The sequence below is a fragment of the Narcine bancroftii genome, unplaced genomic scaffold (assembly GCF_036971445.1).
Source record: "Narcine bancroftii isolate sNarBan1 unplaced genomic scaffold, sNarBan1.hap1 Scaffold_289, whole genome shotgun sequence".
NCBI classification, from domain to species: domain Eukaryota; kingdom Metazoa; phylum Chordata; class Chondrichthyes; order Torpediniformes; family Narcinidae; genus Narcine; species Narcine bancroftii.
The window spans coordinates 1-223,280 of NW_027212024.1; the positions used below are offsets into that span (position 1 = coordinate 1).

Here is a 223,280-nt window from a genome sequence, read left to right on the forward strand (position 1 = left end):
TGAGTGTGTGTGTGTTGATGTGTGTGTGTGTTGATGTGTGTGTGTGTGAGTGTGTGTGTGAGTGTGTGTGTGTTTGTGTTGATGTGTGTGTTGATGTGTGTGTGTGTGTTGATGTGTGTGTGTGTGTTGTTGATGTGTGTGAGTGTGTGTGTTGATGTGTGTGTGTGTTGATGTGAGTGTGTGTGTGTGTGTTGATGTGTGTGTGTGTTGATGTGTGTGTGTGTGTGTGTGTGTGTTGATGTGTGTGTGTGTTGATGTGTGTGTGTGTGTGTTGATGTGTGTGTGTGTGTTGATGTGTGTGTGTGTTGATGTGTGTGTGTGTGTGATGTGTGTGTGTGTGTTGATGTGTGTGTGTGTGTGTTGATGTGTGTGTGTGTGTGTTGAAGTGTGTGAGTGTGTGTGTGTGTGTGAGTGTGTGTGTTGATGTGTGTGTGTGTTGATGTGTGTGTGTGTTGATGTGTGTGTGTGTTTGTGTTGATGTGTGTGTGTGTTGATGTGTGTGTGTGTTGATGTGTGTGTGTGTGTTGATGTGTGTGTGTGTGTTGATGTGTGTGTGTGTTGATGTGTGTGTGTGTTGATGTGTGTGTGTGTGTTGATGTGTGTGAGTGTGTGTGTGTGTGTGTGTGTGTGTGTGTGTGTGTTGAGTGTGTGTGTGTTTGTGTTGATGTGTGTGTGTGATGTGTGTGTGTGTTGATGTGTGTGTGTGTTGATGTGTGTGTGTGTTGATGTGTGTGTGTGTTGTGTGTGTGTGTGTTGTGTGTTGTGTGTGATGTGTGTGTGTGTGTGTTGATGTGTGTGTGTTGATGTGTGTGTGTGTGTTGATGTGTGTGAGTGTGTGTGTGTGTGAGTGGTGTGTGTGTTGATGTGTGTGTGGTGTTGTGTGTGTGTGTGTTGATGTGTGTGTGTGTGTTGATGTGTGTGTGTGTGTTGTGTGTGTGTGTTGATGTGAGTGTGTGTGTGTTGATGTGTGTGTGTGTTGAGTGTGTGTTAGTGTGTGTGTGAGTGTGTGTGTGTTTGTGTTGATGTGTGTGAGTGTGTGTGTGTGTTGTTGTTGTGTGTTGATGTGTGAGTGTGTTGTGTGTGTTGTGTGTTGAGTGTGTGTTGTTGTGTGTGTGTGTTGATGTGTGTGAGTGTGTGTGTGTTGATGTGTGTGGTGTTGATGTGTGTGTGTGTTGTGTGTGTGTGTTGATGTGTGTGTGTGTGTGTGTGTGTGTGTGTTGATGTGTGTGTGTGTTGATGTGTGTGTGTGTGTTGATGTGTGTGTGTGTGTGAGTGTGTGTGTGGTGTGTGTGTGTGTTGTGTGTGTGTGTGTGTGTGTGTTGTTGTGTGTGTGTTGATGTGTGTGTGTGTGTGTGTGTGTGTTGATGTGTGTGTGTTGATGTGTGTGTGTGAGTGTGTGTGTGTGTGTTGATGTGTGTGTGTGATGTGTGTGTGTGTGTGTTGATGTGTGTGTGTGTGTTGATGTGTGTGTGTGTGTGTGTGTGTGTGTTGATGTGTGTGTGAGTGTGTGTGTGTGAGTGTGTGTGTGTGTGTGGTGTGTGTGTGTTGTGTGTGTGTGTGTTGATGTGTGTGTGTGTTGATGTGTGTGTGTGTGTGGTGTGTTGTGGTGTGTGTGTGTTGTGTGATGTGTGTGTGTTGATGTGTGTGTGTGTGTGGTGTGTGTGTGTGTGTGTGTGGTGTGTGTGTGGTGTTGATGTGTGTGTGTGTTGATGTGTGGTGTGTGTGTGTGTGTGTGTTGTGTGTGGTGTGATGTGTGTGTGTGTGTGTTGTGTGTGTGAGTGTGTGTGTTGATGTGTGTGTGTGTGTGTTGATGTGTGTGGTGTGTGTGTGTGTGTTGATGTGTGTGTGTGTGATGTGTGTGTGTGTGTGTGTGTTGATGTGTGTGTGTCGATGTGTGTGTGTTGTGTGTGTGAGTGTGTGTGATGTGTGTGTGTTGATGTGGTGTGTGTGTGTGTGTGTGAGTGTGTGTGTGTGTTGATGTGTGTGTGTGTGTGTGTTGATGTGTGTGTGTGTGTGTGTGTGTGTGTTGATGTGTGTGAGTGTGTGTGTGTGTGGTGTGTGTGAGTGTGTGTGTGATGTGTGTGTGTGTGAGTGTGTGTGTGTGTTGATGTGTGTGTGTGTGTGAGTGTGTGTGTGTTGATGTGTGTGTGTGTGTGTGTGTGTGTGTGTGTTGTGTGTGTGAGTGTGTGTGTTGATGTGTGTGTGTGTGTGTTGATGTGTGTGAGTGGTGTGTTGATGTGTGTGAGTGTGTGGTTGATGTGTGTGTGTGTGTGTTGATGTGTGTGTGTGTTGATGTGTGTGTGTGTGAGTGTGTGTGTGTGTTGATGTGTGTGTGTGTGTTGATGTGTGTGAGTGTGTGTTGATGTGTGTGAGTGTGTGTGTTGATGTGTGTGTGTGTGTGTTTGTTGATGTGTGTGTGTGTTGATGTGTGTGTGTGTTGATGTGTGTGTGTGTTGATGTGTGTGTGTGTGTTGATGTGTGTGTGTGGATGTGTGTGTGTGTGTTGATGTGTGTGTGTGTGTTGATGTGTGTGAGTGTGTGTGTGTGTGAGTGTGTGTGTGAGTGTGTGTGTGTTTGTGTTGATGTGTGTGTGAGTGTTGATGTGTGTGTGTGTGTTGATGTGTGTGTGTGTTGATGTGTGTGTGTGTGTGTTGATGTGTGTGAGTGTGTGTGTGTGAGAGTGTGTGTGTGTGTGTGTTGATGTGTGTGAGTGTGTGTGTGTGTGTGTGTGTTGATGTGTGTGAGTGTGTATGGTGTGAGCACCTGTCACTGTGTCATCACTGGTTATTACAACAACCCACTGCTGCACAAATAATCATTGTGAATAGCCTGTGGAAGTGGATCCTGACCCAGTCTCCACCAAACTCTTGCCATCTTCTCCTCCCGCTCTCTCTCTCACTCCCCCTGCCCTTTCTTCCCCCTTCCCTCTCCCTCTCTCTCTTCCCCCATCTCCGTGAATATGTATAGACAACCTATCTCGTATTTATTGGCCAATATAAATTTAACGTGAACCTGGGCACATATTTCCATTCCAATAACCTGTTCATCTGCAGTGACTGTGAATTTTGGGCAGACGTACATTATTCAATGGTTAAGGATGATTGATATAATTATGGCTCTCTTTCTCTGCACTGCTTCCCCTCCCTCCTCCCTCCCCCACTCTCCCTCTGTCTCTATACCTCCCCCTCACATTCTTTCCCCTCACTCTCTCCTTCCCTCTCTCTCTCCCTCCCCCACTCTCTCTCCTCTCCCTCCTTTCCCCTCCCTTTCTCTACTTTCCCTCTCTATTCTCCCTCCCCTCACATTATTTCCCCCCTCTCCTTTCCTATTTCTATACACCCCTCACATTCTCTCCCTCCCTCACTCTCCCTTCCTCTCTCTCCCCTTCTCCCTCTCCCCCTCCCTCCATCTCTCTATTCTCCCCTCACATTCTTTCCCCTCCCTCTGTCTCTATTCTCTTCCTCACTCATTCTCTCCCTCCCTCTCTTCCTCCCTCTCTCGATCCCCCTCCCCTCTCTCCTTTCTCTCCCTCCCTCTCTCTCCCCCTTCCTCTATCCCCCTCTCACCTCCCTCCCTATCTCTCTCTTCCCCCCTCCCTCCTGCTCTGACAAGTGGGACCACGCAGCAGGTCTGACGTGGTCCTGTTGCTTGGGGATGTTGTGTGTGGCTGATACAGAGAGTCTGTGTTTGGATTCAGAGCTCTGTCAGACATCGTCACTGGGAGCGATGGTTTTGGGAGGGAACGATGTGTCAGAGCCAGCTGTGTTGTCATCTGGTGAATGCAAGAGATTGAGAGGGAGGATATAGGGAGAGGGTGGGAGGGGAGAGAGGAGGAATCGGGGAAAGAAAGAGGAGGGAGAGGGGTAGTGGCAGGAGGGGGTGAGGGGATAAGGGGGAGAGGAGGGGAGGAGAGGGGAAAGGGGGAGAAAGAGGAGAAGGGGAGGCATGGGAGGGAAAGTGGGGAGAGAAAGATGAAAGGTGAATGGGAAAGAGGAGAAGGAAAGGAGAAAGAGGAGGTAAAGCATCTCCAAGGAAAGGGGATAGAAATGGGGGGAGGAGAGATGGGGAGAGAGGGGGAGGGAGGAGAGGGGAGGGGGAGAGGGGAGGGAAGAGAGGAGGGAAAGGGAGGGGGAGAGGGGAGGGAAGACAGAGGGGAGATGGGAAAGAGGTGGTGAAGTTTGAGAGGGGGTAACGAGTGGGGAGATGGGGGTGGTGGGGTTTGAGAGAAGAGGTTGGGGGTGAGAAAGGGGCAAGAGCCGATGATTTCTCTCTGGGGGGGGGGTAACATGCCGAGGGTCTCTGAGTCCCGCACTGCGCCCAGAATCCCATCCCAACCCCCACCTCCACCGGGCCCGATGTTTCTCACAAAGAGCTGTCACATCACATCAGTGTCTCCCACACACACTCCGACAGTCACTGCAGTGCTCCGCGTACCCCCCACCCCCCGGAACCATGCAGCCTCCAAGAGGCAGGGACAGGCAGCAGGGAATGGAGAAGGTAGGGAGTTCGGTGGGGCAGGGGTGGGAGAGAAGTGGGGAGCGGGGAGGGGACGAGGATTTAAGGGATAACAATTTACCAAGCACAGAAATGCCCTTCAACCCAACTCTCCGCGACGGTCTCCGCTCCCTCGGCTGGTCCTCTGTGCCTGCGTTTGGCCCCCAGGTTCCCTCTTTACTCTCTACCCCCCACTCCCTTCCCCCCTCCTTCTCTCTATCACCTCCCCTCTCTCTATTTCCTCTCCCCTATCTCCTCCCTCCCCTTCTCTACTCCTCTCTCCCCCCTTCCCCTTTATCTCTTCCCTCCCCTCTCTCCCTACCCTCTACACCCCCCTCTCCTCCCACCTCTCTGGATTCACTCCAGATTCATTCCCTGTCTCCCTTCTCCGATCCTACCTTCCAAAGTGGGTCCAGTTTGAAACTGCTCTCAGCCGCTGATCTAGTTTCTCCTGCTCCAGATCCTGCTCTAGTTAAATTCCGCCATCTCTGGTCTTCCTGCATTTGGCTCCGACCCTATCCCACGTCGATCCCGATGAGCTACGGATCTGCTCCTGGACTGTGTCCTGGTCCATATGAGTCGGCTTCCATCTCTGGTTCTGCTACAACTCTGAACCGGCTCTGGATTTGCTCCTGATATAATTTGCTTGCAGTCCACATCCACTCCTGCTCCACTTGTACTCCCATTCCGGTCCAACCCTGGCTCGAAACACTCCACTTCCACCCCAGCTTCGCTCCTGCTCCATTTCTGCATTGGATACAGTTCCGCTTTGCTCTGGTTTCACTACAGAGCCATATCCGCTCCCTTCCTGCTCCAGTTCAGCTCTTGTTTGGCTCCAGTTTCAGATCTGGTTCTAGTCCACTCCGGATCCATCGGCTCCATTCCCATTCCAGATCTACTCCCGTTCTAGTCTTTTCTGGATCCTGTCCCATCCCTCTCAATCCAGATCCTCTCCTGATCTAGTTCCTACCCCAGCTGGAGTCCAGTATCTTTCTGGTTTTGTTCTGGCTTTGTTACTCTCCAGATACACCAAGGCTCAATTCAGTTCCCCTAGGGCTCCAGTTCCAATTCAGCTCGTGTTCCACTCCAGTTCCATTCCAAATCAATTCCAGTTTCACTCTGGTTTCCTCCGGCTTCAGTTTTGCTCCACATCTACTCCAGTTTCACCCGTTCTGCTCTGGCTCCACTCCAGCCATGCTCCAGATCCACTCCAGCCGTGTTCTGCTCCAGTTCCATACCTAATCCATTTCAGTTCTGCCCTGGATCCACTCTCGTTCTGCTCCATATCGATTCCATTCCTGCTTCGGTTCCCCTCCAGATCCATTTCAGTTCCATTTGTGCTCCAGATCCACTCCAGTTCCACTCCAGCTCCGGACCCATTCCAGCTCCGATCAGCTCCAGATTCACTCTGGTACTGCTCCAGCTCCCACTCTGTTTCTGCTCTGAATCTACTCCATGGCACAATGTGGCCGGGGAAAGACGATCTCCATCCAGGAACACATGGCCATCAACGTCAGTCCTGGACCCATCCATCCCATTCCCCACATCTCCCACTACTTCCCAACTCCTGGAGCCGGATCTGGATCGGGATCCACTCCTGGAGCTGGACCTGGATCCGGATCTGCAGTTGAGTCAGCACCCATGGGAGCCCCCCATCCACTGACACTCTCGCTGAGGGGGGCAGTGGAGGATGAGAGGGAACTGATGCCCGAACTCGATGACTCAGATGATTCAAGTGAGTGGCACCAGCACAGATCACCCTCGTCTCCCTCCACCCTTATCACCCTCATCCCCCACCCTCATCACTCTCATCCCGCACCCTCCTTCCCTCCACCCTCATCACCCTCTCCTACCCTCATCACCCTCCTCTACCCTCATCCCTCTAGCTTCATCACCTCCCCTCCATCATACCTTCATAACCCTCCCCTCCACTCCTCCCTCATACCCTCCTCCCTCATATCCTCCTCCCTCCCCTCCACCTTCACCCCCACCCTCATCACCCTCATCCCCCATGCTCCTCCCCTCCACCCTAATCACCCTCTCCTACCCTTATCACCCTCTACCCTCCTCCCTCATCCCCTCCATCCTCCTCCCCTCCACCCACCTCCCACCTCCTACCTCTCTACCCTCCTCCCTCATCCCCTCCACCCCATCCCATCCTCCTTCATCCCCTCCACCCTCATCTCCTCCCATCCCCCCCTCCATCACCATATTCTCCATCACTCCATCCCCTTCCCTCCATCACTTCTTTTCCTCCATTACACCATCCCCTCCCCTCCAACACTCTCCCATCCATCACTCCATCACTGTCTCATCCATCACTCTGTCCCCTCCATCACTCCATCCCCTCCATCATTCAGTCCCTACCCCACACTCCACCCTGACTCCCTCTCCCTTCTTCCCCCAGTGACATTGGGAAGCCTGGAATTTGAGCTCCTCTACAAATCTCAAGAGAACGACCTGCAGTGTACAATCCACCGGGCTAAGGTAGGGTGAGCCAAGGGGGGTCTGGGGATGCTGTACGATCCACCCAGCCAAGGTAGGGTGGGCAGTTGGGGTCCGGGGGTCGTATACAAACCACTAAGCCAAGGTTGAGTTGGCAAGTGGGGTCCAGGGGTCACATATGATCCACCAAGGTACTATGGGGAAGTGGGGTCTGGGTGTCATCTACTGGGCCAAGGTAGGTTGGGAAAGGAGGGTCCAGGGGTCGTGTACGATCCACTGAGCCAAGGTAGGGTGGACAAGGGAGGTCTAGGTGTTGTGTAGGATCCACCAAGGCATGGTAGGGTGGGGTAAGGGATCTGGGGGTTGAGTATGATCCACTGGGCCAAGTTAGGATGGACAAGGAGGTCAGGGGTTTGTGCATCATCCACCGGGTCAACACAAGGGTAGGGAGAGTGCTCAGGGGATACTGGAGTTTGGGAATATTGGGGGTGGGAAGTGTGGAGAGGTGCAGAGTTGGGAGGAATTCCCTGTAACACCAGTAACATATTCACTCACTCCGTCCTCCCCTCATTGTCGCTTCTCACTATCCTCCCTCACTCTCTTATCCTCACTGTTCCCCCTCTCCCCCTCACTTATTTCCCCTCCCCCTCACTTTCTCTCTCTGCCTCTGCTCCCTCACTGTCAAGCTCACAGTCCCGCCCCCTTTTGCTCATTTGCTGCATTCTGACTTCTCTCTCCTGACTGGCAGGGATTGAGGCCAATGGACTTGAATGGACTGTCAGACCCCTATGTGAAGATTTATCTGCTCCCGGGAGCCTGCAAGGTACCTGGGAGAGGAGTGGGGGGGAAGAATGGGGGAGGGTGGAGAAGGGAGGGAGTTGGAGGGGGGGAGAAGAGAGAGTGCTAGAGAAAGTCACACACTCCCCGGGGTGGGACACAGAGTGAAGCCCCCTCTCCACTGATGTGTCACACACTCCCGGGGTAGGACATAGAGTGAAGCCCCCTCTCTCCCGTCCTGTCACACACTCCCAAGGGTGGGAAAGAGAGTGAAGCCCCCTCTCCACTGATGTGTCACACACTCCCGGGGTAGGACATAGAGTGAAGCCCCCTCTCTCCCGTCCTGTCACACACTCCCAAGGGTGGGAAAGAGAGTGAAGCCCCCTCTCCACCGACCTGTCACACACTCCCAGGGTGGGACACAGAATGAAGCCCCCTCTCCATTGACCTGTCACACACTCACAGGGTGGGACAGGGAGTGAGCCCCCTCTCCCCCCGTCCCATCACACACTATCGTGGTGGGATGCAGAGTAAAGCTCCTTCTCCCCCGTCCCGTCACACACTCCCAGGGTGGGACACAGAGTGAAGCTCTCTCGCCTCTGTTCTATCACATACATACCATACCCACCAATGTTGTTATCCACAGGGTAACAAGCTGAAGACGAAAACCATGAGGAACACTCTGAATCCGTGTTGGAATGAGACTCTCACTTACCATGGAGTCACTGAAGATGATGTGGTTCGCAAAACTCTCAGGCAAGTGGGCAAATCCAGGGTTGCTGACAGAGGGCCAATGGGGGTTGGGGGGTGGGGGTGGAGAGGGATAACCCATCAGGGTGAAATGAATACCCCCAAACAGAGTGGGCAAACCCTGAGGAGAGAGAACGAAGACCCCCAGTGGAAAAGGGAGACCTTGGGGATTCTGAGGGAAGGGTACACAGGAGTGGGAGTATCTATCCAGTGGTGTGTGACCAGCACCCCCTGATCTCTGCCTAATCCCCAAGGATATCGGTCTGTGATGAGGATCGTGTGGGTCACAATGACTTCATCGGAGAGACCAGAGTGGCACTCCGTAAACTCACTGCCAACCAACCCAAACGTTTCAACATCGTCCTGGAGTCAGTGCCGGTGAGGAGTTCCATCTCCTCCCTTCCCCAGACCCAACCCTGCCACCTGCCCTCTGGATCCCGACAACCCTCCCTGTCAATCTAACCCCCTCCAGTCCCCTATAGCCCTCCATGCCTCTGTAACCCTCTCTGATGCCCTACACCCCTCTCTGTCTCTATACCCCCCTCCAGTCCCCTAGACCCCTCCCTATCTCTGTAACCCACTCCGGTTCCCTACACCCCTCCCTATCTCTGTAACCCCCTCTGGTCCCCAACACCCCTACCTGTCCCTGTAACCCCCTCGGTCCCCAACACCCACCCCTGTCTCTGTAACCCCTTCCAGTCCCCTATACCCCTCCCTGTCTCTGTAACCCCCTCCGTTCCCCTACATCCCTCCCAGTCTCTATAACCCTCTCTGGTCCCCTACACCCCTCCCTGATCCTGTAACCCCCTCCGGTCCCCTACACCCCTCCCATCTCTGAAACCCCCTCTAGTCCCCAACATCCCTCTCTGTCTCTGTAACCTGCTCCGGTCCCCTCCACCCCTCCCTGTCTCTGTAACCCTCTCTGGTCCCCTGACACCCCTCACTGTCTCTGTAATCCCCTCTGGTCCACTACATCCCTGCCTGTCTCAGTAACCTCCTCTGGACATCGACATCCCTCACTGTCTCTGTAACCCTCTCCGGTCCCCTGACACCCCTCACTGTCTCTGTAATCCCCTCTGGTCCACTACATCCCTGCCTGTCTCAGTAACCCCTCTGGACACCGACATCCCTCACTGTCTCTGTAACCCCCTCCGGTCCCCTACACCACTCCCTGTCTCTTTTTTTTTTAAACTTTATTTAAAATTTAAACAACTTAAAATCAAACATAACAGAATTTTTTTTAATGAAAACCCCTCCCACCCCTTCAGCCAGCCCCCTTAAGGGGAGCCAAATATAAAGATAATACAGTGACTATAAAGAATATTTCAAAGTATTTTGAAATTTATATACTCCAAATAAGAAGACCACATTTTAACAAAAAACTAATCATTATCCTGCAGATTACGTAATTTTTTCCATAATAATACAATTTCTCAGCTCATTATGCCAGTGTGTTATATTAACCTCCACATTATCCTTCCAAGTACTAGCTACACATTTTCATGCTACAGATAACACTAGACACACAAAAGCAATATGAAATTTATCAAACCCTAGTCCTTTCAAAGAAACCATATAACCCAACAAAAAGATTGATGGGTCTAATGGTAATTTAATCTTAAACAATTTTTCCAAAACCAATCTAATTCCTTCCCAAAATGGTTGTACTTTAAGACAAGACCAAACAGCATGTAAAAAAAGTTCCAATATGTAGTCCACATAGAAAACAAGAATCCAAATTACTAAATCCATATTTTTTCAATTTCTCTGGAGTCAAATATAATTGATGTAAAATATTATAATTAACCATTCCATAATGAACAGTCGTCACTTTAGTTACACTATCAGAACGCATAACTTCCAAATTATCTTCTGGAAAAATATAGGTTAAATCACTTTCCCATTTAAGCCTCGATTTTTCTCATTCCAGTTTATCCATACTATCCTGTAATAATTGGTACATATTGGTACATAACCTTTCTTAGGTACAGAAGAAATCAAAGACTCAAATTTCATCAACATGGGTAAATTCATCTCTTTACCATAATTATCTTTTATCAAAGCTCTGAGTTGCTAATACACAAATAAAGAATTTACAGATATATGAAATTTCTCCCTCAATTGAATAAAAGAAAGAAATTGGCCTTCTCAAAACAGTCCTGAATTATCTTTATGCCCTGAGAATTCCATCTCTTTAAATGATTATTAAGCATTGAAAAAGGAATAAGCTGATTATGATGTAATGGGGTTTGAATTGATAATTTACTTTTTGATCCTAAAACCCTGTTTCTTTTAACCCATATCCTTCACAAATGTTTTAATACCGGCATATTACATTCCCGCAATAAATCCATATTCCATTTAAATATAAACTGATGTATCTCAACTTCAGATATACAAGTCATTTCCACCTTTGCCCAACTCGGAGATTCATCCACATCCATCAATCAGCTAACAAATTTCAACTGAGCTGCATCATAACAATTTTGAAAGTGAGGTAACTTCAATCCACCTAAAGCAGATTTTCACATGTTTATATAAAGCTACTCAGGATAATTTTCCTTTCCATAAAAATTCCTGTACTGCCCTATTCAGGTCCTGAATAAACCCTTTGAAAGTAAACATGGTATAGACCGAAACAAATATAGAATTTGAGGAAAAATATTCATTTTAACACAATTTACTCGACCAATTAATGTTTTTTTAAACTATTTATTATGTCAAAATACAGATAGTAAATAACATATACAACAATAAACCAAAAACATGAACATTATATTTTATAGAAAAAAAAAGAAAAAAATGAAAAAAAAACCCTCCCCCCTTCATCCAGCTCTCCTAAGGAGAGTTGTAAAGAAAGGAAAAAAAATTAAGGAAAAATTAAACATACATATTAAAATCTAATCAACATAAATCAAAATGTAAATATTCTGAATATAACAACCATTTACTAATAAAAAAAGCTATAGTTATCACGTGAAACATATGTAATTTTTTTCCATTATTAAACAGTATGTTATCTCATTATGTCATCTATTAATATCAATGATATTTGTATCTTTCCACATACTAACAATATATTTTTTCACTACAAATAATGCTAGATATACAAAAGTAAGTTGAAATGTATCTAATCCCAAACCTTTCAGAGGCTGCAAACTGCCCAATAAAGATACTATCAGATCTAAAGGTATTTTAATCATATACAGATTTGGATTTATCCCAACCCTTTTTATCCATACCATCCTATAATGTTTAATACATGAATAAAATATAACCCTTCTCTGGTACCTTCATAAGAAAAGTCTCAAATTTAGTCATTTCAGGTAAAATCATATCGCTACCAAACACACATTTTACCAAAGATCAAATTTAAAAATAAAGAAACAAAGAATTCTTATCAATACCATAGCTGTCCCTCATCGTTATGCTTAATCGAACTGTTTAAACCTCGAACATTAAAAGTAGCAAACCTCAACTTTAACATATCTACTAATATTACTAAAGACCAATAACATCTTTATATGAAAACTCAAATCATTGTATATCGGCCCTCCAATAGAAGAAAAAAATCACAAATTAAAAGCTAGATAAAATGAAAATAAAAAAATTAAAAAATAATTAACAAACCCCCCCCCCCCAAAAAAAAACTACCAAAGGGTAGTAATCCCTAAACAAAATTTGGGTGTGGATCACCCACCAGTGGCTGATGACTAATAGAACCTAGAACAAATCTCTTCCTCCCCAGCTGAACAAAAAAATAATCTCAAAATATCATAATGTAAAAAGTAAAATAAGAATAAGAAGATTCTGCTATTCATCCAAGAGCTTCCAAACTTGGAGATCCCATTTCTAAAGAAGTTGGACTCTTTCCATTCCCATTGTCCTTCCATCTTGTCTTTCCATACCTTCTGGCAAACCAAAAATTTTCACATTATTCCATCTACTTTGATTCTCCAAATAGTCTATTTTCCTCTCTAACTCCTCATGTTCTCGCAATTCTATAACGGATTTTTCAACCTTCAACACTTTTTCTGTATTAGAAGCCACTTGTTGACATTCCTAAAAAGCAGACTGAAATTTTTAAAAATCTTCACAAGATGCTTCTACACGTGCTTTAACTGTATTCAATTCTGAACTTATCCTTTGAGCCAGCTCATTCATTATAGGCTGGATGACAGCATTTAACTGCTTACATTGTAGTTCAGGAAAGTTCAGCCCTGCTTTCTCTAACGTAGTGGCAGAACCAGGTAACTGCAGCTCCTGCTGCAACTCAACAAAAGACATTTTAACGGTTTTACTGGGTCTGGACTCCCAGCGACGGCACCCCAACTTCCTCTGGGGGTCAGTGCTGGTCTCCCCCGCAGCTCGCTGTTTTTTAAAAAAATCACGGAGGAAAGCGATATCTTCAGGTTGAAATGCTTCCTGATGCATTTCGGACAATGGAGTCGTCTTGCTGCGTGCTCCCTCCGTTAAAATCAGCAGGCTACCAGAATTGGGATCCACTTCTTGGGAACACGCACCTTCCTCCAGAGAATGGGTAATTCCAGTGCTATCCTTCACTTGGTGAATAGTACACTTTTTTTCAGCTCCCACAGGCAGTCTTTGTAGTTTAGCACTGAAGAAATTAATCCTGAAGCTGTAGCAGGTTGTTTAGGCCCCAAATCTTCAATACTTCAAAAATGTAACTTCTTCTGCACTTGAGGTTTAATATTTTTACCATTAATGGCCATAATAGTTCCTTAATACTTTAAACTAAAATTTAAGAAGTTTAAACTTGAAAACAAAGGGTTAAAAAACGGGTACTTAAAAGTCCGGCCAGAGAGGTCGAGATTACAGATCTAGACTCTACACCATCTTGCCACGCCCCCCTGACCAATTAATGTTAACGGCAAATCTTTTCATTTAATCAAATCCATTTTAATCCTTTTTAATAAAGGGACATAATTCAGTTTATATAAAGACTGGTAGTCTGCATTTACTACCACTCCCAAATATTTAATTCTATTTGACCACTTCAATTTTATAATACTTTTATATTCTGAATAATCTCCATCCCCAACTGGCAATATTTCACTCTTATCCCAATTTACATTATATCCAGATACCTCTCCAAATTTTAACAAACAATCTTGTAAATATTTCAAAGACTCTTCCAGTTCTGTCACATCATCTGCAAATAAATTAATCTTATATTCATACCCCCCAATTTTCGTTCCTTTAATCTTATCATTCTGTCTTATTGTCTGAGCTAATGGTTCAATCGCCAATGCAAATAAGGCTGGTAACAATGGACAACCTTGTTGAGTTGAACACATTAAATTAAATTATAAGGAAATTTGACCATTTATCACCACCCTAGAAGTTGGGTTTGTATATGCCTTAACCCAGCCTATAAAATAAGAGCCAAAATTAAACTTCTCTAACACCTTAAACAAAAAATTCCACTCAACCCTATCAAAGGTTTTTTCTGCATCCAGCGCAACCACCATTGGATAGTTGGGTTGCTGTATAAATGCACTGACTAATGTTATCAATCTCAGAATATTATCAGACGCATTTCTATTTTTAATAAAACCTGTTTGATCTATATGTATCAACTGAGGTAAATATTTGGCAAGTCTATTCGCTAACACTTTTGCTATAATTTTATAATATACGTTTATTAAAGAAATAGGTCTCTATGAAGATACTTTCAATGGGTCCTATCTTTCTTAGGAATCACAGTAATTATAGCACTTGAACAAGATTCCGGTAACAACTGCTCCTCTGTGACTTGCTGCAACACATCTCCAAAAATAGACGATAAATCTTCATAAAATACTTTACAAAATTCAACAGAAAATCCATCATCTCCTGGCGATTTTCCATTTGGCATCTCTTGTATCGCCTTTTTAATCTCAAAATCCGTAAATGGAGCTTCCAATTCTTTAACCTCATCCTCTCCTAAAACAGGTAAATTTAATTTATACCTTAACCCAGGATTTGATAGAACCAGTCCTGCTTTCCCTCAGAAGTATATAATTTTTGATAAAATGAATAAAACTGATCATTAATTTCCTGAGGTTTATAGGTAACTATTGAATTCTTTTTCACAGCATTAATAATTCATGATGTCTGTTCCGTTTTTAATTGCCATGCTAAAACCTTATGAGCTCGCTCACCCAGTTCATAATAACGTTGTTTAAATCGATAAAGTACATGCTCATACTGATAAGTTTGTAAAGTATTATATCATAATTTCAACTTCATTAAAGCAGCTTTTTTTTAATCTTCTGTAACATCTTTCTGAAATTCCTTTTCAAATTCAGCAATTTGTTTCTCTAACATTAAGCTTTCCACCACATATTGCTTTTTAACTTTCGTAGTGTACTTTCAAATATACTTTCAAAGCATCCCACAATACAAAATTACTATGTACTGAATTAATATTCTCAGCCAAATACAAAGTAATCTGCTCCTTAACAGAAGTAATAAACTCTGGTTTCTTCAATAACATTGTATTAAACCTCCATCTATAAGACGATTGTACCACTTCTGAACCTACACAGGAAAAAAATAACATAGAATGATCCGATATAACCCGACTTTTATACTCAACCTGTAATACTCTACCTTGCAGATATGCTGAACAAAAATAAACTATTCTAGAAAAAGAATCATGTCTAGAGGAATAAAAGGAAAAGTCTTTCTCTATTGGGTTTACTCTCCTCCAAACATCAACCAAATTCAAATCCTTCATCAAAGCTCCTATTTGTGTTGACACCTTTGATTTCCTTATACTTTTCAGAGGTCTATCCAATAAAGGAACCAATACACAGTTAAATCTCCCCCAACCAAAATATTATTATTGGCCTGATTAAGCAGTAAAAAAAGCCTCTGACATAAACTGTTCATCATCTACATTAGGTGCATAAATATTTAACAAAGTCCACAATTCTGCAAAAATTTTACAATTGACCATCAAAATCCTCCCCACATTTCCTTCAAAGATTCCAATTCAAACGGTATTTTTTTATGAATTAAACTCGCTACACCCTTTGCTTTAGAATTAAAAGAAGAAGAAAGTACATGTCCAACCCAATCTCTCTTCAATTTCAAATGTTCTTTTTCAGTCAAGTGTGTTTCTTGCAAAAAAGCAATATCAACTTTCATTTTTCTTATATAAACTAGAACTCATTTACACTTAATTTGGTTATTTAAACCCTGAACATTAAAAATTGCAAAATTCAAATTAGACATTTCTTAATCTAATATATCCCACTACTATAAAATAATGCTCCCCTTCTAATTCGATTAATATTCTAACCTCCCCCCACCAACCTATGTAAATATTCAAAAAAACCTAAAAATCCGCAAGACAAACTACTAAAAAAAGTAGTAGCCCCCTAAAAATCTGGGTTTGATAAATAAAACCCACTAGTGCAGATGACTGAAGGTCTCAGTGTCATCCAACCACCCCCCCCCCCCAACCCACCGTCAGACTTTCACAAAGTACTGAAACAAAAATAATCAACCCAATAATTCCAGTCCCAATGATTGTCCCGGATCTTCAATATCAAAAAGACTTTGTGTCAATTCAACTTTTTTCCCAATCTTTCCATGATTTCCATTCTTCCCATTTCCGTTCCCATTTACCCTCCTCTTAGGTGACAATGGTGATGATCGACCATTTCCTCGTAAATCTGGCAATGAATTAGCAAAGATTAATGCATCACGATCATTTTCAAAGAATTGAGATTGAAAGTTCCCATAAAAAACCTTCAACACGGCCGGATAACGAAAGGCAAACTTATATCCTTTTCGCCACAAAACTTCTTTAGCTGAATTAAATTCTCAGCGCCTTTTAATAATGTCTTGACTCAAATCCGCATAAAAAAACACCCTATTATTCTGGACCATCATTGGAGTCTGATTCTGTCATGCTTTCTGCACCGCCATTCGTAATATCATTTCCCTATCCTGGTATTTCAAACAACGAATCAAAACTGCTCGTGGTGGTTGGCCTGGAAATGTTTTCTTCTTTAGTGCTCTATGTGCTCAATCTAACTCCAGACCATCCGGAAAAAATTCCTTGCCCAATACTTCAGGAATCCATTTTTTTAAAAACTTTACCGGATCAGAACCTCTGGAAGACCTACTATTTTCACGTTATTTCTTCGACTCTGATTTTCTAATGAATCAATCTTCTTCAATAATTCCTTCTTCTGGATCCCCCAATCCACGAATGAATCCTTCACCTTTTCCATTTTTTCTCTATTATGCTCCACTTGGTTCTTACATTCAAAAAAAGCTTCTTCAATCTTTTTTAAATTATCTTTTACAGTGTCCACTGATTTTATACATCTACTAACATCACTTTTAACTACATTAATATCTTGCTTCATACAAGTCATTTTCTTCACATATAGTAGTCATTTTAGTTTTCACTTCCATAAATCCTTGAGTCATCTGAGTAGACATCTGTATTGACATATTTTCCATTTGATGAGCAATCCCTTCCAAAATTGTGAACACAGAATCCAGTCCAGGTTCCATCACCTCCCTTTGAGGCCTATCTTCTCTGGTCTCAGTCCCCATTTCTTCCTGTGTAAGTTCCTGAAATGTTGATCTTTATTCCTCCTCTAACATCCTAGGTCCACTTTCAGTGCGGCTGCGGGTCTGGATGCCCAATGACAGCGTGCCTAACTCATCAGCCCACCACCATTCGGGTTCCCCCACAGCCCACCACCATTCAGGTTCCCCCACAGCCCACACCTTGTCCAGTAGTTCCCAGACCCATGATGGACCGCGCATGCCCGGCAAAGTCATCGACTGCGCAGGTGCATCTTCCAATGCTACATTGCGTGCTCCTGGACCGCCAGGCAGTATTGCGGTCTCGTGGGTCTATCTTTGTTTGGCCAATCCACCCGCGCCCCTGGACTCACGGGAGCGCGAGTCAGGGCCAGCCAAGCCAGTCACTAAGCAGATGTCATCTTGCGATTGCATGATCGGCGCCAGCATAATACTTAACCGAGCAGGAGTCCTCTGAGTCTTGGGGGCACCAGTCAATGACTCCGTGGCTTCAACTCGGTAAGTAGGCTTCAGTTCTTCAACACTTTTGAAAGGTAAATTCTTTTGCAATTGAGCTTTAGATTTTTTCACGTTTGCAGCGATTGCAATCTTCCAATATTGTAAAGTTATAAGTATTATTTTTAACCACTTTTACAAATTTTAAAGTTGGGTATTTAGAAGTCTAACTGCGGGAAAGTGGAACCACACATCTTCCCACTACGCCATCTTGCCAAGCACCCATTCCTCCCTGTCTCTGTAACCCACTCCTGTCCCCTACATCCCTCCCTGTCTCTGTAGCCCCCTCCGGTCCCCTACACTCCACCCAGTCTCTGTAACACCCCCCTCCATTCCCTTACACCCCTTCCTGTCTCTGTAACCCCCTCTATCCCCTACACTCCTTCCCATCTCTGTAACCATCTTTGGTCCCCTAAACCCCTCCCTGTCTCTGTAACCCTCTCCAGTCCCCTACACCCTTCTCTATCTCTTTAACCCACCCATCCCCCTCCGGTCCCCTCCACCCCTCCCTGTCTCTGTAACCCCCTGCAGTCCCCAACACCCCTCCCTGTCTCTGTAACCCACTCCGGTCCCCTACACCCCTTCCTCTCACACCCACAGCTGTGTTGACAACCCTGCCTTCTGCAAGAACAATGTGAGAGGGGAAGATCAGCACCCTGTCCACCTTTTCCCCATCTCTCCACAGCCACCGTCGCCGAGATTGATCACACAAGCTCACAGAGGAATCGCCTTCTACCTCAGAGAGGTAAGTGTTCTCACAGTATCAACACAAGCTTTCTCTCTCTCTGACCAATACCTCTCTGTCCCCTTCTCTCAGGGGGATATCTGTACACTTACCAGACTCTCTCTTCACCCTCCTCCTCCCCCACCCCCAGCCTGAGGTAATGGACTTGGAGGAGAGGGGACGCATCCTGCTGGGCCTGAGGTTCTCTCCCTCGACCGGCGAGCTCACTGTCTCCATCCTCCGCTGTGCTCATCTCGCCGCCATGGACGCCAATGGCTTCTCTGACCCCTATGTCAAGATGTGAGTGAGGCCATGGGAGGTGTTGGTGTGCGGGGTAGTTCAAATGGGGTCTTCCCTCCTCCCACTCCTCCCCTCCTCACTCTTCCCCTACTCCCCCTCCCCTCGTCACTCCTCCCCTGCTCCCATCCCCACCTCACTCCTCCCCTGCTCCCATCCCCACCTCACTCCTCCCCTGCTCCCCTCCCCACCTCACTCTTCCCCTCTTCAATCTTCCCCTCTTCATTCTTCCCCTGCCCTCTTCAATCTTCCACTCCTCTCCTAACATTTTCCTCATTCCTCCTCCCATGCAGAATGGGGTCTGTGTATACTCACCCTTTTTGGGATTCTGCTGAGCTCCTGGCCCTGCCTCACTGTGATTAGCTCCTGGCCTCCCCACACTTTGATTGGGTCTCTGACCCTGACTCACAGTGATTGGCTCCCACCCCTGTCTCTCTGTGATTGGATCCCTAGTCCTGCCTCACTATGATTGGTCCCCAGCCTGCCTCATTGTGATTGACTCCCTATATTACCTCACTGTGATTGGCTCCCTGCCTTGCCTTATGCTGTGATTGGCTCCTGGGTCAGGTATCTAAAACCAGATGGAGGGAAGAAATCGAAGAATAAGACAGTGGTGAAGAGGAGGACTCTCAATCCAGAGTACAATGAGGTAGGGAGGGGGGGAAGAGTAGTGGGATAGAGGGAGGATAATAGGATGTGAAAGTGGTAGGGAAGGAGGTGGAGAGGGGAGGAAGAGGTAGGGAGGGAGGGGAGGAAGAGGTAGGGAGGGAGGTGTGGAGGAGATCAGGAGCCAGAGGGGGGAAGAAGGGAGGGAGGTAGGTAGGGAAAGGGAAGGGAAGCATGGAGGGGGCAGGAAGGTTGGGAGGAGAGAGGGAGAGGGAGACAGGATGGAGGGAGGTAGGAAGGGACAGGGACAGAGGTAGGTAGAGGGGAGGGCGATAGGGAGAGGAAAGTAGGGATGGAGGGAAGGAGAGAGCGAGGGTCAGGGAGGGAGGTAGGGATGACTGAACCCCGATTTAGGGCAGACGATGAGAAGGGGAGAGAGGAGGGTACAACGGTCTGGGCCAAGACCTTTCACCCTGACTGACCCCTGCCCATCCTCAGGAATTCCTCTATGACCTTGACCAGGAATCCTATGGCAGCAAATCGCTGGAGGTCACCGTCTGGGACTATGACCTTGGGAGGTCAAATGACTTCATTGGTGAGTGGGGTGAGGGGGGAGGGAGAGAGAGAGGGGTCAAGAGAGGAGGAAGAGAGGGAGGGGCAAGAAGTGAGGGGGAGAGGATGGGGAGTGAGGGAGGGGGAGGGAGCGGGAGGGGGAGGGAGTGGGAGGGGAGGGAGGGGGAGGGAGTGTTTGAACATCTCCCTCCCACACTAATTCTCTGTCTTCATACCCCTCTCCTACCTTCCCCTTCCCCCTCACTCCTCTATCCTCCCCCCTCCAGGTGGGGTGACGCTAGGGGCGAGCTCTTGCGGCCAGGCCGCTTGCCATTGGCTGGAATGTCTACAGAGGGCGGGAGAGCGAATCGAACGCTGGCACAAGCTGACCAATCAGCTCGGCCGCTAACCCACGGAGGCCCCTCCCATATAACCAGGCCTCCTCCCTACTCCTCCCTCCCTCCCTTCATCTCCCTTACTCACCTTCCTCCATCTCTCATCCTACCTGCCTTCATCCCTCCCTCCCTCCCTCTCTCATTCATTCCTCTCACTCCATCTTCCTCCTCCCTCCATTCCTCTCTTATCCATCCACTCTTCTCTCACTCAATCTCCCTCCTCCCTCTCTCTCATCCATCCACTCCTCCCTCTGTCTCCCTCCTCCCTCCCACCACCTCACTCTCCCACCATCTCCCTCCTCCATCTCCCTCGTCCTCTCACCATCTTCCTCTCTCACTTTTCTCCTGATAGTGGATCTATCTGCCTTATGTTAGGCTAAAGCAAATTGTGTGTAACTCAGTAAAACCCCTCGATCCAGCACGCAGGGAGATTGATAGATGCTGAATGTGTGTTTTCTGGTTACTTGAAACTGTGTTGCTGGAATTCTGGATATCTAGAATTTTAATGTATAAACCAGCCTCCCCCCCCCCCCCACCAATCCCCTGGATCAGACCCCAGTCTGTGACCCACTCCTGGAGATCTGTTATTCTATATATAAATCCCAAAGCCCCAGATCAGACCCCAGACTGTGACCCACTCCCAGGGATCTGTATTTCATATATAAACCTCCTGAACCCCTGGATCATACCCCACTCCCGGGGTTCTGTTATTTTATATATAACACCCCCCCCCACTTGTGACCCACTCCCGGGGTTCTGTTATTTTATATATAACACCCCCCCCCCCACCGAACCCCTGGATCAGATCCCAGCCTGTGGCTCACTCCCAGGGATCTGTTATATATATAAACCCCCCAAACCCCAGATCAGATCCCAGCCTGTGACTCACTCCCGGTGATCTGTTATTCTATATCTAAACCCCAAAACCCCCAGATCAGATCCCAGGCTGACCCACTCCTGGGGAGCTGTTATTCTACATAAATCCCCTGAACCCCCAGATCAGACCCCAGCCTGTGACCCACTCCCAGGGATCTGTTATTCCATATATAAACCCCCCCCCCCCACCCCTGAATCAGATCCCAGCCTCTGACCCACTCCTGGGGTTCTGTTATTCCATATATAAATCCCCTGCACCCCCCAGATCAAACCCCAGCTTGTAACCCACTCCCAGGTATCTGTTATTCTATATATAAACCCCACGAACCCTTGGATCAGACCCCAGCCTGTGACCCACTCCTGGGTATCTGTTATGCAGTGAATAGTATCCAGCACCTAAGAGATTGGTAGATGCTGGATAAATGTATTTTCCGATTGTTTGAGACTCTTACAATACTTAACCAACACACCTGCATTAAGAATAAACAGTTCAAAAGAAAAAATTTTGAACATTGCTTGGTGGAGGAAAGATCTCAATAAGGTAGAAAGAGTTTAGAGCAGATTTACTAGGATGTTGCCCGGACTTCAGGAACTGAGTTACAGGGAAACTTTAAACAGGTTGGGACTTTATTCTCTGGAGTATAGAAGAATGAGAGGAGATTTGATCGAGGTATTTAAAATTATGAGGGGGACAGACAGAGTGAATGTAGGTCGGCTTTTTCCCCCTGAGGGTGGGGAAATCAGAGGACATAGGTTAAGGGTGTAAATCTTTCTGATTGCCCCTGAAAGCCGGTATTTTTTTTACCATTTAACTTAGATGTGTAAACATGACTAACATAGTGGGGAGGGGGGGGGGGGATCATGTTCATCCCAGTACCTACCCACCCAGTTTTTCATCGGCTCCAGTAACTGGACTGGCTTTTCCTGGCTTGGCTTTAAACACGGGTTATTGACACGCCAGTTAACTGGGATCTCAGTGTGAAACCACCTTCTAGTGGTGGGAATGTGGAACAAGTTTATGATTTATGAAATGCCAATGTGTCATAAGCTCTCTTTACAACCCTGTCCACCTGTGACGCCACTTTCAGGGATTTTGTATCTATTCCCAGATCCCTCTGTTTCTCCACATTCCTCAGTGTCTGACTGTTCACCGTGGACGTCCTTTCTTGGCTTGACCTTCTAAAATGCAACACCTCACACTTGTCTGCATTAAATTCCATCGGCTATTGTCCAGCCCATTTTACCAGCTGGATGCCACCTGGATTAGAGAGCATGCTTCGTGAAGAGAGATTGAGTGAATTTGGCTTTTTCTCCTTGAGGAGGCATTAATCCTGTGGACATCCAGAGGCTTCTTTCCCCGGGCTGAAATGGCTAACACGATTGCAGACGACCAGGAAGGTTGGAGGCATCGTGGGATAGCATCGAAAGTTGTCGGAGATTTCAACAGGATGCAGAGTTGGGCAGAACAGTGGCAGATGGAGTTCCATCCTGATAAGTGTGAGGTGATGCATTTTGGAAGGTAAAACTTGAAGGTGAAGTGCATGGTGACCCCCCTTCCCCTTGATACCAACCCCCTGTGACTGTAGGAGGTGCCACATTTGCACCCACACCTCCTCCCTTGCCCCCAAACAGTCCTTCCAGCAGAAGCAACACCTCACTTGTGGATCTGCGGAGGTCATCGACTGCATCCAATGGCCTGGGCTGTGGTCTCCTCTGCATCAGAGAGACCGAGCGCAGACTGGGAGCTCGCTTCATCGAGCACCTTGGCTCCATCCACTGCTACAGCGTGGATCTCCCGGTGGCCACCCCATTTCAAACACCTGCCCCATTCCCGTGACAGCACATCCGTCCACATACACGGCCAGACTGAGATCACCCGCAAATTGGAGGAACAATGCCTCATTTTCCTCCTGGGCACTCTCCAGCTGGATGGTGGTAACAATGACTTCTCCAGCTTCTGTTAAACCAACCCCTTCCTCCTCCTCCACTGTCGCTTTTCACCCAGCTCTCTCTCTCTTCCCTTTTCCCTCTGTCTCCTTTCACGGAGCCAAAATCAATTCTCACCTCTCCTCATATCATATCCAATTAACACCTTTTGTTGGTCTGGACTGCTCCCCCAGCCATTCTTCAGTCTTTATTCTGACACCTTCTTGCTCTTTGCTTATTCCTTGAGGATGGGGCTCAGGCCCAAGCCATTGGCAATATATCTTTACCTCCTATGGTCATTTTCGGGACCGGCTGAGTTCCTCCAGCATTTCGGTGCGTTTTTACTGTGAATCTTAAATCATTCCAGGGCCTGGAAAGCTTGATGAGCCTTTTCCTGTCAGAGTCTAGGATGTTGTCGCCGTGTGCCTCGATGATCGCTTTGACCGTGTGCTTCCAGATTTCGAAGCGTGCCTGTGCTTCCAGATGGCGTGGGTCGACTTCAAGGCTCCTGGCGCTCAGGAGCTTCTCCATTACAGCTTCAAATTTTATGTGGAATAATGGCATCTCTATATAAACAACAAATTATTATACTATGTTTGTGGGGGGGAAACCTAGACCATTACAATCCAAGCTGAAATGCCCAAAAAAATGGCCAAAATTCCCAAAATAAAACCCCCACGTAACTCACGTCAAGTCCGTCAGACAATATAACAGTTTACAGCGCAGAAACAGGGCACATTGCACATTGCCCCTTCGAGTCCACGCTAGTTCACTTGAACAACTCCACTAGTTCCCTCCTCCCACTTTCAAGGATCTGGTTTCCAGGCTTTAGATGATTTGTTTCCTTGGCCACTGGCCTTTTAGTTTGAGGTTGCATGACCATGGTCCCAATAGACTTTCAACCCTGTCGGGGGTGTAGAGGTTAAAACCTTGTGTTTATGATTGGTGGTTATTTTATGACTTTCCCTTTAAGGATTAATTGTTTTGTAGAGATGCCATAGTTACTATGATGTTAATATCCGAGTGGACCGGGAGTTCTCTTCTCATTCTTGGAATGACCATGGAATCATTTATTAAATCATTTAATCATTTATTAAACTCGTTTATATTTGTTTGAAGTTGAGTATCATTATCATTTACAATATGCTTTGTTTTATTCATCATTTAGAAGTGCGAAGCTATGAAAATGTTTATTCGTTTTTATCAACAGAAAATTAAAGCTATTTACAGCTGCAATTAGGAAGTTTGATTTATTTGGATGAATAAGATCCAATTCAGAATATCGAGGCTCACTTCTCTTGGAAGGTGACGTGTTTTGAGACTGGGAAATATTAGAAACTGGGAAGTGTCACCTACAAGATGAACTGGCCAAAATACATCGGAAGGGGACACTAGTACGGAAGATGTAGAGCATCAATGAATGGAGTTTCTGCAAGAAATGAGAAAGGAGCAGGATAAATATGTGTCACCTATAATTTATTCAAAGAAATGTGTTTTATAAAATTGTGAATTTGGTTGGAAGAAAGAAGGTAAGATTTAAAGAAAGTCTGTTAGAAAATTCTGGAAACTTCTATGAGAACATCTCTGGAATTGTAGTTAGACCATGTCTGCCTGACTTCAGGCACCTGTAACCTTGAAAAGAACATAGAGCCAGAAATGTTATTATAACATAAGATACCACTCTACCCGCAGGCAAATTGGCAGGAAGCCCAGATTCTGTGTTTTATAAACAACTGATATCACAGCCAATCTATAGAACACAGAATGATGAAATACTCTTAAAGGGACCATGCAAAATAAAAATTTGCTTACAGCGCCAAGAACAAGCCAGGAGAAGACAGCCTGCAGTGTTAAGAGTTAAAGATGGAGGAAAAGTTGTCTCTTCGGGCTAGAGACCTCGAGCAAACAGCTCCTCTCACAGAGCTGACTGATCATGAGTTGAGCCAAGAAGGCGGATGGATAAGGCTTGGTGGAAGGTTGGAGTCAGTGACCAGAGAAGAAGTGGCTTCAGCTACCAAGCAGGAAGAAGACTCCATTAAGGCACTGCAGACCTCAATGGCTGGTTTAGAGATTAGTGGAACTGGAGCACATGAATGTACGTTGCAAAACCCTACTGCTGCAGTACTGAGCGAAATACTGAAGATAGAGACTCAGTCAGCAGTATCAGAATGTTCAGATGTGAATCCTGATGATAGTGTTTCCACGATTATGGTATAGGAAGATCTTCAAAGACATCTCGAGTGAATACACCTTTGCATGCTTCAAGCATATCGGCTATGCATGCTAAGGCACAAGAAGACTTGGCTACTGTCTGTGCACAACATGAGTGGTTGGAGAAAGGTCACGCTTTAGACAAGAAGCTGAAATGAAGAATCAGCATCAAGAGGCTGAAATGAAGATTCATCAAGAAGAACAAAAAAGATTACTGAGGAGAGAAAAGATTAGAGCTGGAAGAACAAGGTGCGATGAAGATGGCCAGAGTAAAAGCATTAGGTCAGGCTTCTGCAAGGTCTATCAACCAGCCTGAAGTACCCAAGGAGCCACCAGCAGGTCACTGGGAAATGCAGCCATGAGGAACAAGTATACTCGAGCAAGGAACCACGGGTGGAGCTGCTAGGGCTCGAATCTCAATGAGCAACCCTGTGGAAAGGGTCAGCGACATTTTATCTTTACCCAGTGCACAATTTATGAATCTTCCTGAAAGAAGAGCATTTCAACCAGACTCAACCATGCGAGTTGATCATACTCAACAATTGACATCTCAACCACATGTTGCTGAAGAACCTGCGATGTTAAAGATCTCCCCCAATGCCATCACTTACATATAATGGTCCAACACCTATGGCACCAGTTCAAGATCCATATGCTCCTTAACAAGACAACCAGTCTCAAGCCATGGTGGACAAAACATTATCATTCATAACGAAACAAAATGAAATTTCTGCTATGTCAGCGCAGCAACGAGGTTCATACAGTTTACCCAAGAAGGAAATTCCCATTTTTAGTGGAGACCATTACAATATCTGATGTTCATGAAATCCTTTGAACGTCACATTGAAAGTAATACTAAAAATGCCAAAGATCGACTGTATTACCCGGAGCAGTAAACTGGAGAGCAGGTGAAGTTCTTTGTGAAAAGTTGCCACTAGATGGATCCAGACCAAAGTTTTAAAATAGCAAAAGAATTATTGTATCATCATTATGACAAAGAGCATAAAATCGCAAGGGCCACAGAGACAAGGTTCTTTCTCGGCCAGCAATCAAATCAGAGGATGCAAAGGCTTTACAAGCACACGCCCTCTTTCTGAGAGGATGCTGTAAAAAAAAATGGGAAGTGGTGGAGATTTGCAGGAGCTGAGTTTGCTTGCTACTTTGTCGATTATTGTCAATAAATTGCCTTATAAGGATTTGTGGAGAACCAAAATTGCAGAGATTAAGATTCTACCCGGAAGGGATGTCACTTTTGAGAATGTTGTACAGTTCTTGGAATGGAGTGTGCATGTTAACACTGGACCAGTATTTGGAAATATTAAGGACACTTCAATAGTTCCTAAGGACATAAAGAATCTAAATCATTGTGTCAACAGACACCAAAGGGAAGGACCTTTGTTACTGCTGAGTCAGATAGAGCACAAGAAAGAATAAGGAAACAAAGGAGAAAGAAGATCAGACAGTTCTGGGAAGCTGTTTGCATTGTAAAGAACAACATGCTTTTGAAAAATGTTCACGATTGGAGAAAAAGTCACATGATGAGAAATTAACCTTTTGAAAGAAGAATGGAATATGTTTTGGCTGCTTGTGTAAAGGCCACATCAGTAAACCTGTAACAAGTGACTCAGTTGTGATTTATGCAGTTTAAAACATCCCAAGTTACTGCAAACTCAATGAAGTAAAGTTGAGAAGGATGTCAAACAATCTGAATCCAAGACTAAAGACACATTCAGAGAGGATGCTTCACCTTCCGTTCAGACAAACAGTTTTACTGGGGCCGGTGTCAAAGCTCTCTCAATAGTTCCTGTGCAGGTTAAAGCTGAACAAGGAAGCTTCATACTGAAGACCTACACACTTCTTGATCCAGGAAGTACCACATCATTTTGTACTGTTGAATTGATGAACAAACTTAATCGTCATGGTAAAAGATCACAGATCTGGTTGAAGACCATGGATAATGAAAGGAACATTGAAACTAATATAGTTTCAGGTTAACAGATTGCTGGATTGGTTAGCAATGAAGTTTGCGATCTTCCAAGTGTATATACTCAGAAGACTATGCCTGTGAATGAGGAGAATATTCCACATCAATGGGATCATCTAAAAGACGTTTGCTTACCCAAGATATATATTTTTAATTTTTTATTTTTCACACCATAAACCACATTGACCAAGATACATACATTTTCCTTTTCAAATATATACAGTGTCATTTTCTCCCCACCCTCCCTCCTCCCATCCCACCCTCCCTACCTCCCCCCATTCATTTAAAGTACAGAATCTAAGATACATTAAACCAGTCAAACAATGTTGTCATCCAATAAAAATAAACAAGAAATTCCACTGAGTCAATTCTTTTCATTTCCTTCTCCTTTCGTTATTTTAGGTGGTAGATGTCCCCGGTAGGTTTTCTCTATTGTGTTTCATGTATGGCTCCCATATTTGTTCAAATATTTCAATATTTTTTCTTAAATTATATGTTATTTTTTCTAATGGATTACATTTATTCATTTCTATATACCATTGTTGTATTCTCGTTATCTTCTAATTTCCAAGTTGACATAATATATTTTTTTGCTACAGCTAGGGCTATCCTAACAAATCTTTTTTGTGCACCATCCAAATCAAGTCCAAATTCTTTGTTTTTTGTTACTTAGGAGGAAGATCTCTGGGTTTTTTGGTACATTGCTTTTTATGATTTTATTTAATATCTGGCTTAGATCTTCCCAAAATTTTTCCACTTTCTCACACGTCCAGATTGCATGAATTGTTGTTCCCATTTCTTTTTTACAACAAAAACATCTGTCAGATACTGTTGGGTCCCATTTATTTAACTTTTGAGGTGTAATGTATAGCCTGTGTATCCAGTTATATTGTATCATACATAACCTCGTGTTTATTGTATTTCTCATAGTTCCAGAGCATAACTTCTCCCATGTTTCCTTATTTATCTTTATGTTTAAATCTTGTTCCCATTTTTGTTTAGTTTTACTATTTGTTTCCTCATTCTCCTTTTCTTGCAGTTTAATATACATATTTGTTATAAATTTTTTGATTATCATTGTATCTGTAATCACATATTCAAAATTACTTCCCTCTGGTAACCTCAGACTGCATCCCAATTTGTCCTTCAAGTAGGATCTCAGTTGGTAGTATGCCAACACTGTATCTTGAGTTATATTATATTTATCCTTCATTTGTTCAAAGGATAGTAATTTATTTCCAGAAAAACAATTTTCTATTCTTTTGATCCCTTTTTTCTCCCATTCTCTAAAGGAAAGGTTATCCATTGTAAAAGGGATTAACTGATTTTGCGTCAGTATTAGTTTTGGTAATTGGTAATTTGTTTTATTCCTTTCTACATGAATCTTCTTCCAAATATTGAGCAGATGATGTAATACTGGAGAACTCCTACGTTGAACCAATTTTTCATCCCATTTATATAATATATGTTCATGTATCTTCTCCCCTATTTTATCTAGTTCTAATCTAGTCCAATCTGGCTTTTCCCTTGTTTGATAAAAATCCGATAGGTATCTTAATTGTGCGGCTCTATAATAATTTTTAAAGTTTGGCAGTTGTAAGCCTCCTTGTTTATACCATTCTGTTAATTTATCTAGTGTTATCCTCGGTTTCCCCCCTTTCCATAAAAATTTCCTTATTATTTTCTTTAACTCCTTGAAGAATTTCTCTGTCAAGTGTATTGGCAATGCCTAAAATAGGTATTGTATCCTTGGGAAAATGTTCATTTTAATACAGTTTATCCTTCCTATTAGTGTTAGTGGTAAATCTTTCCAATGCTCTAAATCGTCCTGTAATTTTTTCATTAGTGGATAATAATTGAGTTTATATAGATGGCCGAGGTTATTATTTATTTGTATACCTAGGTATCTTATTGTTTGCATTTGCCATCTAAATTTTGAGAAATCCGCATTATTCATTGGCATTGCTTCACTTTTATTTGCATTAATCTTGTATCCCGACACTTCTCCATATTCCTTCAATTTCTTATGTAATTCTTTTATTTATATTTCTGGTTCTGTTAAATATACTATAATGTCATCTGCAAATAAACTGATTTTATATTCCTTGTCTTTTATTTTTATCCCTTTTATTTTATTTTCTGTTCTTATCAGTTCTGCTAGAGGTTCTATGGCCAACGCGAACAATAAGGGCAATAGTGGGCATCCCTGCCTTGTTGATCTGCTTAAATTAAATTGCTTTGATATATATCCATTTACTGTCACTTTTGCCAATGGCCGCTTATATAATGCTTTAATCCAATTAATATACTTCTCTGATAAACTGAATTTTTGCAATACTTTGAATAAATAATTCCATTCTACTCTGTCAAAGGCCTTCTCTGCGTCTAAAGCAACTGCTACTGTTGGCGCTTTTCGCCCTTCTACTGCATGAATTAAGTTAATAAATTTACAAATATTGTCTGTTGTCCATCTTTTTTTAATAAATCCAGTTTGGTCTAGATTTACCATTTTAGATACATAATCTGCTAATCTGTTTGTTAATAGTTTAGCTATTATCTTATAATCTGTGTTAAGTAATGATATTGGTCTATATGACGCTGGTGCAAGTGGATCTTTCCCTGTCTTTAGTATTACTGTAATTATTGCTGTTTTGCATGAATCTGGTAAGATTTGTGTTTTGTCAATCTGGATTATTACTTCCAGGAGGGGAGGAATTAATAAATCTTTAAATGTTTTATAGAATTCTATTGGGAATCCATCCTCTCCTGGTGTTTTATTATTCGGTAGTTTTTTTTATTATCTCTTGTATTTCTACTATTTCAAATGGTTCTGTTAATTTATTTTGTTCCTCTATTTGTAATTTTGGTAGTTCAATTTTAGTTAAAAATTCATCTATTTTGTCTTCTTTCCGTTCATTTTCAGTTTGGTATAATTGTTCATAGAATTCTCTGAAGTTTTCATTAATCTCCATTGGATTATATGTGATTTGTTTGTCTTTTTTCCTTGATGCCAATACCATTTTCTTAGCTTGTTCTGTCTTAAGCTGCCATGCTAGAATTTTGTGCGTTTTTTCACCTAGTTCATAATATTTCTGTTTTGTCTTCATTATGTTCTTCTCCACCTTATATGTTTGTAGTGTTTCATATTTTATTTTTTTATCTGCCAATTCTCTTCTTTTAGTCTTCCTTCATTGCTAATTCTTTTTCTATATTTACTATTTCCCTTTCCAACTGCTCTGTTTCCTGTTGTAGTCCTTCTTCATCTTGGTTACATAACTTATTATTTGCCCTCTGATGAACGCTTTCATTGCATCCCATAGTATAAACTTATCTTTCACTGATTCCGTATTTATTTCAAAGTACATTTTAATTTGTCTTTCAATGAATTCTCTAAAATCCTGCCTTTTAAGTAGCATGTAGTTTAATCTCCATCTATACATTCTTGGAGGGATGTCCTCTAGCTCTATTGTCAATATCAGGGGTGAGTGGTCCGATAATATTCTACCTTTATATTCTGTTTTTCTTACTCTGTCTTGCATGCGAGCTGATAACAGGAATAGGTCTATTCTTGAGTATGTTTTATGTCTACCCGAGTAATATGAATATTCCTTTTCCTTTGGGTGTTGTTTCCTCCATATATCCAAAAGTTGCATTTCTTCCATCGATTTAATTATAAATTTGGTTACTTTGTTCTTTCTGTTAATTATTTTTTCAGTTTTATCCATATTTGAATCCAAATTAAGGTTGAAATCCCCTCCTATTAATATGTTCCCTTGCGTGTCTGCTATCTTCAAAAAAATATCTTGCATAAACTTTTGATCTTCTTCGTTAGGTGAATATACATTGAGTAAATTCCAAAACTCCGAATATATTTGACATTTTATCATTACATATCTCCCTGCTGGATCTATTATTTCCTCTTCTATTTTAATTGGTACATTTTTACTGATTAATATAGCTACTCCTCTAGCTTTTGAATTATATGATGCTGCTGTTACATGTCCTACCCAATCTCTCTTTAATTTCTTATGCTCCATTTCAGTTAAATGTGTTTCTTGCACGAATGCTATATCAATTTTTTCTTTTTTTCAGTAAATTTAGCAGTTTCTTCCTTTTGATTTGGTTATGTATTCCGTTAATATTTAAAGTCATATAGTTCAACGTAGCCATTTCATACTTTGTTTATCTTCCCTTTCCGTTTCCTCATCATCACCTTTCCTTCTTATCCATTTCTGCTTTCTTGTTTTGAATACTTTATAAGACAACATTTCTAAAACATCAAACATTTCCCTTATTCTCCTATCTAAAACTTCTTTAACCCCATTCTCCCCACCCCTTCCGGAGTTGCCCTTTATCCCTTGTCGGGCAACCACATCTCCCCTCTCCATTTGGATTTGCGAATTCACTCGCAAGCGTCAACTGATTTCACAGTGACCGTAACTCCTCCCCACCCAGCTCCCCCCCAGAAAAGATTTCAATTTTCATATATAACAAAAGTCACTCTTTTAATTCCCTCCTTATTTCCTCTGTTCCCTTTCATTCCTTTATTAATTCTTATCTATACTCTATATATTTTCCTCTAAATACGGATACACTCATGTACACACATATATACATACACATCTATATATTTATATATATATATATACCCATATACACACATACATATAGTTCGTGGTCATTTTTACTCTCATTACATGTCTTCATCTCTCTGCTTGTTTTGTAGTTGTTCTGCAAATTTTCGTGCTTCCTCCGGATCCGAGAATAGTCTGTTTTGTTGCCCTGGAATAACTATTTTAAGTACCGCTGGGTACTTTAACATAAATTTATATCCTTTTTTCCATAGGATTGTTTTTGCTGTATTAAACTCCTTCCTCTTGTTCAGGAGTTCAAAACTTGTGTCTGGATAGAAAAAAAATTTTTGACCTTTGTATTCCAGTGGCTTTTTGTCTTCTCTTATTTTCTTCATTGCTTTCTCCAATATATTTTCTCTGTTGTATATCTTAAGAATTTTACTAAAATGGATCTTGGTTTTTGCTGCGTTTGTGGTTTCGGGGCTAGTGTTCTATGTGCCCTCTCTATTTCCATTTCTTCCTGTAATTCTGGTCTTCCTAGGACCCTGGGGATCCAATCTTTTATAAATTCTCTCATATTTTTGCCTTCTTCATCTTCCTTAAGGCCCACTATCTTTATATTATTTCTTCTATTATAGTTTTCCATTATATCTATCTTCTGAGCTAACAGCTCATGTGCCTCTTTAACTTTTTTATTAGATTCTTCTAATTTCTCTTTTAAGTCCTCTACTTACATTTCTACGATTATTTCTCGTTCTTCCACATTATCCACTCTTTTTCCTATCTCTGATATGACCATCTCTATTTTATTCATTTTTTCTTCTGCACTCTTAATTCTTCTTTTTATTTCATTAATTGCCATTCTTTTACTGATTCCATATATTCTTTAAAAATATATATATATCCATTGTCCTGCCTTTCCCTTCTTCTTCCATTTCTCTATGTTCTTCTTCTTCTTCTTCCTCTGGGTTGGCCATCTGTTGTTTCCTTGTTTTCTTATTGCTTTCTTCTTTCTTGTTCTCGTTGTTTTCTGTGTTCTCTTCCTGTTGCTGTATTGCAACTGTCACTCTCAGCTGTGGAGATCGACTCCGCAGCTGTTCCCCCCTCCCGTCAGTGTGTTTTTTTTTAGGCGCGGTTGCGCACTTTTACTCGGCTCCGCGAGCCATTTTTGTAATCCCGAGCTCGGGACTTCCACCGACCTTAGAGAGTGGGCTTCTCTCTCCGCGGCGGGCCTCCTTGGACAGGTAAGGCCTTCACCTTCTTCTTCCGACGTTCTTTCTTCTTCTCTTCTTCCCATTGCTTTCGACTTTTCTCTCTTCGCTGCCATTTTCTTCTCACCTTTACTTTTACTTTGTTTTAATTTTTATTCTTGTACCTTTGTGTTTTATGTGTTTTTTTCCAACTTTTCTGGAGAGGGCTGGAATTCCCTCACCGGCTACTACTCCATCACGTGACTCCTCCTTACCCAAGATTGATGCTAAAATCGAGATGTTAATTGGATTAGATGTATCAAAGGCTCTCGAGCCTCTAGAAATAATAAGGAGTCAAAATGACAGGCCTTATGCTGTGAGAACGTTGCTTGGATGGACAATTAACAGACCATTAGAAGGAAAAATGAATAATGATCAGGAGGCATTGAATGTGAATGTCAACAGAATTTCAGTTGATCTGTGGAAACAAGAGTTTAAAATTGATTTCCCTGAATATCTCATAGACATTCAAGAACCTTTGAAGGAGGATAAATAGTTTCTGGATTTAGTTTCAAATTCTGTTGAACATGTTGATGGTCATTACTGACATTACCCTTGAAGGAAATGTCAGATAATAAAATAATTGCAGAACAGCATTTGCTGAATTTGAAGAAAAAAATTCAAAAAAATCCTTTCATTTGGAATATGCATATGTCATGTTGGACATAATAACTAAGGGTTACATAGAAAAGATATTTGAAGGTATCTTGGAATGTAAAAATAGTAGAAAATGGTATTTACCTCATCGTGGAGTTATACATCCACAAAAGGAGAAACAAAAGGAGTATTTGATTGTGGAGCATCATTTAAAGGAGTTTCATGGAATTCTCAACTTTTATAAGGTCCAGACTTAACCATTACAGGTACACGATCCTTTATCTGAACATCAAAAATCTGGTAAGCTCCAAAATCTGGCAAGTGAGGACCAGCAGTTGGGGGAAGATAGCCGGGTGGCTGAGGGACCGGTGATTGGGGGAGATGGCTGGGCAGCTGAGGGACCGCGGTTGGGGAGACTGCCAGGTGGCCGAGGGACCGCAGTTGGGGGAGTCGGCTGGGCGACTGAAAGGGGGTGGGGGTGGATATGGCAGCACAATTCAGGTGGGCTTTCTGAAATCCAGAAAAATATGAAATTCAGAACACACTGTCCCCCAAGGGTTCCAGATAAAGGATTGTGTACCTGTTCTTTAATAGGTGTTCTGATAAGATTTGCAAAGAGCCAATTGTGATTGCTGCAGATATTGAAATGATGTTTCATCAGGTGAAAGTACCATCAGAAGATAATGATTTCCTACGATTGTTATGGTGGCCTAATGGTGATTACAGTAAAGACATGATTGAATACAGAATGACAGTTCATTTATTATCATTTTAATTTGTTTATATTTGTTTGAAGTTGAATATCGTTATCATTTACAATATGCTTTATTTTACTCATCATTATGAAGTGCAAAGCTGTGAAAATGTTTATTCACTTTTATCAATGGAAAATTAAAGCTATTTACAGCTGCAATTACGAAGTTTGATTTATTTGGGGAATAAGATCCAATTCAGAATATCGAGGCTCACTTCTCTTAGAAGATGACCTGTTTGTGATTGAGAAATATTAGAAGCTGGGAAGTGTCACCTACAAGGGTAACACGAGACTGGCTTGAGGTTCGAATGTGGCCACAACCATCTTTACTTTCTTCACCTGGGAATTTTCACAGTGACCTCCTGGTCATCACACGAGGTTCACTCCTCCAAAGCCCTCCTTAGGGTTAACAAGTGACCTTCTGTCACACAAGTCCTCTCCTTTGGACACCATGGGTTGAGTGGTCCAGTGATTCCTGTCACGCAAAGTCTTCCTCTAGGAAGAGGACGTGAAAGGCACTGCTCAGCCCTGCACACACTCTGGGTATCAGAGTTCCCCAAACTACTGTCAGGAAAACAGTGCTGGGACCCGTGGACAAAGAAGCTCAGTTCTCTCTTTTCCCACTGAAACGACTGGGTGAGCACACAGCTCCAAACTGCATAGCTAGCATCCATGGACAAAGGACCTCAGCGTGTGGCTTGCTGAAGCTGCCCGGTGAGAACACACAGTCAGACTGATGGCCTGCAGACCAATCAGCCCACGGGCTTTCGGCGCGTGGCTCCCGTGCTTGGACAGCTGTCAAAGTCCCTTCGTGATAGCCCAGCACTACCTCAGGTCCTAGCAGCTGTCAGATCCTCCACAGAAGATTCAGTCCTGTCCCTGGTCAAAAAATAAAATTGTCCAAGGTCCATAACACGCACAGTAAACAAAAGGTTAAAGAATTCTGTCCATGATACATTCTAAATGTAGCATTAAGGGACAATATGGGAACCTTTGCCTTTACAGCCCACCAAGCCATCATAGAAATTAAAGCTAATACACTGAAAGCTCTTTAGGGCGTGGATTCATTAATCTGCGATGGACCCCAAACTTTGCAAATTTTGAAAGATAGATGGATGGAAAAAAGGATGGGTTTGACATATTATTGCTATGTGTTTTTTCCCTCAAAATCCGTTTCTTTGATCAAGATGACAAAGGGAATCAATTGAAATTATAAATTACTTATTTTAATAGATGTGTTTGACTGACATTTTGTATATTTACAGCTTGAATTTAGTTTCTTTTGAAGGTGTTAATCTGCATAAATTACCTCCATTATCACGAGTTGATTTACTTCTCACCTATTTAACACCGTGCTTGATCAAATAGTGCCGCTGTAGCAATGGCTATCTGCTTACTGAATAACTCTACAACTAAATGGGTTGAGTTCAGTGAGCAAAACTGATTTATTGAGGTCTGCTTGGCTGTTCTTATTTTCCCAGCCCAGACCTGGCAGAGAACCGCGCTGTGGGTCTGGACGTCATCAGGGTGTCATGTGGGCCGCAGAGCTCGGGGTTCTAAGCCTGGTGCCGAGGTTGGGAAGAAACCCCCCGATGGCGCCATTTTGGCGTGACATGTGGGACTGGTTCACCTGCCTCATGGCATGCCGCCACACAGAGCCCCCCAGAACTGACACCAATGTCCTTCTTTGCCGGTGGCCTTGCTTCTTGGACTGCGCTGCGACCACTGGCTCGTTGGGGTCGAGGCGTGCTGGCTTTAATCTGTCCATAGTAAACAGTTCCCTCTTACCACCAATATCCAGTGTGAAGGTGGATCCTAAACACTGGGTGACTCTGTACGGCCCTTCGTACAGTCTTTAAAGGGGTGCTGTGGACGGGTCTCGCCTGACAAAGACATATTCTGCGGAATATAGCTCGCTGGGGATGTAGGAGGCCCATGTGCCATGTCTAGGCGGTGATGGGGGAGTGAAGAAGTCCAACTGGGCCCAGAGGTGGAGAAGTAAACTGCATAAGGACTGTTAGGGGCTGAGAGGTGCATTGATAAACTCACCGGGCAGGGCTAGTGGTGCACCGTAGACCAGCTCAGCCAATGACGCCTGCAGGTCTTCTTTGGATGTTGAACGGATGCCCAGGAGTATCCAAGACAGCTCATCCACCCAATCGGGGCCGGTGAGGCGAGTCATAAGTGCTGACTTAAGGTGGTGGTGCAATCACTCAACCAGTCCATTGGCCTGTGGGTAATAGGCCATTGTGTGATGCAGCTCGATTCCCAGTCTGTTGGTGAGCTGTGTCCAGAGCGCGGAGGTGAACTGCGCACCTCAGTCGCTGGTGAGGTGGATCGGGATGTCGAACCGGGCAGCACAACCAGTCAAAAGTGCTTGGGAGCAGGAGTCCATGGAGGCATCTGGCATCGGAATCGTCTCGGGCCAGCGAGTGGTGCGGACTACCACTGTGAAAAGGTAGCGGTTACCTCGGGAAATGGGTAAGGGGCTGGCAATGTCCACATGTACTTGGCTGAACCGTTCTCAGATGTGTTTGAAGTCCTGCATAGGCACTCTGGTGTGCTTGTGTACCTTGGAAAGCTGGCAATGGGTGCAGGTCCTGGCCCAGTCTGCAATCTGCTTTCGAAGCCAGTGCCAGATGAAGCATTCTGCCATCATACGAACAGTGGACCTGATGGAAGGGTAGGAAAGGTCGTGGATATGATGGAAGACTTGCCTACACCACTGCTGGGGAACCACTGGTCATGGAGTGCCATGGAGACATCGCACAGGATAGTATCGTCACCGAGAGGAGTCAGGAGATCCTGGAACCGCAGGCCTGTGATGGGTCTCCTGAAGGTCTGTGTCTCTTTGTCAGACTTCTGGTACCGGGCAAGCTGGTCATCGTCTAACCCAGGTGTCAGTGTGCAAATGGCCAGTTGGGAGAGCAGGTTGGCGACCATGTTGTCTTTCCCCACCTTGTGCTGAATGTCGGTGGTGAACTCCGACACAAAGGACAGGTGACGCTGTTGGCGGACCGACCAGGGATCTCTAGCCATAGCGAGCGCCTGAGGGAGGGGTTTGTGGTTGGTAAAAATGGTGAAAGGCCTCCCGCCAAAAAATAGCATAAATGACACACAGCGAGGTACGTGCCGAGCAATTCACAGTCAAAAGTATTATACCTGCACTTTGGCAGACGAAGAAGTTGGCTGAAGAATGCCAGTGGTTTCCACTGTCCATTAACCTGTTGCTCTAGGACAGTACCAATGGCGGTGGTGGTGGCGGAGGCATCGACGGAGGTCAGTGTGGGGTGGATGGGTAGGGTAGCCTTCGCGAGGGCATATTTCGTGGCTTCGAATGCCCTGCTGGCTTCTGAAGGCCAGGTGAGCGTCTTGTCCTTGGCTACAATGAGGGCGAAGAGTGGCTGCATGATGCATGCAGCGCCTGGAAAAAATCTGTTGTAGAAGTTGATCATAACCCATGAACTCTTGTAGCCCCTTGAGGTTGTCCAGGAGCAGTAACTCCCTGATTGCGGTGACCTTCATAGCAGCTGGTGTAGCTCCTTCAGCTGTGATGGTATATCTCAGGAACTGCATGGACTCTTTCCCAAACCGGCTTTTGGCCGGGTTGATTATTAGGCCGGTCAGCCAGTCGGGAGAAGAGGGTGCGCAGGTGAGACTTGTGTTGTGCCCGGTCTCTGCTGGCAACAAAAATATCATCCAGATAAATGAACACAAAGTTCAAATCCCTCCCCACTGTATCCATAAGGTGCTGGAAGGTCTGGACAGCGTTCTTGAGCCCGAAAGACATTTGTAGAAATTCAAAGAGGCTGAAGTGGGTGATATGGCCGTTTTTGGGATGTCCTTGGGGTGCACCGGGATTTGATTATATCTGCGCACCAGGTCGACCTCGGAGAACACCCTTGCACCATGCAGGTTGGCCGTAAAGTCCTGAATGTGAGGGATCGGGTTATGGTCAGGTACTGTCACATAATTAAGCCATTGATAATCTCCAAAGGGGCACCAGCCACCAGAAGCTTTTGGGACCAAGTGGAGCGGCGAGGCCCAAGGATTGTCGGAGTGTCGAATGATCCTAGTTCTTGCAGATGTGAGAACTCCTCTTTCGTTATCTGGAGCTTATCCAGTGGGAGCCAGCGTGCCTTGGCATGGACTGGAGGGCCTTGGGTGGGGATATGATGAAACACCCCATGGCGTGGTGAGGCAGCAGAGAACTGTGGCTTGAAGAGCGACGGGAACTCATCCAGGACGTGCTGGAACTCGTCCTTGGATGCACTGACCATGGCCATCTACGGCTGCTTTGTGCGGGAGGCGTTGAGACGAATGGATTGGAAGGTATGGGCATCGACAAGTTGCCTACCTCAGGGGTCAACCAGGAGCCCATGGGTGAGGAGGAAGTCAACACCCAGGATGAAGGTTCGGAGAGACAAAATGGTGAACCTCCACAAGAACTTCCGCTGGCTGAGCTGGAAGTGAACTGTCTTGGTACCATTCGTTTGGATCTCATCGAGTTGGCTGCACGGAGTGGAGGCCCTCAAGGCCGGATATGGGACTCGATGGCTGTGGCTGGGATGACGCTGATCTGGGCCCCGGTGTCGATGAGGAAGCGTCAGCCACTGATTGCATCTTGCAGGTAGAGAAGGCTGTGTTCTTGACCAGCCACCACAGCCATTAACAGCAGCCAGCCTGGTCGTTTCCCTGGAACAACCAGGGCTGACTGCACTTCCAAACCATGGCTCCCCAGCGCTAGTGGAAGAAGCAGAGGCCTGAAGTGGATGGCTTGCTTCTGGCTATGCTCTTTGAGGCCCCTTCAGGGGCCGAGTGTTCCTCCACAGAGCTAGAGGAAGGCTTGGTGTGTTCATGCCCGGGGTTTGTAACCAGTTGGACTGCTGAGCCCTCTGGGAATCATTCAAGCCATAGCTCCTGAGCTTTTTGAATGACCTTCCTAGGATCATCAAAGCTCTCCTGGGACAGTAATGGCCAGATGTATTCAGACATATGGTCGAGGAAGATGCGCTCGAACAGTGGGCAGGCAGTGTGATTGCCCATGAGTGAAAGCATCTCATCCATCAACACGATTGGAGTTCTGTCTCCCAAGGCATCGAGGTGAATAGTCCAAGTGGCACGCTGGCTCCTGGAGAGGCCGAGGGAGCCAGTGAACACCCGCTTGATGGTCCCATACTTGTCTTCTGCGGGAGGGTGCTGGACGAGGTGTAGCACTCATTTGCGGTGGCCTAGTCCAGGGCAGTGACCACATGATAAAACTTGGTCGTATCTGATGAAATCTGGCAGAGGTGAAACTGAGCTTCTGTGTGGCTGAACCAGGTCTCAGGCTCTTGTACCCAGAAGTCAAGAAGCTCAATGGCTATAGCATTGATCGAGGAGTCATTCATATCAGGTTCAAAGGTGTTTGAACCTGTCGGGGTCACCAATGTAGTGACGACTACTCTGCTTACTGAATAACAACCAAACGGGTTGAGTTCAGTGAGCAAAATTGATTTATTGAGGTTTGCTTGGCTGTTCTTATTCTCCCAGCCTGGCTGAGAACCGCGCTGTGGGTCTGGACGTCATCAGGCCGTCATGTGGGCCGAGGACAGGAAGAAACCCCCAATGGCGCCATTTTGGCCGGCTGTCTCGCTGTGTGTGTGACATGTGGAGCCAGTTCGCCTGCCTAATGGCATGCCACCACACCGCATTAATTATGTTCTTTTGTTTGGCTCAACTTGTGAACATTTAACTGCAATTTATCTGCAATTTAAATAAAGACCTGGTGCTGGAAGTCACATCATCAATCACTCGGAATCTCATTCAGAATTCCAATATTAAAATTGAAAAGGTTAGTTCCAGATCGCGGATCCTTCGAAAACTGGTAATATTTGGGTTTGATTATCAATGGGCATCTGTTCCACGACTCAGTTGGAATGCAGAATGAAATCTTGGACCCCAACTACCCCGTTCTAATGAGGTTTTACTATACATGCAGATCAGATGCCGTTAAAGTTATACCACTCTCTGCAACATTAGCAAATAAGGCAGTTAAGGGGTTCAGTTCAAAATGAGCTTTAAAAAAGTGCGTAAAAGGTCTGAATAATTTGATCCAAGACTCTGACATACAAATTAATGATGCATCTCTATTGTCGCATAAAAACGAGCTCGTTTGACTTTGGACGTGAGCCCTATGGACTACTTTAAATTGTAGGATTTTAAATGTGTGTGATGCATTCCTTTAATTTTACAATTCTTTTATTTCTTTAACACCACATTGGTAATGGCATATTTTTCAAAAGTCAATAGCTTAAAAATGTTATAGGGTGAGGTCTGGTATTTGGAGTAGAATTTTAAGGTCAGTTTTTGTATCTGATCTTTGGGAGGGTTTTTTGGGGACTTCAAGTGGCCTCAGCGGGGCTGAGTGGGGAAATGGCTCACAATTGAATGGTTGGGGCAGACCCGATGGGCTGAACACCCTAACCCTGCTCCTGTGTCTTGATTCATCTGGGCGGCGCCAACTCATTGTCAGTAGGAGCCTGTCCCACCCCATCCTCCCCTCTCCCACCACCATTTTATTCGGCCCACCTGTCTGCATTTTGCATGTGCCTAGGGTGAAGGGCTTGAGCCCAAAACATTGGTTATGCACCCTGCTGATGCATCTTGCCCATGGGCTCATGCGCCTCCAGACTGAGACCACCCGTAAACTGAAGGAACAACACCTCATCTTCCGTTCTTGGCACCCTCCAACTGGATGGCATGAGCATCAACCTCTCGGGATGCCGTTAAAACTCTTCTCCCTTCTTTGTCCCCCTGTCTTCTTTCCCTCGGCTTTGCCCCTCAATCCTCTGTCACAGATTGGAAAAGGGAACCGCGGCTGATGAAACAGGTTGGGCAGCTCGTCAAAAGGAAGAAGGAAGCAAATATTAGATATAGGAAGCAGGAAACAGGATGGGCTCATGAGAAGTACATGGGAGCCAGCAAGGAGTTTAAGGAAGGACTTAAGAGATCTCGAAGGGGGTAAGAGACAATCTTGGTGTGTTGGATTAAGGAGAACCCCAAGGTATTCTAGGCATATGTGAAGAAGGGTGACAAGAATGAAGGTGGGGCAGCAAAAAGCGGCTGTGCCCAGAAGGGGAGGAGGTTGGGACGTCCTAAATTAATACTTTGCTTCAGTATTGTTAGAAATTAAAGTACCTTTAAAGAAATTGCTCGAGACAAAAATTGAGAACAAAGAACATTTATTACTACAACAATGCAAAGTTGGGTGCTTCCCCTTACCCTGGGAATACACACACATACTGGGGCTCACCCAACTTTTATACAGTCAATTTCAGTATCAGAGTGCCCTCCCCCTTACATTCTTCTGCCCCCTGGATGGGTTTGGCATAGGTAATCCTTCCTGCCTACGTGCAGTTTCAGTACACTTGGAGGACCAGGGGGTATCCTGTGGGTGTCCCATCATGTCATTGTCCTTATTCACACCTTCCTGATTCTCGGGGCTACAATCTCTTGGTATGCGGAGTTGACTCATTCTATCTAGGGTTGGCTAATTTCATATGTATAAATCTGTGTATGGTTAGCTAATTAGATATGTAAGACTTGGTACTTCTGTCCAGGGCTAGGAGACCTTTATCTGATCCAGACTACCTCAACTTCCTACATTCTATTGTACCTTACCATTCCTTTTCTTAGTCTTATGGTCTTGTCACAAAGACTAGAAGATTCTTATGTTAATCGTGCTGACTCTGCTTTCCTGCATCCTAACCCCCAAGCTTATCCTGTTTGTACTGGTTACAGCCATTAACTGATGAACTTTAGTTTCTTCCATGTTCATAATTTTAGATCAATTTTCCCATCTCTCACAACCCTCACTTTTCTTTTAGATCAGTAATACTGATCTTTCACCATGATCAGTGTTACTGATCTTTGGTTACTAGTGTCAGTGTGACTGATCCCCCCCCCCAACCCCCCTCACTTTTCTTTTAGATCAGTAATACTGATCTTTCAAGTGTAAGGTGTTGTTTTACCCAGCTGGTCAATAACCGAATTGTAATACCTGCGTAAAGTCTTTAGGTAGGGGAGCACTATGAATGTCAGAGTAGCGAGTCCAGCTGCTTATTAGGGTTGCGAGTATCAGGCTCCAGTTCTCAGTAAAGAGTCTAGTCCATCCCACATCAGTCCGAAGTTGCCACGTCTGAACATGAGCATGGGCAGATTCACGTTGAAACATTGAAGCAGTGTCTTTTAACCACCCGACTTTTGTAAGCATTGTCCTGACGAAGTCTGTGAGAGACGCTGCCTTCAGCAGCGAACGAGTAGCAGTAGTCAGGCGGTTCCGTTGAATTGTGGCTAGTATCTGATGTCCTCTTCAGCCCCGAACCCTAGGGCTACCGATCTCCGAAGGCTGTTTGGAGCCTGATATTAAAGTGTCAAGCAGCTCACGTTGTTGGAAGCTGGTGCTCCCCTTCACGGGGTGATGAAAAGAGACCAAGCTGGGGGGGGATTGTTTCTTGTGATTTAACTGTGTGTTGCAGCTTGTCTGTGTACATTAGCATATGTATCATTGAACTTGTGAGTTGCAGCCTGTCTGTGCACATTAGCATATGTATTAACTCTCTCTCTCTGCTACATGTACAATCCTGACTACCATTCTGCCAGTCTTTGTCCCACCATGTCCTTTGTGCTATCGCTTTAAAACTCCTGTCTTTAATACCTGTGTAGGCTAAGATACAAATTAGATGTACTCCACCACAGCTGTTCAGTTCCCCTGGTCCATATTGGAATCCCTTGTTAACCCATATCCCACTATGACTATACATTAAATCTATGCCCTGTCTACATTCTAAAGGAGCACAATTGTAACCTCTGCTGCCCCTATTCCAGGAGGACTTAAAACATAGCGAGTACTGAAGTGACATATCCATTTAACGAACAATATTTCAAAAAATGAATAAACAACAATAAATGTAAAACCCATTAAAATACGGCAATAAAAATACAACAATAACTGTATAAACCATTAAAATACGACAATAAAAAATACAACAATAACTGTATAAACCATTAAAATACGACAATAAAAAATACAACAATAACTGTATAAACCATTAAAATACGACAATAAAAAATACAACAATAACTGTATAAACCATTAAAATACGACAATAAAAAATACAACAATAACTGTATAAACCATTAAAATACGACAATAAAAAATACAACAATAACTGTATAAACCATTAAAATACGACAATAAAAAATACAACAATAACTGTATAAACCATTAAAATAGGACAATAAATGTAACATTACGGCACTTTGTCACGGCGCAGTGTAAGTTTCAGGTCTGAAGGATGAGGGACTGCACGCCAGGTTGGGGGTTGAATCTGTGTGTCATGATGTTGTGGTTCAGAAGCTGATTTAATTCTTTGAATGTGGGTCCAGCCTTTCTCTCTTGTTCTTACTGCGGTGTCTGTAATTAAAAGTACACAGAAGGGACCATCCCAGGCAGGTTTTAGTTGATCCTCTTGCCATGCTTTTACATAAACCCAATCACCAGGTTTAATAGAATGTATAGGAAAGTCTAAGGGTGGTGTTTGGGCTAATAGTCCTTTTTGTTTTAAATATTGGATGGAAGTAGAAAGCCCTTGTAAAAATTTGGAAATGTATTGGTCATTAGCTTCAGGAATGGGAGAATCAGTGTGGAACCCCATAAATGGGAGCCCAAACATCATCTCATACGGTGAGACTGCAAGATCTTTACGAGGTGCTGTCCGAATTCTAATCAGGGCTAATGGTAATGATTTAATCCAGGAAAGACCAGTCTCTTCATGAAGTCGAGTGAGTTGGAGTTTCAATGTTTGATTCATACGTTCGACTCGACCCGAACTTTGGGGATGCCATGGGGTATGTAGTTGCCATTTTATTCCTAGGTTCTTGCAGACACCCTGTAGAATCTGAGAGGTGAAATGCGTACCTCTATCTGAATCAATGCTCTGCATCATACCGTATCGTGGAATGACACATTCAATGAGTATTCTGATGACAGTGTTGGCACGATCATTCGGGGTAGGAAAAGCTTCAACCCATCTTGTAAAATGATCGACCATGACAAGGAGAAATTTGTAAATACCAATCTTAGGAAGTTCAGTAAAGTCTATTTGTATGCGCTGGAACGGGCGAACGGCAATGTCGCGACCGCCAGGTATTACTTGGCGCATCGATTTCTTATTAACCCTTTGACAAATGGGACAAGATCTAGTAGCAAGTTTAGTAATATTGTATATGCCAGGGCAGTGAAGGAAACGTCCAAAGGTATCAACAAGGGACTGGGTTCCCCAATGTGTTTGCTGATGTAACTGATCTATGACTTGGCGGGCTATGGCTTTGTTAATGACTTGCCGTCCGTCTACTGTCCACCACAACCCGTCGGCAGTCTGGCAAAATCCCTTATCTCTCATTGAGACCTCCTCTTCCCGTGAAAAGATGGGGTTCTTTTTAATCTCTATCGGCGTGGGCAGTAGCTGATACATATGAATCTTTTCTGCTAATGCTGCTTGTTTGGCAGCTGCATCAGCCTGCCCGTTTCCTCTAGCTTCAGGACTGTTACCAGTCTGGTGTCCCCGCACATGTACAATGGCAATATCGGACGGGAGTGTTAAAGCCTCTAGGGATTGGGTAATTAACTGTTCATGGGCTAACTTTTGTCCTTTGCCAGTTATCATCCCTCTTTCTTTCCATATCTTACCGAAGGTATGGACTACACCAAAAGCATATTTAGAATCAGTGTAGATCGTTCCTACCTTGTTCTCTAGTTCGTGGAATGCTCTACAGAGGGCATATAGCTCACAGGATTGTGCTGACCAATGACCAGGGAGGCGACCAGCTTCGATCACCAGTTCCTGTTTACCGTCCACTATACTATACCCACTATAGCGGGTTCCTGCAATACAACGTGAAGAACCGTCAATAAACAATTTTTCCCCTTCAGTTAAAGGGACATCGGTTAGGTCTTCCCTAATTTTTGTTTGTAAGTCGATAACCTCTGAGCACACATGTTCTAAATTGTTTGAGGGCTGGTCATTAGTTGGAGAGATGAGGAAGGCTGCTGGGTTGAGAGTTTTGGTCGTAAGTAAGGTCAAATCATTGCTGTCCATTAGTATCGTTTCGTATTTTAAGATTCTCGAATCCGTGAGCCACCTTCCAGCTCGCTGCAATAGAATATTGCGGACTGTATGAGGGGTATGAACTATCATAGGGGCACCGAAAGTAATCTTTCGTCCTTCTTCAACCAAAATTGCAGTGGCTGCTATGGCTTGTATACACTCTGGCCAGCCGCGACAAACGGGGTCTAAAAGCTTTGACAGGAAAGCCACTGGTTGTCTATAGCCAGCCCTGCTTTGGGTGAGCACTCCGGTGGCTGCTCCAGCTTTGGTATTAGTGTATAAATCAAAAGGTTTGTTTAGGTCGGGTAGCGCTAAAACTGGGGCACGCGTAAGGCACTGTTTAACAAAGTTGAAATTTTCAATCTCTTCATCCGTCCAGTCAAGGGTTTCGGTTCCTATACTGGAAATCTTATCATAAAGGAATTTGACCAGAATCGAATAATTTTCTATCCATATTCTACAGAATCCCACTAACCCAAGGAATTTCCTGAGTTCTTGGGCATTTTTGGGAGGGGGGATCTGTATAATACCAGTTATTCTTTCCGGGCTAATTTTCCTGGTTCCTTGACTAACTAGATGACCTAAGTATTTGACCTCGGATTGCACAAATTGTAGTTTGGACTCACTGACTCTCAGACCTTTCTTCTCCAGAAAATTTAAAAGTGCTACCGTAAAATCTTTAGCTAATTCATGAGTTCTTGCAGTAATTAGCAAGTCATCCACATACTGTATGAGTTGGCAATTTTCTCTCCGAGGAGCTTCATCTAATACCCGCTCTAAGACTTGACCAAATAAATTGGGCGATTCTGTAAAGCCTTGTGGAAGGACAGTCCACCGGTATTGGTTTTTACGGCCAGTAAAGGGGTTCTCCCATTCAAAGGCGAACATGTCTCTGCTCTCTGTGGCTAATGGACAAGTCCAGAATGCATCCTTTAGATCAATGACACTAAACCATTGATTATGGGGGTCAATTTTACTCATGATGGTAAAAGGGTTGGGTACAACCGGGTGACGGGCAAGAATGAATTTGTTAAGCTCCCTCATGTCCTGTACTAGGCGGTAGGTGCCGTCTGGTTTTTGAACAGGTAAAATCGGGGTATTAAAGGGAGACATACAGGGTTCGAGTATACCGTCCTGAATCAACTGGTCAATTACGGGCTGTAAACCTTTCCGGCCAGCCATCGGAATCGGGTACTGTTTCTGTCTAACAATTCGTTGAGTATCTTTTAAAGTGACTTGTAGCGGAGGAATATCGAGGATTCCTCTATTTCCATTTCCTGCCCATACTCTTGGATTTATTAGTTTGCGATCTTCTTCGTTTAAAACATAGAACTGTACTCCAATGCCTGATTGTAGAGGTCGAGTACCGATAGCCAATTGGTCCTGTAAATCCCTTCCTAGCAAACATACTCCGGCTTGGGGAAGTAATAGAAGATCCTCAATTATGATCTTATCTCCTATTTGAATTCTGACTTCTCGCAATACCGGGACTGGAAAGTCTCGTCCTCCTACCCCAGAAACTGTAACTGTCCCTTCTATTTTCACCCCCTGGGGTTGGTGTAGAACGCTAGATCGGGCGGCTCCAGAATCGACCAAAAATGTCATCTTATCCCTGTGGGGTCCTATGCCTAAATTAACTAACGGTTCTCCTTGCAGCCCCACGGTATGTATTAATTGAGAACCGTGACCCCCCTATTCGTGATCAGCTTCCATCAAGGCATAGGAACGTGTGTCCATTGCTCGCAGTGGGCATTCCTTTTTAAAGTGCCCTTCCTTTCTACAATGAAAACAAATAAGGGGTCCTATTTCCCAATCTTTCCCAAAATTTCTAGGGGGCATACGTCGTCCCCGGAATCCTCCTCTACTCCTCCACCTGCTTGGGTCTCCACCTCCCCACCCGTGGCTCCCCTCACCTCGTACAGAAGTTGGCCAGTAATCCTTATCTTTTTCGTGATGGTCAGCTACTATTCCTTTGACTGTTTGTAATAGAATTTTAGCTTTCCCTTTTTGTTTATCCTCTGCCCTCTGGACAAATGCTCTCTGAGCAATCTGCAGTAACTGGGTAATTCCTTGCTCGTGCCAATTTTCTGTCTTTTGTAACTTTCTTCTGATGTCTGGGGCTGAGTTGGTAACAAAACCCGTTAGAACCAATTGTTCCCCTGCTGGGGATTCTATGTCGAGACCCCCATATTGTTGAATGGCCGTGCGCAATCTATTGAGAAATGCAGAGGGGGTCTCCTCAGGACCTTGGGGAACCTCAAAGGCTTTTTTGAAGTTCTATCCTTTGGGGACAGATTCCTTGATTCCTTTGATCAAATTAATCCTGTATTCCTCCATCAGTGTGCGGCCACCACTGGTATTTTTGTCCCAATTAGGTTTTGTGAGGGGGAATTTGACTTCTCCAGGGGTCGCCTCGTGTCCCCCTTGGTGTTCCTTATCCCATGCTCTAATGCCTGCCTGTCGGATCATTCCCCGCTCATCTAAGGTAAACAAAGTCTTAAAGATGGATGTTAATTCCTCCCAAGTATACAGATTTGGTCCCAAAAATTGGTCTAACTGTTCGGCACATCCCTGGGGATCTTCTATCAGGGAGATTAATTCTTTCTTAAAATTACGTACTTCGGTGCTGGTCAGGGGCACATTTACGAACCCAGGACCTTCTCCCACGGGAACCTCCCGCAGGGGTCGCATCCAGCTAATTTCTGGTTTCTTAGATTTGTGTTCCTGTTCCCTGAGGAGTGAATCGCAGGGTTCTGCCACTTCTTCCTGAGGGGTCTCACGCTGTTCTGAATTACAATGTTCTACCTCTACTGTTAACGGAGGTGGTAATCGAGCGCTTTGTGAGCGAGTCACCATACCACTCCGGTTCTCCTCTTTCTTCTCTAGTGGTGGGGGAGGAGGGGGAGGTGCAGAAGGGTAGGTAATAGGAGGGGAAGGAAAGATAGGAGCCGGCATAGGAGGAACATAAGGTGGAGGGAGGGAATGTAACACATCCCAACCCTGTGATTCAGGGACAAAAGGTTCCTCCTCTCTCTTATCCCTTAATTCTTTCTCATTCAAAACCAGTTGTTCAATGGGTCCCTTGAGCCAGCAGGCTGCATATTCCCTGCTCTCAACATTGTCTTTCTGGTTTTGATAGAGCCATAGGTTCAAAGCTTGACACATCCATTCATCCTCGGATCCGAATTTTGGCCAGTACACGGAGCTCCCTTAAACCGGGTATTTAACCCATTCAATACAACAATACCTGACCATTGTCAGTTTTTCTTTACCACGGGTCTTTCCTGTGCCCCACTCAGATAACATCAACCCAAGCGGGCTGTACATAGCTATCTGGTGTTCACATCCTGTACCAGGACTCTCCTCCTTGCTACCCATTATTCCCATGCTTATAAACAAGTAAAATTACTCTTACCGAGTTCCAGTAGTAATGCTCTAGTGCACTTCCTTCCGTCGTTTGTTCTCAATGCCTCTTCTCGGATATCACTCGCTTCTTCCACTGACCAGCCACCCGTCGCCCGTGAGTCCAGCTGAATCAGCCGGGGTGCACCTACTCTCGTCGTCGGGGCACTCTGTCAGTGGAGGGAGTGTGATCCCGGACGAGCCCCCATTTGTTAGAAATTAAAGTACCTTTAAAGAAATTGCTCGAGACAAAAATTGAGAACAAAGAACATTTATTACTACAACAATGCAAAGTTGGGTGCTTCCCCTTACCCTGGGAATACACACACATACTGGGGCTCACCCAACTTTTATACAGTCAATTTCAGTATCAGAGTGACCTCCCCCTTACATTCTTCTGCCCCCTGGATGGGTTTGGCATAGGTAATCCTTCCTGCCTACGTGCAGTTTCAGTACACTTGGAGGACCAGGGGGTATCCTGTGGGTGTCCCATCATGTCATTGTCCTTATTCACACCTTCCTGATTCTCGGGGCTACAATCTCTTGGTATGCGGAGTTGACTCATTCTATCTAGGGTTGGCTAATTTCATATGTATAAATCTGTGTATGGTTAGCTAATTAGATATGTAGGACTTGGTACTTCTGTCCAGGGCTAGGAGACCTTTATCTGATCCAGACTACCTCAACTTCCTACATTCTATTGTACCTTATCATTCCTTTTCTTAGTCTTATGGTCTTGTCACAAAGACGAGAAGATTCTTATGTTAATCGTGCTGACTCTGCTTTCCTGCATCCTAACCCCCAAGCTTATCCTGTTTGTACTGGTTACAGCCATTAACTGATGAACTTTAGTTTCTTCCATGTTCATAATTTTAGATCAATTTTCCCATCTCTCACAGTATTCACCAGAGAAAAGGACCTGGATCAGGGTGAGGTCAAAGTTAAACAGGGTGGTGTGCTGGAGAGTGTGGAGATTAAAGAAGAAGTGTTGGATCTTCTTAAAAACATCAAGATGGGTAAGTGCCCGGGGTCAGATGCGATTATATCCCAGGCTGCTGTGGGAAGTGAGGGAAGAGATCGCTGGGGCAGTAGATATGATCTTCGAGTCCTCCTTGGCTGCAGGGGAGGTGCCGGAGGATTGGAGAATGTTTAAAAAAGGTAATAGGGAGAATGCTGGGAATTATAGACCAGTGAGTCTTACGTCCGTGGGGTGCAAACTATTGGAGAGGATTCTTAATGAGCATTCTTTATGAGCATTTGGAGCAGTGCAGTCTAATCCAGGATAGTCAGCCTGGCTTTGTGAGGGGAAGGTTGTGCCTCATGAGTCTAATTGAGCTTTTTGGGGAGGTAACAAAAGAAATTGATGAGGGTCGGGTGGTAGATGTGGATTTTGACAAGGTCCCTCACAAGAGCCTCGTCCAGAAAGTCATGAGGCAGGGGATCAGTGGAGGTGGAGGTAGGGAGAGGGAGGTGGGAAGAGTAGGGAGGGGAAAGTAGGAGAGAAGGGAGGGATAGGAGGGAGATAGGAGAGGATGGGGAGTTGGGGAGAAGAGGGAAGGGGAGGTAGGAAGGGAGTGGGGTAGGAGAGGGAAGGGAGGTAGGAGAGGTGGAGGTAGGAGAGGGGAGGCGGAGGTAGGAGAGGGGAGGGGAGGTAGGAGAGGAGGGAGGAGAGGTAGGAAAGAAGGGAGGGGATGTAAGTAAGGAGGGAGGGGAGGTAGGAGAGAAGGGTGTGGGTTAGGAGAGGAAGGAGGGGGAGGTAAGAGAGGAGGGGGAGGTCGGAGAGGTGGAGGTGGGGAGAAGGCGAGGTATGATAGAAGGGAGTGGGGTAGGAGAGGAGGGGAGGGGAGGTAGGAGGAGGTGGGTAGTAGGTGAGGAGGGGGAGGTAGGGGGTAGGAGGGGACATGAGGAGAATCGCCGCCTTCTTCATCAACATGACGCCCGTCTGCCCTTTCCAACATGGCACCCAAACACAGCAGCCGAAGGATTCTGGAGCCCTTGGGGCAGGGTCGGTCTCCACTCAGCCGCCACACTGCAGGCAAAACGCCCTCAAGAAGATGGCAGCCAGTGGAGGTCCTGTCATGAGCCCAACCGATCGACCTCAGCAAGATGGCCGCCGAGGCGGGGTGGGTGCATGTCAGTCGATCTCCACCCCTGCGCCTCTGCCATTGGACAGCGGCACGCAGCGGACGGCGAGCACCAAGCGTCGCGATTGGACAGCGCCGCCAAGGCGGGAAACAACATGGCGGAGAGGATGCAGCAATTCGTATCGGAGCTGATGAGGGAAGACCTTGGGTGAGCGCCGGGGATCGCCCGCCTCGCGCCACGCAACGTCACGGAGCGGGAAGGGGGTGCGACATCAAGTGACGACAGCTACCGTGAGAACCCTGGCTACGGGTCACCCGCAGGAGCAGCCGCCTTCCCGAGCTGTGGAACGTAAACCCTGGGATACGCCAAGTTCCTGCGTTACGTCAAGCCTCCGCGTTACGTTAAACCCTCACCCGCGTTATGTTAATCCCTCCCGTGTTACATTAACCTTCTGCGTTATGTTGACCACCCCCTCACCGCGTTACATAAACACCGTGTTATGTAAACCCCCCCCCCCCCCCCATTAGATAAACACATATGAGGTGTTGCATTTTGAAAGGACAAACCAAGAAACGACATCCACGATAAATTTTCGGGCACTGAGGGGTGCGATAGAACAGAGGGCTCTGGGGATACAGATACACAATTCCCTGAAAGTGGCGAAGCAGGTGGACAGTGTTGTAAAGAGAGCTTTTGGCACATTGGCCTTGATAAATCAAAGTATTGAGTACAGGATGTTATGGTGAAGTTGTACAAGTCTTTGATGAGGCCAAATTGTGTGCAGTTTTGGTCACCGAACTACAAGAAGGCTATCAATGAGAAAGAAAGAAGGCAGAGAAGATTTACTTGGATGTTGCCTGGAATTCAGGAACTGAATTTCATGGGAAAGATTCAACAGATTATGGCTTTATTCCTTGGCGCATAGAAGAATGAGGGGAGATTTGATCGAGGTATTTAAAATTATTAGGGGGTAGACCTCGCTCTGGTCAGGGAGAGTGAGGTCGTCATAGATAGCAGTTACAGCCAGGTGGTCACACCAGGGCCATGGGAGGAGGACAGGAAGGTCACGGTTAGGAGAGGGAAGAGGAATAGTAAGGTGGTAGAGAGGGCCCCTATGGCTGTGGCCCTCAACAACAGTACTCCTCTGGGTACTGTTGGGGGAAACAACCCAGCTGGGGAAAGTGTCAGTGGCTGTGCCTCTGGCACTGGTTCGGCCTCTGAGGCTCAGAAGGGTAGGGAAAGGAAGAGGAGGGCAATAGTCATAGGGGACTCAATAGTCAGGAATACAGACAGGGGATTCTGTGGACAGAGCAAGGAGAACCGGATGGTGGTTTGCCTCCCTGGTGCCAGGATGTTGCTACTCGAGTCCAGGACATCCTAAAGAGGGAGGGAGATGAGACATAAGTCGTGGTACATGTAGGGAGGAACAACGACATAGGGAGGAATAGAGAAGAGGTCCTGAAAATTGAGTACAGGGAGTTAGGTAGAGAGTTAAAAAGGACCACAAAGGGAGTAATCTCGGAATTACTGCCTCTGCCACGCGACAGTGAGAGCAGGGATAGAACAAGATGGAGGTGGAACGATTGGCTGAAGGGGTGGAGCAAAGGGCAGGGATTCAAGTTTGTGGATCACTGGGACCATTTTTGGGGTAGGTGTGACCTGTACAAAAAGGACGGGTTGCATTTGAACCCCAGGGGACCAGGATTCTGGTGGGGATGTTTGCTAGGGTTACTCAGGAGACTTAAAACTAGAATGGCTGGGGGGAGGGATCCAAATGAAGGAGAACAGCAAGGAGAAGGTTAGAGTGCAATCAGAGAAAGTTTGGAGACAGTGTTTGAGGGGGGAAAGGCAGGTGATAGAAAAGGGGGATGCTCTATACGAAGATGGACAGAGGACAATTGCAAAAGATCATAAGAGAGCTGTTGGTAAAGATCGGGGCAAACAGGAAGTAAAAAGTGGGAAATCTCTAAAATGCATATATTTTAATGCTAGGAGCCTTGTAAGGAAGGTGGATGAGCTGAAGGTATGGATTGACACTTGGAAGTATGACATGGTAGCGATTAGTGAAACATGGCTATAGGAGGGATGTGACTGGCAGCTAAATATTCCTGGATTTAGTTGCTTTAGGTGTGATAGAACCAGGGGGGAGCGAGCAAGAGGAGGTGGGGTTGCATTACTTGTTAGAGAAAATATTACAGCGGTGCTTAGGTGCTTAGCCTCATCCAGGGAGGCTGTTTGGGTGGAATTTGAGGAATGGGAAAGGGGAAGTTACAATTATAAGGGTGTATTATAGACCACCGAATGGGGAACACGAATTAGAGGAACAAATTAGTAGGGAGATAGCAGATATTTGTAATAAGCACAGGGTAGTGTTTGTGGGGGGTTTTAATTTTCCGAATATGAGTACTATATTCAATTTAAAAAGAATTTTAAGAAAGAAATTAGAAAAGCTAAAAGAAGGTATAGCAAGCAGGGTGGAAATAAATCCAAAGGGTTTCTACAAATATGTAAATAGCAAAAGGAAAGTGAGATAAAATTGGTCCAATAGAGAATCAGAAAGGACAAATGTGTGTGGAGCCAAAATAGATGGGGGAGGAACAATTTCTTTTCCTCAATATTTACTGAGGAGAAGGATATTGAACTGTGCAGGGTAAAGGAAGCAAAGGGGGTATATATGAAGACTATAGTGTTTAAGAAAGAGGTAGTACTGGAGCTTTTGAAACATATAAAGGTGGATGTCTCCAGGTACTGACAGGATTTTCCCCTGGACCTTGAGAGAAGTTAGTGAGGAAATAGCAGAGGCGCTGGCAGTGATTTTTCAAATGTCATTAGAGACAGGTATAGTGCCAGAGGATTGGCGTGTTGCGCATGTGGTTCCTTTGTTTAAAAAGGGTTCGAGGAGCAAGCCTAGCAATTATCGGCCTGTAAGTTTGACGTCTGTGGTCAGACCACAGGTAAATTGATGGAAAACATTCTTAGAGATAGTATATATAAGCATATGGAGGGACAGGGTCTGATCAGGGGCACTCAACACGGATTTGTGCATGGAAGGTCGTGTTTAACCAATCTTGTTGAATTTTTTGAAGAGGTGACTAGGAATGTTGATGAGGGTAGACCAGTGGATGTTGTCTATATGGACTTCAGTAAGGCCTTCGATAAGGTTCCGCATGGGAGGTTAGTTAGGAAGGCTAAGTCCTTGGGTATTAATTTGGAGATAGTCAAATGGCTGGAAGGAAGGTGCCAGAGAGTAGTAGTAGATAATTGTTTGTCAGGATGGATGCCGGTGACAAGCGGTGTACCTCAAGGTTTGGTATTGGGACCGTTGCTGTTTGTCATATATATTAATGATCTGGAGGATGGGGCGGTAAATTGGATTAGTAAATATGCAGATGATAATAAAATAGGGGGAATTGTGGATGATGAAGAGGATTTTCAAAGATTGCAGAGGGATTGCAGAGGAGTGGGCAGAAAGATGGCAGATGGAGTTTAATGCTGATAAGTTTGAGGTGCTTCATTTTGGAAAGAATAATCACAGCAATACATATGTGGTAAATGGGAGGGCATTGAAGGATGCAGTGGAGCAGAAAGATCTAGGAATAACGGTGCATTGTTCCCTGAAGGTAGGAGTGCATGTGGACAGGGTGGTGAAGAAGGCCTTTAGTATGCTTGCCTTTATAAATCTGCATAGAATATAGGAGTTGGGAAGCAATAATGAAACTGTACAAGGCATTGGTGAGGCCAAATTTAGAGTACTGTGTGCAGTTCTGGTCACCGATTTATAGGAAGGATATTAACAAGATAGAGAGAGTGCAGAGAAGATTTAGATAAATGTTGCCTGGGTTTCAGCATCTGGAATACAAGGAAAGATTGAGCAAATTAGGTCTTTATTCCTTGGAACATAGAAGGCTGGGAGGGGATTTGATAGAGGTGTTTAAGATAATGAGAGGGATAGATAGAGTTGATGTGGAAAGGTTTTTCCCATTGAGAGTAGGAGAGATGGATACAAGAGGTCATGGGTTGAGAGTTGACGGGCAAAGGTTTAGGAGTAACATGAAGGGGAACTTCTTTACTCAGAGAGTGTGGAATGGGCTTCCGGGAAAGGTGGTAGAGGCAGGGTCAATTTTGTCATTTAAGAAAGAGTTGGTTAAGTATATGGATGGGAGGGGGATGGAGGGATATGGGCAGAGTGCTGGTAAGTGGGATTAGAGGAGGGTTCTTGGATCAGTGCGGACTAGAAGGGCCAAATTGGTCTGTTTTCGTGCTGTAATTGTTCTATGGTTATAAATGTAGATTGGCTTTTACCACTGAGGGTGGGTGAGATCTAAACCAGAGGACACGGGTTGAGGGTGAAAGGGAAAGGTTTAGGGAAACCGTCACACAGAGAGCAGTGGGAGTGTGGAATGAGCTGAAGTGGTGAATGTGGGCTCAATTTTAACATTTAAGACAAATTTGGACAGGTACATGGATGGGAGAGGTAAAGAGGGATAGGGACTGGATGCAGAGCAGTGGGACTAGACAAAAAATTGTTCAGTGTAGACTAGAAGGGCCAAAAGGTCCTGTTTCTGTGCTGTAATATTCTATGGGAGAAGGCCGGGCAGTGGAGCTGTGTGTGAGAATTGAATGGCGGGAAAGGTTTGAAGGGCTGATTGGCCTATTTCTGCTCCTGTGTCTGGTGGTATAATGTTAGTGAACGTGTGTGTAAACTCATTCTCACTGTCAACAGGAAGCTGACCCACTCCATCGTGCAGCAGAGGTACCAGGCACACTTCAAAAGGGAGGCGCTGAGCAGCGAAGAGAAGGCGGAACTGAGGGCGGTGGTGGAGAGGCTGCTCCTAGACTACCTGGTGAGGGAGAGGCAGCTGCTTCCACTATGGTGGATAGGCTGGCAGTGATCCGGGGTCACCAATGGGCAGCTCCAAGAGACAGGCATGCCGCTTGCGCGCGCGCGCGCACACACACACACACACACACACACACATCCAGACAGACACACGCATACAGGTACAGACACACACAAATGCACACGCACACACACACATACAGATGCACACACGTTCATATACACACATATACAAACGCAAATGCACACACCCACACATATCTAGACACACACATACACATATGGAGAGGTAGACACACTCAAACACGTACATACTGACAGGCACACGCACGCACACACGTACAGAGATGCATACACATACCCATGTTCAGAACATACATACACACACACACACACACACACACCTTACACGGGTCCTTCAAAAAGATGAGTTGGATGGGTGGGATCCAGTTCTTGACAGGTGGGGATGAGATGCATCACTGGGTGTGTGATGGATTCCTTTTCCTCTCCTTCCCCCCCACCGCTCTGGTGTCATAGAGCAGTGAGTCCAGTGATGACGAGCCCCTCATCAGGAAAGCAGAGGCTCTGAGACAGAACAGGGAGCGAGAGAAGCGGCAGAGACACAGCAGTGGGGGAAGCACCGAGACCCCCTCACCCCAGCAGAAGAGAACACGGAGAGAGAAGAAAAGCTCAGGTAGACCCATACCCCCTCTCCACCATAAAACCCCACTGGCATACATAGGAGTCTAGTCAGGGAGGGGTGTAGGGGACTGAAGATGGTTACAGACACTGGTGTGGGGGGGGGGTGTAGGGAACCGGAGGGGGTTACAGAGACAAGGAGGGGTGTCGGGGACTGGAGGGGGTTACAGAGACAGGGAGGGATGTAGGGGACTGGAGGGGGTTACAGAGACAGGGAGGGGTGTAGGGAACCGGAGGGGATTACAGAGAAAGGGAGGGTGGAGAGGACCGGAGGGAATTACAGAGACAGGGAGGGATGCAGGGAACCGGAGGGGTTTACAGAGACAGGGAAGGGTTTAGAGGACTGGAGGGGGTTACAAAGACAGGGAGGGGTGCAGGGAACCGGAGGGGGTTACAGAGACACTGAAGGGTTTAGGGGACCGGAGAGGGTTACAAAGACAGGGAGGGGTGCAGGGAACCGGAGAGGGTTACAGAGACAGAGAAGTGTTCAGGGGACCGGAGGGGGGTACAAAGACAGGGAGGGGTGTAGGGGACCATAGGTGGTTACAGAGACAGGGAGAGGTGCAGGGAACCGGAGTGAGTTACAGAGACAGGGAGGAGTGTAGGGGACCATAGGTGGTTACAGAGACAGGGAGAGGTGCAGGGAACCGGAGTGGGTTACAGAGACAGGGAGGAGTGCAGGGAACCGGAGGGAGTTACAGAGACAGGGAGGGGTGGAGAGGACTGGAGGGGGTTACAGGGACAGGGAGGGGTGCAGGGAATTGGAGGGGGTTACAGAGAGAGGGAGCATGATTTTGGTGCCTGCATTTTGGTGCCATTCCTGCTTCTCCTGCCAAGTTGCCAGTTTTGCCTGTTCCAGGTAGCGAAGCAGAGAATCCAGTTAGGAGCTGGGCGGGAGATGGAGCGCAAAGTGAGAACTCTCTTTCAGCTTCCGAGAGTGACCAAGTGATGCCAGCCTTCTGTGGGGAGGGGATGGCAGTCTGCCCTGAGCTGGGGACCGAGTCCGGAGACACAGAGGCTGACACAGAGGACAATCCACGATGGGGGGCTGAGAACCCTGCTACAGAACAGCTCTTGATCGCTGACCACCTGGGCAGCGAGGGGAAGGAGAATCAACGCGACGGGGCAATCTCCAAGGGCAGACACGGTCAAGGGTCTCAGAAGAAGCCCCTATCCCCAAGGGATGAAGCGGTGTCGGAGGAGGAGAGTGAGAAGGAATCGGAGGCGAGTGAGAGTGAAGAACTGATGATGAAAAATGTGAGGGGGACGAATGGAATGAAGAAGGGTGTGCAAGGGACCCCAAGGAGGACCCTCTCCCAGAAGAAGATGGAGGTGGTGTCGGAGGAGGATAGTGAGGAGGAATCAGTAAAGAGGACAGCAAGGAAGAAGGAGGGCCCCTCAGGGGAAGGGAAGAGTCTTCGAGGGTCCCAGAAGAAGCCCCTATCCCCAAGGGATGAAGCAGCGTCGGAGGAGGAGAGTGAGAAGGAATCGGAGGCGAGTGAAAGTGAAGAGCTGATGATGAAAAATGTCAGGGGGATGAATGGAATGAAGAAGAAGGGTGTGCAAGGGACCCCGAGGAGGCCCCTCTCCCAGAAGAAGATAGAGGTGGTGTTGGAGGAGGATAGTGAGGAGGAATCAGTAAAGAGGACAGCAAGGAAGAAGGAGGGCCCCTCAGGGGAAGGGAAGAGTCTTCGAGAGTCCCAGAGGAAGTCCCTCTCCCAGAAGGAGGTGTTGGAGGAGGAGGAGAGTGAGGATGAATCAGAGGCAAGTGAGAGTGAAGAAGAGCTGATGAAGAATGTATGGGGGACAGGTGGAGCAAAGAAGAAGAAGGGTGTGCAAGGGACCCCGAGGAGGCCCCATTCCAAGAAGGTGGTGCCAGTGGAGGATAGTGAGGAGGAATCTGCGAGGAGGAGAGCAGGAAAGGCGAGGAAGAAGGACTCCGCAGGGGAAGGGAAGAGTCTTCGAGGGTCCCAATGCAAGGAAGGCTCCCAGAAGAAGGAAGTGTCGGGGGAGGAGAGCGAGGAGGAAAAGAGTGCGAGGGCCGTGAGAGGCAAAGGTAGCGGGAAGCAGACGAACACTGCGCTTGAGTCGCAGAAGCCCCGTGAGGAGGAGGAGAGGGGAGCAGGGAAGAAGAGGAAGACCAGCGCAGAGAAGGAGAGGATCCCTCGAGGACCTCAGAGCAAGCCAGGCTCCCAGAAGAAGGTGGTTTCAGAGGGCGAGAGCGAGGAAGGATCAGGGCTGAGCGAGGAGTCGGAGGAAGAGGGGAAGAAGGCGGTGATGGGAGCGAAACAGCAGTGCTTGCAAAGGTCCGAGAGGAAGATCGCCTCCCAGAAGAAGAAGAAGATGGCATCTGAGGAGGAAGGGAAGGGTGGAGGAGGCAAGGGGAGGAAAAAAGAGACCAGCGCGGAGAAAGAGAGTCTTCAATGGTCAAAGAACAAGCGGAAGGTGGCAGAGGTGGTTAGCGAGGAGGACTCAGAGGCGAGCAAGGGAAAGAAGAATGTGAGGGGGGCAGCAAAGAGGACATTTCGAGGGAGCTGGACGAAGAGCAAGCCGAAGAAAGACATGGAGTCGGAGGGGGACAGCGGGAAAGACGAGGAATCAGGGGCGACGTCGAGCAGCGAGGAGCTGCCACAGGAGAAAGGCGAGGAGAGGAGGCTGGCGAGCGAGAGTGCGACGGACTCGAGCGGAGAGGTAGAAGGGGGCGGAAAAGAGCCTGGGTGGAAGAAAACACCAACCTGGCGGCCGTCGAGTGGAGGAGGAGGAGGCTCGTCGCGTGAGGACACGGCCAGATCGAGGAGCGAGGGGGGCAGCTCCGGGGATGAGGATTCCCTGCCGAGTGGCGATGAAGATGGAGGGGAGAGAGGTGGCTGCGCCAGTGGGACAGATTCGAGGACCAAGGTCAAACCCAGTGCCAAGGTAAGCCATCTGTGGAGAAACCCCAGTGCAGTGGGATGTAGGTAGGTTAAGTGAGTGGGCAAGGGTCTGGCAGATGGAGTACAATATTGGTGTTTGTGATCCACTTTTGAAGGGAAAATGGGAAATCAGATTATTATTTAAATGGCATTTGCATTTTGGAAGGTCAAACCAAGGAGGGATGTACACAGTAAACGGTCGGGCACTGAGGAGTGCGGAGGAGCAGGGAGATCTGGGAGTTCAGATACTTGTTCCCTGAAGGTGGTGTCGCTGGTGGTCAGGGTTGTAAAGAGAGCTTTTGGCATCTTCGCCTTTATAAATCAAAGTATTGAGTATCTGAGTTGGGATGTTATGTTGATGTCGTTTAAGACATCGGTGAGGCTAAATTTGGAATATTGGGTGCAGTTCTGGTCGCCGAACTACAAGAAGGATATCAGAAAGATTGAGAGAGGCCAGAGGAGATTTACAAGAATGTTGCCTGGGTTTCAGAGTTTGAGTTACAGGGAAAGGTTAAACAGGCTGAGACAGTGGTTCTTGACCTTTTTCTTTCCATCCTCAGACCACTTTAAGTAATCCCTGTGCCATCGGGGCTCTGTGATCAGTAAGGGATTGCTTAAGGTGGCCTATGGGTGGGAAGGGAAGGTTAAGAACCACTGCTCTAGACCCAATTGTGACTGAAATATTTGGCTTGAGAATAATGGTCGTTGGTCCATTTCCTTTGGAGTTCTGAAACCGTGCACATCACGAGTCTATGAGGGACAATTAAAACCGTAAGCAGTCCCTTACTAATCACAGAGGACATGGCACAGGGATTACTTAAAGTGGTATGTGAGTGGAAAGAAAAAGGTTGAGAACCACTGGGCTAGGACTTTACTTCCTGGAGCACAGAAGATGAGGGGTGATTTGATAGAGGTATTTAAAATGATGAGGGGGACAGATAGTGTCAACGTGGACAGGACTTTTCCCATTGAGAGTGGGGGAGATTCAAACCAAAGGACATGGATTGAGATTGAAGGGGGAAAAGTTGAGGGGTAACATGAGGGAGACGGTGGGAGTGGGAAATGAGCTTCTGGCGAAAGTGGTCGATGCGGGTTATATTTTAATATTTAAGGAAAAGTTGGTTAGGTCAATGGACGAGAGGGTGATGGGCCGAGTGCCGATCAAAGGGACTAGAGGGGAGAGGGTATTCGACATAGACTAGAAGGGTTGAACTGGCCTGTTTCTGTGCTGCAATTGTTAAATGATCTGGACCACAAGTTGCTCCATACTGTTGAGAATCCTGCCATTGACCATCCTCATCTCCGACCTTCCAAAGTGCACCGCTTCACAGTTCCCCAGATTGAATGCTACAAGATCACAAGATGAGTCCAGGATAGGAGTGAGAATGAGAAGGAGCCCATTTAAAACAGTGGAGAAATTTCTTTAGCCAGAATGTCATGGATATGAGGAATTCGTTGCCATATACAGCCGTGGAGGCTGGATCGTTGGGAAAGTTTAAGGGGGGAGATTGATCGGTATCGAATTAGTCAGGGGATCAAGGGACATGGGGAAAAGGGCCAGAAATTGGAACTAGACGTGAGAACAGTTTCGCTCAGGGTGGAGTTGCAGAGCAGAGTCGATGGCCGAGCAACCTGCTTCTATTCCTTTATCTTGTGATAGGAATAGAAGGAGGCCCATTGGCCCATCGAGTCCTCCCTGCTGATCCATCCTCCCACTCGGCCCCACTCCCTGGCCTTCATCAAGTCTCTACCCAATGACCTCGCTTCCGCGGCCGCCTGTGGCAACAAGTTCCACGTGCGTGCGGCCCTCTGGCTGAAGGAAATTTCTCTGCATCTGTGCTTTATCCTGAAGTTGTGCTAGTCTCCCCTACTGTGGTAAAACAACTTTGCCTCATCGACTCTGTCCCGGTCGTTCAGCATTCGAAATGTCTCCATGAGGTTCTGCAAATTGAACTTGCAAAGCCACCTATTCCAGACCTCGAAAGAAGCGGCCCCCAACTCTGACGCTTGTGGAACACCCACTGGTAATCAGTGGCCGACCAGAAAACGATCCCTGTATTCCCACTCTCCAGTCCTTTTTCTACTGGCTTCCCAGTTAATTGGCTGTACAGTGTCCCAGGATAAGAAGCCCTTTCCACTGGGCCCACCCTTAACTGGGACACAACTCATCCTTGGGGGATCGGAGCATTCCTCTTTCAATGGAAACGGGGTGATTTTCTGTTGCCCATTCCACCGGCTTCATCAGCACAGCGGTATCAGCAAGCAGGCTGACAGGCGTAGAGGCGCTTAATCCCTGGCGTGATAGTACATCATTTGACACCAGCGTTTGGATAGCATTCCTTTTCCCACTGGACCCTGTCCCAGTTAATTCCTGGGACAGGGCACCAGTGGGAAAGGGGCTTTTGTGTCCTGCCGAACAGCCAATTCCCTACCCATGCTAGTATCCTTGCTGTAAAACCGTGGGCTCTCATCTTGTTCAGCAGCCTCATGGGCAGCTCCTTGTAGAAGGCCTTTTGAAAGTCCAAATACACATCATCCACTGTTTCTGTGCTGTAGTGTTCTATGATTCTAAGGACTCAAGCCCAAAATGTTGTTTACGTATATACTTGTGTAATAGTTGATCCCATGCAACAGCCAACACCCCCCCCCCGCCCCACCCCCACTGTCTAACCCGTGTAAAAGTCAACCCCCCTATTTTTGGCCCCAACCAAGCTCCTGACTACCCGCCTATCCGAGGAGCTCCTGACACCCTGATCCTTCACCCTGGCCACCCACCCACCCAAACCCCCAATGCTTCAATCCTGGACCTTCACCCCAACTTCCTGCTCATCAGCGCTCCTGATGCCCCAATCCTGGACCTTCCCCCGGCTTCCTGCCCATCAGAGCTCCCGGCGTCCAAAATTCAGACCCTCACCCCAGCTGCCCACCCACCAGAGCTCCTGATGCTCTGATGGTGGACCCTCGCCCTGGCTGCCCGCCCACCAGAGCTCCGAACATCCAAATCACGGACCCTCACCCAAGCTGCCCACCCACCAGACTTCCTGATTCCCCGATCCTGAACCTTGCCCCAACTTCCCGCCCACCAGAGGTCCTGATGTCCAAAATACAGACCCATACCCTGGCCGTCTGCCTACCAGAGCTCTTGACATTCAAAACACGGAATCTCACCCTGGCCGCACATCCACCAGAGCTCCCGATGCCCCAAACGTAGACTTACCACCCAGTCCCATCCATCCGAGCTTCCGACACCTTGAACGACAGGCACCTACTGCGGTCAAAGACATGACCTGTGTAAAATTTGACCCCTCCACCACCCCCAAATTTGACCCCAAAAATTGGTCCAAAAAACTCAAATTTTACATGCATGTACAGAACCATAGAACATCACACCACTGAAAACAGACCCTTTCGGCCTTTCCAGTCTGTGCCGAACCATTATTCCACTTGGTTCCACTGACTGCACCCTGTCCGTTGCCCTCCGTACCTCTCCCATCCATGTACCTGTCCAAATTCTTCTTAAATGTTAAAATTGAGCCCGCATTCAATACTTCAGTTTGTTCCACATCCCCTCCGCTCTCTGTGTGAAGAACTACCCCTAAAACCTTTCCCCTTTCACCCTTAATCCGTGTCCTCTGGTTTGGATCTCACCCACCCTCAGTGGAAAAAGCCAACCTACATTTACTGTCTGTCCCCCTCAGAATTTTAAACACCTCGATCAAATCTCCCCTCATTCTTCTACATTCCAGAGAATAAAGTCCTAACCTGTTGAACCTTTCCCTGTAACTCAGTTCCTGAAGTCCGGGCAACATCCTAGTAAATCTTCTCTGCCCTCTTTCTATCTTACTGATATCTTTCCTGTAGTTCGGTGACCAAAACTGTACAAAATTAGGCCTCACCATGTCTTATACAACTTCAACATAATGTCCCAACTCCGATACTCAATACTTGGATTGATGAAGTATTTATAAATGGTATGTACAGGTTGAACCTCTCTAATCTGGCGATGTTGGGACCTGGCCATTTCCGGGCCACAGAAAATGCTACAAAACTGACCCCCAAGGACCCCCCCTCCCCCCATGTAAACATCAAAGGTAGAACAAAGCTTATTACAGAAAATAATACTGTGGGGCAGCACAGTGAGCCTATCAGCGCAACACCTTTACAGCGCTAGCAATCGGGATGTTAGTACAAACTCCCTACAGACAGCGCAGGACTTGAACCCTGGTCCTGATCGCTGGTGCTGTCATAACCATATGACCAGAAACAATTACAGTACGGAAACAGGCCACATCGGCTCTTCTAGTCCGCACCAATTTACATGAAACTCCACTAGTTCCACCTACCCATGCCCATGACCCTCCAACCCCCTACCATCCATGTACTCATTTTGCCTCCTCTTAAATGATAAGATTGACCCTGCCGCAACTACCTCTTCTGGAAGGTCATTCCACTCAGCCACCACTCTCCAAGTGAAGATGCATCCTCTTGTATTACTCCTAAAGTTTTGCCCCCTAACCCTTAACTTATGACCCCGTGTTCCAATCTCCCCTACCCTCAGGGGGAAGAGCCTATACACGTCTACTCTATTTATTCCCTTCATAATTTTAAATACCTCTATCAAATCCCCTCTCAACCTTCTACGCTCCAATGAATAAAGTCGCAGTCTGCTTAATCTTTCTCCGTATTCTAGATAGTGCAATCCAGGCAACATTTTTGTCAACCTTCTCTGCACTCTCTCTACCTTATTTTTTTTTAAACTTTATTTATTCATTAAAAAAACATAATATATGACATATACAACAAGTAACCATAAACATGAATATTATTTTTTATATATAAAAAGAGAAAAGAAAAGAAGCCCCCCCCTTCAGCCAACTCTCCTAAGGAGAGCCATAAAGAAAGAAAAAATATTAAAGAAAAACTAAATATACATATTAAGATCTAATCAATGTAAATATTCTGAATATAACAACCACTTATTAATAAAAAAATATAATTATCTCGCAAAACATACATAATTTTTTCCATTATTAAACAATATTTCATCCGATGGTGATATCTCTAGATGCAGAAAAGGCATTTGATAGAGTTGAATGGAACTTTTTGTTTAAGTTTTGGAGAAATTCAAGTTTGGTCCTTTTTTTTATTGGTTGGATTAGGGCTCTATATAGTAAACCGGTAGCTAGAGTATTGACGAATTGTTTGATTTCGGAACCCTTTAAGTTAACTCGATCAACTCGTCAAGGTTGTCCTTTATCACCAGCTTTGTTTGCGTTAGTGATTGAACCTTTAGCACAGTTGATAAGACAAAATACACAGATTATAGGGTATGAAAGTTTTAAGACGAGGAGTATAAAATTAATTTATTTGCTGATGACGTATTGGTGTATTTAATAAACCCAGCTCAGTCACTTTTGCACTTGAAGGAGTGTTTAATACAATATGGATGTCTTTCTGGATATAAAATTAATTGGGAAAAAAGTGAAATATTACTGGTAAGTGAAAGAGATTATTCAGTTTATAAGAATATTATTAACTCTCTCTACCTTATTGATATCCTTCTATAATTTGGGGACCAGAACTGCACACTACTCCAAACTTGGCCTCACCAATGCCTTAAACCACCAGTGTCAAACTCAAATTCACAGAGGGCCAAAATTAAAAACTTGGACTAAGTCATGGGCCAAACTAAATATTTATTGAAAATTTTCAACAACATCTGCATGTTTTCTCTTCTTTCAACATATGTAATGTTAAACTTTTTCTTATTAAAATAAATGTTTAATAATAGTTTTGGTTAAACTCTTTCCAGAAGAAGCATTAACAAATGAGAAATAAATAGTATTTCTCTATAGCCTTTAAGCTCCTTTTAAATGTATTTTTTTTCACAAGCCAACAAGTCAAAAAAATAACAACTTGCTTCAATGACAAACAGGTTTGTCTTTTAAAATGATGAACATATAGTCTCCCTCCCACCTGTCTTGAAAGGCCCTGTTTTCTGTCATTCGTTTGGCCATTTTCCGTAAGGGGTTTATTACACGTGAGTTGGGCGACAGGTCACAGATGCTAATGAAAGTAAAGAGAGGAGGTGGGGGCGATTAGTGGGCTGACGCCAACTCATTTGCAAAGCATTCTGGGATTTGTAGTATTAGCTCTGCATGCGCTATACTGGCCCGGCGGCTAGCGGGCCAGCTCTAATACATATTTGATATGATCTTGCGGGCCAAATATAATTATATCACGGGCCAAATTTGGCCCGTGGGCCTGAGTTTGACATGTGTGCCTTAAACCATCTCAACATCACCTCCCAGCTCCTATATTCTATGCTATGATTTATAAAGGCCAGCATACCAAAAGCCTTCTTCACCACCCTATCCACATGGGAATCCACCTTCAAGGAACACTGAACCGTTACTCCAAGATCCCTCTGTTCCTCTGCATTCCTCAATGTCCTCCCCTTCACTGCATACGTCCTATTTTGGTTATTCTTCCCAAAATGAAGCACTTTACACTTATCTACATTAAACTCCATCTGCTACCTTTCCAAACAGTCCAAATCCTTCAGTAGTCCATGAAAACCCTCCTCACTATCCACAACTCCCCCTATTTTTGTATCGTCCGCATATTTACTCACCCAATTTACCACCCCGTCATCCAAATCATTAAATATAAATGATGAACAACAGGGACCCAACACCAATCACTGGTCTCCATCCTGACAGACAGTCGTCCACCATGCCTATCTTCCAACCACCTCTGAACCCATCTGACTATCTCTATATTAAACCCAAGAGATTGAACCTTCTTCACTAACCTTCCATGCGGAACTTTATCAAAAGCCTTACTGAAATCCAAATAGACCACATCAACTGCTCTACCTTCATTAACCTTTCTGGTCACCTCTTCAAAAAATTCAACAAGATTCATCGAACACGACCTTGCACGGGACTTGAACCTTGGTCCCAATCACTGGTGCTGTCAGGGTTGACTCCGCCACCGTTAGTACAAACTCCTATCAGGCAGTGTGGGACTCGAACCCTGGTCCCGATTGCAGCAGATTCAACCTTTATAGCGCCAACGATCAAGACCTGGGTTAGAATCCTGCGCTGTTTGTAAGGAATTTGCACTAATGGTGGCAGATTGTAAACTTGCCAGACCACAGAGCATTTGATAACAGAGGTTCGCCCTGTATCTTTATCTTTGCTCCATGAAGGGCACTGTTTGACCTGCTGAATTTCTCCAGCATTGTATTTTTACCTCAACAACGGTGTCTGCAGACTTTCATGTTTTACTCCTCTCACCTCTCCGACATCTCTTCATTCCGAAGGGATGGTCCCAGGGCCACCCGTACTAATCTGCAGACGTCTGCTTTCAGAAACAGTCGAGTGGTGACCGGGAGCCAGCCAAGGAAGAGCACCCCTCCGTAAGGCGTCTGAAACGCTGCCTCCTCGCATGTGGTGTGCGCCGGAACTACAAGAAGCTGTTCGAGAAGTGTCACTCTGAGAAGTCCAAGGTCAGGGTCCTGCGCGAGGAGCTGGCCAATCTGGGGGTACAAGGTAAGCCCCTCACCCCAACCCTCGGAGGTTCCCTTCCTCTGCCAGAGCTAGCCATGGCTCATGGTGTAGGGACAGCCCAGCCGCCAGACCCCATTTTACACTGGCCCTCTTGTACTCCGCAATAATCTGTACCTTTGTGGTTCCTGCTCCCCTTCCTAGATCTCCTTTCAGCTCCCTGATTGCCCACGATCTGCCTCCCTCTCCTTCCCTCTCCCCGACCTACCTCCTACGATCTCCTCCCCTTTCCCCAATCTCTCACCCTCTCCCCAATACCCATCCCTCTCCCTGATCTCCACTCCCTATCCCTGATCTACCTCCTGCAATCTCACTCTCCCCAATCTCCCTCTCCCCTCCCCGATCTACCTTCTGCAATCTCTCACCCTTTCCCCGATCTCTCTCCCTCCCAATCTCCTTGACTCTGATCTTGTTGTTCCCCAAATCTCTCTCAGCCCCCCGCCCCCATCCCTCTCCCAGATCTCCGCCTCCCTCTTTCCCCATTCCCCATCTCCCCATCGTCCAATCTCCCCATCTGACTCTCCCTTCCGACCTCTTTCCAAACTCCCCACCATCCATCTCTCCAATTCACCCTTCCCTCTCTCTCAAATCTCCCCATTGGTGAAGTCATCCCATGCTGTATAAAACAGCAAAAAACAACAGAACCATAACATGTTCCCCTGTGGTATCTATAAATGTCTGGGAAATGTCAGAGTGTCCTTTACTCAAGGTATATGGCCTTATACGGGAGTTAGCTACTATCTCACCAAGGCACAGACAAGGTCATGTTAAGAATGTAATTATATTCCCACCATCTTGCAAGCAGCTAATCCATTAAACCTTTCTAAACCATATTAAACTAATTCTTTCACACCCTCCCTATCTCCCTTCCATCCCCTCTCCCCTCCGTTCCACTTTCCCCGTTTCCTCTCTCCCCTCCCCTTCGCTTTGTTCCCCATTACCCCATCCCACTTCCCTTCCTCTCTCCCCATTTCTCACCTCTCCCCTCCCCATTCCCATCCTGTTCCCCTTTAATCTCTCCCCTCCCCTTCCTCTGTTCCCCACTACTCTCCCCCTCCCCTCCCCTTCCTCTGTTCCCCAATAATCTCTCCCCTCCCCCTCCTCTGTTCCCCACTACTCTCTCCCCTCCCTCTTTCACCTCCCCTTCCCTATTACTCTCTCTTCCCCCTCCCTTTCCCTTCTTGTTCCCCATTAATCTCTCCCTGTCCCTCTGCCCTTCCCAACCTGTTCCCCATTACTCTCTCCTCCCCCTTCCAATCCTATTCCCCACTACTCTCTCCCCTCCCCTTTCCTCTGCTCCCCACTACTCTCTTCTCTCCCCTCCCTCTTCCCTTCCTCTGTTCCCCATTACTCTCCCCTCCCTGTCCCTCTCTCCCCTCTCCCTTCCCTTCCCATTACTCTCCCCTCCTCCTCCTCCCCTTTCTCTCTGCTCCCCATTACTCTCTCCCCTCCCTGTCGGTCTCATTCCTCCCTGTTTCTCTCCCTCCCTTCCCCCTTCTGCCCCTCCTCCACATTACTCTCTGACCCCCATCCCTGTTTCTCTGTCCCTCTCCCCCTGCTCAGGTAACCCTACCCTGGAGAAGTGTAAGGTGGTGAGGATTAAACGTGAGGAACAGGCTGAGCTTGATTCGCTGGACATCAGTAACATTATTCCCTCAGAGGGTATGTAATCTTCCCTCTTCAGCTGCAGCCCCTCCACCCCCTACTCTCGACTAATCTTGTGAGGCGAGATGCCCAGGGAGTGTGAGAGAGATCCTTGATGAGAAAGGTGGATACTCAGGGAGAGAGGGAAACCCCCAGGGTCAGAGGGGAGGCCTCCGGGGTCAGGGTGATACAGGGTCAGAGGGGAAACCCCTGGGGAGAGAGGGTAGACCTCCGGGGAGAGAGGGTGACACAGGGACAGTGGGGGAAACCCCCAGGGAGAGGGTAACACAGGGTCAGAGGGGAATACCCTGGGGGAAGGTGACACAGGATCAGAGGGGAAACCCCCGGAGAGAGGGTGACACCGGGTCAGAGGGGAAACCCCTGGGAAGAGAGGGGAGACCTCCGAGGAGAGAGGAAGGGGTGAGGAGAAATGGACAGGATTGGGGATGGAATAGGGAGGGGAGGATAAGGTGTGGGGTTGGAGATTGGGAAGGGTCTGGCAGGGAAAGAGATATGGGAGGTCAGGGAGGGAGGGGAAGATGGAGGACAGGGAGGGGAAGATGGAGGACAGGGAGGGGGGGACTGGGAAAGGGGGAGGAGTGGGGGGACTGGGAAAGGGGGAGGAGTGGGGGGAGGGGCCAGGGAAGGGAGATATGGGAAGAGGGGAGGGAAGGGGGGACAGGTACAGGGGACAGGGAGGGGGTTAGGAGGGATAGTTGGGAGTGGAGGAGAGGGGAGGGAATGGTCAGGACTGATCGCTGTCTCTCCTGCAGGCCGACCTCGTCGACGCTGTGGCCCTACCTGGGGATCCCAGGCTCTGGACCCCTATCGACGGGCGCTGGGGTCTGACTCTGAGGGAGATGTCCCCCGCAAACTGACAGCCTGGGCCAACCTAAAGGGCCTGATCAGTGAGGAGTCGGACAGCGAGTGAGGGAGCGACCCCCCCCTCCTCTCCACTCCCCTCCTCTCTCCTTGCCTCACATCCCTCTGCTCCTCTCCTCCTTCCCTCACTTCCATCCTGGACTCCTCCCTTATCTCCACTTCCCTCCATTCCATTCCCTTCCTCCTCTCCCTTTCCCTTGCCTTCCACTCTCCTCCGTCCCGGCCTTCTCTCCAACTCCCTCTCCAAAACCCCTTCTCCCCCACCCCCTTACCCACCCAGCTCTCCCCATCCTCTCCAAACCCCCTCTCACCCAACCCCTCTCTAACACCCCTACCACCTTTCCCTCACCTACATCACCCTGCACCCCATCCCCTCGCCCAGCCCTCTCCTCCAACCTATCTCACCCTCTGTCCCACCCCTCTCTGCTCCCCCAACCAGTCTCCACTCAGCTTTCCCCTACCACCTCACCCCCACGACCCTCTAACCTCCCATCCCCCTCTCCCCGCTCCCCCACCCCCTCTCCCCTCCACTCTCAAACACCCTCCCTCGCCCCCTCTCCCCGACCTCTCCCTCCCTCACAACGGAGGTGGGGGATGTCAACAAGAGGTAGAGACTGGTGCTCTTTGATGCACTCCCCCAGCCCACCCCCCGGACCCCCCGGCATGGCAGAGCTGCCGATCAGGGTCAGGATACCCAGGACAAGGCCGCTGGGTCCGTGAGCTTGCGCGCCTGGGACAGGGATTCATCAGCAGGACTGTCCCGCGGGAAGCAAGCACAATGGAGCTGGTCATGGCCGCTGTCTGTCTCGACTGCCATGTAAATAAAGGACAAGATTTAACACCAGAGGCAGCAACGATCTTTGACCGTTTAATGGGGTCTGGCAAAGGTGGGCCTGGGTCCAAATACAGAGAGGAGCCACGTATGTCAACCTTTCCCTCAGCAGCCTCTCTCTCCCCCCACCCCCCCTTCCAAGTTCTCTGACGCTAATCCCCCCATTTCTGTTCCCCACATCCCTCCTACTCTCCGTAACCCTCCACACCCCTCCTATTCCCTACACCCCTCAGTCTCTGTAAACCCCACTGGTCCCCTACACCCCTCCCAGTCTCTGTAATCCAGCCAAATCCAGCCTCTAGGGTAACTAACATTAATTCCCCCCTCCCTCACTGAGCCCTCTTCTCCCCCCCCCACCCCCCATCCACGGGGTCACTGATGTTTACCCCCCCTCCCAGTGACTCCTCTCCCCCAGCCTGACATTAATCCCTGCAACCCCCTCCAGTACCCCACAACTCACTCGATCTCCCATCACCACCCTCTATCCCCACACACCTCCCTATATCTGTACTCTGCATCCTCTTGATCTCTGTAACCCACACTATGGTCTCATTCCCTTCCTGTCTCTATAACCTCACTCTGGTACCCACCCTGCCTCTGTAATCCCCCCTGGTCCCCTACACCCTTCCGTCTCAGTAACCCCCCCCTTCCAGTCCCCCACACCCCTCCCCATCTCTGTAACCCCCTCCATACCCCTCCCTGTCTCTGTAACCCCCTCCGATCCCCATCTCCATTCCCCCCATTTTCATCACTTCCTTTATAGAGACAATGACAGGCTGGCCTGGATGCTGTGGGGGTCCGTGAGATATGAACAGTGACAGCACTGACCAGCATCGGTGAATCCTTCTTGGTGGGGAGTGGGGGTTTTGTCCCCTTTTGATCTCCAGGACCTCTGCAAGAAGATGGCTGCTTGAACGTCAGAGCCCCCTTCAACCAGGAACTGCATCCCCCCGTATTCTGGGCTTTCAGAGTTGGTCAGAGGTTCGTTGGCAAGATGGGATGTCTGTGGCTGGTGTCCCACAGGGATCAAAGCTGCCCTCTCGCCCTGTGATCCTCCCCCCCCCCCACCACGGGTGGATAGGTGAGGATCAGTTTGCAGGTGGCCTGAATGATGGAGGTATTTGTGAGGGTTGGGTAGAACTACCTCACCCTCGCGTACCCCTCCCTTACACCTGTAACCCTCTATTTCCCCCTGGTATGGAATGGGATACAATGTTGGCAACTGTGTAGTCATCCACTTTGGAAGGACAAACCAACGTCAGACGTACACAGTGAATGGTCGGGCCGAGGAGTTCGGCAAAACAGAGGGATCTGGAAATACAGACATAATTCCCAGAAAGTGGCGTCTCAGGTTGGAGAGAGAGGTTTTGGCATCTTGGCCTTTATAAATCAAAGTATTGAGTACAGGAGCTGGGACGTTATGGTAAAGTTGTACAAGACATTGGTGAGGTCACATTTGTAGTGTGTGCAATTTTGGTCACTGAATTATAGGAAAGATATCAGTAAGATAAAAAAAAAGGGCAGAGAAGATTTACTAAGATGTGGGGATTTCAGGAACTGAGTTACATGGGAAACAGAATTTCATAATAAATTCTGATTCTGAAAGGTTCAAAATGTGGGGACTTTATTCCCTGGAGTGTATAAAAATGGGGAAATTTGATGGAGGTGTTTAAAATTATGAGGGGGACAGTCAGAGTAAATGTAGGTCGGCTTTTCTCACTGGAGGACATGGATTTAGGGTGAAAGGGGAAATGTTTATGGGGGACGTCTTCACACTGAGAGCGGTGGGAGTGTGGAATGAGCTGAAGTGAACGTGGGCTCAGTTTTAACATTTAAGAAGAATTTGGACAGGTACATGGATGGGCCATAGACTGGGTGCAGGTCAGTGAGATGAGGCAGAAAAATGGTTTAGCACAGAGTAGAAGGGCTGAAGGGACCTGTTTCTGTGCTGTGATGTCTGGTTCTAAGATTATTATTGAAACGGTAAGTGATTGCAGCACTCTGCCGGGCGGCAGGACCTGGGAGTGCTGGGGCACGAGTCGCAAAAGGTTGGTTTGCAGGTGCAGCGGGCCTTCAAGAAGGCAACTGGAACACTGGCCCCTCACTGCTGGAGGGATAGAATTGAGGAGCAGGGAGGTTCTGCTGTGACTGTGCAAGGCACTGGTGAGGCCAGATCTGGGGAACTGCGGGCAGGTCTGGTCTCTGCACTAGAGGAAGAGTGTACTGGGTTTGGAGGAGGTGCAGAGGAGGGTCAGTAGATCCATTCCAGAGATGAGAGGGTTAAACATAAGAAACGAGCTGGAGTCGGTCATCCGACCCATCTAGCCTGCTCTGCCATTCCATGTGATCATGACTGATCTGATCATTGACTCAACTCCACCGAACTGCCTTTTCCCCATATCCCTTAATTCCTTTCTTTTATGTAAAAATCCATCTAACCAAACCTTAAATGGGTCGCTTCAACTGCTTCCCCGGGCAGAGAATGCCACAGATTCACAACTCTGGGAAAAAGTTTTCCCTCATTTCTGTCTTGAATCTACTCCCCTGAATCTCGAGGCCATGTTCCCTAGTTCTGGTTGGCCTATGAGGAGAGATTGAGTCATCTGGGACTATACTCGCTGGAATTTAGAAGAATGAGGGGATCTGGTAGAAACGTATAACATTATGAAAAGGCAGAGATAAGGGGGGTTTGCTAGTGCTATTGGGGAGGGTTGAAACTAGTTTGGCAGGGGGAAGTAATTTAAAATGAGTGCAGAGTATAGGACAGTAGGGAGACACAGGAAATTACAACAGGGAGAGGAATAGTGAAGAGTTACTCAATAATAGAAAAGGCAGGAGAAAGTGCTGTACAAAAAGAATACAGAACATACCATTTCAGTATCGGGTTTAAGGGCACTATATTTAAATGCACGTAGCATTAGAAATAAAGTGGACGACCTGGTTGCCCAGATTCAGCTGAAAAAGTATGACATTGTGACCATTACTGAAACGTGGCTCAATGAGGGGTGTGACGGAGCTCAATATCCAAGGTTACACAGAGAATAGGAAAGATAGGCAGATGGGGTGAGTCTGATGATTTTTAAAAAATGGCATTAAATCAATAGAAAGAAGGGACATGGGGTCAAAAGAGAGAATCATTATGAGGTGAATTAAATATATCAAGGGTAAAAAGACCATTCTAGCAGTTAAATACAGGTCCCCAAACAGTAGCTGGGAAGTGGATAATGAGCTACAGCAAGAAATGCAGAGGGCATATCACAAGGATAATATCAAAATAATTATGGAGGATTTTAACATGACGGGATTGGGAAAGACAGGAAAATTCTGGAAGCCAGGAGAGATTTTGTAGAAAACCTAAGAAATAGCTTTTTTGAACAGCTTGTTGAGAAGCCTACCGGGGATCTGCCATTCTGGATTGGTTCATGTGCAATGAACCCGAAGTCGTTAGGGAGTTAAAGGTCATAGAACCTCTAGGAAGCAGTGATCATAATATGGTTGAATTCAATTTAAAATTTGAAAAGGAAAATTTATCGGATGTATCAATTTTTCTGTGGTATGAGAAAGGAACTGGTGCAAGTAAACTGGGAAAGCAAACTAACTTGAGGATCAGAGCAGGACTGGAAGATATTTTTGCAAGTAATAAAAGGCATTCAGGATAGATATATTCCAAGGAAAAAGAAATTTGTCCAAGGAAAGATGGTACCATTGTGGCTAACAAAAGAGGTGAAGACCAAGATCAAAGCAAAGGAGAGGGCATACAAGGAAGCTAAAATTAGTGGGAAATCAGAGGTCTGGGATTCCTTTCAACACTTACAGAAAGAGATAAAGTCATTCGGAAAGAAAAGATGAACTATGAAAGGAGATTAGCTAACTATTAAAAGAGCTTTTTCAAATATATAAGAAATAAAATAGAGACACTTGTTGACAGGAGCAATAGAAAATGATGTTGGGGAAATTGTAATGGGTTATAAAGAGATGGCAGAGGTTACAGTATTTACGTCTGTCTTCGCTGTGGAAGACAGTAATATCCCGAACAGTCAGAGGCTCAGGTAGTAGAGTTAGATTCAGTTAGGGTTACTAGAGAAAATGTGCTAGGCGAACTAAACAGATTAAAAATTGATAAATCTCCCAGGCTGGATCAGATGCATCCACGGGTTTTGAAAGAGGTGGCTTTGTAGATTGTAAATCCATTGGCGATGATCTTCTAGAAATTGATAGACTCTGGAGAGATTCCAGAGGATTGGAAGGTCGAAAATGTGGTTCCACTGTTTAAGAAAGGTGGGAGACAGAAAAAAGTAAACTATAGGCCAATTAGTCTGATGCCGGTAGTTGGGAAGATAGAGTCAATCCTCAAGGATGAGGTGATGAAATATGAGATGTATGACAGGATAGGTCCAAGTCAGCATGGTCTTTTAAAGGGTAGATCCTACCTGACCAACTTATTAGAGTTTTTTGAAGAAAGCTCAAGTAGGGTCAACAAAGGAGAGGCTGTGGATGTTATCTATTTAGATTTTCAAAAGGCTTTTGATAAGGTGCTGTATATTAGGGTGCTAAATAAGATGAGGGCCCATGGAATTACAGGGAAGTTATTAAACTGTAGAGAAGTGGCTGATAGGCAGGAAGCAAAGAGTTGAAATTAAGGCATCTCGATCTGGATGGCTACCTGTAACTAGTGGTGTTCTGCGGGGGTCGGTATTGGGGCCGTTGCTGTTTACAATTTATATTAATGATTTGGATTGTGGAATGAACGATTTTGTGGCCAAACCTGCAGATGACACCAAGATAGGTGGCGGAGTAGGAACTGTTGAAGAAACTGTAAAGTTGCAGAAGGATAGAGACAGATTGGGAGACTGGGCAAAATTATGACAGATGAGATTTAACATAGAGAAATGTACAGTTGGACATTTTGACAGTGGAAACAAACAGGCTGAGAACTATTTGGATGGGGTGAAAATTCAGACCTCAGATGTGCAAAGGGACCTGGGTGTCCTCGTGCAGGGAAACCTAAAAGTTAATGACCAGGTGAAATTGGTAGTGAAGAAAGTGAATGCTCTGTTGGCGTTCATTTCAAGAGCAATAGTGTACAAGAGTAAAGAGGTATTGATGAGGCTCTATGGGGCACTGGTGAGGCTTCATTTGGAGTACTGTGTGCAGTTTTGGGCCTCCTATCTTAGAAAGGATGTGATGTTGGAGAGGGTGCAGAGGAGATTTACTAGGATGATTCCTGGAAAGCAAGGGCTACCGTATGAAGATCATTTGGCAGCTCTTGGGTTGTATTCATTGGAGTGTAGGAGAATGAGAGGAGGTATTTTGTATTTTGAAAGGCTTAGATAGGATGGATGCAGGTAAGATGCTTCCCTTGGTGGGTGAATCGAGGACATGGGATCATTTTCTGAAAATTCATATTCATATAAAACAGATTAGGAAGAACTACTTTAGCCAGAGGGTCATAGATCTGTGGAACTCACTGCCACATACAACAGTGGAAGCCAGATCACTGGGAGTATTTAAACAATAGCCAAGTATCTCATTAGTGAGGGCATCAAGGAAAAGGCCGGAAATTGGGACTAGAGTAGATTTACAGAACAGATTCGATGGGCCTAGTGGCCTGCTTCTGTTCCTTTATCTTGGAAGATATAGATACGTTGTTCCTATTGGTGGGGGTGGGGGGGAGACTATAATGAGGGGATGTAGCCTCAAGATTCAGGGTAGTAGATTTAGGACGGAGCTGAGGAGGAACTGTTTTTCCCCAGAGGGTGGTGAATCTGTCAGATTCGCTGCCCATGGAAGTAGTGGAGGCGACCTCAGTAAGATATTTGATAGATTTTTACAAAGGTGAATGGTGGGGCATATTGTACAACAGAGTGACCTCGGGGTACAGGGACTGACACAGTGAATGGTGGGGAGAGTTGTATAACAGAGAGACCTTGAGGTACGGGGACCGACTTGGTGAACGGTGGGGAGTGTTATAGAACAGAGAGACCTCGGGGTACAAGACCGACACAGTGAATGTTGGGGAGTGTTGTAGAACAGAGAGACCTTGGGGGTCAGGGACCAACACGGTGAATGGTGGGGAGTGTTGTAGAACAGAGAGACCTCGGGGTACAAGACCGACACAGTGAATGTTGGGGAGTGTTGTAGAACAGAGAGACCTTGGGGGTCAGGGACCAACACGGTGAATGGTGGGGAGTGTTGTAGAACAGAGAGACCTCAGGATGCAGGAACTGATACAGTGAGTGATGGTGAGTGTTAAAGAACAGAAGGACCTCAGGGTATGAGAAATGACACGATGAATTGTGGGGGGGTGTTGTAGAACAGTGACCTCAGGGTATGGGGATCAACATGATAAACATTGAGGAGTATTGTGAAACAGAGAGGCATCGAGGTCAGAGCGAACATGGTGAACGGTGCAGAGTTTGTTGAACACAAAAACGATTTGCTTTGATATTCCCAGGACTGGAGGGGCTCGAATTATAAGGATAAGGCTGGGGCCTCAATGGGAGAATTAGGAAATGGTGATAAATGCTGGTAAACTCCACCATCTTCTCATTTGTGTTTGGACAATAAATGCTAGCAAACTCCACGGACCAATTTCTCAATGAAGTAAGGGAAATAAATGCTAGAAAATCCACCCCTGTCATTTCAATTGTGCATGGGCCATAAATGCTGGCAACCCCCACCACAACCATCTTCCTAATCAGGGTTGGGCAATAAATGCTGGCAAACCCCACCCTTGCCACCTTCTCAATTGGGAATGGGCGATAAATTCTGGCAAACTCTCAAACCTCCATTCTCAATTAAGGATGAGGTATAAATGCTGGCAACCCCCACTTGTACCATCCTCTCAAATGGGATAGGCCATATTGCACTCTTCAATGTCCCACCATTCACCATGTATGTCCTAGCCCTACCCTAGTCCTAGCCATCTTTCAGTCCACTCTTCCAACTGGCCTGAATCCCTCCGCAAGCTTTGAAACCCTGTTCCTCCAATCTTAGAATCATCTGCAGATTGACTAATCCAATTTACCACCCCATCGTCCAGATCGTTAATATATACAACAAACAGTAATGGACCCACGACAACTCTGAGGCACACCACAAGTCACCAGCTTCCAATCTGACAAACCCTTACCCACCACGGCTCTCTGGCATCTCCCATCCAACTGTTTTACTCCTTCAAATACTGGCAAATCCATTCCAATCCCATCTTCTCAACTGGGAATCTGCAATAAATGATGGCAAACCCCCACCCTGAACATCTTCTCATTGAGGGATAGGCAATAAGTGCTGGCAAATCCCAATCCCAACTATCTTCTCAATCATGGATGGGCGATAAAAAGCTGGAAAACCCTCCCTGACCATTTTCTGAATTGGAGATGGCCCATAAAAGCTGGCAAAACCCCCATTTTCCATCTTCTCTATCAGGTATGTGCAATAAAGGCTGGCAACCCTCATCTTCTCAATGAGGAATGGATGATAAATCTCACTACCACCATCTTCTCAATCAGGGATGAGTGATAAATGCTGGCAAATCCACCCTGACCATCTTAATGATGGATGAACAATAAATGCTGACAAATCCACCATTATCATCATCTTATTTGTGAATGGGTCATAAGTGCTGGCAAACTCCATCCCAACCATCTTCCCAAATCAGAGATGGACAATAAATCCTGGTAAGCTGCACCCCTATCATCTTCTCAACCAGGGATGGGCAATAAATGCTGGAAAACCACAACCCAACCATCTTCTCAATTGAGGATGAGTGATGAATGCTGGCAAACCCCCACCCCTACCTTCTCAATTGGGAATAGGTGATAAATGCTGGGAAATCAATCCCAATCCCATCTTCTCAATTGGGAATAGGCATTAAATGCTGGCAAACCCCAATCCTGATAAATTTCTCAATGAAGATGGGCTATCAATACTGTCAACCGCCACCCCACTATCTTTTCAGTCAGGGAAGGGCCATAAATCCTGGCAAACCCCACCACCACTATCTTCTCATCCAGATGGGCGATAAATGCTGGAACCCCCTCCTCCCCACCCAATCCACTATCTTCTCAATCAGAGAATCAGGTTGTAAACACTGGAAAATTCAACTCACAGCACCTCATTGCAGGATGGGCAATAAATGATGGCAACCCTCACTGTCTTCTCATTGAGGGATGGGCAATAAATATCAGCAAACCCACCCCACCATCTTCTCAATCAGGGATGGGCGATAAATGCTGGCAACCCTCACTGTCTACTCATTGAAGGATGAGTAATAAATGCTGGCAAACCCCCTCCCCCCACCACCTTCTCAATGAGGGATGGGCAATAAATACCGGCAAACCCCCCCCCCACCATCTTTCCAATGGGCTATGGGCAATAAATATTGGAAACCCAACACCATCATTTTTTTTTCAATCAGGGATGGGCAATAAATGCTGGCAAACCACCCCACCATCTGAATGTGGGATAGGAGATAAATGCTGGCATACCACCTCTCCAGAGGAGGAGGTAGCCCCTTCCCAAGAAGATAAAGATGGGCTACTTTGTCTCTCCATTTATCGGAGAAGGAGCACTGCGGTCTCCCTCTGGTAGATGTCGGGCACCATGCCCAGTGGCGTGGGCACCATGTGGATGCTGTTCTTGCCAAAGAGCTGCCTCTCATAGTCGACAAGCTGGCGCCAGAAGCCCGGGTTGGGCCGGATGATGGGCCGGCGGGAGCGAACCCAGTGGTGGGCAGTGAGCAGGCTCTGCTGCCGGTGCTTCATCAAGTAGGCGATGCAGAGGGTGGCAGAGCGGCTAATGCCAGCCACGCAGTGCACCAGGGTCCGGCCACTACGCCAGGACACCTGGTGGATCTTGTCGGCCACCAGGTCAAAGTAGAGGGAGAGCGGGGCGTGTGGCAGGTCAGGCAGTGGCACCTTCACGTACTCGATGTCCGGCCACCGTGGGCTGGTGATTTCCACCGTGGCATTGACAATGCAGGTGATGCTGCGGGCACGGACCAAGCGCCGGTCTGTGGCCACATTGCCGCTGCTCAGGTAGAGGGATGGGGTGATCTGGGCTATGCCAGACAGGAGGCCGGCCGCCTCATCCATCAGCACTACCGGCTGGGGCCCAGGGAAGGGTGGGCGGAAAGGTCCGAGGGCGCTGAAGTCCATGGCTGGTTGGGGTGGGGAGGGTGGCGAGATTCATGGGAGCTGTGGGTGGGATGTGGGGAGGGAGAGAGATAGGGAAGAGGGAGGTAGGGGAGAGTGATGGGGAGGGAGAGGTGGATGGGGAGGGGATTGTTAGAGGGGAGAGAGGGGGAAGGGAGTTGGGAAGGGGAGAGGGGAAAGAGAGGTAAATGGTGAGGGAGGGAGGTGGGGATTATGGAGGAGAGAAAGTGGGGAGAGAGTGGTCAAGAGATCAAACTGTTAACATCAGTGGCCTCGCTGCGCTCTCCAACCCCATTACTCCGCCCCAACCCTGGCCACGCCTCTGACCCCTGACCTCTAATTCCCCCCCCCCACCCACTTCTCCTGGATCAGGTGTTACAGGAGAAAGATACATCTTACAGACCATTCGGCCCACGATATCCATGCTGGACAAACTAAACCTCCGCTGCACTGGACCAGTGAGGTGCTTGACAAGGTCCCCCGTGGTAGCTTGAGCCAAAGAATTATGAGGCATGGGATCCAGGCCACCATGGATGTGTACGTATGGAACTGGTAAGCCTGCAGAAGACAGACCATGGTAGTGGAAGTATTCTGCCTGGAGGTCAGTGATGAGTGGAGGGGCCGCAGGGATCTGTTCTGGGACCCCCTGCTCTTTGTGAGTTTTGTAAATGACCTGGATGAAAAGGCAGAAGGATGGGGATCAGTAAGTTTGCAGATGACACGAAGGTTGGAGGGGCTGTGGATGGAGCTGAAGGTTGTTGAAGGATAGAGGATAGCGACAGGATGCAGTTTTGGGCGGAAAAGTGGCAGATGGAGTTCAATCCGGATCAGTGTGAGGTGATGCATTTTGGAAGGACAAACCATACAGCTGAGTCCAGGGTCATTTGAGAATGTGGATGAACAGTGGGACCTTGGGGTTCAAATCCATACAATCCCTCAAGGTTGCCGCATAGGTTGATAGGACCATTAAGAAGGCCTGTGTGACGCTGGGCTTCATTAATGGGGGGATTGAGTTCAGGAATAGAGAGGTCATGTTACAACTCTACAAATCTCTGGTGAAACCCCATTTGGAGTATTGTGTTCAGTTCTGGTCACCTCATTACAGGAAGGGTGTGGAAGCCGTGGAGAGGGGTCAGAGGAGATTGATCAGGATGTTGCCTGGTTTGGGAAATGAGGCAAGATTAGCAGACCTGGGACTTTTCTCTTTGGAGCGTAGAAGGATGAGAGGAGACTTGATAGGGGTCGACAAGATTCTGAGAGGCATCGAGAGGGTGGACAGTCAGCGCCCGTTTCCCATGGCGGGATCAGCAAACACCAGAGGACGTGTGTACAAAGTGAAGGGAGGGAAGTTTTGGGGAGATGTCAGATGAAAGTTTTTTTTAAAGAGAGTTGTGGGGGCCTGGAATGCCTTGTCAGGGATGGTGGTGGAGGCTGGAACTTTGGGGGCGTTAAAGAGACTCTTAGACAGGCACATGGATAGGGGAAGAGAGAAAGAGAGGAGGGAGGCAGAGAGAGGAGGAGAGAGAAATAGGGGAGGGGTGGAGAGGGTGAGGGGAGGGGGAGGAGAGATGAGAGGTGAGAAAGGGGGAGGGGAGGAGAGGTGAGGGAGGGTGAGGGGAGGGGAGCGGATTATTCCTACATCGTTCCGGACAGGACACTGGAGACAGGTTTGGAGAAGGTGGTGGGAAAAGTGAAGACTTTTATAAATACCACCCCTCTCCTCCCCGCCCCCCCCCCCCCCACCCCCAGTGAAACGGACGGTTCCGGGCTCGGGGGGTTGTGTCTGTTTTTGTGGGGTAGGTACGTCTGGGTCAGCACAATATTGAGGGCCGAAGGGTCGGTAGGGCGCCTAATTGTTCCCGGGATCGAGCTCCCAGCCGCCCCCCTTCCTGACCCCCACTCAGCCTGTGTCCGACTCACCTGCCCGGCGGCAGCTTCCTGGGGGAATCCGTGTCCTCCTGGGTTGCACGGGACTCCTGCGGTCAGGTCAGGTCCGGCCGCACACCCACTCTTCACTGTCCACAGCGGGGGGCAGGGGCCGGGCGGGGGTGGGGGGGGACAAACGCTGCGTCACCAACGAGGGCGGGGTCAGGGACAAACTAGAAATAAAACCAGCTCCATTCACAAAATGTGTTCAGACGCCAGCCGTGGAGGTGGGAAATACAGAAGGGAGGGGTGGGAGAGGGGGAGAGATGGGGGAGGAACAAGGAGAGTGAGATAGAGAGAGAGATAGGGGAGGGTGGGGGAGTGGGAGAGAGGGGGGTGGGAGAGAGGGGGTGGGGGAGAGGGAGAGAGGGCGTGGGGGAGAGGGAGGGGAGGGTGCGGGAGGAAAGATGGAGGGGGGAATGAAGGAGGAGAAGGGAGGGGAGGAACAGGGAGAATGAGATAGGGGAGGGTGGAGGGAGAGAGATGGGGGAATGAAGGAGGAGAAGGGAGGGGAGGAAAAGGGAGAGTGAAAGCGGAGAGATGGGAGGGAGAGAGGTTGGGGAGGGATTGTTCACATTTCTTTCGAGACGACATTGCTCAACATTTCAGACATGTTCGGAGAGAAGAGGGGGAGGGGAGAGAGGAGGAAAGGGGGAAGAGTAAGAGGGAGCGAGTGGAGGAGGGGTGGATTGTTCCCATTTCCTTCAGGACAGGACATTTACTTTGCTCAATGCTTCGTAGCATGTTTGGAGAAGGTCAAGCGAAAAGTTTTAAAAAAAATTTCCCCATAGCTGCTATCCCGGAGTCCGGATTAACTTTCCATAACCTTGTCCGCAGTTATTCCAGAACATTTTGGACAAGTTTGGCCGGGGTCACCATTTTTCAAGAACCCTGTCAAACTCCAACCCAGAATTTGAACAAAGTTCGCAAGAAGTTTGGATCAACATGGGTCGTAGTTCACGCAACAACTTCTCAGGGTTTTGTGTGGAAAAATTATCCTGGGGTTGGATATATTTTACAAAAACATCGCGCTTATTTCAGCCCAGCCGCTGAAAATTGGATACAAACTACAAATTGACATTAGACATGGATAATTCTCGTAAAGTGTATACAAACACTGGAATAATATTAGAACATAAAACATTTCAGCACAGTACAGGCCCTTCGGCCCTTAATGTTGGTGCGATCTCTATATTTGAACAAAAAAAATCCTCCCTGTGAAAAACAGAAGTACCTTCACAGATTTCGCTCCAGACAAAAATTGAGAACAAAGAACATTTATTGTACAACAGTGCAAAGTTGGGTGCTTCCCCTTACCCTGGGAATACACACACATACTGGGGCTCACCCAACTTTTATACAGTTCATTTCAGTGTGGAGGTACCCTCATAGAAACATAGAAGATAGGAGCAGGAGTAGGTCATTCGACCCTTCGAGCCTGCTCCACCATTCAACGAGATCATGGCTGATCTTAAAGTTCAGTACCCCGTCCCCGCCTTCTCTCCGTAACCTTTAATACCCTTATACTGAAGAAATAGATCTAATTCCCTCTTAAATATATTGAATGAACCTGCCTCTACTGCCCTCTGTGGCAATGAATTTCACAGATTCACCACCCTCTGGGTAAAGAAATTCCTCCTCATCTCGTCCTAAATGGTTTGCCTATTATCCTCGAACCATGGCCCCGGGTTCTGGATTTTCCCATCATTGGAAACATCCCATCTGCATCCACTCTGGCCAGTCCTGCCAGAATTTTATATGTCTCTATGAGATCCCCTCTCAATCTTCTAAATTCCAGCGAGTACAATCCCAATTTGCGCAATCTTTCCTCATAAGTCATTCCTGCCATTCCAGGTATCAGCCTGGTGAATCGCCTCTGCACTCCCTCCATTGCAAGAACATCCTTCCTTAGATAAGGTGACCAAAACTGCACACAATACTCTAGGTGGGGTCTCACCAAGGCCCTGTACAGCTGCAGTAAGGTATCCTTGTTCCTATACTCAAACCCTCTTGATATGAAGGCCAACATACCATTTGCCTTTTTAACCGCCTGTTGTACCTGCATGCTCGCCTTCAGAGACTGGTGTACAAGTACCCCTAGGTCTCTCTGCACTTCCCCATCTCTTAATCTATTGCCATTACCAAAGTGGATAACCTCACATTTATCCACATTGTAGTGCATTTGCCATGTATCTGCCCAGTCCCTCAATTTATCCAAATCACACTGGAGCTTCCTGACCCCCTCTTCCATGCACACAACCCCTCCTAGCTTAGTGTCATCTGCAAATTTGGAGATATTACATCCAATCCTCTTGTGAGAGATGGGAAAATTGATCTAAAATTATGAACATGGAAGAAACTAAAATTCATCAGTTAATGGCTGTAACCAGTACAAACAGGATGAGCTTGGGGATTAGGATGCAGGAAAGCAGAGTCAGCACGATTAGTATAAGAATCTTCTTTGTGACAAGAGCCACCATAAGACTAAGAAAAGGAATGGTAAGGTACAATAGAATGTAGGAAGTTGAGGTAGTCTGGATCAGATAAAGGTCTCCTAGCCCTAGATAGAAGTACCAAGTCCTACATATCTAATTAGCTAACCTTACACAGATTTATACATATTAAATTAGCCAACCCTAGATAGGATGAGTCAACTCTGCATACCAAGAGATTGTAGCCCCGAGAATCAGGAAGGTGTGAATAAGGACAATGACATGATGGGACACCCACAGGATACCCCCTGGTCCTCCAAGTGTACTGAAACTGCACGTAGGCAGGAAGGATTGCCTATGCCAAACCCATCCAGGGGGCAGAAGAATGTAAGGGGGAGGGCACTCTGATACTGAAATTGACTGTATAAAAGTTGGGTGAGCCCCAGTATGTGTGTGTATTCCCAGGGTAAGGGGAAGCACCCAACTTTGCATTGTTGTAAAATAAATGTTCTTTGTTCTCAATTTTTGACTCGAGCAATTTCTTTAAAGGTACTTCAATTTCTAACACTCTCATCCAGATCATTAATGTAAATTGTGAACATCTGGGGTCCCAGTACAGATCCCTGTGGCACCCCACTGGTCACCGCCTGCCACTCAGAAAACGAGCCATTTATCCCAACTCTGTCTTCTACCTGCCAGCCAGTTCTCAATCCACATCAATACTTTGCCCCCAATCCCAGGAGCCTTGATTTTGGAAGCCAGTCGTTTATGCGGGACCTTATCAAAGGCCTTTTGGAAGTCCAGGTACACCACATCCACTGGCTCTCCCCCATCTATTTTACCTGTCACCATCTCAAAGAATTCCAATAGATTTGTCAAGCACGATTTACCTTTTGTAAATCTTGACTCTGTCCGATCCCTTCTCTGCTAGTCATATGCTCCGCTATTACATCCTTAATAATGGATTCCATCATTTTGCCCACTACTGATGTAAGGCTCACCGGCCTATAATTCCCCACTTTTTCTCTACCCCCCTTTTTAAATACTGGGGTAACATTAGCTACCCTCCAATCCATGGGTACTGATCCTGAGTCTATCGAGTTCTGGAAAATAATTCTTAAAGCATCTGCTATCTGAATGGCCACTTCCTTAAGTACCCTAGGATATAGATTATCAGGCCCTTAGGATTTATCTGCCTTCAATCCCATCATTTTCCCCAAGACCATGTCCTTAGAGATACTGATTTCTTTCAGTTCCTCCCTTGCATTAGTCTCTATGTTTCCCAACATTCTTGGGAAGTTATTTGTATCCTCTCTTGTAAAAACAGAACTAAAGTAAGAATTTAATTGGTCTCCCATTTCCTTATTCCCTATTATATATTCCCCTGATTCCGACTGCAAAGGACCTACTCTGGATTTCACCAATCTTTTCCTCTTGACATATTTATAAAAGCTTTTGCAGTCGGTTTTTTATATTTGCCGCAAGCTTACTTTCGTAATTTATTTTTGCTCTCTTGATTAATCCCTTTGTCCTCCTTTGGTTCATCTTGAACTGCTCCCCCCTAACATTCTTCTGCCTCCTGGATTGGTTTGGCATTTGATAATTCTGTCTGCCTACCTGCAGTTTCTGTAAACTTGAAAGACCATGGAGTATCCTGTCTGGGTCCCATCATGTCATTGTCCTTATTCATGAATCTGCCTTTGTCCTTATTCACACATCTCAACCCCCAGGACTTACTACTATATCAGAACTTGCTAATTCTTTCTATCACTATAAGACCCCTTATTCTATTATACTTGCGTAACCCTTCCTCACACTCTTATTGGAATTCATCCCTACTCAGCACTTACTTAACTTCCTCTAGTCCAGTCCAGTATTCCTTATTTCATTCATACTAGCTTCCTATATTCTATTATCTCTCACAATCCACACTTTTTCTTTAGCTACGCTTAGTAAATTCTCAACTGGAAGCTTGGTCTTTTTCCCAGCAAGTCAGCAAATGAACTGCAATCTCAGCATCATCAGACGGAGTTTGGGAAACATACATCCTTTGGGTTGTAGTGATCTGATGAAGGGTCCGTTGAATTAAACACTGCACACAAGTCATTAGGCAGGGAAGTATCATGATGGCTAAAATAACGAGTCCAACTGCTATAAGTCACCAGTAAAAAGTTCAACCATCTGACCATTGTGACCGTTGACATCAATCGATCTTCCATGTTAGAAATAGAAGTACCTTAACAGAAATTGCTCGAGACAAAAATTGAGAACAAAGAACATTTATTACAACAACAATGCAAAGTTGGGTGCTTCCCCTTACCCTGGGAATACACACATACACTGGGGCTCACCCAACTTTTATACAGTTTATTTCAGTATAGGAATACCCTCCCCCTTACATTCTTCTGCCTCCTGGATGGGTTTGGCATTAGGCAATCCTTCCTGCCTAAGTGCAGTTTCTGTGAACTTGGAGGACCAGGGGGCATCTTGTCTGTGTCCCATCATGTCACTGTCCCCATTCACACCTTTCCGACTCTCAGAGCTACAGTCTCTTCATATGCAGAGTTCGCTAATCCTGTCTAGGGTTTACTAATTTAATATGCATAACTTGATAAATCTGTGTAAGGCTTACTAATTATATATGTAGAACTTGGTACTTCTGTCTAGGGCTAGGAGACCCTTATCTCACCCAGACTACCTCTACTTCCTATATTCTATTATTCCTTGCCTCTCCTTATCTTATTCATATGCTGGGCTCACTGATCCTGTCGAAAGGACTAGAAGGTTCTTATCTTACATAGGCTGACCCTGCTTCCTGCATCCTAATTTCCATGCTTAGCCTGTTCATACTGGTTTAATCCTTCACTCCATGTGTCTGTACTAGTTTCCCCATCTTTCATATTTTCATGACAAGTTTACTCATCTCTCACATTCCACAAACGCCACCCTCAGCAGCCAACAAGTAATCGAGAGCCAGGCGGTTTTAATAAGCTGTAGCTCATATCTTTCGTTGTTCTTCAGCCAATAAATCCAAGGCCGTCGCTGTCTGTTTGGTGATAATCTCCAAAACTGCCTGGAGTCTGATTAAATGGTTTAAATGCCAAACAGCTGTGGTACTCTGCAGCAGCTTGAGCCATTTACAACTGGAATCGCCCTTATAGAGATGGCCTTTAGCCTTCCGAATGTATTCGTGACCCAAAGGATGATTTACAAGATGCCAAGTTGGGGGGGAGCGTTTATTGTTACCTAACCTGTGAGTAGCAGCTTGTCTGCGAGCATTAGCATATATACCCCCTTCATCCCTACTCCAGGTATAGCCCTGACTAATGTTCTGCCTATCATTTTCCCACCATCTTCTTTGTACCATATTTTTAGCACTCACCTCTTTAATATCTGTAGAGGCCGGGACGCCAACCCAATCCACTCCCCTAGGGCAGGTCTGTTTCCCTGGTCTATGTTGGGATCCTAAATTAAACCATACTAAAAAAGGTACCCCACTATGAATACAATCTATACCTGTGCCCTGTCTGCATTCTAAAGGTAAACTTGTCCATTCCTCAAAGTAATTATCACCTCTGCTGCCCCTATTCCAGGAGGACTTAATACATTGTGTACAATTGGGTGGTTTCCCAAAAATTGGGAACCAGCAGAAAAACAATACAGCAAATGATGTTGAGATTGTATAAGACGTTGGTGCGGCCTAATTTGGAGTTCTGTGTGCAGTTTTGGTCGCCTAATTATAGGAAGGATATAAACAGAGTGGAGAGAGTGCAGAGAAGGTTTACCAGAATGTTACCTGGGTTTAAGCATCTAGAGTATAGGGAGAGATTGGACAGATTAGGTCTTTATTCTTTGGAGCGTAGAAGGTTGAGAGGGGATTTGATAGAAGTATTTAAGATTATGAAAGGGATAGACAGAGTGGATGTGGATAGACTATTTCCGTTAAGAGGAGGAAAGATTAAAACGAGGACATGAGTTAAGAATTAAGGGGCAGAGGTTTAGAGGTAACATGAGGGGGAACTTCTTTACTCAGAGAGTGGTAGCCGTGTGGAATGAGCTTCCAGGAGAAATAATGGCGGCGGAGTCAATTGTATTATTTAAGAAAAGGTTGGACAGGTATATGGATGAGAAGAAGATGGAGGGTTATGGGCATTGTGCAGGGAGGTGGGACTAGAAAGGGGTGTTTGGTTCGGTGCGGACTAGAAGGGCCTAATGGCATGTTTCCGTGCTGTAATTGTTATGTTATGTTATGTTAATAAAAATAACATTACAGCACTTTTTCCCGGCGTAGCGTAACTTTCAGACCAGAAGGATGCGAGACTGCACGCCAGGTGGAGGGTATATTATCAACGTCTTTAGTTCGTGGGTTAGCTTGTTTAATGCATTATATGTGAGTCCACCCCTTTTCTTTTGTTCGCACTGCAGTGTCTGTAATCAGAAGTACACAATAAGGGCCGTCCCATATCAGTTTTAGTTTATGGTCTTGCCATGCTTTTACATATACCCAATCACCAGGTTTAATAGAATGAATAGGATAGTCCAGGGGTGGGTTTTGAGCTAATAAACCCTTCTGATGTAAGTCATACAGAGAAGTAGAAAGTCCCTGTAAATATTTAGATATGTACTGGTCATTAGCCTCAGGGATAGGGGGTGTCAGTGTGGAATCCCATGTAAGGGAGACCAAACATCATTTTGTAAGAAACAGAAGTACCTTCACAGAATTTGCTCAAGACTAAAATTGAGAACAAAGAACATTTATTATACAACAATGCAAAGTTGGGTGCTTCCCCTTACCCTGGGTATACACACATACACTGGGGCTCACCCAACTTTTATACAGTTGATTTCAGTATAGAAATACCCTCCCCCTTACATTCTTCTGCCTCCTGGATGAGTTTGGCATTAGGCAATCCTGTCTGCCTACGTGCTGTTTCTGTGAACTTGGAGGACCAGGGGGTATCCTGTCGGTGTCCCATCATGTTATTGTCCTTATTCACATCTTCCTGACTCTCAGGGCTGACTAATTTCTTACATGCAGAACTTGCTAATTCTGTCTAAAAGGCTAGAAGACCCTTATCTTATTCAGACTAACTTTACTTCCTACATTCTATTATCTATCCTTATCCTATTCATACTGGCTTTATTCATTACACATATATCCATACTAGCTTTCTTCATCTCTCATATTTTCATATTAGTTTTACTCATCTCTCACAATCCTCATTTTTCTTTTAGCTACGCTTCATGAATTCTCAACTGGAATGTATTACTTGTAAACGGTCTTTTTCCCAGTGAGTCAGTAAATGAACTGCAGTCTCAGCATCATCAGACAGAATTTGGGAAATATACATCCTTTGGGTTATAGTGAGCTGACGAGGGGTCCGTTAAATTAAATACTGCACACAAGTCTTTAGGCAGGGGAGCACCATAATGGCCAGAATAGCGAGTCCAGCTGCTATAAGGGCTGTGGGTATCAGACTCCAGTTACCAATAAAAAGTCTAGTCCATCCCACCAAGGTTGCCAAGTCTGAACCTGGGCATGGGAAGATTTTCGAACTCCTGAAGAAGTGTCTTTAACCGCCTGACCGTTGTGAGCATTGTCCTTAACCAGTCTTTCACAAACGCTGCCTTCAGCAGCCAACGAGTAATCGAGAGCCAGGCGGTTTTGTTGAACTGTGGCTCGTATCTGTCGTCATTCTTCAGCCCATAAATTCAGGGCCATCACTGTCTGTTCGGTGATGATCTCCAAGGCTGCCTGGAGTCTGATTAAACGATTTAAATGCCAAGCAGCTGTGGTGTTCTGGAGCAGCTTACGTCGTTTACAACTGGAACTCCCCTTACAGTGGTGGTTCTTAACATTCCGAATGTCTGTGTGACCCAAAGGATGATTTACAGGAGACCAAGTTGGGGAGGGGTGTTTCTTGTCACTTAACCTGTGAGTTGCAGCTTGTCTGCGAACATTAGCATAAGTATCACTGAACCTGTGAGTTGCAGCCTGTCTGTGAACATTAGCATATGTATTCACTCTATCTCTGCCACATGTACAATCCTGACTAACATTCTGTCTGTCATTGTCCCACCATCTTCTTTGTGCTATCTCTTTAAAGCTCCTCTTTTTAATACCTGTAGAAGCCAAAATACAAATCAAATCTACTCCTCTAGAGCCATTCTGTTCCCCTGGTCCATGTTGGGATCCTATATTAACCCATACCCCACTATGACTATACTCTATACCTGCACCCTGTCTACACTCTAAAGGTAAATAATTGTCACCTCTGCTGCCCCTATTCCAGGAGGACTTAATACATTGTGAGTAATTTAGTGATGTCCCAAGAATTGGGAACCAACAAGTAAACAATACAGTAAATGGTAAAAACAACATTACAGCACTTTTTCCCAGCGTAGTGTAACTTTCAGATTCTAAGGATGCTTTACAGGAGACCAAGTTGGGGAGGGGTGTTTCTTGTCACTTAACCTGTGAGTTGCAGCTTGTCTGCGAAAATTAGCATAAGTATCACTGAATCTGTGAGTTGCAGCCTGTCTGGAACATTAGCATATGTACGATGTATATGTACAATGTAATATGTACAATCCTGACTAACATTCTGTCTGTCATTGTCCCACCATCTTCTTTGTGCTATCCCTTTAAAACTCCTCTTTTTAATATCTGTAGAGGCCGGAATACAAACCAAGTTTGTGTTCCCCTGGTCCATGTTGGGATCCTATATTAACCCATACTAAATAACGTACCCCACTATGACTATACTCTATACCTGCGCCCTGTCTGCATTCTAAAGGTAAATAATTGTCACCTCTGCTGCCCCTATTCCAGGAGGACTTAATACATTCTGAGCAATTTGGTGATTTCCCAAAAATTGGGAAACAACAAGTAAACAAAACAGCAAATGGTAAAAACAACATTACAGTACTTTTTCCCAGCGTAGTGTAACTTTCAGATTCTAAGGATGAAGGACAGCACGCCAGGTGGAGGGTAGATTATCAATTTCTTTCGTTTGCACTGCAGTGTCTGTAATCAAAAGTACACAATAGGGGCCGTCCCAGACAGGTTTTAGTTGGTGATCTTGCCATGCTTTTACATATACCCAATCACCAGATTTAATAAAATGAATAGGATGCTCCAGGGGTGGGTTTTGAGCTAATAAACCCTTCCGTTTTAATTCGTATAGAGAGGCAGAAAGTCCCTTTAAATATTTGGATATGTACTGGTCGTTAGCCTCATGGGTAGGGGTATTAAAAGGTGACATACAAGGTTCAAGTATACCATCTTTCACCAACTGGTCAATTACTGGCTGCAGCCCCTACCCTTTCCTTGCTGTCCTTCCACAACTTCTTTGACTGCCTGCATCAAAATCTTAGCCTTTCCTCTCTGTTTATCCTCAGACCTCTGGATGTATTCCCTTTGTGCGATCTGTAAAAGCTGTCTTATTCCCTGTTCATGCCAATTCTCAGTCTTCTGCAATTTCCTTCTAATGTCTGGGGCTGAATTTGTAACGAAGCCCATTAATACCAATTGTTCACCTGCTGGGGATTCTATATCCAGACCCCCATATTGCTGTATGGCCGAACACAATCTATTCAGAAATGCAGAGGGGGTCTCCTCGGGACCTTGGGGAACCTCAAATGCTTTCTTAAAATTCTGTCCCTTTGGAACAGATTCCTTGATTCCTTTTATCAGATTAACCCTATATTCCTCCATTAATGTGCGACCATCATTAGTATTCTTATCCCAATTTGGTTTTGCCAGGGGGAATTTAAGTTCCCCAGATATCGCCTCTGGTCCCCCTTGGTGTTCCCTATCCCAGACTCTAATCCCTGCCTGGCGAATCATTCCACATTCATCCAAAGTGAACAGAGCCCTAAAGATCGATGTTAACTCATCCCATGTATATATATTTGGTCCCAAAAATTGATCTAATTGTTCGGCACATCCCTAAGGATCCTCTATCAGGGAGGTAATTTCTCTCTTAAAGTTACGCACCTCCGTACTAGTCAGGGGCACATTTACGAAACCGAGACCCCCTCCCATGGGAACTTCCCGTAAAGGTCTCATCCAGTTAATTTCTGGCTTATCCTCTCCTTTATAATGTCTAGATTCCTGCTCTCTGGGAAATGAATCAAAGGGTTCTGCCCTTCCCTCCCAGAGGGTCTCACACTGTTTTGAATCAAAGTCTCCTCCCTTTCTTGTCAATTGAGGTGGTAATCTAGTACTTTGTGAACGGGTCATCATACCACCCCTACTTTCTTCTCCGTTCTTTAGCTGTGGGGGAGGAGGGGAAGGTGCAGAAGGGTAGAGCATAGGAGAGAGGGGAAAGATAGGAGCCGGCATAGGAGGAGCATAAGATGGAGGAAGGGAATGCAACACATCCCATCCTTGTGTTTCAGGGACAAAAGGTTCCTCATCCTTCTTGTCCTTACATTTCTTTTCATTCAAAACCAGTTGATCAACCGATCCACTGAGCCAGCAGGCTGCATATTCACTGCTCTCAATATTATATCTTTGATTTTGATAGAGCCAGATGTTCAATGCCTGACACATCCAGTCCTCATCGGATCCGAACTTTGGCCAATATACTGAATTCCCTTTTGTCGGGTTTTTAACCCATTCCAGACAGCAATACCTGACCATGGTCTGTTTGTCTTTCCCGCGGGTTCTCCCCGCACCCCAATCAGATAGCATTAATCCTAACAGACTTTGCTTAGTTATCTGATCGTCCCATCCTTAGGACTATTTCCCTTGCTACTCACACCTCCCATACTAACAGGTAAGTAAAATTCCTCTTACCGGGATCCAGTAGCTATTCCTAGCGCGCTTCCTTAACGTCCTCCCGTCGTTTGTTCTCAATGCTTCTTCTAGGATATCACTTGCTTCATCAACTGACCAGTCACCCGTCGTCCGTGAGTCCAGCTGAATCAGCCGGGGTGCACCTACCCTCGTCGTTGGGCACTCTGTCAGTGGAGGGAGTGGGATCCCGGACAAGCCCCCATTTGTGAGAAACAGAAGTACCTTCACAGAAATTGCTCGAGACAAAAATTGAGAACAAAGAACATTTATTATACAACAATGCAAAGTTGGGTGCTTCCCCTTACCATGGGAATACAGACACACACTGGGGTTCATCCAACTTTTATACAGTTTATTTCAGTATAGAAGTACCCTTCCCCTTACATTCTTCTGCCTCCTGGATAAGTTTGGCATTAGGCAATCCTGTCTGCATACGTGCTTTCTGTGAACTTGGAGGACCAGGGGGTATCCTGTCTGTGTCCCATCATGTCATTATCCTTATTGACAAACCTGCCTTTGTCCTTATTCACACCTTCTCAACCCTCAGGGCTTACTAACTCTTATATGCAGAACTTGCTAATTCTGTTCTAAGGCTTACTAATTACATATGTGGAATGTTACAGTTTCTTTCATACCTTATCTTATTCAGACTAACTTCTTTTTATCTACATTCTATTATCTACCCTTATCCTATTCATACTGGCTTTATTCATTACACATATATCCATACTAGCTTTCTTCATCTCATATTTTCATATTAGTTTTACTCTTCTCTCAGAATTTCATATGGTGAGACAGCAAGGTCCTAACGAGGAGCTGTGCGAGTGCTAATTAAAGCTCGGGGTAAGCATTTAATCCAGGAGAGCCCAGTTTCCTCATGAAGTCGAGTGAGTTGATTTTCCAGGGTCCGATTCATCCATTCAACACGGCCTGAACTCTGGGGGTGCCATGGGGTATGTAACTGCCAATCTATTCCCAGGATTTTGCACACACCCTGGAGTACCTGAGAGGTAAAATGTGTACCTCGATCTGAGTCAATGGTTTGAATAATGCCATAATGCGGAATAACAGACTCTAGTAATAACCGGATAACGGTGCTAGCACGATCATTAGGGGTCGGGAAAGCTTCAACCCATCGAGTAAAATGATCCACCACAACCTATCGGCAGTTTGACACATTCCCTGGTCTTTCAAATAAACCTCCTCTTCCTGTGAAAAGATGGGAGTCTTTTGAACCTCATGTGGGGTGGTGAGTAACAGCTGCATGTCTATTTTTTCTGTGAGTCCAGCCTGTTTGGCAGCTTCATCTGCCCGTCTGTTCCCCTGTGCTTCAGGACTGTCAATAAGTTGATGGCCCCGTACATGAACTACAGCTATCTCCTCAGGTAACATAAGAGCATCTAAGGATTGAACAATTAAGTTTTCATGGATCAACTTTTGTCCTTTCCCAGTTATCATTCCCCGCTCTTTCCAAATCTTTCCAAAGGTGTGTACTACACCAAAATCATACTTTGAGTCAGTATAGATTGTGCCCACCTTTCCCTCTAAACCCTGGAGAGCTCTACAGAGGGCATATAATTCACAGGATTGTGCCGACCAATGACCGGGAAGACGACCGGCTTCAATCACAACTCCTTCATTCCCCACTATACTATATCCGCTATAACGAATGCCATCAATGCACCAGGAAGATCCATCAATAAACCATCTTTCACCCTCCCGTAAAGGTTCATCACTTAAATCATCTCTAATTTTTGTCTGTAAATCGATCACTTCTAAACATACATGCTCTAAATCATTGGGGAGAGTATCAGAATCTGGAGAAACCAAGAAGGCGGCTGGATTCTGTTCTTTGTTCATAATCAGTGTCAAATCATCCCTATCCATGAGAATCGCTTCATACTTTAACATTCTAGAATCAGTAAGCCACCTTCCAGCACGTTAAAATTGGGGTATTAAAAGATGACATACAAGGTTCGAGTATATCATCTTTCACCAATTGGTCAATTACTGGCTGCAGCCCCTTTCGGCCAGCCATAGGAATTTCGTCTAATTACTTGGTCAGGGTCTTTTAAAGTAACTTGCAGGGGACGAACATCTAACCCTCCTCTATTGCCTCTTTTTGCCCATACTCTAGGATTTATTAGTTCCCGATCCTCCTCTGTTAGTACATAAAATTGAACCCCGAACCTGATCCCTGTGGTCTGGTACCGATAGCCAATTCGTCCTGTAAATCCCGTCCCAACAAGCAAACTCCAGGTTGGGGAACTAGTTAAATATCCTCTGTTATTATCTTTTCTCCCATTTGTATCCTTACATTCTTTAGTATAGGGACCGTAAAGTCTCTTCTTCCCACTCCCGAAATCATCACTGTCCCTTCTGTTTTAACACCCTCGGGCCATTGTAATATACTAGACCGGGCTGCCCCAGAATCTACTAGAAGTCATCTCGTCACCGTGGGGTCCTATGCTTAAATTTACCAATGGTTCTCCGTGCAGCCCCACGGTGTGTATTGACTGAGAACCATAATCCCCCTATTCATAATCTGCCTCCACCAATGCATAAGATCGCATCTCCCTGGCTCGCATTGGGCATTCCCTCTTAAAGTGTCCCTCCTTTTTACAATAATAGCAAACTAATGCTCCTGTTTCCCAATTTCTATCAGGGTCTCCACGGGGTCCCGGGAATGGACATCATCCCCAGAATTCTCCTCTACCCTTGCCTCTGCTCTGGTCTCTACTTCCCCACTCCTGGCGCTCCTCCCAACGTCCAGGAGCTGGCACACAGCTCCTAACATTTCCCTGCTGTCCCTCCACAACTTCCTTGACTGCCAAGGGTTCTGCCTTTCCCTCCCAAAGGGTCTCACACTGTTCTGAATGACCATCATAATCAAAGTCTCCTCCCTCTCGTGTCAATTGAGGCGGTAATCTTGAACTCTGTGAGCGGGTCATCATACCACCCCTACTTTCTTCTTCTGTCTCTAACTGTGGAGGAGGAGGGGAAGGTAAAGAAGGGTAAAGCGTAGGTGAGAGGGGGGAGATAGGAGCCGGCACAGGGGGAGCATAAGGTGGAGGAAGGGAATGTAACACATCCCATCCTTGTATTTCAGGGTCAAAAGGTTCCTCATCCTTCTTGTTCTTACATTCCTTTTCGCTCAAAATCATTTGATCAAACGATCCACTGAGCCAACAGGCTGCATATTCTCTGCTCTCAGTATTACCTCCTTGATTTTGGTAGAGCCAGATGTTCAATGCCTAACACATCCAGTCCTCGTCGGATCCGAACTTTGACCAATATACCGAACTCCCTTTTATCGGATTCTTAACCCATTCCTGACAGCAATACCTGACCATGGTCTGTTTATCTTTCCCATGGGTTTTCCCCGCACCCCAATCAGATAACATTAATCCTAACGGACTATGTTTAGGTATCTGATCTTCCCGTCCTTCTTTAGGACTATTTCCCTTGCTACTTACTCCTCCCATACTAGCAGGTAAATAAAATTCCTCTTACTAGGATCCATTAGCTATTCCTAGCGCGCTTCCTTAACGTTCTCCCGTCGTTTGTTCTCAATGCCTCTTCTCGGATATCACTCACTTCGTCCACTGACCAGTCACCCGTCGTCCGGGAGTCCAGCTGAATCAGCTGGGGTGCACCTACCCCCGTCGTCGGGCACTCTGTCAGTGGAGGGAGTGGGATCCCGGATGAGCCCCCATTTGTTAGAAACAGAAGTACCTTCACAGAATTCGCCTGAGACAAAAATTGAGAAGAAAGAACATTTATTGTACAACAGTGCAAAGTTGGGTGCTTCCCCTTACCATGGGAATACACACAGATACTGGGGCTCACCCAACTTTTATACAGTTCATTTCAGTGTAGAGGTACCCTCCCCCCCTAACATTCTTCTGCCTCCTGGATTGGTTTGGCATTTGGTAATTCTGTCTGCCTACCTGCAGTTTCTGCAAACTTGAAAGACCATGGGCTGGGTCCCATCATGTCATTGTCCTTATTCATGAATCTGCCTTTGTTGTTCACACATCTCAACCCCCAGGATATCACTATAAGACCCTTCTATTATACTTGCGTAACCCTTCCTCACACTCTTATCGGAATTCATCCCTACTCAGCACTTACTTAACTTCCTCTAGTCCAGTCTTCCTTATTTCATTCATACTAGCTTTACTTCCTATATTCTATTATCTCTCACACTCCCTGCCCCGTAACCCTTTATTTTTCTTTCATCCATGTGTCTGCCTAAGAGTCTCTTAAATGTCCCCAATGTTTCAGCCTCCAGCACCATCCCCGACAAGGCATTCCAGGCCCCCACAGTGCTCTTTGTAAAACACTTACCCCTGATGTTTTCCCTGAACTTACTTCCCTTCACTTTGTACAGATGTCCTCTGGTATTTGCTGTCCCTTCCCTGGGAAACAGGCGCTGGCCGTCCACCCTGTTGATGCCTCCAAGAATCCTGTCAACCTCTATCAAGTCTCCTCTCGTCCTACGCTCCTAAGAGAAAAGTCCCAGCTGTGCCAACTTTGCCTCATCAGACTTGTTTCCTAATCCAGACATCATCCTGGTGAATCTCCTCTGCTCCCTCTCCGTAACTTTCACATCCTTCCTGTAATGAGGTGACTAGAACTGAACACAATTCTCCAAGTGGGGTCTCACCAGAGATTTGTAGAGTTGCAACATGAGCTCCTCATTCTTAGAACCACAGAACATTATAGCACAGAAATAGACCCTTCAGCCCTTCTAGTCTGTGGCAAACCATTTGCCTCATCCCACTGTCCCGCACCCAGTCCATAGCCATCCAGAATCAGGATCATTCGTCTTGAACAAGTTATGAAATATGTTGTTTTGCAGCAGCGTCACAGGGCAAACATTGATATTATAACCATTTTACAACATTACTATAAAAATAACAGTGAAAAGTTAGGCCGCGTCTGTGGATCATTCAGGAGTCTGATGGCAGAGGGGAAGAAGCTGTCCTTGTGGCCACTGAGTGTAGCAGAGTGAAAAAGGCCTGGCCTGGGGGGTGGCGGGTATTTTAAGACTCCGCCTCATGTCGACGTCCTCAATGAAGTGAAGTCTGGTGCCTGTGATGTCACAGCCAAGTTCACAACCCTCTATCCTTGTCCTGAGAGTTGGTGCCTCCGTACCAGGCAGTGACAGAACTGGCCAGAATGCTCTCCACAGTCTACCTGTAGAGGTTTACGAGAGTCTTCAGTGACATACAGACACCTCACACAGTCTAGCCGCAGGCAAGCCTTCTTCATTATGGCATTGACGTGGAGGCTCCAGGACAGATCCTGGATGTTGACATCCAGGAATTTAAAGATCTTGACCCTCTCCACTGCTGAGCCCTCAATGAGTACTGGGTCATGTTCCCCCAACTCCTTCCTGAAGTCCACCATCATCTCCTTGGTTTTGCTGACATTGAGCAGAAGTTTATTGACCACGTTCAACGAACTGATCCATCTGTACCCTTCCTTGTTGCCGTTTGTGATTCTGCCGACAAACATGGCATCTTCCATACCCCTCCCAACCATGTACCTATCCAAATTAATGTTAAAACTGAGCTCACATTCACCCCTTCAGCTAGTTCCTCACTCCCACCCCTCTCTGCGTGAAGAAATTCCCCCTAAACCTTTCACCTTCAACCCGTGTCCTCTGGTTTGTATCTCACCCACCCTCAGTGGGAAAAGCCGACCTACATTTACTCTGTCTGTCCCCCTCATCATTTTAAACACCTCGATCAAATTTCCCCTCGTTCTCTACACTACAGGGAATAAAGTCCTAACCTGTTGAACCTTTCCCTGTAACTCAGTTCCTGGGGTCCAGGCGACATCCTAGTAAATCTTTTCTCCCCTCTCTCAATCTTACTGATATCCTTCCTGTAGTTTGATGATGGAACGGAACATTGAGCTGCCAGTCCTGGGCAATTAAGTTTCACAATTGGCCATGATGTCAGAATTCCACGTGCCAATCCATGCTCTGAGCTTGTCTGCCTTTCCCACATTGCATTGAAATAGATGCATTTTAGAACATTTCTGCCACGTGCAACCCGTCAACTTCTAGCGGAGCAGGTAATTTTCACATCATATTTTCCCACCTCCACTCCTCTATCTGCTCTGGTTCCCTGCAAATCTAGTTTAAACCCACCGGAGCAACACTAGTAAACCTTCCCACAAGGATATTAGTTTAGATGCAAATCTTTTTGAACTCAGTTCCCTGAATAATGAAGCCCAGCATCCCACGTCTTCTTAACTATCCTGGCGACCTTGAGGGATGTATGGATTTGGATCCCAAGGTCCCTCTGTTCATCCAGACTCTTAAGTTCACACGTCAACTGATCAGGGCGTATGGTTAAAAAAGTTATCCTAGGGTTGGATATATTGTACAAAAAGCATCACATTTACTTAAATTTAAATGAAGTCATACAGCACAGTAACAGGCCCTTTTGACCCACAAGCCACTGCCGCCTAATTTACACCCCGTTAACCTCACGGTACGTTTCTAATGGTGGGAGGAACAGCCCCCCCCCGGGAGAAAACCCCAATGCAGTGACGGGGAGAACTCCCTACAGAGCGCAAGGGATTCAAGCCCCAGTTCCAATCGTTGGCACTGTAAAGGCCTTGGGCCGACCGGGCCGCTATACAAAGAGAACTGATGGACAATCATTATAAAGTTTTTATAAGCTCTAGAATAATATTTTCCACAATTTGTCCGAGTCAAATTCATTCATAGCTTCGCGGAATGTCAAAAGCCCCAGTGCAGGCCCTTCAGCCCACAGGGTTGTGCTGGCCTACTAGCCTATCCAACCGCTGGCGAGAATTTCCTGATGGCAGTCCAATGGATCTGGCTTGTTGTCTCTTCAAAGGCCTTTAGCGAACCTATCTCCACCACCGTTGCTGCCAGCGTATTCCATGCACCCATCCTAGCCACAGAATCGGACATTTTGGCGCTCACATTTGTCAGCGGACATGGCATTGATCATAATTTTAATTGTATATGAAATGATTCTATCCGGGGGAGGGGGGATAGTGTTACCTGGGGAGGGAGAGTCCCTTGTTTGCTATTGGGAGTTTTTGCAACACCAGTCTCCCGGCAGGAGTTGGCCAGCTGGCATTAAGTGGGATGAGGGCGGGAAGCCGGGCATGGGCACAGTCTGCGCGGGGAGCGCACCCATCCGCTGACTAGATCCTAAATGGGGGACACCAAAATGTCTGGCACCAAACTGTGTTCAACCCCCCCTCCAAGGCCCTGCCCTCTTCACACTGTTGCTACCACCAGGAAGGGGGTGCAGGAGCCTGAAGATGAGCACCCAGTGGTACGAAAGCAGCTTCTTCCCTTCTGCCACCCAATACCAGACATCGCCCGACTCCCAGCCCCTGCAGCTGACTGGGTGAAGAAATGACCTCTTGCATAGAATGAGAATATTCAAGCCATAAAAATCGGTGTTTTGTGGCAGCAAACTTTCATATTATAATCATCTTAAACATTAAAAAACAGCAGTGCACAAAAAGTCAGGCAGCGTCTGTGGTTCATCATTCATTCAGGAATCTGGTGCGGAGGGGAAGAAGCCGTCCTTGTCCCTCTGAGTAGCTCGTTTTCAGGCTCCTGGACCTTTTCCCCGATGGTAGCAGAGTGAAGAGGGCCTGGTCTGGGTGGTCGGGGGTCTTTGAGGAGAGAGGGTGCTTTTTTTAAAGACCCCGCCTCATGTCGGTCCTCGATGGAGTGAAGTCTGGTTCCCCTGATGTCGTAGCCGAGTTCACAACCCTCTGGGGTTTATTCTTGTCCTGAGAGTTGGCACCTCCGTATTGGGCAGTGATGCAACTGGCCAGAATACTCTCCACGGTCCACCTGTTGAGGTTTACGAGAGTCTTTGGTGATGACCGAATCTCCTCAAACTCCTCACACAGTCTAGTCACTGGCGAGCCGCCTTCATGATGGCATCGACGTGGAGGCTTCAGGACAATTCCTTGGAGATGTTGATGCCCAGGAATTTAAACGTCTTGACCCTCTCCACTACTGAGCCCTCGATGAGAATCAGGTCGTGCTCCCCCAACTCCCTCCTGAAGTCCACTATCATCTCCTCAGTTTTGCTGACATTGAGCACAAGGTTGTTGATGTAACACCATTCAATGAGCTGATCCATTTCCCTCCTGTCCACTTCCACGTTGTCGTCTGTGATTCTGCCGACAACTGTGGTGTTATCAGCAAACTTGGAGATGGCATTGGAATTGTGCCTGGCCACACAGTCGAAGGTGTATAATGAGTAGAACAGTGGGTTAAGTGCACATCCTTGGGGTGCACCTGTGTTGATCATCAGTGAGGAGACATTACTTTCATTTTGTACTGACTGGGTCCCCCTTGTTTTCCCTCACATTCCTGACCTGTAGGCAGGGGATAGATAATGTGTCTGATGCTGAGTGCAGGGACTAACTCCACTCAGAGAAGGGTTGAGTGTTCCCTCGCTCTCCTGACCTGTAGGTTGGGGGGATAGATAATGAGTCGGATGCAGAGTGCAGGGACTAACTCCATTCGGGAAAGGGCACTAGATTTCCCTCATGCTCCTGACTTGTAAGAGCGGGACAGGTAACATGTCAGATGCAGAGTACATAGACTAACCCCCACCCAGGGAAGGAGTGTTCCCTCACACCCCTGATGTAGGAGGGGGATAGGGTATGTGTTAAGTGCAGAGTCCATGGACTAACTGCACACAGAAAGGGAAGAATGTTCCCTCACTCCCCTCACCTCTAAACAGTGGGTGGATAACATTTTGGATGGAGTGGACACAGACTAAATCTACCAGGGGAAGGGAAGAGGGATCCCTCACAGACCTCTACACATGGAAAAGGTTTTGGGGAAATCACTTTCCATAGGATCCCAAGCCTCTGGCATGATAATGTAGTGATTTTGGGACTGTTCTAGATTACATTCTGATCAAAAAGGAACCACTGAGTAGGAATCATTTAATGAGACAGAGAGAGAGAAGGAGAGGGAGGGAGAGAGGGGGAGAGAGAGAGGGGGGAAGAGCAAAGAGGAGAGAGGGGGAGGGAGAGGAGTGAGGGAGCTGGGGGTGGGGAGAGATGTGTGAGAGGTGGAGAGAGCAGCCAAGAGTTTGTACAAATCATGGTTTGTTTAATCGTTCACAGTTCAGATGAAATGATCACAGTTCAAACATGATGTGGCAGTGAATGGAGGCCCATGGAGACTGGAAGAACCCCAGGGTGTTCCTGGATCAGGACGCCCGAGGCAGCCTCCCAATCACCCCACGGGGACAGGGTGTGTGAGGGCCCAGAGTAGAGGAACCGTGGGCAGGTCCCAGGGTGGGACCTTGGGTGGAGGAGCCGATGGTCGGTCCTAGGGTGGAGGTGCTGCTGGTGAGTCCCAGAGAGGAGGAGCCAGGGGTGGGCCTTGGAGCAGATAAGTAGGGGTACAGGCCGCAGGGTAGAGGAACCAGTGAGGGGCCCCAGGGCAGAGGAGCAGAGGGTGGGTCCTGGGATGGAGGAACCAGGAACATGAGCCCCAGGATTCATGCTCAACAGTCCCCACCCCTTCCCATTCATACTAAATGGATCCTGACCCTTGCTGTTCACTCGTGCCTGACCCCACGTACCGCTCATGCCTGATGGACTCATCGCCTTCTCCCCGCAGACCCCACTCCTCACCCCACGGACCCCACTCCTCCCATTTATATTGGGCGTTCATCTACACCGGGTCTGCAATCAGATTACAACAGTCCCAATCCGTATGATGATCACACTGGGGGTAGAGGGGAGGGAGAGTGGGGAGAGAGGGGGGGAGAGGGAGGGGGGAGAGAGAGTGGGGAGGGAGAGAGGGGAGGAGAGAGGAGAGGAGGGGGAGGAGCAGGGTGGAGGGGTAGGAACGGGAGAAAGGAGGGGAGGGTGGAGAAGGAAGGGAGGGGATGGAGGAGAGGAGGGAGTTGGGGAGAAGGGACAGGAGAGAGATGGGGAGAGGGGAGGAGAGATGTAGGGGAGGGGAGACAGGTAGGAGAGAAGGAGAAAGGGGATAGGAGGGAACAATCAGGTTGAGGATGATTGAGTAAATTCCGATAAATCAGAGAGATGATGGAGACTCCAATGGCAGACAGCGTGAAGGGTCGTCAGATCGAAACCTCGTACTCACGGGTCTCCTGTACAGGGAGGAACAACATGTGTGAGACAATGCAGAGGGAGTTTCATCCTATGTCTCACCCTGGGAGTGTGTGAAGGGACAGGGGGGAGAGGGAGCTTCACTCTGTGTCTCACCCTGGGGGTCTGCGTGAGCTGGGATGGGATGGGATGGGATGGGGGAGAGTCTGTGTGGGATGGGATGGGATGGGATGGGGGGAGGGTCTATGTGGGATGGGATGGGGAGGGTCTGTGTGGCACAGTACGGGAGAGGGTCTGCGTGGGATGGGAGGAGGGTCTGTGTGGGATGGGGGGAAGGTCTGCATGGGTCGGGACGGGGGAAGAGGGTCTGATACTCACTCCTGCCTCAGACAAGGGGTTGCTGAAGTCAGACTCCACGGTGATGGGACTGTAGGGGTGCGAGTTGGAGAGTGGGATCCGGAAGAAGGTTTTTCCTTGGAACCTGTGGATTTGAGAAGAGGTCGGGACATGTCTCTTAAGTTTCCCCTTGGTTCTCCCTCCCCTCCCCCTCCCCGGACCCTCACTGATCAACCCCGCAGTGGTTACCCACCTTTGCCATCGCTCTCACCCCACCCACTCCGTTCAGAACCTGTCAACAGGATCTAACCCTGCCCACTATTGCTCTGGCCCCGCCCACTGCTGGCATAGCCCTGCCTATCTCCCTCAGGCCCCAACCACCACTGACCCTATAGCTCCTCCCACCTCCCTCAGACAATGCCTAGTTCCACCCACTATCCATTTAGCTACCCACCAATATCCCCACCCACTGCTACTCCAACTCAGTCCATTGCCCATCTAGCCCTGCCCACTGTCCATCTAAACCCACCACCTCTAGCCATACCCACCCTTAGCCCCACCCACAGCCCCTATAGCACTTACCATGGTACTGCCCCTTCTTGCCAATCCCTATGCTCATCTAGCCCCACCCAATGCCTCTCTAGCCCTGCCCACTCACTTTGTGTAGTAGAGGTAGATCCCACCAATCAGCAGCAGGACCATGATGAGTGGCAGGACAATGGCCAATATTACGTGTCCTCCCAAGGGGTGGTGGGGAGATTCACTCAGCCTAGAGACTGGGGGTGGTAGACAGAACAAGGTGAGGATCAGTGGCAGACCTACCCTGCCCCCTTCCATGGGAGTCTCCTCTCCCAGGGGTCTTCCCTATTCCTGGGGGGTCTCCCCTCTCTCCCCCCTCCCAACTGAGTCATCCCTCTACCATCCAGGTTTCCCTGTCCCGGGTTTGACCCCCCCATGATCTTTCTCTCTCCCCCCCAGGTTCTCCACTGTCCACCCCCCAGGGATCTCCCCCCCCCCCCCACCAGAGTCAGGTTTCTCCTTCCTCAGTTTTCCCCCCTCCGAGGTTTGCCCCACCACCCCAGAATCACTCCACTTCCCCCACTGGGGTCTTCCCCCACTGGGGTCTCCCCCTCCCATTCCGGGGGTCTCCCCCCCAGGGCACCTTCCCCCCCACCCCAGGTCACCCCTCTCCCCCAAGGTTTTACCCCTCTGGGGTTTGCAACCCCTCCCCTAGGCGTCACTCCTCTTCTATCCTGGTCTTCCATCTCCCCCCTCCAAGGACTATTCCCCAATGTCTCCCCTCTCCCCACAGGGGTCTCCCCTCTCCCCCAGTTTTCCCCTCTCTCCTCCTATGCCAGGGGTTTCCCCTCTTTCTCCCCTGGGGTCTCCCCCTACGTGGGGTTTCTCCCACCCCTTACCTTGCAGGTTGTGAGCATCATAAAGTCCCTCATAAGTGACTGAAAGGGAAGGGAGAGACAGTGAGTGAGGGATCTCTAGCCAAACCCTGCTTCAATCCCAGCCACTTCCCATTCCGCCCCCCCTCTGATCCCTCCCCTGATTACCTTCCCCTCTAATCCCCTCCCCTTCCAATCCTGTGCCGAAGGTTTCAAAAATATTGGAGTGGAATCAGCCAATCTCTACCCCACCAACTGCGCCCTGCCACCGACCCACTGCCACATATGCCCCACCCTCTAGGCCCCACCACCCATGCCCCACCATCTATGCCCCATAATCTGCTCTCTATGATTTACAACCTAAAATCTACACCCTACGATCACTGTACAATCTACACCCAACGGTCTGCACCCAACGATTAACACCTGACGATCGACACTGACATTCTATAGCCTACAATGAACACCCAATGGTCTACACCAGTAGGCTACACCTTACAATCTATGCCCTATGATCAATAATGCCAGATCTCTGAGCAATGAATGCCACACCATGCCTGGGTCCCATCACTGAACCCCTTGTCTCTCTCAGTCGAAAACCACCCTTGGCCCGAGTGCCTACCTTTACAAAATGGAGGGGGTTGGTCCCACTGTGAGGGTCTCCCTGGCAGGCAGGTGATGCTCATTTGCCCCACCAGCTCAAAGCCCTCATAGCAGAAGAAGCGAAGGGTTTCGCCCGCTTGGTACGACTGCTTGTAGAGGGTCAGGTATCCATTATCTGGGACCCCGGGGTTTGGACAGGGGTCATGGATCACTGGGGGGAGGGGAGGAGAGGAGAAGTGGGGAGCGAGAGAAGGGGGGTGCAGGAGAAGGGGGAGCATGAGGGTGGGCACAGGGGATTGTGTGGGGAGTGCAGGGGCAAGAGAAGGGGGAGCAAGGGGGGGAGAGCATGGAGGAGCAAGAGAGAAGGGGAAGCGAGAGAGAAGGGGAAAGAGAGAAAAGGAGGAGCAGGAGGGAAGAGAGAGAGTTTAGCTGTGGGACTGTTCATTTATCTGTAATCCCACCTTTGTAGCCCTCCCATGTACCCCTATCACCCCTCTATCCCCTCCACAGTGCCCCCATCTCACCTCTACTCCACCCTTCTATCGCACGCCAGTGCCCTCCATCCACTCCCACTGCCAGCCCTCACCCCCAACAGATCCAACCAACCCCCCAGCCCTCCAGCCCTCTCACCATCCCTCTGCTCCTCTCTGACCTTCCACCCCCTCCCACTTCCAACTCAACCCCCCCCTCCCTTTCTCCTCATACCTCCTCACCCTTCTGCCTGCTGCAACATCCCAGATCCCCTCTTTTGCCCCTCTGCCTCCATCCACCCGCATCACCTCCCCCCTTCACCCCAGTACCTACAGACACACTTAGGGGCTGGGGCACTCCACTTGGGGCGCAGGGAGTTTTGAGTGAAGCAGGTGAGGGAGGGGCTCCCCTCCAACGAGTGTCCCTCATCGCACGTGTACTGAACCCGCGATCCGACCGGGAAACTTGGACCAGCAGGGAGGCGCATTCCATGGGCAATCTTGCCGGGATCAGGGCAGGTCAGCACTGAGGAGGGAGGGAGGGGATGGGGAGAGGAAGGGGAAAGAGGGAGAGGGAAGAGAGGAAAGAGAGGGGAGGGGGAAGAGGGAGGGGAAGAGGGGGAGAAGAAGAGAGAGATAGGGTGAGGGAAAGAAGGAAGGGAAAATGGATTGGGAGTGGGAAGAGGAGAGGAAAGGAGGGGAGGGGGTTGGGGTGAGGAGAATGGTAGAAGGAGGTGGAGAGGGTCGAAAGGTGGGGTTGGGAGGTGGGAGAATGGGAGTGGGGAAGAGGGTAAGGAGAAAAGAGTAGAGAGAGAAAGGGAGGAGAGGTGGGGGTGAGAAGGATGGGGAAGCGAGAGGGGGTGGTTAGAAAGGGGATGAGGATGGGGAGAGTGAGAGGAAAATGGGGAGAAGAGGGAAGGGAGTAGAGAGGAGAGAGCATTAGAGATGTGTGAGGGATGGGAGAAGAGGGGAGAGAAAGAATGAGAGAGAGTTGGAGGGTGGAGAGGGTACAGGGAGTGTGAGAGGGAGAGGTGGAGGGTGGAGAGGGTGCAGGGAGGTGAGAGGGAGAGATGGAGGGTGCAGGAAGTGAGAGGGAGAGATGGTGGAAAGGGTGCAGGGAGTGTGAGAGGGAGAGTTGGAGGGTGGAGAGGGTGCACGGATGGTGAGAACGAGATATGGAGAGTGGAAATGGTGCAGGAAGGGTGAGAGTGGGTACCTGCAAGGTATTTGGGAGTGTTTCAATGGAGCATAATTTTAACTAGGTTGAGTGAGAGTCTGAGGCCTCATGTGGAGCTTTGTGAGTGGTTTTGGGCTTCTCGTTTAAGAAAGGATGTGCTGATGTTGGAGAAGGTTCAGAGGAGGTTCACAAGGATGATTCCGGGTACAAAAGGGTTATCACACAAGGATCGTTTGATGGCTCTTGGCTTGTCCTCGTTGGAATTTAGGAGAATGAGGGAGGGATCTCATTGAAACATCTTGAGTGTTGAAAGGTGCAGACAGAGTTGATTGTGAAAGGTTGTTTCCCTGAGATGGGAGAGTCCAGGACAAGAGGGCACAACTCCGAGGTGGAAGGGCGTCTGCTGAGAATGGAGACACGGTGGAATTTCTTCAACCGGAGGGCGGAGAATCAGTGGCATTTATTGCTATGGTCTGTTGTGGAATCTGGGTCGTTGGGCAGAGACTGGCAGGTGCCCAATTTGCCAAAGGTTGTGGGGTGAAGGCCGGGCAGCAGGGTTGAGCGGGGAAACGGACCACCTTGCGATCGAATGGCGGGACAGAATCGATGGGCTGAATGGCCAAGTTCTGCTCCTGTGTCTTGTGGGTCAAATTATGGGATGTTTATGTCCTGTGTTTTGGACCTCATCCACCCTCAGTGGAAAAAGCTGACCTTCTGTCTGTCCCCCTCATCATTTTAAATACCTCGATCAAACTTCCTCCTCAAATCTATGCTCCGGGGAATAAAGTCTTATCCTGTTCAGGGTAGTATGTTTGTTGATTGGGATCGGGGTTCGAGTCTCATGCGGCCTGTGAGGAGTTTGTACGTTCTCCCCGTGGTGCCCCGGTTTCCTCCCACCATTCAAAATGTACCGGGGGTGGGGGTTAACTGGGTGTAAATTGGGCTCGTGCGCCTGCTATCGTGCCCTCTGTCCAAATTTTTTTAAATGTAACCTTTCTCTGTCCTGAAGTTCAGACGACATCCTAGTAAATCTTGTGAGTATTAGAAAACTTACAGCACAGTCCAGGCCCTTCGGCCCACATTGTTGTGCTGAACACTAGAAATTACTAGGCTAACCCACTCTCCATGTACTGATCCAAAAGTCTCTTAAAGGGCCCTTTTGTTTCCACCACAACTGCCGTTGCTGGCAACCCATTCCACGCTCACGCGTCAAAAAACAGACCCATGACATCTCCTCTGCCCCTATTCCCTAGCACCTTAAACCCACGTTGTCTAGTAGCAACCATTTCAGCCCTGGAAGTGGGGGGTGGGAAGGGAAATACCTCTGATGGTCCACATGATCTCATTGCCTTTATACCCATCCCTCAGGTCACCACTCATCCTCTGCCGCTCCGAGGAGAAAAGGCCAGGTTCACTCGGCCTGTTTCAGGAAGGAAAGCTCCCTAATCCAGGCCCTTTCTAGAGCTTCCACATCCTCCCGGGAGTGAGGTGACCAGAACTGAGCCCGTGGGGTCCGACCAGGGTGCTATAGAGCTGCCACGTCATCTCTCGGCTCCTCAATTTAATTCAGCTCCTGTGCAGTGACCTCTGGACGCGGACCCCAAGGTCCTCTGATATGTGGAGTAGTTTGGGCAATTGGGTGAGGTTGGGGGGTGTTTATCTTGGAGCAGTCAGGGGGTATTGGAGTAATGGAGGCTTGTGATCCAGGGCATTTGAATATAACTAGGGGCTGTGGGTTATTTGTGCATATGTTAGTGAATGGTTATGTAGTCAAGGGGTATTTGAGAGGAAATTGGTGGGTGGCTGGGGTATTTAAGGAGAATTAATGGCATCAAGGGTGGAAAGCCTCGAGGTGTGGCGTGAGGGTAACAACCTGGGTCTCAACGTGGACAAGACAGAAGGAGATGATCGTGGACTTCAGGAGGACCAGGAACAACCGCCCTCCACTAAACATCAACAGCTCTGTGATCGAGAAAGTGGAGAGGATCAAGTTCCAGCCAACCTGTGACCTGTCATAGATGCTCAGCGTATCCACACTGGTCAGGAAGGCACCACAGTCTTGTCACTTCCTGAGAAGACTGAAGTGTGTGCAGTGAACTGGGATTCTCTCATAGGGTGTTGTACTGATGGCCTGCTCCTCCCCCATCTGCCCAGATATAACCCTGGTTTCCCACCTAAACCCAGAACCCTATTGAAGACAACTGCTAAATCTTTCCCTTCGTTATAAGCTAATAAAAGCGTTTGTTCTCCCTCCAGTCGTGAGGGCTTTTATTCATGCTACGGTGGGCAAGGTGACCGGCCACCATTATGTCAACCTTCTACGGGAGCTCTATTGAGAGCGCCCTGGCCGGCTGCATCACAGTGTGGTACAGTTGCTGTGGAGAAATGGATCAGTGGTCACTCCACAGGACCATAAGAGGGGCAGAGAGAATCACTGGAGTCTCCCTCCCCCATCAACATGACCTACCAGGATCGCTGTCTGAAGAGGGCACCCAAAATCACAGAGGGCCCCTATCAGCTATCCGCTGAAGAGATTCAGGAGTATCAGAGCTAGCCCCACAAGGCTGAGGAACAGCTTCTTCTCACAGGCAGTGAGGACGTTGAACTGCTCACACCAACCGTCCCAGACTCTCATCTTCACCAAACAATTTGTATACTTGTCCTGCGTCTGTATTGTGTGTCTGCACGAGAGCTACATTTGGGTGCATGTCTGCGTGTTTTGCATAGAGGATCAAAGATCTGTTTGGTCAACCAGATGATGAGAATGAAGGTGGGGCAGCTAAAGGAGGCAAACTGTGCCCAGAGGGGGAGGAGGTTGCAACGTCCTAAATGAATACTTTGGCTCAGTGTTCACCAGAGAAATGGACCTGGATCAGGGTGAGGTCTGAATGGAACAGGTTTGTGTGGAAATTTAAGGAAGAGGAAGTGTTGGATCTTCTTAAAAATATTGTTAAGTCCCTGGGGCCGGATGTGATTATACCTCAGGCTGCTGTGGGAAGGGAGGGAAGAGATCGCTGAGGCAGTAGCTATGATCTTTGTCCTCTTTGGCCACAGGGGAGGTGCCAGAGGATTGGAGAATGGCAAATGTAGTCCACTGGTTTAAAAAAAGGTAATAGGGAGAATGCTGGGAATTATAGGCCGGTGAGTCTTATGTCAGTGGGGGGCCAAGTAACGGAGAGTATTCTTAAGGATGGGATATATGAGCATTTGGAGACGTCCAGTCTACTCAGAGATAGTCAACCTGGCTTTGTCAGGGGAGGTTGTGCCTCATGAGTCTAATTGAGTTTTCTAAGGAGGTAACAAAAGAAATTGATGAGGGTCAAGAGGGAGATGTGGTCTACGTGGATTCTAGCAAGGCATTTGACAAAGTCCCCCATGAGACACTCATTCAGAAAGTCGTGAGGCCGTGTGGATAAAAATTTGGCTGGCAGGAAGAAAGCAGTAAGTAGTGGTGGAAGGAAAATATTCTGCCTGGAGGTTGGTGATGAGTGGAGGAGCCGTAGGGATCTGTTCTGGGATCCCCTGCTCTTTGTGATTTTTGTAAATGACCTGGATGAAGAGGCGGAATGATGGGAAGTTTGCAGATGACATGACGGTCATCACCGGCAAGGATGGAGCTGAAGGTTGTTGAAGGTGACAAGAGGATATAGACAGGACGCAGAGTTGGGCTAAGAAGTGGCAGATGGAGGTCAATCTGGATAAGTGTGAGGTGATGCATTTTGGAAGGACAAGGGTTAATGGGTGGTTACTTCAGAGTGTGGATGAACACAGGGACCTCGGAGTCCAAATCCATACATCCCTCAAGGTCACCACACAGGTTGATAGGAGAGTTAAGAAGGCCTATGGGACACTGGGCTTCATTAATAGGGGGATGTGATAGTACAGACCTATCACCAATGTATATAGTTACAGTATCTAGAGTGCAATGACTGTGCTTACAGCAATTGGCTGAGAGCTTAGCCACGCCTACTGTCTGGGCCTTAAAGGGTTGTGTCCCTAGCCAGGTCGGATCATTCTGACTGGTCGGCCACCTGTGAAGAGCTCCTGTCTTTTGCTAATAAAATTGTAAAGCTCGTCGAAAGAACCAAAGACTTGTTGATCCAAACCAAGGCTTTTATTAGCAAAAGACAGGAGCTCTTCACAGGTGGCCGACCAGTCCGGAATGATCCGACCTGGCTAGGGACACAACCCTTTAAGGCCCAGATAGTAGGCGTGGCTAAGCTCTCAGCCAATCGCTGTAAGCACAGTCATTACATACTCTAGATACTGTAACTATATACATTGGTGATAGGTCTGTACTATCACATGGGATTGACTTCAGGAGTCGAGAGGTCACATTACAACTCTTCAAATCTCTGGTATTGCAGAGAATTGTGTTCAGTTCTGGTCACCTCATTACAGGAAGGATGTGGAAGCTATGGGAGGGGGCAGAGGAGATTCACCAGGATGTTGCCTGGATTGGGAAACAAGTCTTATGAGGTAAGGTTCGCAGAGCTGGGACTTTTCTCTTTGGAGCGTAGAAGGACAAGAGAAGACTTGATCGAAGTTGACAAGATTCTGAGAGGCATCAATAAGGTGGACGGCCAGCGTCTGTTTCCCAGGGAAGGGACAGCAAACACCAGAAGACAAAGTGAAGGGAGGGAAGGTTTGGGTAATATTTTTTTAAACACAGAGAGTTGTGGGGGCCTGGAATGCCTTGCCGGTGATGGTGGTGGAGGCTGGAACATTGGGAGCATTTAAAAGACTCTTAGACAGACAAGGAATGGAAGAAAATTACTTCTTTGGTAGGAATACCTGGATCAGCACAACCTGTACTGTGTGGTCGTGTTCTCTGTTGAGGTGTTGATGGGGATAATTGGGGGTATTTAGTGTGTAGTTGTGGAGGGTATTTCTGGGGGGAGTTACAGTGTCATTGGTGGTATTTACATTGAGGCATACAGAATGGAAACAGACCCATTCGGCCCACAAGGCCGTGCTGCCCAATTCTGGGGGAGGGGATTGGAGCATTTAGGGGTATTTCAGGGGTTTGAGTGTTGTCAGAGTCTTCGTGGTATTTTGTAGGGATTTGGGGTATTCTTGGAGAGGTTGGGGGGTATTCTGGGGAAGGTTTCCAGGGGGATGGGGTATTCCAGAGGGATCCTGGGGCACTTTCCGGATGATTATTTACAAGCGCCTCACCCTTCTGGCAGCTCGGCGGAGGGTTGCTCCAGGTGAGATCCCATTGGCACATGAGGATGTCGGCGCCGATGATGTCATATCCTGCCTCGCACTGATAGGTCACCACAGTCCCTCGGATGAGGTTGGAGTGTGACAGTGACTTCCACCCATGCTGGATAGTGCCCAGAGTGGGGCATGTGTCGTTCCGCACCATCTCTGGTGGGGGGGAGGGGTGGGAGAGCAAGGGGAGGCAGAGGGATGGTTGGTTGAGAGGTGGGTGGGAGGGGAGAGGAAAAGAGAAGGTGAGATGGGAAAGATGGAGAGGGGAGGGAGACAAATGAGGGAGAGAGAGCAGCACGAGGGCAGACATTATTGTTTTACCTCTGACCCCCTTTCTCCCCCTCCCCCTCACTTATCTCTCCCCATCCCCTGATCTTTCCCCACTCTCTCTCTCCTCCCCTCTCTGTACCCTTCTCTCTCTCTCTCTCCCCTCTGCCTCCCTCCCTCCACCCTTCTTGCCTCTCCCATACATCCTCTCTATCCCCTCTCCACCTCTCCCCATTCTTTCCCCCTCACTCACTCCCCCCACTTTCTCCTTTCTCCCTCTCACCCTATTCTCTCACCACCATCTATCCATCTCAACCCCTCCTCTCTCCCCACCCTTTCCACCATCTCTCTCATTCTCACCCCCTCTCCTTCCCTTTTCTCTCCCTTCCCCTTTCATCCCCTCCCCTCCTCTGTCTCCCCTATTCTTCCCCTCCCCTCTCCCTACCTTCCCCTCTCCCCTTTCTTACCCCCACCCTCCCCCTTACTTCCGACCCCTCTCTCTCTCTCTCTCATTCTCTCCCTCTCTCTCACCCCCTCCCCATCTCCCCTCTCTGCCTCCCCTGCCCCGCCTCTTTCCTACCAGTGAAGTGGATGATGAATCCATGCGAGCCCCTGATCCCTGGGTCCCCGGTGTCCGACTGGAACTGGATGGTGGCGGAGGAAGAACTGGTGAACAGTTTGAAGCGCTTCCGGAGACCGAGGTACTGGCCCAGTACCCGGGAGTTCAGGTCAGGACCATCAAACACCGAGAGAATGTCATTCCGACGGATGTTGAGGCTGGGACAGAGAGAGGGGGAGCGAGACAGGGGAGGAGAGAGGGGAGGAGAGGGAGGAGAGAGAGGTGGGTGAGAGAAAGGGGGAGGGAGACAGGGGAGGAGAGAGGGGAGGAGAGGGAGGAGAGAGAGGTGGGTGAGAGAAAGGGGGAGGGAGAGAGGAGGAGAGAGAGAAGGGGAGGGGGAGAGAGAGGGCGAGAGAGAGGGGTGTATGAGAGAGAGAGAGGGGAGAGGGGGAGGGGGGGTGAGAGAAAGGGGGAGGGAGAGAGGAGGAAAGAGAGAGGGGGAGAGAGAGGGGGTGAGAGAGGGAGAGAGAGAGGGGTGTGTGAGAGGGGGAGGGGGAGAGAGGGGGAGGGGAGAGAGATGGGGAGAGAGGGCAGATCAAGACTAAAGAAAAAGTTGGCGTGGTGACCAGCAGATGGTGAGTGGGGCAGAGCAGCCACCTACTCTTATGTAGCAAGTGTAAAGATGAGCTGAATGGCCTCATGTTGCAGAGAAACAGGTGGATGGAGACAGTTACATTCTAGGACTGACACCCAGTGTCAGATGGATGGAGGGACTGACTCTTGAGATTTTACCCTTGGAGTGAGTCAGGTTGGAGGGATTGACCCTTGGACTGAGATGGGATGGAGAGAGTTACCATCGGAGTGAGACAGGATGGAGAGAGTGACCATCAGAGGGAGACAGGACGGAGGGAGTGAGATGAGAAGGAGGGATTGACCCTTGTAGTGAGATGGGATGGAGGGAGTGAGCCTCAGAGAGAGATGGGATGGAGGGAGTGACCCTCAGAGTGAGATGGGATGGAGTGAGTGAGCCTCAGAGTGACGCAGGACAGAGGGAGTGACCCTTGGAGAGAGACAGGATGGAGGGAGTGATCCTCAAGGTGTGACCATTGGAGTGAGATGGGACAATGGGAGTGATCCTCGAGGTGTGACACGGAGTGAGATGGGTCTGATGGATTGACCCTTGGAGTTAGATGGGATGGAGGGAGTGACCCTTGGAGTGAGATGGGATGGAGGGAGTGACCCTCAGAGTGAGGCACGATGGAGGAAGTGACCCTCGAGGTATGACCATCAGAGTGAGACAACATCAAGGTAGTGATACCTACATTTCCACGTCGATGACCATCCTCCTGTCTTCCTCTACGTGGAGGTTCCACACACAATCCTGGTTCCTCCCATAAAGTTCCGGCCACTCTGGGGAAAAGATAACTCCAGAACCTTCCGTCATTTTCCCACCGCAGGTGGCTGTGCAGAGGGGTGACATTAGAGGTTGAGGGGGGAGGGTAGAAGGGGGCTGGAGGGGTTACAGAGACAGGGAAGGGTGTAGGGGACCAGAGGTGGTTACAGAGACAGGGAGGGGTGTAGGGGCTCGGAGGGGGTTACAGAGACAGGGAGGGGTGGAAGGGACCGGAACAGGTTACAGAGACGGGGAGGGGTGGAGGGGACCAGAGGGGGTTACAGAGGGAGTGGGGTAGGGGACCAGAGGGGGTTACAGAGACGGGGAGGGGTGTAGGGGACCGGAGAGGGTTACAGAGATGGGGAGGGGTGTTGGGGACAGGATGGGATTACAGAGACAGGGAGAGGTGTTGGATAGAGGGAAGTAGTGTCTGCATGAGGTGAGGAGATGACAGGGAGAGGGGAGGGGGTGATGGGTAGAGGAGAAGGGCTGATGGAGGGGTAAAGGGGAGAAGGGAAGGCATGACTAGCAGGGGGATAGGTTACCTCGACACTCGGGCTCACTGCTGTTCCAGTGGGGATCCTCAGGGTCCACACACTCGATCGCCCCATATCCTGGCTGTAGGGCGTAACCAGGCAGGCAGGAGAAGGTGACAACAGAGCCCACCTCGAACAACGGACTGGTTGAGGTGAAGTTCCCGTGTGCTACAAACGGCTGGTAACATTGATCACTCTGGAAGGCTGGAGTGAGGAGAGGCGTGAGGTTGCCAGGAATCCTCTCCCCTTCCCCCTTCTCTCTCCCCTATCTTTTCCCTATCTCCCCTTCCCTCTATCCCCCTCTCCCATTCCCTCTGTCTCATACCCTCTCTCTCCCCCTCTCTCTGGTCTCTCTCTGCCCCCTCCCTTCCCCCTCCCTCCCTTCCCCCTGCTTCCAGGGTTTCCTTGGGGAACCATTCCCTTCGCTCTTGTCCCCCCCACCCCCCACCTTTACCCCAGAACTCACCCTCGTAGCGTAGGGCTAGGACCAGAGGTAGCGCTGAGTTTTCTGAGATCAGCTCAACAAAGAGCTCCTCAGATTCGCTGACGATCCCACCCTCCGGGATGTCGTCCATATCGGAGTGGAAAGCGATGGCAGACCCTGCCTCGACCCCTGTGCGGATGATCAACCTGGGGAGGAAAGCAATTCCCAGCCATCTGAGCCTGCTCACCGGGAATTCCAGGACCCAGTGGTAATTTCCCAGATTGGGGCATATTGTGGGTCAGGAACCCCGCGGTCCCGGAGGGGCTCTCAGAGTCCCCATCCCCTGATCTTTCAGGGGAAGGTTACAAGGTCAGGTGGGAAATTTGGTGTTCCGGCAGGTTTGCTGGGACCCCTGGCTGGATTTGGATTCGGCTGGGAGATTTGGGCAGCGGGGGCATATTTGGGATCTGTTGGGAATTTTTGGGGGGACCAGAGGGTTTTCGAAATCTGTTGGGAGATTTCAGGAGACTGCTGGAATTTTTGGGATCTGCTGGAAGGTTTTGGGATCCACTAGGAGTTTGGGGGATATGCTGGGAGAATTTTGGATCCTTTGGGAGATTTGGGATCTGCTGGGAGATTTCAGGATCGACTGGGGATCAGTGAGGAGAGCAGGGTCTGCTGACGGTTTGGGAGATCTGCTGAGTGATATCAAGATCAGCTGGGAATTTTTTTTTGGATCTGCTGGGAGAATTTGGGATCCACCAGGAGTTTTTGGGGATCTGGGAGATTTCAGGATATGATATAGGTCTAGGTTGATCTGGAGGGAATTTCGGGGATATGGTGGGGAGTCAGGGATCCAGTGAAGGGGGTTCTGGGCCGAGGAGATGGTTGCAGCTGAACTTTGACCTTCACCTGTCAGTGTCCTCATCCAATGAAAGGCGCTCAAAGTGCAGGTGGAGCCTGTGGCCAGGTGGAGCCTGGATCAGCCAATGGCAGGTGAGGTTAGAAGAGTGGGACAGGGCCAAGGACCGGGGAGAGGATATGGCCAACAGTAGCGTTGTGGATGGTGGCTCGGCAGATGGCTGAGGGAAGGGAGAGGGGGAGGGAAATGGTAGGGAAAGAAAGTAGGGGAGAGAGAGAGAAGGGGAAAGAGAGAAAAGGGGGAAAGAGAGAAAAGGGGAGAGAGAAAAGGGGAGAGAGAGAAAATAGGGAGAAAAGGGTAGATGGAGAAAAGGGGGAAAGAGAGAGGGGAGAGAGAAAAGGGGAGAGAGGAAATTGGAGAGTGAAATGTGGGAGAGAGAAAAGGTCAGAGAGAGAAAAGGGGAGAGATAGGAAAAGGGGGGGAAAAGAGGAGAGAAAGGGAGAGAGAGTGGAGAGAGAGAAAGGTTTGGAGAGAAAAGGTGACAGAGAGAGAATAGGGGAGAGAGGAAAGGTGTAGAGAGAGATAAAAGGGGGATAGAGAAAAGGGGGAGAGAGAGTAAAGGGGAGAGGGAGAAAAGGGGTAGATAGAGAATGTGGGAAGAGAGAAAAGGGGAGAGGGAGAAAAGGGGTAGATAGAGAATGTGGGAAGAGAGAAAAGGGGAGAGGGAGGAGGAGGAGATAGAAAAAAAGCAGGGAGAGGGGGAGAGAAAAAGGGTAGAGAGAGAAAAGGGGAGAGAGAGATGGGGTGAGAAAGGGGAGAGAGAGGGAGAAAGAGAAAAAGGGAAGAGAGAGAAAATGGGGAGAGAGAAAAAAGGGAGAAAAAAAAGGGGATTGAAAGGGGGATAGGGAAAAGAGCAGAGAGAGAAAAGAGGAGCAAGAGAAAAGGAGGAGAAAGATAATGGGGATAGAAAAGGGAATAGGGAAAATGGGAGAGAGAAAAGGAGGAGCGAGAGAAAAGGGGAGAGAGAGAAAATGGGGAGAATGGGGAGAGAGAAAAGGGGTGATAGAGAAAAGGGGGAGAGAGAGAAAAGGGGAGAGAGGAAATTGGAGAGAGAAATGTGGGAGAGAAAAAAAGGGCAGTGAGAGAAAAGGGGAGACAGAGAAAAGTGGGGAGAAAGAGAGGGAGAGAGAGTGGGGAAAGAATGGTTTGGAGAGAAAAGGGAGGAGAGACAGAGAGAGAATAGGGGGATAGAGAAAAGGGGAGAGAGAGTTAAGGGGGTGAGAGAAAAGTGGGGAGAAAGAAAAGAGGCGAGAGGAAAGTGGAGAGAGAGAAAAGGGGGAGATAGAGAAAAGGGGGCAGAGAGAGGGGGAGAGAAAGGGGAGAGAGAAAAAGGGAGAGAGAAAAGGGGTGAGAGATAGGGGAAAGTGAGGGGGAAAGAGAAAAGGGGGAGAGAGATGGGAGAGAAGGAAAAGGGGAGAGAGAGAGAGGGGAGAGAATAGGTTGGAGAGAAAAGGGGAGGGAAAATGGGGAGAGAGAGGGGGAGAGAGAAAAGGGGAGTGAAGAAATTGGAAAGAGAAAAGTGGGAGAGAGAAAAGGGGGAGAGAGAAAAGGGGAGAGATAGAGAAAAGGGGGGAGAAAGAGGGAGAGAGAGGGGAGAGAGAAAAGTTTGGAGAGGAAATGGCGAGAGAAAAGGGGCAGAGAGAAAAGGGGAGGGAGAAAAGGGGGAGAGAGAAAAGGGGGAGATAGAAAAGTGGGGAGATAGAAAAGGGACGAGAGTGTAAAGGGGAAAGGAGAAAAGGAGGGAGAGAGAAAAGGGGAGGAGAGAAAAGGGGGAATGAAAATGGGGGAGAGAGAATGGGGGGATAGAGGGTGAGAGAGGGGGAAATAGGGGAGAGAGGTGGGGGAAACAGGGGAGCGAGGTGGGAGAGGGGGGAAGGAGAGGTGGGAGAATGAAGAAGAGAAAAGGGTGAGAGAAAAGGGGGAGAGATAAAAGGGGAGAGATAAAATGGGGAGGTAAAAGGGGGGAGAGAGAAAAGGGGAGAGAGAGGTGGAGAAAGATTGGGAGGAGAGAGAGAGGGTAGGGAGAGAGGGTGTGGGGAGAGGGGAGCGAGAAGGGGTAGAGAGAGAGGGGGTAGAGAGATGGGGTAGAGAGAAGAGGAATAAAGAGAACAAGGGGAGATAGAAAGGGGAAGAGATAAGGGGAGTAGAAAAGGGTGAGAGCAAAGAAGGGGAGAGGGAAAAGGGGGAGAGAGAAAAGAGGGAGAGAGTAAAAGGGGGAGAGAGATAAAAGGGGAGAGAGGGGGAGAGAAAAGGATGAGGGGAAGAAAAAGGGAGAGAGAAAAGGATGAGAGGGGAAGAAAAAGGGGGAGGAGAGAAAGGGGAGAGAAAGAAAGGGGAGAGAGAAAGTGGAGAGAGAAAGGGGAGAGAGAAAGTGGAGAGAGAAAGGGGAGAGAGAAAGTGGAGAGAGAAAGGGGAGAGAAAAAGTGGAGAGAGAAAGGGGTGAGAGTAAGGGGAGAAAGGAGGAGAGAGAAAAGAAGGGAGAGAGAAAAGGGGAGAGATAGAGAAAAGGGGGTGAAAGAGGGAGAGAGAAAAGTGGGGAGAGAGAAAAGGGAGAGAGAAAGGGGAGAGAAAGAAAGGTGGGAGAGAAAGAAAGGGGAGAGAGAAAGTGGAGAGAGAAAGGGGAGAGAAAGAAAGGGGAGAGAGAAAGGGGAGAGAGAAAGGGGAGAGAAAAAGTGGAGAGAGAAAGGGGTGAGAGTAAGGGGAGAAAAGAGGAGAGAGAAAAGAGGGGAGAGAGAAAAGGGGGAGAAAGAAATGGGAGAGAGAAAAGGGGAGAGAGAAGAGGGGGAGGGAGAGAGGAAGATCGAAAAGGTCAGAGAGAAAAGGGGAGAGAGAAAAGAGGGGAGAGAGAAAAGGGGGAGAAAGAAATGGGAGAGAGAAAAGGGGAGAGAGAAGAGAGGGAGGGAGAGAGGAAGATCGAAAAGGTCAGAGAGAAAAGGGGAGAGAGAAAATGGGGATAGAAGGGGGATAGGGAAAATAGGAGAGATAAAAGGGGAGAGAAAAAGGGGAGCGAGATAAAAGGGGAAAGAGATAAAATGGGGAGAATGGGGAGACAGAAAAGGGGAGAGAGAAAAGGGCATAGAGAGAAAAGGGGAGGGATAGAGAAAAGGGGGGAGAAAGAGAGGGAGAGAGAGTGGGGAGAGATAAAGGTTTGGAGAGAAAAGGGACAGAGAGAATAGGGGAGAGAGGAAATATGGAGAGAGAGATAAAAGGGGGATAGAGAAAAGGGGAGAGAGAAAAGGGGAAAGAGAGAAAAGGGAGAATGAGAAAAGTGAAGAGAGAAAAGTGAAGAGAGAGAAAGGAGGAGAGAGAGAAGGGGAGAGAGAAAACAGGGAGAGAGTAGAGGAGGAGAAAAGGGGAGAGAGAAAAAAGAGGACAGAGGAATGTGGAGAGAAAAAAGTGGGAGAGAGAGGGAAAGTGAAAAGGGGAGAGAGTAAAGGGGGAGAAAGAAAAGGGGAAGGGAGAAAAGCGGGAGAGAGAAAAGGAGGGAGAGAGAGAAAAGGGGGTGATAGATAATGGGGTGATAGAAAATGGGGAGAGAGAAAAGGGAGAGAGAAAGGGGAGAGAAAGAAAGGTGGGAGAGAAAGAAAGGGGAGAGAGAAAGTGGAGAGAGAAAGGGGAGAGAAAGAAAGGGGAGAGAGAAAGGGGAGAGAGAAAGGGGAGAGAAAAAGTGGAGAGAGAAAGGGGTGAGAGTAAGGGGAGAAAAGAGGAGAGAGAAAAGAGGGGAGAGAGAAAAGGGGAAGAAAGAAATGGGAGAGAGAAAAGGGGAGAGAGAAGAGGGGGAGGGAGAGAGGAAGATCGAAAAGGTCAGAGAGAAAAGGGGAGAGAGAAAAGAGGGGAGAGAGAAAAGGGGGAGAAAGAAATGGGAGAGAGAAAAGGGGAGAGAGAAGAGAGGGAGGGAGAGAGGAAGATCGAAAAGGTCAGAGAGAAAAGGGGAGAGAGAAAATGGGGATAGAAGGGGGATAGGGAAAATAGGAGAGATAAAAGGGGAGAGAAAAAGGGGAGTGAGATAAAAGGGGAAAGAGATAAAATGGGGAGAATGGGGAGACAGAAAAGGGGAGAGAGAAAAGGGCATAGAGAGAAAAGGGGAGGGATAGAGAAAAGGGGGAAGAAAGAGAGGGAGAGAGAGTGGGGAGCGATAAAGGTTTGGAGAGAAAAGGGACAGAGAGAGAATAGGGGAGAGAGGAAATATGGAGAGAGAGATAAAAGGGGGATAGAGAAAAGGGGAGAGAGAAAAAAGAGGACAGAGGAATGTGGAGAGAAAAAAGTGGGAGAGAGAGGGAAAGTGAAAAGGGGAGAGAGTAAAGGGGGAGAAAGAAAAGGGGAAGGGAGAAAAGCGGGAGAGAGAAAAGGAGGGAGAGAGAGAAAAGGGGGTGATAGATAATGGGGTGATAGAAAATGGGGAGAGAGAAAAGGGAGAGAGAAAGGGGAGAGAAAGAAAGGGGAGAGAAAGAAAGGGGAGAGAGAAAGTGGAGAGAGAAAGGGGAGAGAAAGAAAGGGGAGAGAGAAAGGGGAGAGAGAAAGGGGAGAGAAAAAGTGGAGAGAGAAAGGGGTGAGAGTAAGGGGAGAAAAGAGGAGAGAGAAAAGAGGGGAGAGAGAAAAGGGGGATAGAAGGGGGATAGGGAAAATAGGAGAGATAAAAGGGGAGAGAAAAAGGGGTGCGAGATAAAAGGGGAAAGAGATAAAATGGGGAGAATGGGGAGACAGAAAAGGGGAGAGAGAAAAGGGCATAGAGAGAAAAGGGGAGGGATAGAGAAAAGGGGGGAGAAAGAGAGGGAGAGAGAGTGGGGAGAGATAATGGTTTGGAGAGAAAAGGGACAGAGAGAGAATAGGGGAGAGAGGAAATATGGAGAGAGAGATAAAAGGGGGATAGAGAAAAGGGGAGAGAGAAAAGGGGAAAGAGAGAAAAGGGAGAAAGAGAAAAGTGAAGAGAGAAAAGTGAAGAGAGAGAAAGGAGGAGAGAGAGAAGGGGAGAGAGAAAACAGGGAGAGAGTAGAGGAGGAGAAAAGGGGAGAGAGAAAAAAGAGGACAGAGGAATGTGGAGAGAAAAAAGTGGGAGAGAGAGGGAAAGTGAAAAGGGGGAGAGAGTAAAGGGGGAGAAAGAAAAGGGGAAGGGAGAAAAGTGGGAGAGAGAAAAGGAGGGAGAGAGAGAAAAGGGGGTGATAGATAATGGGGTGATAGAAAATGGGGAGAGAGAAAAGGGAGAGAGAAAGGGGAGAGAAAGAAAGGTGGGAGAGAAAGAAAGGGGAGGGAGAAAGTGGAGAGAGAAAGGGGAGAGAAAGAAAGGGGAGAGAGAAAGGGGAGAGTGAAAGGGGAGAGAAAAAGTGGAGAGAGAAAGGGGTGAGAGTAAGGGGAGAAAAGAGGAGAGAGAAAAGAGGGGAGAGAGAAAAGGGGGAGAAAGAAATGGGAGAGAGAAAAGGGGAGAGAGAAGAGGGGGAGGGAGAGAGGAAGATCGAAAAGGTCAGAGAGAAAAGGGGAGAGAGAAAAGAGGGGAGAGAGAAAAGGGGGAGAAAGAAATGGGAGAGAGAAAAGGGGAGAGAGAAGAGAGGGAGGGAGAGAGGAAGATCGAAAAGGTCAGAGAGAAAAGGGGAGAGAAAATGGGGATAGAAGGGGGATAGGGAAAATAGGAGAGATAAAAGGGGAGAGAAAAAGGGGAGTGAGATAAAAGGGGAAAGAGATAAAATGGGGAGAATGGGGAGACAGAAAAGGGGAGAGAGAAAAGGGCATAGAGAGAAAAGGGGAGGGTTAGAGAAAAGGGGGGAGAAAGAGAGGGAGAGAGAGTGGGGAGAGATAAAGGTTTGGAGAGAAAAGGGACAGAGAGAGAATAGGGGAGAGAGGAAATATGGAGAGAGAGATAAAAGGGGGATAGAGAAAAGGGGAGAGAGAAAACAGAGAGAGTAGAGGAGGAGAAAAGGGGAGAGAGAAAAAAGAGGACAGAGGAATGTGGAGAGAAAAAAGGGGGAGAGAGAGGGAAAGAGAAAAGGGGAGAGAGAAAAGGGGGAGGGAGAAAACCGGGAAAGAGAAAAGGAGGGAGAGAGAGAAAAGGGTGATAGATAATGGGGAGAGAGAAAAGGGGAGAGAGAAAGTGGAGAGAGAGAAAAAGCGAGAGAAAAAAGGCAAGAGAGAAAAGGGGAGAAAGAAATGAGGAGAGAGAAAAGGGGAGAGAAAAGGGGGAGAGCGAAAAGGGGAGAGAGAGAAAAGAGGGGAGAGAGAAAAAGCGAGAGAAAAAAGGCGAGAGAGAAAAGGGGGAGAAAGAAATGGGGAGAGAGAAAAGGGGAGAGAAAAGGGGGAGAGAGAAAGGGGAGAGCGAAAAGGGGGACAGAGAGAAAATGTGGTGGGACACAGGGGAAGAGAGAAGGGGAGATAAAAGTTTGAAGAGAAAAGGGACAGAGAGAGAATAGGGGAGAGAGGAAAGGGGAGAGGAAAAGGGGGAGAGAAAAAGGGGGAGAGAAAAGGGGAGAGAGAACGGGGAGAGTGAAAGGGGGAGAGAGAAAAGGGGAGCAAGGAAAGGGGGAGTGAGAAAAGGGGGAGAGAGTAAAGGGGAGAGAGAAAGGGGAGGTAAAAGGGGGAGAGCGGAAATGGGAAAGAGAGAGAAAAGGGGGAGATAGAGGGAGGGTGAGAGGGATGGTTTAGAGAGTTGGGAGAGCAAAAAGGAGATGAGAGATAAAATGGGGGAGAGAAAAAAGGGAGAAATGAAAGGGAGAGTGGGGGAGAGGGGGAGAGAGAAATGGGATAGAGAAAGGGGAGAAAAAAAGGGGGAGAGAGAAAGGGGAGAGAGAAAGGGGAATGGAGAAAGGGACAGAGAAAGGGGCAGAGAGTAAGGCAGAGAGAGAAAAGTGGGAATAGGGTGAGAGAAATGGTTTAGAGAGTGGGGAGAGTGAAAAGGAGATGAGATAAAATGGGGGAGAAAGAAAAGAGAGGAGTGAGAGGGAGAGAGAAAGGGGGAGGAAGAAAGGGGACAGAGAAAGGGGAGAGAAAAAGGGGAGAGAGAAGGGGAGAGAGAAAGGGGAGAGAGAAAGGGGAGAGAGAAAGGGGAGAGAGAAAGAGGAGAGAGAAATGGGATAGAGAAAGGGGAGAGAAATGGGGGAGAGAAAGGGGGAAAGAGAAAGGGGGAGAGAAAAAGGGGGAAAGAAAAGGGGAGAGAGAAAGGGGGAGAGAGAAAGGGGGAGAGAGAAGGGGGGAGCAAGAAAAGGGGGAGTGACAAAAGGGGAGAGAGAAGGGGGAGAGAGAAAGGGGAAAGTGAAAGAGGGAGAGAGATAGGAGAGAGAGAAAGGGGAGAGAGAAAAGGGGAGTGATAAAACAGAGAGCGAGAAAAGGAGGGAGTGAGAAAAGGGGGAGTGAGAAAAGGGGAGAGAGAAAAGGGGAGAGAGAAAAGGGGGAGAGAGAGAAAAGGGGGGAGAGAGAGAGAAAGGGGGAAGAGAGAGAGAAAGGGGAGAGAGAGAAAGGGGAGAGAGAGAGAAAGGGGAGGTAAAATGGGGAGGGTGGAAAGGGGAAAATGGCGGAAAGGGGGAGATAGCGGAAATGGGAAAGAGAGAGAAAAGGGGGGAGAGAAAAAAGGGAGAAATGAAAAGGAGAGTGGGGGAGAGGGGAGTGAGAAATGGGATAGAGAAAGGGGAGAGAAAAGGGGGAGAGAGAAAGGGGAGAGAGAAAGGGGGATGGAGAAAGGGACAGAGAGAGGGGCAGAGAGTAAGGGGGAGAGAGAAAATTGGGAATAGAGAGACAGGGTGAGAGAAATGGTTTAGAGAGTGGGGAGAGTGAAAAGGAGATGAGATAAAATGGGGGAGAAAGAAGAGGAGTGAGGGGGAGAGAGAAAGGGGGAGGGAGAAAGGAGACAGAGAAAGGGGAGAGAAAAAGGGGAGAGAGAAGGGGAGAGAGAAAGGGGGAGAGAGAAAGTGGGAGTGAGAAATGGGAGAGAGAAATGGGGAGAGAGAAAGGGGAGAGAGAAGGGGGAGAGAGAAAGTGGGATAGAGAAATTGGAATAGAGAAAGGGGAGAACGAGAAAGGGGAGAGAAAAAGGGGGAAAGGAAAGGGGAGAGAGAAAGGGGAGAGAGAAAGGGGAGAGAGAAAGGGGAGAGAGAAAGGGGGAGAGAGAAAGGGGGAGAGAGAAAAGGGGGAGCAAGAAAAGGGGAGAGAGGAATGGGGAGAGAGGAAATGGGGAGAGAGAAAGGGGAGAGGGAAAGGGGAGAGATAAAAAGGGGACAGAAAAAAGGGAGAAAAAAGGAGGAGAAAGAGGGGGAAAGAGAAAGGGGAGGCAGAAGGGGTATAGAGATAGGGCAGAGATAGGGGAGAGAGAAAGGGGGAGAGAGAAAAGGGAGTGCGAGAAAAGGGGGAGTGAGAAAAGGAGGAAGTGAGAAAAGGGGAGAGAGAAAAGGGGAGAGAGAAAAGGAGGGAAGGAAATGGGGAGTGAAAATGGAGGAGAGAGAATGGGGGATAGAGTGTGAGTGAGAGGGGGAGACAGGGGAGAGAGGTGGGAGAGGGGGAAGGAGAGGGGGAGAATGAAGGAGAGAAAAGAGGAGAGAGAAAAGGGGAGAGTTAAATGGGGAGGTAAAAGGGGGGGAGAGAGAGGTGGAGAAAGAGGGTGGGGAGAGAGAGGGGGACAAAGAGAGGGTGTGGGGCAAGAGAAGGGATAGAGAGAGAGAGGGGTAGAGAGATGGGGTAGAGACAGAAGAGGAATAAAGAGAACAGGGGGAGAGAGAAAAGGGAGGAGATAAGGGGAGTAGAAAAGGGTGAGAGCAAAGAAGGGGAGAGAGAAAAGGGGAGAGAGAGAGAGAAAGGAAGAGAGAAAATGGAGAGAGTAAAAGAGGGAGAGAGCAAGGGAGAAACAGAAAAGGGACATAGAGAAAAGGGAGGATTGAGAAAAGGGGATAAAGAGAAAAGGGAAGAGAAAGAAAAGGGGGAAAAGAAAAAGAGGGAGAGAGAAAAGGAGGGAAGGAAAAGGGGAGGAGAGAAAAGGGGGAGTGAAAATGGGGGAGAGAGAATAGGGGGATAGAGGGTGAGTGAGAGGGGGAGATGGGAGAGAGGTGGGGGAGACAGGTGAGAGAGGGGTGAGAGTGAGGGGGATAAAAGGGGAGTGGGAAAAAAAGGGGTGCAATAAAGGGGGGAGAGAGAAAAGGGGAGAGAGAAAAGGAGGGAGAGAAAAAAGGAGGGAAGGAAAAGAGGAGGAGAGAAAAGTGGGAGTAAAAATGGGGAGAGAGAATAGGGAGATAGAGGGCGAGTGAGAGGGGGAGACAGGGGAGAGAGGTGGGGGAGTGAAAGAGGGTGGAGTGAGAGGGGTGAGAATGAGGGGGAGAAAAGGGGAGAGAGGGGTGAGTGTAAAATGGAGAGAGAAAAGGGAGAGAGAAAGGGGAGAGAGGAAAGGGAAGAGAGGAAAGTGGAGAGAGTAATGGGAAAGAGAAAAGGGGGTGAGAGGAATGGGGAGAGAGAGAAAATGGGGGGAGAGATAAAAATGGGGAGAGAGAGAAAAGGGGAGAGAGAGAAAAGGGGAAAGAGAGAAATGGGGAGAGAGAAAAGGGTGGAGAGAAAAGGAGGGAGAGTAAAAAGGAGGGAAAGAAAAGAGGAGGAGAGAAAAGGGGGAGTGAAAATGGGGGAGAGAGAATAGGGGGGATAGAGGGTGAGGGAGAGTCGGAGTCAGGGGAGAGAGGTGTGAGAGGGGGTGAAATTGAGGGGTCAAGAGAGGGGTGAGAGTTAAGGGGAGAAAAGGGGGAGAGAGAAAAGATGGGTGAGAGTCAAGGGGAGAGAGAAAAGGGGAGAGAGAGAAAATGGGAGGGAGAGAAAAGAGTTGAGAGAGAAAAGGGAGAGAGGGAAAGGGGGAGAGAGAAAAAGGGGTAGAGAGAGAAAGGGGGAGATAAAGAGGATGAAGAAAGGGAAGGTAGAAAGGGGAGGTAAAAAGGGGGAGTGGTGAAAGAGGGTGATAGAGGAAGTGAGAGAGAGAAATGAGGAAATAGAGAGAGAGGGTGTGAGAAATTGTTTAGAAAGTGGGGAGAGTGAAAACGATACGAGATATAAAATGTGGGAGAAAGAAAAGAGAGGAGTGAGAGGGAGAGTGAGGGGGAGAGGGGGAGATTGAAAGTGGGATAGAGAAAGTGGAGAGAAAAAGGGGGAGAGAGGAGGTGAGAGAAAAGGGGAGAAAGAAAGGGGAGAGAGAAAGGGGAGAGAGGAAGGGGAGAGAGGAAGGGGAGAGAGATGGGGAGAAAGAAAGGGGAGAGAGAGAAAAGGGAGAGGGAGAAAGGGGGAGAGTGAAAAGGGGCAGAGAGAAAAGGGGAGAGAGAGAAAGGGGAGAGAGAAAGGGGAGAAAGAAAGGCGGAGAGAGAAAAAGGGGAGAGAGAAAAGGTGGAGAGTGAAAAGGGAGGTGATAGAAAAGGGGGAGAGGGAAAGGGGAGAGAGAAAAGGGGAGGGAGAAAGGGGGAGAGAGAAAGGGGAGAGAGAAAGGGGAGAGAGAAAGGGGAGAGAGAAAGGGGAGAAAGAAAGGGGGAGAAAAAAGGGGAAGAAAGAAAGGGGAGGGAAAGAAAAGGGAGAGAGAAAGGGGCAGAGAGAAAGGGGCAGATGTAAAGAGGAGAGACAACGGGGAGAGAGAAAGGGGAGAAAGAAAGGGGAGAAAGAAAGGGAGAGAGAATGGGGCAGAGAGAAAGGAGGAGAGAGAAAAGGGGAGAGAGAACAGGGGAGACAGAAAAGGGGAGAGAGAATAGGGGAGAGAGAACAGGGGAGACAGAAAAGGGGAGAGAGAATAGGGGAGAGTGAACAGAGGAGAGAGAACAGGGAAGAGAGAAAGGGGGAGAGAGAAAGGAGGAGAGAAAGGGGAGAGAAAAGGGGAGAGAAAGGGAGAGAGGAAAGGAGTGAAAGGAGTGAGAGGAAAGGAGTGAATGGAGTAAGGGGAAAGGGGAGAGAGGAAAGTGCAGAGAGGAAGGAGGAGAGAGAGAAAATGGGAAAGAGAAAGGGGAGAGTGAGAAAGGGTGAGAGAGAAAAGAGAAAGGGGAAGAGAGAAAGAGGATAGAAAAAGTGAAGCAAAAAAGGGGGGCGAGAAGGGGAGCGAGAAGGGGAGTGAGAAGGGGGGAGACAGGGAGAGGGAGTGAAAGGGGGAGAGAGAATGGGGAGAGAGAAAGGGGAGAGAGGAAGGGAAGAAAGGGAGAGAGAATGGGGCAGAGAGAAAGGGGAGAGAGAAAAGGGGAGAGAGAACAGGGGAGACAGAAAATGGGAGAGAGAATAGGGGAGAGAGAACAGGGGAAAGAGAAAGGAGGAGAGAGGAAGGAGGAGAGAAAGGGCAGAGAAAAGGGGAGAGAAAGGGAGAGAGGAAAGGAGTGAGAGGAAAGGAGTGAAAGGAGAGAGAGGAAAGGAGTGAATGGAGTGAGAGAAAAGGGGAGAGAGAATGGGGGAGAGAGAATGGGAGAGAGAGAATGGGAGAGAGAGAAAGTGGAGAGAGAGAGAAAGGGGAGAGAAAGTGGAGAGAGAGAAAGGGGGGAGAGAAAGGGGAGAGAGAAAGGGGAGAGAGAAAGGGGAGAGATGAAAGTGGAGAGGGGAATGGGGAGAGAGGAAAAGGGGAGGGGGAGAAAATGGGGAGAGAGAAAGGTGAAAGATAAAATGGAGAGAGAGAAGGGGAGAGAGAGAAAGAGGAAAGAGAAAGGGGAGAGAGGAGGAAAGGGGGAAGAGGAAAGGGGGAAGAGGAAAGTGGAGAGAGAAAAGGGGGAGAGGAAAGGGGGAGAGAGAAAGGGGGAGAGAGAAAGGGGGAGAGAGAAAGGGGAGACAGAAAGGGGGAGAGAGAAAGGGGAGAGGAAGTGGGAGAGAGAAAGAGGAGAGAGAGAGAAAGGGGAGAGAGAAAGGGGGAGAGAGAAAGGGGACAGAGAACATTAAGAGAGAACGGGGAGAGAGAACGGGGAGAGAGAATGGTGAGAGAGAACGGGGAGAGAGAAATAGGCAGAGAATAGGGAGAGAAAAAAGGGAGAAATGAAAGGGAGAGGGGGGGAGAGGGGGAGAGAGAAAGGGGAGAGAGAAAGGGGAATGGAGAAAGGGACAGAGAAAGGGGCAGAGAGTAAGGCGGAGAGAGAAAAGTGGGAATAGGGTGAGAGAAATGGTTTAGAGAGTGGGGAGAGTGAAAAGGAGATGAGATAAAATGGGGGAGAAAGAAAAGAGAGGAGTGAGGGGGAGAGAGAAAGGGGGAGGAAGAAAGGGGACAGAGAAAGGGGAGAGAAAAAGGGGAGAGAGAAGGGGAGAGAGAAAGGGGAGAGAGAAAGGGGAGAGAGAAAGAGGAGAGAGAAATGGGATAGAGAAAGGGGAGAAAAAAGGGGGAAAGAAAAGGGGAGAGAGAAAGGGGGAGAGAGAAAAGGGGGAGCAAGAAAGGGGGAGCAAGAAAAGGGGGAGTGACAAAAGGGGAGAGAGAAAAGGGGAGAGAGGAATGGGGAGAGAGGAAATGGGGAGAGAGAAAGGGGAGAGAGAAGGGGGAGAGAGAGAGGGGAAAGTGAAAGAGGGAGAGAGATAGGAGAGAGAGAAAGGGGAGAGAGAAAAGGGGAGAGAGAAAAGGGGGAGAGAGAGAGACAATGGGGAGAGAGAGAAAAGGGGGGAGAGAGAGAGAGAAAGGGGGAGAGAGAGAAAGGGGAGAGAAAGGGGAGAGAGAGAAAGGGGAGAGAGAGAGAAAGGGGAGAGAGAAAGGGGAGGTAAAATGGGGAGGGTGGAAAGGGGAAAATGGTGGAAAGGGGGAGATAGCAGAAATGGGAAAGAGAGAGAAAAGGGGGAGATAAAGAGAGGGTGAGAGGGATGGTTTAGAGAGTGGGGAGAGCGAAAAGGAGATGAGAGATAAAATGGGGGAGAGAAAAAAGGGAGAAATGAAAGGGAGAGTGGGGGAGAGGGGGAGTGAGAAATGGGATAGAAAAAGGGGAGAGAAAAGGGGGAGAGAGAAAGGGGAGAGAGAAAGGGGGATGGAAAAAGGGACAGAGAAAGGGGCAGAGAGTAAGGGGGAGAGAGAAAATTGGGAATAGAGAGACAGGGTGAGAGAAATGGTTTAGAGAGTGGGGAGAGTGAAAAGGAGATGAGATAAAATGGGGGAGAAAGAAAAGAGAGGAGTGAGGGGGAGAGAGAAAGGGGGAGGGAGAAAGGAGACAGAGAAAGGGGAGAGAAAAAGGGGGAGAGAGAAGGGGAGAGAGAAAGGGGGAGAGAGAAAGGGGGAGAGAGAAAGGGGGAGAGAGAAAGGGGGAGTGAGAAATGGGAGAGAGAAATGGGGGAGAGAGAAAGGGGAGAGAGAGAAAGGGGAGAGAGAAGGGGGAGAGAGAAAGTGGGATAGAGAAATTGGAATAGAGAAAGGGGAGAGAGAGAAATGGGATAGAGAAAGGGGAGAGAGAAAGGGGAAGAGAGAAAGTGGGATAGAGAAAGGGGAGAGAGAGAAAAGGGAGAGAAAAATGGAGAGAGAAAGGTGAGAGAGAAAGGGGCACAGAGAAAGGGGGAGAGAGAAAAAGGGGACAGAAAAAAGGAGGAGAAAGAGGGGGAAAGAGAAAGGGGAGGCAGAAGGGTGATAGAGATAGGGCAGAGAGATAGGGGAGAGAGAAAGGGGAAGAGAGAAAAGGGAGTGCGAGAAAAGGGGGAGTGAGAAAAGGGGGAGTGAGAAAAGGAGGGAGTGAGAAAAGGGGAGAGAGAAAAGGGGAGAGAGAAAAGGAGGGAAGGAAATGGGGAGTGAAAATGGAGGAGAGAGAATGGGGGATAGAGTGTGAGTGAGAGGGGGAGACAGGGGAGAGAGGTGGGAGAGGGGGAAGGAGAGGGGGAGAATGAAGGAGAGAAAAGGGGAGAGAGAAAAGGGGAGAGATAAAATGGGGAGGTAAAAGGGGGGGAGAGAAAGGGAGAGAGAAAGGGGAGAGAGAAAGGGGAGAGAGAAAGTGGGATAGAGAAAGGGGAGAGAGAGAAAGGGGAGAGAAAAACGGGGAGAGAAAAAGGGGGAGAGAGAAAGGGAAGAGAGAAAGGGGGGAGAGAAAGGTGAGAGAGAAAGGGCAGAGAGAAAGGGGCACAGAGGAAGGGAGAGAGAGAAAAGGGAAGAGAGAAAAGGGGAAAGAGAATGGGGAGAGAGAACGGGGGAGAGTGAAAGGCGGAGAGAGAAAGGGAAGAGAGAAAGCAGAAGAGAGAAAAGGGGAGAGAGAAAGTGGGAGAGAGAAAGGGGGAGAGAGAAAGGGGAAAGAGAAAGGGGGAGAGAGAAAGGGGGAGAGAGAAAGGGGACAGAGAAAGGGCAGAGAGAACGGGCAGAGAGAACGGGGAGAGAGAACGGGGAGAGAGAACGGGGAGAGAGAATGGGGAGAGAGAACGGGGAGAGAGAAATAGGCAGAGAGAAAGGGGGAGAGCGAAAGGGGGAGAGATAAAGGAGGAGAGGGAAAGTGGGAGAAAGAAAGGGGAGAGAGAGAGAAAGGGGAGAGAAAAATGGCGAGAGAGAAAGGGGAGAGAGAAAGGGGGAGAGAGAAAGGGGAGAAAAAGGGGACAGAGAAAGTGGAAGAGAGAATGGGAGAGAGAAAAGGGGAGAGATAACGGGGAGAGAGAAAGTGGGAAAGTGGGAGAGAAAAAGGGGAGAGAGAAAGGCAAAGAGAAAGGGGGAGAGCGAAAGGGGGAGACAGAAAGGGGGAGACAGAAAAGGGGAGAGAGAAAGAGGATAGAGAAAGGGGACAGAGAAAGGGGGAGAGAGAAAGGGGAGAGAGAAAGGGGGGAGAGAAAGTGGGATAGAGAAAGGGGAGAGAGAGAAAGGGGAGAGAAAAATGGGGAGAGAAAAAGGGGGAGAGAGAAAGGGAAGAGAGAAAGGGGGAGAGAAAGGTGAGAGAGAAAGGGGAGAGAGAAAGGGGAGAGAGAAAGGGGGAGAGAAAGGGGAGAGAGAAAGGAAAAGAGAAAGGGGGAGAGACAAAGGGAGGAGTGAGAAAAGGGATGGAGAAAAAAGGGAAGAGATAGAAATGGGGGGAGAGAAAAGGAGGGAGAGAGAAAGTGGGGGAAGGAAAAGGGGCGGAGAAAAAATGGGGAGTGAAAAGAGTGAGAGAGAAGTGGGAGAGAGAAAAGGGAGAGAGTTAAAAGGGGAGAGAGAAAGTGGGAGAGAGAAAGTGGGAGAGAGAAAGGGGAGAGAGAGAGAAAGGGGAGAGAAAAATGGCGAGAGAGAAAGGGGAGAGAGAAAGGGGGAGAGACAAAGGGGAGAAAAAGGGGACAGAGAAAGTGGAAGAGAGAATGGGAGAGAGAAAAGGGGAGAGATAACGGGGAGAGAGAAAGTGGGAAAGTGAGAGAGAAAAAGGGGAGAGTGAAAGGCAAAGAGAAAGGGGGAGAGACAAAGGGAGGAGTGAGAAAAGGGATGGAGAAAAAAGGGAAGAGATAGAAATGGGGGGGAGAGAAAAGGAGGGAGAGAGAAAGTGGGGGAAGGAAAAGGGGCGGAGAAAAAATGGGGAGTGAAAAGAGTGAGAGAGAAGTGGGAGAGAGAAAAGGGAGAGAGTTAAAAGGGGAGAGAGAAAGTGGGAGAGAGAAAGTGGGAGAGAGAAAGTGGGAGAGAGAAAGGGGAGAGAGAGAGAAAGGGGAGAGAAAAATGGCGAGAGAGAAAGGGGAGAGAGAAAGGGGGAGAGACAAAGGGGAGAAAAAGGGGACAGAGAAAGTGGAAGAGAGAATGGGAGAGAGAAAAGGGGAGAGATAACGGGGAGAGAGAAAGTGGGAAAGTGAGAGAGAAAAAGGGGAGAGAGAAAGGCAAAGAGAAAGGGGGAGAGCGAAAGGGGGAGACAGAAAGGGGGAGAGAGAAAGGGGGAGAGAGAAAGAGGATAGAGAAAGGGGAGAGAGAAAGGGGGAGAGAGAAAGGGGAGAGAGAAAGGGGAGAGAGAAAGGGGGGAGAGAAAGTGGGATAGAGAAATGGGAGAGAGAGAAAGGGGAGAGAAAAACGGGGAGAGAAAAAGGGGGAGAGAGAAAGGGAAGAGAGAAAGGGGGAGAGAAAGGTGAGAGAGAAAGGGGTAGAGACAAAGGAAGGAGTGAGAAAAGGGATGGAGAAAAAAGGGAAGAGATAGAAATGGGGGGGAGAGAAAAGGAGGGAGAGAGAAAGTGGGGGAAGGAAAAGTGGCGGAGAAAAAATGGGGAGTGAAAAGAGTGAGAGAGAAGTGGGAGAGAGAAAAGGGGGAGAGTTAAAAGGGGAGAGAGAAAGTGGGAGAGAGAAAGTGGGAGAGAGATAGGCGGGAGAGAGTAAAGGCAGTGAGAAAAAGGGGAGAGAGAAAAGGGGATGGAGAATGGGGGAGAGAGAAAGGGGAGAGTGAAAGTGGGATAGAGAAAGTGGAGGGAGAGAGAAAGGGGAGAGAGAAAGGGGAGAGAAAAGGGGGAGAGAGGAAAGGGTGAAGGGAAAAGGGGGAAGAGAGAGAAAATGGGGAGAGAGAGAAAATGGGGGAGATAGTAGAGAGAAAGTGGAGAGGCAGGGGGAGTGAGGGGGACGATTGAGGGGGAGAAAAGGTGGGAAGGTGTGAGAAAGATGGTTTAGAGAGTGGGGGAAAGAAAAGGATAGGAGAGAGAAAAGAGTGGAGCAAGGGGGAGTGAGAGATGGGGAAAGAGTAAAGGGGTTGATAGAATGGGAGATGGGGAGAGGGAGTAAGAGAGGGGGTGAGATAAAGGGGGAGAGAGAAAGTGGGAGAGAGAAAGTGGGAGAGAGAAAGTGGGAGAAAGGGGAGAGAGAAAAGGGGTGAGCGAAAGGGGGAGCGAGAAAGGGGGAGAGAGAAAAGGGGAGAGAGAAAGGGGAGAGAGAAAGGGGAGAGAGAAAGGGGGAGAGAGAAAGGAGATAGAGAAAGGGGAGAGAGAAAGGGGGAGAGAGAAAGGGAGAGAGAAAGGGGAGAGAGAAAGGGGGAGAGAGAAAGTGGGATAGAGAAAGGGGAGAGAGAGAAAGGGGAGAGAAAAACGGGGAGAGAAAAAGGGGGAGAGAGAAAGGGGGAGAGAGAAAGGGGGAGAGAGAAAGGGGAGAGGAAGTGGGAGAGAGAAAGGGGAGAGAGGGAGAAAGGGGAGAGAGAAAGGGGGAGAGAGAAAGGGGACAGAGAACAGGCAGAGAGAACAGGCAGAGAGAACGGGCAGAGAGAATGGAGAGAGAGAACGGGGAGAGAGAACAGGGAGAGAGAATGGGGAGAGAGAACGGGGAGAGAGAAATAGGCAGAGAGAAAGGGGGAGAGCGAAAGGGGGAGAGAGAAAGGGGGAGAGAGAAAGGAGGAGAGGGAAAGTGGGAGAGAGAAAGGGGGAGAGAGAAAGGAGATAGAGAAAGGGGAGAGAGAAAGGGGGAGAGAGAAAGGGAGAGAGAAAGGGGAGAGAAAAATGGCGAGAGAGAAAGGGCAGAGAGAAAGGGGCACAGAGGAAGGGAGAGAGAGAAAATGGAAGAGAGAAAAGGGGAAAGAGAATGGGGAGAGAGAACGGGGGAGAGTGAAAGGCGGAGAGAGAAAGGGAAGAGAGAAAGCAGAAGAGAGAAATGGGGAGAGAGAAAGTGGGAGAGAGAAAGTGGGAGAGAGAAAGGGGGAGAGAGAAAGGGGAAAGAGAAAGGGGGAGAGAGAAAGGGGGAGAGAGAAAGGGGACAGAGAAAGGGCAGAGAGAACGGGCAGAGAGAACGGGGAGAGAGAACGGGGAGAGAGAACGGGGAGAGAGAATGGGGAGAGAGAACGGGGAGAGAGAAATAGGCAGAGAAAGGGGGAGAGCGAAAGGGGGAGAGAGAAAGGGGAGAGATAAAGGAGGAGAGGGAAAGTGGGAGAAAGAAAGGGGAGAGAGAGAGAAAGGGGAGAGAAAAATGGCGAGAGAGAAAGGGGAGAGAGAAAGGGGGAGAGAGAAAGGGGAGAAAAAGGGGACAGAGAAAGTGGAAGAGAGAATGGGAGAGAGAAAAGGGGAGAGATAACGGGGAGAGAGAAAGTGGGAAAGTGGGAGAGAAAAAGGGGAGAGAGAAAGGCAAAGAGAAAGGGGGAGAGCGAAAGGGGGAGACAGAAAGGGGGAGACAGAAAGGGGGAGAGAGAAAGAGGATAGAGAAAGGGGACAGAGAAAGGGGGAGAGAGAAAGGGGAGAGAGAAAGGGGGGAGAGAAAGTGGGATAGAGAAAGGGGAGAGAGAGAAAGGGGAGAGAAAAATGGGGAGAGAAAAAGGGGGAGAGAGAAAGGGAAGAGAGAAAGGGGGAGAGAAAGGTGAGAGAGAAAGGGGAGAGAGAAAGGGGGAGAGAAAGGGGAGAGAGAAAGGAAAAGAGAAAGGGGGAGAGACAAAGGGAGGAGTGAGAAAAGGGATGGAGAAAAAAGGGAAGAGATAGAAATGGGGGGAGAGAAAAGGAGGGAGAGAGAAAGTGGGGGAAGGAAAAGGGGCGGAGAAAAAATGGGGAGTGAAAAGAGTGAGAGAGAAGTGGGAGAGAGAAAAGGGAGAGAGTTAAAAGGGGAGAGAGAAAGTGGGAGAGAGAAAGTGGGAGAGAGAAAGGGGAGAGAGAGAGAAAGGGGAGAGAAAAATGGCGAGAGAGAAAGGGGAGAGAGAAAGGGGGAGAGACAAAGGGGAGAAAAAGGGGACAGAGAAAGTGGAAGAGAGAATGGGAGAGAGAAAAGGGGAGAGATAACGGGGAGAGAGAAAGTGGGAAAGTGAGAGAGAAAAAGGGGAGAGAGAAAGGCAAAGAGAAAGGGGGAGAGCGAAAGGGGGAGACAGAAAGGGGGAGAGAGAAAGGGGGAGAGAGAAAGAGGATAGAGAAAGGGAAGAGAGAAAGGGGGAGAGAGAAAGGGGAGAGAGAAAGGGGGGAGAGAAAGTGGGATAGAGAAAGGGGAGAGAGAGAAAGGGGAGAGAAAAATGGGGAGAGAAAAAGGGGAGAGAGAAAGGGAAGAGAGAAAGGGGGAGAGAAAGGTGAGAGAGAAAGGGGAGAGAGAAAGGGGGAGAGAGAAAGGGGAGAGAGAAAGGGGTAGAGACAAAGGAAGGAGTGAGAAAAGGGATGGAGAAAAAAGGGAAGAGATAGAAATGGGGGGGAGAGAAAAGGAGGGAGAGAGAAAGTGGGGGAAGGAAAAGGGGCGGAGAAAAAATGGGGAGTGAAAAGAGTGAGAGAGAAGTGGGAGAGAGAAAAGGGGGAGAGTTAAAAGGGGAGAGAGAAAGTGGGAGAGAGAAAGTGGGAGAGAGATAGGCGGGAGAGAGTAAAGGCAGTGAGAAAAAGGGGAGAGAGAAAAGGGGATGGAGAATGGGGGAGAGAGAAAGGGGAGAGTGAAAGTGGGATAGAGAAAGTGGAGGGAGAGAGAAAGGGGAGAGAAAAAGGGGAGAGAAAAGGGGGAGAGAGGAAAGGGTGAAGGGAAAAGGGGGAAGAGAGAGAAAATGGGGAGAGAGAGAAAATGGGGGAGATAGTAGAGAGAAAGTGGAGAGGCAGGGGGAGTGAGGGGGACGATTGAGGGGGAGAAAAGGTGGGAAGGTGTGAGAAAGATGGTTTAGAGAGTGGGGGAATGAAAAGGATAGGAGAGAGAAAAGAGTGGAGCAAGGGGGAGTGAGAGATGGGGAAAGAGTAAAGGGGTTGATAGAATGGGAGATGGGGAGAGGGAGTAAGAGAGGGGGTGAGATAAAGGGGGAGAGAGAAAGTGGGAGAGAGAAAGTGGGAGAAAGGGGAGAGAGAAAAGGGGTGAGTGAAAGGGGGAGCGAGAAAGGGGGAGAGAGAAAAGGGGAGAGAGAAAGGGGAGAGAGAAAGGGGAGAGAGAAAGGGGGAGAGAGAAAGGAGATAGAGAAAGGGGAGAGAGAAAGGGAGAGAGAAAGGGGAGAGAGAAAGGGGGAGAGAGAAAGTGGGATAGAGAAAGGGGAGAGAGAGAAAGGGGAGAGAAAAACGGGGAGAGAAAAAGGGGGAGAGAGAAAGGGGGAGAGAGAAAGGGGGAGAGAGAAAGGGGAGAGGAAGTGGGAGAGAGAAAGGGGAGAGAGGGAGAAAGGGGAGAGAGAAAGGGGGAGAGAGAAAGGGGACAGAGAACAGGCAGAGAGAACAGGCAGAGAGAACGGGCAGAGAGAATGGAGAGAGAGAACGGGGAGAGAGAACAGGGAGAGAGAATGGGGAGAGAGAACGGGGAGAGAGAAATAGGCAGAGAGAAAGGGGGAGAGCGAAAGGGGGAGAGAGAAAGGGGGAGAGAGAAAGGAGGAGAGGGAAAGTGGGAGAGAGAAAGGGGGAGAGAGAAAGGAGATAGAGAAAGGGGAGAGAGAAAGGGGGAGAGAGAAAGGGAGAGAGAAAAATGGCGAGAGAGAAAGGGGAGTGAGAAAGGGGGAGAGACAAAGGGGAGAAAAAGGGGACAGAGAAAGTGGAAGAGAGAATGGGAGAGAGAAAAGGGGAGAGATAACGGGGAGAGAGAAAGTGGGAAAGTGAGAGAGAAAAAGGGGAGAGAGAAAGGCAAAGAGAAAGGGGGAGAACGAAAGGGGGAGACAGAAATGGGGGAGAGAGAAAGGGGGAGAGAGAAAGAGGATAGAGAAAGGGGAGAGAGAAAGGGGGAGAGACAAAGGGGAGAAAAAGGTGACAGAGAAAGTGGAAGAGAGAATGGGAGAGAGAAAAGGGGAGAGATAACGGGGAGAGAGAAAGTGGGAAAGTGAGAGAGAGAAAGGCAAAGAGAAAGGGGGAGAGCGAAAGGGGGAGACAGAAAGGGGGAGACAGAAAGGGGGAGACAGAAAGGGGAGAGAGAAAGGGGAGAGAGAAAGGGGGGCAGAGAAAGTGGGATAGAGAAAGGGGAGAGAGAGAAAGGGGAGAGAAAAACGGGGAGAGAAAAAGTGGGAGAGAGAAAGGGAAGAGAGAAAGGGGGAGAGAAAGGGGAGAGAGAAAGGGGAGAGAGAAAGGGGGAGAGAGAAAGGGGAGAGAGAAAGGGGGAGAGACAAAGGGGAGAAAAAGGGGACAGAGAAAGTGGAAGAGAGAATGGGAGAGAGAAAAGGGGAGAGATAACGGGGAGAGAGAAAGTGGGAAAGTGAGAGAGAAAAAGGGGAGAGAGAAAGGCAAAGAGAAAGGGGGAGAGCGAAAGGGGGAGACAGAAAGGGGGAGAGAGAAAGGGGGAGAGAGAAAGAGGATAGAGAAAGGGGAGAGAGAAAGGGGGAGAGAGAAAGGGGGAGAGAGAAAGGGGAGAGAGAAAGGGGAGAGAGAAAGGGGGGAGAGAAAGTGGGATAGAGAAAGGGGAGAGAGAGAAAGGGGAGAGAAAAATGGGGAGAGAAAAAGGGGAGAGAGAAAGGGAAGAGAGAAAGGGGGAGAGAAAGGTGAGAGAGAAAGGGGAGAGAGAAAGGGGGAGAGAGAAAGGGGAGAGAGAAAGGGGTAGAGACAAAGGAAGGAGTGAGAAAAGGGATGGAGAAAAAAGGGAAGAGATAGAAATGGGGGGGAGAGCAAAGGAGGGAGAGAGAAAGTGGGGGAAGGAAAAGTGGCGGAGAAAAAATGGGGAGTGAAAAGAGTGAGAGAGAAGTGGGAGAGAGAAAAGGGGGAGAGTTAAAAGGGGAGAGAGAAAGTGGGAGAGAGAAAGTGGGAGAGAGATAGGCGGGAGAGAGTAAAGGCAGTGAGAAAAAGGGGAGAGAGAAAAGGGGATGGAGAATGGGGGAGAGAGAAAGGGGAGAGTGAAAGTGGGATAGAGAAAGTGGAGGGAGAGAGAAAGGGGAGAGAGAAAGGGGAGAGAAAAGGGGGAGAGAGGAAAGGGTGAAGGGAAAAGGGGGAAGAGAGAGAAAATGGGGAGAGAGAGAAAATGGGGGAGATAGTAGAGAGAAAGTGGAGAGGCAGGGGGAGTGAGGGGGACGATTGAGGGGGAGAAAAGGTGGGAAGGTGTGAGAAAGATGGTTTAGAGAGTGGGGGAATGAAAAGGATAGGAGAGAGAAAAGAGTGGAGCAAGGGGGAGTGAGAGATGGGGAAAGAGTAAAGGGGTTGATAGAATGGGAGATGGGGAGAGGGAGTAAGAGAGGGGGTGAGATAAAGGGGGAGAGAGAAAGTGGGAGAGAGAAAGTGGGAGAAAGGGGAGAGAGAAAAGGGGTGAGCGAAAGGGGGAGCGAGAAAGGGGGAGAGAGAAAAGGGGAGAGAGAAAGGGGAGAGAGAAAGGGGAGAGAGAAAGGGGGAGAGAGAAAGGAGATAGAGAAAGGGGAGAGAGAAAGGGGGAGAGAGAAAGGGAGAGAGAAAGGGGAGAGAGAAAGGGGGAGAGAGAAAGTGGGATAGAGAAAGGGGAGAGAGAGAAAGGGGAGAGAAAAACGGGGAGAGAAAAAGGGGGAGAGAGAAAGGGGGAGAGAGAAAGGGGGAGAGAGAAAGGGGAGAGGAAGTGGGAGAGAGAAAGGGGACAGAGCGAGAAAGGGGAGAGAGAAAGGGGGAGAGAGAAAGGGGACAGAGAACAGGCAGAGAGAACAGGCAGAGAGAACGCGCAGAGAGAATGGAGAGAGAGAACGGGGAGAGAGAACAGGGAGAGAGAATGGGGAGAGAGAACGGGGAGAGAGAAATAGGCAGAGAGAAAGGGGGAGAGCGAAAGGGGGAGAGAGAAAGGGGGAGAGAGAAAGGAGGAGAGGGAAAGTGGGAGAGAGAAAGGGGGAGAGAGAAAGGAGATAGAGAAAGGGGAGAGAGAAAGGGGGAGAGAGAAAGGGAGAGAGAAAAATGGCGAGAGAGAAAGGGGAGTGAGAAAGGGGGAGAGACACAGGGGAGAAAAAGGGGACAGAGAAAGTGGAAGAGAGAATGGGAGAGAGAAAAGGGGAGAGATAACGGGGAGAGAGAAAGTGGGAAAGTGAGAGAGAAAAAGGGGAGAGAGAAAGGCAAAGAGAAAGGGGGAGAACGAAAGGGGGAGACAGAAATGGGGGAGAGAGAAAGGGGGAGAGAGAAAGAGGATAGAGAAAGGGGAGAGAGAAAGGGGGAGAGACAAAGGGGAGAAAAAGGGGACAGAGAAAGTGGAAGAGAGAATGGGAGAGAGAAAAGGGGAGAGATAACGGGGAGAGAGAAAGTGGGAAAGTGAGAGAGAGAAAGGCAAAGAGAAAGGGGGAGAGCGAAAGGGGGTGACAGAAAGGGGGAGACAGAAAGGGGGAGACAGAAAGGGGAGAGAGAAAGGGGAGAGAGAAAGGGGGGCAGAGAAAGTGGGATAGAGAAAGGGGAGAGAGAGAAAGGGGAGAGAAAAACGGGGAGAGAAAAAGTGGGAGAGAGAAAGGGAAGAGAGAAAGGGGGAGAGAAAGGGGAGAGAGAAAGGGGAGAGAGAAAGGGGGAGAGAGAAAGGGGAGAGAGAAAGGGGGAGAGACAAAGGGGAGAAAAAGGGGACAGAGAAAGTGGAAGAGAGAATGGGAGAGAGAAAAGGGGAGAGATAACGGGGAGAGAGAAAGTGGGAAAGTGAGAGAGAAAAAGGGGAGAGAGAAAGGCAAAGAGAAAGGGGGAGAGCGAAAGGGGGAGAGCGAAAGGGGGAGAGAGAAAGGGGGAGAGAGAAAGGGGGAGAGAGAAAGAGGATAGAGAAAGGGGAGAGAGAAAGGGGGAGAGAGAAAGGGGGAGAGAGAAAGGGGAGAGAGAAAGGGGAGAGAGAAAGGGGGAGAGAAAGTGGGATAGAGAAAGGGGAGAGAGAGAAAGGGGAGAGAAAAATGGGGAGAGAAAAAGGGGAGAGAGAAAGGGAAGAGAGAAAGGGGGAGAGAAAGGTGAGAGAGAAAGGGGAGAGAGAAAGGGGGAGAGAGAAGGGGGAGAGAGAAAGGGGTAGAGACAAAGGAAGGAGTGAGAAAAGGGATGGAGAAAAAAGGGAAGAGATAGAAATGGGGGGGAGAGCAAAGGAGGGAGAGAGAAAGTGGGGGAAGGAAAAGTGGCGGAGAAAAAATGGGGAGTGAAAAGAGTGAGAGAGAAGTGGGAGAGAGAAAAGGGGGAGAGTTAAAAGGGGAGAGAGAAAGTGGGAGAGAGAAAGTGGGAGAGAGATAGGCGGGAGAGAGTAAAGGCAGTGAGAAAAAGGGGAGAGAGAAAAGGGGATGGAGAATGGGGGAGAGAGAAAGGGGAGAGTGAAAGTGGGATAGAGAAAGTGGAGGGAGAGAGAAAGGGGAGAGAGAAAGGGGAGAGAAAAGGGGGAGAGAGGAAAGGGTGAAGGGAAAAGGGGGAAGAGAGAGAAAATGGGGAGAGAGAGAAAATGGGGGAGATAGTAGAGAGAAAGTGGAGAGGCAGGGGGAGTGAGGGGGACGATTGAGGGGGAGAAAAGGTGGGAAGGTGTGAGAAAGATGGTTTAGAGAGTGGGGGAATGAAAAGGATAGGAGAGAGAAAAGAGTGGAGCAAGGGGGAGTGAGAGATGGGGAAAGAGTAAAGGGGTTGATAGAATGGGAGATGGGGAGAGGGAGTAAGAGAGGGGGTGAGATAAAGGGGGAGAGAGAAAGTGGGAGAGAGAAAGTGGGAGAAAGGGGAGAGAGAAAAGGGGTGAGCGAAAGGGGGAGCGAGAAAGGGGGAGAGAGAAAAGGGGAGAGAGAAAGGGGAGAGAGAAAGGGGAGAGAGAAAGGGGGAGAGAGAAAGGAGATAGAGAAAGGGGAGAGAGAAAGGGGGAGAGAGAAAGGGAGAGAGAAAGGGGAGAGAGAAAGGGGGAGAGAGAAAGTGGGATAGAGAAAGGGGAGAGAGAGAAAGGGGAGAGAAAAACGGGGAGAGAAAAAGGGGGAGAGAGAAAGGGGGAGAGAGAAAGGGGGAGAGAGAAAGGGGAGAGGAAGTGGGAGAGAGAAAGGGGACAGAGCGAGAAAGGGGAGAGAGAAAGGGGGAGAGAGAAAGGGGACAGAGAACAGGCAGAGAGAAAGGGGGAGAGCGAAAGGGGGAGAGAGAAAGGAGGAGAGGGAAAGTGGGAGAGAGAAAGGGGGAGAGAGAAAGGAGATAGAGAAAGGGGAGAGAGAAAGGGGGAGAGAGAAAGGGAGAGAGAAAGGGGAGAGAAAAATGGCGAGAGAGAAAGGGGAGTGAGAAAGGGGGAGAGACAAAGGGGAGAAAAAGGGGACAGAGAAAGTGGAAGAGAGAATGGGAGAGAGAAAAGGGGAGAGATAACGGGGAGAGAGAAAGTGGGAAAGTGAGAGAGAAAAAGGGGAGAGAGAAAGGCAAAGAGAAAGGGGGAGAGCGAAAGGGGGAGACAGAAAGGGGGAGAGAGAAAGGGGGAGAGAGAAAGAGGATAGAGAAAGGGGAGAGAGAAAGGGGGAGAGACAAAGGGGAGAAAAAGGGGACAGAGAAAGTGGAAGAGAGAATGGGAGAGAGAAAAGGGGAGAGATAACGGGGAGAGAGAAAGTGGGAAAGTGAGAGAGAGAAAGGCAAAGAGAAAGGGGGAGAGCGAAAGGGGGAGACAGAAAGGGGGAGACAGAAAGGGGGAGACAGAAAGGGGAGAGAGAAAGGGGAGAGAGAAAGGGGGGCAGAGAAAGTGGGATAGAGAAAGGGGAGAGAGAGAAAGGGGAGAGAAAAACGGGGAGAGAAAAAGTGGGAGAGAGAAAGGGAAGAGAGAAAGGGGGAGAGAAAGGGGAGAGAGAAAGGGGAGAGAGAAAGGGGGAGAGAGAAAGGGGAGAGAGAAAGGCGGAGAGACAAAGGGAGGAGTGAGAAAAGGGATGGAGAAAAAAGGGAAGATATAGAAATAGGGGGGAGAGAAAAGGAGTGAGAGAGAAAGTGGGGGAGGGAAAAGGGGCGTAGAAAAAATGGGGAGTGAAAAGAGTGAGTGTGAAGTGGGAGAGAGAAAAGGGGGATAGTTAAAAGGGGAGAGAGAAAGTGGGAGAGAGAAAGTGGGAGGTAGATAGGCGAGAGAGAGTAAAGGCAGTGAGAAAAAGGGGAGAGAGAAAAGGGGATGGAGAATGGGGGAGAGAGAAAGGGGAGAGTGAAAGTGGGATAGAGAAAGTGGAGGGAGAGAGAAAGGGGAGAGAGAAAGGGGAGAGAAAAGGGGGAGAGAGGAAAGGGGGAAGGGAAAAGGGGGAAGAGAGAGAAAATGGGAAGAGAGAATAAATGAGGGAGACAGTAGAGAGAAAGTGGAGAGGCGGGGGAGTGAGGGGGACGATTGAGGGGGAGAAAAGGTGGGAAGGTGTGAGAAAGATGGTTTAGAGAGTGGGGGAATGAAAAGGATAGGAGAGAGAAAAGAGTGGAGCAAGGGGGAATGAGAGATGGGGAAAGAGTAAAGGGGTTGATAGAATGGGAGATGGGGACAGGGAGTAAGAGAGGGGGAGAGATAAAGGGGGAGAGAGAAAGTGGGAGAGAGAAAGTGGGAGAAAGGGGAGAGAGAAAAGGGGTGAGCGAAAGGGGGAGCGAGAAAGGGGGAGAGAGAAAGGTGGAGAGAGAAAGGGGGAGAGAGAAAGGTGGAGAGAGAAAGGGAAAGAGATAGAAAGGGATAGAGAGAGAGGGGTGAGAATGGGCAGAGAGAACGGGGAGAGAGAAAGTGGGAGAGAGAAAGGGGAGAGAGAAAGGGGAGAGAGAAAGGGGAGAGAGAAAGGGGAGAGAGAAAGGGGAAGAGAGAAAAGGGGAGAGAGAAAGTGGGAGAGAGAAAGTGGGAGAGAGAAAGGGGGAGAGAGAAAGGGAAAGAGAGAAAGGGGAGATGAAGTGGGAGAGAGAAAGGGGAGAGAGAGAGAAAGGGGAGAGAGAACAGGCAAAGAGAACAGGCAGAGAGAATGGGGAGAGAGAACGGGGAGAGAGAAATAGGCAGAGAGAAAGGGGGAGAGTGAAAGGGGAGAGAGAAAGGGGGAGATAGAAAGGGGAGAGAGAAAGGGGAGAGAGAAAGTGGAGAGAGAAAAGGGTAGAAAGAAAAGGGGAGAGAGATAAGGGGAGAGAGAAATGGGGGAGTCAGAAAAGGGGGAGCCAGAAAAGGGGCAGCGAGAAAATGGGGAGCAAGGAAAGGGAAGAGATAAAAGGGGGAGGATAGGGGTGAGAAGAAAGGGGAGAGAGGAAATGAGAGACAAGAAAGAGGGAGAATGGAAAAGGGGAGAGAGGAAACGTGAGAGGGGAAAGGTGAGAGAGAGGAAATGGGGAGAGAGAGAAAATGGGGAGAGAGAGAAAATTGGGAGAGTGAGAAAAAGGTTGAGAGAGAATAGGTGAGAGAGAAAAGGTGACTGAGAGAAAGGGGGAGAGAGAAAGGGAAGAGAGAGACAGGAGAAAAAGGGGGAAAGAGAAAAGGGGAGAGAGAAAGGATGATAGAGAAAGGGGAGAGAGAAAGGGGGAGAGAGGAAGTAGGAGAGAGAAAGTGGAGGTAGAAAAGGGGAGAGTGGAAAGGGGAGATAGAGCAAAAGGGGAGAGAGAGAAAAGGGAAAGATAGAGAGAAAAGGGGAAGATAGAGAGAGAGGGTGAGTGATGGTTTAGAGCACGGGGACAGTGAAAAGCAGATGAGAGATAAAATCGGGGAAAAAGAAGAGTAAAAGGGAGAGTGAGTGGGAGAGAGAAAGGGGGAGAGAAAAGGGGAGAGAGAAAGTGGGAGAGAGATAGGGGAGAGAGAGAAAAGGCAGTGAGAAAAAGGGGAGAGAGAAAAGGGGATGGAGAATGGGGGAGAGAGAAAGGGGAGAGTGAAAGTGGAATAGAGAAAGTGGAGGGAAAGAAAAACGGGGAGAGAGAAAGGGGAGAGAAAAAGGGGAGAGAGAAAGTGGAGAGGCAGGGGGAGTGAGGGGGACGAGTGAGGGGGAGAAAAGGTGGGAAGGTGTGAGAAATATGGTTTAGAGAGTGGCGGAATTAAAAGGATAGGAGAGAGAAAAGGGTGGAGCAAGGGGGAGTGAGAAAAGGGAAGAGATAAAAGGGGAGAGAGGATGGGGTGAAAGAAATGGGCATAGAAAAAGCGGGAGAGAGAAAGGGTAGAGAGAACAGGGAGGGAGAACGGGGAGAGAGAACAGGGAGAGAGAACGGGGAGGGAGAAAGGGGGAGAGAGAAAGGGGGAGAGAGAAAGGGGGAGAAAGTACGGGAGAGAGAACGGGGAGTGAAAAAGGGGGAGCGAGAAAGGGAGAGAGAGAAAGGGGGAGAGAGAAAGGAGAGAGAAAGGGGAGAGTGAAAGTGGAGAGAGAAATTGGGAGAGAGAAAGTGGGATAGAGAAAGTGGGATAGAGAAAGAAAGAGGAGAGAAAAATGGGGAGAGAGAAAGGGGGAGAGAGAAAAGGGAGAGAGAAAAGGGGAGAGAGAAAGGGGGGAGAGAGAAAGTAGGAGAGAGAAAGGGGAGGTAGAAAAGGGGGAGAGTGGAAAAGGGGAAATTGAAGAAAAGGGGAGAGAGAGAAAAGGGGAAGATAGAGAGAGAGGGTGAGAGATGGTTTAGAGCATGGGGAGAGTGAAAAGGAGATTAGAGATAAAATCGGGGAAAAAGAAGAGTAAAAGGGAGAGTGAGGGGGAGAGACAAAGGGGGAGAGAAAAGGGGAGAGAGAAAGTGGGATATAGAAAGTGGGAGAGTGAAAAGACAGAGAGAAAAAGGGGAGAGATAGAGAAAAGGGGTAAGAGAATGGGGTGAGAGAAAGGGGAGAGCAAAAGTGGGATCGAGAAAGTGGAGAGAGAGAAAGGGGAGAGAGAAGGGGAGAGAAAAACAGAGAGAGAAAGAGGAGAGAGAAAGGGAGAGAGAAAGGGGAGAGAGAAAGAGGGAGGGAGAACAGGGAGGGAGAACAGGGAGGGAGAACAGGGAGACAAAACGGGGAGACAGAACGGGGAGAGAGAACGGGGAGAGAGAACAGGGAGAGAGAATGGGGGAGTGAGAAAGGAGAAGTGAGAAAGGGGGAGTGAGAAAGGGGGAGTGAGAAAGGGGGAGTGAGAAAGGGGGATTGAGAAAGTAGGAGAGAGAAAGGGGAGATAGAAAATGGGGAGAATGGAAATGGGGAGATCGAGGAAAAGGGGAGAGAGAGAAAAGGGGAAGATAGAGAGAGATGGTTTATTGAGTGGGGAGAGTGAAAAGGAGATAAAATCAGGGAGAGAGAAAAGGGAGGCATGAGAAGCAGAGTGAGGGGGAGAGAAAGGGGAGAGAGAAAGGGGAGAGAGAAAGGGGAGAGGAAAGGGGAGAGAGAGAAAGGGGAGAGAAAAACAGAGAGAGAGAAAGAGGAGAGAGAAAGGGAGAGAGAAAGTGGAGAGAGGAAGGGGTAAAGAAAGGGGAGAGAGAAAGGGGAGAGAAAAACAGACAGAGTGAGAGTGGGAGAGAGAAAGGGGAAGAGAGAAAGGGGAGTGAGAAAGGGGAGAGAGAAATGGGGAGAGAGAAAGAGGAGAGACAAAGTGGAGAGCAAAAATGGAAAGACAAAAGGGGAGAGAGAAATGGGGAGAGAGAAAGGGGAGTGAGAAAAAGGGGAGAGAGAGAGAAAAGGGGTGAGAGAATGGGGATAGAGAAAGGGGAGAGCAAAAGTGGGATAGAGAAAGGGGAGAGAAAAACAGACAGTGAAAGTGGGAGAGAGAGAATGGGGAGAGAAAGGGGAGAGAGAAAGGGGGTAAAAGAAATGGGTATAGAGTAAGGGGGAGAGAGAAAGGGGAGAGAGAACGGGGAGGGAGAACAGGGAGGGAGAACGGGGAGACAGAACGGGGAGAGAGTACAGGGAGAGAGAACAGGGAGAGAGAATGGGGAGAGAAAGGGGGGAGAGAGAAAGGGGAGAGATAAAGGGGAGAGCGAATGGGGTTTGGAGAATGGGGTGAGAGAAAGGGGGAGAGAAACGGGGAGAGAGAAAAGGGGAGAGAGAAAGTGGGATAGAGAAAGGGGAGAGAAAAACAGACAGTGAAAGTGGGAGAGAGAAAGCGGAAGAGAGAAAGGGGAGAGAGAAAGGGGAGAGAGAAATGGGGAGAGAAAAGGGGAGATAGAAAGTTGGAGAGAGAAAGGCAGAGAGAAAAAGGGGAGAGAGAGAGAAAAGGGGAGAGAGAAAGTGGGATAGAGAAAGGGGAGAGAAAAACAGACAGTGAAAGTGGGAGAGAGAAAGCGGAAGAGAGAAAGGGGAGAGAGAAAGGGGAGAGAGAAAGGGGAGAGAGAAAGGGGAGAGAGAAAGGGGAGAGAGAAAGGGGAGAGAGAAAGGGGAGAGAGAAATGGGAGAGAGAAAGTGGGAGAGAGAAAGTGGGATAGATAAAGTGGAGAAAGAGAAAGGGGAGAGAGAGAAAGGGGAGAGAAAAACAGAGAGAGAAAGAGGAGAGAGAAAGGGAGAGAGAAAATGGAGAGAGAAATGGGTAGAGAAAGGGGAGAGAGAAAGGGGAGAGAAAAACAGACAGAGTGAAAGTGGGAGAGAGAAAGGGGTAGAGAAAGGGGGAGAGAAAAAGGGGGAGAGAAATGGGCAGAGAGAAAGGTGAGAGAGAATGGGGGAGAGAGAAAGGGGAGAGCAAAAGTGGGCTCGAGAAAGTGAAGAGAGAGAAAGGGGAGAGAGAGAAAGGGGAGAGAAAAACGGAGAAAGAGAAAGAGGAGAGAGAAAGGGGAGAGAGAAAGGGGAGAGAAAAAGGGGAGAGAGAAAGGGGTAGAGAAAGGGGTAGAGAAAGGGGAGAGAGAAAGGGGAGAGAAAAACGGACAGAGTGAAAGTGGGAGAGAGAAAGGGGAAGAGAGAAAGGGGAGAGAGAAAGGGGAGAGAGAAATGGGAGAAATGGGGAGAGAGAAAGGGGAGAGAGAAAAAGGGGAGAGAGAGAGAAAAGGGGTGAGAGAATGGGGATAGAGAAAGGGGAGAGCAAAAGTGGGATCGAGAAAGTGGAGAGAGAGAAAGGGGAGAGAGAAAGGGAGAGAGAAAGGGGAGAGAGAAAGGGGAGGGAGAACAGGGAGGGAGAACGGGGAGACAGAACAGGGAGAGAGAACAGGGAGAGAGAATGGGGGAGAGAAAGGGGGAGAGAGAAAGGGGGAGAGATAAAGGGGAGAGAGAATGGGGTTAGAGAATGGGGAGAGAAAAGGGGAGAGAGAAATTGGGAGAGAGAAAGGGCATAAAAGAAATGGGTATAGAGAAAGGGTGAGAGAGAAAGGGGAGAGAGAACAGGGAGGGAGAATGGGGAGACAGGACGGGGAGACAGAACGGGGAGACAGAACGTGGAGACAGAACAGGGAGAGAGAACAGGGAGAGAAATGGGGGAGAGAGAAAGGGGGAGAGAGAATGGGGTTAGAGAATGGGATGAGAGAAAGGGGGAGAGAGAAAAGGGGAGAGAGAAAGTGGGTGAGAGAAAGGGGGAGAGAAAAAGGGGGAGAGAAATGGGCAGAGAGAAAGGGGAGAGAGAATGGGAGAGAGAGAAAGGGGAGAGCAAAAGTGGGCTCGAGAAAGTGAAGAGAGAGAAAGGGGAGAGAGAGAAAGGGGAGAGAAAAACGGAGAAAGAGAAAGAGGAGAGAGAAAGGGGAGAGAGAAAGGGGAGAGTGAAGGGGAGAGAGAAAGGGGGTAAAAGAAATGGGCATAGAGAAACGGGGAGAGAGAATGGGGAGAACAGGGAGGGAGAACGGGGAGACAGAACAGGGAGACAGAACGGGGAGAGAGAACGGGGAGAGAGAACGGGGAGAGAGAACGGGGAGAGATAAAGGGGGGAGAGAGAAAGGGGGAGAGAGAAAGGGGGAGAGAGAAAGGGGAGAGAGAAAGTGGCAGAGAGAAAGCGGGATAGAGAAAGGGGAGAGAGAGAGAAAGGAGAGAGAAAATGGGGAGAGACAAAGGGGAGAGAGAAAGGGGAGAGAGAAAGGGGAGAGAGAAAGGGGAGAGAGAAAATGTGGAGTGAGAAAAAGGGGAATGAGAAAAAGAGGAGCGAGTAAAGGGGAGAGAGAAAAGGGGAAGAGAGAAAGGGTGAGAGAGGAAAGGGGAGAGAGGAAAGTGGAGAGAGGAAAGGGGAAGGGAAAAGGGGGAAGAGAGAGAAAATGGGGGAGATAGTAAAGGGGAGAGAGAAGGGAGAGAGAGGGGAATGAGTGTGGGGGAGAAAAGATGGGAGGGTGTGAGAGAGATAGTTTAGAGAGTGGGGGAATGAAAAGGAGAGGAGAGAGAAAAGGGTGGAGCAAGGGGGGGTGAGAGAGATGTGTAAAGAGTAAAGGGGTAGAGAGAATGGGAGATGAGGAGAGGTTAAAGAGAGGGGAGAGATAAAGGGGAGAGAGAAAGGGGAGAGAGAAAGGGGAGAGAGAAAAGGGGAGATAGAAAAGGGGGAGTGAGAAAAGGGGGAGCGAGAAAAGGTGGAGCAAGAAAAGGGGAGAGATAAAAGGGGGAGACAGGAAAGGGGAAAGAGGTAAGGGGTGAGATGAAAGGGAAGAGGGGAAAGAGGGAGATGGGAAAGGGGTAGAGAGGAAAGGGAAGGGGAGAGAGAGGAAATTGGGAGTGAGAGAAAATGGGCAGAGAGAGAAAATGCAGAGAGAGAGAGAGAAAAGGGTTGAGAGAGAAAATGTGAGAGATAGAAAGGGATAGAGAGAAAGGGGCAGAGAGAAATGGGGAGAGAGAATGGGGTGAGAGAAAGGGGGAGAGAAAGGGGGAGAGAGAAAAGGGGAGAGAGAAAGTGGGATAGAGAAAGGGGAGAGAAAAACAGACAGAGTGAAAGTGGGAGAGAGAAAGGGGAAGAGGGAAAGGGAGAGAGAAAGGGGAGAGAGAAATGGGGAGAGAAAAGGGGAGAGAGAAAGTGGGAGATAGAAAGTGGGAGAGAGAAAAGGCAGAGAGAAAAAGGGGAGAGAGAGAGAAAAGGGGTGAGAGAATGGGGAGAGAGAAAGGGGAGAGCAAAAGTGGGATCGAGAAAGTGGAGAGAGAGAAAGGGGAGAGAGAGAAAGTGGAGAGAAAAACAGAGAGAGAGAAAGAGGCGAGAGAAAGGGAGTGAGAAAGTGGAGAGAGAAAGGGGTAGAGAAAGGGGAGAGAGAAAGGGGAGAGAGAAAAGGGGAGATAGAAAAGGGGGAGTGAGAAAAGGGGGAGCGAGAAAAGGTGAGCAAGAAAAGGGGAGAGATAAAAGGGGGAGACAGGAAAGGGGAAAGAGGAAAGGGGTGAGATGAAAGGGAAGAGGGGAAAGAGGGAGATGGGAAAGGGGGAGAGAGGAAAGGGAAGGGGAGAGAGAGGAAATTGGGAGTGAGAGAAAATGGGCAGAGAGAGAAAATGCAGAGAGAGAGAGAAAAGGGTTGAGAGAGAAAATGTGAGAGATAGAAAGGGATAGAGAGAAAGGGGAGAGAGAAATGGGGAGAGAGAATGGAGAGAGAGAAAGGGACAGAGCAAAAGGGTAAGAGCAAAAGGGTGCGAGAGAAAGGGGAGAGATAAAGGGGAGAGAGAATGGGGTTAGAGAATGGGGTGAGAGAAAGGGGGAGAGAAAGGGGGAGAGAGAAAAGGGGAGAGAGAAAGTGGGATAGAGAAAGGGGAGAGAAAAACGGACGGAGTGAAAGTGGGAGAGAGAAAGGGGAAGAGGGAAAGGGGAGAGAGAAAGGGGAGAGAGAAATCGGGAGAGAAAAGGGGAGAGAGAAAGTGGGAGATAGAAAGTGGGAGAGAGAAAAGGCAGAGAAAAAAGGGGAGAGAGAGAGAAAAGGGGTGAGAGAATGGGGAGAGAGAAAGGGGAGAGCAAAAGTGGGATCGAGAAAGTGGAGAGAGAGAAAGGGGAGAGAGAGAAAGGGGAGAGAAAAACAGAGAGAGAGAAAGAGGCGAGAGAAAGGGAGTGAGAAAGTGGAGAGAGAAAGGGGTAGAGAAAGGGGAGAGAGAAAGGGGAGGGAAAAACGGACAGAGTGAAAGTGGGAGAGAGAAAGGGGAAGAGCGAAAGGGGAGAGAGAAATGGGGAGAGAGAAAGGGGAGAGAGAAAAAGGGGAGAGAGAGAGAAAAGGGGTGAGAGAATGGGGATAGAGAAAGGGGAGAGCAAAAGTGGGATCGAGAAAGTGGAGAGAGAGAAAGGGGAGAGAAAAACAGAGAGAGAGAAAGAGGAGAGAGAAAGGGAGAGAGAAAGGGGAGAGAGAAAGGGGGTAAAAGAAATGGTTATAGAGAAAGTGGAGAGAGAGAAAAGGGAGAGAGAAGAAGGGGAGAGAAAAACAGAGAGAGAGAAAGAGGAGAGAGAAAGGGAGAGAGAAAGGAGAGAGAGAAAGAGGGAGAGAAAAGGGGAGAGAGAAAGTGGGAGATAGAAAGTGGGAGAGAGAAAAGGCAGAGAGAAAAAGGGGAGAGAGAGAGAAAAGGGGTGAGAGAATGGGGAGAGAGAAGGGGGAGAGCAAAAGTGGGATCGAGAAAGTGGAGAGAGAGAAAGGGGAGAGAGAGAAAGTGGAGAGAAAAACAGAGAGAGAGAAAGAGGCGAGAGAAAGGGAGTGAGAAAGTGGAGAGAGAAAGGGGTAGAGAAAGGGGAGAGAGAAAGGGGAGAGAGAAAAGGGGAGATAGAAAAGGGGGAGTGAGAAAAGGGGGAGCGAGAAAAGGTGGAGCAAGAAAAGGGGAGAGATAAAAGGGGGAGACAGGAAAGGGGAAAGAGGAAAGGGGTGAGATGAAAGGGAAGAGGGGAAAGAGGGAGATGGGAAAGGGGGAGAGAGGAAAGGGAAGGGGAGAGAGAGGAAATTGGGAGTGAGAGAAAATGGGCAGAGAGAGAAAATGCAGAGAGAGAGAGAAAAGGGTTGAGAGAGAAAATGTGAGAGATAGAAAGGGATAGAGAGAAAGGGGAGAGAGAAATGGGGAGAGAGAATGGAGAGAGAGAAAGGGACAGAGCAAAAGGGTAAGAGCAAAAGGGTGCGAGAGAAAGGGGAGAGATAAAGGGGAGAGAGAATGGGGTTAGAGAATGGGGTGAGAGAAAGGGGGAGAGAAAGGGGGAGAGAGAAAAGGGGAAAGTGGGATAGAGAAAGGGGAGAGAAAAACGGACGGAGTGAAAGTGGGAGAGAGAAAGGGGAAGAGGGAAAGGGGAGAGAGAAAGGGGAGAGAGAAATCGGGAGAGAAAAGGGGAGAGAGAAAGTGGGAGATAGAAAGTGGGAGAGAGAAAAGGCAGAGAAAAAAGGGGAGAGAGAGAGAAAAGGGGTGAGAGAATGGGGAGAGAGAAAGGGGAGAGCAAAAGTGGGATCGAGAAAGTGGAGAGAGAGAAAGGGGAGAGAGAGAAAGGGGAGAGAAAAACAGAGAGAGAGAAAGAGGCGAGAGAAAGGGAGTGAGAAAGTGGAGAGAGAAAGGGGTAGAGAAAGGGGAGAGAGAAAGGGGAGGGAAAAACGGACAGAGTGAAAGTGGGAGAGAGAAAGGGGAAGAGCGAAAGGGGAGAGAGAAATGGGGAGAGAGAAAGGGGAGAGAGAAAAAGGGGAGAGAGAGAGAAAAGGGGTGAGAGAATGGGGATAGAGAAAGGGGAGAGCAAAAGTGGGATCGAGAAAGTGGAGAGAGAGAAAGGGGAGAGAAAAACAGAGAGAGAGAAAGAGGAGAGAGAAAGGGAGAGAGAAAGGGGAGAGAGAAAGGGGGTAAAAGAAATGGTTATAGAGAAAGTGGAGAGAGAGAAAAGGGAGAGAGAAGAAGGGGAGAGAAAAACAGAGAGAGAGAAAGAGGAGAGAGAAAGGGAGAGAGAAAGGAGAGAGAGAAAGAGGGAGGGAGAACAGGGAGGGAGAGCGGGGAGACAGAACGGGGAGACAGAACGGGGAGAGAGAACGGGGAGAGAGAACAGGGAGAGAGAATGGGGGAGAGAAAGGGGGGAGAAAGAAAGGGGGGAGATAAAGGGGAGAGAGAATGGAGTTAGAGAATGGGGTGAGAGAAAGGGGGAGAGAAAGGGGGAGAGAGAAAAGGGGAGAGAGAAAGTGGTATAGAGAAAGTGGAGAGAGAGAAAGGGGAGAGAGAGAAAGAGGAGAGAAAAACAGAGAGAGAGAAAGAGGAGAGAGAAAGGGAGAGAGAAAGGGGGTAAAAGAAATGGTTATAGAGAAAGGGGGAGAGAGAAAGGGGGAGAAAGTAGGAGAGAGGAAGGGGAGGTAGAAAAGGGGGAGAGTGGAAGAGGGGAGATTGAAGAAAAGGGGAGAGAGAGAAGGGGAAGATAGAGAGAGAGGGTGAGAGATGGTTTAGAGCATGGAGAGAGTGAAAAGGAGATTAGAGATAAAATCGGGGAAAAAGAAGAGTAAAAGGGAGAGTGAGGGGGAGAGAGAAAGGGGGAGAGAAAAGGGGAGAGAGAAAGTGGGATATAGAAAGTGGGAGAGTGAAAAGACAGAGAGAAAAAGGGGAGAGAGAGAGAAAAGGGGTAAGAGAATCGGGTGAGAGAAAGGGGAGGGCAAAAGTGGGATCAAGAAAGTGGAGAGAGAGAAAGGGGAGAGAGAAGGGGAGAGAAAAACAGAGAGAGAGAAAGAGGAGAGAGAAAGGGAGAGAGAAAGGGGAGAGAGAAAGAGGGAGGGAGAACAGGGAGGGAGAACGGGGAGACAAAACGGGGAGACAGAACGGGGAGACAGAACGGGGAGAGAGAACGGGGAGAGAGAACAGGGAGAGCGAATGGGGGAGAGAAAGGGGGGAGAAAGAAAGGGGGAGAGATAAAGGGGAGAGAGAATGGGGTTAGAGAATGGGGTGAGAGAAAGGGGGAGAGAAAGGGGGAGAGAGAAAAGGGGAGAGAGAAAGTGGGATAGAGAAAGGGGAGAGAAAAATAGATAGAGTGAAAGTGGGAGAGAGAAAGGGGAAGAAAGGGGAAGAGAGAAATGGGGAGAGAGAAAGGGGAGAGAGAAAGGAGAGAGAGAAAGGGTAGAGAAAGGGGAGAGAGAAAGGGGAAGAGAGAAAGGGGAGAAGAGAAATGGGGAGAGAGAAAGGGGAGAGAGAAAGGGGACAGAAAGGGGAGAAAGGGGGAGTGAGAAAGGGGGATTGAGAAAGTAGGAGAGAGAAAGGGGAGGTAGAAAATGGGAAGAATGGAAATGGGGAGATCGAGGAAAAGGAGAGAGAGAGTAAATGAGAAGATAGAGAGAGAGGGTGAGAGAGATGGTTTAGAGCATGGAGAGAGTGAAAAGCAGATGAGAGATGAAATCGGGGAAAGTGAAAACGGACGAGTAAAAGGGAGAGTGAGGGGGAGAGAGAAAGGGGGAGAGAGAAAAGGGGAGAGAGAAAGGGGAGAGAGAAAGGGGAGAGAGAAATGGGGAGAGAGAAAGTGGGAGAGAGAAAGTGGGATAGAGAAAGGGGAGAGAGAGAGAAAAGGGAGAGAGAAAGGGGGAGAGAGAAAGGGTAGAGAGAAAGGGGAGAGAGAAAGGGGAGAGAGAAAGGGGAGAGAGAAAGTGGAGAGAGAAAAGGGGGAAGGGAAAAAGGGAAGAGAGAAAAAATGGGGAGAGAGCGAAAATGGGGAGGTAGTAAAGGGGAGAGAGAAAGGGGGAAAGAGAAAGGGAGAGAGGAAAGGGGGAGAGAGAAAGGGGAGAGAGAAAGGGGAGAGAGAAAGGGGAGAGAGAAAGTGGGATAGAGAAAGGGGAGAGAAAAACGGACAGTGAAAGTGGGAGAGAGAAAGGGGAAGAGAGAAAGGGGAGAGAAAAGGGGAGATAGAAAGTTGGAGAGAGAAAAGGCAGAGAGAAAAAGGGGAGAGAGAGAGAAAATGGGTGAGAGAATAGGGAGAGAGAAAGGGGAGAGAAAAACAGAGAGAGAGAAAGGGAGAGAGAAAGGGGTAGAGAAAGGGGAGAGAGAAAGGGGAGAGAGAAAGGGGAGATAGAAAGGGGAGAGAGAAAGGGGAGAGAGAAAGGGGAGAGAGAAAGGGGAGAGAGAAATGGGAGAGAGAAAGTGGGAGAGAGAAAGTGGGAGAGAGATAGGCGAGAGAGAGTAAAGGCAGTGAGAAAATGGGGAGAGAGAAAAGGGGATGGAGAATGGTGGAGAGAGAAAGGGGAGAGTGAAAGTGGGATAGAGAAAGTGGAGGGAGAGAGAAAGGGGAGAGAGAAAGGGGAGAGAAAAGGGGGAGAGAGGAAAGGGGGAAGGGAAAAGGGGGAAGAGAGAGAAAATGGGGGAGATAGTAGATAGAAAGTGGAGAGGCAGGGGGAGTGAGGGGGACGATTGAGGGGGAGAAAAGTTGGGAAGGTGTGAGAAAGATGGTTTAGAGAGTGGGGGAATGAAAAGGATAGGAGAGAGAAAAGAGTGGAGCAAGGGGGAATGAGAGATGGGGAAAGTGTAAAGGGGTTGATAGAATGGGAGATGGGGAGAGGGTGTAAGAGAGGGGGAGAGATAAAGGGGGAGAGAGAAAGAGGAGAGAGAAAGTGGAGAGCAAAAATGGAAAGACAAAAGGGGAGAGAGAAAAGGGGAGAGAGAAAAGGGGGAGTGAGAAAAGGGAAGAGATAAAAGGGGGAGAGAGGATAGGGTGAAAAGCAATGGAATAGAGAGGAAAGAGGGAGAGTGGAAAGGGGAGAGGGGAAAGGTGAGACAGGAAATGGGGAGAGAGAGGAAATGGGGATAGAGGGAGAAAAGGTTAAGTGAGATGGTTTATTGAGTGGGGAGAGTGAAAAGGAGATAAAATCAGGGAGAGAGAAAAGGGAGGCATGAGAAGCAGAGTGAGGGGGAGAGAAAGGGGAGAGAGAAAGGGGAGAGAGAAAGGGGAGAGGAAAGGGGAGAGAGAGAAAGGGGAGAGAAAAACAGAGAGACAGAAAGAGGAGAGAGAAAGGGAGAGAGAAAGTGGAGAGAGGAAGGGGTAAAGAAAGGGGAGAGAGAAAGGGGAGAGAAAAACAGACAGAGTGAGAGTGGGAGAGAGAAAGGGGAAGAGAGAAAGGGGAGTGAGAAAGGGGAGAGAGAAATGGGGAGAGAGAAAGGGGAGTGAGAAAAAGGGGAGAGAGAGAGAAAAGGGGTGAGAGAATGGGGATAGAGAAAGGGGAGAGCAAAAGTGGGATCGAGAAAGGGGAGAGAGAGAATGGGGAGAGAAAAGGGAGAGAGAAAGGGGGTAAAAGAAATGGGTATAGAGTAAGGGGGAGAGAGAAAGGGGAGAGAGAACGGGGAGGGAGAACAGGGAGGGAGAACGGGGAGACAGAACGGGGAGAGAGTACAGGGAGAGAGAACAGGGAGAGAGAATGGGGAGAGAAAGGGGGGAGAGAGAAAGGGGGAGAGATAAAGGGGAGAGCGAATGGGGTTTGGAGAATGGGGTGAGAGAAAGGGGGAGAGAAACGGGGAGAGAGAGAGAAAAGGGGAGAGAGAAAGTGGGATAGAGAAAGGGGAGAGAAAAACAGACAGTGAAAGTGGGAGAGAGAAAGCGGAAGAGAGAAAGGGGAGAGAGAAAGGGGAGAGAGAAATGGGGAGAGAAAAGGGGAGATAGAAAGTTGGAGAGAGAAAGGCAGAGAGAAAAAGGGGAGAGAGAGAGAAAAGGGGTGAGAGAATAGGGAGAGAGAAAAGGGAGAGAAAAACAGAGAGAGAGAAAGAGGAGAGAGAAAGGGAGAGAGAAAGGGGTAGAGAAAGGGGAGAGAGAAAGGGGAGAGAGAAAGGGGAGAGAGAAAGGGGAGAGAGAAATGGGAGAGAGAAATGGGAGAGAGAAAGTGGGAGAGAGAAAGTGGGATAGATAAAGTGGAGAAAGAGAAAGGGGAGAGAGAGAAAGGGGAGAGAAAAACAGAGAGAGAAAGAGGAGAGAGAAAGGGAGAGAGAAAGTGGAGAGAGAAATGGGTAGAGAAAGGGGAGAGAGAAAGGGGAGAGAAAAACAGACAGAGTGAAAGTGGGAGAGAGAAAGGGGTAGAGAAAGGGGGAGAGAAAAAGGGGGAGAGAAATGGGCAGAGAGAAAGGTGAGAGAGAATGGGGGAGAGAGAAAGGGGAGAGCAAAAGTGGGCTCGAGAAAGTGAAGAGAGAGAAAGGGGAGAGAGAGAAAGGGGAGAGAAAAACAGAGAAAGAGAAAGAGGAGAGAGAAAGGGGAGAGAGAAAGGGGAGAGAAAAAGGGGAGAGAGAAAGGGGTAGAGAAAGGGGTAGAGAAAGGGGAGAGAGAAAGGGGAGAGAGAACGGGGAGGGAGAACAGGGAGGGAGAACGGGGAGACAGAACGGGGAGAGAGTACAGGGAGAGAGAACAGGGAGAGAGAATGGGGAGAGAAAGGGGGGAGAGAGAAAGGGGGAGAGATAAAGGGGAGAGCGAATGGGGTTTGGAGAATGGGGTGAGAGAAAGGGGGAGAGAAACGGGGAGAGAGAAAAGGGGAGAGAGAAAGTGGGATAGAGAAAGGGGAGAGAAAAACAGACAGTGAAAGTGGGAGAGAGAAAGCGGAAGAGAGAAAGGGGAGAGAGAAAGGGGAGAGAGAAATGGGGAGAGAAAAGGGGAGAGAGAAATGGGGAGAGAAAAGGGGAGATAGAAAGTTGGAGAGAGAAAGGCAGAGAGAAAAAGGGGAGAGAGAGAGAAAAGGGGTGAGAGAATAGGGAGAGAGAAAAGGGAGAGAAAAACAGAGAGAGAGAAAGAGGAGAGAGAAAGGGAGAGAGAAAGGGGTAGAGAAAGGGGAGAGAGAAAGGGGAGAGAGAAAGGGGAGAGAGAAAGGGGAGAGAGAAATGGGAGAGAGAAAGTGGGAGAGAGAAAGTGGGATAGATAAAATGGAGAAAGAGAAAGGGGAGAGAGAGAAAGGGGAGAGAGAAAGGGGAGAGAAAAGGGGGAGAGAGGAAAGGGGGAAGGGAAAAGGGGGAAGAGAGAGAAAATGGGGGAGATAGTAGATAGAAAGTGGAGAGGCAGGGGGAGTGAGGGGGACGATTGAGGGGGAGAAAAGTTGGGAAGGTGTGAGAAAGATGGTTTAGAGAGTGGGGGAATGAAAAGGATAGGAGAGAGAAAAGAGTGGAGCAAGGGGGAATGAGAGATGGGGAAAGTGTAAAGGGGTTGATAGAATGGGAGATGGGGAGAGGGTGTAAGAGAGGGGGAGAGATAAAGGGGGAGAGAGAAAGAGGAGAGAGAAAGTGGAGAGCAAAAATGGAAAGACAAAAGGGGAGAGAGAAAAGGGGAGAGAGAAAAGGGGGAGTGAGAAAAGGGAAGAGATAAAAGGGGGAGAGAGGATAGGGTGAAAAGCAATGGAATAGAGAGGAAAGAGGGAGAGTGGAAAGGGGAGAGGGGAAAGGTGAGACAGGAAATGGGGAGAGAGAGGAAATGGGGATAGAGGGAGAAAAGGTTAAGTGAGATGGTTTATTGAGTGGGGAGAGTGAAAAGGAGATAAAATCAGGGAGAAAGAAAAGGGAGGCATGAGAAGCAGAGTGAGGGGGAGAGAAAGGGGAGAGAGAAAGGGGAGAGAGAAAGGGGAGAGGAAAGGGGAGAGAGAGAAAGGGGAGAGAAAAACAGAGAGACAGAAAGAGGAGAGAGAAAGGGAGAGAGAAAGTGGAGAGAGGAAGGGGTAAAGAAAGGGGAGAGAGAAAGGGGAGAGAAAAACAGACAGAGTGAGAGTGGGAGAGAGAAAGGGGAAGAGAGAAAGGGGAGTGAGAAAGGGGAGAGAGAAATGGGGAGAGAGAAAGGGGAGTGAGAAAAAGGGGAGAGAGAGAGAAAAGGGGTGAGAGAATGGGGATAGAGAAAGGGGAGAGCAAAAGTGGGATAGAGAAAGGGGAGAGAAAAACAGACAGTGAAAGTGGGAGAGAGAGAATGGGGAGAGAAAGGGGAGAGAGAAAGGGGGTAAAAGAAATGGGTATAGAGTAAGGGGGAGAGAGAAAGGGGAGAGAGAACGGGGAGGGAGAACAGGGAGGGAGAACGGGGAGACAGAACGGGGAGAGAGTACAGGGAGAGAGAACAGGGAGAGAGAATGGGGAGAGAAAGGGGGGAGAGAGAAAGGGGAGAGATAAAGGGGAGAGCGAATGGGGTTTGGAGAATGGGGTGAGAGAAAGGGGGAGAGAAACGGGGAGAGAGAAAAGGGGAGAGAGAAAGTGGGATAGAGAAAGGGGAGAGAAAAACAGACAGTGAAAGTGGGAGAGAGAAAGCGGAAGAGAGAAAGGGGAGAGAGAAAGGGGAGAGAGAAAAGGGGAGATAGAAAGTTGGAGAGAGAAAGGCAGAGAGAAAAAGGGGAGAGAGAGAGAAAAGGGGAGAGAGAAAGTGGGATAGAGAAAGGGGAGAGAAAAACAGACAGTGAAAGTGGGAGAGAGAAAGCGGAAGAGAGAAAGGGGAGAGAGAAAGGGGAGAGAGAAATGGGGAGAGAAAAGGGGAGATAGAAAGTTGGAGAGAGAAAGGCAGAGAGAAAAAGGGGAGAGAGAGAGAAAAGGGGTGAGAGAATAGGGAGAGAGAAAAGGGAGAGAAAAACAGAGAGAGAGAAAGAGGAGAGAGAAAGGGAGAGAGAAAGGGGTAGAGAAAGGGGAGAGAGAAAGGGGAGAGAGAAAGGGGAGAGAGAAAGGGGAGAGAGAAATGGGAGAGAGGATGTGGGAGAGAGAAAGTGGGATAGATAAAGTGGAGAAAGAGAAAGGGGAGAGAGAGAAAGGGGAGAGAAAAACAGAGAGAGAAAGAGGAGAGAGAAAGGGAGAGAGAAAGTGGAGAGAGAAATGGGTAGAGAAAGGGGAGAGAGAAAGGGGAGAGAAAAACAGACAGAGTGAAAGTGGGAGAGAGAAAGGGGTAGAGAAAGGGGGAGAGAAAAAGGGGGAGAGAAATGGGCAGAGAGAAAGGTGAGAGAGAATGGGGGAGAGAGAAAGGGGAGAGCAAAAGTGGGCTCGAGAAAGTGAAGAGAGAGAAAGGGGAGAGAAAAACGGAGAAAGAGAAAGAGGAGAGAGAAAGGGGAGAGAAAAAGGGGAGAGAGAAAGGGGTAGAGAAAGGGGTAGAGAAAGGGGAGAGAGAAAGGGGAGAGAAAAACGGACAGAGTGAAAGTGGGAGAGAGAAAGGGGAAGAGAGAAAGGGGAGAGAGAAAGGGGAGAGAGAAATGGGAGAAATGGGGAGAGAGAAAGGGGAGAGAGAAAAAGGGGAGAGAGAGAGAAAAGGGGTGAGAGAATGGGGATAGAGAAAGGGGAGAGCAAAAGTGGGATCGAGAAAGTGGAGAGAGAGAAAGGGGAGAGAGAAAGGGAGAGAGAAAGGGGAGAGAGAAAGGGGAGGGAGAACAGGGAGGGAGAACGGGGAGACAGAACAGGGAGAGAGAACAGGGAGAGAGAATGGGGGAGAGAAAGGGGGAGAGAGAAAGGGGGAGAGATAAAGGGGAGAGAGAATGGGGTTAGAGAATGGGGAGAGAAAAGGGGAGAGAGAAATTGGGAGAGAGAAAGGGCATAAAAGAAATGGGTATAGAGAAAGGGTGAGAGAGAAAGGGGAGAGAGAACAGGGAGGGAGAATGGGGAGACAGAACGGGGAGACAGAACGGGGAGACAGAACGTGGAGACAGAACAGGGAGAGAGAACAGGGAGAGAAATGGGGGAGAGAGAAAGGGGGAGAGAGAATGGGGTTAGAGAATGGGATGAGAGAAAGGGGGAGAGAGAAAAGGGGAGAGAGAAAGTGGGTGAGAGAAAGGGGGAGAGAAAAAGGGGGAGAGAAATGGACAGAGAGAAAGGGGGAGAGAGAATGGGGTTAGAGAATGGGATGAGAGAAAGGGGGAGAGAGAAAAGGGGAGAGAGAAAGTGGGTGAGAGAAAGGGGGAGAGAAAAAGGGGGAGAGAAATGGACAGAGAGAAAGGGGAGAGAGAATGGGAGAGAGAGAAAGGGGAGAGCAAAAGTGGGCTCGAGAAAGTGAAGAGAGAGAAAGGGGAGAGAGAGAAAGGGGAGAGAAAAACGGAGAAAGAGAAAGAGGAGAGAGAAAGGGGAGAGAGAAAGGGGAGAGTGAAGGGGAGAGAGAAAGGGGGTAAAAGAAATGGGCATAGAGAAACGGGGAGAGAGAATGGGGAGAACAGGGAGGGAGAACGGGGAGACAGAACAGGGAGACAGAACGGGGAGAGAGAACGGGGAGAGAGAACGGGGAGAGAGAACGGGGAGAGATAAAGGGGGGAGAGAGAAAGGGGGAGAGAGAAAGGGGGAGAGAGAAAGGGGAGAGAGAAAGTGGCAGAGAGAAAGCGGGATAGAGAAAGGGGAGAGAGAGAGAAAGGAGAGAGAAAATGGGGAGAGACAAAGGGGAGAGAGAAAGGGGAGAGAGAAAGGGGAGAGAGAAAGGGGAGAGAGAAAATGTGGAGTGAGAAAAAGGGGAATGAGAAAAAGAGGAGCGAGTAAAGGGGAGAGAGAAAAGGGGAAGAGAGAAAGGGTGAGAGAGGAAAGGGGAGAGAGGAAAGTGGAGAGAGGAAAGGGGAAGGGAAAAGGGGGAAGAGAGAGAAAATGGGGGAGATAGTAAAGGGGAGAGAGAAGGGAGAGAGAGGGGAATGAGTGTGGGGGAGAAAAGATGGGAGGGTGTGAGAGAGATAGTTTAGAGAGTGGGGGAATGAAAAGGAGAGGAGAGAGAAAAGGGTGGAGCAAGGGGGGGTGAGAGAGATGTGTAAAGAGTAAAGGGGTAGAGAGAATGGGAGATGAGGAGAGGTTAAAGAGAGGGGAGAGATAAAGGGGAGAGAGAAAGGGGAGAGAGAAAGGGGAGAGAGAAAAGGGGAGATAGAAAAGGGGGAGTGAGAAAAGGGGGAGCGAGAAAAGGTGGAGCAAGAAAAGGGGAGAGATAAAAGGGGGAGACAGGAAAGGGGAAAGAGGTAAGGGGTGAGATGAAAGGGAAGAGGGGAAAGAGGGAGATGGGAAAGGGGTAGAGAGGAAAGGGAAGGGGAGAGAGAGGAAATTGGGAGTGAGAGAAAATGGGCAGAGAGAGAAAATGCAGAGAGAGAGAGAGAAAAGGGTTGAGAGAGAAAATGTGAGAGATAGAAAGGGATAGAGAGAAAGGGGCAGAGAGAAATGGGGAGAGAGAATGGGGTGAGAGAAAGGGGGAGAGAAAGGGGGAGAGAGAAAAGGGGAGAGAGAAAGTGGGATAGAGAAAGGGGAAGAGCGAAAGGGGAGAGAGAAATGGGGAGAGAGAAAGGGGAGAGAGAAAAAGGGGAGAGAGAGAGAAAAGGGGTGAGAGAATGGGGATAGAGAAAGGGGAGAGCAAAAGTGGGATCGAGAAAGTGGAGAGAGAGAAAGGGGAGAGAAAAACAGAGAGAGAGAAAGAGGAGAGAGAAAGGGAGAGAGAAAGGGGAGAGAGAAAGGGGGTAAAAGAAATGGTTATAGAGAAAGTGGAGAGAGAGAAAAGGGAGAGAGAAGAAGGGGAGAGAAAAACAGAGAGAGAGAAAGAGGAGAGAGAAAGGGAGAGAGAAAGGAGAGAGAGAAAGAGGGAGAGAAAAGGGGAGAGAGAAAGTGGGAGATAGAAAGTGGGAGAGAGAAAAGGCAGAGAGAAAAAGGGGAGAGAGAGAGAAAAGGGGTGAGAGAATGGGGAGAGAGAAAGGGGAGAGCAAAAGTGGGATCGAGAAAGTGGAGAGAGAGAAAGGGGAGAGAGAGAAAGTGGAGAGAAAAACAGAGAGAGAGAAAGAGGCGAGAGAAAGGGAGTGAGAAAGTGGAGAGAGAAAGGGGTAGAGAAAGGGGAGAGAGAAAGGGGAGAGAGAAAAGGGGAGATAGAAAAGGGGGAGTGAGAAAAGGGGGAGCGAGAAAAGGTGGAGCAAGAAAAGGGGAGAGATAAAAGGGGGAGACAGGAAAGGGGAAAGAGGAAAGGGGTGAGATGAAAGGGAAGAGGGGAAAGAGGGAGATGGGAAAGGGGGAGAGAGGAAAGGGAAGGGGAGAGAGAGGAAATTGGGAGTGAGAGAAAATGGGCAGAGAGAGAAAATGCAGAGAGAGAGAGAAAAGGGTTGAGAGAGAAAATGTGCGAGATAGAAAGGGATAGAGAGAAAGGGGAGAGAGAAATGGGGAGAGAGAATGGAGAGAGAGAAAGGGACAGAGCAAACGGGTAAGAGCAAAAGGGTGCGAGAGAAAGGGGAGAGATAAAGGGGAGAGAGAATGGGGTTAGAGAATGGGGTGAGAGAAAGGGGGAGAGAAAGGGGGAGAGAGAAAAGGGGAGAGAGAAAGTGGGATAGAGAAAGGGGAGAGAAAAACGGACGGAGTGAAAGTGGGGGAGAGAAAGGGGAAGAGGGAAAGGGGAGAGAGAAAGGGGAGAGAGAAATCGGGAGAGAAAAGGGGAGAGAGAAAGTGGGAGATAGAAAGTGGGAGAGAGAAAAGGCAGAGAAAAAAGGGGAGAGAGAGAGAAAAGGGGTGAGAGAATGGGGAGAGAGAAAGGGGAGAGCAAAAGTGGGATCGAGAAAGTGGAGAGAGAGAAAGGGGAGAGAGAGAAAGGGGAGAGAAAAACAGAGAGAGAGAAAGAGGCGAGAGAAAGGGAGTGAGAAAGTGGAGAGAGAAAGGGGTAGAGAAAGGGGAGAGAGAAAGGGGAGGGAAAAACGGACAGAGTGAAAGTGGGAGAGAGAAAGGGGAAGAGCGAAAGGGGAGAGAGAAATGGGGAGAGAGAAAGGGGAGAGAGAAAAAGGGGAGAGAGAGAGAAAAGGGGTGAGAGAATGGGGATAGAGAAAGGGGAGAGCAAAAGTGGGATCGAGAAAGTGGAGAGAGAGAAAGGGGAGAGAAAAACAGAGAGAGAGAAAGAGGAGAGAGAAAGGGAGAGAGAAAGGGGAGAGAGAAAGGGGGTAAAAGAAATGGTTATAGAGAAAGTGGAGAGAGAGAAAAGGGAGAGAGAAGAAGGGGAGAGAAAAACAGAGAGAGAGAAAGAGGAGAGAGAAAGGGAGAGAGAAAGGAGAGAGAGAAAGAGGGAGGGAGAACAGGGAGGGAGAGCGGGGAGACAGAACGGGGAGACAGAACGGGGAGAGAGAACGGGGAGAGAGAACAGGGAGAGAGAATGGGGGAGAGAAAGGGGGGAGAAAGAAAGGGGGGAGATAAAGGGGAGAGAGAATGGAGTTAGAGAATGGGGTGAGAGAAAGGGGGAGAGAAAGGGGGAGAGAGAAAAGGGGAGAGAGAAAGTGGTATAGAGAAAGTGGAGAGAGAGAAAGGGGAGAGAGAGAAAGAGGAGAGAAAAACAGAGAGAGAGAAAGAGGAGAGAGAAAGGGAGAGAGAAAGGGGGTAAAAGAAATGGTTATAGAGAAAGGGGGAGAGAGAAAGGGGGAGAAAGTAGGAGAGAGGAAGGGGAGGTAGAAAAGGGGGAGAGTGGAAGAGGGGAGATTGAAGAAAAGGGGAGAGAGAGAAGGGGAAGATAGAGAGAGAGGGTGAGAGATGGTTTAGAGCATGGAGAGAGTGAAAAGGAGATTAGAGATAAAATCGGGGAAAAAGAAGAGTAAAAGGGAGAGTGAGGGGGAGAGAGAAAGGGGGAGAGAAAAGGGGAGAGAGAAAGTGGGATATAGAAAGTGGGAGAGTGAAAAGACAGAGAGAAAAAGGGGAGAGAGAGAGAAAAGGGGTAAGAGAATCGGGTGAGAGAAAGGGGAGGGCAAAAGTGGGATCAAGAAAGTGGAGAGAGAGAAAGGGGAGAGAGAAGGGGAGAGAAAAACAGAGAGAGAGAAAGAGGAGAGAGAAAGGGAGAGAGAAAGGGGAGAGAGAAAGAGGGAGGGAGAACAGGGAGGGAGAACGGGGAGACAAAACGGGGAGACAGAACGGGGAGAGAGAACGGGGAGAGAGAACGGGGAGAGAGAACAGGGAGAGCGAATGGGGGAGAGAAAGGGGGGAGAAAGAAAGGGGGAGAGATAAAGGGGAGAGAGAATGGGGTTAGAGAATGGGGTGAGAGAAAGGGGGAGAGAAAGGGGGAGAGAGAAAAGGGGAGAGAGAAAGTGGGATAGAGAAAGGGGAGAGAAAAATAGACAGAGTGAAAGTGGGAGAGAGAAAGGGGAAGAAAGGGGAAGAGAGAAATGGGGAGAGAGAAAGGGGAGAGAGAAAGGAGAGAGAGAAAGGGTAGAGAAAGGGGAGAGAGAAAGGGGAAGAGAGAAAGGGGAGAAGAGAAATGGGGAGAGAGAAAGGGGAGAGAGAAAGGGGACAGAAAGGGGAGAAAGGGGGAGTGAGAAAGGGGGATTGAGAAAGTAGGAGAGAGAAAGGGGAGGTAGAAAATGGGAAGAATGGAAATGGGGAGATCGAGGAAAAGGAGAGAGAGAGTAAATGAGAAGATAGAGAGAGAGGGTGAGAGAGATGGTTTAGAGCATGGAGAGAGTGAAAAGCAGATGAGAGATGAAATCGGGGAAAGTGAAAACGGACGAGTAAAAGGGAGAGTGAGGGGGAGAGAGAAAGGGGGAGAGAGAAAAGGGGAGTGAGAAAGGGGAGAGAGAAAGGGGAGAGAGAAATGGGGAGAGAGAAAGTGGGAGAGAGAAAGTGGGATAGAGAAAGGGGAGAGAGAGAGAAAAGGGAGAGAGAAAGGGGGAGAGAGAAAGGGTAGAGAGAAAGGGGAGAGAGAAAGGGGAGAGAGAAAGGGGAGAGAGAAAGTGGAGAGAGGAAAGGGGGAAGGGAAAAAGGGAAGAGAGAAAAAATGGGGAGAGAGCGAAAATGGGGAGGTAGTAAAGGGGAGAGAGAAAGGGGGAAAGAGAAAGGGAGAGAGGAAAGGGGGAGAGAGAAAGGGGAGAGAGAAAGGGGAGAGAGAAAGGGGAGAGAGAAAGTGGGAGAGAGAGAGAAAGGGAAGAGAGAAAATGGGATGAGAGAAAGGGGAGAGAGAATGGGGAGGGAAAAAGAGGGAGAGAGAACGGGGAGAGAGAACGGGGAGAGAGAACGGGGAGAGAGAACGGGGAGGGAGAATGGAGTGAGAGAATGGGGAGAGAGAACGGGGAGAGAGAATAGGGAGAGAGAACGGGGAGAGAGAAATAGGCAGAAAGAAAGGGGGAGAGCGAAAGGGGGAGAGAGAAAGGGGGAGATAAAAAGGGGGAGAGAGAAAGGAGGAGAGAGAAAGTGGGAGAGAGACAGGGGAGAGAGAAATAGGCAAAGAGAAAGGGGGAGAGTGAAAGGGGGAGACAGAAAGGGCAGAGAGAAAGTGTGAGTGAGAAAGGGGGAGAGAGAAAGGGGATGAGAGAAAGGGGGGAGAGAGAGTGGGAGACAAAGTGGGAGAGAGAAATTGGGATAGAAAAGTGGGAGAGAGAAAGGGGAGAGAGAAAGGGGAGAGAGAAAAGGGGAGAAAGAAAAGGGGAGAGAGATAAGGGAAGAAAGAAAAGGGCGAGTCAGAAAAGGGGAGCCAGAAAAGGGGCAGCGAGAAAATGGGGAGCAAGGAAAGGGAAGAGATAAAAGGGGGAGAGAGGATAGGGGTGAGAAGAAAGGGGAGAGAGGAAATGAGAGACAGGAAAGTGGGAGAGTGGAAAGGGGGAGAGAGGAAAGGTGAGAGGGGAAAGATGAGAGAGAGGAAATGGAGAGAGAGAGAAAATGGGGAAAGAGAGAAAATGGGGAGAGTGAGAAAAAGGTTGAGAGAGAAAAGGTGAGAGAGAAAAGGTGAGTGAGAAAAGGTGAGTGAGAGAAAGGGGGAGAGAGAAAGGGAAGAGAGAGACAGAGGAGAAAAAGGGGAGAGAGAAAAGGGGAGAGAGAAAGGATGATAGTGAAAGGGGAGAGAGAAAGGGGGAGAGAGAAAGTAGGAGAGAGAAAGTGGAGGTAGAAAAGGGGAGAGTGGAAAGGGGAGATAGAGCAAAAGGGGAGCGAGAGAAAAGGGAAAGATAGAGAGAAAAGGGGAAGATAGAGAGAGAGGGTGAGAGATGGTTTAGAGCACGGGGAGGGTGAAAAGCAGATGAGAGATAAAATCAGGGAAAAAGAAGAGTAAAGGGGAGAGTGAGGGGGAGAGAGAAAGGGGGAGACAGAAAAGGGGAGAGAGAAAGTGGGAGAGAGAAAGTGGGAGAGAGATAGGCGAGAGAGAGTAAAGGCAGTGAGAAAATGGGGAGAGAGAAAAGGGGATGGAGAATGGTGGAGAGAGAAAGGGGAGAGTGAAAGTGGGATAGAGAAAGTGGAGGGAGAGAGAAAGGGGAGAGAGAAAGGGGAGAGAAAAGGGGGAGAGAGGAAAGGGGGAAGGGAAAAGGGGGAAGAGAGAGAAAATGGGGAGAGAGAGAAAATGGGGGAGATAGTAGAGAGAAAGTGGAGAGGCAGGGGGAGTGAGGGGGACGATTGAGGGGGAGAAAAGGTGGGAAGGTGTGAGAAAGATGGTTTAGAGAGTGGGGGAATGAAAAGGATAGGAGAGAGAAAAGAGTGGAGCAAGGGGGAATGAGAGATGGGGAAAGTGTAAAGGGGTTGATAGAATGGGAGATGGGGAGAGGGTGTAAGAGAGGGGGAGAGATAAAGGGGGAGAGAGAAAGGGGAGAGAGAAAGTGGAGAGCAAAAATGGAAAGACAAAAGGGGAGAGAGAAAAGGGGGAGTGAGAAAAGGTAAGAGATAAAAGGGGGAGAGAGGATGGGGTGAAAAGCAATGGAAGAGAGAGGAAAGAGGGAGAGGGGAAAGGTGAGACAGGAAATGGGGAGAGAGAGGAAATGGGGATAGAGGGAGAAAAGGTTAAGAGAGATGGTTTATTGAGTGGGGAGAGTGAAAAGGAGATAAAATCAGGGAGAGAGAAAAGGGAGGCATGAGAAGCAGAGTGAGGGGGAGAAAAGGGGAGAGAGAAAGGGGAGAGAGAAAGGGGAGAGAGAAAGGGGAGAGAGAAAGGGGAGAGAGAAAGGGGAGAGAGAAAGTGGAGAGCGAAAATGGAGAGACAAAAGGGGAGAGAGAAAAGGGGGAGTGAGAAAAGGGAAGAGATAAAAGGGGGAGAGAGGACAGGGTGAAAATAAATGGAAGAGAGAGGAAAGAGGGAGAGTGGAAAGGGGAGAGGGGAAAGGTGAGACAGGAAATGGGGAGAGAGGGAGAAAAGGTTAAGAGAGATGGTTTATTGAGTGGGGAGAGTGAAAAGGAGATAAAATCGGGGAGAGAGAAAAGGGAGGAGTGAGAGGCAGAGTGAGGGGGAGAGAAAGGGGAGAGAGAGAAAGGGGAGAGAAAAACAGAGAGAGAGAAAGAGGAGAGAGAAAGGGAGAGAGAAAGTGAAGAGAGAAAGGGTTTAGAGAAAGGGGAGAGAGAAAGGGGAGACAAAAACGGACAGAGTGAAAGTCGGAGAGAGAAAGGGGGAGAGAGAAAGGAGAAGAGAGAAAGGAGAGAGAGAAAGGGGAGAGAGAAAGGGGAGAGAGAAATGGGGAGATAGAAAGGGGAGAGAGAAAAAGGGGAGAGAGAGAGAGAAAGGGCGAGAGAAAGGGGAGAGAGAACGAAAGGGAGAACGAGGAGACAGAATGGGGAGAGAGAACAGGGAGAGAGAAAAGGGAGAGAGAATGGGGGAGAGAAAGGGGGAGAGAGAAAGGGGGAGAGATAAAGGGGAAAGAGAATGGGGTTAGAGAATGGGGTGAGAGAAAGGGGGAGAGAAAGGGGGAGAGAGAAAGGGGAAGAGAGAAAGGAGAGAGAGAAAGGGGAGAGAGAAATGGGGAGATAGAAAGGGGAGAGAGAAAAAGGGGAGAGAGAGAGAGAGAGAAAGGGCGAGAGAAAGGGGAGAGAGAACGGGGAGGGAGAAAGAGGAGACAGAATGGGGAGAGAGAACAGGGAGAGAGAATGGGGGAGAGAAAGGGGGAGAGATAAAGGGGAAAGAGAATGGGGTTAGAGAATGGGGTGAGAGAAAGGGGGAGAGAGAAAAGGGGAGAGAGAAAGTGGGATAGAGAAAGGGGAGAGAAAAACGGACAAAGTGAAAGTGGGAGAGAGAAAGGGGAAAAGAGAAAGGGGAGAGAGAAAAGGCAGAGAGAAAAAGGGGAGAGAGAATGGGGAGAGAGAAAGGGGAGAGCAAATGTGGGATCGAGAAAGTGGAGAGAGAGAAAGGGGAGAGAAAAACAGAGAGAGAGAAAGAGGAGAGAGAAAGGGAGAGAGAAAGTGGAGAGAGAAAGGGGTAGAGAAAGGGGAGAGAGAAAGGGGAGAGAGAAAGGGGAGAGAGAAAGTGGAGAGAGAAAGTGGGAGAGAGAAAGTGGGATAGATAAAGTTGGATAGAGAAAGTGGAGAGAGAGAAAGGGGAGAGAGAGAAAGGGGAGAGAAAAACAGAGAGAGAGAAAGGGGAGAGAGAAAGGGGAGAGAGAGAAAGGGGTAGAGAAAGGGGAGAGAGAAAGGGGAGAGAGAAAGTGGGAGTGAGAAAGTGGGAGAGAGAAAGTGGGATAGATAAAGTGGGATAGAGAAAGTGGAGAGAGAGAAAGGGGAGAGAGAGAAAGGGGATAGAAAAACAGAGAGAAAGAAAGAGGAGAGAGAAAGGGGAGAGAGAAAGGGGAGAGAGAAAGTGGGAGAGAGAAAGGGGAGAGAGAGAAAGGGGAGAGAAAAATAGAGAGAGAGAAAGAGGCGAGAGAAAGGGAGAGAGAAAGTGGAGAGAGAAAGGGGAGAGAGAAAGGGGAGAGAGAAAGGGGAGAGAAAAACAGACAGAGTGAAAGTCGGAGAGAGAAAGGGGAAGAGAGAAAGGAGAGAGAGAAAGGGGAGAGAGAAATGGGGAGATAGAAAGGGGAGAGAGTAAAAGGGGAGAGAGAGAGAAAAGGGGTGAGAGAATGGGGATAGAGAAAGGGGAGAGCAAAAGTGGGATCGAGAAAGTGGAGAGAGAGAAAGGGGAGAGAAAAACAGAGAGAGAGAAAGAGGAGAGAAAGGGGAGAGAGAAAGGGGGTAAAAGAAATGGGTATAGAGAAAGGGGGAGAGAGAAAGGGGAGAGAGAACGGGGAGGGAGAACAAGGAGGGAGAACAGGGAGACATAACGGGGAGACAGAATGGGGAGAGAGAACAGGGAGAGAGAATGGGGGAGAGATAAAGGGGAGAGAGAATGGGGTTAGAGAATGGGGTGAGAGAAAGGGGGAGTGAAAGGGGGAGTGAAAGGGGGAGAGAGAAAGTGGGAGAGAGAAAGTGGGAGAGAGAAAGTGGGAGAGAGATAGGCGAGAGAGAGTAAAGGCAGTGAGAAAAAGGGGAGAGAGAAAAGGGGATGGAGAATGGGGGAGAGAGAAAGGGGAGAGTGAAAGTGGGATAGAGAAAGTGGAGGGAGAGAGAAAGGGGAGAGAGAAAGGGGAGAGAAAAGGGGGAGAGAGAAAGGGGAGAGAGAAAGTGGGAGAGAGAAAGTGGAGAGAGGAAAGGGGGAAGGGAAAAAGGGAAGAGAGAAAAAATGGGGAGAGAGCGAAAATGGGGAGGTAGTAAAGGGGAGAGAGAAAGGGGGAAAGAGAAAGGGAGAGAGGAAAGGGGGAGAGAGAAAGGGGAGAGAGAAAGGGGAGAGAGAAAGGGGAGAGAGAAAGTGGGAGAGAGAGAGAAAGGGAAGAGAGAAAATGGGATGAGAGAAAGGGGAGAGAGAATGGGGAGGGAAAAAGAGGGAGAGAGAACGGGGAGAGAGAACGGGGAGAGAGAACGGGGAGAGAGAACGGGGAGGGAGAATGGAGTGAGAGAATGGGGAGAGAGAACGGGGAGAGAGAATAGGGAGAGAGAACGGGGAGAGAGAAATAGGCAGAAAGAAAGGGGGAGAGCGAAAGGGGGAGAGAGAAAGGGGGAGATAAAAAGGGGGAGAGAGAAAGGAGGAGAGAGAAAGTGGGAGAGAGACAGGGGAGAGAGAAATAGGCAAAGAGAAAGGGGGAGAGTGAAAGGGGGAGACAGAAAGGGCAGAGAGAAAGTGTGAGTGAGAAAGGGGGAGAGAGAAAGGGGATGAGAGAAAGGGGGGAGAGAGAGTGGGAGACAAAGTGGGAGAGAGAAATTGGGATAGAAAAGTGGGAGAGAGAAAGGGGAGAGAGAAAGGGGAGAGAGAAAAGGGGAGAAAGAAAAGGGGAGAGAGATAAGGGAAGAAAGAAAAGGGCGAGTCAGAAAAGGGGAGCCAGAAAAGGGGCAGCGAGAAAATGGGGAGCAAGGAAAGGGAAGAGATAAAAGGGGGAGAGAGGATAGGGGTGAGAAGAAAGGGGAGAGAGGAAATGAGAGACAGGAAAGTGGGAGAGTGGAAAGGGGGAGAGAGGAAAGGTGAGAGGGGAAAGATGAGAGAGAGGAAATGGAGAGAGAGAGAAAATGGGGAAAGAGAGAAAATGGGGAGAGTGAGAAAAAGGTTGAGAGAGAAAAGGTGAGAGAGAAAAGGTGAGTGAGAAAAGGTGAGTGAGAGAAAGGGGGAGAGAGAAAGGGAAGAGAGAGACAGAGGAGAAAAAGGGGAGAGAGAAAAGGGGAGAGAGAAAGGATGATAGTGAAAGGGGAGAGAGAAAGGGGGAGAGAGAAAGTAGGAGAGAGAAAGTGGAGGTAGAAAAGGGGAGAGTGGAAAGGGGAGATAGAGCAAAAGGGGAGCGAGAGAAAAGGGAAAGATAGAGAGAAAAGGGGAAGATAGAGAGAGAGGGTGAGAGATGGTTTAGAGCACGGGGAGGGTGAAAAGCAGATGAGAGATAAAATCAGGGAAAAAGAAGAGTAAAGGGGAGGGTGAGGGGGAGAGAGAAAGGGGGAGACAGAAAAGGGGAGAGAGAAAGTGGGAGAGAGAAAGTGGGAGAGAGATAGGCGAGAGAGAGTAAAGGCAGTGAGAAAATGGGGAGAGAGAAAAGGGGATGGAGAATGGTGGAGAGAGAAAGGGGAGAGTGAAAGTGGGATAGAGAAAGTGGAGGGAGAGAGAAAGGGGAGAGAGAAAGGGGAGAGAAAAGGGGGAGAGAGGAAAGGGGGAAGGGAAAAGGGGGAAGAGAGAGAAAATGGGGAGAGAGAGAAAATGGGGGAGATAGTAGAGAGAAAGTGGAGAGGCAGGGGGAGTGAGGGGGACGATTGAGGGGGAGAAAAGGTGGGAAGGTGTGAGAAAGATGGTTTAGAGAGTGGGGGAATGAAAAGGATAGGAGAGAGAAAAGAGTGGAGCAAGGGGGAATGAGAGATGGGGAAAGTGTAAAGGGGTTGATAGAATGGGAGATGGGGAGAGGGTGTAAGAGAGGGGGAGAGATAAAGGGGGAGAGAGAAAGGGGAGAGAGAAAGTGGAGAGCAAAAATGGAAAGACAAAAGGGGAGAGAGAAAAGGGGGAGTGAGAAAAGGTAAGAGATAAAAGGGGGAGAGAGGATGGGGTGAAAAGCAATGGAAGAGAGAGGAAAGAGGGAGAGGGGAAAGGTGAGACAGGAAATGGGGAGAGAGAGGAAATGGGGATAGAGGGAGAAAAGGTTAAGAGAGATGGTTTATTGAGTGGGGAGAGTGAAAAGGAGATAAAATCGGGGAGAGAGAAAAGGGAGGAGTGAGAGGCAGAGTGAGGGGGAGAGAAAGGGGAGAGAGAGAAAGGGGAGAGAAAAACAGAGAGAGAGAAAGAGGAGAGAGAAAGGGAGAGAGAAAGTGAAGAGAGAAAGGGTTTAGAGAAAGGGGAGAGAGAAAGGGGAGACAAAAACGGACAGAGTGAAAGTCGGAGAGAGAAAGGGGGAGAGAGAAAGGAGAAGAGAGAAAGGAGAGAGAGAAAGGGGAGAGAGAAAGGGGAGAGAGAAATGGGGAGATAGAAAGGGGAGAGAGAAAAAGGGGAGAGAGAGAGAGAAAGGGCGAGAGAAAGGGGAGAGAGAACGAAAGGGAGAACGAGGAGACAGAATGGGGAGAGAGAACAGGGAGAGAGAAAAGGGAGAGAGAATGGGGGAGAGAAAGGGGGAGAGAGAAAGGGGGAGAGATAAAGGGGAAAGAGAATGGGGTTAGAGAATGGGGTGAGAGAAAGGGGGAGAGAAAGGGGGAGAGAGAAAGGGGAAGAGAGAAAGGAGAGAGAGAAAGGGGAGAGAGAAATGGGGAGATAGAAAGGGGAGAGAGAAAAAGGGGAGAGAGAGAGAGAGAGAAAGGGCGAGAGAAAGGGGAGAGAGAACGGGGAGGGAGAAAGAGGAGACAGAATGGGGAGAGAGAACAGGGAGAGAGAATGGGGGTGAGAAAGGGGGAGAGATAAAGGGGAAAGAGAATGGGGTTAGAGAATGGGGTGAGAGAAAGGGGGAGAGAGAAAAGGGGAGAGAGAAAGTGGGATAGAGAAAGGGGAGAGAAAAACGGACAAAGTGAAAGTGGGAGAGAGAAAGGGGAAAAGAGAAAGGGGAGAGAGAAAAGGCAGAGAGAAAAAGGGGAGAGAGAATGGGGAGAGAGAAAGGGGAGAGCAAATGTGGGATCGAGAAAGTGGAGAGAGAGAAAGGGGAGAGAAAAACAGAGAGAGAGAAAGAGGAGAGAGAAAGGGAGAGAGAAAGTGGAGAGAGAAAGGGGTAGAGAAAGGGGAGAGAGAAAGGGGAGAGAGAAAGGGGAGAGAGAAAGTGGAGAGAGAAAGTGGGAGAGAGAAAGTGGGATAGATAAAGTTGGATAGAGAAAGTGGAGAGAGAGAAAGGGGAGAGAGAGAAAGGGGAGAGAAAAACAGAGAGAGAGAAAGGGGAGAGAGAAAGGGGAGAGAGAGAAAGGGGTAGAGAAAGGGGAGAGAGAAAGGGGAGAGAGAAAGTGGGAGTGAGAAAGTGGGAGAGAGAAAGTGGGATAGATAAAGTGGGATAGAGAAAGTGGAGAGAGAGAAAGGGGAGAGAGAGAAAGGGGATAGAAAAACAGAGAGAGAGAAAGAGGAGAGAGAAAGGGGAGAGAGAAAGGGGAGAGAGAAAGTGGGAGAGAGAAAGGGGAGAGAGAGAAAGGGGAGAGAAAAATAGAGAGAGAGAAAGAGGCGAGAGAAAGGGAGAGAGAAAGTGGAGAGAGAAAGGGGAGAGAGAAAGGGGAGAGAGAAAGGGGAGAGAAAAACAGACAGAGTGAAAGTCGGAGAGAGAAAGGGGAAGAGAGAAAGGAGAGAGAGAAAGGGGAGAGAGAAATGGGGAGATAGAAAGGGGAGAGAGTAAAAGGGGAGAGAGAGAGAAAAGGGGTGAGAGAATGGGGATAGAGAAAGGGGAGAGCAAAAGTGGGATCGAGAAAGTGGAGAGAGAGAAAGGGGAGAGAAAAACAGAGAGAGAGAAAGAGGAGAGAAAGGGGAGAGAGAAAGGGGGTAAAAGAAATGGGTATAGAGAAAGGGGGAGAGAGAAAGGGGAGAGAGAACGGGGAGGGAGAACAAGGAGGGAGAACAGGGAGACATAACGGGGAGACAGAATGGGGAGAGAGAACAGGGAGAGAGAATGGGGGAGAGAGAAAGGGGGAGAGATAAAGGGGAGAGAGAATGGGGTTAGAGAATGGGGTGAGAGAAAGGGGGAGTGAAAGGGGGAGTGAAAGGGGGAGAGAGAAAGTGGGAGAGAGAAAGTGGGAGAGAGAAAGTGGGACAGAGATAGGCGAGAGAGAGTAAAGGCAGTGAGAAAAAGGGGAGAGAGAAAAGGGGATGGAGAATGGGGGAGAGAGAAAGGGGAGAGTGAAAGTGGGATAGAGAAAGTGGAGGGAGAGAGAAAGGGGAGAGAGAAAGGGGAGAGAAAAGGGGGAGAGAGAAAGGGGAGAGAGAAAGTGGGAGAGAGAAAGTGGGAGAGAGAAAGGGGAGAGAGAAAGGGGAGAGAGAAAGGGAAGAGAGAGAAAATGGGATAGATAAAGTGGGATAGATAAAGTGGGATAGAGAAAGTGGAGAGAGAGAAAGGGGAGAGAGAGAAAGGGGAGAGAAAAACAGAGAGAGAGAAAGAGGAGAGAGAAAGGAGAGAGAGAAAGGGGAGAGAGAAAGTGGGAGAGAGAAAGGGGAGAGAGAAAGGGGAGAGAGAAAGTGGGAGAGAGAAAGTGGGAGAGAGAAAATGGGATAGATAAAGTGGGATAGATAAAGTGGGATAGAGAAAGTGGAGAGAGAGAAAGGGGAGAGAGAGAAAGGGGAGAGAAAAACAGAGAGAGAGAAAGAGGAGAGAGAAAGGAGAGAGAGAAAGGGGAGAGAGAAAGTGGGAGAGAGAAAGGGGAGAGAGAGAAAGGGGAGAGAAAAACAGAGAGAGAGAAAGAGGAGAGAGAAAGGGAGAGAGAAAGTGGAGAGAAAGGGGAGAGAAAAACGGACAGAGTGAAAGTCGGAGAGAGAAAGGGTAAGAGAGAAAGGAGAGAGAGAAAGGGGAGAGAGAAATGGGGAGAGAGAAAGGGGAGAGAGAAAAAGGGGAGAGAGAGAGAAAAGGGGTGAGAGAATGGGGATAGAGAAAGGGGAGAGCAAAAGTGGGATCGAGAAAGTGGAGAGAGAGAAAGGGGAGAGAGAAAGGGGAAGAGAGAAAGGGGAAGAGAGAAAGGGGAGAGAGAAAGGGGAGAGAGAAATGGGGAGAGAAAAGGGGAGAGAGAAAGTGGGAGATAGAAAGTGGGAGAGAGAAAAGGCAGAGAGAAAAAGGGAGAGAGAGAGAAAAGGGGTGAGAGAATGGGGAGAGAGAAAGGGGAGATCAAAAGTGGGATCAAGAAAGTGGAGAGAGAGAAAGGGGAGAGAAAAACAGAGAGAGAGAAAGAGGAGAGAGAAAGGGAGAGAGAAAGTGGAGAGAGAAAGGGGTAGAGAAAGGGGAGAGAGAAAGGGGAGAGAGAAAGTGGGAGTGAGAAAGTGGGAGAGAGAAAGTGGGATAGATAAAGTGGGATAGAGAAAGTGGAGAGAGAGAAAGGGGAGAGAGAGAAAGGGGAGAGAAAAACAGAGAGAGAGAAAGAGGAGAGAGAAAGGGGAGAGAGAAAGGGTAGAGAGAAAGTGGGAGAGAGAAAGGGGAGAGAGAGAAAGGGGAGAGAAAAATAGAGAGAGAGAAAGAGGCAAGAGAAAGGGAGAGAGAAAGTGGAGAGAGAAAGGGGAGAGAGAAAGGGGAGAGAAAATCAGACAGAGTGAAAGTCGGAGAGAGAAAGGGGAAGAGAGAAAGGAAAGAGAGAAAGGGGAGAGAGAAATGGGGAGATAGAAAGGGGAGAGAGTAAAAGGGGAGAGAGAGAGAAAAGGGGTGAGAGAATGGGGATAGAGAAAGGGGAGAGCAAAAGTGGGATCGAGAAAGTGGAGAGAGAGAAAGGGGAGAGAAAAACAGAGAGAGAGAAAGAGGAGAGAAAGGGGAGAGAGAAAGGGGAGAGAGAAAGGGGGTAAAAGAAATGGGTATAGAGAAAGGGGGAGAGAGAAAGGGGAGAGAGAACGGGGAGGGAGAACAAGGAGGGAGAACAGGGAGACATAACGGGGAGACAGAATGGGGAGAGAGAACAGGGAGAGAGAATGGGGGAGAGAGAAAGGGGGAGAGATAAAGGGGAGAGAGAATGGGGTTAGAGAATGGGGTGAGAGAAAGGGGGAGTGAAAGGGGGAGTGAAAGGGGGAGAGAGAAAGTGGGAGAGAGAAAGTGGGAGAGAGAAAGTGGGAGAGAGATAGGCGAGAGAGAGTAAAGGCAGTGAGAAAAAGGGGAGAGGGAAAAGGGGATGGAGAATGGGGGAGAGAGAAAGGGGAGAGTGAAAGTGGGATAGAGAAAGTGGAGGGAGAGAGAAAGGGGAGAGAGAAAGGGGAGAGAAAAGGGGGAGAGAGGAAAGGGGGAAGGGAAATGGGGGAAGAGAGAGAAAATGGGGAGAGAGAGAAAATGGGGGAGATAGTAGAGAGAAAGTGGAGAGGCAGGGGGAGTGAGGGGGACGAGTGAGGGGGAGAAGAGGTGGGAAGGTGTGAGAAAGATGGTTTAGAGTGTGGGGGAATGAAAAGGATAGGAGAGAGAAAAGAGTGGAGCAAGGGGGAGTGAGAGATGGGGAAAGAGTAAAGGGGTTGATAGAATGGGAGATGGGGAGAGGGTGTAAGAGATGGGGAGAGATAAAGGGGGAGAGAGAAAGGGGAGAGAGAAAGTGGAGAGCGAAAATGGAGAGACAAAAGGGGAGAGAGAAAAGGGGAGAGAGAAAAGGGGGAGTGAGAAAAGGGAAGAGATAAAAGGGGGAGAGAGGATAGGGTGAAAAGAAATGGAAGAGAGAGGAAAGAGGGAGAGTTGAAAGGGGAGAGGGGAAAGGTGAGAGAGGAAATGGGGAGAGAGAGGAAATGGGGAGAGAGGGAGAAAAGGTTAAGAGAGATGGTTTATTGAGTGGGGAGAGTGAAAAGGAGATAAAATCAGGGAGAGAGAAAAGGGAGGCGTGAGAGGCAGAGTGAGGGGGAGAGAAAGGGGAGAGAGAAAGGGGAGAGAGAAAGGGGAGAGAGAAAGGGGAGAGAGTAAGGGCAGAGGAAGGGGAGAGAGAGAAAGGGGAGAGAAAAACAGAGAGAGAGAAAGAGGAGAGAGAAAGGGAGTGAGAAAGTGGAGAGAGAAAGGGGTAGAGAAAGGGGAGAGAGAAAGGGGAGAGAAAAACAGACAGAGTGAGAGTGGGAGAGAGAAAGGGGAAGAGAGAAAGGGGAGAGAGAAAGGGGAGAGAGAAAGGGGAGAGAGAAATGGGGAGAGAGAAAGGGGAGAGAGAGAAAGGGGAGAGAAAAACAGAGAGAGAGAAAGAGGAGAGAGAAAGGGAGAGAGAAAGGGGAGAGAGAAAGGGGGTAAAAGAAATGGGTATAGAGAAAGGGGGAGAGAGTAAGGGGAGAGAGAACGGGGAGGGAGAACAGGGAGGGAGAACGGGGAGACAGAACGGGGAGAGAGAACAGGGAGAGCGAATGGGGAGAGAAAGGGGGGAGAGAGAAAGGGGGGAGAGAGAAAGGGGGAGAGATAAAGGGGAGAGCGAATGGGGTTGGAGAATGGGGTGAGAGAAAGGGGGAGAGAGAAAAGGGGAGAGAGAAAGTGGGATAGAGAAAGGGGAGAGAGAAATGGGGAGAGAAAAGGGGAGATAGAAAGTGGGAGAGAGAAAAGGCAGAGAGAAAAAGGGGAGAGAGAGAGAAAAGGGGTGAGAGAATGGGGAGAGTGAAAGGGGAGAGAGAAAGGGGAGAGAGAGAAAGTGGAGAGAAAAACAGATAGAGAGAAAGAGGAGAGAGAAAGGGGAGAGAGAAAGGGGAGAGAAAAACGGACAGAGTGAAAGTCGGAGAGAGAAAGGGGAAGAGAGAAAGGAGAGAGAGAAAGGGGAGAGAGAAATGGGGAGGTAGAAAGGGGAGAGAGAAAAAGGGGAGAGAGAAAAAGGGGAGAGAGAGAGAAAAGGGGTGAGAGAATGGGGATAGAGAAAGGGGAGAGCAAAAGTGGGATCGAGAAAGTGGAGAGAGAGAAAGGGAAGAGAAAAACAGAGGGAGAGAAAGAGGAGAGAAAGGGGTAGAGAAAGGGGAGAGAGAAAGGGGAGAGAGAAAGTGGCAGAGAGAAAGTGGGATAGATAAAGTGGGATAGAGAAAGTGGAGAGAGAGAAAGGGGAGAGAGAGAAAGGGGAGAGAAAAACAGAGAGAGAGAAAGAGGAGAGAGAAAGGAGAGAGAGAAAGGGGAGAGAGAAAGGGGAGAGAGAGAAAGGGGAGAGAAAAACAGAGAGAGAGAAAGAGGAGAGAGAAAGGGAGAGAGAAAGTGGAGAGAGAAAGGGGTAGAGAAAGGGGAGAGAAAAATGGACAGAGTGAAAGTCGGAGAGAGAAAGGGTAAGAGAGAAAGGAGAGAGGGAAAGGGGAGAGAGAAATGGGGAGAGAGAAAGGGGAGAGAGAAAAAGGGGAGAGAGAGAGAAAAGGGGTGAGAGAATGGGGATAGAGAAAGGGGAGAGCAAAAGTGGGATCGAGAAAGTGGAGAGAGAGAAAGGGGAGAGAGAAAGGGGAAGAGAGAAAGGGGAGAGAGAAAGGGGAGAGAGAAATGGGGAGAGAAAAGGGGAGAGAGAAAGTGGGAGATAGAAAGTGGGAGAGAGAAAAGGCAGAGAGAAAAAGGGGAGAGAGAGAGAAAAGGGGTGAGAGAATGGGGAGAGAGAAAGGGGAGATCAAAAGTGGGATCGAGAAAGTGGAGAGAGAGAAAGGGGAGAGAAAAACAGAGAGAGAGAAAGAGGAGAGAGAAAGGGAGAGAGAAAGTGGAGAGAGAAAGGGGTAGAGAAAGGGGAGAGAGAAAGGGGAGAGAGAAAGTGGGAGTGAGAAAGTGGGAGAGAGAAAGTGGGATAGATAAAGTGGGATAGAGAAAGTGGAGAGAGAGAAAGGGGAGAGAGAGAAAGGGGAGAGAAAAACAGAGAGAGAGAAAGAGGAGAGAGAAAGGGGAGAGAGAAAGGGTAGAGAGAAAGTGGGAGAGAGAAAGGGGAGAGAGAGAAAGGGGAGAGAAAAATAGAGAGAGAGAAAGAGGCGAGAGAAAGGGAGAGAGAAAGTGGAGAGAGAAAGGGGAGAGAGAAAGGGGAGAGAGAAAGGGGAGAGAAAAACAGACAGAGTGAAAGTCAGAGAGAGAAAGGGGAAGAGAGAAAGGAGAGAGAGAAAGGGGAGAGAGAAATGGGGACATAGAAAGGGGAGAGAGAAAAAGGGGAAAGAGAGAGAAAAGGGGTGAGAGAATGGGGATAGAGAAAGGGGAGAGCAAAAGTGGGATCGAGAAAGTGGAGAGAGAGAAAGGGGAGAGAAAAACAGATAGAGAGAAAGAGGAGAGAAAGGGGAGAGAGATAGGGGGTAAAAGAAATGGGTATAGAGAAAGGGGGAGAGAGAAAGGGGAGAGAGAACGGGGAGGGAGAACAAGGAGGGAGAACAGGGAGACATAACGGGGAGACAGAATGGGGAGAGAGAACAGGGAGAGAGAATGGGGGAGAGAGAAAGGGGGAGAAAAGGGGAGAGAGAATGGGGTTAGAGAATGGGGTGAGAGAAAGGGGGAGTGAAAGGGGGAGAGAGAAAGTGGGAGAGAGAAAGTGGGAGTGAGAAAGTGGGAGAGAGATAGGCGAGAGAGATTAAAGGCAGTGAGAAAAAGGGGAGAGAGAAAAGGGGATGGAGAATGGGGGAGAGAGAAAGGGGAGAGTGAAAGTGGGATAGAGAAAGTGGAGGGAGAGAGAAAGGGGAGAGAGAAAGGGGAGAGAAAAGGGGGAGAGAGGAAAGGGGGAAGGGAAAAGGGGGAAGAGAGAGAAAATGGGGAGAGAGAGAAAATGGGGGAGATAGTAGAGAGAAAGTGGAGAGGCAGGGGGAGTGAGGGGGACGAGTGAGGGGGAGAAAAGGTGGGAAGGTGTGAGAAAGATGGTTTAGAGTGTGGGGGAATGAAAAGGATAGGAGAGAAAAAAGAGTGGAGCAAGGGGGAGTGAGAGATGGGGAAAGAGTAAAGGGGTTGATAGAATGGGAGATGGGGAGAGGGTGTAAGAGATGGGGAGAGATAAAGGGGGAGAGAGAAAGGGGAGAGCGAAAATGGAGAGACAAAAGGGGAGAGAGAAAAGGGGAGAGAGAAAAGGGGGAGTGAGAAAAGGGAAGATTTAAAAGGGGAGAGAGGATAGGGTGAAAAGAAATGGAAGAGAGAGGAAAGAGGGAGAGTGGAAAGGGGAGAGGGGAAAGGTGAGAGAGGAAATGGGGAGAGAGAGGAAATGGGGAGAGAGGGAGAAAAGGTTAAGAGAGATGGTTTATTGAGTGGGGAGAGTGAAAAGGAGATAAAATCAGGGAGAGAGAAAAGGGAGGCGTGAGAGGCAGAGTGAGGGGGAGAGAAAGGGGAGAGAGAAAGGGGAGAGAGAAAGGGGAGAGGAAAGGGGAGAGAGAGAAAGGGGAGAGAAAAACAGAGAGAGAGAAAGAGGAGAGAGAAAGGGAGTGAGAAAGTGGAGAGAGAAAGGGGTAGAGAAAGGGGAGAGAGAAAGGGGAGAGAAAAACAGACAGAGTGAGAGTGGGAGAGAGAAAGGGGAAGAGAGAAAGGGGAGAGAGAAAGGGGAGAGAGAAATGGGGAGAGAGAAAGGGGAGAGGAAAGGGGAGAGAGAGAAAGGGGAGAGAAAAACAGAGACAGAGAAAGAGGAGAGAGAAAGGGAGAGAGAAAGGGGAGAGAGAAAGGGGGTAAAAGAAATGGGTATAGAGAAAGGGGGAGAGAGTAAGGGGAGAGAGAACGGGGAGGGAGAACAGGGAGGGAGAACGGGGAGACAGAACGGGGAGAGAGAACAGGGAGAGCGAATGGGGAGAGAAAGGGGAGAGAGAGAAAGGGGGGAGAGAGAAAGGGGGAGAGATAAAGGGGAGAGCGAATGGGGTTGGAGAATGGGGTGAGAGAAAGGGGAGAGAGAAAAGGGGAGAGAGAAAGTGGGATAGAGAAAGGGGAGAGAGAAATGGGGAGAGAAAAGGGGAGATAGAAAGTGGGAGAGAGAAACGGCAGAGAGAAAAAGGGGAGAGAGAGAGAAAAGGGGTGAGAGAATGGGGAGAGTGAAAGGGGAGAGAAAAACAGAGAGAGAGAAAGAGGAGAGAGAAAGGGGTAGAGAAAGGGGAGAGAGAAAGGGCAGAGAGAGAAAGTGGAGAGAAAAACAGATAGAGAGAAAGAGGAGAGAGAAAGGGGAGAGAGAAAGGGGAGAGAGAGAAAGGGGAGAGAAAAATAGAGAGAGAGAAAGAGGCGAGAGAAAGGGAGAGAGAAAGTGGAGAGAGAAAGGGGAGAGAGAAAGGGGAGAGAAAAACGGACAGAGTGAAAGTCGGAGAGAGAAAGGGGAAGAGAGAAAGGAGAGAGAGAAAGGGGAGAGAGAAATGGGGAGATAGAAAGGGGAGAGAGAAAAAGGGGAGAGAGAGAGAAAAGGGGTGAGAGAATGGGGATAGAGAAAGGGGAGAGCAAAAGTGGGATCGAGAAAGTGGAGAGAGAGAAAGGGGAGAGAAAAACAGAGGGAGAGAAAGAGGAGAGAAAGGGGAGAGAGAAAGGGGGTAAAAGAAATGGGTATAGAGAAAGGGGGAGAGAGAAAGGGGAGAGAGGACGGGGAGGGAGAACAAGGAGGGAGAACAGGGAGACATAACGGGGAGACAGAATGGGGAGAGAGAACAGGGAGAGAGAATGGGGGAGAGAGAAAGGGGGAGAGATAAAGGGGAGAGAGAATGGGGTTAGAGAATGGGGTGAGAGAAAGGGGGAGTGAAAGGGGGAGTGAAAGGGGGAGAGAGAAAGTGGGAGAGAGAAAGTGGGAGAGAGATAGGTGAGAGAGAGTAAAGGCAGTGAGAAAAAGGGGAGAGAGAAAAGGGGATGGAGAATGGGGGAGAGAGAAAGGGGAGAGTGAAAGTGAGATAGAGAAAGTGGAGGGAGAGAGAAAGGGGAGAGAGAAAGGGGAGAGAAAAGGGGGAGAGAGGAAAGGGGGAAGGGAAAAGGGGGAAGAGAGAGAAAATGGGGAGAGAGAGAAAATGGGGGAGATAGTAGAGAGAAAGTGGAGAGGCAGGGGGAGTGAGGGGGACGAGTGAGGGGGAGAAAAGGTGGGAAGGTGTGAGAAAGATGGTTTAGAGTGTGGGGGAATGAAAAGGATAGGAGTGAGAAAAGAGTGGAGCAAGGGGGAGTGAGAGATGGGGAAAGAGTAAAGGGGTTGATAGAATGGGAGATGGGGAGAGGGTGTAAGAGATGGGGAGAGATAAAGGGGAGAGAGAAAGGGGAGAGAGAAAGTGGAGAGCGAAAATGGAGAGACAAAAGGGGAGAGAGAAAAGGGGAGAGAGGAAAGGGGGAGTGAGAAAAGGGAAGAGATAAAAGGGGGAGAGAGGATAGGGTGAAAAGAAATGGAAGAGAGAGGAAAGAGGGAGAGTGGAAAGGGGAGAGGGGAAAGGTGAGAGAGGAAATGGGGAGAGAGGGAGAAAAGGTTAAGAGAGATGGTTTATTGAGTGGGGAGAGTGAAAAGGAGATAAAATCAGGGAGAGAGAAAAGGGAGGCGTGAGAGGCAGAGTGAGGGGGAGAGAAAGGGGAGAGAGAAAGGGGAGAGAGAAAGAGGAGAGAAAGGGGAGAGAAAGGGGAGAGAAAAACAGAGAGAGAGAAAGAGGAGAGAGAAAGGGAGTGAGAAAGTGAAGAGAGAAAGGGGTAGAGAAAGGGGAGAGAGAAAGGGGAGAGAAAAACAGACAGAGTGAGAGTGGGAGAGAGAAAGGGGAAGAGAGAAAGGGGAGAGAGAAAGGGGAGAGAGAAATGGGGAGAGAGAAAGGGGAGAGGAAAGGGGAGAGAGAGAAAGGGGAGAGAAAAACAGAGAGAGAGAAAGAGGAGAGAGAAAAGGAGAGAGAAAGTGGAGAGAGAAAGGGGTAGAGAAAGGGAAGAGAAAAACGGACAGAGTGAGAGTGGGAGAGAGAAAGGGGAAGAGAGAAAGGGGAGAAAGAAAGGGGTGAGAGAATGGGGATAGAGAAAGGGGAGAGCAAAAGTGGAATCGAGAAAGTGGAGAGAGAGAAAGGGGAGAGAGAGAAAGGGGAGAGAAAAACAGAGAGAGAGAAAGAGGAGAGAGAAAGGGAGAGATAAAGGGGCGAGAGAAAGGGGGTAAAAGAAATGGGTATAGAGAAAGGGGGAGAGAGAAAGGGGAGAGAGAACGGGGAGGGAGAACAGGGAGGGAGAACGGGGAGACAGAACGGGGAGAGAGAACAGGGAGAGAGAACAGGGAGAGCGAATGGGGAGAGAAAGGGGGGTGAGAGAAAGGGGGGAGTGAGAAATGGGGAGAGATAAAGGGGAGAGCGAATGGGGTTAGAGAATGGGGTGAGAGAAATGGGGAGAGAGAAAAGGGGAGAGAGAAAGTGGGATAGAGAAAGGGGAGAGAAAAACGGACAGTGAAAGTGTGAGAGAGAAAGGGGAGAGAGAAAGGGGAGAGAGAAATGGGGAGAGAAAAGGGGAGATAGAAAGTGGGAGAGAGAAAAGGCAGAGAGAAAAAGGGTAGAGAGAGAGAAAAGGGGTGAGAGAATGGGGAGAGTGAAAGGGGAGAGAAAAACAGAGAGAGAGAAAGAGGAGAGAGAAAGGGGTAGAGAAAGGGGAGAGAGAAAGGGGAGAGAGAAAGGGGAGAGAGAAAGTGGGAGAGAGAAAGTGGGATAGATAAAGTGGAGAGAGAGAAAAGGGAGAGAGAGAAAGTGGAGAGAAAAACAGATAGAGAGAAAGAGGAGAGAGAAAGGGAGAGAGAAAGTGGGGAGAGAAAGGGGAGAGTGAAAGGGGAGAGAAAAACAGACAGAGTGAAAGTGGGAGAGAGAAAGGGCAGAGAGAAAGGGGAGAGAAAAACGGACAGAGTGAAAGTGGGAGAGAGAAAGGGGAAGAGAGAAAGGGGAGAGAGAAAGGGGAGAGAGAAAGGGGACAGAGAAAAAGGGAGAGAGAGAGAAAAGGGGTGAGAGAATGGGGATAGAGAAAGGGGAGAGCAAAAGTGGGATTGAGAAAGTGGAGAGAGAGAAAGGGGAGAGAGAGAAAGGGGAGATAAAAACAGAGAGAGAGAAAGAGTAGAGAGAAAGGGAGAGAGAAAGGGGAGAGAGAAAAAGGGGAGAGAGAGAGAAAAGGGGTGAGAGAATGGGGATAGAGAAAGGGGAGAGCAAAAGTGGGATCGAGAAAGTGGAGAGAGAGAAAGGGGAGAGAAAAATAGAGAGAGAGAAAGAGGCGAGAGAAAGGGAGAGAGAAAGTGGAGAGAGAAAGGGGAGAGAGAAAGGGGAGAGAGAAAGGGGAGAGACAAAGGGGAGAGAAAAACAGACAGAGTGAAAGTCGGAGAGAGAAAGTGGAAGAGAGAAAGGAGAGAGAGAAAGGGGAGAGAGAAATGGGGAGATAGAAAGGGGAGAGAGAAAAAGGGGATAGAGAGAGAAAAGGGGTGAGAATGGGGATAGAGAAAGGGGAGAGCAAAAGTGGGATCGAGAAAGTGGTGAGAGAGAAAGGGGAAAGAAAAACAGAGAGAGAGAAAGAGGAGAGAAAGGGGAGAGAGAAAGGGGGTAAAAGAAATGGGTGTAGAGAAAGGGGGAGAGAGAAAGGGGAGAGAGAATGGGGAGAGAGAAAGGGGAGAGCAAATGTGGGATCGAGAAAGTGGAGAGAGAGAAAGGGGAGAGAAAAACAGAGAGAAAGGGAGAGAGAAAGTGGAGAGAGAAAGGGGTAGAGAAAGGGGAGAGAGAAAGGGGAGAGAGAAAGGGGAGAGAGAAAGTGGAGAGAGAAAGTGGAGAGAGAAAGTGGGATAGATAAAGTTGGATAGAGAAAGGGGAGAGAGAGAAAGGGGAGAGAGAGAAAGGGGAGAGAGAGAAAGGGGAGAGAAAAACAGAGAGAGAGAAAGGGGAGAGAAAAACAGAGAGAGAGAAAGAGGAGAGAGAAAGGGGTAGAGAAAGGGGAGAGAGAAAGGGCAGAGAGAGAAAGTGGAGAGAAAAACAGATAGAGAGAAAGAGGAGAGAGAAAGGGGAGAGAGAAAGGGGAGAGAGAGAAAGGGGAGAGAAAAATAGAGAGAGAGAAAGAGGCGAGAGAAAGGGAGAGAGAAAGTGGAGAGAGAAAGGGGAGAGAGAAAGGGGAGAGAAAAACGGACAGAGTGAAAGTCGGAGAGAGAAAGGGGAAGAGAGAAAGGAGAGAGAGAAAGGGGAGAGAGAAATGGGGAGATAGAAAGGGGAGAGAGAAAAAGGGGAGAGAGAGAGAAAAGGGGTGAGAGAATGGGGATAGAGAAAGGGGAGAGCAAAAGTGGGATCGAGAAAGTGGAGAGAGAGAAAGGGGAGAGAAAAACAGAGGGAGAGAAAGGGGAGAGAGAAAGGGGGTAAAAGAAATGGGTATAGAGAAAGGGGGAGAGAGAAAGGGGAGAGAGGACGGGGAGGGAGAACAAGGAGGGAGAACAGGGAGACATAACGGGGAGACAGAATGGGGAGAGAGAACAGGGAGAGAGAATGGGGGAGAGAGAAAGGGGGAGAGATAAAGGGGAGAGAGAATGGGGTTAGAGAATGGGGTGAGAGAAAGGGGGAGTGAAAGGGGGAGTGAAAGGGGGAGAGAGAAAGTGGGAGAGAGAAAGTGGGAGAGAGATAGGTGAGAGAGAGTAAAGGCAGTGAGAAAAAGGGGAGAGAGAAAAGGGGATGGAGAATGGGGGAGAGAGAAAGGGGAGAGTGAAAGTGAGATAGAGAAAGTGGAGGGAGAGAGAAAGGGGAGAGAGAAAGGGGAGAGAAAAGGGGGAGAGAGGAAAGGGGGAAGGGAAAAGGGGGAAGAGAGAGAAAATGGGGAGAGAGAGAAAATGGGGGAGATAGTAGAGAGAAAGTGGAGAGGCAGGGGGAGTGAGGGGGACGAGTGAGGGGGAGAAAAGGTGGGAAGGTGTGAGAAAGATGGTTTAGAGTGTGGGGGAATGAAAAGGATAGGAGTGAGAAAAGAGTGGAGCAAGGGGGAGTGAGAGATGGGGAAAGAGTAAAGGTGTTGATAGAATGGGAGATGGGGAGAGGGTGTAAGAGATGGGGAGAGATAAAGGGGAGAGAGAAAGGGGAGAGAGAAAGTGGAGAGTGAAAATGGAGAGACAAAAGGGGAGAGAGAAAAGGGGAGAGAGGAAAGGGGGAGTGAGAAAAGGGAAGAGATAAAAGGGGGAGAGAGGATAGGGTGAAAAGAAATGGAAGAGAGAGGAAAGAGGGAGAGTGGAAAGGGGAGAGGGGAAAGGTGAGAGAGGAAATGGGGAGAGAGGGAGAAAAGGTTAAGAGAGATGGTTTATTGAGTGGGGAGAGTGAAAAGGAGATAAAATCAGGGAGAGAGAAAAGGGAGGCGTGAGAGGCAGAGTGAGGGGGAGAGAAAGGGGAGAGAGAAAGGGGAGAGAGAAAGAGGAGAGAAAGGGGAGAGAAAGGGGAGAGAAAAACAGAGAGAGAGAAAGAGGAGAGAGAAAGGGAGTGAGAAAGTGAAGAGAGAAAGGGGTAGAGAAAGGGGAGAGAGAAAGGGGAGAGAAAAACAGACAGAGTGAGAGTGGGAGAGAGAAAGGGGAAGAGAGAAAGGGGAGAGAGAAAGGGGAGAGAGAAATGGGGAGAGAGAAAGGGGAGAGGAAAGGGGAGAGAGAGAAAGGGGAGAGAAAAACAGAGAGAGAGAAAGAGGAGAGAGAAAAGGAGAGAGAAAGTGGAGAGAGAAAGGGGTAGAGAAAGGGAAGAGAAAAACGGACAGAGTGAGAGTGGGAGAGAGAAAGGGGAAGAGAGAAAGGGGAGAAAGAAAGGGGTGAGAGAATGGGGATAGAGAAAGGGGAGAGCAAAAGTGGAATCGAGAAAGTGGAGAGAGAGAAAGGGGAGAGAGAGAAAGGGGAGAGAAAAACAGAGAGAGAGAAAGAGGAGAGAGAAAGGGAGAGATAAAGGGGCGAGAGAAAGGGGGTAAAAGAAATGGGTATAGAGAAAGGGGGAGAGAGAAAGGGGAGAGAGAACGGGGAGGGAGAACAGGGAGGGAGAACGGGGAGACAGAACGGGGAGAGAGAACAGGGAGAGAGAACAGGGAGAGCGAATGGGGAGAGAAAGGGGGGTGAGAGAAAGGGGGGAGTGAGAAATGGGGAGAGATAAAGGGGAGAGCGAATGGGGTTAGAGAATGGGGTGAGAGAAATGGGGAGAGAGAAAAGGGGAGAGAGAAAGTGGGATAGAGAAAGGGGAGAGAAAAACGGACAGTGAAAGTGGGAGAGAGAAAGGGGAGAGAGAAATGGGGAGAGAAAAGGGGAGATAGAAAGTGGGAGAGAGAAAAGGCAGAGAGAAAAAGGGTAGAGAGAGAGAAAAGGGGTGAGAGAATGGGGAGAGTGAAAGGGGAGAGAAAAACAGAGAGAGAGAAAGAGGAGAGAGAAAGGGGTAGAGAAAGGGGAGAGAGAAAGGGGAGAGAGAAAGGGGAGAGAGAAAGTGGGAGAGAGAAAGTGGGATAGATAAAGTGGAGAGAGAGAAAAGGGAGAGAGAGAAAGTGGAGAGAAAAACAGATAGAGAGAAAGAGGAGAGAGAAAGGGAGAGAGAAAGTGGGGAGAGAAAGGGGAGAGTGAAAGGGGAGAGAAAAACAGACAGAGTGAAAGTGGGAGAGAGAAAGGGCAGAGAGAAAGGGGAGAGAAAAACGGACAGAGTGAAAGTGGGAGAGAGAAAGGGGAAGAGAGAAAGGGGAGAGAGAAAGGGGAGAGAGAAAGGGGACAGAGAAAAAGGGAGAGAGAGAGAAAAGGGGTGAGAGAATGGGGATAGAGAAAGGGGAGAGCAAAAGTGGGATTGAGAAAGTGGAGAGAGAGAAAGGGGAGAGAGAGAAAGGGGAGATAAAAACAGAGAGAGAGAAAGAGTAGAGAGAAAGGGAGAGAGAAAGGGGAGAGAGAAAAAGGGGAGAGAGAGAGAAAAGGGGTGAGAGAATGGGGATAGAGAAAGGGGAGAGCAAAAGTGGGATCGAGAAAGTGGAGAGAGAGAAAGGGGAGAGAAAAATAGAGAGAGAGAAAGAGGCGAGAGAAAGGGAGAGAGAAAGTGGAGAGAGAAAGGGGAGAGAGAAAGGGGAGAGAGAAAGGGGAGAGAGAAAGGGGAGAGAAAAACAGACAGAGTGAAAGTCGGAGAGAGAAAGTGGAAGAGAGAAAGGAGAGAGAGAAAGGGGAGAGAGAAATGGGGAGATAGAAAGGGGAGAGAGAAAAAGGGGATAGAGAGAGAAAAGGGGTGAGAATGGGGATAGAGAAAGGGGAGAGCAAAAGTGGGATCGAGAAAGTGGTGAGAGAGAAAGGGGAAAGAAAAACAGAGAGAGAGAAAGAGGAGAGAAAGGGGAGAGAGAAAGGGGGTAAAAGAAATGGGTATAGAGAAAGGGGGAGAGAGAAAGGGGAGAGAGAATGGGGAGAGAGAAAGGGGAGAGCAAATGTGGGATCGAGAAAGTGGAGAGAGAGAAAGGGGAGAGAAAAACAGAGAGAAAGGGAGAGAGAAAGTGGAGAGAGAAAGGGGTAGAGAAAGGGGAGAGAGAAAGGGGAGAGAGAAAGGGGAGAGAGAAAGTGGAGAGAGAAAGTGGAGAGAGAAAGTGGGATAGATAAAGTTGGATAGAGAAAGGGGAGAGAGAGAAAGGGGAGAGAGAGAAAGGGGAGAGAAAAACAGAGAGAGAGAAAGGGGAGAGAAAAACAGAGAGAGAGAAAGAGGAGAGAGAAGGGTAGAGAAAGGGGAGAGAGAAAGGGCAGAGAGAGAAAGTGGAGAGAAAAACAGATAGAGAGAAAGAGGAGAGAGAAAGGGGAGAGAGAAAGGGGAGAGAGAGAAAGGGGAGAGAAAAATAGAGAGAGAGAAAGAGGCGAGAGAAAGGGAGAGAGAAAGTGGAGAGAGAAAGGGGAGAGAGAAAGGGGAGAGAAAAACGGACAGAGTGAAAGTCGGAGAGAGAAAGGGGAAGAGAGAAAGGAGAGAGAGAAAGGGGAGAGAGAAAGGGGAGAGAGAAAGTGGGAGAGAGAAAGGGGAGAGAGAGAAAGGGGAGAGAAAAACAGAGAGAGAGAAAGAGGAGAGAGAAAGGGAGAGAGAAAGTGGAGAGAAAGGGGAGAGAAAAACGGACAGAGTGAAAGTCGGAGGGAGAAAGGGGAAGAGAGAAAGGAGAGAGAGAAAGGGGAGAGAGAAATGGGGAGATAGAAAGGGGAGAGAGAAAAAGGGGAGAGAGAGAGAAAAGGGGTGAGAGAATGGGGATAGAGAAAGGGGAGAGCAAAAGTGGGATCGAGAAAGTGGAGAGAGAGAAAGGGGAGAGAAAAACAGAGGGAGAGAAAGAGGAGAGAAAGGGGAGAGAGAAAGGGGGTAAAAGAAATGGGTATAGAGAAAGGGGGAGAGAGAAAGGGGAGAGAGGACGGGGAGGGAGAACAAGGAGGGAGAACAGGGAGACATAACGGGGAGACAGAATGGGGAGAGAGAACAGGGAGAGAGAATGGGGGAGAGAGAAAGGGGGAGAGATAAAGGGGAGAGAGAATGGGGTTAGAGAATGGGGTGAGAGAAAGGGGGAGTGAAAGGGGGAGTGAAAGGGGGAGAGAGAAAGTGGGAGAGAGAAAGTGGGAGAGAGATAGGTGAGAGAGAGTAAAGGCAGTGAGAAAAAGGGGAGAGAGAAAAGGGGATGGAGAATGGGGGAGAGAGAAAGGGGAGAGTGAAAGTGAGATAGAGAAAGTGGAGGGAGAGAGAAAGGGGAGAGAGAAAGGGGAGAGAAAAGGGGGAGAGAGGAAAGGGGGAAGGGAAAAGGGGGAAGAGAGAGAAAATGGGGAGAGAGAGAAAATGGGGGAGATAGTAGAGAGAAAGTGGAGAGGCAGGGGGAGTGAGGGGGACGAGTGAGGGGGAGAAAAGGTGGGAAGGTGTGAGAAAGATGGTTTAGAGTGTGGGGGAATGAAAAGGATAGGAGTGAGAAAAGAGTGGAGCAAGGGGGAGTGAGAGATGGGGAAAGAGTAAAGGTGTTGATAGAATGGGAGATGGGGAGAGGGTGTAAGAGATGGGGAGAGATAAAGGGGAGAGAGAAAGGGGAGAGAGAAAGTGGAGAGCGAAAATGGAGAGACAAAAGGGGAGAGAGAAAAGGGGAGAGAGGAAAGGGGGAGTGAGAAAAGGGAAGAGATAAAAGGGGGAGAGAGGATAGGGTGAAAAGAAATGGAAGAGAGAGGAAAGAGGGAGAGTGGAAAGGGGAGAGGGGAAAGGTGAGAGAGGAAATGGGGAGAGAGGGAGAAAAGGTTAAGAGAGATGGTTTATTGAGTGGGGAGAGTGAAAAGGAGATAAAATCAGGGAGAGAGAAAAGGGAGGCGTGAGAGGCAGAGTGAGGGGGAGAGAAAGGGGAGAGAGAAAGGGGAGAGAGAAAGAGGAGAGAAAGGGGAGAGAAAGGGGAGAGAAAAACAGAGAGAGAGAAAGAGGAGAGAGAAAGGGAGTGAGAAAGTGAAGAGAGAAAGGGGTAGAGAAAGGGGAGAGAGAAAGGGGAGAGAAAAACAGACAGAGTGAGAGTGGGAGAGAGAAAGGGGAAGAGAGAAAGGGGAGAGAGAAAGGGGAGAGAGAAATGGGGAGAGAGAAAGGGGAGAGGAAAGGGGAGAGAGAGAAAGGGGAGAGAAAAACAGAGAGAGAGAAAGAGGAGAGAGAAAAGGAGAGAGAAAGTGGAGAGAGAAAGGGGTAGAGAAAGGGAAGAGAAAAACGGACAGAGTGAGAGTGGGAGAGAGAAAGGGGAAGAGAGAAAGGGGAGAAAGAAAGGGGTGAGAGAATGGGGATAGAGAAAGGGGAGAGCAAAAGTGGAATCGAGAAAGTGGAGAGAGAGAAAGGGGAGAGAGAGAAAGGGGAGAGAAAAACAGAGAGAGAGAAAGAGGAGAGAGAAAGGGAGAGATAAAGGGGCGAGAGAAAGGGGGTAAAAGAAATGGGTATAGAGAAAGGGGGAGAGAGAAAGGGGAGAGAGAACGGGGAGGGAGAACAGGGAGGGAGAACGGGGAGACAGAACGGGGAGAGAGAACAGGGAGAGAGAACAGGGAGAGCGAATGGGGAGAGAAAGGGGGGTGAGAGAAAGGGGGGAGTGAGAAATGGGGAGAGATAAAGGGGAGAGCGAATGGGGTTAGAGAATGGGGTGAGAGAAATGGGGAGAGAGAAAAGGGGAGAGAGAAAGTGGGATAGAGAAAGGGGAGAGAAAAACGGACAGTGAAAGTGTGAGAGAGAAAGGGGAGAGAGAAAGGGGAGAGAGAAATGGGGAGAGAAAAGGGGAGATAGAAAGTGGGAGAGAGAAAAGGCAGAGAGAAAAAGGGTAGAGAGAGAGAAAAGGGGTGAGAGAATGGGGAGAGTGAAAGGGGAGAGAAAAACAGAGAGAGAGAAAGAGGAGAGAGAAAGGGGTAGAGAAAGGGGAGAGAGAAAGGGGAGAGAGAAAGGGGAGAGAGAAAGTGGGAGAGAGAAAGTGGGATAGATAAAGTGGAGAGAGAGAAAAGGGAGAGAGAGAAAGTGGAGAGAAAAACAGATAGAGAGAAAGAGGAGAGAGAAAGGGAGAGAGAAAGTGGGGAGAGAAAGGGGAGAGTGAAAGGGGAGAGAAAAACAGACAGAGTGAAAGTGGGAGAGAGAAAGGGCAGAGAGAAAGGGGAGAGAAAAACGGACAGAGTGAAAGTGGGAGAGAGAAAGGGGAAGAGAGAAAGGGGAGAGAGAAAGGGGAGAGAGAAAGGGGACAGAGAAAAAGGGAGAGAGAGAGAAAAGGGGTGAGAGAATGGGGATAGAGAAAGGGGAGAGCAAAAGTGGGATTGAGAAAGTGGAGAGAGAGAAAGGGGAGAGAGAGAAAGGGGAGATAAAAACAGAGAGAGAGAAAGAGTAGAGAGAAAGGGAGAGAGAAAGGGGAGAGAGAAAAAGGGGAGAGAGAGAGAAAAGGGGTGAGAGAATGGGGATAGAGAAAGGGGAGAGCAAAAGTGGGATCGAGAAAGTGGAGAGAGAGAAAGGGGAGAGAAAAATAGAGAGAGAGAAAGAGGCGAGAGAAAGGGAGAGAGAAAGTGGAGAGAGAAAGTGGAGAGAGAAAGGGGAGAGAGAAAGGGGAGAGAGAAAGGGGAGAGAGAAAGGGGAGAGAAAAACAGACAGAGTGAAAGTCGGAGAGAGAAAGTGGAAGAGAGAAAGGAGAGAGAGAAAGGGGAGAGAGAAATGGGGAGATAGAAAGGGGAGAGAGAAAAAGGGGATAGAGAGAGAAAAGGGGTGAGAATGGGGATAGAGAAAGGGGAGAGCAAAAGTGGGATCGAGAAAGTGGTGAGAGAGAAAGGGGAAAGAAAAACAGAGAGAGAGAAAGAGGAGAGAAAGGGGAGAGAGAAAGGGGGTAAAAGAAATGGGTATAGAGAAAGGGGGAGAGAGAAAGGGGAGAGAGAATGGGGAGAGAGAAAGGGGAGAGCAAATGTGGGATCGAGAAAGTGGAGAGAGAGAAAGGGGAGAGAAAAACAGAGAGAAAGGGAGAGAGAAAGTGGAGAGAGAAAGGGGTAGAGAAAGGGGAGAGAGAGAAAGGGGAGAGAAAAATAGAGAGAGAGAAAGAGGCGAGAGAAAGGGAGAGAGAAAGTGGAGAGAGAAAGGGGAGAGAGAAAGGGGAGAGAGAAAGGGGAGAGAGAAAGGGGAGAGAAAAACAGACAGAGTGAAAGTCGGAGAGAGAAAGTGGAAGAGAGAAAGGAGAGAGAGAAAGGGGAGAGAGAAATGGGGAGATAGAAAGGGGAGAGAGAAAAAGGGGATAGAGAGAGAAAAGGGGTGAGAATGGGGATAGAGAAAGGGGAGAGCAAAAGTGGGATCGAGAAAGTGGTGAGAGAGAAAGGGGAAAGAAAAACAGAGAGAGAGAAAGAGGAGAGAAAGGGGAGAGAGAAAGGGGGTAAAAGAAATGGGTATAGAGAAAGGGGGAGAGAGAAAGGGGAGAGAGAATGGGGAGAGAGAAAGGGGAGAGCAAATGTGGGATCGAGAAAGTGGAGAGAGAGAAAGGGGAGAGAAAAACAGAGAGAAAGGGAGAGAGAAAGTGGAGAGAGAAAGGGGTAGAGAAAGGGGAGAGAGAAAGGGGAGAGAGAAAGGGGAGAGAGAAAGTGGAGAGAGAAAGTGGAGAGAGAAAGTGGGATAGATAAAGTTGGATAGAGAAAGGGGAGAGAGAGAAAGGGGAGAGAGAGAAAGGGGAGAGAAAAACAGAGAGAGAGAAAGGGGAGAGAAAAACAGAGAGAGAGAAAGAGGAGAGAGAAGGGTAGAGAAAGGGGAGAGAGAAAGGGCAGAGAGAGAAAGTGGAGAGAAAAACAGATAGAGAGAAAGAGGAGAGAGAAAGGGGAGAGAGAAAGGGGAGAGAGAGAAAGGGGAGAGAAAAATAGAGAGAGAGAAAGAGGCGAGAGAAAGGGAGAGAGAAAGTGGAGAGAGAAAGGGGAGAGAGAAAGGGGAGAGAAAAACGGACAGAGTGAAAGTCGGAGAGAGAAAGGGGAAGAGAGAAAGGAGAGAGAGAAAGGGGAGAGAGAAAGGGGAGAGAGAAAGTGGGAGAGAGAAAGGGGAGAGAGAGAAAGGGGAGAGAAAAACAGAGAGAGAGAAAGAGGAGAGAGAAAGGGAGAGAGAAAGTGGAGAGAAAGGGGAGAGAAAAACGGACAGAGTGAAAGTCGGAGGGAGAAAGGGGAAGAGAGAAAGGAGAGAGAGAAAGGGGAGAGAGAAATGGGGAGATAGAAAGGGGAGAGAGAAAAAGGGGAGAGAGAGAGAAAAGGGGTGAGAGAATGGGGATAGAGAAAGGGGAGAGCAAAAGTGGGATCGAGAAAGTGGAGAGAGAGAAAGGGGAGAGAAAAACAGAGGGAGAGAAAGAGGAGAGAAAGGGGAGAGAGAAAGGGGGTAAAAGAAATGGGTATAGAGAAAGGGGGAGAGAGAAAGGGGAGAGAGGACGGGGAGGGAGAACAAGGAGGGAGAACAGGGAGACATAACGGGGAGACAGAATGGGGAGAGAGAACAGGGAGAGAGAATGGGGGAGAGAGAAAGGGGGAGAGATAAAGGGGAGAGAGAATGGGGTTAGAGAATGGGGTGAGAGAAAGGGGGAGTGAAAGGGGGAGTGAAAGGGGGAGAGAGAAAGTGGGAGAGAGAAAGTGGGAGAGAGATAGGTGAGAGAGAGTAAAGGCAGTGAGAAAAAGGGGAGAGAGAAAAGGGGATGGAGAATGGGGGAGAGAGAAAGGGGAGAGTGAAAGTGAGATAGAGAAAGTGGAGGGAGAGAGAAAGGGGAGAGAGAAAGGGGAGAGAAAAGGGGGAGAGAGGAAAGGGGGAAGGGAAAAGGGGGAAGAGAGAGAAAATGGGGAGAGAGAGAAAATGGGGGAGATAGTAGAGAGAAAGTGGAGAGGCAGGGGGAGTGAGGGGGACGAGTGAGGGGGAGAAAAGGTGGGAAGGTGTGAGAAAGATGGTTTAGAGTGTGGGGGAATGAAAAGGATAGGAGTGAGAAAAGAGTGGAGCAAGGGGGAGTGAGAGATGGGGAAAGAGTAAAGGTGTTGATAGAATGGGAGATGGGGAGAGGGTGTAAGAGATGGGGAGAGATAAAGGGGAGAGAGAAAGGGGAGAGAGAAAGTGGAGAGCGAAAATGGAGAGACAAAAGGGGAGAGAGAAAAGGGGAGAGAGGAAAGGGGGAGTGAGAAAAGGGAAGAGATAAAAGGGGGAGAGAGGATAGGGTGAAAAGAAATGGAAGAGAGAGGAAAGAGGGAGAGTGGAAAGGGGAGAGGGGAAAGGTGAGAGAGGAAATGGGGAGAGAGGGAGAAAAGGTTAAGAGAGATGGTTTATTGAGTGGGGAGAGTGAAAAGGAGATAAAATCAGGGAGAGAGAAAAGGGAGGCGTGAGAGGCAGAGTGAGGGGGAGAGAAAGGGGAGAGAGAAAGGGGAGAGAGAAAGAGGAGAGAAAGGGGAGAGAAAGGGGAGAGAAAAACAGAGAGAGAGAAAGAGGAGAGAGAAAGGGAGTGAGAAAGTGAAGAGAGAAAGGGGTAGAGAAAGGGGAGAGAGAAAGGGGAGAGAAAAACAGACAGAGTGAGAGTGGGAGAGAGAAAGGGGAAGAGAGAAAGGGGAGAGAGAAAGGGGAGAGAGAAATGGGGAGAGAGAAAGGGGAGAGGAAAGGGGAGAGAGAGAAAGGGGAGAGAAAAACAGAGAGAGAGAAAGAGGAGAGAGAAAAGGAGAGAGAAAGTGGAGAGAGAAAGGGGTAGAGAAAGGGAAGAGAAAAACGGACAGAGTGAGAGTGGGAGAGAGAAAGGGGAAGAGAGAAAGGGGAGAAAGAAAGGGGTGAGAGAATGGGGATAGAGAAAGGGGAGAGCAAAAGTGGAATCGAGAAAGTGGAGAGAGAGAAAGGGGAGAGAGAGAAAGGGGAGAGAAAAACAGAGAGAGAGAAAGAGGAGAGAGAAAGGGAGAGATAAAGGGGCGAGAGAAAGGGGGTAAAAGAAATGGGTATAGAGAAAGGGGGAGAGAGAAAGGGGAGAGAGAACGGGGAGGGAGAACAGGGAGGGAGAACGGGGAGACAGAACGGGGAGAGAGAACAGGGAGAGAGAACAGGGAGAGCGAATGGGGAGAGAAAGGGGGGTGAGAGAAAGGGGGGAGTGAGAAATGGGGAGAGATAAAGGGGAGAGCGAATGGGGTTAGAGAATGGGGTGAGAGAAATGGGGAGAGAGAAAAGGGGAGAGAGAAAGTGGGATAGAGAAAGGGGAGAGAAAAACGGACAGTGAAAGTGGGAGAGAGAAAGGGGAGAGAGAAAGGGGAGAGAGAAATGGGGAGAGAAAAGGGGAGATAGAAAGTGGGAGAGAGAAAAGGCAGAGAGAAAAAGGGTAGAGAGAGAGAAAAGGGGTGAGAGAATGGGGAGAGTGAAAGGGGAGAGAAAAACAGAGAGAGAGAAAGAGGAGAGAGAAAGGGGTAGAGAAAGGGGAGAGAGAAAGGGGAGAGAGAAAGGGGAGAGAGAAAGTGGGAGAGAGAAAGTGGGATAGATAAAGTGGAGAGAGAGAAAAGGGAGAGAGAGAAAGTGGAGAGAAAAACAGATAGAGAGAAAGAGGAGAGAGAAAGGGAGAGAGAAAGTGGGGAGAGAAAGGGGAGAGTGAAAGGGGAGAGAAAAACAGACAGAGTGAAAGTGGGAGAGAGAAAGGGCAGAGAGAAAGGGGAGAGAAAAACGGACAGAGTGAAAGTGGGAGAGAGAAAGGGGAAGAGAGAAAGGGGAGAGAGAAAGGGGAGAGAGAAAGGGGACAGAGAAAAAGGGAGAGAGAGAGAAAAGGGGTGAGAGAATGGGGATAGAGAAAGGGGAGAGCAAAAGTGGGATTGAGAAAGTGGAGAGAGAGAAAGGGGAGAGAGAGAAAGGGGAGATAAAAACAGAGAGAGAGAAAGAGTAGAGAGAAAGGGAGAGAGAAAGGGGAGAGAGAAAAAGGGGAGAGAGAGAGAAAAGGGGTGAGAGAATGGGGATAGAGAAAGGGGAGAGCAAAAGTGGGATCGAGAAAGTGGAGAGAGAGAAAGGGGAGAGAAAAATAGAGAGAGAGAAAGAGGCGAGAGAAAGGGAGAGAGAAAGTGGAGAGAGAAAGGGGAGAGAGAAAGGGGAGAGAGAAAGGGGAGAGAGAAAGGGGAGAGAAAAACAGACAGAGTGAAAGTCGGAGAGAGAAAGTGGAAGAGAGAAAGGAGAGAGAGAAAGGGGAGAGAGAAATGGGGAGATAGAAAGGGGAGAGAGAAAAAGGGGATAGAGAGAGAAAAGGGGTGAGAATGGGGATAGAGAAAGGGGAGAGCAAAAGTGGGATCGAGAAAGTGGTGAGAGAGAAAGGGGAAAGAAAAACAGAGAGAGAGAAAGAGGAGAGAAAGGGGAGAGAGAAAGGGGGTAAAAGAAATGGGTATAGAGAAAGGGGGAGAGAGAAAGGGGAGAGAGAATGGGGAGAGAGAAAGGGGAGAGCAAATGTGGGATCGAGAAAGTGGAGAGAGAGAAAGGGGAGAGAAAAACAGAGAGAAAGGGAGAGAGAAAGTGGAGAGAGAAAGGGGTAGAGAAAGGGGAGAGAGAAAGGGGAGAGAGAAAGGGGAGAGAGAAAGTGGAGAGAGAAAGTGGAGAGAGAAAGTGGGATAGATAAAGTTGGATAGAGAAAGGGGAGAGAGAGAAAGGGGAGAGAGAGAAAGGGGAGAGAAAAACAGAGAGAGAGAAAGGGGAGAGAAAAACAGAGAGAGAGAAAGTGGAGAGAGAAAGGGAGAGAGAAAGTGGAGAGAGAAAGGGGTAGAGAAAGGGGAGAGAGAAAGGGGAGAGAAAAATGGACAGAGTGAAAGTCGAAGAGAGAAATGGGAAGAGAGAAAGGAGAGAGGGAAAGGGGAGAGAGAAATGGGGAGATAGAAAGGGGAGAGAGAAAAAGGGGAGAGAGAGAGAAAAGGAGTGAGAGAATGGGGGATAGACAAAGGGGAGAGCAAAAGTGGGATCGAGAAAGTGGAGAGAGAGAAAGGCGAGAGAAAAACAGTGAGAGAGAAAGAGGAGAGAGAAAGGGAGAGAGAAAGTGGAGAGAGAAAGGGTAGGGAGAACAGGGAGGGAGAATGGGGAGACAGAATGGGGAGAGAGAACAGGGAGAGAGAACAGGGAGAGAGAATGGTGGAGAGAAAGGGGGGAGAGCGAAAGGGGGACAGATAAAGGGGTGAGAGAATGGGATGAGAGAAATGGGGAGAGAAAGGGGAGAGAAAGGGGGAGAGAGAAAAGGGGAGAGAGAAAGTGGGATAGAGAAAGGGGGAGAAAAACGGACAGAGTGAAAGTGGGTGAGAGAAAGGGGAAGAGAGAAAGGGGAGAGAGAAAGGGGAGAGAGAAATGGTGATAGAAAAGGGGAGAGAGAAAGTGGGAGATAGAAAGTGGGAGAGAGAAAAGGCAGAGAGAAAAAGGGGAGAGAGAGAGAAAAGGGGTGAGAGAATGGGGAGAGAGAAAGGGGAGATCAAAAGTGGGATCGAGAAAGTGGAGAGAGAGAAAGGGGAGAGAAAAACAGAGAGAGAGAAAGAGGAGAGAGAAAGGGAGAGAGAAAGTGGAGAGAGAAAGGTGTAGAGAAAGGGGAAAGAGAAAGGGGAGAGAGAAAGGGGAGAGAGAAAGGGGAGAGAGAAAGGGGAGAGAGAGAAAGTGGAGTGAAAAACAGATAGAGAGAAAGAGGAGAGAGAAAGGGGAGAGAGAAAGGGGAGAGAGAGAAAGGGGAGAGAAAAATAGAGAGAGAGAAAGAGGCGAGAGAAAGGGAGAGAGAAAGTGGAGAGAGAAAGGGGAGAGAAAAACGGACAGAGTGAAAGTCGGAGAGAGAAAGGGGAAGAGAGAAAGGAGAGAGAGAAAGGGGAGAGAGAAATGGGGAGATAGAAAGGGGAGAGAGAAAAAGGGGAGAGAGAGAGAAAAGGGGTGAGAGAATGGGGATAGAGAAAGGGGAGAGTAAAAGTGGGATCGAGAAAGTGGAGAGAGAGAAAGGGGAGAGAAAAACAGAGGGAGAGAAAGAGGAGAGAAAGGGGAGAGAGAAAGGGGAGAGAGAAAAAGGGGAGAGAGAGAGAAAAGGGGTAAGAGAATGGGGATAGAGAAAGGGGAGAGCAAAAGTGGGATCGAGAAAGTGGAGAGAGAGAAAGGGGAGAGAAAAACAGAGGGAGAGAAAGAGGAGAGAAAGGGGTAGAGAAAGGGGAGAGAGAAAGGGGAGAGAGAAAGGGGAGAGAGAAAGTGGCAGAGAGAAAGTGGGATAGATAAAGTGGGATAGAGAAAGTGGAGAGAGAGAAAGGGGAGAGAGAGGAAGGGGAGAGAAAAACAGAGAGAGAAAGGAGAGAGAGAAAGGGGAGAGAGAAAGGGGAGAGAGAGAAAGGGGAGAGAGAGAGAAAAGAGGTGAGAGAATGGGGATAGAGAAAGGGGAGAGTAAAAGTGGGATCGAGAAAGTGGAGAGAGAGAAAGGGGAGAGAAAAACAGAGGGAGAGAAAGAGGAGAGAAAAACAGAGGGAGAGAAAGAGGAGAGAAATGGGGAGATAGAAAGGGGAGAGAGAAAAAGGGGAGAGAGAGAGAAAGGGGAGAGAGAAAGGGGAGAGAGAAAGTGGCAGAGAGAAAGTGGGATAGATAAAGTGGGACAGAGAAAGTGGAGAGAGAGAAAGGGGAGAGAGAGAAAGGGGAGAGAAAAACAGAGAGAGAGAAAGAGGAGAGAGAAAGGATAGAGAGAAAGGGGAGAGAGAAAGGGGAGAGAGAGAAAGGGGAGAGAAAAACAGAGAGAGAGAAAGAGGAGAGAGAAAGGGAGAGAGAAAGTGGAGAGAGAAAGGGGTAGAGAAAGGGGAGAGAAAAACGGACAGAGTGAAAGTCAGAGAGAGAAAGGGTAAGAGAGAAAGGAGAGAGAGAAAGGGGAGAGAGAAATGGGGAGAGAGAAAGGGGAGAGAGAAAAAGGGGAGAGAGAGAGAAAAGGGGTGAGAGAATGGGGATAGAGAAAGGGGAGAGCAAAAGTGGGATCGAGAAAGTGGAGAGAGAGAAAGGGGAGAGAGAGAAAGTGGAGAGAAAAACAGAGAGAGAGAAAGAGGAGAGAGAAAAGGAGTGAGAAAGTGAAGAGAGAAAGGGGTAGAGAAAGGGGAGAGAGAAAGGGGAGAGAAAAACAGACAGAGTGAGAGTGGGAGAGAGAAAGGGGAAGAGAGAAAGGGGAGAGAGAAAGGGGAGAGAGAAATGGGGAGAGAGAAAGGGGAGAGGAAAGGGGAGAGAGAGAAAGGGGAGAGAAAAACAGAGAGAGAGAAAGAGGAGAGAGAAAAGGAGAGAGAAAGTGGAGAGAGAAAGGGATAGAGAAAGGGAAGAGAAAAACGGACAGAGTGAGAGTGGGAGAGAGAAAGGGGAAGAGAGAAAGGGGAGAAAGAAAGGGGTGAGAGAATGGGGATAGAGAAAGGGGAGAGCAAAAGTGGAATCGAGAAAGTGGAGAGAGAGAAAGGGGAGAGAGAGAAAGGGGAGAGAAAAACAGAGAGAGAGAAAGAGGAGAGAGAAAGGGAGAGATAAAGGGGCGAGAGAAAGGGGGTAAAAGAAATGGGTATAGAGAAAGGGGGAGAGAGAAAGGGGAGAGAGAACGGGGAGGGAGAACAGGGAGGGAGAACGGGGAGACAGAACGGGGAGAGAGAACAGGGAGAGAGAACAGGGAGAGCGAATGGGGAGAGAAAGGGGGGTGAGAGAAAGGGGGGAGTGAGAAATGGGGAGAGATAAAGGGGAGAGCGAATGGGGTTAGAGAATGGGGTGAGAGAAATGGGGAGAGAGAAAAGGGGAGAGAGAAAGTGGGATAGAGAAAGGGGAGAGAAAAACGGACAGTGAAAGTGGGAGAGAGAAAGGGGAGAGAGAAAGGGGAGAGAGAAATGGGGAGAGAAAAGGGGAGATAGAAAGTGGGAGAGAGAAAAGGCAGAGAGAAAAAGGGTAGAGAGAGAGAAAAGGGGTGAGAGAATGGGGAGAGTGAAAGGGGAGAGAAAAACAGAGAGAGAGAAAGAGGAGAGAGAAAGGGGTAGAGAAAGGGGAGAGAGAAAGGGGAGAGAGAAAGGGGAGAGAGAAAGTGGGAGAGAGAAAGTGGGATAGATAAAGTGGAGAGAGAGAAAAGGGAGAGAGAGAAAGTGGAGAGAAAAACAGATAGAGAGAAAGAGGAGAGAGAAAGGGAGAGAGAAAGTGGGGAGAGAAAGGGGAGAGTGAAAGGGGAGAGAAAAACAGACAGAGTGAAAGTGGGAGAGAGAAAGGGCAGAGAGAAAGGGGAGAGAAAAACGGACAGAGTGAAAGTGGGAGAGAGAAAGGGGAAGAGAGAAAGGGGAGAGAGAAAGGGGACAGAGAAAAAGGGAGAGAGAGAGAAAAGGGGTGAGAGAATGGGGATAGAGAAAGGGGAGAGCAAAAGTGGGATTGAGAAAGTGGAGAGAGAGAAAGGGGAGAGAGAGAAAGGGGAGATAAAAACAGAGAGAGAGAAAGAGTAGAGAGAAAGGGAGAGAGAAAGGGGAGAGAGAAAAAGGGGAGAGAGAGAGAAAAGGGGTGAGAGAATGGGGATAGAGAAAGGGGAGAGCAAAAGTGGGATCGAGAAAGTGGAGAGAGAGAAAGGGGAGAGAAAAATAGAGAGAGAGAAAGAGGCGAGAGAAAGGGAGAGAGAAAGTGGAGAGAGAAAGGGGAGAGAGAAAGGGGAGAGAGAAAGGGGAGAGAGAAAGGGGAGAGAAAAACAGACAGAGTGAAAGTCGGAGAGAGAAAGTGGAAGAGAGAAAGGAGAGAGAGAAAGGGGAGAGAGAAATGGGGAGATAGAAAGGGGAGAGAGAAAAAGGGGATAGAGAGAGAAAAGGGGTGAGAATGGGGATAGAGAAAGGGGAGAGCAAAAGTGGGATCGAGAAAGTGGTGAGAGAGAAAGGGGAAAGAAAAACAGAGAGAGAGAAAGAGGAGAGAAAGGGGAGAGAGAAAGGGGGTAAAAGAAATGGGTATAGAGAAAGGGGGAGAGAGAAAGGGGAGAGAGAATGGGGAGAGAGAAAGGGGAGAGCAAATGTGGGATCGAGAAAGTGGAGAGAGAGAAAGGGGAGAGAAAAACAGAGAGAAAGGGAGAGAGAAAGTGGAGAGAGAAAGGGGTAGAGAAAGGGGAGAGAGAAAGGGGAGAGAGAAAGGGGAGAGAGAAAGTGGAGAGAGAAAGTGGAGAGAGAAAGTGGGATAGATAAAGTTGGATAGAGAAAGGGGAGAGAGAGAAAGGGGAGAGAAAAACAGAGAGAGAGAAAGGGGAGAGAAAAACAGAGAGAGAGAAAGTGGAGAGAGAAAGGGAGAGAGAAAGTGGAGAGAGAAAGGGGTAGAGAAAGGGGAGAGAGAAAGGGGAGAGAAAAATGGACAGAGTGAAAGTCGAAGAGAGAAATGGGAAGAGAGAAAGGAGAGAGGGAAAGGGGAGAGAGAAATGGGGAGATAGAAAGGGGAGAGAGAAAAAGGGGAGAGAGAGAGAAAAGGAGTGAGAGAATGGGGGATAGACAAAGGGGAGAGCAAAAGTGGGATCGAGAAAGTGGAGAGAGAGAAAGGCGAGAGAAAAACAGTGAGAGAGAAAGAGGAGAGAGAAAGGGAGAGAGAAAGTGGAGAGAGAAAGGGTAGGGAGAACAGGGAGGGAGAATGGGGAGACAGAATGGGGAGAGAGAACAGGGAGAGAGAACAGGGAGAGAGAATGGTGGAGAGAAAGGGGGGAGAGCGAAAGGGGGACAGATAAAGGGGTGAGAGAATGGGGTTAGAGAATGGGATGAGAGAAATGGGGAGAGAAAGGGGAGAGAAAGGGGGAGAGAGAAAAGGGGAGAGAGAAAGTGGGATAGAGAAAGGGGGAGAAAAACGGACAGAGTGAAAGTGGGTGAGAGAAAGGGGAAGAGAGAAAGGGGAGAGAGAAAGGGGAGAGAGAAATGGTGATAGAAAAGGGGAGAGAGAAAGTGGGAGATAGAAAGTGGGAGAGAGAAAAGGCAGAGAGAAAAAGGGGAGAGAGAGAGAAAAGGGGTGAGAGAATGGGGAGAGAGAAAGGGGAGATCAAAAGTGGGATCGAGAAAGTGGAGAGAGAGAAAGGGGAGAGAAAAACAGAGAGAGAGAAAGAGGAGAGAGAAAGGGAGAGAGAAAGTGGAGAGAGAAAGGTGTAGAGAAAGGGGAAAGAGAAAGGGGAGAGAGAAAGGGGAGAGAGAAAGGGGAGAGAGAGAAAGTGGAGTGAAAAACAGATAGAGAGAAAGAGGAGAGAGAAAGGGGAGAGAGAAAGGGGAGAGAGAGAAAGGGGAGAGAAAAATAGAGAGAGAGAAAGAGGCGAGAGAAAGGGAGAGAGAAAGTGGAGAGAGAAAGGGGAGAGAGAAAGGGGAGAGAAAAACGGACAGAGTGAAAGTCGGAGAGAGAAAGGGGAAGAGAGAAAGGAGAGAGAGAAAGGGGAGAGAGAAATGGGGAGATAGAAAGGGGAGAGAGAAAAAGGGGAGAGAGAGAGAAAAGGGGTGAGAGAATGGGGATAGAGAAAGGGGAGAGTAAAAGTGGGATCGAGAAAGTGGAGAGAGAGAAAGGGGAGAGAAAAACAGAGGGAGAGAAAGAGGAGAGAAAGGGGAGAGAGAAAGGGGAGAGAGAAAAAGGGGAGAGAGAGAGAAAAGGGGTGAGAGAATGGGGATAGAGAAAGGGGAGAGCAAAAGTGGGATCGAGAAAGTGGAGAGAGAGAAAGGGGAGAGAAAAACAGAGGGAGAGAAAGAGGAGAGAAAGGGGTAGAGAAAGGGGAGAGAGAAAGGGGAGAGAGAAAGGGGAGAGAGAAAGTGGCAGAGAGAAAGTGGGATAGATAAAGTGGGATAGAGAAAGTGGAGAGAGAGAAAGGGGAGAGAGAGGAAGGGGAGAGAAAAACAGAGAGAGAAAGGAGAGAGAGAAAGGGGAGAGAGAAAGGGGAGAGAGAGAAAGGGGAGAGAGAGAGAAAAGAGGTGAGAGAATGGGGATAGAGAAAGGGGAGAGTAAAAGTGGGATCGAGAAAGTGGAGAGAGAGAAAGGGGAGAGAAAAACAGAGGGAGAGAAAGAGGAGAGAAAAACAGAGGGAGAGAAAGAGGAGAGAAATGGGGAGAGAGAAAGGGGAGAGAGAAAAAGGGGAGAGAGAGAGAAAGGGGAGAGAGAAAGGGGAGAGAGAAAGTGGCAGAGAGAAAGTGGGATAGATAAAGTGGGATAGAGAAAGTGGAGAGAGAGAAAGGGGAGAGAGAGAAAGGGGAGAGAAAAACAGAGAGAGAGAAAGAGGAGAGAGAAAGGATAGAGAGAAAGGGGAGAGAGAAAGGGGAGAGAGAGAAAGGGGAGAGAAAAACAGAGAGAGAGAAAGAGGAGAGAGAAAGGGAGAGAGAAAGTGGAGAGAGAAAGGGGTAGAGAAAGGGGAGAGAAAAACGGACAGAGTGAAAGTCAGAGAGAGAAAGGGTAAGAGAGAAAGGAGAGAGAGAAAGGGGAGAGAGAAATGGGGAGAGAGAAAGGGGAGAGAGAAAAAGGGGAGAGAGAGAGAAAAGGGGTGAGAGAATGGGGATAGAGAAAGGGGAGAGCAAAAGTGGGATCGAGAAAGTGGAGAGAGAAAAAGGGGAGAGAGAGAGAAAAGGGGTGAGAGAATGGGGAGAGAGAAAGGGGAGATCAAAAGTGGGATCGAGAAAGTGGAGAGAGAGAAAGGTGAGAGAAAAACAGAGAGAGAGAAAGAGGAGAGAGAAAGGGAGAGAGAAAGTGGAGAGAGAAAGGGGTAGAGAAAGGGGAGAGAGAAAGGGGAGAGAGAAAGTGGGAGTGAGAAAGTGGGAGAGAGAAAGTGGGATAGAGAAAGTGGGATAGAGAAAGTGGAGATAGAGAAAGGGGAGAGAGAGAAAGGGGAGAGAAAAACAGAGAGAGAGAAAGAGGAGAGAGAAAGGGGAGAGAGAAAGGGTAGAGAGAAAGTGGGAGAGAGAAAGGGGAGAGAGAGAAAGGGGAGAGAAAAATAGAGAGAGAGAAAGAGGCGAGAGAAAGGGAGAGAGAAAGTGGAGAGAGAAAGGGGAGAGAGAAAGGGGAGAGAGAGAAAGGGGAGAGAAAAACAGACAGAGTGAAAGTCAGAGAGAGAAAGGGGAAGAGAGAAAGGAGAGAGAGAAAGGGGAGAGAGAAATGGGGACATAGAAAGGGGAGAGAGAAAAAGGGGAAAGAGAGAGAAAAGGGGTGAGAGAATGGGGATAGAGAAAGGGGAGAGCAAAAGTGGGATCGAGAAAGTGGAGAGAGAGAAAGGGGAGAGAAAAACAGATAGAGAGAAAGAGGAGAGAAAGGGGAGAGAGAAAGGGGGTAAAAGAAATGGGTATAGAGAAAGGGGGAGAGAGAAAGGGGAGAGAGAACGGGGAGGGAGAACAAGGAGGGAGAACAGGGAGACATAACGGGGAGACAGAATGGGGAGAGAGAACAGGGAGAGAGAATGGGGGAGAGAGAAAGGGGGAGAGATAAAGGGGAGAGAGAATGGGGTTAGAGAATGGGGTGAGAGAAAGGGGGAGTGAAAGGGGGAGAGAGAAAGTGGGAGAGAGAAAGTGGGAGTGAGAAAGTGGGAGAGAGATAGGCGAGAGAGAGTAAAGGCAGTGAGAAAAAGGGGAGAGAGAAAAGGGGATGGAGAATGGGGGAGAGAGAAAGGGGAGAGTGAAAGTGGGATAGAGAAAGTGGAGGGAGAGAGAAAGGGGAGAGAGAAAGGGGAGAGAAAAGGGGGAGAGAGGAAAGGGGGAAGGGAAAAGGGGGAAGAGAGAGAAAATGGGGAGAGAGAGAAAATGGGGGAGATAGTAGAGAGAAAGTGGAGAGGCAGGGGGAGTGAGGGGGACGAGTGAGGGGGAGAAAAGGTGGGAAGGTGTGAGAAAGATGGTTTAGAGTGTGGGGGAATGAAAAGGATAGGAGAGAGAAAAGAGTGGAGCAAGGGGGAGTGAGAGATGGGGAAAGAGTAAAGGGGTTGATAGAATGGGAGATGGGGAGAGGGTGTAAGAGATGGGGAGAGATAAAGGGGAGAGAGAAAGGGGAGAGCGAAAATGGAGAGACAAAAGGGGAGAGAGAAAAGGGGAGAGAGAAAAGGGGGAGTGAGAAAAGGGAAGATTTAAAAGGGGGAGAGAGGATAGGGTGAAAAGAAATGGAAGAGAGAGGAAAGAGGGAGAGTGGAAAGGGGAGAGGGGAAAGGTGAGAGAGGAAATGGGGAGAGAGAGGAAATGGGGAGAGAGGGAGAAAAGGTTAAGAGAGATGGTTTATTGAGTGGGGAGAGTGAAAAGGAGATAAAATCAGGGAGAGAGAAAAGGGAGGCGTGAGAGGCAGAGTGAGGGGGAGAGAAAGGGGAGAGAGAAAGGGGAGAGAGAAAGGGGAGAGGAAAGGGGAGAGAGAGAAAGGGGAGAGAAAAACAGAGAGAGAGAAAGAGGAGAGAGAAAGGGAGTGAGAAAGTGGAGAGAGAAAGGGGTAGAGAAAGGGGAGAGAGAAAGGGGAGAGAAAAACAGACAGAGTGAGAGTGGGAGAGAGAAAGGGGAAGAGAGAAAGGGGAGAGAGAAAGGGGAGAGAGAAATGGGGAGAGAGAATGGGGAGAGGAAAGGGGAGAGAGAGAAAGGGGAGAGAAAAACAGAGAGAGAGAAAGAGGAGAGAGAAAGGGAGAGAGAAAGGGGAGAGAGAAAGGGGGTAAAAGAAATGGGTATAGAGAAAGGGGGAGAGAGTAAGGGGAGAGAGAACGGGGAGGGAGAACAGGGAGGGAGAACGGGGAGACAGAACGGGGAGAGAGAACAGGGAGAGCGAATGGGGAGAGAAAGGGGGGAGAGAGAAAGGGGGGAGAGAGAAAGGGGGAGAGATAAAGGGGAGAGCGAATGGGGTTGGAGAATGGGGTGAGAGAAAGGGGGAGAGAGAAAAGGGGAGAGAGAAAAAGGGGAGAGAGAGAGAAAAGGGGTGAGAGAATGGGGATAGAGAAAGGGGAGAGCAAAAGTGGGATCGAGAAAGTGGAGAGAGAGAAAGGGAAGAGAAAAACAGAGGGAGAGAAAGAGGAGAGAAAGGGGAGAGAGAAAGGGGGTAAAAGAAATGGGTATAGAGAAAGGGGGAGAGAGAAAGGGGAGAGAGAACGGGGAGGGAGAACAAGGAGGGAGAACAGGGAGACATAACGGGGAGACAGAATGGGGAGAGAGAACAGGGAGAGAGAATGGGGGAGAGAGAAAGGGGGAGAGATAAAGGGGAGAGAGAATGGGGTTAGAGAATGGGGTGAGAGAAAGGGGGAGTGAAAGGGGGAGTGAAAGGGGGAGAGAGAAAGTGGGAGAGAGAAAGTGGGAGAGAGATAGGTGAGAGAGAGTAAAGGCAGTGAGAAAAAGGGGAGAGAGAAAAGGGGATGGAGAATGGGGGAGAGAGAAAGGGGAGAGTGAAAGTGAGATAGAGAAAGTGGAGGGAGAGAGAAAGGGGAGAGAGAAAGGGGAGAGAAAAGGGGGAGAGAGGAAAGGGGGAAGGGAAAAGGGCGAAGAGAGAGAAAATGGGGAGAGAGAGAAAATGGGGGAGATAGTAGAGAGAAAGTGGAGAGGCAGGGGGAGTGAGGGGGACGAGTGAGGGGGAGAAAAGGTGGGAAGGTGTGAGAAAGATGGTTTCGAGTGTGGGGGAATGAAAAGGATAGGAGTGAGAAAAGAGTGGAGCAAGGGGGAGTGAGAGATGGGGAAAGAGTAAAGGGGTTGATAGAATGGGAGATGGGGAGAGGGTGTAAGAGATGGGGAGAGATAAAGGGGAGAGAGAAAGGGGAGAGAGAAAGTGGAGAGCGAAAATGGAGAGACAAAAGGGGAGAGAGAAAAGGGGAGAGAGGAAAGGGGGAGTGAGAAAAGGGAAGAGATAAAAGGGGGAGAGAGGATAGGGTGAAAAGAAATGGAAGAGAGAGGAAAGAGGGAGAGTGGAAAGGGGAGAGGGGAAAGGTGAGAGAGGAAATGGGGAGAGAGGGAGAAAAGGTTAAGAGAGATGGTTTATTGAGTGGGGAGAGTGAAAAGGAGATAAAATCAGGGAGAGAGAAAAGGGAGGCGTGAGAGGCAGAGTGAGGGGGAGAGAAAGGGGAGAGAGAAAGGGGAGAGAGAAAGGGGAGAGAAAGGGGAGAGAAAGGGGAGAGAAAAACAGAGAGAGAGAAAGAGGAGAGAGAAAGGGAGTGAGAAAGTGAAGAGAGAAAGGGGTAGAGAAAGGGGAGAGAGAAAGGGGAGAGAAAAACAGACAGAGTGAGAGTGGGAGAGAGAAAGGGGAAGAGAGAAAGGGGAGAGAGAAAGGGGAGAGAGAAATGGGGAGAGAGAAAGGGGAGAGGAAAGGGGAGAGAGAGAAAGGGGAGAGAAAAACAGAGAGAGAGAAAGAGGAGAGAGAAAAGGAGAGAGAAAGTGGAGAGAGAAAGGGGTAGAGAAAGGGAAGAGAAAAACGGACAGAGTGAGAGTGGGAGAGAGAAAGGGGAAGAGAGAAAGGGGAGAGAGAAAGGGGTGAGAGAATGGGGATAGAGAAAGGGGAGAGCAAAAGTGGAATCGAGAAAGTGGAGAGAGAGAAAGGGGAGAGAGAGAAAGGGGAGAGAAAAACAGAGAGAGAGAAAGAGGAGAGAGAAAGGGAGAGATAAAGGGGCGAGAGAAAGGGGGTAAAAGAAATGGGTATAGAGAAAGGGGGAGAGAGAAAGGGGAGAGAGAACGGGGAGGGAGAACAGGGAGGGAGAACGGGGAGACAGAACGGGGAGAGAGAACAGGGAGAGCGAATGGGGAGAGAAAGGGGGGTGAGAGAAAGGGGGGAGTGAGAAATGGGGAGAGATAAAGGGGAGAGCGAATGGGGTTAGAGAATGGGGTGAGAGAAATGGGGAGAGAGAAAAGGGGAGAGAGAAAGTGGGATAGAGAAAGGGGAGAGAAAAACGGACAGTGAAAGTGGGAGAGAGAAAGGGGAGAGAGAAAGGGGAGAGAGAAATGGGGAGAGAAAAGGGGAGATAGAAAGTGGGAGAGAGAAAAGGCAGAGAGAAAAAGGGTAGAGAGAGAGAAAAGGGGTGAGAGAATGGGGAGAGTGAAAGGGGAGAGAAAAACAGAGAGAGAGAAAGAGGAGAGAGAAAGGGGTAGAGAAAGGGGAGAGAGAAAGGGGAGAGAGAAAGGGGAGAGAGAAAGTGGAGAGAGAAAGGGGAGAGAGAAAGTGGGAGAGAGAAAGTGGGATAGATAAAGTGGAGAGAGAGAAAAGGGAGAGAGAGAAAGTGGAGAGAAAAACAGATAGAGAGAAAGAGGAGAGAGAAAGGGAGAGAGAAAGTGGGGAGAGAAAGGGGTAGAGAAAGGGGAGAGTGAAAGGGGAGAGAAAAACAGACAGAGTGAAAGTGGGAGAGAGAAAGGGCAGAGAGAAAGTGGGAGAGAAAAACGGACAGAGTGAAAGTGGGAGAGAGAAAGGGGAAGAGAGAAAGGGGAGAGAGAAAGGGGAGAGAGAAAGGGGACAGAGAAAAAGGGAGAGAGAGAGAAAAGGGGTGAGAGAATGGGGATAGAGAAAGGGGAGAGCAAAAGTGGGATTGAGAAAGTGGAGAGAGAGAAAGGGGAGAGAGAGAAAGGGGAGATAAAAACAGAGAGAGAGAAAGAGTAGAGAGAAAGGGAGAGAGAAAGGGGAGAGAGAAAAAGGGGAGAGAGAGAGAAAAGGGGTGAGAGAATGGGGATAGAGAAAGGGGAGAGCAAAAGTGGGATCGAGAAAGTGGAGAGAGAGAAAGGGGAGAGAAAAATAGAGAGAGAGAAAGAGGCGAGAGAAAGGGAGAGAGAAAGTGGAGAGAGAAAGGGGAGAGAGAAAGGGGAGAGAGAAAGGGGAGAGAAAAACAGACAGAGTGAAAGTCGGAGAGAGAAAGTGGAAGAGAGAAAGGAGAGAGAGAAAGGGGAGAGAGAAATGGGGAGATAGAAAGGGGAGAGAGAAAAAGGGGGAGAGAGAGAGAAAAGGGGTGAGAATGGGGATAGAGAAAGGGGAGAGCAAAAGTGGGATCGAGAAAGTGGTGAGAGAGAAAGGGGAGAGAAAAACAGAGAGAGAGAAAGAGGAGAGAAAGGGGAGAGAGAAAGGGGGTAAAAGAAATGGGTATAGAGAAAGGGGAGAGAGAAAGGGGAGAGAGAATGGGGAGAGAGAAAGGGGAGAGCAAATGTGGGATCGAGAAAGTGGAGAGAGAGAAAGGGGAGAGAAAAACAGAGAGAGAAAGAGGAGAGAGAAAGGGAGAGAGAAAGTGGAGAGAGAAAGGGGTAGAGAAAGGGGAGAGAGAAAGGGGAGAGAGAAAGTGGAGAGAGAAAGTGGAGAGAGAAAGTCGGATAGATAAAGTTGGATAGAGAAAGGGGAGAGAGAGAAAGGGGAGAGAGAGAAAGGGGAGAGAAAAACAGAGAGAGAGAAAGGGGAGAGAAAAACAGAGAGAGAGAAAGTGGAGAGAGAAAGGGAGAGAGAAAGTGGAGAGAGAAAGGGGTAGAGAAAGGGGAGAGAGAAAGGGGAGAGAAAAATGGACAGAGTGAAAGTCGAAGAGAGAAATGGGAAGAGAGAAAGGAGAGAGGGAAAGGGGAGAGAGAAATGGGGAGATAGAAAGGGGAGAGAGAAAAAGGGGAGAGAGAGAGAAAAGGAGTGAGAGAATGGGGGATAGACAAAGGGGAGAGCAAAAGTGGGATCGAGAAAGTGGAGAGAGAGAAAGGCGAGAGAAAAACAGTGAGAGAGAAAGAGGAGAGAGAAAGGGAGAGAGAAAGTGGAGAGAGAAAGGGTAGGGAGAACAGGGAGGGAGAATGGGGAGACAGAATGGGGAGAGAGAACAGGGAGAGAGAACAGGGAGAGAGAATGGTGGAGAGAAAGGGGGGAGAGCGAAAGGGGGACAGATAAAGGGGTGAGAGAATGGGGTTAGAGAATGGGATGAGAGAAACGGGGAGAGAAAGGGGAGAGAAAGGGGGAGAGAGAAAAGGGGAGAGAGAAAGTGGGATAGAGAAAGGGGGAGAAAAACGGACAGAGTGAAAGTGGGTGAGAGAAAGGGGAAGAGAGAAAGGGGAGAGAGAAAGGGGAGAGAGAAATGGGGATAGAAAAGGGGAGAGAGAAAGTGGGAGATAGAAAGTGGGAGAGAGAAAAGGCAGAGAGAAAAAGGGGAGAGAGAGAGAAAAGGGGTGAGAGAATGGGGAGAGAGAAAGGGGAGATCAAAAGTGGGATCGAGAAAGTGGAGAGAGAGAAAGGGGAGAGAAAAACAGAGAGAGAGAAAGAGGAGAGAGAAAGGGAGAGAGAAAGTGGAGAGAGAAAGGTGTAGAGAAAGGGGAAAGAGAAAGGGGAGAGAGAAAGGGTAGAGAGAAAGGGGAGAGAGAGAAAGTGGAGTGAAAAACAGATAGAGAGAAAGAGGAGAGAGAAAGGGGAGAGAGAAAGGGGAGAGAGAGAAAGGGGAGAGAAAAATAGAGAGAGAGAAAGAGGCGAGAGAAAGGAAGAGAGAAAGTGGAGAGAGAAAGGGGAGAGAGAAAGGGGAGAGAAAAACGGACAGAGTGAAAGTCGGAGAGAGAAAGGGGAAGAGAGAAAGGAGAGAGAGAAAGGGGAGAGAGAAATGGGGAGATAGAAAGGGGAGAGAGAAAAAGGGGAGAGAGAGAGAAAAGGGGTGAGAGAATGGGGATAGAGAAAGGGGAGAGTAAAAGTGGGATCGAGAAAGTGGAGAGAGAGAAAGGGGAGAGAAAAACAGAGGGAGAGAAAGAGGAGAGAAAGGGGAGAGAGAAAGGGGAGAGAGAAAGGGGAGAGGAAAGGGGAGAGAGAGAAAGGGGAGAGAAAAACAGAGAGAGAGAAAGAGGAGAGAGAAAGGGAGTGAGAAAGTGGAGAGAGAAAGGGGTAGAGAAAGGGGAGAGAGAAAGGGGAGAGAAAAACAGACAGAGTGAGAGTGGGAGAGAGAAAGGGGAAGAGAGAAAGGGGAGAGAGAAAGGGGAGAGAGAAATGGGGAGAGAGAAAGGGGAGAGGAAAGGGGAGAGAGAGAAAGGGGAGAGAAAAACAGAGAGAGAGAAAGAGGAGAGAGAAAAGGAGAGAGAAAGTGGAGAGAGAAAGGGGTAGAGAAAGGGAAGAGAAAAACAGACAGAGTGAGAGTGGGAGAGAGAAAGGGGAAGAGAGAAAGGGGAGAGAGAAAGGGGTGAGAGAATGGGGATAGAGAAAGGGGAGAGCAAAAGTGGAATCGAGAAAGTGGAGAGAGAGAAAGGGGAGAGAGAGAAAGGGGAGAGAAAAACAGAGAGAGAGAAAGAGGAGAGAGAAAGGGAGAGATAAAGGGGCGAGAGAATGGGGATAGAGAAAGGGGAGAGCAAAAGTGGAATCGAGAAAGTGGAGAGAGAGAAAGGGGAGAGAGAGAAAGGGGAGAGAGAGAAAGGGGAGAGAAAAACAGAGAGAGAGAGAAAGAGGAGAGAGAAAGGGAGAGATAAAGGGGCGAAAGAAAGGGGGTAAAAGAAATGGGTATAGAGAAAGGGGGAGAGAGAAAGGGGAGAGAAAACGGGGAGGGAGAACAGGGAGGGAGAACGGGGAGACAGAACGGGGAGAGAGAACAGGGAGAGCGAATGGGGAGAGAAAGGGGGGAGAGAGAAATGGGGAGAGATAAAGGGGAGAGCGAATGTGGTTAGAGAATGGGGTGAGAGAAATGGGGAGAGAGAAAGTGGGATAGAGAAAGGGGAGAGAAAAACGGACAGTGAAAGTGGGAGAGAGAAAGGGGAGAGAGAAAGGGGAGAGAGAAATGGGGAGAGAAAAGGGGAGATAGAAAGTGGGAGAGAGAAAAGGCAGAGAGAAAAAGGGAGAGAGAGAGAAAAGGGGTGAGAGAATGGGGATAGAGAAAGGGGAGAGCAAAAGTGGGATTGAGAAAGTGGAGAGAGAGAAAGGGGAGAGAGAGAAAGGGGAGATAAAAACAGAGAGAGAGAAAGAGTAGAGAGAAAGGGAGAGAGAAAGGGGAGAGAGAAAAAGGGGAGAGAGAGAGAAAAGGGGTGAGAGAATGGGGATAGAGAAAGGGGAGAGCAAAAGTGGGATCGAGAAAGTGGAGAGAGAGAAAGGGGAGAGAAAAATAGAGAGAGAGAAAGAGGCGAGAGAAAGGGAGAGAGAAAGTGGAGAGAGAAAGGGGAGAGAGAAAGGGGAGAGAGAAAGGGGAGAGAAAAACAGACAGAGTGAAAGTCGGAGAGAGAAAGTGGAAGAGAGAAAGGAGAGAGAGAAAGGGGAGAGAGAAATGGGGAGATAGAAAGGGGAGAGAGAAAAAGGGGGAGAGAGAGAGAAAAGGGGTGAGAATGGGGATAGAGAAAGGGGAGAGCAAAAGTGGGATCGAGAAAGTGGTGAGAGAGAAAGGGGAGAGAAAAACAGAGAGAGAGAAAGAGGAGAGAAAGGGGAGAGAGAAAGGGGGTAAAAGAAATGGGTATAGAGAAAGGGGAGAGAGAAAGGGGAGAGAGAATGGGGAGAGAGAAAGGGGAGAGCAAATGTGGGATCGAGAAAGTGGAGAGAGAGAAAGGGGAGAGAAAAACAGAGAGAGAAAGAGGAGAGAGAAAGGGAGAGAGAAAGTGGAGAGAGAAAGGGGTAGAGAAAGGGGAGAGAGAAAGGGGAGAGAGAAAGTGGAGAGAGAAAGTGGAGAGAGAAAGTCGGATAGATAAAGTTGGATAGAGAAAGGGGAGAGAGAGAAAGGGGAGAGAGAGAAAGGGGAGAGAAAAACAGAGAGAGAGAAAGGGGAGAGAAAAACAGAGAGAGAGAAAGTGGAGAGAGAAAGGGAGAGAGAAAGTGGAGAGAGAAAGGGGTAGAGAAAGGGGAGAGAGAAAGGGGAGAGAAAAATGGACAGAGTGAAAGTCGAAGAGAGAAATGGGAAGAGAGAAAGGAGAGAGGGAAAGGGGAGAGAGAAATGGGGAGATAGAAAGGGGAGAGAGAAAAAGGGGAGAGAGAGAGAAAAGGAGTGAGAGAATGGGGGATAGACAAAGGGGAGAGCAAAAGTGGGATCGAGAAAGTGGAGAGAGAGAAAGGCGAGAGAAAAACAGTGAGAGAGAAAGAGGAGAGAGAAAGGGAGAGAGAAAGTGGAGAGAGAAAGGGTAGGGAGAACAGGGAGGGAGAATGGGGAGACAGAATGGGGAGAGAGAACAGGGAGAGAGAACAGGGAGAGAGAATGGTGGAGAGAAAGGGGGGAGAGCGAAAGGGGGACAGATAAAGGGGTGAGAGAATGGGGTTAGAGAATGGGATGAGAGAAACGGGGAGAGAAAGGGGAGAGAAAGGGGGAGAGAGAAAAGGGGAGAGAGAAAGTGGGATAGAGAAAGGGGGAGAAAAACGGACAGAGTGAAAGTGGGTGAGAGAAAGGGGAAGAGAGAAAGGGGAGAGAGAAAGGGGAGAGAGAAATGGGGATAGAAAAGGGGAGAGAGAAAGTGGGAGATAGAAAGTGGGAGAGAGAAAAGGCAGAGAGAAAAAGGGGAGAGAGAGAGAAAAGGGGTGAGAGAATGGGGAGAGAGAAAGGGGAGATCAAAAGTGGGATCGAGAAAGTGGAGAGAGAGAAAGGGGAGAGAAAAACAGAGAGAGAGAAAGAGGAGAGAGAAAGGGAGAGAGAAAGTGGAGAGAGAAAGGTGTAGAGAAAGGGGAAAGAGAAAGGGGAGAGAGAAAGGGTAGAGAGAAAGGGGAGAGAGAGAAAGTGGAGTGAAAAACAGATAGAGAGAAAGAGGAGAGAGAAAGGGGAGAGAGAAAGGGGAGAGAGAGAAAGGGGAGAGAAAAATAGAGAGAGAGAAAGAGGCGAGAGAAAGGAAGAGAGAAAGTGGAGAGAGAAAGGGGAGAGAGAAAGGGGAGAGAAAAACGGACAGAGTGAAAGTCGGAGAGAGAAAGGGGAAGAGAGAAAGGAGAGAGAGAAAGGGGAGAGAGAAATGGGGAGATAGAAAGGGGAGAGAGAAAAAGGGGAGAGAGAGAGAAAAGGGGTGAGAGAATGGGGATAGAGAAAGGGGAGAGTAAAAGTGGGATCGAGAAAGTGGAGAGAGAGAAAGGGGAGAGAAAAACAGAGGGAGAGAAAGAGGAGAGAAAGGGGAGAGAGAAAGGGGAGAGAGAAAGGGGAGAGGAAAGGGGAGAGAGAGAAAGGGGAGAGAAAAACAGAGAGAGAGAAAGAGGAGAGAGAAAGGGAGTGAGAAAGTGGAGAGAGAAAGGGGTAGAGAAAGGGGAGAGAGAAAGGGGAGAGAAAAACAGACAGAGTGAGAGTGGGAGAGAGAAAGGGGAAGAGAGAAAGGGGAGAGAGAAAGGGGAGAGAGAAATGGGGAGAGAGAAAGGGGAGAGGAAAGGGGAGAGAGAGAAAGGGGAGAGAAAAACAGAGAGAGAGAAAGAGGAGAGAGAAAAGGAGAGAGAAAGTGGAGAGAGAAAGGGGTAGAGAAAGGGAAGAGAAAAACAGACAGAGTGAGAGTGGGAGAGAGAAAGGGGAAGAGAGAAAGGGGAGAGAGAAAGGGGTGAGAGAATGGGGATAGAGAAAGGGGAGAGCAAAAGTGGAATCGAGAAAGTGGAGAGAGAGAAAGGGGAGAGAGAGAAAGGGGAGAGAAAAACAGAGAGAGAGAAAGAGGAGAGAGAAAGGGAGAGATAAAGGGGCGAGAGAATGGGGATAGAGAAAGGGGAGAGCAAAAGTGGAATCGAGAAAGTGGAGAGAGAGAAAGGGGAGAGAGAGAAAGGGGAGAGAGAGAAAGGGGAGAGAAAAACAGAGAGAGAGAGAAAGAGGAGAGAGAAAGGGAGAGATAAAGGGGCGAAAGAAAGGGGGTAAAAGAAATGGGTATAGAGAAAGGGGGAGAGAGAAAGGGGAGAGAAAACGGGGAGGGAGAACAGGGAGGGAGAACGGGGAGACAGAACGGGGAGAGAGAACAGGGAGAGCGAATGGGGAGAGAAAGGGGGGAGAGAGAAATGGGGAGAGATAAAGGGGAGAGCGAATGTGGTTAGAGAATGGGGTGAGAGAAATGGGGAGAGAGAAAGTGGGATAGAGAAAGGGGAGAGAAAAACGGACAGTGAAAGTGGGAGAGAGAAAGGGGAGAGAGAAAGGGGAGAGAGAAATGGGGAGAGAAAAGGGGAGATAGAAAGTGGGAGAGAGAAAAGGCAGAGAGAAAAAGGGTAGAGAGAGAGAAAAGGGGTGAGAGAATGGGGAGAGTGAAAGGGGATAGAAAAACAGAGAGAGAGAAAGAGGAGAGAGAAAGGGGTAGAGAAAGGGGAGAGAGAAAGGGGAGAGAGAAAGGGGAGAGAGAAAGGGGAGAGAGAAAGGGGAGAGAGAAAGTGGAGAGAGAGAAAAGGGAGAGAGAGAAAGTGGAGAGAAAAACAGATAGAGAGAAAGAGGAGAGAGAAAGGGAGAGAGAAAGTGGGGAGAGAAAGGGGTAGAGTGAAAGGGGAGAGAAAAACAGACAGAGTGAAAGTGGGAGAGAGAAAGGGCAGAGAGAAAGGGGAGAGAAAAACGGACAGAGTGAAAGTGGGAGAGAGAAAGGGGAAGAGAGAAAGGGGAGAGAGAAAGGGGAGAGAGAAAGGGGACAGAGAAAAAGGGAGAGAGAGAGAAAAGGGGTGAGAGAATGGGGATAGAGAAAGGGGAGAGCAAAAGTGGGATTGAGAAAGTGGAGAGAGAGAAAGGGGAGAGAGAGAAAGGGGAGAGAAAAACAGAGAGAGAGAAAGAGTCGAGAGAAAGGGAGAGAGAAAGGGGAGAGAGAAAGGGGAGGGAGAACAGGGAGAGAGAATGGGGGAGAGAAAGGGGGGAGAGAGAAAGGGGGAGAGATAAAGGGGAGAGAGAATGGGGTTAGAGAATGGCGAGAGAAAAGGGGAGAGAGAAAGTGGGAGAGAGAAAGGGCGTAAAAGAAATGGGTATAGAGAAAGGGTGAGAGAGAAATGGGAGAGAGAACAGGGATGGAGAATGGGGAGACAGGACGGGGAGACAGAACGGGGAGACAGAACAGGGAGACAGAACAGGGAGAGAGAACAGGGAGAGAGAACAGGGAGAGAGAACAGGGAGAGAGAATGGGGGAGAGAAATAGGGGAGAGAGAAAGGGGGAGAGATAAAGGGGAGAGAGAATGGGGTTAGAGAATGGGATGAGAGAAAGGGGGAGAGAAAGGGGGAGAGAGAAAAGGGGAGAGAGAAAGTGGGTGAGAGAAAGGGGGAGAGAAAAAGGGGGAAAGAGAAATGGGCAGAGAGAAAGGGGAGAGAGAATGGAGAGAGAGAGAAAGGGGAGAGAATAACAGAGAGAGAGAAAGAGGAGAGAGAAAGGGAGAGAGAAAGTGGAGAGAGAAAGGGGTAGAGAAAGGGGAGAGAGAAAGGGGAGAGAAAAACGGACAGAGTGAAAGTCGGAGAGAGAAAGGGGAAGAGAGAAAGGAGAGAGAGAAAGGGGAGAAGAAATGGGGAGATAGAAAGGGGAGAGAGAAAGGGGAGAGAGAAAGGGGAGAGAGAAAGTGGGAGAGAGAAAGTGGGAGAGAGAAAGTGGGATAGATAAAGTGGGATAGAGAAAGTGGAGAGAGAGAAAGGGGAGAGAGAGAAAGGGGAGAGAGAGAAAGGGGAGAGAAAAACAGAGAGAGAGAAAGAGGAGAGAGAAAGGGGAGAGAGAAAGGGGAGAGAAAAACAGAGAGAGAGAAAGGGAGAGAGAAAGTGGAGAGAGAAAGGGGTAGAGAAAGGGGAGAGAGAAAGGGGAGAGAGAAAGGGGGTAAAAGAAATGGGCATAGAGAAACGGGGAGAGAGAATGGGGAGAACAGGGAGGGAGAACGGAGAGACAGAACAGGGAGACAGAACGGGGAGAGAGAACGGGGAGAGAGAAAGGGGGAGAGAGAAAGGGGAGAGAGAAAGGGGAGAGAGAAAGGGGAGAGAGAAAGGGGAGAGAGAAAGTGGCAGAGAGAAAGTGGGATAGAGAAAGGGGACAGAGAAAGGGGAGAGAGAAAGGGGAGAGAGAAAATGTGGAGTGAGAAAAAGGTGAATGAGAAAAAGAGGAGCGAGTAAAGGGGGAGAGAGAAAAGGGGAAGAGAGAAAAGGTGAGAGAGGAAAGGGGAGAGAGGAAAGTGGAGAGAGGAAAGGGGAAGAGAGAGAAAATAGGGGAGATAGTAAAGGGGAGAGAGAAGGGAGAGAGAAGGGAATGAGTGTGGCGGAGAAAAGGTGGGAGGGTGTGAGAGAGATGGTTTAGAGAGTGGGGGAATAAAAAGGAGAGGAGAGAGAAAAGGGTGGAGCAAGGGGGGGAGAGAGAGATGTGTAAAGAGTAAAGGGGTAGAGAGAATGGGAGATGAGGAGAGGGAGTAAGAGATGGGGAGAGATAAAGGGGGAGAGAGAAAGGGGAGAGAGAAAAGGGGGAGCGAGAAAAGGTGGAGCAAGAAAAGGGGAGAGATAAAAGGGGGAGACAGGAAAGGGGAAAGAGGAAGGGTGAGATGAAAGGGAAGAGGGGAAAGAGGGAGATGGGAAAGGGGGAGAGAGGAAAGGGAAGGGGAGAGAGAGGAAATTGGGAGTGAGAGAAAATGGGCAGAGAGAGAAAATGCAGAGAGAGAGAGAAAAGGGTTGAGAGAGAAAATGTGAGAGATAGAAAATGATAGAGAGAAAGGGGGAAAGAGAAAGGGGGAGAGAGAAAGTGGGAGAGAGAAGGGGAGAGAGAATGGAGAGAGAGAAAGTGGGAGAGAGAAAAGGGAGAAAGAAATGGTGAGAGAGAAAGGGGGAGAGTGAAAGGGACAGAGCAAAAGGGTAAGAGCAAAAGGGTGAGAGAGAAAGGGGGAGAGAGAAAGGGGGAGAGAGAAAGGGGGAGAGAGAAAGGGGATAGAGAAAGGGGATAGAGAAAGGGGAGAGAGAAAGGGGAGAGAGAAAGTGGGAGAGAGAAAGGAGGAGAGGGAAAGTGGGAGAGAGAAAGTGGGAGAGAGAAAGTGGGATAGAGAAAGAAAGGGGAGAGAAAAATGGGGAGAGAGAAAGGGGAGAGAGCAAGGGGAGAGGGAAAGGGGAGAGGGAAAGGGGAGAGGGAAAGGGAAGAGGGAAAGGGGAGAGGGAAAGGGGAGAGGGAAAGGGGGTGAAAGAAATGGGCAGAGGGGAAGGGGAGAGAAAAAGGGGAGTGAGAATGGGGAGAAATGGGGAGAGAGGAAGGGGAGAGATAAAGGGGGAGCGAGAAAGGGGAGAGAGAACAGGGAGAGAGAATGGGGAGAGAGAACGGGGAGAGAGAACGGGGTTAGAGAATGGGGTGAGAGAAAGGGGAGAGAAAGGGGGAGAGAGAAAGTGGGATAGAGAAAGGGGAGAGAAAACAGAGAGAGAAAAAATGGTAGAGAGAAAGGGGAAGAGAGAAAGGGGGAGTGAGAAAGGGGCAGTGAGAAAGGGGGATTGAGAATGTAGGAGAGAGAAAGGGGCGGTAGAAAAGGGGGAGAATGGAAATGGGGAGATCGAGGAAAAGGGGAGAGAGAGAAAAGGAGAGGATAGAGAGAGAGGGTAAGAGAGATGGTTTAGAGCATGGAGAGAGTGAAAAGCAGATGAGAGATGAAATCGGGGAAAGAGAAAACGGAGGAGTAAAAGGGAAAGTGAGGGGGAGAGAGAAAGGGGAGACAGAAAAGGGGAGAGAGAATGGGGAGAGTTAAAGGGGAGAGATAAAGGGGGAGAGAGAAATGGGCAGAGAGAATGGGGAGAGAGAATGGGGATAGAGAATGGTGAGAGAGAAAGGGGAGAGAGAAAGGGGAGATAGAAAGGGGAGAGAGAAAGGGAGGAGTGAGAAAAGGGATGGAGAAAAAAGGGAATAGATAGAAAAGGGGGAGAGAGAAAAGGAGGGAGAGAAAAAGTGGGGGAAGGAAAAGGGGTGGAGAAAAAATGGGGAGTGAAAAGAGTGAGAGAGAAGAGAGAGAGAGTAAAGGGGAGAGTTAAAAGGGGTAGAGAGAAATGGGGGAGAGGGAAAAGGGGGAGAGAGAAAAGGGGGAAACAGGGCAAGTGAGAGGGGGAGACCGGGGGAAGGGGTGGAGAGAGAGGGGATGGAGAGAGAGGGGAGAGTGAGGGGGATGAGTGAGGGGGAGAAAAGGGGGAGGGTGTGAGAGAGATGGTTTAGAGAGTGGGGGAATGAAAAGGAGATGAGAGAGAAAAGGTTGGAGCAAGGGGGTAGAGAGAGAGAGATGAGAGAGAGATGGGGAAAGAGTAAAGGGGTAGAGAGAATGGGAAATGGGGAGAGGGAGTAAGAGAGGGGGAGAGATAAAGGGGAGAGAGAAAAGGGGAGAGAAAGGGAGAGAGAAAGCGAGAAAGAAAGGAAGGGAGAGAAAGAAGGGGAGAGAAAAGAGGGGAGAGAAAGGAGGGGAGAGAAAGGAGAGGGAGAAAGGAAGGGGGAGAGGAAGGGGGGAAGAGGGTGAGGGAGGTGGAGAGAGGGGAGATTGTGAGGGGGTTAGTGAAGGAGGAGAGTGAGGGGGAGAGTGAGATGGGAGAAAAGGGGAGAGAGGGGTTGAGAGATGGTTTAGAGAGAGAAAGTGGGGAGAGAGAAAAGGGAAATGAGAAAAGTGGGAGCGAGAAAAGGGGGCAGAGGAGGGGAGATAGAGAGGGGAGAGAGAGGGGAGAGAGAAAGGGGGAGAGAGAAAAGGGGGAGGGAGAAAAGGTTGGAGAGAGAGGGAGCAATAGAGGGTTAAACCCTGGAGAATTTGCTGAACCTACTATCTATCCAATCAAAACCCATTGATGTCACAACCAATCAAACCTGAAACAAGAGCCAATCCTGACACTTTGCCATATCCAATTATAGCAGAGTGACATGCCAATCCAATCACATCCAACCAACACAGCCCTTCAACCAAACACAACCCACCAACATAACCCATCAACCAATCACAATCATTATACATTTCAACAACCCACATACATTTCTCCACTGCCAATCGCAACCCCCCAGCACATGGCCACATCCAATCACAATCCTCCCATTTCTAGACAGGAGTCATTTACTGAGTTGGAACACAACCCCCGATCCCCTGGATAACCCCTGACAAACCTTGGCATCTATGCATCCCAGAACCCCACAGACCCAGCAAACCTATCACCAATCTCACTCGCCAGTGACCCCTGACCTCGCTCGGTGACCCCTGAACCCTTCACAACAATGACCCCCTGAACCCAGACTGGCGACTCTGCTTGGCACCCTCCAGTGAACACTGGACACACTTGGCGACCCATGTCCCTCTCCGATGACCCCCATAATGCCCCAGCATCCCTTGATGCCCTCTGGCAATCCCAGACACCTGAAGTGTAACCTTACCCATGCAGTGAGGGCCATCGCTGCTCCACTGGGGCTGCGTGAGATTGAGGCAGCGGATAGAAGCCGGGCCCTGCAGATCAAAGCCAGGGTCACAGCGGAAGGTTGCAACCCCACCAGGGTAAAGGTCAGTCACCGACAGGTCACCATAGGCCGGCTTCACTGGGAGGGGGCAAGTCAACAGGTAGGCTGAGGAGTGGGAGAGAGTGGAGAATGACACATGTTAACATCCTGACCCTGCAACCCACAACTGTCCCCTGCAACCCTCCCTGTCTCTGTCACCCCCTCTGGTCCCCTACACCCCTCCGTAAGCCACCCCCCAGTCCCCTATGCCCCTCCCTGTCTCTGTAACCCCCTCTGGTCCCCTATACCCCTCCCTGTCTCTGTAACCCTCTCCGGTCCCCTACTCCCCTCCCGAATTCAAACCTCGGCAGTGGAAGTGGAAGATCCCAGGGTAGGTGGACTGTGGACTCTGGAAGTGAATCAGGACTTGTCTTGTTTGACTCCGGATCACCTGCCCCTCTGACATCAGGGCCTCGTTGGCCAGGATCAATGGTTCCTCCCCCTGTAACCCCTCGACTGTCAGCAACTCCCCCGCAAGGAGGTTCAACACCTTCACCTGTGGGGAAAGAGTGGGGGGAGAGAGAGTTTGGGGAGAAAGTTTGGAGAGGGAGATAAGGGGGGGAGAGAGAAGGGAGGGAGAGGGGGTAGGACTATTGGGCTCATTCAGTGAGAGAACTCTGTTTGGTGTGAGAGGCGCATGGGGAGTGTGTGAGAGAGGGAGAGACAATGGGTGGGAGATGGGGTGGAAGGGAGCCTATCTGAGGGGGACAGTGAGTGGGGCGGCTCTTAGTCAGATTATCGGGAAGGTAAGGATCCTAAGTGTGGTGGGGGAAGATAGGAATGGGAGGGGACGGAGGGAAGGCGCTCTCAGTGGGATCGGAATGGGGGTCTCTCAGAGGGAGGGGATGTGGAGGGAGGGTCACGGATTGGGGTCGTGAGGGAGGGTCCCACCTGCAGTTCAACACCATAGCCAGTGTAGACGGCTACAATGTAGGAACAGTCGAGACCCACATAGAGGGGTGAGCCAGAGTACTGCAATGATTCAATGAGTCCCCCCGTCTCAATGACATTCATGTTACACCGCACTGCGGGGGCAGGGGTGTGGGGATGGGAGGGGCAGGGGAAGGGGTGAAGGAGAGGGAGTAGGAGGGAGAAATGGAGAGAGGGAGGGGAGGGATAGGAGGAAGGGAGAGAGAGGAGGGGGGGAGTGGAAGGGGAAGATTGGGCATGGAGAGGGAGAGGAGGCAGAGAAAGGAGGAGGCAGAGAAAGGAGAAGGGGAGGAGGGAGGGGACAAGCGGAGGGAGAGGACGAGAGGGGGAGGGAGATTGGAGGGAGGCAAATGAAGACAGGGTGGAGGGGGAGGGAAGAGAAGGAGACCATAGGGAGGAGTGAGAGAAGGAGGGGTGAGGGGAGGAAGGAAGTGAGGGGTGAGGGAAGGAGGGGTTGAGGGGAGGTAGGGAGTGGATGAGAGGGGGAGGGAGAAGGAACACAATTAATCAAGAATCCTCCAAGTTGTTCCTCATTCTCCCCCTCCCTTCCCCTCTCTCCTCTCACCCTCCATCTCCTCACTCCTCCCCCCCCCCTGCCCATCCCATGCCAGAGACTAGCTCATTGGAACCAGGTATGGGAGCTGGAACTCAAGTGGGTGCTGAGCGCAAGAAAGGCTCCCGAAGGGTTCTCTGGGATCCCCTCGGGGACTCTGGGCTTCATGAGTTCAAGGATTGAGTTCAGGAGTCATGAGGCTCTACAAATCTCTGGTGAACCCCCACTTAGAGTCTTGTGTTCAGTTCTGGTCACCTCATTACAGGAAGGATGTGGCAGCTCTGGAGAGGGGGGCAGAGGAGATTCACCAGGATGTTGCCTGGATCGGGAAACAAGACTGATGAGGCAAGGTTGGCAGAGCTGGGACTTTTCTCTCTGGAGCGTAGAAGGATGAGAGGAGGTCAACAAGATTCTAAGAGGCATCAATAGGGTGGGCAGTGTTAGGTCTGCTTTGTTCATGAATGAGTGAGACAAACACCAGGCTGAGTCGAAATCAGGGTTCTTTGTTCTTTATTACCGGATTGTAACACTTGCGACTAACAAAGTTAGTCGGAGAATGCATTCTGCCGTTATCAGCAAAATGGTGATTTTTTATACCCTTGGATACATGCTTAGAACATCATCATATCATTACTTGTCCAATGACTAAAACTGTTGCTATCCTTTCCCTGCTAGCTTCCTGCCTCTCAATCCATCAATGTCTCTCTTATCTTGTAAGTACAAGGATGCATTCTGTTACTCCTTAGTACTGGGTGACTCCTTCTCCGGTCCCATCTCATGATGTTTTACCTAACAGGAGTACAAGGACACCTCCCCTTCTTGTTACTGCCCTGTACAGGGTAACTCCCTACACATTCCCATCTCATGATGTTTTACCTTACAATAGTCATGCCTGTTTCCCAGGGCATACCAGAGGATGTCTGTACAAAGTGAAGGGAGGGAAGTTCATGGGAAACATCAGGGGTAAGTGTTTTACACAGAGCATTGTGGGGGCCTGGAATGCCTTGTTGGGGATGGTGTTGGAGGCTAGAACATTGGGGGCATTTAAGAGACTCTTAGACACACAGATGGAAGGAAAATAGAAGGTAACGGGGTTGGGAGGATTTCTCTTTTTTTGGAGGGAGGAGTAGGTCAGCCCACCATTGTGGGCTGAAGGGCCTGCACTGTGCCTTAGGGGCGGTTGTGAAGACTGTCATTGGCATGAAGCGGGTCATGGGGAAAAGTGGGGCCAAGAGGGAGGTTGGATCAGCTTGTGATGGAATGGCGGAGCAGGCTCGATGGGCTAACAGCCTTCTCTGCCTTGCAGTCTCATAAACACACCCGGCCTCCTCAGCTTCCTGTGGCAACACATCCCACTGATTCACTGCCCTCAGGCTGAAGGAACCCTTCTGCGTCTCCATCTGAAGCAGGTGCCCTTCCACCCTGAAGTCAGGACCTCTTGTCCCAGACACACCCACCGTGGGGGAGCCATGTTGCCACATCTACCCCTTCCAGGCCTTTCAATGTTCGAGGTCCCCTCCCCACCTCATCCTTCTGAACTTCAAAGGGTACTGTACGAGAGCCGGCAAACGTTCCCTGTATCCTAATCCCTTCATTTCCAGAATCGCTCAACTAAATCTTCTCGAGAACCCTCTCCAACGTCCGGAAATGAGGAGCCCAAAACTGCTTGCAACACTCCACGTGGGTAAAGGTTTAGGGGGAACATCGGGGAGAAAGTTCTTCACCTGGAGAGCAGTGGGAGTGTGGAACAAGCCGCCATCTAATGTGGGGAATGCCGGCTCGATTGTGCGTCTTAAGAATGAATTGGATAGATACTTGGATGGGTTATGGAATGGGAGCAGGTCAGTGGGCCTAGTGGTCAACACGGACTGGAGGGGCCAAATGGCCTGTTTTCTGTGTTGCACCCCTCTAATGAAATGCCAGCATGGCATTCACTTTCTCCACCGCTGCTGTCACGGGACCACGGAGCAGAAATAGTCCGTCCAGTCCATCGAATCTGCCATCCTATCGGTCTCTGCCTTAACCACACCCAATGGTCTGGCCTCCGCAGCCGCCTGTGGCAGACGCGCGGCTGAAGAAACCCTTCCGCTGTGAGCGGACGCCCTTCAATCCTGAAGTTGTGCCCTCTTGTCCCGGGACCAGGGGTTTTCCAACGTTTTCTTTCCACTCCACAAACACAGAGTAACAGCAGTCATTAATGCCAGGGGTTCAGATTGATGTGACACAACTTCCTGGAAGGGTACTTCACACCACACACACAAAAATAAAACCTACATACATAAATCCCAACCAGAAATCTCGGAAAATGTGGTGTGGAGTCTGGAACCTTTATCTACTCAACTTGGCGGTGTACCAAGGTGAGATCCTTCAGGAAAGACGCGGGTGGGGGGTCGTTCTGGGTGAAAAATTAAAACGGTGAATTTTCCATAGGATCCAGAGTTGTAACTTGTGGGGAAATATTACAGACGTGGTTTTAAACTGTCCAGGTGCCAAATTCACTTGGTGACAACCACCATGGCCATCCAACCCATAGGATTTCAGGGGTTTGAGTTACAGGGAAAGGTTGAACAGGCTGGGATGTTATTCACTGCAGCGTAGAAGATTGTGGGGGGGGGGGGGTGATTTGCTCGAGGTCTTTAAAATGTTGGGGGGGACAGATAGGGTCAATAAGGACAGGCTTTTTCCATTGAGACAAAGACATGGATTGAGGGAGAAAGGTTTAGGGGAAACATTTTTTCAGAAGGAGGGGGGAATGATCTTCCAGTTGATGCGGGCTTGATTTTAATATTTAAGGAAAAGTTGGATGGGAGGGGTACGGAAGGTACAGGGTGGGTGCAGGTCAGTGGGACAGTGGGAGAAGGTGTTTGGCCTGTTTCTGTGCTGTAATTGTTATGTGGTTATGGTTCCTTTCAATCAGCTTGTGGGGATAACCCCACTCCTCAGAAAGGGACTGTGTGTGCATGAAGGGATTTTAGGTGA

General features: G+C 48.6%; 5 protein-coding genes and 1 pseudogene across 6 annotated transcripts; 4 read left to right on the plus strand and 2 right to left on the minus strand.

The window, feature by feature from the left end:
* Positions 1 to 5,334: 5,334 nt before the first annotated feature.
* On the plus strand, positions 5,335 to 20,549 carry LOC138750882 (double C2-like domain-containing protein alpha). 2 transcript variants are annotated; one of them, XM_069912994.1, is made up of 10 exons: positions 5,348 to 6,229; positions 6,902 to 6,981; positions 7,688 to 7,762; positions 8,363 to 8,472; positions 8,721 to 8,844; positions 18,221 to 18,280; positions 18,411 to 18,559; positions 19,124 to 19,205; positions 19,661 to 19,757; positions 20,002 to 20,549. In XM_069912994.1, the coding sequence occupies exons 1-10, from the start codon at positions 5,950 to 5,952 to the stop codon at positions 20,121 to 20,123; spliced, it is 1,179 nt and encodes a 392-aa protein (XP_069769095.1). In that variant the 5' UTR covers positions 5,348 to 5,949; the 3' UTR covers positions 20,124 to 20,549. The 2 variants fall into 2 exon arrangements, with proteins under 2 accessions (XP_069769096.1, XP_069769095.1); XM_069912995.1 differs by lacking the exon at positions 19,661 to 19,757 and having other exon boundaries at positions 5,335 to 6,229; positions 20,002 to 20,089.
* A 30,496-nt stretch (positions 20,550 to 51,045) lies between these two features.
* Positions 51,046 to 70,310, plus strand: LOC138750878 (HIRA-interacting protein 3-like). Its single transcript, XM_069912990.1, has 7 exons — positions 51,046 to 51,125; positions 55,642 to 55,762; positions 56,296 to 56,452; positions 57,317 to 59,373; positions 66,745 to 66,925; positions 68,504 to 68,602; positions 69,358 to 70,310. The coding sequence occupies exons 1-7, from the start codon at positions 51,073 to 51,075 to the stop codon at positions 69,513 to 69,515; spliced, it is 2,826 nt and encodes a 941-aa protein (XP_069769091.1). The 5' UTR covers positions 51,046 to 51,072; the 3' UTR covers positions 69,516 to 70,310.
* Positions 70,311 to 78,690: 8,380 nt separating this feature from the next.
* LOC138750879 (dual specificity protein phosphatase 14-like) lies at positions 78,691 to 81,487 on the minus strand. Its single transcript, XM_069912992.1, has 2 exons — positions 81,371 to 81,487; positions 78,691 to 79,492 (listed from the first exon to the last, which is right to left on the minus strand). The coding sequence occupies exon 2, from the start codon at positions 79,451 to 79,453 to the stop codon at positions 78,851 to 78,853; it is 603 nt and encodes a 200-aa protein (XP_069769093.1). The 5' UTR covers positions 79,454 to 79,492; positions 81,371 to 81,487; the 3' UTR covers positions 78,691 to 78,850.
* A 20,083-nt stretch (positions 81,488 to 101,570) lies between these two features.
* Positions 101,571 to 219,832, minus strand: sez6l2 (seizure related 6 homolog (mouse)-like 2). Its single transcript, XM_069912993.1, is given in 16 exon segments — positions 101,571 to 102,771; positions 103,109 to 103,211; positions 103,725 to 103,842; positions 104,485 to 104,523; positions 105,083 to 105,274; positions 105,868 to 106,059; positions 111,889 to 112,083; positions 112,775 to 112,971; positions 114,076 to 114,214; positions 114,692 to 114,886; positions 115,149 to 115,312; positions 116,019 to 116,129; positions 116,131 to 116,188; positions 218,699 to 218,884; positions 219,122 to 219,314; positions 219,710 to 219,832. Coding segments are annotated over 16 exon segments (2,235 nt in total). The 3' UTR covers positions 101,571 to 102,741.
* Positions 116,215 to 132,762, plus strand: LOC138750877 (octapeptide-repeat protein T2-like; the record flags this gene model as incomplete). Its single annotated transcript, XM_069912989.1, has 4 exons — positions 116,215 to 116,230; positions 124,746 to 124,819; positions 127,669 to 127,746; positions 132,679 to 132,762. Coding segments are annotated over exons 1-4 (252 nt in total), but the record flags the coding sequence as incomplete, so codon positions are not given.
* LOC138750880 (octapeptide-repeat protein T2-like) lies at positions 149,749 to 155,992 on the plus strand (annotated as a pseudogene).
* Positions 219,833 to 223,280: the final 3,448 nt, after the last annotated feature.

Excerpts from the sequence above, each read along its gene's own strand:
- LOC138750882 (XM_069912994.1), top strand. The coding sequence starts at position 5,950 with ATGGCACAATGTGGCCGGGGAAAGACGATCTCCATCCAGGAACACATG. Across the intron at positions 18,281-18,410 it reads TCGCCTTCTACCTCAGAGAG|CCTGAGGTAATGGACTTGGA; the intron begins GTAAGTGTTCTC and ends CCCCACCCCCAG. Across the intron at positions 19,206-19,660 it reads TCAATCCAGAGTACAATGAG|GAATTCCTCTATGACCTTGA; the intron begins GTAGGGAGGGGG and ends GCCCATCCTCAG.
- LOC138750878 (XM_069912990.1), top strand. The coding sequence starts at position 51,073 with ATGGCGGAGAGGATGCAGCAATTCGTATCGGAGCTGATGAGGGAAGAC. Across the intron at positions 59,374-66,744 it reads AGGTCAAACCCAGTGCCAAG|AAACAGTCGAGTGGTGACCG; the intron begins GTAAGCCATCTG and ends GTCTGCTTTCAG. Across the intron at positions 66,926-68,503 it reads GGCCAATCTGGGGGTACAAG|GTAACCCTACCCTGGAGAAG; the intron begins GTAAGCCCCTCA and ends CCCCCTGCTCAG.
- LOC138750879 (XM_069912992.1), bottom strand. The coding sequence starts at position 79,453 with ATGGACTTCAGCGCCCTCGGACCTTTCCGCCCACCCTTCCCTGGGCCC.